At 44.4% G+C, this 286,418-nt stretch overlaps 9 protein-coding genes, 2 non-coding genes and 2 pseudogenes across 28 annotated transcripts; 6 read left to right on the forward strand and 7 right to left on the reverse strand.

The window, feature by feature from the left end:
• The first annotated feature begins 3,044 nt into the window (after nt 1-3,044).
• Nucleotides 3,045-12,004, forward strand: KDF1 (keratinocyte differentiation factor 1). Of its 2 annotated transcripts, none has more exons than XM_037032929.1 (4): nt 3,045-3,100; nt 9,232-10,308; nt 10,766-10,840; nt 11,430-12,004. In XM_037032929.1, the coding sequence occupies exons 2-4, from the start codon at nt 9,264-9,266 to the stop codon at nt 11,510-11,512; spliced, it is 1,203 nt and encodes a 400-aa protein (XP_036888824.1). In that variant the 5' UTR covers nt 3,045-3,100; nt 9,232-9,263; the 3' UTR covers nt 11,513-12,004. The 2 variants fall into 2 exon arrangements, with proteins under 2 accessions (XP_036888824.1, XP_036888823.1); XM_037032928.1 differs by lacking the exon at nt 3,045-3,100 and adding an exon at nt 3,123-3,171.
• A 1,754-nt stretch (nt 12,005-13,758) lies between these two features.
• NUDC (nuclear distribution C, dynein complex regulator) lies at nt 13,759-35,368 on the reverse strand. 2 transcript variants are annotated; one of them, XM_037032693.1, is made up of 9 exons: nt 35,218-35,368; nt 24,839-24,916; nt 16,992-17,195; nt 16,838-16,903; nt 15,926-16,042; nt 15,660-15,854; nt 14,689-14,772; nt 14,476-14,594; nt 13,759-14,048 (listed from the first exon to the last, which is right to left on the reverse strand). In XM_037032693.1, the coding sequence occupies exons 2-9, from the start codon at nt 24,848-24,850 to the stop codon at nt 13,997-13,999; spliced, it is 849 nt and encodes a 282-aa protein (XP_036888588.1). In that variant the 5' UTR covers nt 24,851-24,916; nt 35,218-35,368; the 3' UTR covers nt 13,759-13,996. The 2 variants fall into 2 exon arrangements, with proteins under 2 accessions (XP_036888588.1, XP_036888587.1); XM_037032692.1 differs by lacking the exon at nt 35,218-35,368 and adding an exon at nt 27,501-27,716.
• Nucleotides 35,369-35,975: 607 nt separating this feature from the next.
• On the forward strand, nt 35,976-38,361 carry NR0B2 (nuclear receptor subfamily 0 group B member 2). Its single transcript, XM_037032696.1, has 2 exons — nt 35,976-36,572; nt 37,727-38,361. Exons 1-2 carry the CDS (start codon nt 36,032-36,034, stop codon nt 38,023-38,025), a joined length of 840 nt encoding a protein of 279 aa, XP_036888591.1. The 5' UTR covers nt 35,976-36,031; the 3' UTR covers nt 38,026-38,361.
• Nucleotides 38,362-49,913: 11,552 nt separating this feature from the next.
• On the forward strand, nt 49,914-57,204 carry GPATCH3 (G-patch domain containing 3). 2 transcript variants are annotated; one of them, XM_037032691.1, is made up of 7 exons: nt 49,919-50,485; nt 51,689-52,116; nt 54,384-54,558; nt 54,868-54,927; nt 55,523-55,644; nt 55,768-55,895; nt 56,340-57,200. In XM_037032691.1, the coding sequence occupies exons 1-7, from the start codon at nt 50,050-50,052 to the stop codon at nt 56,503-56,505; spliced, it is 1,515 nt and encodes a 504-aa protein (XP_036888586.1). In that variant the 5' UTR covers nt 49,919-50,049; the 3' UTR covers nt 56,506-57,200. The 2 variants fall into 2 exon arrangements, with proteins under 2 accessions (XP_036888585.1, XP_036888586.1); XM_037032690.1 differs by having other exon boundaries at nt 49,914-50,485; nt 55,523-55,895; nt 56,340-57,204.
• An 87-nt stretch (nt 57,205-57,291) lies between these two features.
• On the forward strand, nt 57,292-67,331 carry GPN2 (GPN-loop GTPase 2). The gene is made up of 5 exons (XM_037032694.1): nt 57,292-57,959; nt 58,524-58,680; nt 63,014-63,174; nt 64,396-64,526; nt 66,582-67,331. Exons 1-5 carry the CDS (start codon nt 57,549-57,551, stop codon nt 66,652-66,654), a joined length of 933 nt encoding a protein of 310 aa, XP_036888589.1. The 5' UTR covers nt 57,292-57,548; the 3' UTR covers nt 66,655-67,331.
• Nucleotides 67,332-75,657: 8,326 nt separating this feature from the next.
• SFN (stratifin) lies at nt 75,658-76,994 on the reverse strand. Its single transcript, XM_037032720.1, has one exon. It carries the CDS (start codon nt 76,889-76,891, stop codon nt 76,145-76,147), a length of 747 nt encoding a protein of 248 aa, XP_036888615.1. The 5' UTR covers nt 76,892-76,994; the 3' UTR covers nt 75,658-76,144.
• Nucleotides 76,995-77,228: 234 nt separating this feature from the next.
• Nucleotides 77,229-110,318, reverse strand: ZDHHC18 (zDHHC palmitoyltransferase 18). 6 transcript variants are annotated; one of them, XM_037032713.1, is made up of 10 exons: nt 109,900-110,318; nt 105,493-105,653; nt 90,779-90,928; nt 89,125-89,262; nt 88,959-89,007; nt 88,361-88,463; nt 86,725-86,837; nt 85,334-85,433; nt 78,429-78,576; nt 77,229-78,093 (listed from the first exon to the last, which is right to left on the reverse strand). In XM_037032713.1, exons 1-10 carry the CDS (start codon nt 110,208-110,210, stop codon nt 78,026-78,028), a joined length of 1,341 nt encoding a protein of 446 aa, XP_036888608.1. In that variant the 5' UTR covers nt 110,211-110,318; the 3' UTR covers nt 77,229-78,025. The 6 variants fall into 6 exon arrangements, with proteins under 6 accessions (XP_036888608.1, XP_036888610.1, XP_036888612.1 ...); XM_037032717.1 differs by lacking the exons at nt 77,229-78,093; nt 78,429-78,576 and adding exons at nt 82,255-82,344; nt 82,895-82,972 and having other exon boundaries at nt 109,900-110,317; XM_037032715.1 differs by lacking the exons at nt 77,229-78,093; nt 78,429-78,576 and adding an exon at nt 81,593-82,344 and having other exon boundaries at nt 109,900-110,317.
• Nucleotides 92,802-93,143, forward strand: LOC118977845 (cytochrome c oxidase subunit 6B1-like; annotated as a pseudogene).
• LOC118977722 (60S ribosomal protein L35a-like) lies at nt 100,743-101,502 on the reverse strand (annotated as a pseudogene).
• An 11,215-nt stretch (nt 110,319-121,533) lies between the features above and the next one.
• Nucleotides 121,534-131,499, reverse strand: PIGV (phosphatidylinositol glycan anchor biosynthesis class V). 8 transcript variants are annotated; one of them, XM_037032834.1, is made up of 6 exons: nt 130,925-131,274; nt 130,245-130,329; nt 127,914-128,047; nt 124,726-124,886; nt 123,765-123,837; nt 121,534-122,031 (listed from the first exon to the last, which is right to left on the reverse strand). In XM_037032834.1, the coding sequence occupies exons 3-6, from the start codon at nt 127,989-127,991 to the stop codon at nt 121,750-121,752; spliced, it is 594 nt and encodes a 197-aa protein (XP_036888729.1). In that variant the 5' UTR covers nt 127,992-128,047; nt 130,245-130,329; nt 130,925-131,274; the 3' UTR covers nt 121,534-121,749. The 8 variants fall into 8 exon arrangements, with proteins under 8 accessions (XP_036888729.1, XP_036888722.1, XP_036888726.1 ...); XM_037032827.1 differs by adding an exon at nt 129,959-130,039 and having other exon boundaries at nt 123,765-124,886; XM_037032831.1 differs by lacking the exon at nt 130,925-131,274 and adding an exon at nt 131,414-131,499 and having other exon boundaries at nt 123,765-124,886.
• Nucleotides 131,500-141,878: 10,379 nt separating this feature from the next.
• Nucleotides 141,879-209,473, reverse strand: ARID1A (AT-rich interaction domain 1A). Of its 3 annotated transcripts, none has more exons than XM_037032884.1 (20): nt 209,310-209,473; nt 183,270-183,482; nt 180,570-181,022; nt 179,158-179,274; nt 158,316-158,556; nt 157,938-158,027; nt 157,230-157,397; nt 156,229-156,541; nt 154,690-154,835; nt 154,481-154,590; nt 153,086-153,295; nt 150,508-150,715; nt 149,276-149,408; nt 148,926-149,101; nt 148,410-148,560; nt 148,194-148,328; nt 148,017-148,110; nt 146,660-147,551; nt 146,169-146,299; nt 141,879-144,010 (listed from the first exon to the last, which is right to left on the reverse strand). In XM_037032884.1, the coding sequence occupies exons 2-20, from the start codon at nt 183,468-183,470 to the stop codon at nt 142,283-142,285; spliced, it is 5,697 nt and encodes a 1,898-aa protein (XP_036888779.1). In that variant the 5' UTR covers nt 183,471-183,482; nt 209,310-209,473; the 3' UTR covers nt 141,879-142,282. The 3 variants fall into 3 exon arrangements, with proteins under 3 accessions (XP_036888779.1, XP_036888777.1, XP_036888776.1); XM_037032882.1 differs by lacking the exon at nt 209,310-209,473 and adding an exon at nt 207,868-209,069 and having other exon boundaries at nt 148,926-149,098; XM_037032881.1 differs by lacking the exon at nt 209,310-209,473 and adding an exon at nt 207,868-209,069.
• A 10,785-nt stretch (nt 209,474-220,258) lies between these two features.
• Nucleotides 220,259-220,365, reverse strand: LOC118977868 (U6 spliceosomal RNA). Its single transcript, XR_005064624.1, has one exon. It is a non-coding gene; the product is annotated as a U6 spliceosomal RNA (small nuclear RNA).
• An 18,318-nt stretch (nt 220,366-238,683) lies between these two features.
• Nucleotides 238,684-238,815, forward strand: LOC118977872 (small nucleolar RNA SNORA38). The gene has a single exon (XR_005064628.1). It is a non-coding gene; the product is annotated as a small nucleolar RNA SNORA38 (small nucleolar RNA).
• Nucleotides 238,816-286,418: the final 47,603 nt, after the last annotated feature.

Raw genomic sequence — 286,418 nt, forward strand, 5'->3', positions numbered from 1 at the left:
ACTTTGAGTTCTTCTTGCGCCATCTTTCGGGTTGTTCGTGCTCGTTCCATAGCAGGATCAGAGCCCTAAAGTGTTCACTAGAACAGGGCAACTAAGTCGCTGGGTTGTGACGTTGTATGTGGGGGCAGGGTCAAAGAGGGACAATGGCTCTCACTGGTATTGCAGGGCAACTAAGTCGCTGGGTTGTGACGCTGTATGTGGGGGCGAGGTCAAAGAGGGACTATGGCGTCCTGTCCGCCACCTGCTGCCACAGCCCTCACCGGTGCCGCAGTTGCTGCCGTCACCGGGCCCACGAGTTTCGTCCCACTGCATGCGAGTGTGCCACCGCCGTCAGCCCTCGCCCCCTGGGGCCTGCATGGTCTGTCTCACTGTGCGCGAATATGCGCCCTCGGTCTGCCTGCGCGCCTGGGTCGGGGGCCCTGTTCTGCCCAACCCTGCTCGCTGCTGGCTCCGCCCCTCTTACCATACCCATTGAACGGTTAGATGTAGTCGGACTTCCGTATAATTCAATTTTCTGTCCTTTGGTTGTGTCTTTGTTTCTCCAAACCTTTGTTGTATTCAAACTTGGTTGTGGGAGAAGGCACAGTGTTTCCACCTATGCCTCCATCTTGGCGGAAGTTCCAATATTATTCTTAAACATAGTAGTTCTGGTTGCATTTGAACTTTATAGAAAGGACATCACCTTGTATGTACTCTTCTGGGACTTGCATCTTTTCATTCAATATTCTGTTACCATGATCCAGCCATAGTGCTGTTTTTCATTCCTTATCTCCTGCCGGTGGCATTTAGGTGTTTTTGTTTGGGGTTACTGTGAACAATGCTTTTACTACTATTCTTGTACATATCTCCTGGGGCACGTGTACAATTCTTGTACCCTAGGAATGGACTCACTGGGTCTTAGGGTACACAGATATTCTACTGTACACATGCGGTAATGCTTTCTGAGCTCCAAATGAGGACACAATGTGCCACTTGCTCCAGCTGAGAAGGTGGACAAAATATGGTGGGAGGGGTCACCATGGAGGGTCTCTGGTGGAAATCAAACACCTACTGTGTGCACATGGTAGGGCACCTGTGGAATGAGATGATGGTGTCTTGAGAGGTAACATAGGGAAGAAAACTCCCCAGTTATGGTAAGATTCATCTTCCAAGAAAATGGGCAATGGCTCCCTGGCTAGGTAGCTCAGTTGGTTAGCATGTTTTCCTGATACACAATATGCCAAGGTTGCAAGTTTGATCCCCAGCGAAGGCACATACAAGAATCAACCGATGAATGCATCAATCAGTGGAACAAATCAATTTCTCACCCCTCTTTTCCCCTATCTCTCTAAAATCAATACATTTTTAAAAAGTTAAAAAAAGAAAATGAGCAAGGGATGGGCTTGCCAACCCAAACAAGGCATATAAAGGGGTTTGCCCTAATTGGCAGTATCTCCATCTGGGGGATGGGAGGTGAAAGGGGGCCTGGGGTTGGAAGGTCCTGTATTTGTGGTACACCTGGAGGGGAAGAGGGCTAGGCAGTTTTGAATCCCCCCCCACTTGTCAATCCTTATTTCCAGTGTTCTTTTCCCATAGTCTTTATTTCGCTTTGTATCCATTATCTTTTTTAATTCGCCCAGTGGGATGTGCTCACTTCGGCAGCACATATACTAATTTGCCCAGTGAGAGAGAGGTACTATTATCTCCACAGATGAGGCTTAGAAAAGCAAAGTGCCTTCTCCTACATCAAACAGTTTGTGCTAATTGTCTGAGCAAATACGCCTTCCCAAAGGTGCTAGCCCAACGCCCTTTCTAAACCTCAGTTTCCTTATCAGTAAACTGGGAATGATAACACCTGCCCCACCTCACAGATTAGCGGAAAGGTTAAATAACACTATGAAAGTAAGGGGTTTGGCATGAATCCTAGAGATGCTCCCTAAGAGTCACTTGTTTATTGGTGCTATTAGGTTATTAAGTTGTAGGCGGTGGATGGAGGTAGAAGAGGGTATGGGGGGAATAAATAGTAAGGAAAATACAATAAAAATGTTCTTAAAAGTTATTAAGTTGTTATTAAGGGGAGCAGGAACCAAAGATAGTCTGAGTCCTGACTTCTTGCCACCCAGTGATGTTGCCTCTTTTTTTAAATATAGATTTTATTTATTTATTTTCAGAGAGCGGGAAAGGGAGAGATAAACAGAAGGAAACATCAGTGTGTGGTTACCTCACTTGCGCATCCTTCTGGGGACCTGACCCACAACCTAGGCATGTGACCTGACTGGGAATTGAACCAGTGACCCTTTGGTTTGCAGGCCAGCACTGAAACCACTGAGCCACATCAGCCAGGACTCATGTTGCCTTTCGTAGAGACTCCATGGGATAGGGTTATCATGGCCCATTTGGGCCATTTCTGCTGATGTTGAACATGTCTTCCAGGACTTCACAGCCCAGGCCCCTCCTCCCAGGGCAGAGGTACTTGTTTTCTCCTGTAGATTTCCTAGAACAGAGGTGAAATGACCAGGGAGTAGAAGACCCAGGCCCCCAATTCTGTCTCTGGGCAAAAAAAGAAATCTGAGCCCAATGGGTCATGCAGTTGAGAATATCTGCTGAGCACTTAGTATGTGCCAGGTCCGACACTGCAGGAGCATTGGAAATAAGACCAGATCCTGTCCTCAAAGTCAGAGGATAAAGGAGGAGACAAAAGACAAGAACACAACAGTGTGCTGAGTATTATGATAAAAAAAAGTACACAAAATTGTTCTGTATAACAAAATCAGGCCGTGGGGTCAGAGAAGGCGTCTCAGGAGACACGCCCTTTGAGCTGAGCTTTTTAATGTCTGGCAAGAGCTCCTGGGGCTCGGAGATGTTAGGACTACCTGCCTACGGAAGAGGAGACTGCACCCCAGTGTCTGAACCCTCCGCCCACCAGGCCTCACCTACCCGATTGGGCAGAGCACAGCTCTCAGAGTCTACAGGCGGAGAGGCCAAGCCTGACCCAGGTGCTAGCCCAACGCCCGGGGCGGGGCCTTGGCCCAGGTGCTCGGCTGCGCTTCGCGGAGGCAGGAAGTGTGTCCCCAGCGGCGGCCCGTGAAGCGCTCCCGCGAGAGGCTCACCTGCACCCCAGGTGAGCAGCGGGGGCGGGAGGAAGGGGGAAGGGGGAGGGGCCGAGCCGGAGGCTCTCACCTGGCCGGACAGGTAAGCCCCGCGCGGGCCCGAGGGGTTGCAAATCAGGGAGGCACCAGTGTACAGAGACCCCCGAGGCCATTCAGGGGCGGAGGAGGATCCGGGGCCGGTTCCTCGGGGACCACCCTCCCACTTCCGGGGTGCGCGGACTCAGCCAAGGAAAGGCCTGAGCGGATGCCTGGGCCGGGCCGGCAAAGTGAGGCAAAAAGGGCTGTGTTCGCCCTTAGAGCTGCGCTGGCTTGGGATGGGGACCGTGCACACCCTGAGAAACAGTCGGGGCTGGAGGAAGGCTGGGTCCGCCGGAGGGTGGAGCCCCCCCTTCCCCGCCCCCGAAGCTGGAGAGAGTGGGGCTCGCCCCCCGGGCATTGCTGGTACAGGGGCTGTGATAGTCCGTGGGACTATGTAGGGTCTAGTCCCTCTTTCCCCGGGCTAGGTGCCCGCGGATGCAGGAGTTGCAGGCTGAGCCTTTGGAGCAAGAGACGGAAGGGGCACGGATGCGGGGCGCGAGAACCGACTGCTGTTTCTTGAGCAGGATTGGAGTGCCCCTCCCGGCCCAGTGTGCGAGACTCGACTGGGCATGGGTGTGGGACAGAGGCCGGTGCAGGGAGGAGGGAGTTGGTAGGGAGATAGACCCCTGAGTGTGTGTTCTCTAGGACCGAGGGGGTGGGGAAGAGCGTCAATAAGAAGTGTGGAGAAGGCGGGCCTGGGACCCTCTGAGCCTGAGGAAGATATCTGTGGTGCTTTGGGGCTCCCAGTGACCCAGATCCTTCCAGGCGCTAAAGCCCCTCCATGCAATATTTCATTTAAACCTTACCTGGTGCATGAAGATACTCATCCCCCCTTGCTAAAGTTGAGCAAACGGGCTGGGTAGCTCAGTTGGTTAGAGCATTGTCTTGATAGGCCAAGGTTGCAGTTGGATCCTCATTCAGGGCACATATAAGCATCAACCAATGAACGCATAAAATAAGTGGGACGAGTTATGTTTCTCTCTTTTTCTACCTCTCACCACCCCCACCCCCCTCTTCCCTCTTCCTGCCTGTCTCTCTAATCAACAAAAAATCTTTCAAGACGAGGGACTGAAGCCTAGAGTCTTGCCCCAGACTACAATAGCAGCAGGGACTCTCCCCTCACAAAACCAAATGAGAACCGTTCCTAGGATTTCAGAGGTGTGGGCAGCAGCATGGATGGGAAGATACAGCCCAGATAAAATGGGTTGAACTTGACTTCAGGAGCATGCAGGGCCTAGAGGGGAAGGGAGAACTGAGGCCAGGCATTGTCCAGACCTCAGCTTTTGCTCCCCTTCCCTCTCTCCCACTCCTATTCGATATGTGTGGCACACAGCAAAGTTACCGTGGAGTCGGCAGACCACGGTACAAATCTGGTTGTATCCCTTTCCAGCTAGGTGTCAAGTCACTTCAACTCTCTGGGCTTCAGACTCCTCAATCTGTAAAGTATAATACTTACAGGGCAACTGTGAGTGTTAAATAAAGCAGAACTCCTCTTGGACTGGAGCCTGTTTCTGGCCCATTCACCGCTGTTTCCCAACATTTAGCACAGTGCTGGGCACATGGTAAGTGCTCAGTAAATACTTGTTGGATGAATTTCATGAATAGTGGCAACTCCTAAAGCCTTGGAGGTGGAGGAGGAGATAGTGACCCAGACCATCATCAGTAACTCCTTGATGTTCTTACAAAACCCCAGGCACCTCAGAGCTCAGTGTGGTTGAAACAGCATAGATATGCTCATCCTTCTCGTCCAAGGTCAGAGCCTGAAAGAGTCAGGGCTCTTTGGGCTTGTGCATGGAGTCGGCTGCTGGCCACTTTGACTTACCCCTCCCTCCCAAGTAACAGATGGGATGGGGTAGTGGATAAGAGCTGGGCTAGGCTGGTTGGGTACAAATAAATGTGTGGCTTTGGATAACTTATTTAGTCTCTCTGTATAGTAATAATAATAATTATAAATAGGGCTGTGAGAATTAATTGGTTTAATACAAAGCACTTAGAACAATGTAAGCCATCAATAATTAACTCTCACTAGAATGCAAAAACCTGAGATTCAGGAATTTTGTCTGTTTTGCCACTATGTCCACAGGATTTATAACAGTATCTGACACACAGTAGGCCCTCAGATAGTATTTAATTGCATGAATGAATGAACGCATTCCCACCCTCACATTGCTCAAACTAAGGCAAAGGCTTTTAACCACTTGTATTGCCTCGCTGGGTTGTGAAGGACTATTACAGTTTGTTTGTACCCCTTTGCAGAGAGGGTCTCTCACACACACCCTGGTCAGCCTAGAGCCTAAGTCCTTTTTATTTCCACCCAGTGGTCCTTGCTCACCCTGAGGTCACAAAGACTGTGTCAGTTCCCTGAAGCACTTACTGTACCCAAACCTGTTTCAGACACTGAGGCAGAAAGGAATCAGACTTGGTCCCTGTCCCTCTGGGTCATATTGGCTTGTCTTCAAACTGCGGGTTCAAGGCCACCCCAGCTGACAGCCCAGCAGAATGCTGTGGGGAGAAATGTGGGGCCCCGGAGGGTCCTTGGGGAAGCAGCGCTGAATGGGGACAGCAGAGTGGGTTGAAGAGTGGTAGGAATGAAGCGGCCCTGTGTCCTCATCCACATTCACCATGGCTAACAGTTCCTCCCTCCCATCCTCTCTCTACAACATACACCTTCTGCTTTTCAGGGGACACCTTTTTAGATTTTGCAGACATCATGCCCTTTTACCCCTACATTTTTCAGTGTGTATTTCCTAGAATAAGAACATTATCTTATATAACCATAGTAATCAAATTCAGAAAATTTAACACTGACACAATATAATTAAATAATATACAGTCTTTTAAAATTTCACCAATTATCCACATTATTCCAATTTTTCCTGTTGATCCAGGATCCAGTCCAGGACCACACACTGCGCTTAGTTGTCATGCCCCTCAGCTTGGGCTTGTCTGTTTCCTTGTGACTATATCCAGGTTATGCACTTTTGGTAGGAATCCATCATAAACAATATTGTATCCTCCTTAGTGCACAGTATCGAGGCACATGATGTCAGTATGTCTCATTGTTGGTGATGTTACTGATCATTTGATTGAAGTGGTGTTTGCCAAGTTGTTCCAGATTTGGGGGTTTTTGTTTTTAAGTTCTTACTGGTTGCAGCAAATAGAAAGGAATGGAGGTGGCCAGAATGGGGGGGTCTTGACAGTATCTGGGTGAGAGATGATGGTGATTTTGTTTAGGGAGGTGGCATTGATTTGTCCAAAGCATATTACCTATTAGAGCCAGAACTGGGACTAAAGCACAGGTATCCAGACACTTAGTTCTCACAATATCACCAGTTCTAGGATCCCAGTGCCTTTAAATCAGGAACTAAAAGGTAAGGGATCAATATTGTAGAAAATCCAGCCTGAGAGTTACTGCCCTGCAAACCCCAAGTGAGACCAAGTGCTTCCCAAGTATATCAGTACATACTGTTTCCTGACTCCCTCTGGCAGTTATTTACTCCGGTGATGCCTCATCTAAACTACATGTCCCACGTTAAGAGCCTTTAGGCACCTGTTTTCCCTGCAAAACCATGCATAGATCATAAGAGCCCATGAAGGGTCTATAGTTCACTCATCTCTGGTTCTACAGTGCCTGGCACAGAACCAGGCGCATTATTACGAAATGAGCAAAGTCTTAGCTCTGGGCTTGCTAGCAACCAAGTCAAAAGGGGAGAGAAGATGTATTTTGTGGCTTGGCTTTCTTGTCTAATCAAAAGAAGCAAAACTGCTGGGGTTAAATATCGCTAAGAAGAGCAAATCTGGCCCTGGCTGGTGTAGCTCAGTGGATTGAGCGCGGGCCTGCGAACCAGACGATTGCGGTTCGATTCCCAGTCAGGGCACATGCCTGGGTTGCAGGCCAGTTTCCGACAGGGGCCAGTTCCCTGCAGGGGATGCACGAGAAGCAACCATACATTGATGTTTCTTTCCTCTCTCCTTCCCTTCCCCTCTAAAAAAAGATAAATAAATAAAATATTAAAAAAGAGCAAATCTACACCAGACTGAAATATTGACAGGGTATCTGTTACATTCCCTTCTCTGATTTGAAGGAGGAGGGGAAAGGGAGAAGGTGGTAATGATCAGGTAGCAAGTCACATGGAAAGGCATTGATTGGGCAGCCTCAGAGGTCTGTGCTGGGTGGGCTTATCAATAGTGGGAAGAAACTGCGGGAGACTGTTTTTTCTTTAGTCAGCAAGATCCCAGGAGATTTTTTTTCTTTTCTTTTTTATTTTAGTGAGAGGGGAAGGGAGGGAAAAAGAGAGGGTGTGAAACACCGATGTGAGAGACATCAACTGGTTGCCTTCCATACCCCAGGGAACTGACCCTGCAACCCAGGCATGTGGCCTAACCAAGAATCAAACCAGCCACCTTTCAGTTCTCAGCATGATGCCCAACCACCTGAGCCACACCAGCCAGGGCTTTTTTGCTTTTTATGTGTAAACTATCAATAACCATTGATAAAAATTTACCACTTTAAACTTTTATTTCTTGATTTTAGAGAGGGGGAGAGAAAGGAGGGGAAAGAGAAAAACATCTATTTGTTGTTCCACTTATTTACTCATTCATTAGTTGATTCTTTTTAAATATCCTCACCCAAGGACATGCTTATTGATTTTAGAGAGGGGAAGGGAGGGAGAGAGGGGAAGAGAAACATGGATGTGAAAGAAAAACACCGATAGGTTGCCTCTTGTGTACATGCCCTGACCGGGGAATGAACTTACAACCTAGGCATGTGCCCCGCCCAGAAATTGAACCTGCAACCTTTCCATTTGCAGGTCAACTGAGCCACAATGGCCAGGGCTCATTAGTGGATTTTTGTATGTGCCCTGATTGGGCATCAAACCCACAACCTTGGTATATTGAGACAATGTTCTAACCAACTGAGCTACGTAGCCAGGGCACCATTTTAACATTTTTTTAAAAATTACCTTAACCATCTGTTCCTGTGGTGCTGAACCCAGTCACAGTCTTGTGTAACTGTCACTGCCACCATCTCCAGAACATTCATCTTCCCAAACTGGAACTCTACCCGAGGCAATTCCACCCATAAATGCTAACCCTTGTTCCCTTTACCAGTCCCCGCCAACCACCCTTCTCCTTTCTGTCTCATGGATTTGACTGTTCTAGATGTTTCATATAAGTAGGACCATACAATATTTGACCTTTTATGTCAGGCTTATGTCACTTAGCATAATGTCTAAAGGTTCATCTGTATTACAGCATATATCAAAATCTCATTCTTCTTTAGGGCTGAACAATATTTAATTGTATGTGTACATCACATTTTACTTTATTCATCCATCTGTCAAGGAACCTGTGGTTGTTTCCATCTTTTGCTTATTGTGAACGATGCTGCTGTGAATATTTTTGTAGAAATATACGTTTAAGTTCCTGTTTTCAGTTCTTTTTTGTATATACCAGAAGTGGAATTGCTGGATCACACTGCAATTCTGTGTTTAATTTTTTATGACCCACCAAACTGTTTCCACAGCAGTTGCGCCATTCTGCATTCTCACCAGCAATGCACAAGGGTTCCAACGTCTCTACATTCTCTCCAATTCTTATCACTTTCCGTTTTTTAAAAAGATTTATTTATTTGTTTGTTTATTTTTAGAGAGGGGGGAAGAAAGGGAGAGATATGTGTGGTTGCCTCTCACACACTCCTACTGGGGACCTGGCCCACAACCCAGGCATGTGCCCTGACTGGGAATCAAACCAGTAACTCTTTGATTCACAGGCTGGCACTCAGTACACTGAGCCACATTAACCAGGGCTGTTTTCCTTTTCAATGGTAGTCATTCTAATGAGTGTGAAGTCCCAGGAAATTCTGACATGTAGGTTAGACCACAGAAAGAACTTCCTCCTTCTGGAAGTGGGAAAGAAGGGAGCACTAGATGAGGGTCTGTGGGCATACTTGGGCTCGTCCACATCACAGGCCTCTCAGAAAACAAGTCTAAAGCTCCTCAGGTCAGTGCAGGAACTTGCCACTAATCTCTTATCTTGACTCCTTCCTGACCTCTCCCCACAGGTGCCTGGCTGCAGCAAACCATGTAATGAGCCATGCCCCGCCCTGGACACCCACGCCCATCATCTGGGCCCCCACGCTTGGGACCCTGGGAGCAGCCATCGGAGCTATGCCTGGAGACCTATGATGAACCATCTCAGCCCCCTCCGAGCCGCCGCACCCGTAGGCCAGACCCCAAGGATCCTGGCCACCATGGCCCTGAGAGCCTTACCTTCATCTCCAGCTCTGCTGAGCCTGCTGTGGAACCCCCAGCCTGCTGCCTGCTCTGGCGACCCTGGGTGTGGGACTGGTGCCTGGCTGCCTTCTGCTTCCGCCGCTGCCGGGATTGCCTCCAGCGCTGTGGAGCCTGTGCTAGAGGCTGCAGCCCCTGCTTGTCCACTGGGGACTCCCCTGAGGGGGCTGATGAAGTCAACTGGGCCAAGGAGCACAATGGAGTGCCCCCCAGTCCTGACCGTCCACCCTCTGGCCGGCGGGACGGCCAGCGGCTCAAATCACCCATGGGGAGCAGCTTCAGCTACCCTGATGTCAAGCTCAAAGGCATCCCTGTATATTCCTATCCCTACCGCAGTAACACCGCTCCAGCCCCTGATGCAGACTCCTGCTGCAAGGACCCGCTGGCTCAGCCCCCACCCATGCGGCACAGCCTGCCGAGCACCCTTGCCAGCAGCCCTCGTGGCTCTGAGGAGTACTACTCTTTCCACGAGTCGGACCTGGACCTGCCTGAAATGGGCAGTGGCTCCATGTCAAGCCGAGAGATCGATGTGCTTATCTTCAAGAAGCTGACAGAGTTGTTCAGTGTACACCAGATCGACGAGCTGGCCAAGTGCACATCAGACACTGTGTTCCTGGAGAAGACCAGTAAGATCTCGGACCTCATCAGCAGCATCACACAGGACTACCACCTGGATGAGCAGGATGCTGAGGGCCGCCTGGTACGCGGCATCATTCGCATCAGTACCCGAAAGAGCCGCACCCGACCACAGACCACAGAGGGGCGCTCAACCCGGGCTGCTGCCCCTGCCACCACTGCCCCTGACAGTGGCCATGAGACCATGGTGGGCTCTGGGCTCAGCCAGGATGGTAGGTGGGACTCCATCTAGAGGGCTAAGGAACAGAAAGGAGGAGGCTCTGGCCGAGGGAGGGCAGCGCTGGGGTCTTTGGCCACTGTGGGACCACCCTTCAGGCAATCCCTGCTCTTCCTCTTCCTCCTTTTTCTCAATGGCTTTACATCTCCCAACAGTCTCCTTCTATCCCTTGCTACCACCTTCCCGGAGTAGCTTCCAGGCCTGGCATGGTTAATAGGACTCAGGAGCTTATATGTATTTGGACCTCTGATGTGTCCTGGCCAAATTAAAACACCCACCACTGTGCATACTTAGAAGCGCACACACGCACTTGTTATCTGTCTTTGCCTTAAACATTGTTTCTCCAGCCCAGCTGTGAGTAGTTCCTCCCTCACTGGGCCAAGGACAGAAGTGGGGAGTAGAGTTGAAAAGATGCAATAATGACCGCTACCCACCTCATGTTCCCTTTCTAGAACTCACAGTGCAGATTTCCCAGGAGACGACTGCAGATGCCATCGCCAGGAAGCTGAGACCTTTTGGACCCCCAGGTTTGGTCCTGACCTAATGAGTGTGGAAAGGAGGGACCCCCACATGACCCTCTCCCAACTGCCCTAGGGACTCCCACATGACCCTCTCCCAACTTCCTCCTGGTGTGGGTGAGGATGGGATCAGAAAGGGACAAGAAACCTGAGGAGCCACAGATGCTATCCCAATCCTGCAAGCTAACTTAAAGTATTTGGTGGGGAGGGATTCAGGGGGCCGCCTCTGAATCAGCAGGAAGGTGGGGCCTAGGACAGGAAAGCTGGAAGTGATGGTGCACCAGCCTCTAAGCCCAGGTCACTGGAGAGGGGAGTGGAGGATGGGAGGCCATCCAGTCTGATGATGAATGCATTGTGTGTGATTTCTACTGCTATCTTCTTGGCCTTCACAAGCCCCTGGGCGTGGGGTTGTTACCCTTTTACAGACAGGAAGGCTGGGGCTCAGAGATCAAGAAATTGAGTGTGCCACCCAGCCTAGGATCAGACAGACCCATGCTCAAGTTTCTCTCTGTTCCTGCTCGGCGGGCTTCTCCCTGCCTGTGGGACCTGGATGAGTACCTTCCCCTCTCAACCTGTTTCCTCCTCTCTTCCCCATCAGGATACCCAGCCAGCCACGACTCGTCCTTCCAGGGCACGGACACAGACTCCTCAGGGGCACCCCTGCTCCAGGTGTACTGCTAACCCCAGCTGGGCCCAGTGGCCACAACCAACCTCTTCCGAGAGCAGCACAGCTACAGAATGAAAAGGGGGACCAGGACCCCCTTTGGGGGAGGCAGTGCCCACTCTGGCTCCTCCACCCTTGGTTCCTGGAACGCATGCACTTCACTAGGCCATGGTGCCCTCATTCCCCTGGATCCCTAGCTGACTTGACCTGTCCCTTTCTGCCTTTGGCCTTCAGGCAGCCTGGGCCATGGAAAGCAAAAACTTTACTTTCTGGGATTGAATCTCAGCCCTACACCTTTAACCTGCGCCCCAATCATGCACACCTCCCTTTTCCCACAGCTGGTGGGAGAGGATGACGGCTAAAAGCAGCTTATCTTAAATGGACTGGGTTGCGGGACAGGAAGTCTCAGTCGATTTCTGTGGGCAGTGCCTACTCTGTTATATTCTGTTGAACAGTTGTTTTCACATGTATCATGATCATAGTTAAAGGTACAAAGGAAATAAAGACATCTGCCTTGTTAGCTTGCCTGTGGCACTGGCCTTTCTGTCCATTTGCCTGACTACTGCCCAGAACAGGAAGCAGGACAGACTATCCCGCCTGGTTCACGCTGTAGGGCCAAGGTCAGAAAGCTAAAATGGGAGTGGTAACAGCAACCTCTCAGATTCACTGTTCCAGGAGAGAGCCCAGGCAGAGTCTGTACCTGAGGTCTCACATTTGCTTTGTCATTGTGAGGTTCTATGCTGGCCTGTCTGGACTGGCGCAGCTGCCCAGGTTCACTGCCTGCAAGCCAACTGCGGTTTCACCCAGCTCCGGACCTGCGACTCCCTCCATCTGTCCCTGGTGCTACAGCACTGTGTTCCCAGTTACCTTCTTGACTTTGCCAACAACATTGGAGTGGGGTCATTTTCTGAGAAGGGTCAAAGAATTTAGAGGGCCACATGACTAACTGTGGCTCTGGACCTAGAAGCTGGTCTCAGAGACTGTCCCCAAGCTGGCAAGCTGACCTGCTTGGGGCAGAAGCAGGGTCCCAGAGACCAGCTGGGTTCAGAAGGATCCTACTTAGCTACTCAGATAGGAGGGTCTCTTTCCCCTGTGAGGGCAGAGCAGGCCCACCGGCCCAGCTGACTGAACAACCCGGAAGGATCCAGGACCACCTCACTTATAGGTCCCATAGCCCATATCGTCTTCATGGGCATTCTTTGGAAAGTGACAAGTAAACAAACTGTACCTGTCTATCCAATTTTCCTATGGAACACACAGGATGGCCCCTTGGGGTTGACCACAGGGCCCAACACCAGTGATAAAATAGGCCCTTTTCCTTAAGCTATCTCACCCAGGTCAAGGCCTCTCCAAGGTTGAAAATGACCACAGGGCACTGGAGACCAGGGATATCACAGAACACAGGAGTGATGAAATAATCCTTCAAACCCAGCCTTGGCCCTAGAGCCCAATTTTCCAAATACAACCTTGGGAACTAGTACTGGCATCCCCCACCCCCACCCCCCAAAAAAGGTTTATCAAGCATGGGAAACAGACAAAGTTAGGTACCGCACAGCCTGTCTCCAACAAGCTATTCTGAAATGCTGAAAGAATACGCTGCGTTCCACAAATTCAGGGGTCACCCTAATCCAGAGTGGAGCACCCTGGGCAAGTCAATCTAGACATTCCTGCTGCAACCATAACCTCTGCAGCCCCCTGCACTCTGTGCCCTCCACTCTGGCCAAAGTGGGTGGGGGACTGGATTCGGGCAGAGGCAAGCACCTCTAGCCCTGAAACCTGCAGAGGTCCAGGTCAGACAAACAGTAGGGCCCCACTGGACTCCACCTAGAGCAGACCTGAGCCCTGGCTGTCACCCCTGCCTTTGCTGCTCTTGGCCCCTGTGAAACAACAGCGTGTAGTTTCAGAAAACCTGACCCAGGGCTGGAGGACAGACCCACTGCAGTGGGAAGATGTCTCAGAGGTGAAAATGAAATCAAGTATAGCTGGTCTTAAACTCTGCTGGGGCATGGGCCCCTCTGAAAATCAGACGTTATGTTTTGGTCCCTGTAGCCAGAAAAACTCACCTATGCTCAGAATCACAAACTCCAAGTCTTGATTTAATCCTCCCTTAAATGAGAATAGTAATGAGAACCTGAACCCCAGACAGGGGCAAGAACCTTCCCTAGGTCACAAGGCGGAATCAGCTAGATGCCAAGTCCCCAGCTCGTTGCAGCAGGCACAAGAGGCCTGTCCTCCCAGGTAAAGGCCAAAGAGAAGAAAGAAGTGAAATTGGGGAAATAGTTTTAATGTGTAACAGCACAGTAGGCCAATTGGGGAGGATAAGACCCCCCTCCAGGGCCTCAGCCCTTCTTCCATGATGCCCTGGGACCTGTGTGCCTAGGCCGGTCCCATGTCTGCCTCAACTCTGAGGCTCTCAAGTCCCAGAGAAGAGTGGGAAAGAAAGGTGGATGGCTGTTGGCTCAGCCCCAAGAGTTCAGGGAGGCAAATGGGCTAGTTCAGGGCTAGTTGAATTTGGCCTTGGAAAAATCCATCTCTGGGTGCTGATCCATGAACCTGGGCAGGGAAAACAGGAAGTGAGACAGGTTGTTCTTCTCCCCTAAAGTTAGTTCCTCTCTCCCAACCTCCCGTGTGAAGTCTAATCTCTAGAACTCTGAGCAACCTGGAGCCAGGACAAACATGGGGTGGACCCCAGGGTCTCTGAGTCCCATTAGTGCCTGTCAGGCTGGAAGGTGAGGTGCCAATATTGGCATTGCTCTGTAGATTGTAGTGACCACCTACTACCTTCCTTCCTATCCTCAGGTGGCCTTGCCCTCAAAATGACCTCAGCAAGTGATTAGGGTAGGCAAGCTGAAGCTATAAGGCTATGAACTTGGCTGGCTCATTCTGGAAGGGGAAAGCAGCTCCTGTGTCTTACTGCTGTCACCAAAATCCAAGTCCCCCAATATCCACCACCCCAAACTCCAATCTCTGGATTGCTCACTTCTTCAGAATTTCCTGTTTCTTCTGTTCATCCGAGGTAGGCAGCCCCATAGACTTCTGTCTCTGGTCATACATCATCTTTTCCACCATGCTGCGCGTCTCACTGTCCAGGTCTGAGAGCTGGGGGCAGGCAGCAACAGGAACAGGTGAAAACTCTGGGGTCACCCAGGTCCTCATCTCCCAGCTGAAGCTTCCCCAACCAGCCAGGGCTCACCTTGGAGTTCTCGGGGTTGATCTTCTTGGTATTGATCTCAGGGTCACTGGACACCAAGCGGCTCCACCACTCCATCTTGTTGATCTGTGAGGAAGGGGAGGACCACCGGGGGGTAGGAGGTAGCTGACTCTGGGCCCCAGGAACCACCCACCAACCCTCCCAGAAACCAAACCCCCACCCATGTCCTTCACCTGAGACCCAAGCAGGTCTATACTGAGACCTTAACTATGGAGGAGCAAGACCTCTGCCCTCCACAGCAGCTGGGGAGATTGACCCCAATACACTATAAATCAGCAAAGGGAAAGAATAAAGTATAGAGGGGGATGCCATCCAGGGTGAAGGGAAAGTGGTGAGAGTGATACCTAGCTAGGACAAGCACTATACCAGATTTAAGAAGCAGGGAAGGACATTCCAGTTGAGAGAAAAAGCAAGTGCCAAGAGCACAGAGGGCTGCGAGAAAGGCAGTCACAGCCAGTCAGGTAGGCTGGGATGGGCCTCGGGTGCCATCCAGCCCTCCTCAGACCCGTGGCACTTTATGGAGACCATCTTTGTTTCCCAGCACCTGTGTCCCACCTCTTTTTTTGAGGGACAGCGAGAATGTTCACTTTCTGAGGGCAATTTTCTACCTTTTGTTCATTGTTCTCTCCAGCATATAGAATAGTCCCTGGTACACAGTATGTGTTTAAGCATTTGTCAAACTGAATGCATATATGAACCTAAGGGAAGGTGAGTAGTTGGTAATAAAGACTGTTTTGATCCTGACTCCACCCCTTCCTAGATGTTAAGAGCTTGAGCAAATCTATGAGCTGCCCTTTTCCTGACTCAAAAATGGGAGAGACCTATTTGAAGTCTTGTGTGATTAATAAGATATGTCCACCAGATCCCCAGCGTGGTCCTTGAGTGAATGACCAGACCCTTTCCCTTCCTTCATCAAGAATGAAGATGCAGGCCAGGAGGCTGGGCTCTCCCACCTTCTCTAGATGCACTGTCACCACCTTGCCGTCCTCAATGAGCCAGGAGCTCTCCTCCACTTTCACCTCGTTGTAGAGCTCGCCATCAATGATTGCAGGCTGCCCCTTGAGCCCCACCCGGAGGTGCTTCCGCTGGATGTCCACCACCACATCCTTTCCTTTCAGCCGGAAGTTCACACGGAAGGGCACCGCCAGCTGCATGACAGAGGTCGTCAAGAGGGGCCCCAGGCTGGCTCCCTCCCCTCTTCCCTGGCCCTACTACTCACGTCCAGCTCTGACAGGGTCTGGGTCCAGCGATAATTGGACAGGTCTGCCCCGTTGCCAAGGTTGGGCTTCAGTTTTCCTTTGTCCTTCTCGTCTTCCTCCTCCTCGTCCTCAGCCTCCTGTTCACGGTCAGAGTGCTCAGCCACTCACTTGACAGACACAGACTGAAACCCTCTGGGCCGGGCCCAGGATTGGCACTGGGCTACAGCCACAAAATGAGACAGACCCGGCCCCTGCCTACTCCATGGCCCAGTGGGAGCCAGAAGTAAAACCTGGTTCTGGTCTCTAAGAGGAGCTCAAACTGTTCTAACCATGTGATAAAGGACACAGCAAAGGGGCAGTGACAACCAGAGATGGACCCATAGGATCCAGCTGGGGCTGTCAAGCCAAGAGATTTGGGAAGAAAGCCCAGCACAGAAAAATAGGTCACAAAATGGCCACAAGCAGGGCTGTTCTAAAACAAAACCAGCTGCTGCCAAACGGTCAGCATCCTTTTTCTGTGTCTGTATGGCTAAGACCCCTAGTCTCAGATCAGAGCCTCCAGAAAGCCAAGTTAGTGCCCCAGCAATTGTTCATTGTTTGGAAACCTGGACTTTGGTCAGTGGGAGGAGCCTTGGAGGGGGAGGGAAGCTCGTTCTCCAGAGTGACCCACCACAAAGGGCCAGGCTGGGCCCCGAGACCCCAGCCTACCTAACAGTACCCGCACAGGCATTGCCCTCTCTGGCCTCTGGGCTTTCTTGCCAAGGCTTAAGGCCAGCAGATTTTGGGTATTTTTAACACAGACCCTTTAGTCCAATGTCTCTTGAAGTATGGGAAGGACCGCAAAGCTGAGGGAAAGGAGGGAAGGGTATTCTGGAGATGAGACAAGGTGGAAGAGTCCCCGAAAGTTCCCAAGCATCCCCAGTCCATCTCACCTGCTTCCCTGGTGAGTCAAGGCTGCCATTCTTGAGCTGGGCCTCATGATTCTCTGCATCCTTTTTCTGTGGCAGAGGGCAAAGCAGTTGGCAGAAGGGTCCTCTCTTCCAGTGCAAACAAGTCAGGGGGCAAATGAGGGAAGCCCATTCTTACCTGGTCAATCTCCAGCTGCAGCCTCTCTGCCTCCTCATCTGTCAGCTCCTTGATCTGGGGCCCAGAGCTCTCTGATTGGGCCTCCCTGGCCAGCCTAGCTGCCCGCTCCGCCTTCTCCCGCCGCTCAGTCTCCTGCCGAGCTCTCTTCTCCTGCCGGGCCTTCTGTGCCAGCTGGTTGTGGTGGTTAAAGGTCTGTGTGATGAGCTGGGGAAGGAAGTTTAGGCAGTGAGCCACTGAGACAGGAGATAGTCCCCATCTGCTGGATGCCTGGGCAAGGCATTGCACCCAGAACCTCAGTTTCCTCACCTCCAAAATGGGAACACACATAACTGAGTTATACTGAGAACACCTGCAAATATCTGGCTCAATAGACAGTGACTACATTAAAATAAAAAATATGGTTTAGTGACTAAGAGTATAGACTCTGAAGTTGGACAACCTGGGTCCTAACCCAGATTTTGTCACACACTAGCTATTGTATTTTTTGCAAACTGCCTAAGAGCTTCGAAATCCTCACCAATGAGAACGAATCCCCACCTCATAGGTTGGTGTGCAAACCAAATGGTTAAGTGCTCTGATGCTCTCAAAGTCCTTCACTAGAGAGTGAAGCTGTCAGACTTAGCCACTCCGAGCTTTTCCCGAGCTTGGGCCTACACTCATCTACTCTGTCCATACTGTGGCCTTGGATAAGTGAACAAACAGTGTTTTCTAAGCCTGTTTCCTCACCTGTCATGAGAATCAAACATGACAGACACTTGTCTAGAGCCTGCCACAGTCCTTGCCACATCACAGCTCACCTGGCTGAGGCTAAGTCGAAGTCAGCTTTGGGGGCTGGGGAGAAAAATCTTCTCTGCAACAAACATACAACGAAAACAATGGCTCCACCTCACTAGCAAGTAGCTCTTAAAAGTACGGTTCCTACAACCTGCGGCACTAGCATCATCCAGAATTTGTTAGAAATGCTAAATTTCAGGCCGACCCCAAACCTATTGAATCAAAATTTCTGGGGGTATGGCCCAGCAATCTGTTTTTTTTAATAAATATTCCTGGCTAATTCTCATACACACTGGAGAATCACATCTAGATTTGAGTTCCTGGCCTACTCCTTCTAGCTGTGTGACCTCAGGGGTCACCTCCCTCTGTGCTTCTATTTTATCCTAAAAGTAGCCTTGTACAAGCTGTTCTTTGCCGAGAATGTCCTTGTTCCTACTCTCAGGTCACCTGGCAAACACCTATTCACCCTCCGGGACCAGCTCAAGTGATTCTTGAGTTTTATCTCTTCATCTTCCAAAGGCCTACAAACATACCAAACTTAGGAAACCCAACCTATATTGACCCACCCATCTGGAAGTCTTGCAGGGTACCCACCATGCCATCAGTGATCAATAAACCATCTTTGCAGAATCTCTGAGTCCAAGATGGATGGAAAAAGGGGTCTGCCAAAGTTGAGAGGCCCACGAGGTACTCAGGGTCACCCAAGTTATTCATGGGCTCCCAACAAAAGGTTGGATCAAATGTCCTGTGACTTCTCATTCATTTGATGCAAATTCCTCCTGGCACCCCATATCCTCGACTCCATGCCATACTGCAGAAGTTCTGTACTCTACAAAGTTGAAAGGGCACGAAAACCCTTCTCAAAACCAATTGGGTTAACAAAATGGGGAGAGGGAGGGAGGGAGAGAGAGAAATCAGCCACCTGAAGGCCATTCTGCTATTAATACAAACAGTCATGGGACAATCACACCAGTGGAGACTGTTCTACCACAGGGCTTTGGTTCCAAGTCCCTAATCGGGGAGACCTTGAACTCAAGCCATTTGCTAACCAGTAGCCAAGGGTAGGCGGGAGCAGAGTCCTCCCCTTTCCCAGCTCCAGTGAATCATGCTACACCTGTCCTGTTGCTTCCTAGCTCCTGGAGGTTAGGTGAGGGCAGAGCTGAACCAAAGGGAAGAGTCAAGGCCGATCACAGCAGCCTCGGACTCCACCTCCCCATATCCTCCAACCAGCTTTACCCAGGCCCAGCCCTAGTCCCAAGCAGAGACCCCTGGGGGTGTGTAGGCTATGCAGAGTGCCAACCAGCAGGCTGTCAGTCGAGCTGCTGCCACAGGGCACATCTTTGGGAACCACAGCCCAGCAAAGTAGGGAAGGGGTGAGAAAGGCTGAGCTAGTTCTAGAAGATAGGCCCCCGACTACTCAGTAGACATACCTGAACACAGGCTTTTCCTGACCTGGACTGGGTGACAGGGCTGTGTCTTCCCAGTCTAGCCAGGGAAGACACAGAGGTACTTAAATTTAATCCAAAGGCATGAGATCCTGAAACTTGTATGGAGAGCAAGGAGGGGGGGGGGTGTCGCAAAAAGGAGGATCAATCCCCAACACATCTGAGGACGATAACACACTCCTACTTTCTTTCTTTTCTAAAAAAAAAAAAAAGCCTATTTATTTATTTTTAGCAAGAGGGGGAGGGAAGGAGAAAGAGAAATATCAATGTGCTATTGTCTCTCACACGCCCCCTACTGGGGACCTGGCCCATGACTCAGGCATATGCCCTGACTGGGAATTGAACAGGCAACCCTTTGGTTTGCAGGCCTGTGCTCAATGCACTGAGCTACACCAGCAAGGGCTATTTTTGAAATTCATATGAATGCAATCTTACATGTGTATGTTTGTTTGTCTTTCTTTAGAAAGCTGAATATATTCCATTATACGTGTATACGACGTTTTGTTTATCCATATGCCATCAATGGACGCATGGGTTGCTTCTACCTGGTGGCTACTGTAAGTAGTTCTATGAATATGGATGTACAAAACTCTCTTCAACTTTCGATTCTTTGGGGTATATACTTAGAAGTAAGACTGCTGGATCATACAGTAGTTCTACTTCAATTTTTTGAGGAACCACATACTGTTTTCCTTAGTGGCTACATCACTTTATATTCCCACCTACAGTGCATACATTTACATTTCTCCATATGCTCACCAACACCTTTTACTTTTTTTTTTTTTTGATAGAAGCCATCCTAATGGGTGAGGGGTAGTATCTTGTGGCTTTGATTTGCATTTCTTTAATAATTATAGACATGCTGAGCATCTTTTAAAAAAATATTTATGTATTTATTTTTAGAGAGAGGAGAAGGAAAAAAAGAGAGGGAGAGAAGCATCGATGTACAAGAGAAACATCGACTGATTGCCTCTTGCACACCCCCAGCTGGGGAACTGGCCTGCAACCCAGGCAGGTGCCCTGACTGGCAACTGAACCAGCAACCTTTCAGTTCACAGGATGATGCTCAACCCACTGAGCCACACCAGCCAGGGCAGGGATGCTAAGCATCTTTTACAACAGTTCTTAAAGAGTTACAAAAATTAATCTTTACTAGCAATGTGCAAAAAGTACCTATTTCCCATGTTCTTGTAAGCACTTTAAAAAAATTTTGTTGATAGGAAGAAAAGGGCATTTCACTGTTCCTTTAACTTACATTTCCTTGACTACTTGTGAATTTGAGCATCTGTTCATATTCTCTTTAGATCTGTTCTTCTTGTAGTTGCCCACTGTTTACCCTTTTCTTGTCAACTTACGACAGTTCCTGAATATTGTCAGCTATTAAATTTTATCTGCTCTCTACATTGCATTTTTCCAAATCTACGGTTTTTCAGTTGACTTTCTATGTCAGTATCTCTTTTGCCATACCAAAGTTTTCAATGTTTGAAGAGGCAAACAGCAACCTTTTCTTTCATAGCTTCCAGGTTTCCACTTGCAAGGCCTCCCTACACAAGATAACAGTTTCCTGGCTTTCCTTACAAGACTCCGCTTGAACTGCAATTTATTACATAAGAGGTAAACAGATGGCACAATTTTGGTTTTTAACAAATAGCCACTTGTAGCAGCATGACTTATTAAATCATCCTTTGCCTACTGAACTGAATTACCATATTAGACCAATATGAAATCCTTATACATGCTAGACTTTTTCTAGGTTTTCTTTTCTGCTTCAGTGGTCCACTTCCCTTCCTCTGTCCATACCATACTGATCTGATCATTACAGCTTTACTCAAATCCACCTCTTATCCATACATAATTGCTAGTTTCCAAAGCTATAAAAACTAAGTGTTTTTGTACTTTTTGTAAGTTTGTGGCATGAAGATGTTTACAGTCTTCATATCTCTCACTTGATATGAATACTGACATGCATTTCTCTACAGAAATTTTTATGTGCTTGATTATAAGATGCTGCTCCTGACCCCTGGACTGGGGGTCAAGAAGTACAGTAAGAAGTACAGAAGTAAGAAGTACACAAGAAGTACAGTATATGACTTCCGCCAAGGTGGAGGCATAGGTGGAAACACTGTGCCTTCTCCCACGGCCAAGTTTGGATACAACAAAAGTTTTGGAGAACTAAGACACACCCAGAGACCAGAAAACGGAATTATACGGAAGTCCGACAGCTACGAACCATTCAACGAGGACGGTAAGAGAGGTGGAGCCAGCAGCGGAGCTGGGTCGGGCAGGACAGACCTAGGAGCGCAGGCAGCCTGGAACTAGTCGGGGTGCGGAACAGACTGACCAAGGTCGCACATTTGCGCGCAGTGAGACGGACCACGCAGGCCCCAGGGGGCGAACCCAGTGGTGGAGCGCTGACAGCGGTGGCACACTCGAGTGCCGTGGAGCGAGGCACGTGGGCCTGGTGACGGTGGTGGCTGCGGTGCTGGTGGGGGGTCGCGGCAGCAGGCGGCGGAGGGAAGCCATTGTCCCTCTTTGACCCCGCCCCCACATACAACGTCACAACCCAGCGACTGAGTTGCCCTGCTCTGGTGAAAAACTAGGGCTCCGATCCTGCTGCTTAACAGGCACGAACAGCCCAAAATATGGTGCAAGAAGAACTCAAAGTCCCAGAGCCAATAACTCTAAGCGACCAACAGATTGCCAGCCTCTCAGAAGCACAATTTAAGACACTATTTATCAGGATGCTCACAGAACTGGTAGAGTACAGTCACAAATTAGAGGAACATATGAAGGCTAAACTAATTGAAATGAAGGGAGATGTCTAGGAAACCAATAGTGATGGAAAGGAAACGGGGACTCAAATCAATGGAATGGACCAGAAGGAAGAACAAAACATCCCACCAGAAAGGAATGAAGAAATGAGAATTCAAAAAAATGAGGAGAGGCTTAGGAACCTCCAGGACATCTTTAAACGTTCCAACATCCAGATTATAGGGGTACCAGAAGGGGGAAAGACACAGCCACGAGTGGAAAACGTATTTGAACAAATAATAAAGGAGAACTTCCCCAGTCTGGCAAAGGAAATAGACTTCCAGGAAATCCAGGAAGCTCAGAGAGTGCCAAAGAAGTTGGACCCAAGAAGGAACACACCAAGGCACATCATAATTACATTAGCCAAGACCAAAATGAAGGAGAGAATCCTAGAAGCATCAAGGGATAAGGGGACAGTCACCTACAAAGGAGTACCCATCAGACTGTCAGCGGATTTCTCAAAAGAGACCTTACAGGCAAGAAGGGGCTGGAAAGAAGTATTCCAAGTCATGAAATCCAAAGACCTACAGCCAAGATTGCTTTATCCAGCAAAACTTTCATTTAGAATGGAAGGACAGATAAAGTGCTTCTCAGATAAGGTCAAGTTCAAGGAGTTCATCATCACCAAGCCCTTATTATATGAAATGCTAAAGGGACTTATATAAGAAAAAGAAGATGAAAAATATGAACAGTGAAAGGACAGCAAACACACAGTTATTAACAACCACACCTAAAACAAAAGCAAACCAAGAGGACAGCTAGATCAGGAGTGGAACCATAGAAATGAAGAACACATGGAGGGTTAGAAACAGGAGGGTAGGGGGAGGAGAAGGGGGGAGAAGGCACAGAAAATAGCATAGAGGGTAGGTAGAAAATAGATAGGGGGGAGGGCGAGAATAGTGGGGGAAATATAGAATCCAAAGAACTTGAGACACGTGGTTATAAACTAAGGGGGGGAGAATGGTGGGGGAGGGAGGGTGCGGGTGGAGGGGAATGAAGGGGGGGAATAGAACAACTGTAATGGTATAATCAATAAAATATATTTTAAAAAAAAGAAGTACAGTATATGTATCGTATTGCCTCCTAAAGTCCAAAGAATTTTAAATCCCAAAACACGTATGGCCCCAAGAGGTTTAAAATAAAGGGACTATGGACTTGTATTCTCATATGCCAGCCACTTCATTACCTTTTAATTTTCACAGCAGCCTTGTAAAGATTATCCCTACTTACATGTAAGAAAAATGAGGCTCAGAGAGATAGTGATTCAGCGAATGCCACACAGTTGTCAAGTGGGGAGTGGAGGGACCAGGAGTCAAACTCGTGTCTGCTGGACTCCGGAGCCTTTGCTCTTTAACTGCTGCGACTGGAAATGATGTACCTGGTGGACCTGCACATGGTAGGTGCTCAACACAAAGGAGTTACTGTGTTGCAAATGGAGACCAGGCGGGAAGCCTGGACAGGTTTCTGCCTGCCCAAGAGTCTGACCAACCTCTGGGGAAGAAGCTGACCCTTATGGAAACAAAGAGCTAAGGAGCATAACCAGGTCTAAGAGGGGACATGCAGACAGCCAATACATGGTAGCTAACATTACCCCTGATACTTCTGAGGCTTGTTAATATTATTCATCTTTCTCCCAGCTACCTCTTACTCATCCTCATGCCTCATGTATCACTTCCTCATGAAGTCTTCCTAAGCCCACAGCCTAGGCTAATACCCATTTTATGCTCCCAGGGCTTCTGCCCTATCACACTTCTTCATTTTCCTTTCTCTTGTTTTTGGGAGGTGGAGGGTACTGTACTATGAAATCAATGAAAACAAAGACCACGTCTGTATTCACCTCCACAATCCTGAAGTGAATGGTGTAATACCTAACACAGGTAAAATGTTAAGTGTTCATAATGCATTCACTGAAAAATTTGAATAAGTATTCACTGAACAAATGAATGAATGCTGATATTATAAGGTAGTCCAGCCCCCCCAAAAAATGGGAGGTGCTAGTGCTAATACAAAACAATATCTGAGCCAGAAGAGGTCCTACAGATCAGAGTCCACCCTTTTCCACTTTACAGATGTGAAGGTTAAAAAGACCAGAGAACCCTGGCTGGTACGGATTAGTGGATTGAGCAGCAACCTGCAAACAGAAAGGTCACCAGTTCAATTCCCAGTCAGGGCACATGCCTGGGTTGCAAGCCAGGTCCCTATCCTGAGGCATGAGAGAGGCAACCAACTGATATATCTCCCACACACTGATGTTGCTCTCCCCCTCTTTCCCCTTCCCTTACCCTCTCTTTAAAAGTAAATAAATAAAATCTAATTTTAGAGAGAGCAATGAGAGAGAGATCAATGGGTATCGAACCTACAACCATGGAGTACTAGGATGATGCTCTTATCAATTCAGCTACCCAGCCAGGGCTAAGCTCAGTTTCTAACATTTGCCTGCTCTCACTTCCTAGCTCTCACTTCTCCACAGTAGAAAAGGCACCAGGAAGCATGGTGTCAGGGGCAGAAGGCAGTTTTACAACAGACTCTGGTTCCAACCCTGGCTATCCCACAACTCAGCTCAAGATTTTGGACAAAGTGCCAAGTATCCCAGAGCCAATTTCCTCATTTATAAAGTAGGGATAGTAACACCTACCCCTGTGGAACTGCTAAAGGTTCATTGGAAATAGGGTAGATTAAGCACCTGGCAGGGAGAGAGGCTTCAGTGCCCCTTGGCATTTACTTCTGCTGAAGGTTACTATTATGCTGAAGAAAGGCTAGACAAGCTTTTCTGCTAAAGAAACAGCTATCAAAGGGAGAGCGGCCCCCAACATTTACCTTCTCTGCCATCCCCTCTTCTCCTCCAATGAAAAAGTCTGTTTTGCGTCGAAGGAAGCTGAAAAAAGTGTTCACAAGCTGAAAGACAAAAGAAGATTGAAGCTATAGAGATGCCCTTTTGCAAACTCCTTAACCGCACAAAAGTCAACTTCCTTTGTCTACAAGGGAACCTGGGGCTTCACTGTTTTATCCAGGAGCCTCTCAACTAAGGAGACATCCTCCCAAACAGGCCCTACTTTAGTCACTTACCTGTATCACCTGAAAGGCAAATTCTCATTTCTTTTGTGTATGTGTAAAGGTGTTTCACATTCCTTGTGGCCCTAGAAACAACCTAATAATACAAAGGACTCCTCTTACATCTACCAGGGCTTAAAAACCATGGGCCCTCGCCCTGGCCGGTATGGCTCAGTTGGTTGGAGCACTGACCCGAAACCGAAGGTTGCAAGTTTGATTGCTGGTCAGAGCACACACCTAGGTTGCAGGTTTGGTCCCCAGTCTGGGTGTGTACAATCCCCAGTCCAGGCACACTATGAGAGATAACTGATCAATGCTTTTCTCTCATATCAATGTTTCTCTCTCTCTAAAAGCAATAAAAAAATGTCCTCAGGTGAGAATAAGGAGGAAAACACAAAACAAAACATGGGCTCTGGGAGGAGACTTGACTTTGGGTGGTGAACACACAATAAAAATATACAGATGATGTGTTGTAGAACTGTACACTTGAAACCAATATAATTTTATAAGCCAATGTCACCCCAATAATTTCAATAAAAGTTTAAAAGCAAACAAAAAAATAAAACAAGGGAAAAGCACTAAAAGCAAGAAGAGACAATAAACAGGAAATCAGACAAGTAAGCAAGGTAATTTCAGACAGGTATAAGTTTTAAGTAAGATATAAACAGATCTTGTTATAGAGCAGTAGTCCTCAAGACGTGGTCTGGGTATCTGAGGATCCAGAGAGACATTAATTTGTCTTTTTCATCTCATGCCCTCACAGTTGTATACACAGTGGAGTTTTCCAGAGGCCACATGAAATGTGACATTACAACGGATTGGATGCAGAAGCAGATATCAGAATCCAGCAGAATTGGTCAAAGATTAAGTCAAATATTAAAGAGATTTACCGCAAAAGGAGTACAATAATGCTTTTCACTAAATTTATTTTGTTTGGGAAATAGTTATTTTCCATAAAGAATGTTTACATTACATAAAGAATGTAATGAGTGTATTATTGTTATTATTTTTCAATGAATTAATAAACAAGTCTTTTTAAAAAAGGTCTTGTCCAGGCTGGTGTGGCTCAGTGGACTAAGTGCGGGCTTGCGAACCAAAGGATCACAGGTTCAATTTCCAGTCAGGGCACATGCCTAGGTTGCAGTCCATGTCCCCAGTAGAGGGCGTGAGAGAGACAACAGATTGGTGTTTCTCTGGAACATCAGGTTCCTCTCCCTCACTTTCTCCCTCCTTTCCCCTCTCTCTAAAAATAAATAAAATTTTTAGTAAAAGAATCAATCAATGAACACACAAATGAGTGGAACAACAAATCAGTATTTCTTGTCCTAAAAATCAAGAAATTTAAAAAAATTTAAAAATAAAAATAAAAAACCCTGTCCCAGGGAGATAGAGAATCAGCAGTGAACTGCGGAAAACACACAAGCCTAAGGAGTCTGGGCCCATCTACGTCAGGAACCTGCTGGATGGCCTTGAACGAGTTCCTTCGGTCTCTTTACAGAATGAGCATTCTGGGCTGATGTTATAATAGGCTTTCCTGCCTCTAACTTCCTGTGTTTTGGTCCCAACAAACCAACACCAGAATAAATACTAGTTGGTCCATGTTGTTCACACACTATGTGTTATTGTGTGTGGTCACTACACATGAATTATGCTTTTGAAAAACTTTTTGTAAGCTCCATCAGGCCAAGGACAGGGTTATTCTCAGATCTGAATCCCCAGCCTCCAGTCCAGTGAGTGTCTGACACACATCAATCACTCAACAAATAATTGTTGAATGAACAAACCTGTTTCCTAGTTAGTCTTCACTGTCCTTCACTTCAAGACACTACTCCCCTACAAAGACTCAGAAAATAGATATTCACGAGTCTGTTTCAAAGGCAAAGAAGAGGCCTGAAGACATGTTAAAGTCCCAAGTGTGTGGGGTGGTGGAAATCAACTTGTGAACCCAGGCCTCCAATTCCCTACTGATGGCCTTAAAAAACCACGTGCTAACATCACCCCGCCCCTCAAACATCACTGGGCTCGCTCCAAATAGTAGTTGCCATCCCAATGTCTGGGATGGTTCGCCCTAGGGGATGCTCTTCGCAGGCGGCCATCAGAGAAGAAACGGGGCCGGAAGAATGTGTGAGACTGAGGGAGGGGGGGATTTTCCAGCGGCAGATTCAGGGACGCCAGAGTTGCAAAGATAGAAACTACTGAGCAGAGCCCGGGCCTGAGACTGATACCAAGGAGGCAGGTCGTGAGGCGGGGAGAGCAGACCTTCCAGGGTGAGAATGTGGGGATCTCCCTGGAGCCTGGAAGGCCTAAGGGTGAATCTTGGCCTTTGAAAGCAAAGAAGGACAGAGGGAGCGCGTCTAGGGCCTACCGGGTGGGCCTACCGGGTGGGCGCCACTAAACCAGGCCTGTCTGACGCCGCGCGGGCCGTTACCTCCTGCACGCCGCCCTCGTGCTGCTGCGCCATGGCCAGCAACATGCCGTCGAACCGCTCCTCCTCCTGCTCTCCGCCCATCGCGTCGACCGCTGGCTTCGCTCCGAAATTCGCAGTCCGCGCTCGTGTCCGCGGTTTCCTCGCTCCTTCAGGTCCCGTCTGGCCGAAAGACTCCAACCCCCCCCCCTTCCGCCGCAGCGGAGCCGGAAACACGCACAGTTTCACCACTCTGCCCCGCCTTCTTGCTCTCTCTTCCCGTCTCTTTCTCGCTTGGAGACCATTGAGCACGCAGCAAACAGCCCTCCTCTTCGACCACGGGCTAACTTGCTGAGCCAATCAACGAGCGCGCCCAGTAAGCTGTGGGCGGAACCAAAGGCTACCAAGTTTGGAGTGAGTTGCTATGGTCACCAGACGCTTTGGAGCCTTCCAGAAGTCCCAGAGTTAATATGCGGGGGGCGGGGAGCATGGAGGCGGGACTTGGAAGTTAAAAAGGAACAAGCTTGCCCTCTTACCCTGGTTACCCTGGCTGGTGTGGCTCAGTGGTTTGAGCGCGGAACCACACCATCATGGTTCGATTCCCAGTCAAGGCATATGCTTGGATTGCAGGCCAGTTCCCAGCAGGGGACAAACGAGCGGCAACCATACATTGATATTTCTCTCCCTTTCTCCTTCCCTTCCCTCCCCTTTCTTAAAAGGAACAACCTTGACAACCTTGAGAATGGTTTCCCTGGTTCCCCACTGGGGTCCTGTGATCTAAGTCATCTCTTCCAGTCCTTCCCTGAGATCCGTGGCGAGATCCGTGGCCGTGATATCCACCTGCCTCTGCCTGGTCCCACCTTCCCCGCCTTCCCTGAGACAGGGAAGACCCAGAAAGGCTCAGGGACCTGCCCAAAGGTCCGCCTACCTCCATCTTCTTTACATCATCTTTTCCAACTCCATCTCCATGGCTTAGTGGGTGTATGCATCAGTTGCCCTGGCCCTTGGCTTAAAGAATGGGTGTGTGCTTGGTTTAATGCTCTTCTGATGCAGTCCTGAATGATTTTTGAACCTCAATTTTTCATTTGTGCTAGGGCCTGCAAAGTATGTAATAGTGCTGGTATTCGACCCTCAGTCCTGTTAATGTGGAGGCAGGTCCCAGGCATCTGAGCACAACCTCACTGCTTGGCAGTGAGTTTCATCATCTTAGTCTTTCAGGGGCTCTACCTTTGTTATCCTCTTTTTTAAATTTACTGTTTTACAAATTTCTTCCGGATCATTCCCTTCAACTTAGAAACATGCTTTAATGTCACTTACCTTTTTTACTATTATGGGACCCACTTTTTCTACTGTGCCTCAATTTTTAGGGTTTTTAACTGAGAGTTTATTTATCTATTTTCAGAGAAAGGAGAAGGGAGGGAGAGAGGAAAAGAAACGTCAGTGTCTGAGAGAAACGTCTTGACAGGTAATTTAACCTGTGACCTTTCACTTAGCAGGCCTGCGCTCATCCAAGGCCCAATTTCCAGTGCTAATTCACAGCAAAATTTGAAAAGATTGTTATATTTGTTTCTCCACTTCCTTACCTTCCATCTTGCCTCAGTTTAATTAGTCTTTTCTTAAAAGCCTCTGACCTTGGACCACTGTTACTTTTCTCAGTTTCTCAGCTACATTTGACACAGCTTATTACCCCTTCTTCCTTATGGAAACACTTTTGTCCTTAGGCTTCTGTTATGGACAGAATTATGTTCCCCAAATTCATATATTGAAGCCTCAATGTGACTTTTTGGAGATAGGGCCCTATAAAAAGGCAATGAAGGTTAAATGAGTTCATGAGAACGGGACTCTCCTCCAATAGGACTAGTGTCCTGACAAGAAGAGAAAGAGACCAACCCCAGAGGAAAGGCCGCAGGAGGCAGCTGTCGACAAGCTGAAGAGAGACCTAATGAGTCAAACACTTTGATCTGCGACTTCTAGCCTCTAGAACTGAGAAAATAATTTTCTGTCATTAAAGTTACTCAGTCTGTGGTTGTTTGTCATGGCAGCCCCAGCAAACTAATGGAGCTCTGCGTCACTGCACTTACCTGGTTTCCTTCTTACTCACTAACACACTTTCCCAGTGCCCTGTCCTACCCAGACTTGCAAAGATGTTGGAGGCCCTGTCCTTTGTTCTCTCCTCTTTTCGTCTCTACACTTTCTCCATAGGTGATCTCACGATAATTCAGGCCTAGACTTCTCCTGAGATCCAGATTCATCTAGTTAACTACCTCCTGGACTACTCCACTTGGATGATTAACAGATATCTCAAAAGTCACATGACTTTGAGAAGATGTAAAAGTTCTGGTGATGGAAGGTGGTGATGGTTGCACAACAATGTGAATGTACTTAATACTACACTTAAAATGGTCAATTTAATGGTATGTGTATTTTGCTGCAATAAAAATTGAGGCCTTATGAGAAAATTTGAAATTTGAATTCTGACTAGATATTTGATTTTATTCAAGAATTAGTATTTTTTTTAAAAAGTAACATGCGACCTGGCTGGTGTAGCTCAGTGGATTGAGTGTGGGCCTGTAAACCACACGATCGGGGTTCGATTCCCAGTCAGGGCACATGCCTGGGTTGCAGGCCAGTTCCCAGCAGGGGACTCACGAGAGGCAACCATGCATTGATATTTCTCTCCCTCTCCCCTTCCCTTCCCCTCTAAGGATAAATAAATAAATCTTTTTTAAAAATTACTTAAAAAAAAAACAACTAACATGGCAAACATCTTTACACCCTCACACAGAAATTAATTCCTCCTAAGGTCTTTCCCATTGAGTAAATGGCCCCTTCAAGCATGCGTTCGCCAAAGCCCAAGCCTCCACCTACCCATCCATTCGCATAGCCAAAAATCTAGTCTCATGGAACCCACCAGTAAGTCCTATCAGCTCTCCCTCTAAAATATATTCTCATTTTGTCCCCTCTCACCTTGCTGTCTAAATCAGATCATCTCTTGTTTTGATAACTATTCCTATAGCTTCCTCACTGGTCTAACCTCTGTTCTTATCCCTTTGTAGTCCATCCTCCCCACAGCAGTCAGAGCAATCTTTGGACTAAAGGATAAGCCAGATCTTGTTACTCCCTTACTTAAAAGTAACTGTTCATGAATTGCCATTGCATTCAACACTTGCTGTGTGCCAGACACTTTGTGTCCTCCCAAACACCTCATGTGAGCCTTACAAACACCTAGGAAAGGCAGGCACTATTAGAGGCAGATTTTCTGTACAGCCAGTGAAGCTCGAACTTCAGGGCCTTGCACTTGCATGGGCCTGTTCAAGGCACTGGCAGAGGTCCCAGCAATGTCATAGGGTCATGTATATTTTTTATTTTTAAAAATAAAATTGTAAGACTACAACTGGTTTAAGACCACTGTTTCTTCCTACTCTAATCCCACTTCCCAATATGAATGACTCCCAAGATGCCTGGCAGTACATGGGTGGTGGAGGAGAAAAAGGATATGTGTGGAACAAGAAGCAAAGCTGTGTGAAATCCTATCAATTATCACTAAGTTGTCATTTCATACTGAGATCAACTCAAGAAAGAGGATATTTCCTATAAGGAATACTGAGCACATGCAATTATAAATGCTCCTGCCTATCTTTCTTTTTTGATAGGAACTCCACAATGTAGAGTTTATCAAAATTCCTGCTATAGACCTGTAAGCAGTACTACAAGTGGCATATGCATCTCTGTGTGAAGTGGTAGGTTTATGTATCCTGACTATCAAGAAGGAAGATTTTTTTGACCAACCATGCAAGAGGAAAAACAGAATCATCTCTCTAACCTCACTGTAGAAATTTATTTTTAATAGTATTGATAGCTTTACTGCTTCCTTTTCCTTTCTCTTGAAAAATGTTAGTCCTAAAAAAATTAGGCTGGGCACAACAAGGTAGAGGTGTGTGCCAGAGGGGGAGGGAGCCGAGTGGCCCTGAGCAGAAGTCACAGCCCCTAGCAAGGTGACGAGGGCAACCATCAGTGGTGGTGACCTGGTATGACGTGACAGAGGCTCAGCACAGTGAAGAAGGGGACCCTGAGTGGCGGGACAGCCTGGCAAAAAGTATCAGAGCCCAAGTGGGATGAGGAAGGTATCTCTCATGGCATGGGTTAGGGCAGAGATGGGAGATTGGTTACAACTAGGGATTTGATCCAACAAGTTAATAAATTAAGAATAATGGAAGCCAGATTTATCAGTGTCAGAAGGGAAGCACAAATATAGAAAGGGTGAAAACTGGAATAAACCCCATTATAGTAGATTAACATTGCAGATAAGAGTCTGAATTCATGTTTTTTATGATCTGTAAATAGGTATAGAGCTCAATATAAATGTGTGTGTTAGTGCACTCCTGTACCCACGTCCCTTAGCTCTAGGAGGGCCTGGGAGCAGTGACACCCTAACAGCAGTGAGCAGATCTTGGTTTTTAAGTATGACACCAGTGCCCAGATCACAGTTTTTACATGCTATTCTCCACTAAAAGATTGAGTCTGAGCTTCTTGGAGTATTGATCGATTACAGGAGCTGGAAAAATGACATTTTGTTTTACCAGAAAATAAAAGGTGTTCAGAGAATCATAAGCAATATCAAAAGAATATAGACTCCAACATGAATGTGGCCCCCTTTGGCCAAATCTGTGGCAATCTGAGCATCAAAATAAATCATGATAATAACAGATTACAAGCCACTGAGTGAAATAGGAGACCATGAGTTCATACCTAAGTACCTATATACATACATTCAAAGTATGAGGAGGAATAGCTACATTATTTCAAAATGCCTCCTCACAAAATACTGATTCATTACAAAGAAGAAAGAGTAACTATAGTGGAGAAGTTTGGCAGACATCCCTTAATCAGTGACCAAAGTAAACCATGGGACAAATGGATATGTGTGCTCCTTGAAAGGATGAATCAAGAAGACCAGAGCACCACTTCTGTGATACTCCTACTAATGATACATAACTTGGTCCTGGCCCAGTAGGTCAGTTGGTTAGACATTGTCCCAATATACCAAGGTTTCGGGTTCAATCCCCGGTCAGGGCACATACAAGAATCCACCAGTGCCTTGACTGGTATGCTCAGTTGACTGGGCGTCCTCTGCAAGACGGGAGGTTGCCAGTTTGATTCCCAGCCAGGGCATGTGCCTGAGTTGCTGGTTTGATCCTGATCCTGATGAATGTTTCTCTCCCTCTCTTTCTCCCTCCCTTCCCTTCTCCATCTAAAACTAAAATAGACAAATAAAATATTTTTTAAAAAGAAATAAAAATAAGTAAAACATTTTTTAAAAAAACATCCATGTGTGAGACATGCATCTATCAGTTGCCTCTCACATGCCCCCATCTGGGGACTTGACCCACAACCCAGACATGTGCCCTGACCGGGAATCAAACCAGCAACATTTCAGTCCACAGGCCGGCACTCAATCCAGAGCCACACCAGCCAGGGCTAAATAAGTCAAGTCAAAAAAAAAAAAAAGAATCAACCAATGAATGCATAAATAAGTGAAACAATAAATTGTTGTTTCTTTCTCTAAAATCAATAAATAAAACATTTGTAAACAAAAAATAAAGATACGTAACTCAAAGCTCATCATAAGAAAGCCTCAAACAAACCCAAATTGAGAGTTTTGCTACCAAATAACTACAACCCTTTCAAAGTGTCAAGGTCCTGAAAGGCAAAGAAAGACTGAGAGAAAGTCCCCCAAGGCCAGAGACAAGGAGACAGGACAAAGAAATGAAGTACGAGCCCTTCCGCAGTAACTTACATCACCGGAGCATCTGGTGAAACTGAAATGGGGTCTGAGCTTGGATTTTCATTTCNGCACTCAATCCAGAGCCACACCAGCCAGGGCTAAATAAGTCAAGTCAAAAAAAAAAAAAAGAATCAACCAATGAATGCATAAATAAGTGAAACAATAAATTGTTGTTTCTTTCTCTAAAATCAATAAATAAAACATTTGTAAACAAAAAATAAAGATACGTAATTCAAAGCTCATCATAAGAAAGCCTCAAACAAACCCAAATTGAGAGCTTTGCTACCAAATAACTACAACCCTTTCAAAGTGTCAAGGTCCTGAAAGGCAACGAAAGACTGAGAGAAAGTCCCCCAAGGCCAGAGACAAGGAGACAGGACAAAGAAATGAAGTACGAGCCCTTCCGCAGTAACTTACGTCACTGGAGCATCTGGTGAAACTGAAATGGGGTCTGAGCTTGGATTTTCATTTCTTGATTTTGATTATTATATTATGGTTATATAGGAGGACGTCTTTGTTTGTAGGAATTACACACTAAAGTATTCGAGAGTTCTGAGGCATTAGGAAATTCTGCTGCCTCACTTAGAGCAAAAATTTACTCTCAAATGGTTCAAAGTAAAAAAAAAGTTCCCTGTACTTGCAAACTTTTTGTGTTTGTGATGATTTCAAAAGAACTAGCATTGACAGGTGAAGAGATGAACAAAAACTGCACAGCTAAAACACGCAGACAAATATTGTCAGGCAGCAAAAGTATTTTGTTATATTCCTGAGTCTCTGAAGTTTGTGTTTTCGGTCAGCTCATTTTAGTTTGTAATTGGTAGTGACTTGTTTTCTCATTTTAAATACCCACTTTTATACTTGCTTTTCTATTATTAAAGAGAGCCCTCCACCCTGGCCAGGTAGCTCTGTTGGTTAGAGCATCATTCTGATATGCCAAAGTTGCAGTTTTGGTCCCTGGTCAGAGAACATACAGGAATCAACCAATGAATGTGTAACTAAGTAGAACAACAAAATTGCTGTCTCTCTCTCTCTCTCTCAAATCAATAAATGAAAAAAGAGGGCCCTCCAAATTGTATAAGTTTTAGGACCCACAAAACCAATATCCACTATTGGCCTTTCTTGCTACCCCTTTAAGGATGAAGAAACTGAAGCACAGAAATCTGAAGTGACTTGCCCAAGGTCACCAGCTAAGTGAGGCAGCAGAATTTAGACTCAGGCAGTCTGATCCCAGAGTCTCATTTGAGGGGAAGATAGGAAAATTGAGGAAAAAAAGGACATGAAAGGAACTTTATAAATGGAAGGTTTAAAATTACTAACAATCAAATGAAAGAGGCATGCTTGTTTGTCTGCTGAGGCTTAGGTCCTTAGGCAGAGGCAATGCCGGAGCAAAGTCCTAACATATGCCAGAAACTGCTTGGAATTTAACATCCAGGACCTCACTCTGTCCTCACAGCAGCCCTGCAGGCAGGCATTACTGTTCCAGATGAAGTTCCTGAGGCTCACAGAGATTTGGGGATCAGCTCAAGGTCACAACTGGGAGCCAGGAGCTAGTGTCAGGGACAGTGATGGTTGCGCAGGCAGGCTGGGCTTGGCAAGGGCCACAGACATGACACAGGTGAGGACCTTCCTGCCACTCTCATACCGCATGCCCCAACACCTGAGACCGTTGCCAGGGACAGAGTTGCCATGTGGCTAGAGACAGAGCAATGTTTCTGCGTAGGTATAAGTGCGCAACATCTGCATACAAGGCAGTGCCAAGGTGAGGGCCCAGATGGACACCAACACTGGGAAACTCAGGCCACCAGAGTTATTCTAGCTGCACAATTGGGTTTATGGGTGTGGAAGAACAAGCAAAGACTTTGAAATCAGACATATCTGGGCTCCCCCTTTCTTCTTAGCATCATGACCTTGGGCAATTCGCTTCACCTCTCCGAGTCTCAAAAGTAAAAATCTTACCTCATAGGGAAGCTCTGAATACTAGAGTGGAGAGTTCCCAGCACATAGCAGGTATTCAGTAAGCAGCAGCCATATTTCATTGTCATCTTGAAAGGGCTTCCCAACAGATACAGCCTTTCGGGAGCTCTAGGAATCCAGATTGGGGAAGGAGAGTTCTTAAGGACCTTATTTCTGCAGAAGTCCCAGAACTGGGGTCAGGGGAAGGAGCCTCCTGAATTGCACAGTGGGCAAAGTCCTCTAAGCCCCCAAGGTTTCTGGCTCCCTTCCCTGCAGCCTCTTCCTTACCAACAACAGGAACTGAGCCTCAAGGTTAGGCAAACAAGCCAGTGATAAGGCACTTCCAGGTTGGGCCTTGTATTCAAGGCTTGTCCAGCTCTGGGGCTGCCTTCCCAGCTTAGTGAGTCCTGCAGGCACCAGTAGGGACAGCTGCCACGATCACCTGCTGATTGTGCACCTGAGGCCTTGATACCCTGGAACAGCTTGGGTTAATGACCCTGTTTATCCACTTGAGTCATCCGATAAGGGGCAGCTGGGCCACTGGACAGGTGGCCCCATGCCCTGCACCATCCACTTCATTGACTGAAGCGATATCAGGGCCACGTGAAACTCCCAAGTACTCCTCCCCCAGCAGTTCCCCACCAGGCCTGCCAGGGTCAGTGTATTTCTTTTTTTTTTTTCCAATGAACATGACTTCTGGAGTCAAGGTTGTCAGGCCATTCCCCCCTCCTCCCCATTGGGAATATAAATAGCACCCACAGTGCAGAGCAGAGGGAGGGCGGGAGAGCTTGGAGGAAGGAGGAGTGGATCTTCAGCCATGAGCTCCAGCCAGGCAGGAACCTGCCCATGCCAGTATGCTGCAGAGTGCCCAGCCATTCTGTATGCACTTTTGAGCCCCAGCCTCAGGGCCAGGCCCTCTGTGCCCCTGGCCCCTAGGCACTGCCTCTGCAGGCAGCACCGGCCTGTCAGGTTGTGTGCCCCACATCGCACCTGCCAGGAAGCCTTGGATGTTCTGGCCAAGACAGTGGTCTTCCTCAGAAACCTGCCGTCCTTCTGCCAGCTGCTCCGCCAGGATCAGCAGCAGCTGTTGCGGGGCTGCTGGGGCCCCCTCTTCCTGATTGGGTTGGCCCAAGACACTGTGACCTTTGAGGTGACGGAGGCCCCAGTTCCCAGCATACTCAAGAAGATCTTGCTGGAGGAGCCTAGCAGCAGTGCAGGCAGTGGCCAGCAGCCGGATCGGCCCCAGCCATCACTTGCTGCAGTACAGTGGCTTCAGTGTTGCCTGGAGTCCTTCTGGAGCCTGGAGCTGGGCCCCAAAGAATATGCCTACCTGAAAGGGACCATCCTCTTCAACCCTGGTGAGCTCCCAGACACTCCAGGATGAGGACCAAGGCCGGAGGGGGGAGGGCCCGGCCAGGGAAGGCACCTGCTAAGGGTTTGACATTTGTTATCTCTTTGGGTCCTCCTTGTATCAGTCATCTCAAGAGCCCAGAGAGGCTAAGTGACTTGCTGAAGGTCACAGCCAGGTAGGGGCAGAGCAGGAATAGAAACTCAAATCTGTTCACACCAAAGACGGGCCCTTGCCACTCTGCCCAAAAAGCATGCCCTGACCCTCAGGAAAGGTGGGAATGGGGGAGGGAAGGGTAGGTGGACACAGCTGTGCCTCAGACGCAGGTAAAATTATGTGGGTTTAGATAGATCACATAGAAAAGAGGAATGAAAATTAGGAGGTGTGGGGGAGGGGAGGGAGGAGCCTTTGTAAAGTGCAGCCCGAAAGCAATGGATTGAGGTAGTGTTCTTTGTAATCTGCAGAGCATCTAGATGAGAATTCCTTGCCAAGAGGCCCGCAAGAAATTGTAGTAATTAATTATAATAATAGTAGGAAAATACTCATATTATACTCACCATATGTTAGGCCCAATTCTATAGTTTTACATATACCAGCTCATTTAAACATTGTAACAAGCCTAGACCCTGGCTGGTGTGGTCAGTGGATTGAATACTGGCCTGTGAGCTTAACGGTCATCAGTTTCATTTCCTGTCAGGGCACATGCCTTGGTTGCAGGCTGGGTCCCCATTTGGGGGCATGTGAGAGGCAACTATCAATATTTCTCTTGAACATTGATGTTTCTCTCCCTTTCTCCCTCCCTTCCCCTCTCTCTAAAAAGAAATAAATAAAATCTTTTTAAAAATAACAAGCTGAGGAAATAGTTACTAATATTATACCCATTTTACAGATGAGGAGACCAAGGCACAGAGAAGACATAACTTGCCCAAGGTCAGACAGCTAATAAGTGAGAGCCTACGATTCAAACGCAGGCAGGCTGGCTCTTCACTGTTACTCTGTACTGCCTCTTCATAAATGGGTGAATGAATAAAGTGAAAAAAGTGAATGGAGGAGGTGGTAGTGGGGTCTCAAAGGCTGAGCAGTAGCCTCGGGTCTGCAGCCAGTCTCACCCAGGGGTGGCTGGGCACGGGGTGTTCACCAGCCCTCTTCGCCCTCTGCCCGCAGACATACCAGGCCTTCATGCCTCCTCCCACATCTGGCACCTGCAACAGGAAGCTCATCAAGCACTGTGTGAGGTCCTGGAACCCTGGTGCCCAGCAAGCCAAGGCCGTTTGGCTCATGTCCTCCTCACAGCCTCTGCCCTCAAGTCCATTCCTCCCAGTCTGCTTGGGGACCTCTTCTTTCGCCCTATCATTGGAGATGTTGACATCACTGGTCTGCTTGAGGACGAGCTTTTGCTGAGTCGACCGGCTTCAGTCCAAGCAGAGATCAACTGTAGCGTGAGCAGAAGTTGGAAGCACTGATTTGGCCAAGCTGTCCCCAGGGGTGACTTAGTGCCCCCAAAGGGGCAAGCCTGTGCATACAGCACTTGGCTTCCCAGGAGCAAGTTGGCCCTGGAACAGCCAGATGGACTGAGTGGACCCTCACTCGACCATACCCCGTCTTGGCCTTCCTTGGTCTGGCACAGTGCTCCAGATGTCTGGCCAGCCCTTGGTAGTCCCCATATTTTCTGGTGCAAGACTCCTGTCCTCTCTTGGGATGGGGATAAAAGCTTAGACTGCTATTGGACCAGATGTCCTACTAACTTTGTACAGAACTAACTTATTAGTTTTTGTAATAAAATGTTTTATACCCTTGGAGCCTGACACTGTAGTTTGTGCATGTAGAAGGGACCATCTCACCTCAGCCTCCAGCCTTCAGCCGCCAGCCCCCATCACAGGGAGCCCAAGAGAAAGGAACCATAAGGAATGTAGGAGCTCAGAGAAATGGGATATTAATTTTCAGAGGGGGGTGATGATTTCATTTCTGAGGATGAGATTTATTTACATGAGATGAATCCAGTTCAGAGTCCTGTCACCTCCTTGCCTTTATCTTTGAAGGAAAGGGGTTTCTCTTTGTCCCCCAACTCCTTACTGACCCCCACCTTAGCTCCTGCCTCCTACAGGTTCCCTCTCACCTCAGTAAGAAACAGATCACAGCCAATGAGGAAAACAAAGCAGCCCATTCCCAGTCTGAAACAGGCAAAGTCCCTGGAATTTCTACAGTCTGGTATCATTCACTTACCCCATGCCTACAGCCAAGAGAAGAGGGTGGTCCATGACTCTCCCAATGGGAGCGGGCAAGGACACCCATGGCTGGGTTCAAAGGCCAAGGCAAGTAGAGGTTTAGTTGTTAAAGTCTAAAACACTCCTGCGATGTTGGTTCACAGCCACTGCTCTAAGCCCCCTGAACTCTCTCGTGCTGCCCCTGTATCCCAGTCCTTCTCCCAGAATCCATTCCCATTGTGCAGCAACTAGAGAGGCAATGCTTGATAGCCATGGCTTCCAGGACTGCTCCATTCAGGGCACAGTTTATACATGTTCTGATTGGTTAATCCCTGTTCCTTACTGTTTGTTAAATATTTTGAATAGCAGCTTGGTCAGGGTGACTGACCTACAGGGTAGACAGGAAGGAATGATAACAACACACATGCCTCTGGACCCCCTTTCAGGCCTCCTCCTTTCTCCAGCAATAAGGCCTGCCTTGACCAGGCCCCACCCCCTTCACCACCACAGTTTGAATTCTTCTCATGGTGGCCAAGTTAATTATTGCTCAATGAGAGGTCATTCACTCAGGGACAACAGTCTAGGAGTCAAGTCGTCACTCAGGCCTCTTCCTAAGGTCCCCCAGGACAGGGACCACAGCTGAATTGTCCCTGTACCCATTATGGGCACCCAGTAGCAGCAACAAAGCACACACCCCGGTGCCTCTCACCCACTCACCACTCAAACCCAGAATGAGACAGAAACATACACTTCAGACCCCACACCAAAGACACACTCAGACCTACGGCTCTCTCACACTCACCCATACACTCAGATACACCTATAGAGGACCCATAAAATAGACCCTCCATCCACCCATACATAGCACACAACATGGAAATACAGATACACTTACTCAGTGACACGTATCAGACCTAAACACATCACACCGCAGAGACATGCACCCTTGCACCCAAGGGTGGGACAGACAACGTACAGACACCCTCACACCAGGGTGTGTTCTCCATCTTCTGTGTGTCTCAGTAAAAGGGAAAGTAACCCCCAAAGTAGGCAGACCTGCATCTACACATCTACAAGGTCTACCCAGAGCCTGGCATTTAGTGCCTCACCTAGCCAATCACCCCTTTTCCCCATGGTGACTCCAACATTCACCTCTTCCCAACCAGGCCATGCCCTTCTTAACTTCTTCCAGTCAGAACCTAATCAAATCCCCAAATAAAAATATCCTGTTTTGAGACTTCCTGCCAAGATGGAGGCATAAGTAGACACACTACCTATGCACAACCAAAAGAAGGAAAACAACAAATTTAAAAGCAAAACCAAGCAGAAGTGACAGAAAATTGAACTGTATAGAAGTCCAACAACCAAGGAGCTAAAGAAGAAACATTCACCAAGAGCAGTAGGAAGGCGGACACGGGCAGCCAGTGCAGAGAGGACGCACAGCTCAGTAGCGGCTGGAGGACTGCGGGGGGCCAGGCTGCAGCTGATAGACCTGACGAGGTGGTGGATTGCAGACTGGGTGGTCCCACATTCAAGTGCAGATAAACTGGAAGGAACGACTGCGGAGCAAGACAGACTGCACAAACCATGGTCCCAGTGCAGGGAAATAAAGCCTCAAACCTCTGACTGAAAACACCTGTGGGGGTTGTGGCAGTGGGAGAAACTCCCAGCCTCACAGGAGAATCTGTTGGAGTCACTCATGGGGTCCTAGAATGTACACAAGCCCACCCACACAGAAATCAGCACCAGAAGGGCCCAATTTATTTGTGGGTAGTGGGGGAAGGGACTGAAAACCACAGAGAGCAAGGCTAGCAGTGTTGTTTCCTCTTGAATCCCTTCCCCACATACAGCGTCACAACACAGTGCTGTATTGCCCTGCCCGGGGGAACACCTAAGGCTCTGCCCCTTATACATAACCGGTGCGCTGAGACAAAAACAATGGCCCAAATGAAAAAAACAGATCAAAGCTCCAGAAAAAAATACAACTAAGCAGTGAACAGATAGCCAACCAATCAGATGCACAGTTCAAAACACTGGTAATCAGGATGCTCACAGACTTGGTTGAATATGATCACAAATTAGATGAAAAAAATGAAGGCTATGCTAAGTGAAATAAAGGAAAATGTACAGGGAACCAACAATGGTGGACAGGAAACCAGAACTCAAATCAACAGTGTGGACCAGAAGGAAGAAAGAAACATTTAACCAGAACAGAATGAAGAAACAAGGATTCAAAAAATGAGGAGAGCCTTAGGAACCTCCAGGACATCTTTAAACATTCCAACATCCAAAACATAGGGATGCCAGAAGGAGAAGAGGAAGAGCAAGAAATTGAAAACTTATTTGAAAAAATAATGAAGGAGAACTTCCCCAATCTGGCAAAGGCAATAGACTTCCAGGAAGTCCAGGAAGCTAGAGAGTCCCAAAGAAGTTGGAACCAAGGAGGAACACACCAAAGCACATCATCATTACATTAGCCAAGACTAAAGATAAGGAGAGAATCTTAAAAGCTGAAAGAGAAAAGGAGACAGTTACCTACAAAGGAGTGCCCATAAGACTGTCAGCTGATTTCTCAGAAGAAACATTGCAGGCAAGAAGGGGCTGGAAAGAAGTATTCCCAGTCATGAAGGCAAGGACCTACATCCAAGATTACTCCATCCAGCAAAGCTATCATTTAGAATGGAAGGGCAGATAAAGTGCTTCCCAGATAAGATCAAGTTAAAGGAGTTCATCATCACCAAGCCCTTACTATATGAAATGTTAAAGAGACTTATCTAAGAAAAAGAAAATAAAAAATGTGAACACTAGCCCAGGATGGTGTAGTGGATTGAGCGCGGGCCTGTGAACCAAAGGATTGTGGTTTGATTCCCAGTCGGGTCACATGCCTGGGTTGCAGGCTAGACCCCAGCAGGGGACACATGAGAGGCAACCATACATTGATATTTCTCTCCCTCTCTCCTTCCCTTACCCTCTCAAAATAAATAAATCAAATCTTTAAAAATATGAACACTAAGATGGTAACAAATTCACAGTTATTAACAACGAAACCTAGAACAAAAACAAACTAAGCAAACAGCTAGAACAGGAACAGAATCACAGAAATGAAGATCACATGGAAGGTTATCAGCGGGGGAGTGGGAGGGGTAGAGAGGGGAAAAAGGTACAAAGAATAAATAGTAGGTAAGAAATAGATGGGGAGGTTAAGAATAGTATAGGAAATGTAGAAGCCAAAGAACTTATATATGACCCATGAACATGATTAAATGGGGGAATGTGGGGGGGGTGCAGAGTGGAGGAGAAAAAAGGGGAGAAAATGGGACAACTGTAATAGCATATTCAATAAAATATATTTTTAAAAATATCCTTTTTTTTCTCTCCCATTGCTTTGAGACAGAGAGGAAGGGAGAGAGAGAAATATTGATGTGAGAGAAAAGCACTGATTAGCTGCCTTCCGCATGTGCCTGGACAGTGGTGGAACCACAACCAAGGTTTGTGCCCAAGCAGAAATCGAACCCGCACCTCCTTGGTCACGGGATGAGGCTCCAATCCGCTGAGCAACAAAGGCCAGGGCAGAAATATCCTTTAGAACCCAGAACAGGTCCTGCATCTCCCCCAACCCCTTATCCCCACGCAGATGCCCCAAACCCAGACCTCAGGCCCATAGGCACCTCTCCCTGCCCTGCCCTTCCCAGCACTTTGGCACACATGGCCCCTTCTCCCCTTGCAGACACAGGAGGCAATTCTTCCCAGAGCAGATGCCTTATCTTCCCATAGGAACCAAATCCAGCAGGTGTAGGGATCTCAGGTCATTCTATCTTTTTTGTCCCTTTACTAACTGAACCCTTGAGTTTACTGTTGCGCCTCTCTAAACCCTCAGGCTGAGTCTTCCTGCCTTTTACCCTTCCCCTCCTCCAACCCTACACAACCATTAATTAAAAGGCATGCCTCTCCACCACCCTCCTCCCCGGGCTTTTCCCCCTCAACTTATGTTTCCATCATCCAAATAGCTTCCCTTATTAACCCTACCTTGCCCCTTTTCCATTTTTTTTCCTACTCCCCCCACCTGCCATAGGGCCTGGGAGCTACACTTCTGTTTGTTTCACAGCTGTCTCTTGAGTCACTTCTTACGCCCCACCCCAGCCATCTGCAAGAAACACAAAGACAAAATGGCAAAACTAAAGAGAGAACTGCAGTATAATGTGATAAGAAAAATACAGCAATGTTTTCCCTGTGAGACTGCAGGCTTTCCGAAGGTGGGGACTCTTTCTCCATTATCGGCATCCTCTGAGGAATGGCACCTGTGTCTCTTCAACCAGGGAAGGTAGAGAAGGAAACAGGCTCAGACAGAGTTTTGAAACTTACTCATGGTCTGGGTAGATCACTGTGCTGGGATTTGAACACAGGCCTGTGGGACTCTGGAGACCAGGCTCTTGCCACCAGCACAGGCTAGAGTGAGTCACGGCAGGGTCCGGTTATCTGCAGCCAGCTCAGCAATGGTTCACCGACCATCTACCATGATCTCTGCTCTCAGGCCCAGCCAGGGATGACTCACTGGGAATCAGGGAACTGGGAATCACTGGGAACTCACTTATGAAGCAGTCAGCCACTGAAGGGAGCTGTGCCCTGCACTGACACACCCTGGCCTTGGGGCAGTCACATATTCTAGAACCTGTCATGCCTCCAAAAGGCCTTGGGGCAGTCTAGAACTGCCATATTGGGTATATTCTAGAACCTGTCATGCCTCCAAAAAGCCAACACCCACTAGCCATCCAGCCATTCACACCATCTTTCAACATCTCTCTTGACATCCACTTGTACCAGACCTCTATGCTAGCTACCAAGTGACACAGAAAAAATAAGATACAGTCCCTGATTTCATTGAACATCCTGTATGGCAAAGAGAGATGCATAAGTAGTAACTGTAACACACAGAGTGATTTGAAATGTGATAGAGGGAGTACAAGAGGCAGCAGGAGCTCAGAAGAGGAAGTAATGAAATCTGCCCAGAGGTGGGAAAAATGCTTCAGCCAAGTGGTGACTGCTCTGAGCTAAAGGGAATGAATAGGGGCTTGCCAGACAAACCAAGGGATGGGTATTACGGACAGAAGGGATGATAGGTGCAAAGGCACAGACACGTCAGAGAGCACTGTGGCAAGAGATGGTGGACAGAGACCATGTCACAGAACAAGGCAGCAGGGAAGGCAATCTCTGTAAAACTGGTGGAGGTGACAAGACTAAGCTCTCAGGGAATCAACATTAACGGAGGAGACCACCCATTCCTGGAAGATCATTCTGGGCAGCTACTAAACATTTATTGAAAGCTGTGCTCTAAACACATTACATGGATTATGTAATTTAATCCTCACAACAACTCTGTGCTGGAAGTACTATCATTATCTCCATTTTATAAATGAGGAAACCAAGGCACAGAGAGGTTAAGTAACTTGCTCAAGGTTGCACAGTTAATAAGTGGTAGAGTCAGGATTTGAACTCAGGTATTCTGGATTTAGAGCCTACGCTCTTAAACACTATGCTATCAGGCATCTTTACAGATTAGGAACAATCTACTGGAAAATGAATTTTACTATAAGGCAGAATGAGAGTGAAAATGAAGTCCTGGTTACCTTCAGGTATACGTTTTTTAAAAGATCTTTATTTATTTATTTTTTTAAAGAGAGGGTGAGGAAAGGAGAAAGAGGGAGCGAAACATCAACGTGTGAGAGATGCATCAGATCTGTTGCCTCTCGCTCACCCCCAAACTGGGGACCTGGCCTGCAACCCAGTCATGTGGCCTGACTGGGAATTGAGCTGGTGACCTTTTGGTTCACAGGCTGGCACTCAGTTCACTGAGCCACACCAGCCAGGGCCCAGGTTTAAGTTTCTGATGACTTAAACCTTGGAAGTGGCCCCAAGTTTCCTGGAGGCAGTCCCCAACCAAAACCTAGTGGCATATCCCCATGTTAGTGCCAATAATATTCATTCCACCAACAATAATTTACTGAGAGTCTACTACATACCTAGCATCACCTGAGGTCCTAGAAATTTAGTTCCACAAATGACAATTGCACACAGTCATAACTGCATAACTTCTTGGGTCATCTAACAGCTTTTCTAAAGCATGCCAGCTTTACTTTGGTCCACATTGTTTGGTGTAAAGCATTTATTGTTCAATTTTTATATTTGCAAAAATATAATTTTAACTGAACTTTGTTGTATAACATACAGAAAAGTATACAAATCATACAGGTATAGATTGATGAATTATCATAAAATGAATATATTCCTATAACTACCACCCAGCTCAAGAAGTAAAAGAGCATTAGCAACATCCCAGAAACCCTCCCCATCACTACCCTCAACATCCTTCCAAAAGGGTGTCACTTGGGGGACTTCCAGCCAAGATGGAGGTGTAGGTGGAAACACTGTGCCTCCTCACACAACCAAGTTTAAAGACAACAAAGTTTTAGTAACAAAAACACAACCAAAACACCGAAAATTGAACTGTATGGAAGTCTGACAACAACGAACTTCAGCCAAACGTAACAGGGACGGAGCCAGCAGCAGAGCGGGGTCAGGCAGGAAAAATTCACCCCCCAGGCACACGGGCAGCCATTGGCAGATTCCAGGTGTGGGGTAGCAACAGGTGGACCCAGTGAGGGAGCAAGGTGGCAGTTGGCTGACTGTGGTCACACATTCGCATGCAGATAAACCAAGCTAAGGAGTCAGAAGTGAGACAGGCCACGCAGGCCCCAGTGGCGGGGAGCAGCAGAGGGGACCGCCATTACCCCTCTTGGACCCCACCCCCACATACAGCGTCACAACCCAGCGACTGAGTTGCCCCGCCCTGGTGAACACCTAGGGCTCTGCCCCTCATACGTAAGTAACAGGCACGAACAGACCAAAACACCATGGCTCAAGAAGAACTCAAAGCCCCAGAGCCAATAACTCTAAGCGACCAAGAAATAGCCAACCTATCAGATGCACAGTTCAAAATACTGGTGATCAGGATGCTCACAGAACTGATTGATTGTAGAGGAACAAATGAAGGCTACACTAATTGAAATGAAGGGAAATGCACAGGAAACCAATAGTGATGGAAAGGAAACTGGAACTCAAATCAAGGGAGTGGACCAGAAGGAAGAAAGAAACATCCAACCAGAAAAGAATGAAGAAACAAGAATTCAAAAAATGAGGAGAGGCTTAGGAACCTTCAGGACATCTTTGAACATTCCAACATCCAAATTATAGGGGTACCAGAAGGGGAAGTGGAAGAGCAACAAGCAGAAGACTTATTTGAACAAATAATAAAGGAGAACTCCCCCAATCTGGCAAAGGCAATAGATTTCCAGGAAATGCAGGAAGCTCAGAGAGTCCCAAAGACGTTGGACCCAAGAAGGAACACACCAAGGCACATCATCATTACATTACCCAAGATTAAAATGAAGGAGAGAATCCTAGAAGCAGCAAGAGATAAGGGGACAGTCACCTACAAAGAAGTTCCCATCAGACTGTCAGCTGATTTCTCAAAAGAGACCTTACAGGAAAGAAAGGGCTGGAAAGAAGTATTCCAAGTCATGAAAGGCAAAGACCTACATCCAAGATTGCTCTATCCAGCAAAGCTTTCATTTAGAATGGAAGGACAGATAAAGTGCTTCTCAGATAAGGTCAAGTTCAAGGAGTTCATCATCACCAAGCCCTTATTATATGAAATGCTAAAGGGACTTATATAAGAAAAAGAAGATGAAAAATATTAACAGTGAAAGGACAGCAAACACACAGTTATTAACAACCACACCTAAAACAAAAGCAAACCAAGAGGACAGCTAGATCAGGAGTGGAACCACAGAAATGAAGAACACATGGAGGGTTAGCAACAGGGGAGTGGGAGGAGGAGAAAGGGGGAGAAGGTACAGAGAATAAGTAGCATATACGGTAGGTAGAAAATAGATAGGGGGAGGGCAAGAAGAGTAGGGGAAATATAGAATGTAAAGAACTTGAGACATGTGGACATAAATTAAAGAGGGGGGAGGTGGAGGAGGGGGAGTGCATGGTGGAGGGGAATGAAGAGGGGGAAATGAGACACCTGTAATGGCATAATCAATAAAATATATTTTTAAAAAAAATTTTAAAGGGTGTCACTTTTCCTGATTTCATAAGTGAGATTGCTTGTCTTAAACTTTATATAAATGGAATCATATAGTATGTATTCTTTTGTATGTTTCTTCTTTCACTGGATATTTTCTGAGAGTCATCCTTCTGCTGTGCAGCAGCAATTGATTCATTTTCATAGTACAGTATCCCAATACACTATAACTCATTTACTCATATACTGCTGATAAACATTTGGCTCACCAAATAATATTACTAGGGTTATTCTTGTACATATCTTTTGGTGCACAGATGTTTGCAGATCTGTTGCTACATAGCAAGAACTGAAATTCCAAGTTATAGAAAGTGTGCTCAACTTTAGTAGATCTTGCCAGTTTTCCAAAATGGTTCTACCAACCTATACTTCCATCAGTTAATTTTAGAATCCAGATATAACATTGTCTCTGTTCACAATTATCCAGATGATCATTAAAATTGTTTTTATTTTTTTATTTCTCAAATATGTATAAATTTTTGATCACCACAAAGTAACCATTGCTTTAGGTTTTTGAAGTGAGTTATTTTCCTATTTAAGATATCTTTATTAAAATTGAATAAAACAAAGTAATATTTATAAAATACATGTAAAGAATAACAGTACAGTGGCCCTGGATGGTGTGGCTGAGTGGATTGAGTGCCAGCCCGTGAACCAAAGGGTCACTGGTTCAAGTCCCAGTCTAGGGCACATGCCTGGGTTGCAGGCCAGGTCCCTGGTGGGCAGTACACAAGAGGCAACCATACACTGATGTTTCCCTCTTCTTCCCTTCCCCTCCCTCTAAAAATAAATAAATAAAGTATTTTAAAAAATAACAGTACAATGAACATTCATCATTGCCCTATAGGTCATTATTATCATCAAGTTTGAAGTTCTCAAAGGTAATGAGTACCCTGAGTTTCAGGTTAACCATTTCTTTATATTTCTTTATGGTTTTAAAGCATACTTATTTATGTACCCATAAAAGCATTTTTAGTTTGCATTTTTAAACTTTATATAAATAGGATAATTGTGTTTTCTGACTTATTTTCACTCAATATTATGTATCTGAGATTATTGGTACTAAATGCCAATTTATTTCTATTACAAAAAATGCATCTTTGAATGTTCATATATACTGTCAAATAAAAACAGATTTGGACTTAGTAAGGAGAGACTTTATTTGAAATGATTATTGCAATGGAGGAAAGGAACTATTGCAATAGGAAGTGGGAAGCTTTTGTAATGGAACAACACTCTGATCATAAAATCTGCATGTGTTTCAAGCATTAGGCAAAAGAGTTATTCTTTCATAGGGAAGAGTAAACTGGCTAGAAAGAACTGGTGGTGAGGATGTGAAATGGCCAGGATTGGCCTTGGCCTCATGAGAGGTTTTACCCTGAAGCCAGTCTATTCTCTGGAAGGGCGGTTAAGGAGGGCTTGTGTGCTGGCTGAGGGGGGTGTTGGGGGGCGCAAATTTCAGGGACCTGGGGGAAGGAGAGAAGCTTACTAAAGTTTGGTTTGAGATTTTATTTATTTTAGAGAGAGGAAGGGAGGGAGAGAAACATCAACGTGTGGTTGCTTCTCGCGCGCCCCCTATTGGGGACCTGGCACACAACATAGGTATGTGCCCTAACCTGGGAAATCAAACCTGGGACCCTTTGATTGGCAGGTTGGCACTCAATCCACTGAGCCACACCAGCCAAAGCATGGTTAATAAACTTTTTGTTGTGATGGATTAGTGGAGACAAGCAGTTCATTTGAGCGTTTATGAGGCCAAGAATTGGAATTTGAAGCCTGTACATTATCATAGGTAAACAAGGGGGCGCCCATATGTTTTATCTGTCAGAGAAGGGTGCTTCTTTGCTTTCTTTGTTTCTTTGTGTTCTTTCCAGAACACAGGTTGAGAGGTTTCTTAATCTTCCCTGGTTTCCAGGTTCACAGAGTTGGTAAAGTGCAATTATGTCAATACACCTCCTGATAAACAAGCAAGAAATTTCTTTAAAATATAGACCTATAAGTGGAAATGCTGGGTCAAAATATATGTGCAACTTCACTTTTACTGGGCAAATTGTTTTCCAAAGTAGTTATACTAGTTCACACTTCCACCAACAGGGTATGGTATCTCCACTTGCTCCACCTTGTCACCAACATTTAAGGATTTAATTTTTTTTTTTTTTTTGCCAATCTGGTAGATGTGAAATGAGTCTTCCTGCCTTTCCTTTATTATTAAAGAGATTGAACATCTTTAAGAATTCATTGGAAGTGTTTCTTTTCTGTCAAGTGACTTCGCTCCAATTTTCAACTGGATTATCTCTTTTTAGTGATTTGTGAAGTCCACCAGAGTTTTGGAAGAATAAATGGGCGAACTACTGAAAAGTCTAAGGTAAGAATTGAAATTAGATTGGGGAGATTCCCCAACAACTAAAAGTCTTGAAAATTGCACCTCTCACAGGCTTCTAATTTGATCCTAAGAGTTTATGAGTTCTGTAATCCCACTTCTCTGGTGAGTTTTTCTCTAAAAAAAGAAGAAAAAAGCCCTGGCTGGTGTGGCTCAGTGGATTGAGTGTGGGCCTGCGAACCATACGATCATGGTTCAAATCCCAGCCAGGGCGCATGCCTGGGTTGTGGGCCAGTTCCCAACAGGGGACTCATGAGAGGCAACCATACACTGATGTTTCTCTCCTTCTCTCCTTTCCTTCCCCTCTAAAGATTAATTAATTATTCTTTAAAAAGTCCTCACCCAAGGGTACGTACCAAGAGTACGTTCACTGATTTCAGAGAGAAGGAGGGAGAGACGAACATTGAAGTGAGAAAAACCAACGGGTTGCCTCTATTACACATCCCAGGATCGAACTCGCAACCTGGGAATGTGCCCTAACTTTCGGGAAAGTCATCCCCCAAAATTTTAGTATATGGGACCAAGCTCAACCAAGTGAGCCACCAGGCCAGAGCTCAGGTGAGTTTTTCCATCGTCGCCGGCTTCTCTTGGTAGGACGATAATCCCCACAACTCCCCGGAAACCTCCTCAATTACAGGTGCCAATTCTACAGTCCCCGGCGAACCAATCACGGATTACACGGCAACGTGACACAGACTCTCTGCGTCGCTTGCGGTGTTCTCGAGAGAACTGGGTCCAGCCGGTCATGTGACAACCCAAGATGGCGGCGCCCAGAGATGGGGAGGAAGAAGCGGCAGTTTACCTAATTGTGAGTGGCATCCCTCCAGAGTTGCGCTCGGCCCAGCTACGGAGCTACTTTAGCCAGTTCCGGGAACAGAGCGGCTGTGGCTTCCTTTGTTTCCATTATCGGCATCGTCCTGAGCGGGCAGCTCCCCAGGCTGCTCCCGACTCCGGCCTAGCTCCTATGGGCCAGAGTCTTGCCCACACTTTAGTCACCGATGCCCACGATTTCTCCACTCGGGACTCTGCTCTCGCCCAGCTCCGCACCTGCTGCTGCGTTATCTCGGTACGGGGGGCGGCTCAAGCCCAGAGCCTGCTTCGCATGTACTCGGGCCGCAGGTGGCTGGATTCCCAGGGGACTTCGTTGCCTGGTCGTTGTTTCATCCGCAGACTTCGGTTACCTGCGGAGACATCAGGTAAGGTTGGGAAAGATAATAAACTGGACCTGGGACGCAGGCCCCTTTCCTGACAGGTGATGAGGATAAGTCAGTTCTCTGTTTACGTCTCTATAGGAGTTTAGATCATTTCTGGACAGAGCTTCAGGCTCAAGTTGCACGTTAGTTTACTCGGAGGGAAAAAAAAAAACAGGAAGGGGCCTACACGGATGATGAATATGTCCCCTTCAAGACCCTTTTTTTCTTTTTGAAGGGATTGATTTTTGTACTGACACAGAAAGATAAGAAGGAAATCAGGTTTCTAATCCTTTTATTGTCTTTATCCTGCTGTCTTCCTTGCTCCCCACCCAGCACTCTCTTAGCAAGATGCAAATGAAAAGACTTTTTGTTTTCTCAGGACAGCTCCCATTTTCATGGGAAATCACTTTGATGAGGAACAAGAAACAGTGCACAGCCCTGTCACTCACTCATTCATTCATTCAACAAACCCAGCTTATATTGCTAGACCTGGTGTTACTCCAGCTGGTAGGCAAAGACCAGTTGGACACATTCTGTGCACAAAGTCCAGAAAGGAAGTCAGGTGTATAAAAAGGAAATTGTCACAGAGATGCCATTCTCATGGTTAACATTTACTAAGCACTTCTGTGTACTTACTAGGCACTCTTCTGAGCCTTTCATTTTTTTATTGACTCTTCACAGCAATCCTGTAAGACAGGATTTATTGTTACCCATTTTATAGGTGAGGAAACTGAGGGATGCAGAAATTATATTAGCCCAAGGTTACAGAGGCAGAGTCACAATACAGACCCAGGCGTTTTGCTCCAGAGCATATGCTGTTTATCACTAAGTGCCGTGAGAAGACAGAGGAGGAGAAACCGATAGGGATATGAAAGCCCATGAAAGTTCAGGACATGTTAAAGTGTTCGATGTGGCTGGAGCATGATATGAGGGTGTGCAGGGGTTGGGGTTAGTGGCAGTTAAGAACCAAAAGGTCAACAGGAACCAAATCTGGAAGAAACTTGTGTGCTCAACTGAAGTAATGAGAAATTGCATAAAATTACTGGTTGGTACTGGTCAGAGAATGGAGGAAGGGACTCTGGGAAAGTTTGAAAGGAAGGAACAACATTAGACTAAAGGATTTTTAAACCTTGACCAATTTCTGGCTCAAGTGTTGCTGGAGGCTTTCTAGGTTTCAAGAGCCATTTCTTCTCGCTGCTTCTCAAGGTTTGGGCTCCTTTCCCTTCAAGACCCGGAAGGAACTGCAGAGTCGAAAGGCTAAGAGAGAAGAAGCCTTTACTCTTGGTGACCTGAAGCAGTTGCCAGAGCTGAATCCACCAGTGCTGATGCCCAATGGAAATGTGGGGACACCCCTGCATGTCTTTTTGGAGTTGATCCGGACCTGCCGCCTGCCCCCTCGGATCATCACCCAGCTGCAGCTCCAGTTCCCCAAGACAGGCTCCTCCAGGCGCTATGGCAACGTGCCTTTCAAGTATGAGGACTCAGAGACTGTGGAGCAGGAAGAGCATGTGTACACAGCTGAGGGTGAGGAAATACCCCAGGGAACCTGCCTGACAGACATATCAGCCGGCCTCTGTGGAGAGCCAGAGGAAGAAGGGGAAAAAGAGGAGGAAGAAGAGTCACACTCAGATGATGTGAGTACAGTCAGCCACCCTGTCCTTGCAGGCAGCTTAGAGAAGCCAAGACCTTAAGAATACTACCCTTCACCCTGGCTGGGTAGCCTAGTTGGTTGGAGAGTTGCCCAATGTGCTAAGGTTGCAGGTCCAATCTCCTGTCAGGGCACATACAAGAAGCAACCAGTGAATGCATAAATAAGTGGAATAACAAATCAGTGTTTCTCTTTCTTTCTCTCAATCAGTCAATTAAAAAAAAGAATACCTCTTTTCAGTTGTATATTACAAGAGTTCTGAACCTGGAGTCCTCGGGAGGATTCCAAAGAATTATAACTCCCTGGCATTAAATGTAAATTGCATGTGTAACTATGCAATTTTGGGGGAAGAGGGGCCAGAACTTTTATCAGAAGATTCTCAAAGGGGTCTTCTTTTCACTCCTCAGCAGGAATGTAAGGAGAGTCCTTTTCATAGATGAAAACCCACCAAGAGATAAGATCATCTAAGGAAGGAGAGGTAGAGCTGCCACATGCACCCACTCCCCTTCGCTGCTTGTCTGATCTCTGTGCTTTCATTATGTGGCTGAGAAGTCACCTCTGTTTTCTGACCTTGAGTCTGTGGATTGAACACTAGCCTCCACTTCAGTTTTATCAATGAAATACACATTTCTTCTACCTCTTTCTCCAAACTTGGTTATTCACGCATAAAGTCAGGGGAAGTGTGACTTGTCGGGAAACTTTTTTTTTCCATTTTACAACTTTGTTTTTTATGTTTTCTATTTTTTAATTTTACTGTATTTTTCCATTACTATTTATTCCCCCCTATATCCTCTGCTATGTCCACCCATCCCCTACATCCCCTGTGATTGGGAAACTTTTTTTTCCCCACACATTGGGTAGAAAGTAATCCACCTATGCATTCAAAGCTTCAAGCATAGAGTCGCTAACAATCTGGACCGCACCCTCATGTGGTACTGTACTGACTTCTCTGGCACCTGTTCTGCAACAGTGATTCCTGAGGCCTCTTGGAGTTTAACCCAGACCCCCAAGATTTCAAACCATGATTCATCTTACCATTCCACAAGTCCAGACAAGCAGTATAAACACAGGGCCTAGCACAGCATTCTGAAGATATTCTACGACCATTTCCTGCCATTGAAGAACTTGAAATCTCCCTGAAAAGAGAACATTGGGAAAGCTGTATAGTGTGGCGAGCTGGGTTTGAATGCTGGCTCTGCCACTGTATAGACATACTACCTTGTGCACATCACTTTGTTCCTCTGATCCCAAGTTTCCTTGCCTGTAGAATGGGGGTAATGGTGCTCACCGCATAGGGTTGTTGGGTGATTAAAGGAGCTAAGTTATGTGAAGGTCCTTACACAGTAGAAAATAGGTATTAGTTCTTGTCCCTTCTTTCTTTGGGATACCGTATACAAAGGCCTAAACAGTGGTGCTGATTAAAACTGAGCAGTTCTGAGACCAGTGAGAGTGCTATGGGCCTGAGTCGGGCGGGGGGGGGGGGGGGGGGGGTTCNCGGGGGGGGGGGGCGGGTTCCATGTAGACTGTAGACCTTGAGGGAGGTGGAGGATTTAACCAAGTGAAGACATGGTGTTGAAAGAGAAGAGCAGATGTTTCAGGTAGGGGGGAAAATATGACAAAAAAAAAAAAAAAACAGAAGTAAGAGTGAAGTAAGCTTGTTGGGGAAAAAGAAAAGTATGTTGAGAAATGGGATGGAGAGAGGGGTTGNGGTTGTTGGGTGATTAAAGGAGCTAAGTTATGTGAAGGTCCTTACACAGTAGAAAATAGGTATTAGTTCTTGTCCCTTCTTTCTTTGGGATACCGTATACAAAGGCCTAAACAGTGGTGCTGATTAAAACTGAGCAGTTCTGAGACCAGTGAGAGTGCTGTGGGCCTGAGTTGGGCCGGGGGGGGGGGGGGGGGGGGGGGNGTAGACTGTAGACCTTGAGGGAGGTGGAGGATTTAACCAAGTGAAGACATGGTGTTGAAAGAGAAGAGCAGATGTTTCAGGTAGGGGGGAAAATATGACAAAAAAAAACACAACAGAAGTAAGAGTGAAGTAGGCTTGTTGGGGAAAAAGAAAAGTATGTTGAGAAATGGGATGGAGAGAGGGGTTGGTCAAGGCCTCAAGAGCCTAATATGTGTTTCATCTTGGGAAGAATTTGGAGGAATAGTGCTGAGGGTGCATTTCATGGGCCTGTCCCCTAAGCTGACCTCCTTGTGGGCCTAAGGTCAGGAAGCTAAATAGGCAGGTCACCTCTCCCCTTCTCCCAGGACGATGACCGGGGTGAGGAGTGGGAGCGGCATGAAGCACTGCATGAAGATGTTACCGGTCAAGAGCGTACCGCTGAGCGGCTCTTTGAGGAGGAGATTGAGCTCAAATGGGAGAAGGGCGGCTCTGGTCTGGTGTTCTACACTGACGCCCAGTTCTGGCGGGAGGAAGAAGGAGGTAATACTGGCACCAGTCAAGGGTGGGAGTGATTCCTGCTGCATTCCTTGGTAGTGGGCCAAATAAAGCACTAGGAAAGTAGCTTACCTTGCCGGTGTATGAAGGACCAGTTATCCTATTCAGGGTGGGGGAAATTAGTTGGGTGGAAAGAAAATGCCCTCCTGCAAATTCTGAATGACCCTCCCAGAGGAGAAATTTAAAACTACTATCAAAGGCCTCAAGTTCTAGAACATATGTCTAAGTCTAGATTTAACCCTCAACAGAACTGAGAGTCCTTAGCTCACTCTGCTAATGCTTTTATACCTGCAGACTTTGATGAACAGACAGCCGATGACTGGGATGTGGACATGAGCGTGTACTACGACAGAGGTACTGGTCCTGGGCCAGGGGTTGCGGTACTGGGAGGTGGAACTGGTGGCCTGGTCTTGCAGTGAAGTTTACCAGACCTGCTTAGTAGAAGCTGAGACAGGACACCCGTTCCTTTGGGGTAGCTCACTTGAGTGTTCCCGTCTTTAGACATCTCTAGTTGAGTGCACTAAGTGCTGGCTGTTGGCAGAGCCTTTTTCCTTTATGGAGCAAGGACATGAAAGGACAGCCCTCAGGAATCTCGGTTCTGGTGGACAGACCCTGGTAGAGTGGCAATCAGGAGCTTATACTCTGGTTAAGAATTTAGATTCCGGAGTCAAGAATGACCTGGATGGGGAGAAAAGGGGAAGACCTGGGTTCTAATTCTATTTTTCATTTGTTGGCCAGATGATTTTTCTGCGCCATAATTTCCTTATCTATTAAGATGGGAAAACCGTCGTTCCTACTCTTGGCGAGTTCCCAGTCTAATGAGAGAAAATAATAAAGTAATAAAACACCATAAAGATGAATATGTAAACTTTGTGACAAAGTCCTAGAAACCTGATTTTTCCCTCCTGCTGAGAGAGATGCTTCTGCAAACTGGGCTCTGCTTCCTCAGATGGTGGAGACAAGGATGCCCGAGACTCTGTTCAAATGCGTCTGGAACGAAGACTCCGTGCTGGCCAGGAGGACTGTTCTGTGATGGAACACCAGGTGGGCACCTTTGAGCGCCACACCAAGGTGAGTACTATGCCTGCCCAGTCCATTGACCTCTTGTCCCTCTCTGCCCCTATTCTTTCCACCTTCCATCCCCTGCCCTCCACGAGAGCCCCATCTCTTGAGTCTTCTCCCTTCCCTTTTCAGGGCATTGGGCGGAAGGTGATGGAGCGGCAGGGCTGGGCTGAGGGCCAGGGCCTGGGCAGCCGGTGCTCAGGAGTGCCTGAGGCCCTGGATAATGATGGCCAGCACCCCAGATGCAAGCGTGGATTGGGGTGAGTATGGCTAAGGAACTTCTTTGGGGTCCCAAGCTAGCCTTTCAGCTATACCGTGCTTCCCCCTTCCCTCTGGTTTTGGGGTGGGTGCTGGAGACTCCTAGGGGGTGAACTTCAGAATAGTTAGATAGAAAAAAATAGGTCTGGATGTCCTGGGGGAGGGAGGTCGTTCCCTTAGTCTGAGGAATTTGGGCTTGATGATTGCCATTAGGAAGTCACAGAAAAGTGACAGTTGTTTAAACTTTGCATACAACTTAAATTGAAAGCAGTGAGGCCCCTGGTTACTGGCACTATCGGTGAATGGATAAGGGGGCTGGAGAGCAAAGATCCAGACTTAAAGGCTCTGGTCTTTGGAACAAACCGGATATGTAGTAGCTACTTCCCTGTCCTTCCCCAACCCATTTAACTGGGGTTTCAGAGACATCTGGGTCCTTTTTAATCCAGGTACCACGGAGAGAAGCTACAGCCATTTGGGCAACTGAAGAGACCCCGTGGAACTGGTTTGGGGCTCATCTCCACCATCTATGATGAGCCCCTACCCCAGGACCAAGGGGAGTTGCTGCTGCGCCGCCAGCCACCCACCAGCATGAAGTTTCGGACTAAGACATGACCTTTTTCAGACTAACACATGACCTTTATGAGGGGCCCCAGCTGTGCCCTGGACAGCTTCTCAGAGCCTAAGTGACAGGTTCAGGGGCTTCCTTACTCAGGATTAATCATAAGTGCACAATGGCAGCCTTCTGCCCCAGCCTTACTGCCTGGGAAGCATGAAGAATTCTCCCATGAAAGCAAGAAGTCTGGGGAGCAGCAATCTTCGAGGCTTCTTCAGGGTGCTTTGTTATGAACTTGCCTTCTGGCTCTCTACCTCAGGGGCATTTTTACAGAAAGCCCCATACCCTCCCCTTTGATACCAGGGCTTAATGACCTCTCTTCAGTGGTCTAATCCTGGTCTCTGTTTGGGCTTGCGGCTGTTGCCTCCCCCTGTACCTTGAAAAGCTGGATTTACTGAGGTTATTTATCAAAACAACGTTCCTTGGGGTGTGGTCACCGTGAAGGCCAGAAAGAGTGGAAAAGGGACCTGGAAGAGAAAGTTTGTGGTACTCAGAAGAGACGGTATTGGGGCGGGCCCTCCACTGCTTTTACCTCTTAAATGGCAACAACTGACTAGGGGGAGAATCCGCGGCAGGTGGCCCGCACCTGCGACCCAAAGGGGAATAAAGAAGTATGACCGGAATTCTCTTTCTCTTCTAATTTGGGCCTGAAGGAAGGTTGGGAAAATCCCAGGAAATGTTCCTAGCCCGGACCCCAACTGCCCGAGGATGCCTCACAACGCGACCCATTCCTCCGCCGGGGGTGAAGTGCTGCGCGCCGCCCGGACTCTTGGCGCTAAGCAATGTCGTCACCGTCAGGGCGGGACTTCCTCTCTGGTGCCCGACGTTTCCGATGTCATCCGGAAGTCGGTGCTGGTGCGGTCCATACCGGGCCTTTCATTTTTTTGCGTTGCTCGGCTCCTTGCTTCTTCGGCAAATCTAGGGCGTCGCCTCCTCCTCCACCAGAGGTCCCGTCGCCCTCGCTCTCGTCTCCGGCGCGGTCGCCCTCCCTGTTTCTTCGCCGCGCTTACCTGCTGGAGCTTACCTGGACCGAGTGCGACTCATGGCGGGGGCTGCTTTGACCACGGCCTTTGGGCAGGCAGTGATCGGCCCACCTGGTTCAGGAAAGACCACGTACTGCCTGGGCATGAGCGAGTTTTTGCGCGCGCTCGGTCGGCGCGTGGCGGTAGTGAACCTGGACCCGGCCAACGATGGGCTGCCGTATGAATGCGCGGTGGACGTGAGCGAGCTGGTAGGCTTGAGCGACGTGATGGACGCCCTGCGGCTGGGGCCCAACGGCGGTCTGCTGTACTGCATGGAGTATTTGGAGGCCAACCTGGACTGGCTGCGTGCCAAGCTTGACCCCCTCCGCGGCCACTACTTCCTCTTCGACTGCCCAGGCCAAGTGGAACTCTGCACGCACCATGGCTCCCTGCGCAGCATCTTCTCCCAGATGGCCCATTGGGACCTCAGGGTGCGTCTTGGGTCGGGCAGGCCCATTTTGCAGATGAAGGAACTAAGGCAGGCAGGACGTGCCACACCCCCATATCACACAGCGAGGTAGGGGCGGAGTTGCTTTGGAGTATAACAGGTGTGATTTAGAATTCTGGCTCTGCCATTGACTCACTATGTGGACCTGGGTAAGTCAGTTTCTCTCTGAATCTTAGTTTTCTCATCTGTAAAATGGATGTGCTCGTGCCCAATTTGGGGTTGTTGGAAGTATGGAAGGAGTTAAGTGGGAAACGACGTGGCGATTATTATTGTGAGTTGGGGGCAAGATTAAGTGAAAGAATGGAGTCAGATGTAGTGAAAATCGAACCATTTGCCCAGTGATGCCTTGCTCAGTGCAAGGCACCTTATAAGGAAAATGCTTGTATCTCCTGGGAGTGTGGCTATTAGAACAAAATAGAAGGAGGAAACTAATGGGGAGGGCTTGCACTTTGTCCTCAGGCACCCCCAGTCTGACTGAGGAGACATAGGCCCTGATTTTCTCTGCTTACGCAGACCGCTCTCACCTTGTCTCTTCCCCCCCTCCCAGCTGACTGCTGTCCACCTGGTGGATTCTCACTACTGCACAGATCCGGCCAAGTTTATTTCAGTATTGTGTACCTCCCTGGCTACCATGCTGCATGTAGAGCTGCCCCATGTCAACATCCTCTCCAAGATGGACCTCATTGAGCACTATGGGAAGCTAGGTAAGTGCTCCTGTTTTGGTCAGGCAAGGTATAGGGTAGTGGCTAGGCCAGAATGAAGCAGAGATCTCAACTGAAGGAAGCCACCTCCAGGGACCATGCATGGCCTGGTGGTCATAGCCACAGACAGATCATGACCCCTGCCCATTTATTTTGTGCCAGATACTGTTCTGGGTTTGGGGGGCAGGGGGTTACAGATGGCAATATGTGTTCCGAAGGAATTAAAATTGAATGATAGGACAGTGAGTGGTGGGGAGTGAGCAGTGCCATCTGACCTGAGATCTGAATGGTGAGGAGTCTACCAAGGGAGAACTGTTCTGGGCAGAGACCAGTACGAGTAAAGGCCCTTAGGCAGGAAAGTGCTTTTTGTGTTCAAGGAAAGTGGGTGAGACAGGATAGCCAAAATAGTGGTCAGGGAAAGGGTGGTAGGCAGTCAGGTCAGAGAGGTCAGCAAGGGCTAAAAACCTGTACTATTTTTTTTAAATATATTTTATTGATTATACCATTACAGTTGTTCTATTCCCCCCCTTCAATCCCTTCCACCCGCACCCTCCCTCCCCCACCATTCTGCCCCCCTTAGTTTATAACCACGTGTCTCAAGTTCTTTAGATTCTATATTTCCCCCACTATTCTTGCCCTCCCCCCTATTTTCTACCTACCTTCTATGCTATTTTCTGTGCCTTCTCCCCTCTTCTCCCCCTCCCACCCCCGTTTCTAACCCTCCATGTGTTCTTCATTTCTATGGTTCCACTCCTGATCTAGCTGTCCTCTTGGTTTGCTTTTGTTTTAGGTGTGGTTGTTAGTAGCTGTGTGTTTGCTGTCCTTTCACTGTTAATATTTTTCATCTTCTTTTTCTTATATAAGTCCCTTTAGCGTTTCATATCATAAGGGCTTGGTGATGATGAACTCCTTGAACTTGACCTTATCTGAGAAGCACTTTATCTGTCCTTCCATTCTAAATGAAAGTTTTGCTGGATAAAGCAATCTTGGCTGTAGGTCTTTGGATTTCATGACTTGGAATACTTCTTTCCAGCCCCTTCTTGCCTGTAAGGTCTCTTTTGAGAAATCCGCTGACAGTCTGATGGGTACTCCTTTGTAGGTGACTGTCCCCTTATCCCTTGATGCTTCTAGGATTCTCTCCTTCATTTTGGTCTTGGCTAATGTAATTATGATGTGCCTTGGTGTGTTCCTTCTTGGGTCCAACTTCTTTGGCACTCTCTGAGCTTCCTGGATTTCCTGGAAGTCTATTTCCTTTGCCAGACTGGGGAAGTTCTCCTTTATTATTTGTTCAAATACGTTTTCCACTCGTGGCTGTTTCTTTCCCCCTTCTGGTACCCCTATAATTCGGATGTTGGAACGTTTAAAGATGTCCTGGAGGTTCCTAAGCCTCTCCTCATTTTTTTGAATTCTCATTTCTTCATTCCTTTCTGGTGGGATGTTTTGTTCTTCCTTCTGGTCCATTCCATTGATTTGAGTCCCCGTTTCCTTTCCATCACTATTGGTTTCCTGTGCATCTCCCTTCATTTCAATTAGTTTAGCCTTCATATATTCCTCTAATTTGTGACTTTGTTCCTCTAATTTGTGACTATAATCTACCAATTCTGTGAGCATCCTGATAAATAGTGTCCTGAATTGTGCTTCTGAGAGGCTGGCAATTTCTTGGTCGCTGAGAGTTATTGGCTCTGGGACTTTGAGTTCTTCTTGTGCCATCTTTCGGGTTGTTCGTGCCTGTTCCATAGCAGGATCAGAGCCCTAAAATGTTCACTAGAACAGGGCAACTAAGTCGCTGGGTTGTGACGCTGTATGTGGGTGCGGGGTCAAAGAGGGACTCTGGCGTCCCGTCTGCCGCCTGCCGCCCTGGCCCTCACCGGTGCCCGAAGTTGCTGCCGTCACCTGGCCCATGCGTTTCGTCCCACTGCTCGAGAGTGTGCCACCGCCGTCAGCCCTCGCCCCCTGGGGCCTGCGTGGTCTGTCTCACTGTGCGCGAATATGCGCCCGCGGTCTGCCCCGCACCCCAACTGGTTCTCGTCTGCCTGCGCGCCTGGGTCGGGGGCCCTGTCCTGCCCGACCCTGCTCGCTGCTGGCTCCGCCCCTCTTACCGTCCCTGTTGAACGGTTAGATGTAGTCGGACTTCCGTATAATTCAATTTTCTGTCCTTTGGTTGTGTCCTTGTTTCTCCAAACCTTTGTTTTAGTCAAACTTGGTTGTGGGAGAAGGCACAGTGTTTCCACCTATACCTCCATCTTGGCGGAAGTCCTATTTTTTAAAGTATTTATTTTTACTTTGAGAGGGAGAAAGAGAGAGAGACAGAAATATCAATGTTCAAGAAATGCATTGATCAGTTGCCTCTCACAGGTCCCCAACTGGGGACCTGGCCTGCAACCCAAGCATGTACCCTGACTGGGAACCAAACAAGCCATCTTTCGGTTTGCAGGCTGGCTCTCAATCCACTGAGCCACACCAGCCAGGGAAAAACCTGTACCATTTAAACACAGGAAAGTAATTGATGATTATTAAGCAGGGGAATAACATGAACTGAAAAGGTCATTCTGGCTGCTTTGTGGAGAATGAACTGAAAGGGACAAGAGTGAAAACAGCTGCTTTAGGAGATTTTCACAGCAGCCCAAGCAGTGGTGATGGGAATGGAGAGAAATAAATTCAAAACTTGCTCAAGAAATAGGATTTGTTTGTGGATTGGAGGAATTAAGGGTGACATTCAAGGTTTCTGACCAAGCCAGTGGACAAGTAAGGGTGATGACATTTATCAAGGTAGAGAAATTGAGGGCAGAGCAGGCTGGTATGAGGCAGTACAGTTTCATAAGGACCCTATGGCCAGAATTTCTTTCCCACAAAATTAGTGCTCTGCTGAGCTGGGGCATCAGTTCTAAATAACATCTCTACCACAAAGAAAAAAAAGACAGCTAAAGTAACCAGCAAAGAGCAGGAAGGGAGGTTGTTGGGAGAGTGATGTGTCGGGCCCTTATCCAGGAAAGGCCTGCTGGCTGCCAGTCAGGACATGGAGGGATGTCAGCACCTCTGGTCAGTCAGAGTCAGTCAGAGTCCTGGTTCATCTCTCGGCAAGCCCAGAAGCCCCATTTTACCTATGCCCAGATCTGTAGTCCTCCCAAGCTTCTCTCCCCCTTCACATCCTCGAGTCCAGATGGGTATGTGGTGGTCTTCAACCTTCCTAGCTTTGATTCTTGACAGTCATCCTCACAAGAGGCTGATAAGCAAATCCCCTGAGGCCCAGAGACCTTACACGAATCACACAGCTAGTGCATTAGCTGAGGTGAAATCTAAACCCAGGTGTACCTGACTCCACTTTGTTAATTCTCGTTGAGAAACGTACCTGTCAAGTGACCCAAGAAGTTTGTTGGAATGCCCAGGAGATTCTTTCTTGAAAGCACAGGGGTGTCAGTTTCTTTCCTTTTTAAAAATTTGTTTACTTTTTTAGAGAGAGGGGAAGGAAGGGAGAAAGAGAGAGAGAAACATCAATATGTGAGAGAAGGTTGCCTCTTGCAGGCCCTCAGTGGGGGACCATGCAACCCAAGCATGTGCCCTAACTGGGAACTGAACCAGCAGCCTTTAGGTTCGCACGCAGGCTGGCACTTAATCCATGGAGCCACACCAGCTAGGGAGGGGTGTCAGTTTCCAATTAGAGCTAATTTAGAATGTTGGAGGCAGAGTTCAGGGAGTGAGTTGATGAATCTCTAATCTCGCAGAGCTTAGTCCTTCATCTCACTTTGGGACAGACCTGCTGAGCAGCTCAACTGCCTGATTTTCCAGTCTGCAGTGGACAATGCACTCCTACTTTCCTTCTCTTAGTGGGAAGTTTGTAGTCACAGAACTGAAAGTCAGGAAGCTCTGAGTCATCTAGTCTGATCTCATTTTATATTAAGAAGGAAATGTCCCAGAAAGGGAAAGAGATTTACCCAGATGCCACCCTGCTAAAGTCCTTATAGTATGTGCTGGGTTCTGTGGGTACCTGACTGAGCTTCGGGAGGGAGGCACCAAGCACTGTACTTGGTACATGTTGGATGTCATCATTTACTACCATTGATCAAGTGCTTCTTTGTACCAGGCACTGGGGTTTATAACATTTACTGGTAGCCCTCACAGTAACCCTATGAGGTAAGTACCTGTCCATACAGCTAGTAATTGACAGAGCCAGGAGGTGAAATTATCTATTTTCTTCTTAGTAACCATTTTAGTGTCATTGTTGAAAGAATAAGTGAGGGAAGGAGTAAAGGCAGAGAAAGAAAGAAAAAATACGGTTCCTGTCCTTGAGACTTTACCCTGATACCAGCTACTCCTGAACATTGGTTTCTCTCCTTAGCCTTCAACCTGGACTATTACACAGAGGTCCTGGACCTCTCCTACTTGCTCGATCACCTGGCTTCTGACCCTTTCTTCCGCCACTACCGTCAGCTCAATGAGAAACTGGTGCAGCTCATTGAAGACTACAGCCTGGTCTCCTTCATTCCTCTCAATATCCAGGTATCAGGGACTAAGGAGCCTCTTCCCTTAGCTCTAGGCTCTGGCAGTGCCTGGGACCTCACCAAGCCAAGTGTACAGTAGGTTTTGAGGGCTCAAACAGTGCTCTTTGTCCTGGGTCCAATTATCATCCGCTGCCCTTGGTTTGGGGACCAGTGGGCTCTGGTGAGCAGGATTCCAGTAAAGGGGATGGGCCAAACTTTGGCCCTATCTATTCTATGTTTCTGGGTCCTCTCCACACATGTTCCCTCCTCAGTATGAGAATGAATGAGATCAGAAAATCACCAGCAAGGGACTTGACCAAAGCCAGGAACAAGTCTCTCTTGGGCTCCTTTAAGATGAGCAACTGCTTGTTAACTTTGCAAAGTCATATCCAACACTGTGCCTCTCACCTTCACCCTGCAAAGATAACCTGGGAGACTTGAGTGAACTTGTCTCTTCCCTTTTTAGTGCCACACTCGTCTCTAAAATGAGTTGAATTCTATAATATTAATTATAACAATTACTACTTTTTTAAAATTGATTTTTAGAGAGAAACATCGATTTGTTGTTTCACTTATTTATGCATTTATTAGTTGAACCTTGTGTGTGCTCCGACCGGGCATTGAACCCACAACTTGGGTGTGTTGGGATGATGTTCTAACCAACTGAGCTACCCAGCCAGGGCACAGCTACCACTTAATGAAGGCTTTCTATGCTAGGCGTTGTGGTAAGGAACTGTAATACATTACTTTGATCTTTTTTTCTTGACATGTACGAATCGTTCTTATTACTTTAATGTGGATGAGTAAATAAATAAGTTACATGTATATTTATTGGTTGCTTACAGTTAGCTAAGTACTATGCCAGGCACTGGGAATACTTTGACAAATGAGTCCCTGATCTTGAGGGTGGCACAGTTGAGTAGGGGAGGTACATGAGTTAATAATTTATTAATAGTAAGATGGTAGGATCAGAGCTACAATAGGGATAAACCCAGGGGGCTGTGATTGTGCATAGAGGAGCTTATTGTTCTAATTGAGGTGGATTGGTGGTCAGGGAAAACGGGCTTTAGTCAGGCCTCTGGGAACATGGAGAACTACTCCAGGCCAAGGAAGCTGCATATACAGAGGCTTCGTGAGGGAAGGCTGAGGAGGGTGTTTGGAGACAGCAGGCAGTTTGATATAACCTCGATTCCACACACCTCTGTTTTACTCAAGAGCTGTTTCTTTCCTCTCTGCCTAGGACAAAGAGAGTATCCAGCGGGTCCTGCAGGCTGTGGATAAAGCCAATGGCTACTGCTTCGGGGTTCAAGAGCAGCGAAGCCTGGAGGCCATGATGTCTGCTGCAATGGGAGCTGACTTCCATTTCTCCTCGTATCCTTGCTGTCTAGCCTCTTAGCTGCAATCAGGTTGAGGGGCAGGGAGAGGGAATGAGACATGGGTCTCAGGAATGGCTACATCTGCCATTGTAGATGACTGATTTTATGTGGACCAGTTGGGCTCCCAGGTGGCTGTCTTTCATCTACAAAGGTTGACCCTTAGAAGGCTTCAGGGTTGGTTGTATCTGAGGACAAGGAAGGATATTGATAAGAAGGAGCAGCAAATACAGAGGCTCAGAAATGAAAGGGCATGGTCACTTGGGAGAGAAGCAAGGGGTTCAGTTTGCCTAGTGTCTTGAGTGTGAGGGGGGTAGGCGGGGTGCAGGTCTGGCAATAAAGTGCGTGAGTGCCCTGGTGGAGAGTGTGGACTTCAGCTCCTGGGTGAACAGTAGCAGCCAGTGTAGTGTTGTTGAGCAGGGTGTGACATGAACGGATGTACATTTTTGAAAAGCTCCAAGTGCGGAAAATACATTTAAGGAATGTGATGGGGGGCAGGAGAGGTTTTACAGTCTCTAGAAGAGAAGAGATGAAATGTTAATGGTGAGAATAGAAAGAAGGGTGTGGATTAGAAAAATACTAAGGTGATAGACTACCAGCATTTGTGACTACATGGTTGTAAGGTAGATGGAGGTGGAGCAGAATTTAGATTCTGGTTTCCGGCTTAGACAGTGGTGTGGGTGGTTGTGCTGGTCACTGAGGCAAGGAAAGAAAGAAAGGGGCATGTTCGTCACATGGGTAGAAGAGATGCGAGCTGACAGATGTGCTCTGTTTGAGGGGCCCTGGGACAGAGCTGTCTGGGAGGCAGCTAGACCTTCAGAACTGGATCTTTCGGGGTAGAGCTAAGGTCATGTGCAGAAGTGTCTCAGGTCACAGAGGTGACACATGAGGCAGGACAAGGGAAGTCCAGGCTTTCTAAGCTGGTTTCAGACATGGGGCATCTACACAGGATACTGGAGACAAGGTGGGGTGGGAGGGCTCCAGAGTCCTTGGACAGGGAGGACAATAGTTCCAGCCACCACATACTGACCTGTGTCAGACCCTTTCACACGTGAGAAACAACGCTTACAGGAAAACAGACGAGTCACGAATGATGGCAGTAGAGCGTCCAGTGCCTGCAGGAGGGACTGAGGAGCTGCCTCACACGCGCAGTTAATGTTGGCAAAGTCAACTGCGTGTACCCAGCAAAATAGGGAAGGGGCACTTTGAGTAGTGCTGTGATGGTTTGCACACCATACATTATGCGGTCATATTTATCATACAGGATTCTATTCATAAAACCATGGATACTGTATTTAATCCGTGATTTAAAGAATTTTAAGGGTATTTTATTTTGGTTTTGATTCCCTGAATGGTTATTTTATTTTTTAAAATTTTTCATTATAGTTTACTTTCAGTATTGTTTTGGTTTCTGGTGTACATCATAGTGGTTAGACAGTCAAATATTCTACTTTACAAAGGAATTTTAAGGATATTTTTAACCATATTCATTTGTGCTGACTTTAGATTCTACCCTGCACCCTAATTTCCTTAGGGTTAATCTTCACTCTGTATAATTAGGGATTGGTATAAAGAGAGGCATGCGTGGGTAAATAAAGCTTCGCTGTGGTAGTGGCATTTGAGTTGTATCATCTCAAAGTAAGGGTCAGCCTGGTTGACTTAAGAGGGAAAGGGAATGCAAGGCAAAGAGAACAGTGTATACAAAGGCATAGGAGTCCGAGACTGAGACAGGTCTCAGGGGTTGCAAGTAGAATGGCATGACTAGTGGGCATGATGTTGGTCTGTCTCGGAGCGTGTGTCATAACGCAGAGCTGAAGGGTTACCACTCTCTGGTCCTTTGACCCTCAGCAGTATGGGGAAGAGGTGAATATAGGAGCATTTGAGTTGAGTTGCTTCGATAGGCTTTTCAGACCCAGTTGGTCCCTGTTACCTGAAGCTATAATTATGAGGAAGGGAAAAGGATGGAAGCACTCTGCTAGATGTGGTTGGAAGGCAGTCAACCATAGAGGTCAAATCCTGCCCATGCCGTCATCCTTGACCTACTCTACTGCAGCACCCTGAGCATCCAGGAGAAGTACCTGGCACCCTCAGACCAGTCAGTGGAGCAGGAAGCCATGAAGCTATAACCACCAGCTGGGCTCTGGAGAATAAGACACATAAAGAATGACTAGGGAAGGCAGCAACTCCCGGTGAGCAGTGGACACCTCAGCAGGCTGCAGATCCAAGAACAGTCCTCCCAGTCAGAGTGGGAGACTGATGAAGGGACACTCAGTTCTGCAAAAGACTCCTGCCTAAAAGCCAGGCTCAAGTGAAGCACCCACCATATCGTCAGTGCTTACAAGCCCTGGGCACTGCCACCAGGAGTTCAGCGCTGGCCCCACTTGGACTGTGGTGGGACGTGCCGTAATACAAGAGTTTATTTTCTTCTATGTTTTATGGCTTTCAAACTTCCATCAACCAGCCAGGGAGCTGGGGTAGAACGAATGAATGTCATCTTCCCTCAGAAGAGTTCTGTTTCTTCATACAGGGCAGTATTTCCCCAAAGCACAGGATCATACTAGAGGATTGACGTTTATTCTCCAATTGTGTACTTAGGTTACTCTTCAGTTTTAACAATGATCCTTAAGCTTGAGGCAGTGCTTCCTAGCTAGATCTTAACTTTTTCTTTTCATTGTATTTATTTTGTGGTTTTATTCTACTTTTGGCAAGTGCTAGTTTCCATTTATAGTAGTGATTAAAAATTTACTTTAAAAATGAAGTTATTTGTACAAAGTGCTTTTTTAAAATAAATATTTTATGCATGTCTTTTCGAAAGAGGGGAAGGAAGGGAGAAAGAGAGAAACAGAGTGTTGCCTCTCGCATGCCCCCAACTGGGAACCTGGCTGGGAGGTGAACCCGAGACCTTTGGGTTCGCAGGCCAGCGCTTAATCCATTGAGCCACACCAGCCAGGGCATAAAGTGCATTTTTTAAAGAACAATATTAAGTACGTAATATGACATGAAGGGCGTGGGAAAAATTGAGATGATTTAAAGTTGGAAATACTGGTTTTTGCTTCCTTTGCTGTACTTGCAACTGGTAGGATGCAGTTTGTATCTTTAACCAATAGGTGGCTACCCAGGTTTATTTTTACAGTTAGCTTGGAGGTTCAAGGGCACAGATGGCAGTTGTGCCAGAAATCTTATTTGCAGATATTTGGTCCTGTTAACACACATGAAGGGTTGCCGTTTTACAGAGTGTTTTCACACAACCGCCTTCCTGTGGTTCCACAGCACCTCCTAAGGATACAAACAAGATGGGGACTGTTAGTAAGTCCCACTTTACAAGAAGGAAAAGATGCATTTGAACTTCAGTCAGCCTGGCTCTCCAGCTCACTTTGCTGACTTCTTAATTGTGAATACTTAGTGGTGACAAATCATGGTTCCTATTTCACAGGATTCGAGGCCAATTGGGAGGAATTATTTATTTATTTCTAGAGAGAGGGGAAGGGAGGGAAAAAAGAAAGGAAACATCAGTGTGTGGTTGCCTCTTGCATGCCCCTTAATGGGGACCTGGCCTGCAACCCAGGCATGTGCCCTGACTGGGAATCCAACCAACAACCCTTTGGTTTGCAGGCCTGGGCTCAATCCACTGAGCCACACCAGCCTGGAAGGAAGAATGTAGACACCTTTAGAGTGTTACTGAATCATAAATCCTGGGGAAGATAGGTCACTGGTGGTTTGGGCAGTTTAACAAAATCTATTCTGGCCCTGACTGGTGTGGCTCAGTGGATTGAATGTCAGCCTACAAAGCAAAGGCTTGCTGGTTCAATTCCCAGTCAGGACACATGTCTGGGTTGTGCGCCAGGTCCCCAGTTGGGGGCACTCAGAGGCAACCAAACATTGATGTTTCTCTCCCTCTCTTCCTCCCTGCCTTTAAAAAAAAAGAAAAGAAAATCTATTCTGAAGTAGCTGACTGAGCTTTGCTTTCCAGTTTTGACACCCGGAGCAGAGTGAAGCGCAATGAAGAGCCTCCTGTGGCTGGAACAGTAGGAAAGCAGCCAATCTCCGCTCCCACGCCTGGCGTTACAGGGGATAATAATTGGGTGCTGCTTCCCCTGCCTCTTTCATCTGCAGAGTTCAAAGCACCTCGCTCCTGTTAACACCCTATATAGTAGGTGGGAAGTATCAACAGAGCAAGGTAGGGAAACTGAGGCTAGGAGGCCCAACCTGGGGCTGGCCATGAGTCATCTGTGGGGCCTGGAGCCCAGGAATCCTGATGCCCCAGCTGCTGGGCAAGTTACTCGTCTAGGAGTAAGGATGGGTGCTATGTTTTTGAAAATAGAACCAATAGCTGTGGTCAAGGCTTTTGATGCCTATGCCATCACGGATGTCACCAAAGCAAACCAGTTGAAAAGAAGTGTCATGTAGAACTTTATAGGCTCATATCCAAGCACTGTCAGCATTCATTCTTTGCAGTCATGGAGTAGAGAAGGATGGAATAGTCCAAAACATTATGCTCAAGCATTTGTGTGACAGCAAGGATGTTTTCTCCAGTAAATGTATTTTTCTCTACCACCCACTGGTCACAGAATGATCATCATGTTGGTGACTGGATGGCACAATGCAGACAAGATTAGATGTCAGGGCTCCAGGTGAGGTCTGTTCAGCAATGTGAAATATGTGGAGTAGAAGAAGCCCATCTTCCAATATGGCGGGGATATAGCAACTATCCTTAAGATTTATTTTGTATTTTTTTATTTTTAAAAAAGATTTATTTTTTTTACTTTTAGAGGGGAAGGGAGAGGTTGAGAAACATCAATGTGTGGTTGCCTCTCATGTGCCTCTTACTGGGGACCTGGCCTGCAACCCAGGCATGTGCCCCAACTGGGAATCAAACCAGCAACCCTTTGCTTCACAAACCAGTAAGCCATGCCAACCGGGGCAGGTTTCTTAATTTTTAAAAAATTTCCTGATGAAAAACAGCAAAATAAAAAACTTGGAAAATAAAAAGAAAATTAGACCCATAATCTTGTAACAAAAATATAATTTATAATAAATTTTATATTTAAATGTATATTGTACATATATTTTTCTATACATGTAGAGGGATAGTCGGTAACTATATAGATAGTTACAGCATTTATAGAAGTGAGATAGAGTTGCTTTGTAACTTGCTTATATAAACACTTTTTTGTTTACATGATAATATTCTGTGGTATGGCTAAAACGTTGTTTACCTATTCAAATTCCTATGGTTAGCCTGTAAGTCATCACCGTTTTTTTGCTATTGTAAATAGTGCTGTGATTAACATCTTTGTACCCAAATCTTTGAGTCTTTGACTTTTAACTTATGATAACATCCTAGAAATAAAAAAAAGCTGATGTTTTCCAGGTCTGGATTCATATTGCCAAAATGCCTTCCAGAGAAGTGCCACTTTATATCCACAGACACTTCCTGACAGTGCCCCTCCTTCCCCCAGACCATATTGGATTGGCAAATTGTGAAAAACCTCTGGAGGAAGGAAGCCGTGCCTGAGTACCTTAGAAGGGACCTTCTTGGTCATCTCCACTAACCACTGACATTAGTATAGATGCATGTCCTGGCTCTGAATTGGGACCCCAATAATTGGTAGATAGCATTTGGAACTTCTCAGAGACCATAGTTCATTGGAAAGGCTCCTAGCCCAGACAAAGGCTTAGGAGTGAGGGTGACACCCCGAAGTCCACAGAGCTGAAGCACAGCCAACCTGCTCTCAGCTGTTTCTTTTTTAAAAAAATATTTTATTTATTTCTCTTTAGAGGTCGGGGGGAAGGAGAGAGGGAGAGAAATATCAATGTATGCTTGCCTCTGCCAAGGACACACAATGTATCATGTGCCCCCTGCTGGGAAGTGGCCTGCAACCCAAGCATGTGCCCTGACTGGGAATTGAACCGCGATCCTCTGGTTCGCAGGCCTGTGCTCAATCCACTGAGCTGCACCAGCCAGGGCAGCTGTTTCTGAATTAGCAAAATGCTTACCCCCAGTTGGCTGAGAATAGGAAGCCTGAGCCCATTAAGGTCTGTGGGAAGGTCAAACTTGGAGATTCTCTGTCCTTTCTCAAGACTCCTGAGAGAAGGCTCCTGAGAGACTCCTGACTTCAGACCCATCTCAGCATTACCGAGTCCCACCAGTTTTTTAAAGCAGTGCGGAGGAGTCCCCAACACTGGCGCAACTGCCCCCAGACTCCTGGAAGGAAATCATCTAGCAAGCTGAGTCCCTTCCTGCCCCTTCCCTTTTCTTTGCTCTTGCCCCGGCCGTGGAGCCCTTACTGGCCTGGGCTCCAGGATCCATGGAGCCTGGCCTGGGCTGCCCACATCAACTTCCTGTCCCTTTTAGAAGGAAGAATTCCAAATTAGCACATATTTCAATGTCATCAGGCCTACTGAGGACAGGGGAAGTCATAAGTCTCATTTACAATCCATTATGGCCTTCATTTCCCACCAGGGAGCCAATTTCAGACAGTCCCAGAAGTTCAGGTGAGGATCTGTGAGGGGGGAGGCTGGGGATTTGGAGTCCAACTAAGGTGAAAAACAGATGAGTATTGATAAAAATGCTCTGGACTGGAATATATAACAAAGTTTTAAATTTCTTTCCCCATCCAAAACCTTGAAGCAGTTGTGGAAGAGGGAGATGAAAGGCCCCTTCAAAACCATCCCAAATAAACATAAAAATCTCAAGAGGTTGCTTACTGTTCAAGTACCACCCCCTTCACAATGACTGGTGGCCTCTTTCTGTATATTAATCTCAGAGATTCCACATTGCTCTGTGGAATCATATAAACATCACAGAAGGGATATTGGGACATGGGTAAGATTTCTCCCAACCCAAAGCATGCCAGTGGTCTCAGAATCTCTTCTGAGTTAAAAATCAGTCCCCTCTGCATTCAGACAAGGAAATTTCAGCTTAACTTTATTCTGGAGGAAGAAAGGGGAGAAAAATGTGTCTTCATCCCTCCCTTCTACCCGTCCTCCTTCTCTTTCAACATACATTTCTCAGATACCATAATCTGATGTATTAAATACTGTACCTAACCACAGATTGAAGACTCCATGAGTTCAGAGTCTGGGATCTCCTTTTATCTCTAGACAAATAAAGAGTTCAATTTCCCAGAGAGCAGTAAGGAGAAGACTGGGTGGAGATGAGAGCTGAATCATTATCAGACACCCCTAGGGTGACATACCTGTCTACTGCCCCCACAGACATTCCGCGCCCCTGAATCAGTGAGTGGGTGGGGCTAGGGGTATTGAGAGGAGGGGCACCTACCCTGCAGAAACCTGCCTTCTCACCCCCTACACACAGCAAGGATTGTGGGGTGGGTACACCCTGTGAACAGGGTGAAGAATTGAAAAGGAACAAAAGATGTAACCAGATTAAGGAAAGCTTAACTTGGTGAATGAGCCAGGAAACTGGTCCACTACATAGTTTTTTCTCATTTAAGACAATAAGTTTTTGCCGGGCCCTGGGGTGGCATTAGACTGAGAGTAAAATAATTCTTTCTTAATTCTTAGGAGCAGGGCAGCATAGTACAATGTGGTTCTTTTCAAACTTATGTTTAACTCCTATAACCCCAATACACAATATAGACATACATGTGGCTATTTTAGCCATTTGTGGAAACGGGAAACCCCGACCACTGGGCTCCTCCTACCTGGTGGCAACTTCTGAGGAATCCTCTGAACCCTCTGAAAACAACTGCTCTAGTTAAAAACCATACATTTTGGAGACAGATCTATTCCACTCCCCAGGCACATAAATAGTTGTATAACCTTGGTTATTAGGTTATAGAGCTACACTGAGCCCATTCTCTTCATCTGCAAAACAAAGATGATCATAGTAGTTATGCCCACTACTGTTATTACACTTCTCTGTTCTCTAGCAGGAAGCAGGAATGGGGCCCTGTTGATCAGAATAATCTTGGTGCAAGCCTCTGAACTCAGGTTTTCCCAAAAAAGCACTGGACAGTTGGACACTGGTTGTGTGGATCTGTGTGTGTGTAGGAGTAAGAGTATCTTGCCTTCCTGGAAGGAGCCATAATGGCCTGCCTAACCCCAATGCCTTGGCCTCCCTGTGGTGCCTGGTTGGTTCTGAGAAGGCACATTGAACCCAGTGCCTTGCCTCCATCACCTACTCCTGTGATCTACAGAGCCAGTTAAGAGTGGGTATCTTCTCTAGAAAATTTTAGGTTGCAAATTCTCCCCTACCAGTCAAATTCTTAAGAGAGGGTGATCTTTGAAACCCTGATGGATGCTCTGACAGTGTAGAAAGGATAGTGCTGTGATTACTTAAATCTTTGTGAGCCAACCTCTGTCTATAGTCCTGCCTCCTCTCAAAAGCAGCTGTATTTCCATTTCCACAACTAAGGATCTGGCACTAAACCAGATTTCCAGGCACTTGGAAGGATGGATTTAGAATTGAGTTCCAAGCACCTTCCTATGCACAAAACCTTGCTGGAGACACCGTGGGAAGAAAGGATGAATAATGGGACAAAGTTACTATTTTTAGAGAGCTCTCTGAGGAGACAAGAAATAAACGCAGGACATAGCTGCAAACCCAGAAGTAGAATCAAGTAGATATGAAGTCATAACTGAATAAATGTACCTATATAAATGAAAGGAGATGGTAAAATAGCACACATCCAAAGCTCTGTAAATGCGTTGAAGAGAGAGGGAAGCTGGTTAGTCATATTTTGACTTGAAGATGGGCTTTGAAATTCAGATAAGCTTATAGCAGTATGCTCCAGTGGAGAGGATGATGGGAATAGGAGAATGACCACCATGGAATTTCCAGGGGAATTTGGTTGGCGTTCTTACCTGCTTTGTTTTCTGGGACTGATTTTTAAACAGATAAGATTCACATACCATAAAACTCATCCTTCTAAAGTGTACAGTTCATTATTTTTTATATATGCACAAAGTTGTACAAATATCACCACAATTTAATCCAGAACATTTCATCACTCCAAAAACCCCTCCGTACCCATTAGCAGTAGGACTGAACTTTCTAAAATGGCAAATCTAGGCCATGAAAAGATGGCAAGAAATGCTCACTGAAACCCCACTCTCGGTAACAGTAAGAAAGCTTTACAGAAATTTTTTTAAAGTCAAAGATAAAAAGGTCTGTGACCCTCATGGCCTGTTGCCTAAGCCAGCTCACATTTAGCCATCTGATTTGATGATGTTCTAATACACACCATATGCTTTTGAAATCCTTCAACACCAACATGCTCATTTCTTTCTCCATATAGGTCAACAGTGAGTGGTGTAGAGAGAGAAGGCAAAGTCAGAGGCTGAGAGAAAAGAAAGAAGTTCCTTTCCCAAAACCTATCCCATTAAGAGAAAGTTACCAGACCTGTCTGGTAAGAGAAACTGGGTCACTTTCAGAGCGCACAGGGGGAGTCACTTGCCCTAGTCCAGAGACTCTGCCTGGTTTGGAAATCCAACACACTTCCAACAAAGAGAAGAAAACAGGGGACTCAGAAGGCATCACAGTGGTCCTGCCAGTTTCCCCTGTAGAATTACTAACTCTGATAAGAGCCCTTCAATTTTGAGTTCCATGATGTGGCCAAACTTGGATTCTGATGAAGCTGGATTGAGTTCCTGCAGTCACGCCAGCAATTTTCAGGGGGTCCAGTGAGCATGCAGGTCAGCTTTGGCAGTAAAGACTGGGCCTGACTGTTGATTCTGCTTTTGGCACAGAAATGCTGGGTAAATCCTAGACTATTATAGATGCTAGAAGGATTAATAATAGCTAACATGTACTATGAACTACTCTAAGTGCATTTATTTTTCTCAAATTTCACAGCAACTCTTAAGAGGAAGGCACTATTTTTTAATCCTCACTTTATAAACGAGGACACAAAAATTAAGCAAGATTAAAGGACCTTGGCCAATTAAGGATGGGAGTCAACCCAGGCGGTTTGACTCCAGAACTCAGGTTTCGAGAGCCTTAAATTCAAGCCCCTTTAGATACAGAAGGGGAAACTAAGGCCCAGGAAGGTATAATGGCTTTGTCAAGGTCCCACAACGAAGTCTAGGTCCCACAACACCATCTAAGCCTCCTGCCCACTAGTTCGGGGCTGCCTTGGATTCTGGTGTGTGCTGTAGACCCTTTGGTGGCCTCTTCCCAGCCGGCCCTGCCAGCCAGGCACCCAAGGTTAAGCAAATGACTCAAAGGGAGGGGACTGCTTTTTCCGGACCGCCCCGTTCCGCTGCTTTGCGGATCCTAGATCCCGGGTCCGGCGGGTAGCAACTTGTTTGAGTGAAACCCGGAAAGTGCCGCCCCTGGCTTTCGGCAGGCGTTGAGGGATGCTCAGTTCAGCAAAGCAGTATCGACACCCGCAAAGTCCGGGGCGTCAGAAGGCGCGGCGCGCGGCCGCCGCTCACGCTCCCATTGGCCAGTATTTCGAGCAGCCCCCTCCCGTGATTGGACAATATAGGCGTCGGGCCCACCTTCAGCCGGCACCACCCTAGGCGGCCGCAGAGCTGGGCGTGAGGCTTCCGGGATGGGAGGCTGCGGGGTCAGAAGCGCGAGAAGTAGCTTAGTTCCACGAGGCTCTGCCCACCCAGCTAGCGCCTCCTCTCCGCCAGCCCGTCCCATTCTGTCCCGTCTGCGCAGGCTGTGGTGCGTTCTCCTCTCCTCAGAACTGGGCTTTTTAATAGTGGCGTCACACTTCTGCCCCGGATCGCACTTCCCGCCTCTCAGTTCTGAGCAACCGATGGGACTATCTCCCTCTTTCAAATCGGGGGCAGGGGCGTGGATTCAATGCTGCTCACTACAGCATATTCGTACGGGGCTGTCCTTAGACCTTATACCTGAGGCTTCACTGGTTTTCTGCCCCCTCGTATCTGAGCTCTTCAGCAGAAGAGCCTTAGAGCCGCCTTTGCGCTCACCTGACCCTCCCCGGACCAGACCTGTTTGTTTGGGGCCTGATGGAGAGAGCCGGACCCCAGCTTCTCACCTAGTCACTGGCCCCAAAGTCTTGCGTGCGGGTCACTAAACCAGCCCTGTGGGAAGTTAGGGCCCCAAATCATAGGGCCAAAAATCAGGTTTTCTGTAAATCATACACCAATACTAGTCCCAGCCCTCCGCCAATAACTGGAAAAGACAGGAGGAGTGTCACAAGGGAACTTTATTGAGAGGAAACATGGTCACACCCAGCAGACATGCTTTCCCTCTCATTCTGAGTCTCTCTCTCTCTCTCTCACACACACACACACACACTCTCATCTCCAGCCTCTGCCACACAGTCCACTTCTCAGCCACAAGGGTGGGACACTCCTCAATTCCTAAGATCCAGAGGCAGCAGGGGCAGGAAGGAGTCAAGAGGGAGAAGGAAATGACCTAGTTCACAGGTGGGGTCTCAGGGAGCAGGTACAGAGAGCAGGGCTGGGTGAGCACCCAGCAGCGCCAGAAGAGTGGGATCCAATGGTTCCAGGAGGCCCCGGTTCCGCTAGTCCCTCTTAATGGAGCTTCTCTGAGCTGGGGCAGAGCATTTAGGGAAAAGGGTCGGGCCTCCCACCCCATACTAGTCCTCTCTGCTAGGGGTGGGGGCCCGGAGTGGGCAGGGCAGGGCAGGGCAGGGAGGGTAGCAGTGTGGTTCAGCTCTGGGGCTCCTCCGGTGCTTCACCCGCCTCTTCTCCAGCACTGTCAGCCGTCCACAGAGTCAGGTTGTCTCGAAGCAGCTGCATGATGAGGGTACTGTCTTTGTAGGAGTCCTCACTGAGGGTGTGCAGGTCAGCCATGGCCTCATCGAAGGTGGTCTTGGCCAGTGAGATGGCCTCCTCAGGGCTATTGGCGATCTCATAGTGGAAAACAGAAAAGTTCAGGGCCAAGCCCAGGCGGATGGGGTTGGTGGGTGGCATCTCCTTCTTGCTGATGTCCATCGCCTCCTGGTAGGCTGACCGGGCAGAGTCGATGATACGCTTCTTGTCGTCACCGGTGGCCACCTCGGCCAGGTATCGGTAATAGTCACCCTTCATTTTCAGGTAGAAGACCTGGCTTTCGGCATCACCAGCCTTCTTGATTAGGTGGGTGTCCAGAAGGCTCAGCACAGTGTCGCACACGCCCCGGAGCTCAGTCTCCACCTTCTCCCGGTACTCTTGAACCTCTGGGCCTTTCTCCTCCGAGCCTTCCTCATTGCTTTTCTGCTCAATACTGGACAGGACCCTCCAGGCAGCCCTCTGGCCACCCACCACATTCTTGTAGGCCACTGACAGCAGGTTTCGCTCTTCGCAGGAAAGCTCTTCACCCTTTTCCACAGCGCTTTTCATGAAGGCTGCCATGTCCTCATAGCGTTCAGCCTGCTCTGCCAACTTGGCCTTCTGGATTAGACTTGCTCTCTCCATGGCTCTGGGGACAGACAGACAGGCGTTGGGCTAACTGGCTGCCTCAGGATCAAGCTGGGTTCTGCGCCTCTCCAGTTCCCTGCCTGCCTTTTGGCTGGACGGCCTGGCCCAGAGAAGGGTGGGGAGGGAGGGGCAAAGGGAGGGACTGGGGACCTGGACCTCCCTCTCTCTGCTCTTCTCACACCCTTTCCGGTCTTCCTTAAAGGTAAAAGGGCTGGGATGTGGGGTGAGTCATCCGGACAGTCAGCAGGAGAATCTGGGCGTTGGCCCCACCTGCACAAGCACCTTTCCAGGCTCTATTACATAGGTGCCCGCCTACATTAGGTAGCTGCCCCAGTTTCTCAAATCATATTCTCCTTCACGGTGTCCTTCCAGGGGCTAAGGATGGCTTCACCACCTGGCTGTGTCAGCCTGGGCAGACCCCATAAACCCAGGTGTGGAAGGATGGTGTTCCTATTCCTATCAGATAGGTTCTCCCCTTGGTTCAGGTGAGATCATTCATGTTTAGTTAGGTCTCTGCAGTTTCCCAAGCACCTCCATATCCATTATTAATTTAATCCTTACTGCATCTCTGAGGTGGGCAGGAATGTGACTACTACCCTACTTTAGAGATAGGAATACTAAGGCTCAGAGAGGGATAAGATTTGCTCAAGGTCACACAGCTACTAAGTCCCCTGCATCCTACTTCCTTTGGTTTCTCTCCCATCAAGGCCTTGGACTTGTGAGCTCCAGGATGTATTTAGAAGTGAGATCCAAGCTTCTTGAAATGGTTCCATCCCCCATCCTCATTCTCCCTTAGGGTTGTGTCCCCTCTGAGCTTCCAGAATGCACAGGTGGCAGTTTTCAGGGTGCCACTTAATGAGGTGTTTAATGAGCAGCCTCTGACGCTCCAGCCCAGCCGCTGTAATTAGTCACCCAGTAGGTTTGTTGGACACCTTTCTCATTGCAGCACAATTTTCCCTTTTAAGTTGGTGGCCTGTTGCCACTTGTTTGAGGACTTACCCTCTGGCTCTCCACGCCAGGTCACCTGCCCCCTCCAAGTCTCCAGCCATCCTGTATCAGTGGGGCTCACAAGAGGTGGGGGCCCAGCTTGCTGTCTGCCCCACTTTCCTGCCTGACTCAGCTCACCTTCTGTCAGAGGCTGGGAAGCAGGCCACCTGGGTGCTCAGCCCAGTTTGGTTCCCCAGGGGGGATGCTAGCAACTGGGGAGAGAGATGGGACCAAGAAAAAGGAGGTGGCGATGACACACACCATTCTGTTTTATGGGGCAGCAGTCCAGCTGAGCACTGCCTCCCATAGCCTGCCTCTCAGAATTTCTCCTGCCCCTTCCCTTTGACCATGACCCACCTGTGACCTGTGTCAGAGGCCTCAGAGATGGAGAGGTCTCTGTTGCCAACTTTCTGTCCCTGTTAGCTGTGGCACTGTCCCTGTGCAGCCAAGAGTTATGTTGGCACTGTGCCCATGAAGGTGGGTTCCTGCTTATCTGCCCCACCCCTAGCTAAAGCTCAGGTGGGGCTCAGGGTGGGGCTCTCCTTACCAGGATCCTGCCAGCTTAATCCTGGAGCCAGGACCAGTTCACAGGCCTGTCCCTCCCCGAGTCCGAGTCCATGTCCATCTTGGTGTGTGAATACCCATCCTCCCCTTCTGGAGAGAGGGAGGCTTAGGCCCAAGGAAGAGCTTTGCCCCTTAGGAGGAAAAGTAGCGACATATCTGGGCTGATGCTACAGGTTTCCCAAGGAAGCCGAAGCAGATATCCTGAAGGCTTGGCTCAAATCAGACAGAAAAAGATGGAAAGGAAATACAACTTACAGAGGGCATCTTTAAGTAGTGAGATTGTGAGTGGTTGTTTTCCCTTTTTGTATTCTCAAGTTACTGAGCATGAATGTGCAATATTTTTCTGAGAGACAGAATAGCCAGTATCTTTGGAATCAGACCAGCTGGGTTCAGTTCTATTGTGGCCTGTGCCAAGTGACTTCACCTCTGTGAGCCTGTTTTCTTAAGTGTAAAATGGGGCTTGTTGGGAGGATTAAATTAGTTGGTGGAATGCACTTAGTTGAGTGGATGACAGTTATTATTATGAGAAAAAAAATCCGACCAACTTTATTATTCTAAGCATATACACTCACAGCATGAACATGGAACTGGGGCCTCAGAAATGAGGAAGGACCCCACACCAGGTCTCAGTCAAAGACCAAATGGAGCCTGCTCAGCTGGGTGCCCACATGGGAAAGAAGATGGATCAACGGTCAGAGGTGCTCACTCTACACTACCTCCTCCTTCTCCATCTTGGACATTCCTCCAGCCCTATGCAGGGCTGTGGGCCCTCAGGGACCTTCCTTTGAGTAGTCACCCAGTCCAGGCTTTCCAAGTCATGGAGGAAAGCTGGAGATCCCAGAACAGCATAAACCTGGGAGGCAGGGCTTGGCAATTTGGGGGCTATTTCTGTCTGTAGGGAGTGAGCATGCCCCTTTTATCACTCAAGCCAGGAGGCCTCGTGGCAGGTGGCACCAGCAAGCTCCATGCCCTCAACACAGATGGGAAGCCCCTTCACTCCTCTCTCTCCCCTGTTGAATCTGAGAGTCAGGAAGCCTGACATCTCCGCTGCCCGCTCTGGCCTGTTGATTCTGACTCAGTTCCTGTCTCGAGCACCTCCCTTTGCCTCTAGGCCTCCATTTCCCAAGTCCAGAAGCCCAGGCAGGCGGGAGGCAGCAGGCCTCAGCAGGGCACAGAGTTCCAGTCAGCTGTCTGAGTCAGCAGCACAGGAGCTGGGGCTGCAGCCCAAAGGGGCTTTCCTCATCCTGCCTACTACCTCCCACCCTTCTGTGTAATATCCATTCTACCAGCAGGCTTATGGACTCTGATCCCATAGACAACCAATCCTTCTTAGCTGGTAAACAGGCGTTGAAGGGTTGTGGTACAGAGAAGGGCAGAAAGCAACTACCGTATTTCGTCATGTATAATGTGCACTTTTTTGCCCAAATTTTTGAGGGAAAAAATAAGGATGCCCACTATACACGGGTAGTACCTGAAATACCTTTTATCTGTTCTTGAGTTTTGTAACTATTTGTGACATAAAATTTCTTGTACCATAATATGTTAAAAATAAATGCTAAAATTCCTTTATAGTACAAAAAAATACAAGTATCTAAATATAAATAAATAAATAATTGAATTAAAATATTGAAACAAAAGATTTTTTTCCTGGAAGTTTGGGCCAAAAACGTGGGTTTGCATTATACATGGGAGCGTGGTATACACAGAAAAATACAGTAGTTTCTGCCTTTATCCACTGAGAACAGGATTAGGGCTCTGACTAAAGCAGGAGGGACTCTAGTTAAGATTCTGGGGAAAATTTCCTAGGAAATTCTTCCAGTCTTGGCAGGATCAAACTAAATAGGTGACTACAGAACCTACAGCATCTTCTCCCCCTGGCTGGTTGTGAACCAGAGAGTTCAGTTATCCAGCTGAGAGCTCACTCCACTAGTTGTCTTTGGTGTGTGGGGGTGATGGGGGGATTAGATTACTTTGAGTCAGCTATCCTGACACTTTTCCTCCTTAACATACTACTTAAAGTATCCCACATTTCCTCCTTAACATACTACTTAAAGAATCCCACATTTCCTAGACCAGTCCAGTCTAGGACATGGTGTGGAATTTTCAGAAAGAATGGAATGAGTTCAGGGTGTGGGACTGCATTCCAACTCTGTTATAATAAGGCCTTGGGCAGGTTCCTGGCTNAGCTCACTCCACTAGTTGTCTTTGGTGTGTGGGGGTGATGGGGGGATTAGATTACTTTGAGTCAGCTATCCTGACACTTTTCCTCCTTAACATACTACTTAAAGTATCCCACATTTCCTAGACCAGTCCAGTCTAGGATATGGTGTGGAATTTTCAGAAAGAATGGAATGAGTTCAGGGTGTGGGACTGCATTCCAACTCTGTTATAATAAGGCCTTGGGCAGGTTCCTGGCTCTGAGCCTCAGTTTCTCTGTTGATGCAAGGAGGTCCTGCAGATCTAAGCCCTCTGCTGGTTGTGAATGACGTTCTTTAATTTTAGGGTTTTTCCTTCTGAGAAGCAGCCCTATTCATTCCTTGGGTAGTGCAGAAGGGTCAGAGGTCAAGTTCAAATCCTAAATTTGCTACTTTATCGGCTGGGAGACCCTGGACAACTCCTGTGCCTTCCTTGAGCCAGTTCCCTCATCTGTAAAAAGGCTTCCTTATAGCTCACGTGAGAAAACAGGCCTGGCACTTGGCAAGTCCTTGCTACATGACTGCAGTAGTTATTTATTTTTATTTTATTTTATTTTTTAGCTCTCAGAACACTGTGTGCACATCTTGTTGCGGGGAGGCAGCTGGGAGGAGGGAAGGCTCCATGAGAGTGTTACCCTGGGCTGGGCTCAGTTCAGGGGTGTGACAGCCCCAGACTAGAGTCAAACCCTCAGTCACGGTCTAGGCTGGGACCTTTCAGAGTTCAGAGATCAGCTAAGGCTTGAAGGTCTCTGGAACTGAGACCAGGAGTTCTTGAAGGGGCAGAGTGTAGAGGATGCTGGTCACTCTAACTTTGCTGTGCCTTTTTAACATCTCCAAATAGCACTGATCAACTGCAACAAAGCCGGCAGCTGTGAGCCAGCAGTTCTCCTGCACATTCATTGCAGGCCCCACCCCAGACCCCAAAGTAAAGGTGGCACCAGCCAGCCAAGGGTACAGCAAGAAGAGGGACATCTTTATTTTGGTTTAAAAAGGTACAGAACAGCAGACAAGCAGCCCCCAGCTGTGGGTCCAGCAGATTTCTGAAGCTTACCCTGGTTTCCTTTAGTTCCTCTGTAGAACAAGGGGCGGTCCAAGCTAACTCAGCCCCTCAGTGCCTGGAGCAAAAGGTACAAGCATCCTCCTTGCAACCTACCTACCCTGGTGCTGGGGGGTGGAGGGGGCCGTGGGAACAGTGTTGAACCAGTTGTGCTTAAAACAGTTACCAAACTTGTTCAGCAGCGTCATCAACCATCAACACCCCAGACAGCTCCTGAAGAAACCTGCTCAGCTCGACTATGGCTATGTCTGATTCTGGGGGGAAGGGAGGCAGGCTGTAAGACAAGATTCCTAAAGAGTCTTGACACCTTACAAATCTGGGGAAGGAAAAGTAAGGTGGAAGAGGGGAGGGCGAGTTTCAGCATAGTATTATATACCATTGTGCTGATAGCTGCGCTATGGCTTTTTTACACTCTGGCCGGCATGGAGCAGGAATAGGGGCAAAGAGGCCAGCCCCTGCCCCCTGTGGGGGGACTCTAGAGTACACATGTGTGGGGCAGGCTTGGGGGTAGACCCTGTAGGCACAGATGGTGGCAGATGGGCCACAGGTTAGGCAGGTAGAGGTGCTGGGTGCCTGGCTTCCCCCAGGCCACTCCTGGAGAGGCAGAGAGCCGCAGTCCTCAGGAGGTCCTTAAGCCCCTGCACACACTGGAGATCCCGGGCAGGACAGCAAAGAAGGAGAAGAGAGAGGGTTAGCGGGATTGGGAGGGAAGAGGAGGCCTGCAGGGGTGCCACAGCACCTGCCTTTTCCCATGGATGGGCCAAAACTCCGCAGCAGGCAACGAAGCAGGAGAGGAAAAGGGCAGGTGAAAGCTCAGGAGGGACAGAAAGCCAGGACACAGTGTTAGTGATCAAGGGCCCCTGCACCCCAGGACACCACCAGAACAGGCCCAAGCACCTCAGAGCAGGTATGCCATCCTTTCTCCAGCCTCACCCTTTACCTCCTGTGCCAGATGGAGAGCTGCTGTGTGCGAAGCTACTTCCTCATCGGCAGCGGGGCTGGGCTCTTAGATCCCCACGCCCCCATCCTTCAGCTCTGCGGGGAGCCCTCAGGACCCTACCACCGCCAGCATACACACCACACCACACACCAGACAGATGAATGGGCTCCATGAGGTTGGCGAGGCATGCGATGAGGATGAGATGGGTGTGTAAGGGGAGTGGGCAGTGCTGGCCGACAGGGGATATGTGGTCTTACCAGCTAACCCTCTGCAAAGAGGACTGTTAGCTCCCCTCAGGCTGTGCAGGAGATGGCAAAATCCTGACAGGTGTCCTCCTGGAGGAGATACCAGAGAGGTGGGCCAGTGTTACGAGGTGTCTGGCTGGGCTCTGCTGCCCAGATGGGGGGTGGGGGGGACCAGGAAGGCGCTGGCTCTCAAACTGCAATCTACCATCTCCTGAACATTTTCTTAGCCGAGCAGTCACTGGGGGTCAGAGTAAAAAGACAGCAAGGAAGAAGGGCTTGGGGGTCTCCAAGACCCTGAGGCAGGGGAAGGCACAGGGGACAGAATGGCCTCTTCTCACTCACCTATGGGGCCTAGCTGCCTCTCTATTCTGCCTCCAATAGACAGACTCCAGCCAGGAGAGGAGAACTTTAGCCGGGTCGATGGGCTGCCTGCCTTTTCTGTCTCCCCAGGAAAGACTGAGTTTGACTGAAAGGACAGCTACCATTTGGGGCCTCAGCAAAGTATGAGCAAACAAAAACCAACCAAAGCAAATCAACTCTTAAAAACAAACATTTTATTACAAGCAGAAAAGAATACTGGCTTAAATAAAAGGCAGATGGGAGTCCCTCCTCCAGCCAGTTTCCTCCCCACCTCCCAGCGCTACTGCAGCTTGGCTCAGGGCACTGGGGTTGGGGCAAAGCTGTTTGTCCCAGAGGGGACCCTTGCTGGCTGCCATTTCTCAGCAGCCTGTGACCCACTAGCCTCTGGAACAAGGAAGGGCAAGATGAGGGGACTTCCTGTGTCACTTTCCAAGGACTTCTGCCCACTTGAAGGGCAAAGGAGGGGGACAGAGGGACATTTCCTATCTACTTTGATAAGAAACTATAGCTCCCAGCAGAGGAGGGACATCCTCTGAGTCTCTGGCCTAGATTCAGGCCAATCTTCAGTTGCCTCAGCCCTGCTCCTTCCTTCCTTTTCTGTGGACAGAGGCCTCCAGTTGGCAGAGTTTCTCTGTCCCCTAGCCCCTAGCACTGGGTCCCATACTCAGGGTTTGGAGGAAGGGGTGTGGCTTGTAGGATGGCAGCCGCTCCCCACAGCCATTACCCCATCCACCACACCCAGCTTCGGCCTGTCTAGGCAGATCCCAGCTAGATGCCTCACCTGAGGCCTGGGTGGCAGGGGTGGGGTAGGGCTTGGCTGAGTCCCTAGCCACTGCCTGTCTTAAGTCCCTGAAGGAGGGAAAGGTAGCAGGACAGGGGCTGAGCCACAGCAGGAGCCTAGGGGTCTCTAGTAACCAATGTACATGTTCCCTGTCCCCATGGTACAGGCTGCTCCTGCTGTTGCCAGCCTACACTGGAGGGGGATGGCAGGGAAGGGGGCAGCCCAAGGCATGTGGGGAAGTGGGCACCAGCCACATTTGTACAAGGGCTAGCGTGTGTGTGCACGCATACACACACTCATTCACAGCCAGAAGGTCTCTAGCAAAAACTTATTAAAACCAACTTGCCTTCTTATAACCCTTAAGCTGACACTACAGAGACAGCAATTTGGCTTTTCTTCTTCTTCCATTTAAAAATGCTATGTAAAAAAGAGGTCTATAAAATTGTGCAAAATACCCAGCATTAATAAACCCGTTTCAAGTATTGCCAGTATGAGTATAATCTACCCATCCCAGATTTGACTTGGGAGAGAGATGGGGGCCAGGCTGGGATCCCACAGAGAACCCTCCTTGGGCAGACAAAGGGCAAGGCCCCCCACTTCCTAGTGTGCTGCCCAGGAATCATGTAGGAGCTGAGGTCTTTGAGTGCCTGGCCGACTGGTTTGGCTTCCTCTGACACAGGCTGCCCCTCTACCCACCTCCCAACTCTACCTTCTCTACCTAGAACCCAGCTCCATCATACTGGCCAACTCCATACAAAAAAATAAAAACTAAAGAAAAAACAATGATCATCACACAAAAAAATGAAGGAGCTCGCAAACCAAAGCAGCCCAAGGAAGCATCCTCTCCCACAGCGCACGGTCCAGGGCCAACTGCTCATGGGCTGTGCCTCACTCCAGGACCCTGGCTCAGTCAGGCTCAGCAGCTTCCCCAAATGGGACGCATCACACTCAGTCCACACCCTCACTCACACAGGGCTCGCCCTGGCACAGAGACTCAGTGTGGTCCTCTGGGTGGCCTGGCCCTGGTCTCTATCCTGTAGCTCCTGCCACTGACCAGCTTTGGTGGGGATCTCAGGCCCATGAATGTGGGAACCTGGGTTTGGGGAGCAGAGGGTACAGCCATGGAACAGTGTAGGGACAGCCACGCAGGGTGGGAAATAAATACGAAAAGATGAGTCTTTGGCAGGTCTGCTTCGCTTGGGTGGAATGGGGAGGGTCCCAGCAGGTGTGGAAGGTGGCAGGTGAGTGCAGAAGGGCAAATAGGCCAGCAGGTGGCAAGGACTGAGCCTGGTTCAGGGGTGGCCTCCTACCATGCTGGCATCAGGCTTGGCTCCACAGGCTGGGTCGTCGCTTCTGATGGGTGAGGGCAACACGGAGTCAGACTGCACAAATCCCCTCCGGTCAATCAGGCTTCCAAAATACAAGGGGAACACGTGAGGGCCCTGCCTGACTCCAGAGTTCCAGATGGTGGCAGGGCTAGGGGTGCCGGGCAGGGGGAGGCTAGATGGCAGAGTTCACAGCCTGCCCAGGGGAAATCCAAGCCCTAGAAAGTCTGAAGAAAAGACAGCTGTCCTCCCACTGGGGGATCATGACTCCTCCTTTCCAAAAGGACCCTCTCTGCACCACCGGCACCTAGCCTTTGGCCACAGAATTTATTCAATGTTAATTCAAACTTGTCCACCCTTCTGTGTGACTGCCAAGAAGCCAACCTGCGCGTGGGGAAAAAGTAAGGATGAAAGGGCATTTGGAGATAGTGTGATTCCTATCATTTCTTCCCCAGGGCAGGATTGGCGGGAGGAGAGGGGGACAGTGTGGGAAGTCTTGTTCTCAGTGTTCACTGTGATTTAGCTCCCGGTCTGGCGCTCTGGCGCCCCCTGCTGTCAGGATGAATGGGGCGCTTCCTACCAGGGATGAACCACCAGGGCTTTCTTCTGCAGGGAGAATGGAGGCCCCACCCAGTCTGGCCAACAGCACTAGAAGAGCAGCGTTGCTCAAGTGTGGCCAAAACATTAACTGTGGTTATCCCTGGGGAGTAAGATTACATGTGAGATCTCATATTCTCCTTTTACTTAAATAAATTCATATGTATGTATATTCATTCTAGAGAGAGGGGAAAGAATGAGAAAAAAAACATCGATTGGTTGGTTGCCTTCCTTACATGCCTAACCCAGACCGACCAGGAACCAAAGCCTCAACCTAGGCATGTGACCCTGACCGTGAACCTGCAATCTTTTGGTTTACAGGATGACACTCCAAACAGATGCACCATGCCATCCAGGGCATCTTCTTTATATTCTGTACTTAATTTTTTCTACAATGAGCATGCGATTAAAAATTAAAACTATTGCCCTGGCTGGTGTAGCTCAGTGGATTGAGCACGGGCCTGCAAACCAGAGGATTGTGGTACGATTCCCAGTCAGGGCACATGCCTGGGTTGCAGGCCAGTTCCCAGCAAAGGACGCACGAGAGGCAACCATACATTGATATTTCTCTCCCTCTCTCCTTCCCTTCTCTTCTAAAAATAAATAAATAAAATCTTTTTTTAAAAAGTAAAACTCTCCACGGAACTCCTTTATGTGACTAATGCACTCAAGGCATTCAGTAGGGGATGGTGGACAGAGAGGACTGTGATGTGGAGCGAGGTCTGCTGATTCTAGAGCCTCTTTGAGAGGTATGAACTCACAGGGTTACCCCATCTCACCTGGGAGGCAAGGGGCCGCAGAGCACAGCACAGCAGTTGGTGATAACACTTTTATGGCTGTAGGGATTGACAGAGGCTTCACCGCCCCTCTTACTGGACCATGAGCCTTTGATCTGCAAGCAGGAAGGAAGTCTGGGTCAGGTAACTCCCTTTGCTCTTCTCTTCTAGAAGGAAAGTCTGGAGGCAGGGGAAAACTGACGAATTCCAGCTGGTTTCTGAAACCAATTCCAGCTAGACTATTGGAGGGGATACATCTTTAACCCAGGCCATTCAGAGAGAATGTGAGGGACTTCTGGATGCTGGGGGCACCCAGCAGAGAGAAGGAGGCCCTAAATGAGACAGAAGAGAGAACAGAGCCAGAGAAGCCTCCAAAAGAAACGTTTTGGGTGTATCCTTTTTTTGGCCAGTAACCTAAGAGGAGGGCAAGACAGGGCTCAGGCTGCCTGACTATGAAAACTGGCCCTCCCACTCACTCACTACATGATCCTGGACGGAGCACCTCTTCTCTGAATCCTCATTTGAAAAATGGAGAACTCTCTGATACCAACTCTCTGAGAGCACTGTTGGAGCATCAGATGAAATCTTGCCCATCTCTAGCTCTGTGAAGCTGACTATCAAAGGCACTGAGAAGTTTCGCAGTGAAGGACTCTTGCTTGACCTTAACCCACAGATTTCCAAATTTACTTGGCTGTATCAGTCCTCTTAGCTTAACCCCTAGTGAGATCCTACAGAACCAGCACCCAGGAAACCACCATGGGAGATGCTGGCTGATGTCATTTCTACTCTGTACCAATCACTCAGCACGCATGTTAAGTTTTGTTTCCCCAAATGAGAAGCTGAAGTCAAGAAATGCATTCTGTTGGTTGATGGGCCTCTTAGTATCAGATGGCAGCCCTGGAATGGGTGCTCTCGTTTGCTTTTATTGTTTGGGAGAACGGGAAGGGGAGGTCAGACTCCTGGCCCAGGGCTGGGCACAGAGTGAGTACTCAAATAATGCTTGTTGGCAGCGGTTCTGTAAGTCAGCAGGCAGGGAAGGTAGATGGAAACTCACGATCCTGTTCTGGCTGACCCCCTCAATAAGAAAGCCTCAGGGAGCCCCAAGGATACCTGAGAACAGTCATATCTTTGCTGCCTACAAGTGAAACAGGGCACGGTGAGCATGGCTATGGCTTCTGGGTGAAACCCTGGCTCTATCCCTTCCCAGCAGCATGACCTTGGGGCAAGTCACTCAGCCATCAAATGGAGAAAAAGCATCCCTATTCCTTCTGCCTCATAGTTGGCGAAAGGATTCAAAGAGATGATGGGAACTGAAAGAACTCTGGAAACAGTGACATGCTGGCCAAATGTAATGGCTGTTGGGGCATGAGTGCTGCTTCTGTGGGGTGAGGGAGAAAGCATCTCAGGGGCCCTGGGGACCTGTGCCGAGGGGCCAAGGCATGTGGGGGCTTCAGACACTGGGTCTCCCAGGGCCAGGCCACGAGCACCGAAGGAATGTCTGGCTGCCTATCACCTCCACCCATGTCTCCGCAGCAGTCTGAGAGTTGGGGGTACACTGCTGCCCTGCCAGCTCCCCCAGCCCTGCCTCCTGCCCAGGGTCCTGCCCAGAAACGAGGGGTTGCTCCAGCCCCCTACTCACGTCTTCGTTAGTTGTCAAGTTGGAGGCGACGAGGTAAGTGTGAAACCCTGAGAGGCCCAGGATGGACCAGATGGAGAAGAAGCAGATCACCAACTCCAGCACAGTGAGCAGAGCTGTCAAGGACCCAAGCTGGGATCAAGGCTGGGAGCCTCCCCATGCCTGGGATCTTGTCACACACAGCCTTTCTCACCTACCCTTCCCCAGGAAAGAAATGAAGTGTGTAACCTTTCTACGGCCTAGTCACCACTTCTCAGCAGCATCACCTCCTGAGCCCCAAGAAGGGTTTGGGAGCTTGCCTCAAGAACAGGATGAGCCCAGGGTGATGGACATGAGGTGGTCCAGGGAGCCTGGTGTCTTAAGGGAAGACAGGAACTGTGCCCCTGAGAGTTCTCAGCCACCCCATCCCCACAACAGCCCATTTAGGATCAGCTCAAGCCTGGGTGTGAACAGATGCTGCTGGTATATTGGATTCTAGAGGACAAACATTGCCTCTACACTATTCTCCTCTCTTTACAGGATGAGGTGTGAGGACCTGCCCCAGTGAAGGGGTCTCAGTTCCCACCAGGGCATCCACTAGCAGGCAAAAGGCAAAGGATATCTTGCTGGTGTCTCCTTCAGAGTGGAGAGGAAGTTGCTTCCCTGAGAGCCTGGGGAGGAAGAAACAGGAAAGGACACAGCTCAGAGGGACGGCGACCACAGCCCTTCAGCCTGGCTGAGCTTGCAGGCCCGCCCTCTGCTTCTCCGTGATCCCACTGCCCACTCACGCAGAGTTAGATGGGTGACCACGCAGGCGAAGATGAAGGCCGTCAGGAATGAGAGGGAGAGAATAAACGCGTAGAAGAAGCGGTAGTTCCGTCTCCCCACACAGTTGCCCACCCAGGGGCAGTGATGGTCAAACCGTTCTGGAAAAGGGCCAGAGGGGACAGATTAGCACAGGGCTGACCTGCAGTCAGCACAGGTGTTCAGAGGCCTCACCAGGGCTGGGGCTTTCCTCGCTCTTCGCAGCAGCTCTCAGTTCCTCAGATGCTCCCTGCCTCTTTCTGGTCCTTTGAGAACAGGGTCCTGCTGCCCACACATTCTTCCCCATTTCTTTCCTGGTGAAGGGTAATTCCTCCTTCATGTCTTGGCTATAAAGCCACTTCTGAAAAAATATTCTCTGACCCCAGACAAGGCAAGGGTCCCCTGTTTTCTGGGCACTTATCTTTTGAAGTACTATCCCCATGGTGTTTACATACTTATTTACAATTAGTGGACAGACCAGTTCACCCCCCTGCGTGATTCAAGCTCAGTGAGGGGGCCTATGTTGGCCTCCCATTGAGCGGAATCCAGGGTCCAGCAGTGGCTGCTACATGGAAGATTCACAAAAAGTACTTGTTGCCTGGCCTACGACCCCAGCCTATATGATAACCAATGACCCCTGTACCTTGAGCTAGAACTAAAAGCCCAGGGAAGGGCTAGGCCACTATGTAAATAGTGGAGAACTGGCATCAGAGGACTGATCTCACACTGGTACCACGCCCTGGGGGTAGGGTCACACCCGAACTGGTGAGAAAAGTCCCCTGTGGGAATATGGGTCACAAGCCCGTTGCAGGCCTCACACCAAGGCCAGCACCCTTTGCAGGGGGCGGGTGGGGCGGATCCTCATGGATGAATGACACCCACTGAGTCACCCACTTCACCGCCTGCCATCATGGGGTGTTCCCCACTGTTCTCTTGCTCAGGGAATGCTGAGCCAGTGTGATGAGCTCACTGCCCTGGAGACTGTGCATAGTCACTGTGGCTTAGCTCACCTGTGTCCTCTTGCATAGCATTTCCCTTACGACACCCTCCCAGGGGCACACCTTGGTCCCTATCAGGGCTTCTCAGCCTCTGGAGAGCAGGCAGAGGGGACAAAACAGCCTCTGGTTACCCAGAAACCACTGCAGCTGTGGGTTGGCAGCTTAGCTTCCAATCCTAGCTATATCCTCTCCACTGTCTATTCCCAGGTCCTTGTCTCTTCCAAACCCTGGGAATCAGATCAGTCTTTCCGTAGAGCTGGTCCTGGGCACTGGATGATAAGTCATTCCCTTTCTGGACCAAACAAATCTAGAATGTTATTACTCCAGTCTCTGGTTTCTAGGACCTTGGACCTACTGAGGACGAGGCTCAGGCCTGGGAGAGAGTTCAGGGCCCCCAGGTGTCTGCCCCACACTTCAGAACTGGAGGGAAGAAATCCACCAATCCTGGGCTGAAGCCAAGACACCACTGGTCACACTCAGGTTCCTCTTCAGTCAGAGCACACCTGAGTGAACCAGGCTTCCTGCTCAGCCCTGGATGTTCCCAACACACTGCCCACCCACTACACAAGTGATTCCCCTGTCTCCAAGTCTCCCTCTCTCTCAGGGCTCCCCACGCCCTTCCCTGAGGCCCCTCACTTACCCACACAGTTGTCACAGACACTGCAGTGTGAGGTCCGGGGTGGCCGAAACATCTTGCAGGTGAAGCAATACTTCAACTTCACCATCTGCCCATTGATCATCACCTCCCGGGTCCGAGGGGGCGGCCGGTATGTGGAGCTGCCTGTGTTGTCTGGGGATGGGAGGAGAGAAAGGTGGGGGACGTCCAAGCCTGGGGTCAGGAGCACCAGCTAGGGGGAAGCCACTGCTGCCTGGCTGGGACAAGAGAAGCCTCATAACTTTCCGGGGACCAAATATTAAGGTAAAATGCTGGCCTAAGGTGGGACAAATATTAAGAACTGCTGCCACTTACTGAGAGTGAAATGAGCTTTCTACACCTGCTCACACACAGCTGGCCTCACACAACTCTGACAAGGGGTATCAGAGAAGGAGGCCAGTAGGGTTTAGTAAGGTTTATTTGTATCTGCTCAAGTCTAGACGCAGGTTTCAATTTCCAGGCAGTTCCGGACATGGAGGGACAAAGTAAACAAGGCTATGAGCAAACAATCAGATCCGGAATTGAAGATATTGATAAGACCACTATCCTGATCTCCAACAATAGTCAGTCACTTTTAAAAAGTCAGGGGCCTGTATTTCAGTCTGCGCATTCCATAAGGCCATCAGGAGGAACCCTGACACCCAATGGATCAGCAAACCAGTCCGCAAGCACAGGGAGATGCAAGGGCTACCACCTGCGGCAGCAAGAGCCACGGCCTTGGAAAGGGCCACATTCCTGCCACACTGCTGGTGGTTCTCACCATGCAGCTTGGAGAAGGCACAATACCCTCTAGCTCCAACATTACTGCTAATATAAGTAATGGTTGTAAACTTCTTACCTAGTAAACAATTTAGGACAGTCAAAAAAAAAAAAAGGACAGGGGGATGGTTCTAAGTTAGAAGAGATTTAGGAGCCCTGGCTGGCATAGCTCAGTGGATTGAGCGCGGGCCTGTGAACCACACGATCGCGGTTCGATTCCCAGTCAGGGCACATGCCTGGGTTGCAGGCCAGTTCCCAGTGGGGGACTCACGAGAGGCAACCATACATTGATGCTTCTCTCCTTCTCTCCTTCCCTTCCCCTCTAAAGATAAATAAATAAATAAATAAATAAATATATATATATATATATAAAAGAAGAGATGTAAACAAATAATGCATGATCCTAGACTGGAGACTGTTTTGAAAAAGAAAATAAAACAGAGCAACGAAGGACATTTAGAAGGTAACTGGGAAAAATAACTACAGATTAGAAATTTGGGAACTACTAATTTCCTAGATGTGATCATGGAATTGTGGCTATGTTAGAAGCTGTCCTTAGATTTTGAAGATACATGTTAAAATATTTATGGGTAAAGTGTCTATAATATCTATAATTTATATGAAATGGTTTAATAAGAATTATATATGTGTATATGACACAAATAAGATACACTAGTGACAACAATTAAATCTAGGTGGTGAATGTTTGTTTAGGAATTCATTGTACTAATTCTTCCCACTTTTCTAGATGTTTGAATTTTTTGTAAAAATTTTAAGAGAAAAAGAAATACAGAGCTACATCATATACATGGAATGGAAGACTCAATATTAGAAAAAAGTAAATTAATCTGTAGATTCAACATAATCCCAGTCAAAAATCTCAGCATTATTTTGGGGGCACAGGAATTGATAAACTCGTCTTAAATTCATATAGAAATGCAAAGTGCTGACAGCAGCCTAGGCATTCTTGAAGAGCAAAGCAAAAGGACTTATACAACTCAATATCAAGACTTAGGATCTTTGTTGAGGGTCGCACTGAGCTGCAAGTGGCTTCAGGAGTGTCTTTATTTTTTTATTATTTTTTCCATACTTTTTAAAAAAGATTTTTTTAAATTTTACTTTTAGAGAGAGGAGAAGGGAGGAGGAAAGAGAGGGAGAGAAACATCAACCAGCTGCCTCTCACATACCCCGAGTTGGGGACCTGGCCCACAACCCAGGCATGTGCCCTGACTGGGAATCAAACCTGTGACCCTTCCATTCACAGGCCGGTGCTCAAGCCACTGAGCTACACCAGCCAGGGCAGGAGTGTCTTTAGGAGTCAGCAACATGACAGAAGATATTAAGACCAAAACCAAGAACTACCAGACTGCCCTTTTGATAGTCACTTCCCCAACCAGAACCAGACGAGGAACTACTGGCAGAACTACCTGGACTCCCACCACTGTGCGAAGGCAATGACTGCTACAAGGGGTGATGTCTCTGTGTGGGAATGTTGCTGTTCCTACAGTGGGTACCAGTCCCTTTGCCCTGTATCCTGGCTGTCAGCCTGGATGACTGCTGGGCAGAAGGCACGTTCCCTGGGAAAACCTGAACTGGCTGCACCCCACCTGTCCTCTGTCCTCCATCCTTCTCCCAGGGCGGTAAAGGGGGACCTGAGTACATCCCACCCTAGGATCCTGAATCATGGCTTACCTAATAATAAATACTCGTTGAAGAGGTGTTAAAAAAAGACTTAGGATTAAAAAGAAAAAATGTAAAGCAGAAAAAAAAAGACTTAGGATAAAGCTGTAGTATTTGAGACAGCCTGGTCTGGGTGGAAGGGTAGAGACACTGACCAATGGACAGAAAAGAGAATCCAGAAGCAGACACAACAGGTCTATGACCATACAGAGGCAACACTATGACCAGTAACAGAGGCAACACTGCACTGACACGAGGAAAGTGGTCTTCCCCCATATACAGAGCTGGGTCCTCTGGACATACAAACAGGGAAAATATATCTGCACTCCTGTCTCCCTCCAAACACACATTCTGTTCCAGATGGACTATAGTTTTAAATGCAAAAGTTTGGGATTTAAGTCCTGACTGGTGTGGCTCAGTTGGTTGGGTGTCGTTCTGTAAAGTGAAAGGTTACTGGTTCAATTCCCAGTCAGAGCACATGCCTAGGTTGCGGGTTCTGCTCGGTGGGGGCAAGGCAACCAACTGATGTTTCTCTCTCAGAGATGCTTTTCTTCCTCTCTACCTCTCTCCCTTCCCCTAGATCCCAGAATAAATTTTAAAAAATCTTTTAAACGGGCCCTGGCTGGTGTAGCTCAGTGGATTGAGCAGGGGCCTGCGAACCACACGATCACGGTTCGATTCCCAGTCAGAGCACATGCCTGGGTTGCAGGCCAGTTCCCGGCGGGGGACTCAACCATACATTGATATTTCTCTCCTTCTCTCATTCTCTCCTTCCTTTCCCCTCTAATGATAAATAAATAAAATCTTTTTAAAAAATCTTTTAAATGAGTAGGAGAATGACTTTGTGACTGTGAAGTAGACAAAGATTTCTTTTTTTAAAAAAATATTTTATGTATTTATTTTTAGAGGGAAAGGGAAGGAGAGAAGGAGAGAAATATCAATGTATGGTTGCCTCTTGTGAGTCCCCTGCTGGGAACTGGCCTGAAACCCAGGCACGTGCCCTGACTGGGAATTGAACCGCAATCGTGTGGTTCGCAGGCCCGCGCTCAATCCACTGAGCTACACCAGCCAAGGGACAAAAGATTTCTTAAACAAGACACAAAGGGGATATTCATCAAAGAGCAATTTGCTGAACTACACTCATATATCACACTAAGAACTTCTATTCATCTAAAGATGGCATTTAAAGAATAAATAGGTGACCTTCAGATTAAGAGGTAATATTTACAACATCTGACAAAGGACAAAGGATTCCAATCCAGAATATATAAAGAAGTCCTACGAAGTCAGTAAGAAAAAGTCAGACAACTGAATTTAAATATGGACACAAGATTCAAACAGGCATCTCATAAAAGCTGCCCAAATGACTAATAAACACATGAAAAGGTACTCACACTCATTAGTCACCAGGGAAATGCAAATTAAAACCACAATATGCTACTACTACACATGCACCAGAATGGCTAAAATGAAAACACTTTAGAAATGGAGTGTTGGCAAAAATGTAAAGCAACTAGAAATGTCATATCGTTTGTCACTAACTATGAAAGCGCAATATCTGCACCCTGGCAACCCCACTCCCGGTGTCTTCCCAACAGAAATGTGCACGATTTGATGTGAGCCAAAGACGAACACGGAATGTTCACAACAATTCTTCTAACAGCCCAAAGCTGGACCGACTCAAACGCCCACCAATTGTGGAATGGACTTTAAAATGTGGTATATTCAGCCCTGATTGGTGTGGCTCAGTTGTCTGGGTGTTGTCCTGCAAAGCAAAAGGTCACTGGTTGGATCCCCAGGTTTGGCCCCCTGTTGGGGTGCATACGAGAGGCAACCAATTAATGTTTCTCTCTCATATCAATGTTTCTTTCCCTCTCTGTCTTCCTCCCTTCCCTTCTCTCTAAAAATAAATAAATAAAATCTTTTAAAAAAATATGGTGGACTCATATTCAGCTCTAGCCAAGTGGCTAAACTGGTTGGAGCATCATCCCCTACATCAAAAGATTGTGGGTTCGATCCCTGGTTGGGGCGTGTACAGAAGGCAACTGACCCATGTTTCTCTCTCTCTAAAAAAACAAAACAAACATATCTTCAGGCCCTCACCCAAGTGTTGTACTCATTCACACAATGAAATTCCAATACAGCAATGAGAATGATATATTCAACAACACACAGCAATATGAGTGAATCTCATCAATATTGCGTAAAATGAAAAAAACACACATGTAAACACAAAAACAGGTAAAAGTAATCTATGTTATTACCCTTGGAGGGGTGACAGTGATCAGAAAGGGGAACAAAGGTGGGGCTCTTAGGACACCACTCATGTACTATTTTTTGATCTGAATGCTGATTATATTCTATATAAATATATAGAATACATATGATTTGTACACTTGGGTAAGCCCATTACACTTCAGTAAAAATCTAAAAAAAAGAAAGGTCCAAGGTCTCATTTGAAGTCATGTAGTTGGTACGCTGGCAAACAGGAATCTGAAGCCACCAGATCTGCCAAACACAAAGCCCACAGTTCTACCCCCGAGCCTCCTGGTACCCACGCCACAGAGGACCAAGTCCCCAGAGCAGTGGTCCATTCTGGGACAGATTTCTGAGTCACATAGGGCTCCTGTGATTCCCAGCACTCAGCCATCACTTCCACTGGGTCGACTCCCCAGACACCTCCAATTTGACCACTTGCCTCTAAGCATTAATCACTGAGCACATACCACGTGCCAGGCACTATTCTAGATGCTTGGAAGGCACCAGTGAAGCAGATTCACATCTCACATCTCCAGATACCAGACAGACCTTTGCTAGGCTGTTTCACCATCACCTCAGCCAGTGTGTCTGAAGTAGAACTAAGCATCTGAGCATCCATCTCTCCCTTAAAAACCAGCAGCATGGTAAAGGGCAGGGGGACTGGGGCCAATGAACACCCTCTGGAACCTGATTTTGCCACTGACTGGTTGTGTGTGAAGCTGAACTTCTCCGAGTCTTAGTTTTCTCATCTGCAAAATGGGAATAACAGATAGAATGGGGCATGAGCCCTGGCTCCGCCTCTTCCTAGCTGGGTTTCTCCTGATCATACCATTGGCTAGCCGTGTGACAGGGCGAATCATTTAACCTCTCTGTGCCTCTGTTTCCTCAGTCACTGAAATGCGGACAATAGTACCCACCTCATCAGATTGTTGTGAAAATTAAATGAATTACTATATGTGAAGCTGCATAAAGTAAATGCTTAAGTGTGCACTGTTATTATTAGCTCATAGAATCACTGAGAGAAACAAGGGAAAAGGCACAGAAAAGAGAACACTTCACTGAAAGCTTTACATACAGTATTTTTTTTTACTTACTTATTTTTAGAGAGAGGGAACAGAAGAGAGAAAGAGAGGGAGAGAAACATCAATGTGTGAAAGAAATATCAGTTGGTTGCCTCTCGCACACCCCCAACTGAGAATCTGGCCTGCAACCCAAGCACATGCCCTGAGTGGGAATCGAACCAACAACCTTTTGATCCGCAGGCTGGTGCTCAAGACACTGAGCTGTGCCAGCCAGGGCCATATAAGGGTCTTCTCTAACTCTGATAACATGGCAAGAGGTTAGTTTATAATTATCACCAGGTTACAGTTAAGGAGACTTTAAAGTGAGGTTAAGTGACTTGACTAACCCCACACAGAGTTCTGCCTAGTAAGTGGCAGAACCAGGATGTGAAACCAAATTTCCAAAGTGTGGGGCTGAGGTCTTTTTGTAGATTTTAAAGTGTTATAATGAGTGTTACTTATCCCTGCCTGGTTCCTTATTTCTACTGAAGGAGGCACAATCCAACAGTTGACAGGAATCTCAAACAGCAGAATACACGGCCCTGCACACAGCAGATACTTGATACACGTCCCTTTGCTCACTGCCTCTGTTCTAATCCCTTCAGTTTCCCAATGAGAAAGAGGCCCAGAGAGCGTAGGGAATTTGCCCAGGGTCTCACAGCCAGTAAGAGGCAGAGGCAGGAGATCCCAGTTTGGAGTCTCTTTGCAGACACTTCCTTCTCCCTCATCTCTACTGGGCCACTTCATTCTCCACTTCCAACATCCTACCCAGGCCAGGCCTGTATCACCAATCAGCTTAAGGACGCCCTGCTCCCAGCCCCTCTGCCTTTCAGCTCCCTCTAGTACACACTGGCACATTCCTCTGAATAACCCCTTTAGAGTCACTTTTCAGCTCAAAACTCTTTACTCGCCTCCCCTAAAAAACAAGATAAAAGGACAAATGTCTTCTCCTGAAATTCAGGCCTTTCACAATTGAGCCCAACCTCCACTCCTGGCTTTTCTCCGACGGCTCTTCCCCATGAGTCACCGGAGCCCACAGCTTCCTGCCCCTGCTCCCCCCCAGCCCCAGCCCTAGCCCCTCGCTTCTCTTTGCTCCCCAGGACTTGCTATAGCCCCGTTCGATCTCTAGCAGGTTCTTTGACCACTTAGGCCTCAGGGGCTCTCATGCCTTACACACAGCACGTGAACATACTCGCTGCTCCACACTGAAGTGTGACAGGACTGCTAGGTGTATACACTGTCTCCCCAACTAGACAGTACGCCCCTTGAAAGCAGGGACAGTGGAATAAACAGTCAGTCCTAGGCCTATGAACTATAGGCAACAGGCAAAGAGGAAAGAAAATAAGCTTTGGACTCAGGCAGGCCTGGAGTTCAAATTCCTTCCATGTATGCGCTAGTGTCCTCAGGGCAGTTACTCAGCTTCTGTGACGGTGAGCCTGTTGCTGCATCTGCAAAAGCAGACAAACTACCTAGAAAGGCTGTGAGGATCGGAAATAGCACACAGAAAGGAACTGGCACCCGGTGAGTACTTACTAGAAGTTATTTTCACAAGGGGCAGCAAGGTGCAGATTCTGGAGTCTGGAACACTGGGTTCAAGTACTGGTTTTGTTACTTAAGGAAGTCCCTTTACCTCTGTGGGACTCAGTTTCCTCATCCATAAAATGGAAGTAAGAAAGTCTCAATCTCATAGGCTGGTGGTGAGGGCTGAATGAGATGCTGCGAGGACAGCTGAGCATGGCGCTGGATTCAGGGGAGCCGTGGCCCTGACAGATCACGCGGTGGCTGTGTTCAGATGTATCAGTATGAATCTTGGCCCAGCCACTTCCTAGTTGTGTGACGTGAGTCAGGTTGCTTAACTTCTCTGTATCCTCAGATGAAAACGGGACATAATCAACTCCACCTTGTTTTTTAGTGTCATTAGGAGAGTTAGGTGAGAATCGATGAAGTGTGTTTAGTCAAGTGTATATAGTACCTGGCAAGAGCTTAGGACATAGTAACCATTATTATTATTATTATGACTTTTTGTACATCACGCTATATTCCAAACAACTGATTTACAAAGAAACTTTAGAACACCACCCATGTGTGTGAAGGACAGTCACAGGCCCTCCTGAGGACTCAAAACACTGCAGCACTCTCGGGCCCTCCCCAGGGTGGAGGAGAGCCTAGGCCTCTCCTCCAAGGCAGGGAGGGAGGGAACTCCTACCAGCGTGTTCAGGCCTCAGGGCCAGGATTTCTCCTCTCTAGAACTCAGAGAAAGTAAAGCTCTGCACACCCAGCTTTCCTAGGCCACCAAGAGCCAGAGGCAAAGGTGAGAAGGTGTCAAGCTGGAGCAAGGGTGCCACCCAGATGCTGGATAAATCGCCAACTGCGGGACCCTAGACAACCTGAGTTAAAGGAGGTTTTGTGAAGAAGCCACTGCAGAGGCTGAACCCCATGCAGGGGGAGACAAGCAGCAGCCCATTGCTTTTTCTCAGGCCGAACAGCCCTGGCCATTCACCACCCTGGACTTGACCTCAGAACTCTCAACCCACTCCTCTCAGCAGCCACTATCAGTGGCAGACTGTCAGTGCCCGGAGCAAGTCCATTTGCCATTCCTTACCACAAGGCTCAAGCCTCTTAAGTTTCAATAGAGGAAAACAATTTTCAAAGTGTACTGATGTTCCATTTCTCACTTGATGCACCGAAGCACTCTGGGCTGGGCAAGGGAATACAGGCCCACATTTTACAGATAGGGAAACTGACTTCACTCCAACAGTATAAAATGGGGCTGAAATGAGAACCCATGTCTCTGAAGGCATTCATTTATTCATTCTTTCAAACATTTGCATCTAGTATGCCAAGCTACTGTACAAGAGCCTGGGGGTGGCAGTGAGGGGAGAAGGGGTGAGTATATATAGATGAGTCAAATATGTTTGCTTTGGTTACCAGTTCAGAAAATACATGTGGAAGACATGAAGAGAGTGGTATAAAGATGCTATTCGTGCCCTAAGGGAGTCTAAGATCCACGCTGGGGCTCTTTCTGCTTTAGGCCTATCCCCAGAAAGTAAAAAGACCCCCTCCTGCTAGTGAGGCCTTCCTGCTGCCTTCCAGGTAGGTGCTACGCCCCTGGGGAAGTGGTCATGGGGAGAAAGGCTCCTTCCCACTGAATGGCCATGAGAAGTAAATAAGTTTCCAGACACCTTCCTCCTGACCAAGGGGCCTGCTATGGGTCTCCATACCCCGGCCACAACCCACAGAGAAGAACAGGCGGCAGGCATTCTGAAATCAGAACCTGAATGGCTAGAGTTGTAAATGAAGCCCAGTGGCTGGCACAGAAGCCCTCTGGGACTTGGAAGGTTATGACCTTCTGAGAAGGCTTTAGTGAGGCAAGGAGGGGATCTCTATTCGCTCTGCTGAGCCCTGCTGCTTTCTCTTGTCCCCACCTGTGGAGGAAACAACTGCATGGTTGCGGTCTGTCCAGCTTTCGGGCCAGCTCAAGGTCAGTCAGTCACAGTTCTCAGGCTGTGAGTGCTGGGTCACTGTAACCCCAATCTGACCATTCCTGTTCATTCCAGAGGTTTATGGAGTCCCGTTCAGTTTGCCAAGTATGGGTTTAGTGGTAACACAGGAAGAGCTCAGCCTGAGGGCAGAGCGAGCTGAAAGTGGATGATTACAGCCAGTGTATGAGGCACTGTGAGTCAGGCCTGGTGATTCTGGGGCCAGCCTGATCTCATTGTGAAACTTGCCCTGGTCTCTTGTTAGTTTGACTTTGAGGAAGTTGCTCAACCTCTCTGAGCCTCAGTATTCTCACTTGGTAATATTATCAACATTGTAAGATGATGATGCAAATTAGAGATGACATAGTGAAAAAAATCCAACCCCATAGCTAGTAAATTAATGGTATTAACTGGTGACTGTGAAAATATAGACAATATGGTAGGGCAGGAGGCAGCATTCAAGAAAGCAAGCGGTGTGTTGGCTGGCGTGGTTCAGCGGATTTAGCACAGCCTGAGAACTGAGAGGTCACTGGTTCAATTCCCAGTCAAGGCATGTGCCTGGGTTGTGGGCCAGGTCCCTGGTTGGGGGCGTATGAGAGGCGACTTGACTGATGTGTCTCTCACACATCAATGTTTCTGTCCCTCTCTTCCCACCCCTTCCCCTCTCTCTAAAAGTAAATAAATAAAATCAAAGAAAGCGAGAAAGAATGAATGAAAGAAAGACATTAAGCTAGATCAGAAAGCAGGATTCCTTGGGCCCTCCAGGGGAGGACACGGCAGTGAGCAAAGGCACAGAGGCATTAACTGCGCCATGCGGCTGCGGGCACTGGAGCACGGCAGGAGATGGGAGGCAGGGTGGGCTGGAGCTTGCCCTGGTCCTGCAGGCAAGCGCACCTCTGCAGACAAGCAAGTTTTCAGGAAGATGAAGGATACTGTAGTTTGTTTCTTGGCCATGACACAAAGCATCGTTGAATCACATGATGAGAAAGTTAATCTCCCCGCCTTTTATGAGAACAAATCCTTTTTATTTACTTTTCAATAAATTTCAATCCTTGAGGAGTACAGCATTACATGGGTTCTGTGTCCAATGGCCTTAGCAGGAAGGTTGCTTCCCAATTTAGCAGGAACCAGCCACTGTTGCCATGAGCACGAGTTCCCTTTCCCCAGATGACTCTGGCTTCGTTCAGTTTGCCACCAGGAGTCACTGTGTTTTTCTTAGCTTTGTACACATATGCACATCTCTTGCCTAGACAGAACTCAGTTCCATCTGAAGCACAAAAACCTTCAATTTTAAGAAGAGCTATATGCTCCCTCTAGTTCTGGAGACCCTGCTTATAGCCAGCAAAAACGGCCTTGGACCACAGCCTTTCACATATATCTGTCGTCATGGAAGTCCTGTTCCTTGCAGCCTCCACAGGTTTGTCCAAGCTGGTGGAAAGACGAAGGCCACTTTTCAATTCTCTGTTAAGCCTTTCATTCCATCAAGGGAAAGCCTCAGCTTTTTAAAAAAATATTATTTATTTATCTTTAGAGGGGAAGGGAAGGAGTGAAGGCGAAAAGGAGAGAAACATCAATGTATGGTTGCCTCTCATGCATCCCCTGCTGGGAACTGACCTGCAACCCAGGCATGTGCCCTGTCTGGGAATCGAACCTCGATCGTGTGGTTCGCAGGCTCGCGCTCAATCCACTGAACTACAACAGCCAGGGCCAGCCTCAGCTTTTAATATTGAATATCTATGATCCTCACAGGCCTCCAAGCAGCCGCTTTCAGCAGGCAACTGTGACCACCAAAAATTCCCTGGCATTGTTAGGTTTTGTTTTTATACTTATCTTCTATGCAGAACAAGTGGCTTTCTGCTTACAGAGGTGACAAAAATTCTCCTCATAAACTACATTTAAAAGCAAGCCATTTAAAGGAAAATACTAAAGAAATGCAGTTACATGGTGAGATGCAGAAAGGGCAAAAGTCACAAAGGTTATACACTCCACTGACCGATCTTTAGGAAATACTGCTGAGTGTGTTATGAAGTCACCCAAACTCTGAGCCATGGAGGGTCATGGCCAAATTTGAGTCTTAGAGAGATAATCCTTACTGAAGGAAGAGGCCAGGTGTCCAGGCCTGGTCAGCAGAGCCAATCGGGGCGAAGTCAGTCCTGGGGCTGTGGGAGGACTGGAGGGGAGATATCCTGGAGACAGGACAGGGTTTGTGATGTGCTGTGTGCTGGCAGAGGAAGAGGAGGCATTCACGTCTGTCTGTCCTGTGAGTCGTGGACTGTCTAGATGAGTGCCTGTCAATCGGATTTAGATGTTTCTATCACCTCCCATCACACCAGGAGCTTTATGCGCCAATGTTCCAACCCCTGACTCTCTCCCAACTGCCCAGTGTGCCTGGGCTCTGTGTGGCCCTGCAGGGTGACCCAGCTGCATGGCATGCCAGCTGACAACTCAGGATCTCAAACCAGGGTGACCAAGAGCCTGGTTTGCCCTTGCACTGCAGCTGAGGGGTTTCCCAAAATAGGAGACTTTCAGTGGTAAAACAGGAGACTTTCAGTGGTAAAACAGGGATAGTCCTGGGAAATCTGGGAGGTCCTGGTCATCCAAACTCACACAGTACTTGTGGGGTGGAGCCCTGGGCCAGATTCTGGAGGGGCTGGAGCTGCCAGCCTCTGGGGCCAAAGTGAGAAGGGCACAGCCTGCATGGACCCACACTCAGGAGGTCGGTTCATGTTTAGATGGACAGCACCATGACCTCAGAGCCAGTCCCCAACCTTCACAAAAAGTCTCAGTGACCTTTGTCCTTTCCAAAAAAGATGTTTCACCCTGATTGGAAGCCTCCTGTTCAAGTTTGAGAATTTAAATCCCCCAAAGATGCCTCTTTCTAGGCTTGGCAACTGTTCTCAAAGGAAAGTCTCCAACCCTGACATGCGGGCCCCACAGGACCGCCTCCACCCCATCCTCCAACAAGAATGTCCCAAATTCTCTGACGTGCTCCTTGTATCCTAGCAGACATGGCCTGATCAGGGTTCTGTGCCTGTCCCCCTTCTTCCCACTCTGTCTTCTCCTCCTCCTGTTCCAGCCTAAAGGACTTCCTGTTCTTGAACTCCACCTAAACTTGATGGTTTGGCTCAATGCACTTCTCCATGAAGCCCCCCCCCCCCATATCCTCCTGGTAGAAGGTACTCCTGGCTTCCCTGATCCTCTTCCAAAGCCTGATCTCACCTGCAGTGGCCAGTCAGGCCTATCTTCGTCCCCCAAGGCACACACACTCACGAGTCAGCATATGGAATCAACACATAAATGATCAAACCCGTGATGCCTAATTGGGAGAAGTTCCGACTGTCTCTCCACCAATCACATGGGGACAGAAAGGAGGCTCATACACTGAGCCAAAGTCACTCAGCTGTCCAAGGAGCAGACAAGGTGAACAAGACACTCACTGTCTAGGAAAGGCTACTGGGTCTGCCGACAATTCCCAAATGACCACCATGTAGCACAGGACCAAGACCACAGGGTGCCTTGGGAATGTGTGATGGAAGGTGTGGCTCAACTAGGGTCACAAAGGCGTCCCAGAGTACAGGACACTTAAGCTGTACAAGACATAAGGATGTGGCCATCTCAGAAGTGAAAGCAAGGGGTTTGAGAGTCAAGGCACACACTCTGCCTCCGCTCCTCCATCCTCTGGCCTGTAATCAACAGCTTCAGTTCCTCAGTTTCTGCACTGGCACAGCCAACTGCTGTGAGGATTTGAGGGGATAATGGAAGGAAAGCCCTCAGCACACGGCCGAGCCCTCCCCAAACATGGAGGATTACTGTTGTCAGTATTACCCAGACAGCTCACAGGAGGCAGAGCATTTGAGGCAGCCAGACCTCTGAGCCCAGGCTGCACTGGACCATAATCCTGCCTCCTGATTAGCCCCGACCAGGAGGGAAGAGAAATGGGGCTACAGCTGAGCCTCCCCACTGCCAGGCAGACTGGCCCAGGTCAGACCTTGGGGTTTTAACAGAGCAGAAGCCAGGCCAAGTGACCCAGGAATGCAAGGGGGAAGGAAGCTGGAAGAAGAGAGCAACCAAGGGCATGGCTGAGGATGGGCCTGGGCAGAGTATGAGGCAAAGAACAGATAGAGCAAGAGAACATCCTCTCCGGTCCTACGACCCTCTCAAGCTGTGACAGAGAATTAGTGGAATGACTTCCCATGACGGGTGCAGCAGGGTTCTGACATTTATAGGCCACAGGTCTCTTCAGGGCAAGCTGGGTATTTAAAAGCTTCTCTGAAAGCCACCCTGTTAGGGGAAGGAGCCAACCACAAACCGGAAACCAGTGAGGTGTACAAATACCTACGTCACTTCTCAGCAGGAAGGAGCTGGGGTGAAGCAAGTTGAGATGAAGGCCCTGGCCCCCTGTTGCCCAGCCACCCAGCGGGACCCACACTGTGAAGAATCAAGAGCCCTCTGGGGTGCTTGGGAACACAGGTCCTTTTTGGTCATATTGGCCTTCCTGCCATTCCTCAAACACACCAATCTGTTTGCAACTCCAGACTTTTGCTTTTACTATTTACAAACCACTTATTACCATCTCCATTGTACCATTCAGGGCTCATCTTAGGTGTCACCTCCTCCTAGAGGTCTCCCCTGACCACCTAATCTAAATTAGCCCACTTCTCATATCTACTGTGCTCTTCCCCCAGATCCCCACACAGCTAAACCCCTCATCTCTGCAGGCCTTTGCTTCTCTGCTCAGGTGCCACCTCATTCATGAAGCTTTCCCTGAACACCCTTTTCAAAACCATACACTCTCCCTCAGCTCTCACCATACCTCCCTGCTTTCCTCTTCTCTGTCTCACATCCTAGATCTTTCGTTGCTGTTTACTGTTTTATTCTCCCCGCTAGAACGTCAGCTCCAAGAGGGCAGAGAGTATTGCAGACTTGTTCACAGCTGTATTGCCAGCATCTAGACAAGCACCTGGCACACAGGAGGGACTCAATAAACATCTGATGAGTCAGTGAATAAACGTATCTGAATGGTTAAGAGCAGAGGCTCTAGTCAGACTGCTTGGGGCCTCATCTCAGCTCTTCCACTTACTGTGTGACCTTGGACCATTTAGTTAACTTCTCTGAGACTCCATTTAATCATAAAAGGCAAATAAAAACAGTACTCACCTCATAGGATTATTGAGTAATTAAATAAGATTGTGCGTATAAAGAGGTGAAAACAGTGCTCAGCACCCGGGAAGCACTCAATACTATGCTGGCTGCCATCGCAGCCTTCACCTGCTACCATTTCTTATTTATCTGCTCACCTATTTATCATCTGCCTCCTCTATTCTAGCATCAGCTTCCACTTGCCTTGCTCATACTGGACCCCTAGTGCCTAACATAGTTTGGAAAGAGAAAACCAAGCCTCCTCTCAAATCAGGGCACATGGACCTGGGGGACACAGCTTCAGTTGAAGTAGAAGCCTCACCGATCTGTTTCTCCAGGGCGGCTGCTTCACAGACAGTGGCCCGGGGCAGGATCCCAGGGTCGGTGAAACTTGTCTGTAGCAGGCAGCTCATGACGAAGAAGAAGAGGATGGCAGCAATGATGGGGATGGCAAGGGTCAGTTGGCGGGCCAGGAAGGGACAGCTAGAGAGAAAGAGAGAGAGAGAGATGAGCGGCTACCCCAAGGGCTCCCTGGGCACAGGGCACTAGGCAGGTGTTGTCATCCCAGCAAGTACCACCATATTCTTGAATAGAGCCTCTCCCCGGAGGCAGCAGCCGCTCCCCCACAAGAGCCTGACATCACTAATTAATCTTTGCACTTTCACCCTGAGCCATGGCAGATATGGTAAGTGGATCCCAGCACTCTTTACCCTTACACTTAGTGCAGCCTCAGAATCCTCCTAAATACAGAGCTCCAGGCAGCTACTACCAATTAATTGGAATGTCATTTGAGATGAAGCATCCATGACAGTCAGTCAGTCACTCCACAAATATTTACTGAGGCCTTCTACGTGCCAGGCAACACCTTCAAGAAGAAGCAGGCATGCTGGCAGTAAATAAGACAGGAGTCCCCTGCTCCCTCGATGAGGCTTAGGGTCTAGTGAGGAGAACAGATATGCAAACAGAGAATTGTCACAGAGAGCCTTGCAGGCTATAATGGTAAGGGGAAGGCAGGCTGGCTAAGGAGATGCCTAAGCTAAAACCCGAGGAATGGGTAGGATCAGCCAGGTGAAGGGAGCCGGAGAAAAGCACAGTCCAGTCACTGACATTGTTGCCCAAAGGCTGGTGTCCCAGTCAGTTCTGTCAGGCCCCTGACCCCAGCCGGCTTACGGAGCACCCTGTGCACAGGACTGGTTTTGAGGCCCAACCGCATCACTGACCACTGTCCTCTGCTGCCTTCCCTCCCAGAGCCATAGTGGCACCTGATGGGGCAAGGAGCTGCTATTTGGGAGATGACTGGCTGCTGGGAGGCCCGAATCAGTCAAGGTTCCAGGAGCTAAAATAACAGCAGGAAGCAAACATGTGGATACCTACATGCTCCTTCTGGAGCCTCCATCATTGGAGGCTCTGGCCTCCAGAGAGGTGCACCCCTTGAGGGGCAGAGACTGTCAAGGCCAAGAGCTCCAAGTGAGACACATTCTGCTCCCAACATCTTCCTGCTCCCTGGATCCGAACCTCAAACAGAGCTGAGCCCTCCATGTCACCCACCCAACAACTCAACCAGACTTCTTGGAGGATAGAGGAGACTTGAAATTGGAGACCTGTAGAGCCCTCAGAAGCACCAAGTCCCAACCCCCTGATTTTACAAAGGGGGACTCCAAAACCCACAGCCAGATCCAAGGTCACCCAGCCAGTGACAGGACTGAGGTCTTTGGGTTCCCAGCAATGCTCTGTCCACTCATTTGACAAACATTTACTGTACTGAGTGTCCACGACACACCAGGCTCTGTTCTAGGCACTAAGTATGCCACAGTGAGGAGAATGAAGTCTTGCTCCCATGGAAAAAGGCACAAAACAACAAAAAATATACATATGGTATGTCAGATGAGAACAGTAAGTCTGGGCAGAGGGAATGTGGGACAGGCCCTCGTTTGCTGCATTATGGGGATGGTCAGAAAAGGACAGAAGAGAGTGAGCCTTGAGGCTACTACCTAAAGGTGCAAGGGCCTGGGTAGGAGTGTGCAAGGAGGCCAGTGTGCCTGAAGGGGAATGCACAAGGGTAGCAGGAAGAGATGGAAACCAGGAGGAAGCTCGTTATCAGGACTTTGGCCCTCATCCAGGGAGCCAGGGAGCCAGGGAGGACTCAGGTCTGACTTACAATTAAGATGAACTCTGGCTGTTCTCTGGGGTGGAAAACAGGGCAGAAGCCCTGCTTGGAGGCCTGTGCAATAATATGCCAAACCAAACAACGGAGCAAAACCATTCTCAGTGGGAAAAACTGAGAGCCACCTTTCCCTTTCCCCAGAGCAATAGGTGAGCACCCTCCCAACAGCAGTCCCGTCATGCCAGCTGCCTACCAAGCTTTCATCCCAGTCCAGACTGACGTGAGCTCTTGGTCCAAACCCAAACCTCCCCGCTAAGTCCATCACCCCAAGTAAGGAGGAGCAAAGAGAAAGACAAGATGCTTCACAAGCTCTCCCCAAACTCAGAATTCCTTGCTTCCTGCCTCTCTGGGGTCAAGTCTGTCCCAAGTGAAGACACCCACTCAGCCCAGAGAACATCCTGCTTCTGAACTGACCAAATCCCACACAGCAGGTCACGAGGACAACCCATGGCAAGCACTGCTTCCTCTTGCCCTCCTGCCCTTGCTGCAGCCCTGGTGGGAAGACCTGGGCAGGATACTGGAAAACGTACTTTCAAAACACCCCTGTGGGCTGTCTCAGCAACACAGATGTGAAACTCAGCCCAGAGCCCTGAAGAGGGGGTTAGGGTGGGAGGGGCGTCACTGGGCTCCTCAGAGCTTCTGCTTGTTAAAACTCTCCTGGAACTTTGTATCCACCCTGACTCAGAAGGGAAGGGTGAAAGGGAGAAGCTAAGTGGTAGGAACTCCTCACCTGGCTTCAAGGGGAAACCCGCTCTGGCAGGGTGGCTCAGTTGGTTGGAGCGTTGTCCCCATACACCAACAGGTTGTGGGTTAGATTCCTGGTCAGGGCGAGTAGGTAACTGACCAATGTTTCTCTTTCACATTCATGTTTCTTTCTCTCTCTCTCTCTCTTTCTTCTTCTCTCTCTCAAATCAATAAACATATCCTCAGGTGAGGATAAAAAAAAGGCAGGGGCACAAAACCCAAGGTCAAAGATAGATAATCAGGCAGATGAAAAGGGTTCCTCGGGGACTGGTGTCTTTGTAGCAGACTCATTCATCATGGCTACAGGCCCTGGGGATGGGTTTTTGGCAAAAGACAATAGTAACAGCAGCAGCTAGCATTTTCTTGTTATAGGCTAAAAGCTAAGTGCATGACCTCATGACAACCTTAGGGAGTGGGTATTGTTATATTCCCCATTTTACAGATGCGGAAACTGAAGCTCTGAAGGGTAAAGCGACTGCCCTGAAGTCCCACAGTTAGCGTGTGGTGGATCTGGGATTTGAACCAGGTCTCTTGGCTCCAGAAATGGTGTTCTCAACTACATCGTATTATGAAGTAAGACCACAAAAAAATGGGGGGAACTAGGTGGGGGAAGTGAAGCTCATACAGCGTGCAGTGGGGGTATGTATGTGTACACATGTGTGCATGCAGGGAATCACGTAGCAAGTGGCTGAAGCTAGCGACCAAGGGTAGGGTGGAAAACTTCTGATACAAATACGTGACCCTGGTAAAATGATGGGCATCCCCTCCTCATCCATAAACTGGGGGTACCATGTGGGCCAATCCTGGGGCTATGAAGAGGTTAAAATCCACAGGAGCAAATATGACTTGTCACACGAAAGTACTATGGACTGTACTAAAAAATAAAGAAGCACTACAGCTATTCCTGCCATGGAACAGGCCAAAGGGATGCTTCAATGTTAAGTGGGTTAAAAAAACAGGAGGTCAGGAGGTGGGGGACAGGGGTTAAGAGAGGTCTAGTGGGGGAGAGGAGGAGACCGAGAAAGGACAGAAAGCTCTAAAGAAGCTAAGAAAGGTACTGGAGAGGGAAAAGGAGGCCTGAGAGGCCCAAAGATACTATATTTGAGGGAAGACTGCCTGAGGACCCAAGCCATGAGGGAGCAGCAAGGGGAGAGGGTCTGAGAATAGAGAGATGAGCAAGGGGACCCTAGAAAGAAGGACCCTGAAGGGAATGGGGAAGACGGCTAGGAAATCTGTGGTGAGGAACATATAGCCAAAGGACATGGAAGAAACTCAGAAGTAACCTGGAAAAAATATACAGAAAAGGTGCCTCGAAGTCAGGAAGAACCTAGGGGGTGCACCAGAGCCAGTCCTGGGGATACGTGAGGAGAGGGGATCTGCCCAAAGGAGGGGGGGGGCAGATTCTGAGAGGGCAGAGAGGGTGGGGGTCAAGGGACATGAGAGGGCAGTGCTTCTGGCAAAGGCAGGGTGCCAGGGAAGGATGGGGGTGCGAGGGTGGGGCCACAGAGAGTGAGGTGGCAGGGAGGGCGGACAGGGACCAGGGAAGAAGATAAGAGGTGTGCAAGAGGCCTGAAGGCAGACTCAAAGGTACAGAGAGGATGCAGGCCCCAGAGGGGCCAGGAGTGAAAGCTGACTGGCAGGTGCTGGGAAGGGTGGAGTCCCACCCCCGGGGAAGTGGGATGGGATAGGTACCCAACGGGGCCCAGAGGGCTCGAGTGCCCATCAAAGGCTGGGGAAGGTGGGATGCGCGACAGGGAATGGAGGAGGCTAGAGGGGATGGGACGCCTGAGGGGGCGGGGAGAGGGGCACCGCCGAACTCACTCAAAGACGAAGAAGAGGACCGTGGTGGTGAGGATGAGCAGCAGCGTGAGCGCGAAGACGCCGCCGTGGCCGGCCAGCATGAGGCGGCCGCCGCAGTAGAAGCGGTTGCGGCCGGGGAACACCTCCCACTTGCGCTGTGGGCGGTGGCCGATGCTCCCACTGCCGCTGCCGCTCCAGCGCGGTGCAGTGGCGGGCGGCGGGGACCCGAGGCCCGGACCGGGGGGCGCGGCGGGGCCGGGGCGACGCGCCCCGGGGGAGGCTGGCGGCGGGGCGGCCCCGGGGCTGATCTGCTGGTACTCGCAGTCCTTCATGCGGCCGGCCGCGGGCCTCCGCTCCGCGCCCCGCGGGCCGGCCGCGCAGCACCGGGACCGGGCCGAGCAGCGGAGGTGGCGACGGCGGCGGCGCGCGCGCCGCTAGCTCACTCGCTGGGGGCGGCCCCGCCCCGTCCCGCCCCCGCCGCCGCGGCCTCCCGCCGCAGCGCCCCCTCGGCCTGGGCCCGGGAAGGCGCTCCTACCCGCCGCCGGTCCTGCCTGACCTGCTGCAGGGCACCAGCCAGTTCCTGCGGCCCCTAAAGCGGCCCGGTCCGTTCGGCACAATGACAGGGCAGCAGATCTGCGCCCGAGGTCTTTTTGTTCCTTTTCAAGCACACCATTTATTGGGCATCCCGTTTGCGCCGGGCATCGTGCCAAGCGCCGAGGTTGGGATGGTGGACTTCGTGATCTTCTGTAATCTGTAATTCCAGGGCTCGAGTGCCCATCAAAGGCTGGGGAAGGTGGGATGACCCATTTCTTGATGACCGACTGGGCAGGCATTTTACGCGGCAAGCAGGAGTGCTTGTGGGGACACAATCTTCTTTGAAAACCAGAGGCCTGTTAACTACCGCCTTGAATTTCAAAGTGGCCGGTAGTTGTGTGTGTGTGTGTCTGTGTGATATGCGCTGGCCGTCCTCACCCAGCTCCATGATCCTAGGTGACACTTCATGTGGAGTTCATGCCTCATGGCCCCAGTGTCTTTCAGGAATTCTCAGTGTATTCATTTTCTATTGGTGTGTAACAAATTACCACAATTTAGTGGCTTAGGACCACACACATTATCTCACATGTTCCAGGTCAGGAGCCCCCACACAGCTCAGTGAGTCATTTGCTTAGAGTCTCAGAGAAGGCTACCACCAAGGTGTCAGCCAGGCTGCAGTCTGTCCTGGAGACTCAGCTGGGAAAGAATCTGCTTGCAAGCCCATTCAGGTTGTTGGCAGAACTTACTCCCTTGGAAATGAATATACGACTGAGGCCCTGTGATTTTTGCTGGCTGTCAGCTGGAGGTGTCCCTCAGCCATCTGCAAGTCCTGGAGGTTAGCATAGTTCCATGTCATGTGGGCTTCTCCAACATGGCTGCTTACTTCATCAAGCTCACAAGGAGAGTCTATAGCTCTAGCCTGCTAAGACACTTTTATATAGTGTAACTTATTTCACAGTTGACCCTTGAACACCATGGGTTTGAAATGCCACATAGATTTTCTTTTTTTTTTTTAAGATTTTATTTATTTATCTTTAGAGGGGAAGGGAAGGAGAGAAGTATCAATGTATGGTTGCCTCTTGTGAGTCCCCTGCTGGGAACTGGCCTGCAACCCAGGCATGTGCCCTCACTGGGAATCAAACCGCGATCGTGTGGTTCGAAGGCTCGCGCTCAATCCACTGAGCTACACCAGCCAGGGCAGATTTTCTTTTCAATAAATGCCTGTACCTTTCATCCTTTCATCCACAGTTGGGAGTCTGCAATGAGGAGGGCTGATGTATGCCATTTTCTATAGGGGATTTGAGCATCCACGGATTTTAGTATCTGCCTGGATCCTGAAATTAATTCCCCATGAATACCAAGGGACTACTAAGTTTTTAGGGAGTCGAAAGTTAAACATGGATTTTTGACTGCACAGGGGTAGGCGTTCCCAGCCCCCACATCGTTCAAGGGTCAGCTGTATATGTAACAAGAGCAACATCCCATCACCTTTGCCATATTCCACAGATTAGAAGAAAGTCACCACCCTGGCTGGTGTAGCACAGTGGATTGAGCACGGGCCTGTGAACCCGAGGATCGAGGTTCAATTCTCAGTCAGGGCACATGCCTGGGTTGCAGGCCAGTTCCCAGCAGGGGACGCACGAGAGGCAACCATACATTGATATTTCTCTCCTTCTTTCCTTCCCTTCCCCTGTAAAGATAAATAAATAAAATCTGAAAAAAAAAGAAGACAGTCACAGGTCCCACTTTAGGTCCCACTTTAACTCAAGAGCAGAGGATTACACAAAGTTGTGAATACCAGGAGATCAGGAATCACTGAGGGTCAGTTAGGGTCTGTCTACCAGACTGAGGTTATTGGAAAACCTAAGTAAAAATATAGGAAAAGGGAGAGCTGGAGCCCTGGCTGGTGTGCCTCAGTGGACTGAATGCCAGCCTGCAAGGTTGCTGGTTTGATTCCCTGTCAGCACATACCTGGGTTGTGCTGACAGGGTCCCCATTTGGGGGCAGGGGCATGTGAGAGGCAACCCATCAATGTATCTTCCATCAATGCATCTCTCTCTCCCTCCCTGTCTCTCTGAAAATACAATCTAAAATAATAATGAGAAAAAGAAGAAGAAAGAAGAGGGAGAGCTGGAGACTAGGGTAGGAGAGAGGAAGGAAGGAAGTCAAAACACATGATGGGAAGTGGAAAGGCAACAACAGTAACCTCAAGGGTCACTAATTGGTACACATGTCTAAGGCCACCCTCTTAGTGCCAAAGATTCTGGATTTGATGAGCCCCACCTTGAAGGAGTCGACCAAGCTGTGGGCTTTCTCTCCTCTCACTCCTTGGCTATGGAACAAAGTCACAAAAACTGGACGTACTGGTTCCAGTACACATTCCTGCTGTCCCACCTCAACTGGGTCCTCTTGAAACTGTAAACCTTTTCTTGTTCCTTGTCACTTCATGGAAACCAACTTGATTTTCAGTTTCCTTCCTCTCTACCTCATAATTTGTATTTGAATCAATCCTTTCCTCACATCTTAAAAATGTGGACCTCTCTGGCTCTGACCTCTCTGGTTAGAGCTTGTCCTGGTGTGCCAGGGTTATGAGTTTGATCCCCAGTTGGGGGTGATACAGGAATCAATCAATAGATGAAAAAATAAGTGGAACAACAAAAATTGGTGTTCTCTCTCTTTCTCAATCAATAAAATTTTTTGTTTAGTTTTTAAATTTTTTATTTATTTATTTATAGAGAGAGGGGAAAGGAGGGAGGAAGAAGGAAAGAAACATCAGTGTGTGGTTGCCTCTTGCAGGCCCCCTACTGAGGACCTGGCCTGCAACCCAGGCACATGCCCTGACTAGGAATCAAACCTTTTAGTTCACAGGCCGGTACTCAGTCCACTGAGCCACAACAGCCAGGGCTCAATAAATCAATATATTTTTAAGTAAATTTAATGTGGACCTCTCTCTGCCCATAGCCAACCCTCCATTCATGTCTTATCACTCCTGTTCACTGAGACTGCAAACTCATACTCAACTCTCTATCAATTAAAAAAGCAAAACTAAGCTAAAACACTAACAATTGAAACAGCTTTCCATGTTTCATGGAAAAGCTGAAAGAGCTACCTCTCTTTCAGAGAAAGAGCTACCTCTTTACTGTAGCTTCAGGTTTATCTTTTTCTTCCTCACTAGAGTCATATTAAAGAGCAGCTACCATTTCCTGGTGACCTATTCATTTCTTTTTTAAAAAAAAAAACTTTTGTGACTCTTCTTTTTCCCCCAAATATTTTATTTATTTATTTTTAGAGAGAGGGGAAGGGAAGGAGAAAGAGTGGGAGAGCAACATCAATGTGTGGTTGCCTCTCATGTGTCCCCTGCCGGGGACTTGGTCCACAACCCAGGCATGTGCCCTGACTGGGAACCGAACCAGCGACCTTCTACTTCACAGGCCCATGCTCAATCCACTGAGCTACACCAGCCAGGGCACCTATTCATTTCTTAATTTCTTATAATTTATCCTATCTACATCACTCTCCTAAAACTTCTATCTTAAATGTCCCTGCTGACCAATCTTGTGTGGCATAAACTACTCATTCACCAATATTCACAGTTCCCAGGCTCTCTTACAAATAGAAGTGACTGAATTCTGTCTAATGAAAGTAACTGGAAGTGACAGCCTGGCCCGTAAAACTTCCAGGTGCTGGCCCTTACTCTCCTTCCTGTCTGCTAGCAGAATACAGGAGACTCTGAGAACCTAGAAGAAAATCAAACCAGATGTGTCCATTCCAAGTTTCAGAGTCCCACTCCTTCTCAATCACAGGAGATTTTTTTAAATTATATTGTATTGATTATGATATTACAGTTGTCCCAATCAATCGCAGGAAATTTAGTAAGACTAAATTAAACTGATATAACTCTGCACCATGCATAATTTTTTATTTCATTTGTAGCAAATAAGTCTGTTGCTTACAAGATAAGACATTATTTTACGGCTATCATGGAATGTCTGTGATTTTCTGATCAAGACTTGAAGGAGGAGTTTAAAGACCCAAATTTGTCATTTATTGCAAGGACTCTGATACATTCAGAAGAATTCCTCCCACACCAAATCCCCATAGTCATCATCACTGCTACAACAGTCAAGCGCAACAACCACTTGGGCCCCCAAGGCACTTGCTCTAGCTGGCACTTTATCATAAATAACCCTAGGTGATAATTGGATTAATCACGATGCCACAGCATGCCATGGATTAGTAGCATCACCTTTCTCATTGGCAAGGAGCTTAACACATTCAAACTCAATGGCACAACCAAACCAGCTTCCTAATCCTATCTTTTGCGATCTACCTCCTGGGACCACTACTAGTACCAATTTCAATAGCAGTCAGTGTCCAGCCAATGAGACAGCAACCACACCAGCCACTGGACAGAGAGAATTTAATATAAAGAATGGTTACGATGGTTAACTAAGTATAGAGTTGTTAACTAGATAAGTGAAAGGGTAACAAAAACACCCCAAACTCTGAAATATGAAGACAGCAAGAGCAGGAAGCATCTATAATTCCTAGAGCTGCCCTGGCTGGCGTAGCTCAGTGGATTGAGCGCGGGCCTGCGAACCAGACGATCGCGGTTCGATTCCCAGCCAGGGCAGATGCCTGGGTTGCAGGCCGGTTCCTTGCAGGCTAACTACCAGCAGGGGACGCACAAAAGGCAACCATACATTGATGTTTCTCTCCCTCTCTCCTTCCCCTCTAAAGATATATAAATAAATAAAATCTTAAAAAAAATTCCTAGAGCTATGAGAGCAAAGAGAAGAGTTTGGAATTACTAAAACTTACACGCTTAGAAGAGGGGCCCTCCCTGGCTGGTATAGCTAGGTGGATTGAGCGCGAGCTCAAAGGGTCGCGGTTCGATTCCCAGTCAGGGCATATGCCTGGGTTGTGGGCCAGGCCCCCACTGGGGGCCATGTGAGAGGCAACCACACATTGATGTTTCTCTCCCTCTCTTTCTCCTTCCCTTCCCTTCTCTCTAAAAAATAAAAGGAAAAAAAAAAAAGAAGAGGGGCCCTACAGAGCTGACACTCAGACCTCCAAGTCAGGTGCTGATGTTTCTGAACTTGGAAGAGGGACCAACACCTCTGAGAAAAGGGGTGCTACCCAGTTGGTGCGTCTCTGAGGGGAACACTCTGAAGCTGTTTCTGCAGATATTGGAAAAAACTGCAAAGTGGCCCTGGCTGGTGTGGTTCAGTGGTTTGAGCACTGGCCTGAGAACTGAAAGGTCACTGGTTTGATTCCCAGTCAGGGCATATGTGTGGGTTGTGGGCCAAGTCCTGACTTGGTGGCATGTGAGAAGCAACCTATGATGTTTTTCTCCCTGTCTTTCTCCTTCCCTTTCCCTCTCTCTAGAAATGAATAAATAAAATCTTAAAATAAAAACCCTGCCAAGTGCATTCAGCTCTGCTACAGGAAGTAACTGCTATTGCCAGGATGAAGGAGCATTGCTGGGGTGACTTCACAGGAACAGGAAGCAAACAGGAGTCTTTTCTTCTTCCTCTGGTGTCACTAGCTCCCTCTGGTGGCCCTTATGGGCAGAGCCAAACGCCTCACTGACAGCAGAGAAATGTTAAATGCAGAATCCCAGCTCCAGTATCTCAAAAGTGGCAAGTAGAAGGGAGGTTTTGGAGCTGAAAGACAGTAACTTAATAACTAGCACAGGTTCCTTTATAAAGTATTATAAAGAAGAGGTGGACTTAGGTGAGAATAAGCAGACATGGAAAGGAAATACAGGGTGAAGCAGAAGTAGGTTTACAGTTGTGAGCACACAAAAGTTTACTCTTGTATTATTATTGTGTATTAATTATTATATTATTTTCCATATGAACAACTGTAAGCCTACTTTTGCCTGAACCTGTAGAGAAAGTCTAGAGGTGATGAGCATTTCAGGATGGGAAAAGCTGACTGATTCTGGACAACAAATAAGATTGGAAAAGTATAAGATTGGAAAAGCTCTTGAACCACTGGAATTGAAAGATGTTATCACCTCTAAGGCAAACATCAGGTGAAGAGCATGACCTTCCCACTTATTAACTCACACAGCTTTAATGGAGCCACTATTACATTGAGAGTGAGGCAAGAGGGTGAAGAAGCAAATAAGTAATCAGGTCAAGGAGTCTATCTAGGAAAGAACTTGAATGTGGTTAGTGTCACGTGGATCTGACTAGAAGCAAATAGAGCAGAAATCTATTGCGTTAATTTTGTGTGTCACCTTGACTAGACTACAGTATGCAGGTATTTGGTCAAATATTATTCTGGGTGTTTCCATGAAGGTATTTTTAAAAATGAGATTGACATTTAAATCAGTAGACTTTGAACAAACCAAATTATTTTCCATAAAGTAGATGGGCCTCATCTAATCAGTTGAAGGTCTTAATGGCAGGGGTGGAAATCCCAACAGACTTCCCCCTAAAAAAGAGGGAATTCTACCAGCGTGTTGTTTTTGGACTCAAATTGCAGCATCAACTCTTTCATGGGTCTTCAGCTGCTGGCCTACCCTGCAGATTTCAGACTTGCCAGCCTCCACAATCATGAGCTAATACCTTACAATCTCTCTCTCTCTCTCTCCCTCCCTCCCTCTCTGTCTCTCTCTGTCTCTCTCTCTTCCTGTCCCTCTGTCTCTCTCTGTCTGTCTCTCTCTCAAAGGGCAGAGCCACAAAATGGAAGAAGCCAGAGTCCCAAGTGACTGGGTAAAACAGGTTTCCCTCCCCATTATACTACAGTGTAAGCAAGAAAAAAACTTTTATTTTTAAGATACTGAATTTTGGGAGCTGTTATAGCAGTTAGTGGATTTTTCTTATTCTTTCTTTAATCTTAACAGCATGATGCTGGTAACAATTTCTTCCTTCTTGAAACTCTCTTTCCCCAAAACAATTTGTTTATAGTCCTGTAATAATGATGATAATGATAATACTGATAGCTACCATTCATGAAATTCTTTCTTTTTTGTTTTTCATGAAGTTCTATGTGTCAGGCACCATGCTAGTGCTTTATTCAGTGTCTCATTTAATCCTCATAACTATTCTATGTGATAGGTGCTAACACCCCTATTTTAGAGATGAGAAAACTGTTTTAGAAAAGTTGAGTCATTTGCCCAAGGTCTTATAGACCCCCTTCTCTCTCCACACTTTTCCTTTTGACAATCAAATCCAATCTCATGGCTGCTGTAATTATCATGTCTGGTGGGATGACTCTCTGACCTCTTTCCTTGTCTCTAGTTCCACATTTCCTGGCATATAAATGTGCTGATGGTGTTATAAACTCAATATGTCCAAATCTATTCCCTTGTTAGTACTGTTTTAAACACTTTTCCTTTAATACCCACAACAAGCCTATGAGACAGATAATGTCATTAACCACATCTATGAACTATAGTGTTACATACATTTTACAGAAGAGTAAACTGAGGCTTAGAGACTTAATATCCGGCTCCTATTCGCACAACTAATATACAGTAGAGCTGGTCTTGGGGCTGATTTCAAGGCCTAAATCTCAATGACAATACCTCAGTTCCACTCAAACTAAGCTCTTTCTGTCCTGTTCCTTTTTATGCTTCCTATACTCATTCTCCGCCCTTAACTTTCAAATCCTATTTGTCTTTTAGAGTCCAGCCCAAAGGCCATTTCTCCATGAAGCCTTTTCAAGTATTCCAAGCTGGAAGGGATTTCCACTTTGTTTGAATTTACAGAGTATTTACTCTGTACCTCACTTACATTTTCCTAAGCATACCAGTAAAACTTTAATTCATACTGATCATAAAAACTTAAAGCAGAGCGATACACAGCGAGACATTTAAGTATCTCTTTATTTCTCAGAATTAATCAGTTTCTATCTTGATTAATATTTCTGTGTATCTGCCAGTAACTCTATGAGACAGTTATTTGAGGGCAGGAGGTACAGTGAATCATTTCATTCCCCCAAAACAGGAATAAACAATTGCTGAAAGAACCAGTCAACTTGAAATCCCTTGAGCCTGCACAAATGACATTTTTAGATGAAGGTAAAAGGGCCTGATCAAGAAAAGGAGTGATTCCCCCCAGGGGAATGGTGAAGACATGTCCAACACTCCCCCTCCTCCCACCTTCAACAAAAAAAGAATCAACTTCTAGATACATGAAGCTCTGGTTTCTGTTTTAGCTGGGTCTCAGAAGGAAATTACTTTTGTCTGAAATTGTAGAAGCCCAACCCAGCTGCAGCATTGTTAGACCTCAGGGTAAACAGGAAGCTTCCTGCCTTGGGCCCTTCATGTCCCTCTCCCAGACTATTAAAGACTGTTAGTAGGATGGTAAAAGGACAGCTGCTGGCCATAAAATCAGCTCACTCCTTAGATCCTTAGAGAAGAGCAACTCCATCCCTCCAAGGTCAAAGAGAAACCTGTGCCGTCTTTAGGTCACACAGGTGCGTCCACCTAGCTGCGGTCCTGTTACATCCTCCGTGGTCAACTGAAACCATAATGATCTTTACTGGATACCAGAGTGATTTAGTTGAGAAGAATGGAATTCTCATTTATAAGGTCTATAGTTCTTGAAATAACTCCCCCCCTCCTCCGGGGGTGATGAGATCTAGTATAAAGGTGAAGCTGAGACTGCTAGAGCAGTTAAATCACTCCCTCCCCTGTGGAGTGATTATCCACCAACAAGAGGCAGAGGAGAATGCATGACAGCAGAGACTAGTGCTCCTTCCTCTGCAATGAAGAGCTGAAACAGGACCTCAGCTCTTCTGCACACAGGGTGGAAGTCCCTGGATTTGCAGCTGTTGGTGAGGAGGGAGGGAACAATTTCTGCCAACTGGAAGGACACTAGGGCAGGGATGCTATTCTGCCAAGAAGGGCACTTGGGTGTCTTGGCAGAAGGCAGAGGGCTGCCCCAGTCTGTGTGTACATTTTCAGAAGCATTTGACTCTGGACCAAATTCTCTCAGCTGTGCTGAAGCTGGGGCAATGGATGGGAAATGCTTATTGGCTAGGCTGGCTAGAAGCTCCAACAGAGGGTGCTGGGACTCAGCCAGGAGCTTCCCCTTCAGCTGGCAAGTTTAGCTTTCTGTCATGGTCAGAGGGAGTGTGTCAAAATTCCAATTCTCAGGGCTCTCCAGAAGCTGCTTATGATTAACCACTTATTTTGATGGAATTTATTTTGCTCAAATGGGGAATGAGTGGTGATGATGCAGAGAGCCTCTTACTTGGCTCAAGAGTAGGCAACACTGGCCAGTGTGTCTCAGTTGATTGGAGCATCATCCAGTAAACTGAAAGGTCACAGGTTCAATTCCAAGTCAGGGCACATGCCTAGGTTGTGGATTTAGTCCCTGAATGATTCTCTCTCTCCCATCACATCCGTATTTGTCCCTCTCTTCCCTTCTACCTAAAAAATCGATAGGCATATCCTCTGATGACTATAAAATTAAAATAAGAATGAGCAAAAAATTGCCCAGCAGGAGTCAAGGATCTTACTACCACTAAATGAATGGGCTCATAACCAATGGGGCCAGTCAGATACCATTTCATTCAATCTTGGACTTAACTACAATTTTTCAGCTCATGGTGCCATGTCGGCTCCTCTGACTCATGTCTACCAATCAAGCAAGCACAGGCATTTGGACACAGCAGGCAAACCAGTCACTGCTTTGACCACTTAGTTGCCTGGCACAGGCTTACTTATGCAGGACAGGAGCCTTATTTGCCAAGTATCACTGCTTTCCCTCATTCCAAGAAAAGGTCACTTAAGTTACTCCTCAGAGTGGCACCCAAAAAGAGGGAGAGTTTCTTTCAAGTGCTAAAAGCAGAACTGAGTATTTTCTCCTAAAGTCTCATTTGAGCCTTTACGTAAGTGTTTAGACTGGGGTGATTCCACTGTTTAAGGCTGCCCTTAAGATCTTAGAGGAGAAAGAGACCTATAAGAAAGTATATGGTTCATTCCCTCTCCCTACTCCTTCCCCCCTATAAGATAATACCATTTCCCCTAGTTTCAGAAAAGGTTACTAAGGCTCTGAGAATTCTCTCAAGGTCACACAGCTGGTAAGTGGATTTTACTGAGGACTAGAATCCAGGTCTCCTGCTTCCTTGTGCAGTGCTCTATTGTGACTTTTTTCCTGAAGTAGTTTGTATTTTTTTAAAAGATTTTATTTACTTATTTTTAGACAGAGGGCAAGGGAGAGAAACATCAACATGTGGTTGCCTTTTGTGTGCTCCCAACTGGGGACCTGGCCTACATCCCAGGTATGTGCCCTGACTGGGAACCAAACCCATGACCCTTTGGTTTGCAGGCCGGTACTCAACCCATTGAGCCACACCAGGCAGTGCTAACTTGTATTATTTTTTTAAATATTTTATTTATTTTTAGAGAGAGGGATGGGAAGGAGAAAGTGTGGGAGAGAAACATCAATGTGTGGTTGTATCTCATGTGTCCCCTACTGGGGATGTGGCCTGCAACCCAGGCATGTGCCCTGACTGGGAATCGAACTGGCAACCCTTTGCTTCACGGGCCTGTGCTCAATCCACTGAGCTACACCAGCCACGGTCTAGCTTGTATTATTTTTTTAAAGGCAACTGATTGCTCAGATAACCGAAAGTTGTTTAATGTGCATATCTTTATAAGAATTTTCACATAAATACATGAACAAACCATTTAAAAAATAATCAGAAACAGTGTCCCATTTAAAAAAATTTTTAAGATTTTATTTATTTTTAGTGAGAGGGGAAGGGAGGGAGAAAAAGAGGGAAACAGCAATCAGTTGCCTCTCACGTGTTCCCAACTGGCAACCCCCCCCCCCCCCCGAAAGGAACATGGATCAGCTGCCTCTCATACCTGCCCTGTCCAGGGACCAAACCTGCAACCTAGGAATATGCTGAGGTCAGGGAAACAATGTCTCATTTAGAAAAGAAGGTCCCACTTACTACTGCCACTACACTGTTTGGACCTCTGGCATCATGTGTGGACTACTACCAGTCTGTTAGCTAGAACCTTTGATGAAATTTACATTTAAATTTACAAGTGGATCAGTGGTAGGTTCAAGACTATCTCTGCTGTGCTTGGTTAAATAGACAGATCCAGGTATAATTTAGACTTAGAATAAGATGTTTGCCCTTTCTGTGAAAATACTCACTACTCTAAAATTTTCCATAGCCAGGGCCATTAGGGGGCTCTCTAGTGGCTCATACTGCTCCCGTTCCTAACCAACCTTCAAATAGAGAAAGAGGTTCTAATGGACAGAGTAAGAATCCCAAGGCAGTGCAGGCAGTGTATTTATATATTTGTACTTTCAGCCCTCTGGTTCGTTTGGTTTCAAGCCTGTCCCCTGAGATTCTAGGTCATGTCCAAGGCAGGAAGTTGCAATGCAGGAGCAGTCCCAGGAGCCAGTAAGTCAGGAAGTAGCCTAGAATGCATTGTGTGACTAGAGAACAGGTTTTCCAGTTGTACAAAAGTCCCATGATAGAATTTCTGGGGACCTTTTGTCTTGGTGGGGAGTCCCCTGCAAGAGGCTTCCAGGGCACCGTCTCTAGGGATCTCAGCAGTGGCTCTTGATCCTGAAGCAAGTGAGCTGGAAACCAGTACACAATAGGTGTGGAGGAGCCCAAAAACCTGGTGAGAACCTGGAAATCATAAGAGGGAGAAACCCACACATTTATTGGAATGCCACTGTCTAAAATTGGACCAGTCTGGGGATTCCCTGCTGCTGGGTGAACTGTAACACCATGACTACACATTTATTACACTGGACAAAAAATTTAGTAGAGCTTAGGATCTGCCTTATAAAGCTGTGTGTGATACCAGCCAAGTGACCTCCATGTTACAAATAAACATGCTACAGACTAATCACCACAGTAATGGGTAAGTCAATACAAAAAACCACTGTGGGGTCCTATTTTAGAGCATGGCCTGAACTATAAACTCTAGGCTGTGATGTGGGGCTTTAGGAACCTATGGTGGTTCCCTCATCACATGGGGATAGCAAAGCAGAGGGAAAGGAGACAGAGGATACTATTTATTGCTCAACATTCTTCCTTCTAGGGGAGTTCAGGGCCAAAGGGCCTCCCTCCTCTATCTGGAAACGCTAAACTTTGCCAGCATTCTCTCTAGCTAATCCAGCTACAAACACAGAATGTTACTTTCTGTTTCCCCTGTGCCTCTTATTCACACAGCTCAGAGAACCTTAGAAACAGCCAGTATGTGCCTCTAAGAGGCAGAAACTCTGGCACTGCTAAGGAATGGCCAGCATAGAGGAAAAAAAAAAACTTCCTTGGGGTTAAGATGAAACTGGGGCCACAGCCAGGAATTAAAAAAATCAAATGATCAAAACCTTCCCATCCCTCTCTATCTGCCCCCCAAAACATTGCACAAGATGTTTCCTCTGAAAACTGAGTACTCACTCAGAATACCTCAGAAAGTCAACTACCAAGTTGCAACTGTATTATGGGAAGGTCCCAGAGGTATTCTCTGTGCTTATTCCTGTATCTAAGTCAAATCAGGTCCTTCACAACTCTCATGTCTTTGTATACCTCCTTCATTTGCCCAGAATGTTCTTCCTTTGCTTCTTAAATGGAATTTCTTCTTATTCTTTATGATCTGGACTAAACCTGACACCCTCTTTCAATCAGCTTTTTTCCTCTGTGCTTCCATAGTACTTTTTCTCCAAAAAAGCAAGTCCTTTCCCATTCCATTTTGCTCTAATTTTATCTGTTAAATGTCCATCTTCCATTTCTACCATAAGATCCACTAGGGGAACAACTTTTTTAAAAAGATTTTATTTATTTACTTTTTAGAGAGAGGGGGAGGGAGGGAGAAGGAGAGGGAGAGTAACAGCAATGTGCAAGAGATACATGATCAGCCCAGGTGGTGTGGCTTGGTCGATTGAGCACTGGCCAGTTGGGGCACATGCCTAGGTTGTGGACCAGGATCCCCAGTGTGGGGAGTGCAAGAGGCACCAAACATTGATGTTTCTCTCCCCCTCTTCCCCTCTGTCTAAAAAGAAATAAAAATATTGAAAAAAAGATACATGATCAGTTGCCTCTCGCCGGCCCCCAACTGGGGACCTGGCCTGCAACCCAGGCATGTGCCTGACTGGGAATGAAACCAGGGACCTTTCGGTTTGCAGGCCGGCACTCAATCCATTGAGCCACACCAGCCAGGGCAGTTTATCTTATTCATGTTTCATCCTCCATGATCTGACCCACGGTCTAGCACAAAGAAAGCTCTCCACGTAGTTGTTGAATACATAAATTAGACACAGGTCATTCAAATGGGAAAAGTTAGCTCTCTCCCCCATCCCTGGTCTAGGGGTTTTGCGTGTATTTACATCCTTTTCCCAGCCAGGAATCCACCTTACCTGAACGTGCATGCACAAACAGCCAAAGAGGAGCAGTGCTACAGCGTGAACCAGGTACACAAACACCTGAGAACTGAGGAATCCAGGATCAGGCTTTTCTAGGGTCTCACTGTTCTTGTTCCTCCGCATCCCAAGTGTAAGGCAGAACCAAGGGTGGGTGGTCACATATGTCCAAGTTGCCCAGGCAACCAGTATAGCCACTGGTGCAGCCAGCAAAAAATTGGGCAGCTGCTTAAGCTCATAGTACCTCAAAAAGCCAATATTCCAGTAGATATCCTGGATATAGCTGTATATTAGGGGAAGTTCCCAGGAGCACCAAGGTGGCTCATTTCCCTCTGCAATTCGGTAGCCCTTGTCCAAAGCTAACTGCAGCAAGGGCTTAGGGATGGAGTGGACGAAGCCTGGCAGACAGAACTGGGTGTAGGCATAATACTGAAAGAGGGCAAAGGGAAGGCCAAGTGTGAACATGGACAAGAACACAGAGCCCATTAGCTTCAAGAGCTGTCTCAGAGGATTCAGTACCATGAGAGAAGAGAAAAAGCCTCGGCACTGAGAATGAATAAGGAAGCCAACACTGACCAGCCCATTGGAGCGTACACCAGTGGCAAGGGCAAAGAGGAGTCCACTAGTCCAGCTCTGGCCCCTTTCCAGCTGTCCCATGGCGGTGAATGTTAGGAGGGCAAACAAAGCTTCTGAGTAACCAGCAGTCAGGAAGACATTGGCGGGGCTGAGGCAGAAAAGCAGTGCTCCGTAAAAGGCCTGGCGGGGACAGTGCAAAACCAGACAGCCCAGGTCATGAAGTGCAACTGCAGCCAGAACAGAGAACAAGGAATTGAGCAATGCTACTGAGATTAACAGGCAACTCCGCAGGCTCAGTAACCCCCGCAGGGGTCTCAGCAGTTCACTCCCCACCAGCAGGACCAGGGGGAAACCAGGGAAGAAGGCAAAGTTGTGCTCATACAGGTAGCCATGCTCAGCAATGAACAGAAAGTGTTCAGCATCCCAGTGAGACAGGCCACCCAGGAGACCTTCCACAAGTTGGTCCACAGAGCCTGAGGGAGCGAGGCGAGGAGGAGAGAAGGCTTCTGCACGGTGATCTGGGATGATGGCATTGAAGAGTGCCTGTGGGATGAAGAAAAAAGAGGATTTTGGTTGAACTGGAAGAATAACCATTTAATAAAGTGAAAGAGAACAGATTTGTTGGGCGGGGGGAATCAGTTTAGTTTTGGACTGGTGAAGTTTCAGTTGGACATTCCAGTGCAGAGTCAACAAGGCAGTGAGATCAGTCCAAAGGTCAGGAGAGTGATCATGGCTAGAGATATAAATTTGGGAGTCATATGTACCAGGGTGGTATTTAAAGGTATGAGACTGAATGGGAGCACTAGGAAGTACAGATAAAGAAAAGAAGAGATCCAAAGACTGGACCCTGGGCACAGCAACATTTAGTCAATTGAGAGAGGGTGAAAATAAAGAACGAACAGCGAGGTAAGGAGAAAACCAGAAGAGCCTGGTATCTTAGAACCAAGTGAAGCAAGAGCATGATTAGCTCTGTTAAATGCTGCTGACTGGTTAAGTAAGATGGGGACTGAAAACTGACCACTAGACTTAGCAATGTGAAGGTCACTAGTGACATTGACAAGAGCTGTTTCACTAGGGTGGAAAAGAAAGAAGATTGCTTAGGCTAAGTTCAACAGCAAAGGGGAGAGGGGAGATAATGCATACAGACAACTACTTGGAGGAAGTTGGCTATAAAGGGGAGCAGAGAAAGGGTTAGTAGGTGAATGACAACGTGGGGGTAAAAGGAAATATTTTTTTAAAAGTTGGGAGATAAGTATTTGTTTGCCAATGGGACTAATCCAGTTGAAAGGAAAGGAGTACACAAGAAAGGAAGTGGAGGATTGCTGGAGCAGGCAAAAGAGGATGGAATCTGCTGCACAGGTAGAGGAGCTCACCTTGGAGAGGAGAACAGACAGCTCACCCAACCTTCCACAGTAAAGGTGCACAGTGAAAATGTAGTTATGCTGATGGATGTGGTGCAAGCATGCAGAAAGTCACTTCTGATTGCTTCTATTTTTCTGAGTTTTCACTTAAAAAAGCAACTGGGAGAAAAGATGTTAGAGACTTTACCCTAGTTCTCAAAATAGACTATGCACTGGAATCACCCAGGTAGTTTTACAAATAATGATGCATGGGTTCCTCCTCCAGAGTTAATTATTTCACTGGTAAAATCTCAGCCTGGGCACTGAGATTTTAAGCTCTCCCAGGTGATTCTACTGTGCAGAAAAATGGGGAGAGGGGGTGAGTGGACCAAGGAAATACACTAACATTGGGTAGCACTAAGGACTCATTTGAGTTAATGACCTTCAGTAAAATGAAACTAGTTACTATAGTTTTGTGTTTTACTCTGGGCAGATCTAGGCAAAGAATGGAGAGAGAATTGAATTCAACCAAGGTTGGGCATTGGGAGAAGGAAGCAAATGAGTTGTGCAGGAATGCATGATGGAGGATGGAATCTAAGCTGGGGTAAGAAGTGAAGCTGAAGCCTTGAGGTGGGTGAGAATCAATGAAACAGTGGCAGAATCAATGGATTATAAATTCTGGGGCACTGGAAGAATTGTTAGAGCTGGAGGACTAGAGAAAGTGAGCTGAAAAGAGAGGAGATAGTAGTCAGGTGTATCAGCTTTGTTAATATTCAAACTACCAAGAAATCAGCAGTTGTGCTGGAAAGAGAAACCATGAACCAGGAGCTAAGACCTTAACAATGAGAAGGAATGAGCTGTCCTTAACACAGATGACAGCAACAATTAAAGATAACTAGCAATATATTCTGATGGCATGAGCTTTAAAACCGGAAGTGGGGCACATTGGGAGAAGTAACAAAATAGCATTATCATTAAATGTCTTTTTGTCCCACTAGATTGTCAGTTACTTAAGGGAAAAGAGACCATAACTACTTTTATGCTCACCACCTAGCATGTGGAACAGAGTAGGTACTTAATAAACTTTGGGTTATTGAGTGAACAGTCTGGAAAGCATTCTTGTTTCTAAATAACCAGCTGAATTAGAACCCAGCTGTCCTGGTTTCCTATCCCAGGTGCCGATTCACAGTATTGCTCTACTGGTTCTGCCAATCAAAGTTATCATCGAGCCACTTTCTCCAGCCTGGTACCAGGAGTATAACTCCATTTTTAAAGTTCTTTCTGGTTTTGGTCAGTTTATTTATTTATTTGTTTTTGTAATCAGGCCATTTCAAACAGTGAAAACAAATGGGACAGGGTCAACAGTTATAGATAACAACCCTAGTCTCCTAGTTGAAGATACTTCTCACTAAACCTGGGAGCCAGCAGAGCCTGCTATACCTCTTATAGCGAGGGAGGAGAGGAAAGATTTCTACGAAGGAACCAGCTATGAGCCTCAGAATGAAGCTTGTGATAAATGGCGCACATAATTATAATATAACATACCTAGAGTGTAGACTACATTCAACAAGAACACATACTGAGAACCTGCTGAGCACTAGGCACTGTGCTAGGCACTGTATATAAAGCATATGTATATGAAATTTGATTAAAATATGTATAGGGATAGCCTTTGAGGGGAAAGGGAGTTTGGCAAAAGTGAGTGCATTCTGAGGGCTGTGTGTGGGTAAGGCAGCAAGGAGAAGCACTTGGGCGAAGACCAGGGGACACTATGACTAAACAAATGTACACAGATGGTCTCAGGGCAGTGCCACTTCTTTCCCTCTCAACTGACCTGCTCAGTCTCCTGGTTAGGGGACCCAGGGCAATACTTTGAGCTGTCACATCCTAATGGCATCTCTGGTTATGGAACATCATGGTCTGCTGCAAAGACCACTAGATCAAGAGTTAGAAAACCTGGGGTCTCATTCTGGCCCTTCTCTAACTTACTGTGTGACTTTAGGTAAACCACTCAACTTTTCTGGGCCTTTCCTGTTTCATGTGTAAAGCAAAGGGTTAATAGACCATTCCTAAGAGTCCTGCCCACTTTTCAGCTATGAAGCCTAAGTGTTTATGGTTCCAACCACAGGGAGGGGCAAACCTGAAAGGTAAAAAGGAGATGGGGACTATTCTTAGTGTCCAGCCCAGTCATGTGGCAAGGCATGTTCAGGACAAAAGATCAGAGACTGACCTGCAGCACCAGAGTCAGGACACGGCAGCTGGCAGCAAACCTCAGCACCTCTTTTCGGGATGGGTCCAGGAGCCACATCCTCTCACCACAGGAATTCAGGGGTGTTGCTGCCAGGACTGAACTCCCTCAGGCTTCTAAACTCCAAAACCTAAGGAGGAAATGTCACACATAGGCTGAAAGTAAATTCTTGAGAGCATTCTTCAACAGAGACTCCCCTTTCTGTGTTACTGGGCAGATTTAACCACTTAACTTCTCAGACAAGAGAAAAGCATCTTGAAAGCAGATGTCACTCTGAAGCACTATATTCTTGTTGGGAAAGTTCCACACAGATAAGCATGAAACTGGAAAGCTAAACTCACAGAAATCTTTGAAAAGCCTGTTGTGTCCCCTGTGCAGAAACTAAAGATCTGGGTTCAAGTCCTGGCTCTGTTACTCACAAGTTCTCATTTAGTCCTTCTGAGCCTCAGTTCTTTTTTTTTTTTTAAGATTTTATTTATTTATTTACCTTTAGAGGGGAAGGAGAGAGGGAGAGAAACATCAATGTATGGTTGCCTTTTGTGCTTCCCCTGCTGGGAAATGGCCTGCAGGGAACCAGCCTGCAACCCAGGCATGTGCCCTGACTGGGAATCAAACTGCAATCCTCTGGTTCGCAGGCTGTGCTCAATCCACTGAGCTACACCAGCCAGGGCTGAGCCTCAGTTCTTTACGTATAAAATGGGATCAGCCATGGGTGGTGTAGCTTAGTGGATTGAGTGCCAGCCTGCAAACCAAAAGGTCACCAGTTTGATTCCTAGTCAGGGCACATGCCTAGGTTGCATGCAGGCCAGGTCCCCAGTAGGGGACACACGAGAAGCAACCACACATTGATGTTTCCTTTCCTCTCTTTTGCCTCTCCTTCCCCTCTCTCTAAGAATAAATAAAATCTTTTTAAAAAATGGGATCAGATTATTCTGCCTGTTTCACAAAATTATCGTGATGGTGAAATGGACCAATGTGTGAAGAAGTACCACTACATCTACGTTGTGGTTGCTGTTATTTGGTGTGTGCCCTTTTCCTCCTGCCCAGAATAATAAACTAGGTCCCAAACCAGAGTCCCAAAAATGAGGCATGGAACTGAATTGGAAGACCATAATCACTATACACTCTAGCTTAGCTCTCTGATGTGTGTTCAGCCAGTCTGTTAAATTAAGTGGAGAAGGGAAAGAAAACCACCACTTGGCAGGACTTTAGCCAGCTCACACTGCTAAAACAAACTCAGGAGGAAGACAGAGTTGACTACTAGGAATGGAGAAAACTCATGTCCCATCCCTTTGTTGGAATGGCAGCAACATTCAAACAGTTGCAAAGCCATTCTGAGGCAGGAAATGCACTTCAAGGCTTTTTTCTTTTAAACAATTCCTTGGGCTAAAAGAAGTAGCAATGCCTTCTACAGAACCAATTGGGGAAATCAGAAAGGAGGACAAGAGCACCAGAGGCAATTCTCTGATTTGGTGTTCTTCCCCCAGTTTCATCCCGCAAACATCCAGAGTTCCACATGTGTGTTGAGGCTCTATCCCTAAAGGAAAAAAACACCTAGACTGAGAAATTAATGGGAGGGCTGGAGAGGGCTAGTTCTGTCTTCTCTTATCTGGCTAATACCTATCAAACCTTTAGGTAGCACTTGTTTCTGGAATCCTTTCTGACCCTCACTAATGTGATATGCTCTCATTGTACTCTGCCTTGTGGTCTTTACTGCTCTTGCTTAATTAAGTTGCTTGGGAGGGCTTTGTCTATCTTGCTGACAACTATCCCCAGGGCCTAGCATAAAAACAGACATTTTAAGCCTTGTTCTGATTGAGTGGAAGTGGCAAGAACAGGATGTGGCATCACCAGTTCATTGGCTCTGGATATAAAATCACTGCTCCAATAGTCCTCTCACCATACTCACGTTAACAGCAACACTACAAAGTCACAGAAGCCACAGGAAAGTAAAATTTCTCCAGAGATCAAGACGGGCCAGTGACAACAGTACTTATCCTCAGCACCAGGCGGCGCCCGCTGCTTACTCCATCACCAAGGAGCCCGGAGGGAGGGGCAACCAAAGCCGCATGATTTTGCTCATCAAAATTCAGTTCAAAGGCAAGCTTCTGAAAACCCCAGAGAGCAGAGGTAGTTTGTGAATCTACCCAACATTTCCAACACTGACTCGCCAAGTCGAAAGGAATCCTAGAAAAAGCCACAGCCAACGTCATAGCCCCCTCGGTCTCTATCTTGGGTGATTTTATCTTTTTCCCTTCGTTACTTCCCACCCACATACATGCAAAAAGTTGGGAACAGAAAAGCACAACCCACCTCTGCCTCGTCACCAGGCTGCCATTCTTCCTCTCTCCAGAGTCAAGGTCTAGCCCCAGCGACCACAGGAAACTTGTAGCTTACACTTAGTTTACAGGTAAATCAAGAAGAAACAAAATAAAGCCAGTGAGTTCTCCCTCTCAGCTAATTGCCAGCCTCGACTTCCCAACAACCTTTGCCAAATCACACTCTCTGACCTGGCAGGACAGGGAGCAACTAGTTTTACACTGTTCACGCGAGATAAATATGCCCCAGAGAAGTGAGTTATAGAAATCTCCCTAGTTTTAAATCAGAGATCTCATTAGACCCTGTGACGCCAGTATAATTACCGTCGCCATTTTATGGATATGGAAACTGAGGCTTGCTCGGGCCCTCCGACACATCCAAGGCTGTATTTAAAGAGAATGTCTTTTTAATTTTTTTTTCTTTTTAAATTCTTAAACCTCATGGTCTTCCCATCAGGCCTTAGCCCGGCCACAGGGGACGTGCTCTTTCTGAGTCATGATTACAACCCAAGTCTCCTAAATCCAGCCCTTGTCCAATGGCGGCGCAAGCCTCTGCTGAGTATTTTGAGGGTAGAGAGGGCCCTATCTGAGAATACAGAGAAGTCTGCTGAATTAAAGCCCTGCGCTCTCTGGGAAAGACTGACATCCTCTGTGGGGTGGGGAAATTGCTCTAACCAAGCGTTCTCAAGACCAGGGGCCTCGCAGGCCGTAGCGAGCCTGGGACCGCCTGCTGCCCGCTCAGTCGCGCCTAAAGCCCGTTCTAGGTCGCTTCTTTCAGACATATTCCCAAGCGGGGATCGAATATGTCCTCTTCCCAAAGGCCCCAAGGGATATTTCCGAGGGGGCCCGCGAGGCCAGGCCGGGCCGCCGGACCGGAAGGCAGGGGAGGGCGGGAGACTATAAAGGAAGAGGCGGCACTTGGAGGCCGCTATGGCGGAGGGGCGGGTCTCCGCGCTTCTCCGCGGCCTCCGCCTCCTTTCCTTCGGCCTCCGTTTGACAACTCCCTCCCCCAGGAAATTTCAGTTTCTCACGCCGGCACTCCGGTCCCTAGCGCCCGCGCGTCTCAGGGTCTCAGGCAGAGCCCGAACTTTAACTCTTCCATCCGGGACACCAAGCGGGCCGCGCCTGCGCTTTGGCTCCGCCGATGGCGGATCCGCCCCTCACCTGCCCGCACTCCAAGCACCCGTCGCCTCCGTGGCGGCCATGGTGACTCCGGGCAAGTGGGGCGCGGACTGCAGAGCTCCTCCATTCCGCTCCCCTTGGCTAGGCACCTTTTCTCCGTGGTGACACCTGGAGACTTTTACCCCGACGCACTACACGCTCCTTGAGCCGCCTCTCCCGCCTTCAGTTAGTTCCCCGGGCCTTCCCCTTTCAGAGTCCATGTTCTTCCCCCTGTTCCATCCCGCAAAAATCTACTGAGTTCCCAATGTGTAACAAGGCTCTCAGAACTGGGGACTGCCCCGTGATCTCTTTCTTCACAGAAGCCAGAGCTGCACTTTCCCTGCTGTCTGGCAACAACAGCTGGGCACAGAGTCTGGCGCACAATAGATGTTCTGAGAATAGAAAAAAAAAAGCTGCCTTGGGGTTCCTGTGGCTAGCAGCAGCGCCCTACGTCGTGGGTGTGAAGAAAGTGGGGGATCCCCGACTTTCCACTCCTGCACCTACCAGGGACCTTCTGTCCTACTTCAAGCCCCAGTCCCACCCCATGTGGCTAATGAGGATGGTGAAGGAAACTTCAGAGAACACCCCCCAGGACTCCTTTCTTCTTCCTCATTCAAGTAGTTTCTCTCGTAGGAAGTGGGGCCAAAAAAGAAGAAGAAAAAAAGAAGCTAACTCAACAAAACCGTTTGTTAGGGAGGAGTGGCCAGTTGGTACCCCTGTAACGGAAACTGTTAGAACAACTTTGCACCCTACTTAAAGGAAATAGATAATAAATCCTTCTCCGTTGGTGAATTTCTTGTTTCTCAGGATTCTAAAGCCTTCTGTGGTTTCGGTTATCTGCCCTCCAAACGAAGCTAAAGCCTGGGTTAGCTTCTGGCCACAACCCTGGCTGAGGGAGGGGTTTATCTTCTACAACAGATACTTTTGTGGGTGGGAACAAAGGAGATGGTTGCTATCTCTCAGGCAAACCAGCACAGATCAGTTTTTTGGGGGACCAGGGACTGTATCTTTTTATTCTTTTTTTTAAAACATTTTTTAAAAATATGTTTTATTGATTATATTGATTATGCCACTACAGTTGTCCCATTCCCTCCACCCTGCACACTCCCTCCCCCACCATTCCCCGCCTTTAGTTTATGTCCATGTGTCTCAAGTTCTTTAGATTCTATATTTCCCCTACTATTCTTGCCCTCCCCCCTGTCTATTTTCTACCTACCAGCTATGCTACTTATTCTCTGTACCTTCTCCCCCCTTCTCCTCCTCCCGCTCCCCTGTTGCTAACCCTCCATGTGATCTCCATTTCTATGGTTCCACTCCTGATCTAGCTGTCCACTTAGTATGCTTTTGTTTTAGGTGTGGTTGTTAATAACTGTGAGTTTGCTGTCCTTTCACTGTTCATATTTTTATCTTCTTATTCTTAGATAAGTCTCTTTAACATTTCATATAATAAGGGCTTGGTGATGATGCGCTCCTTGAATTTGACCTTATCTGAGAAGCACTTTATCTGCCCTTCCATTCTAAATGAAAGCTTTGCTGGATAGAGCAATCTTGGATGTAGGTCTTTGGATTTCATGACTTGGAATACTTCTTTGCAGCACCTTCTTCCCTGTAAGGTCTCTTTTGAGAAATCAGCTGACAGTCTGATGGGAACTCCTTTGTAGGTGACTGTCCCCTTATTTCTTGCTGCTTCTAGGATTCTCTCCTTCATTTTAATCTTGGGTAATGTAATTATGATGTGCCTTGGTGTGTTCTTTCTTGGGTCCAACTTCTTTGGGACTCTGAGCTTCCTGGACTTCCTGGAAGTCTATTTCCTTTGCCAGATTGGGGAAGTTCTTCTTTATTGTTTGTTGCTCTTTCTCTTCCCCTTCTGGTACCCCTATAATTTGGATGTTGGAATGTTTAAAGATGTCCTGGAGGTTCCTAAGCCTCTCATTTTTTTTTGAATTCTTGTTTCTTCATTCTTTTCTGTTTGATCATTTTTTTCTTCCTTCTGATCCACTCCCCTGATTTGGGTCCCAGTTTCCTTTCCATCACTATTGGTTTCCTGTGCATTTCCCTTCATTTCAATTAGTGTAGCCTTCATTTGTTCCTCTAATTTGTGACTAAAATCAACCAGTTCTGTGAGCATCCTGATCACCAGTATTTTGCACTGTGCATCTGATCGGTTGGCTATCTTGTGATTGCTTACAAGTATTGGCTCTGGGGCTTTGATGTGTTCTTCTTGAGCCATAATGTTTTGGTCTGTTTGCACCTTTTATGTATGAGGGGCAGAGCCTTATGTGTTCACCAACGTGGGGTGACCCAGTCACTGGGTTGTGATTCTGTATGTGGGGGCAGGGTCAGAGAGGGGCAATGGCGCTAGTTCCACTATCTCTTGGACCTCAGTCCCCTCTGTTGCTTCCCACAAGCAAACCAGGCCCCCTGGTACCGGCTCCTGTGTGGGCCTGTGCACCCTCCAGGACCCTGTGGGTCTCTCCAACAAACTCTCTGTGAGCCTGGGAGCTTCTCTCAGCACCTCAACCCCGAAAGTTTTTCCAACTGGTGCTTTTAGGCTTTAATTCCCACCGCTGGAGCCCTAGCCTAGCCTGGTTTATCTGTGAGCAAATGTGTGACCTCGGTCAGCCAGCCGCCCTACACCCTCACTGGGTCTGTCCATTGCCACCCCACACCTGGGATCCACCAACTGCCACCTGCGCTCCTGGGTTGGTCCTGCCGCTTTTTCTTGCCCGACCCACTCGGCTAGCTGCTGACTCCATCCCTCTTACCAGTCTGGATGAATGGTTCGTTGTTGTCGGACTTCTGTACAGTTCAATTTTCTGTGTTTTGGTTGCGTTTTTGTTACTAAAACTTTGTTGTCTTTAAACTTGGTTGTGCGAGGAGGCACAGTGTTTCCACCTACGCCTCTATATTGGCTAGAAGTACCATTTTAACATTTTATTTATTTTTTTAGAGAGGGGGAAGGGACTTGGCCCCAGAACCCAGGCACATGCCCTGACTGGGAATTGAACCAGTAACCTTTAGGTTCATGGGCCAGCACTCAATCAACCGAGCTATACCAGCCAGGGCCATTGTCTCTTTTTTGTAAGATTTTATTTACTTATTTAATTTTTAATATATTTTATTGATTTCGCTATTACAATTGTTTCATTTTTTCTCTCCTTTATTCCCCTCTGCCCTGCACCCCCTCCCACTAACATTCCCCCCACCCTTAGTTCATGTCCATGGATTGTACATATAAATTCTTTGGTTTCTCCATTTCCCGTATTATTCTTAACCTCCCCTTGTCTATTTTGTACCTACCATTTATGCTTCTTATTCCCTCCCTGCACCTCTTCCCCCATACTCTCTCCCCCACCGCCGATAACCCTCCATGTGATCTCCATTTCTGTGATTCTGTTCCTCTTCTAGTTGTTTGCTTAGTTTGTTTTGGGGTTCAGTTGTTGATAATTGTGCATTTGTTGTCAAGATTTTATTTATTTTTATTTTTTCATGAATCCTTAGTACAATTATTTAAATACCACAAAAAAAGCCCTGAAAAACAGTTAGCATAAGAATTTCAGAAAAATCAAAGTAAATAAAAACAGAATTTTTTCTTTTTTATTGTTGCTGTTATAGTTGTCCCCATTCCCTTCCATCTGCCCCGTTGCTCTCCCCTGCCCTGTCCTACCTCTGCTCCCAAAGACAATCCCCACCTCACTGTCTTTGTCCATGAGTCCTTTGTACATGTTCCTTGGTTCCTTGACCCTTCCTCTTATTGCCCCCATTACCTCCCTTCCCCTCCCCTCTGGCCTCTATTGGTTTGTTCTTTATTTCCATGTCTCTGGTTTGTTTTTCTTGATGATTAGGTTCCACTTATAGGTGAGATCATACGGTATTTGTCTTTCACTGCCTGGCTTATTTCACTTAGCATAATACTTTCCTGTTCCATCAGCCTGTGTAGTATTCCATTGCATAAATGTACCACCATTTTTTGATCCACTCACTCATTTACTGATGGGCACTTTGGCTATTGTAAATATTTTATTTTTAGAGAGAGAAGAGGAAGGGAGAAAGAGAGAGAGAAAAACATCAACAGGTTGCCTCCTGCACACCTCCAACTGGGGCCCTGGCCTGCAAACCAGGCATGTGCCCTGATTAGGAATCAAACCAGTGACCTTTTGGTTTGCAGGTCAACGCTCAATCCACTGAGCCACACCAGCCAGGGCTAAAGACATGCATTCTTAACTATCTGTCTCCCCACACGAAATACCCTCAAAAATCTATTTGTGAAAAGGACAGGCGTCTCTTGTGACAAGTCAGAATGTTTTCTAAAAGCTCAACTGCTCAACTGTCACCCTTTAGAGGTAGAACTTTGTCCAGATCTTTAGCTCTACTTTCCTACAATTTTTCCTTCCTTTCCCTCTCTGCTACGCACTCCCCTCCTCTTCTGCTGTTTCCTGTTTCATTTTCTGGCTCCTGCTCTGACAGGAAAACAAGGAAGCTGAATCTTATGCTCTCAAAGCCCTGGTTTGTCAGAATAGAATGCTAGGTGGGATGGGAGGGCGTTCTGGGCCTCCAAGCCTGTAAGTAGTAGAAGAGGCAATCTCTCTAGTCTGCTTTGAGTCAGCAGCTAAAATGGAGCCTGCACCTACACAGTGAGCTAGCTGAGTGACCAGCACTGTGGGAGAGTGAGGGAGACCGAGATGTATCCCAAGGCTCCAGAAACACTCTATACTACCCAGCCACTTCCATTAAGAAAGAAATATCCTACACCACCAAGAAACAATTTCATAATACAAATCCCTGATCTAAAAAATGCACAAACAATGCATCACTGTTTCTAGAATTCTAGAATGTAAGAGTTACAGCATTTGTTTCTTGAAATTGCCTGGCTCTGCTCTTGCTTGAAACACTTCACTGCCAGACCACCCTTTGGCAAGCCCACAGCATTCAGATGTCAGCTGAATGTTATCTACTTCGAGAGGCCTCCCCTGACTATCCAGCCTCAACCAACACCCCGTGCTAACTATCCCATTTCCATTTTCTTCATAGCACTTATCACCACCTGGTTATCCTGTCCGTAAGTTTTACTTGTCTGTTTTCCTGTTATGGAATGTAAGCTCTGTGAAAGTGGGGGCCTTATTCAAAGTGTTACCAGCACTTAGAACAAACAGTGCTTTGCACATTCTAAGTATTTAATAAAGATCTAGTGAATAAATCAATTTGTTTAACCTGCTACCTATAGTTTAAGGATGCAGGAACTAAGATTCAGGGGAAGTGACTGGGCTGAAGTTCCACAGCTAGTGGCAGAAGCGGGACTTAAATTTAGGTTTCTAGCCTCCCAACCTGGTTTCCCCCAAACCCCTTGCAAAACTCCACACTATTTTAGTGTTTCTCAAGTTTACCTCTTCCTCTCTTTTTTTTCCTCCCACATTAACTAAGTATTTATGGGCTATGCCAAGACTACTACACAGGACACACCAATACCTAATTACTCTTTCCTCCACTAAATTCTTACCTGCTTGATTTACTCTTACCTGCTTGATTTACTCAACAAAATGGGAATGTCTACTCTGTCACAGGGAATGACAACACTGAACAAGGCAGATATAGTTCTTGTCCTCATGGAAATAATATCTATCTCATGGATTGTACAGTGCTTGGCATAAAGTGCTCACTAAGGATGGGCTGTTACATACACCTCTCTGAATGAAAAGAGGAGTTTGTCCACTGAAGGTATGGAGGAAAGTTCTCATGAAATACTCCCCTCCTTGAAGCACCCTGACAACTCATTTCTCTCTGTAGCTGCGTTGCCTTGCTCCTGCCCCATCTGGAGATGGCCTTGGCCCCAGGCTGAGCAGAGGAACAGCCCAGTCTATCTATTCTCAGTAGCTCAGTTTCCAGACACTAAACTTTCCATGACCCCAGTTGAATTTGAATATTGGAGAAGTTGACCCTGATCTGGAACTTTGGCTTTGAGGCCATGTCATTATGGGACAAAAATGACTATACAGGCCTCTGATACCTGTCACTGCCAACTGTTAGCGGGCAGTGCTAATGACTGTGATGACAGGCAGCTGCACCTCACCAGAACTTCATGCTACTTCTTTTTGCTACGGATAAAAGGCATTCAATGGCAGTTTCCAAGGATCTTGGGTGACATTTACATTCATCCTGACACCTGGGTTAGCCAAAAGCCTGTTTTGGGCTTCTGCTACATCACTCGAAGTTGCCCATCCGCCCCAGGACAAAGATCCTGCCCTACCTCCCAGATGCAGGACCAAACACTCATCCTTCAAAAGCCATGGACACAAGGTTATTTCTCATCCTTTCTTTGGTGTTTGCCTTTCAGTAGTTAGAAAACCTTGACCCCACTGAGAGGCCTAGTGGGAAGGGCCTTAGCCACTTAGGGGTGGCAGTGGCTGTAAGGCAAAAGAGCCAATGAGGTTGAGAGTATTGTTTATGGTAGACTTGGCTGCTTTCCAGCTATGAAAGAAGGTTAAGGTCATTTAGGGGGTGGGGAGGGAGGAGCCTGGGAAAAGAACTACTGGCCACACCCCTGGGCTCTCTACTGGCAAAGGCTCTATTTACTTCTCAAAAGGGAATTACTCACAGCTCAGTGGCTAGCAGTTCCTGGCCTGTGCTAACAGCAGTCAGAAACTGGAGACCAGGCTAGGCTCCCCCTGCATTGCAAGAGAGCAGATGAAAGGAACCCAGGAAACCAAACTCCTAGGCAATGCTCCTCACACAGCCCAGAAATGCACTTGCTACACTAGACAGTGGAGTTCAAGAGACCCAGAGCAAAATTAGCCATTAGCATTATTATTGCTCACCAAAATATAGATACGAAAATTTTCTGTTTCTTCCTGAAGAGTCCTAGGAAATTGTCTTGGTCAATGGTTAGCCAATTGTCTCTATTTCTCCCTCTCTCAATACAGAAAGACTAGTTACTCATTCCTGTCCCTAACTCAAATATTAACAACCATAAGCAGTTTGATGAACACTTGGAATTCTTTCGATAATTTTACCTTATGCTAAATAGAACAAAAAACAAGTCTTGCTTGCTGAGCTCCACTGTTAGATCCAGTTACATTTGGTTGTCCTCTGACCCACGAAGGTGCAGCCTGGTGAATTAGGAAGAGCATGGGCCTTGGATTCAGGGAGATCTTGGTTGGTAGGTGAGCTCATACAAGCCATTTTCCTCAACTATAAAATGGAAGCCAGAATACTGAACTCACAGGCATGGGACTTTTTTATGTACTATGTCTGGTACACATGTAGGTACTCAATAGAGAGCTGTTGTTTCAAGTTTCACTTCTAAGTCTCCACAATAATTTCTCTGTAACTGGTTCTGGTTTCTTGTTCTCTCGAAGTGGATGAACAGAGAAGTTATATATTGTAACACTGGCCTATAAAAGTAATTGCATGTGGCCAACGTCTACATTTCATTAATCAACTATGTGCCACACTGTGCTATAGGACAGGAATATAGTGAACAAAATAACAACCCCACCCTCAGAGAGCTTACATTCCAGTGTAAAGACCACAAAATACACACACACACACACACACACACACAAAAACACAAGTACAACGTATAACATGCCAGATGGTAACAAGCACTACAAAGAAAATTTAGACAGAAAAGGGAAATAAGGCAAGGGATCAGATTGCTATTTTAAATAGGGTGGCCAGGGAAAGCTTCATTGGTATATTTAAGCAGACTTGAAGAAAACTTCACTCATGCAGTTATCTGGCGAGAAAACTTCACCCATGCAGTTATCTGGACAGAGGAATGGTAAGTGCAAAGGGCCCACGGTGGAGACAGCCCTGTATAGTGCAGTCAGCAATGAGGAAGAGAAGAGCCCAGAGAGGAAACAACAAGCTAGATAACTGAGGGCCTTGGAGGTTGTTGTAACAATCTGGAGTTTTACTTACAATGAGAAGCACTTTCTTTTTTTAAGATTTTATTTATTTTTAGAGAGAGGAAAAAGGGAGAGGGAACCATCAATGTGTAGTTGTCTCTTGAGTGCCCCCTACTGGGGGGACCAGGCCGGAAACCCAGGCATGTGTCCTGACTGGGAATTGAACCGGCAACTCTTTGGTTTGCAGGCCCACGCTCAATCCACTGCACTACACCAGCCAGGGCCACCAAAGGATTTTTGTCTAACTTGGTTTTAAAGGCAGCATTTTGGTTGCTATGTAGAGAATGGGTTCAACCAAGCGAAGCAGAAGCACTGCCAGTTTGGAGGATATTTCAAGAATTCAAGAACGATACGGTAGTGTCTTAAACTACAGTAGTAGTGACTGGAATAAGGATTAATTTTTGAAGAATGCTAACAGACTGGATATGAAAATTAGTCAAGGACTTTTTTTTTTGCCAAGCAATGGAACTGTCATTTACTGAAACAACTATGGGAGAGGCTAGTTTCTAGGGGGGAAGATGGCATTTTAGTTTGGGCATGTTCAAATTAAACTTTCACAGATGTCAAGAAAGCAGCCAAATGCTCTCATCTGTAATTAGGGGAGAGAGCCAGTCGGGAGAAATTAATGGTTAAGTTGGAAGCTGCTTCCAGATAAACGGGTGTCTTATTAACAACTTCTTTTTAAAATTTAATCTTTGTATTTTTCCATTACCATTTAATAACAATTTCTAAGGAAAATAGAGATCACCCCCTTTGCCAACTATTACCAAAAGTTTCTAGAGCAGTGATTTTCAACTGGCATGCTGCAAGAATTTTTAAAGCATGTTAATACCTAGCTAGTTGGGACAGAGCTCTTTTTCCTTAGATTGTCAAAAAATGACAGCCATCTGGCGTAAATTACACCTTTCTGCCCTGACCGGTGTGACTCAATTGGCTGAGTGTTTCCCCACAAAGCAAAGGGTCATGGGTTTCATTTCCAGTGAGGGCACATGCCTGGGTTGTGGGCTGGTCCCAGGTTGGGGCACATATGAGAGACAACTGATCAATGTTTCTCTCAAACATTGATGTTTCTCTCCCTCTACCCCATCTCTAAATAAAATATTTAAAAAATAATTTTCTGCCCTGGCTGGTGTAGCTCAGTGGATTGAGTGTGGGCCTGCAAACCACACGATCGCAGTTCAATTCCCAGTCAGGGCACATGACTGGGTTGCAGGCCACTTCCCAGCAGGGGACTCATGAGAGGCAACCATACATTGGTATTTCTCTCCTTCTCCTTCCCTTCCCCCCTCTAAAGATAAATAAAATTAAAAAAAATTTGTTACAACGGCAAAAAATGTATTTTTTGGTGTGCACAGAATTTTAGTAATTAGCTTATACGCGCCACAAGATGAAAAAGGTCGAAAATGTTCTAGAGTATCGTCAACTTCTTTGGCTATTTAAACCCAATTTATCTTGTGCTTTTAATACCTAAAACTTCCTCTTTCAGGTGAAATGATGTCGGCTTTCTTAAATTTAAACGGACACCGTGGAAAGACAGCACACCAAGGAAGAGTTGCAAGAAGAGGAACCACATCCCCAAAAGGTCAAGCTTTTAAATAGTCTGAAAACAATAAAAAGCCTCACAAATGTCTTACCAAGATTTAATGTACATTTATTCTTAACACGTGGAACATATAGTATAAAGATTTCATACTGAATAAATGATATTCATTAAGCCAAAAAAGGAAAAAAGGAGGAATTTACATCAAGTTTTAGCTACATTGTTTGAAATACAAATATGCAGATTTTATCACTGAAAAAATCTCAATTGTGTTTCTTCATCAGGAACTTCAACTGAACCTAGAACTTCACACCTCGATTAGAAAGAAAACAAAACAAAACAAAAACCCAGAAAAAAATAAACTATAAGTTGATTGGCTGCTGAGACAGCAAGGACTTTTTACAGAGACCTGTACAGCATCGCGCCAAGAGGGATGATGTCTGGCAAGAGATTAAATAGCTTTGTCTCGCTTTGTGCAGGTCACCAACTTGTTAACTCGTCATACTATAAAGGGGTAGCTGGGAGGGGGAACCAAACTGTGGGGACCCAACCAAGGGTATGTGCAATGTACAACGTCATATATATACACACGTGGCAGCACAGCGGCTGCAGCTAAAGGTTAAAACCAGTTCTAAGAGGTGATCTCAGGGTTATTCATACAATCAAGGAGGAGAGAAAGAGGTCAGGGTGTTGTAGGTTCACACATGATACTTTGGGGGAAAAGCCTTTTTTTTTCTCCTCAACATTTAACTAAAAACATTTTTAAAAACTACAGCTTGCTGCTGACCCAGCTTTTTTTTTCTGTTTCCATGTGAGACATTATTATTACAGTATGTTTACAGTATCAGGTGTACAGTACAGTACATGGAAGGGTCTACACTCTACTGCACAGGCCTCTCTAGCGAACAGGGTCTGTCCACAACTGTGAAATTTTCGGCTCCTGCAAGATTGTGAATGTTACAACAATAAATCACACACAGTTCAGCAGTCACCTTATTTTGTCCTTCAGAGGCTTTTTTTGTATTTTTTTTTTTAACCATTAAAAACAGTTATGAAATGTGGCGTCCCATTGATGCAAGGACCGGGAAAGCCATTTTTATTTAATTTTTTTTCCCCAAACTCACTGTAAACAACAGTAACTTTGGTTAAAATAAAAAAAGTCTTCTAAGTAGGCAGAGCTTTGTCTTTTCAAATAGGGTGAGGTCCTGAGGGGAGTTAGGTGAGGACAAGGAACAGAAAGGTAGAAAGGTAGAAAGGTGAGGGGGGCTGGGAGAAAAGAGAAATAGGAGAGACTTTTTTCCCAAGGGAGAAGCTGGACAGCACAGGGTAAACTGGATTCTGAGGTGGTTTTGCATAAATAAAGGGCAACAGTCAGTTTCTAAGTTCACACACGCACACACACACAGGGAGGGAGGTGTCCCACGGCTGTCATGACTGGCCAATCAAAAACAGTACGTCACAGATGACTTGTGAAACCAATGAGTTCATCAATGGTGATACCGAGATGTCCAACAGCCGTGACTCGTACAGCGTGAACTCTGAGTGGTTTTCGTCCACCTTGGCCAGGGCCAGCAGCGCACGGGCAGCCCGCCGCATCATGTCCACACTAGTTGGCTCAAAGGGTGGGTTCTGCATGTGGAGCAGGCTTGCCTGGCTCTGTTGGAACTGTGTGGCAGCAAGGCTGTCCTCCAGGAAGCCCAGGAGGTTGCCGATGCTGCCCTTCTGCACTGCGATGGCACGGGCTGCCAGGCTGTCACCCTGCGCCAGGTTGGCCAGCAGTACCACGGCCATCTCCCGGCATACTGGGTTCTTTCGGTCACTGAGGAAGCGCACCATGGTGCTATACAACTTCTCCAGGCGGCTGAAGGGGGGTGTGGCAAGGATCAGGTCCACATTGTTGTCCTGGATGCTGAGTTTGCTGAGGGTTTCCAAGACCAGTCTCTGGGGGGAAAGGACGGCATTGGGGCCCAAGGTGGAGAAGGGGTCCTGGGCTTCAGCTGAAGGGCACACTGCCCAGTGTAGGAGTCCATCCAGGACAGGCAGGCAAATGCTCTCAGGGTACGGGGAGAGGTCCAACTGCCCCGAGATATTGGCTAGTGTGACCAAGGTGTTTTCCCGGAGCATCTCCAAGCAGTCCCACCACCACTCCACTTTGTTGCAGCTCACCCCTTGGTCCTGTTCCTCCTCCTTCTCATAAGTTAGTGGTGCCTGCTTCCGTTCTGGATGCTTGTGATGTAGAAGGATCAGCTTGCCCAGGATTAGCAGCAGCCCTGGGTGTTTAGACATCTCAAAGTCGTTACCTGGCACAAATGACAGGCTTCGGATAGTATTGGAGACACAGACACAACGCTTGGCAAGGGAATCCTGCCAGTCCAGAAGGGTACACAGTGGGGTCTCATCTTTACTGTGAGGTTCATCCTCTAGGATCTTGATGTTCCGGTGGCTCTGTGCTGGGCTGATGCCAAATGGAAACTTGCTGCTCTCCTTGGTAGCCTCTGTACTCTTAGCTCCCTCCTCGGTCAATGTGCTAGACCGAGTGGACAACATATCATCCATAGTGGCTGTGATCCGTTTTTCTGGGGGGCCATCAGGTGGGGGGCCCTCTTGTTCTGTTGTCCCTTGTGTACACTCTCCTGCTATGACATGTTTCCGGGTGACTGGTAGGCAGGGCATATGAGGCTGAGTAGGCAGAAGCTCTGTCTTGCTCTCAAAGTGGGTCTGGATATGCTCAGTGGTGTCCCCCCCACCAATCCGCCAGTGCAGCAGGCCACTGTCAAACTCCTGCACGCGCCCAAGCTTATCTGAGCAGTCCACCACAAATGGGTCATTCTTCTGCACGATCTTTACTGGAAGTTTGTCAAACTTACTAGTAAGTTTCTCCTCGCTATTTTCTGAGGCTGCCTTGTCCTTGCCTGAAAAGGCCATCTCCTCATCATTTTCAACTATTTCCTCTTCTTCCTCCTCTAATTTAGGACCTAGAAAATCTTCCTCATCTTCACCCTCTACCGGGGCTGGACTAGACGCCTTGCTGAATCTCCCAGGGTCCAGTAGTGTTCTCTGTCCTGGGTCACCCACCTCATACTCCTTTAAAATGCCAAAGATCTCAATCAGGCAACGTCGGAAATATTCCACAAGGAGTTCTAGCAACCCTGGGAGCTAAAGAGAAAGAACAGGAAATAAATTAAGGGAGAAAAGTGAGCTAAAATAAGAATCCTTGACTTGAGAGATCCCCAAGGGTCTTCTATATGCTCTCCCCCATTTTCTTCCAGGTCAGACATTTGCATCACTGCAAAAGGCAGAGGTGTTTCCTTCCGAAAACTCTCCACACCGAGTCCTTTAATCTCTCCCATGGCCAGCACAACGTTCTTCATTCTGCCCACCTAACCTACCTTCACTCAAACCTGCCTCCAGGATGGAAATGTTAACCAACAGCCCTGCACTTCACTACAATTGTCACCATCTCTCAGCCTCCTCTCACAACCAATTCCTGCTTTTCTTTACTAGGTCCAGTTTCCTACCCATTGGTCACTGTCACTGTTCCTCTTAGAATACTACATATATCCCACTGCTAAGTGGAGCACAAGGCTAGGCATGGTGGGATGATCCCTCACAATATAAGCTGAGGGAGGGAATGTAGTATAGACAGATGTTTATCTGTTCTCTTCTCTACAAGCTCCCCAACATTATAGGAGGCTGGACATTCATATATCATGCAACAGAATGAACGGGATGAGGCAAACACTGGTCCAAGCTGATGCTAGGGTCACCCAAATTCCAGCTTGGATCCTGTCTAGGCTATTTACCTCTAGAAGAAAACACTAATTTCTTTTTTTTTTAAAGATTCTATTTCTTTATTTATCTTTAGAGGGGAAGGGAAGGAGAGAAATATCAATGTATGGTTGCCTCTTGTGAGTCCCCTGCTGGGAACTAGCCTGCAACCCAGGCATGTGACCTGACTGGGAACTGAACCGCGATCGTGTGGTTCGCGGGCCCGCGGGCCCGTGCTCAATCCACTGAGCTACACCAGCCAGGTCGAAAATGCTAATTTCTAATCAGATCAATAGCAGAATGAAAATAATAAGGGCTTTTGAATAGAAAGATCTAGGTTTCAATTCTGGCTTTTCCAGGAACTAGCTGGATGATTTAACTTTCTAAGCTGTAGTTTTTTCCATCTTTCCGGAAATTCCTAAACTTCACAGGATTGTTCTGAGGTCTAAATGAAATATATCTAATACATAGACTATGGAAATTGATCAATAAATATTTCTTCACTTTCTTATGGGAGATGATATTATGCAATAAAGTCAGGTTTTAGGAGTCAGAAGGACTCTGTTAGGACTTGGACAGTTAGCTCGGTTGGTTACAGTATTGTCCCAATATGCCAAGGTTGTGGCTTTGATCCTGGTCAGGGCACATACAAGAATCAACCAATGAATGCATAAATAAGAGGAACAAAAAAACTGATGTCTCTCTTTATGTCCCTCCCTCCTGCTCTCTCTCAAATCTATAAATAAAAAGAAAGAAAAAAAACCCCTTTCAACAGCTGTGTGAACCTAGAAAAAGACAAAGACTCTGAGCATATGGCCACACCTGCCTCAGAAGGCTGTTGTATGAAAGAAAATATGAAGAACCTGGCACAAAATAAAGACAAAATAAACAGTAATAATTAATAACAACGGCTCCTTAGTCGGCTCCTAGATAGATGAGTTGGTTGGTAGACACTACGAATGATCAAAAGAAAGAGTAGGATGGTGCAGCAGAAACTCTTCCCAGTTACTGAGAAAACTCCACGTGCATGTCTTGTGGAGAGAGGGTCTGGAGAATCACCTCTGCAAGAACATTATGAAATCTCTCCATCCCCTTAACCCTTGCCCCAAGCACTTCCCATCCTACACTTTAAGCAAATGGGATGGAGAAGAATCTCTTCTATTCATATTAGATGAAATAAGAAAGGGAATTAAAGAAACTATTCTGCTCACTGATAAAGACCATAGGTTCTTCTTGGTAGTCTAGAAAACATGGTGTCCTCACTGACATCCACAGAATCTGCCTTTCTTACCAATACTGAAGAGGTTCTATCCAATTCCTTTTGAAATCAATACTGATACCTCACACACAAATTATTACTGTTCTCAGTATTCTGGGCCCACGGGCAGTGGCCAAGGGCTGGCAAGGAAGATATTGGAGAAGGAACGGGAGAGAGACCATGTTGCCTGGGGATAGTGTAAATTCCCAGTGTCACTTAACATCATTGACTTTAAGAAGATATCAGGCCCTCGCAACCTTCCAATCTTCTCTAGGTACCTGTACTCACCTGACTGAGGTTGAAGGTCATGATACTGTTGTCATCATACAACAGGATGTTAATGGTGTCTAATGCCCATGTGCTCTCTGCCAGCAGCCCAGATTTGAGGGACATCATTACTCGCCATGCCTCTGGAGTTCCTGAAAGAAAACTTCCAGGTCATCCATCCACCAAGCCCAGGATGGCTGGAAGTCATCCCTAGGGCTGGCCGATCAGTCAGGCTACTATGAAGATAACAAATAGGGGCAGTTCCTATCTGGGAGATGGCAGACATCTACTTCTCAAGGCTTTTATAGGCCCTCTTAGGACATCACTGAGTAGCAATTCCTTTAAGTAAAAGCCTGAAATCAGCTGATTTCTTTCTTACACAAATTTCTTTGGTTCTGTTTTAGTCAACACTGGTCCAGATTTTACTTCATGCAGAGTATTAAGATGGAGGGAGAACAATGGACAAGATGGAAGGGGCAGAATACACAACCAAATCAGGGAGGTCTCCTTACCAATATCTTTCATAGTGAGTCGCCTCCTCTGTTTCAACACAGGCTGTGTGGCTTCAACAGAGCCAGGCGGGAAGGTGATGTCCCTCCGGATCATGGGGGGCTGCACAGGGGCAGGTGCTATGTGCGAGGCAGGTACAGGGGGCCCTGCCTTTTGCATCTTCATCCCAGTGTGTAGGAATGGAGACTTGCTAGGAGAGGTGCGATTCTCCATTGGCCGAGGCAGGGGAGCAGGGCTGGATACCTGAGGAATGTGATTCTGCATGCTTGGTGGGGGCTGGTAGTTGGAAGGAGGGGGCCTTGTCATGGTGGGTACAGGGGCAGAGGGACCATATGGGGGCTGGCGTGTGCCATGGGAAGGCCATGAGCCTTCATGGTTAGCCCTCTGATCCGTATGCAGCATTTCATCTGTTCGGTTCACACCATGATAGGCGGGGCCTTGTGGGGCAGAGCCTGTGCTCTGCCTATTGGTGTAATTGTAGGTCATGTCATTGCGCCCTTGCCACATGGTGCCTTGCTGAGCAACCTCAGCTGATGCCTGTATGGGGCCACCCATCATTTGAGGTGGTATGTTCTGCTGGGCACTGGAACCAGGGGGTGCTGAGACACGGTCTCGGCCAAACTGGAATGGAAACTGGTTCTGGGGGCCACTTGCTGGTCGGCGCTCAGTAGCAGCAGCGGCAGTGGCAGGATATGCATTGCCATACTGGTTGTACACATCTTGCTGAGGTGAAGGCTGGGCAGCTTGTTGCTGGCTGGCAGGCTGGGGCTGGGCTGGAGGCAATTGCTGCTGCTGGGGCTGCCCCTGCCCTGTGCTGTATGGCACACTGTACATCTCCCCTTCATGCCGCTTGGCAGTAGGGCCGTATGTGCTATCCATTGGCCGCTTGTAATTCTAAGACAGGGACAAGCAGAAGGAAGTTAATACTTTGTTCTCAGGGACACAAGAACTACAGCTGCCAGGACAGCTACACCAGACACTCACTGGGCTTGCTTCTGCCCCTCTAGAAGAGACGCAGACTCTAGAGAACAAAGGAATAATCTTCTCAAAGTATTTTTCAAAATTATCTCTGAAAGCAAGGATTATTCTTTCTTCCTCTCTGGCTCTCCCTTACTCTAAGTAGAAGAACTAAAGAAAAGTTCAAAAATCAAAATAAAAGGCCTGTTTCTAATTCTTCTGGAGAACTAGAAACTGAACTGGATTCCAAATAGAATAGAGATTAAGGACATGGCTGTTTAGGCAGAACTGGCTATTTGGGTGGGAGAAGACCACTAAAGTATCTAGAGTGAGATTCTTAGACTTTTCACCTTAGATTTCTAACTGGCTTTGTGTGTCAGTCCACCCTGATACCCTCCTTACCTGCTGCTGTTGCTGATACATTGTGGTCTGCTGGCTGGGGAAGGGGCTGCTAGAAGGGGTGCCTTGAGTGAACTGATTGCCATAGGAATCATGTCTGCAAGGAGGGAGAAAAACAGGATCACGGTGGGAAATGGCAAAGCCCAAGGCACAGAGGCATTGAGGCCAGGCTTCACTCACCGTTGCTGCTGTTGCTGCTGCTGGGGAGGGTAGCGGCTAGGAGAATACATCCCCGAGTCTGGGTTGGAAGGCATGAGATTCGGCTGTGGGGCTCCAGTGCCCATGTTTCCCTCGGGTCCCATTCCAGGCTCCGTCCTAAGCAAAATAGGAGAAGCACATAAGTCCACTATAGCTGTGGGAATTCTGGGGTGGGACAGGAGTGGGGGCCATGCTTACCTTACTCTGTCATAAGGACCTCCATAAGGATAGTGCTGTCGTGGTCCCATTGCCACATTTGCCAGGCCAGGGCCGGCAGCTCGGCTGTAGGGGTCCCCCATCCCGCCGTTGGGGCCCTGCCCTGAGGACATGAAGGGATCACTCCCTGGAGCTGAGTGTAGAAAGGCAGGCAGTGAGCAAACTACTAGATGAGCCAGTCTGGCAATCCACCCCTTGCTTGCCCCAAAGACCCATGCCTTCTTCAGAGCTGTATTTTGTTCCTTTTGTTTTCCTGATAGGTTTAAAACAGATCTAAAGAGGCCTCAATCAACAAAGAACATGTACTTCTTAAGGGGTAATAGGGTGAGACTAGGGAGAGGAAGACAAGACAGAAGGCGGGGATGAAGATGGGGGGTTAGGTTTGAAAATGTCCATCTCAGAAGATGGCTTGACAAGAACCCTGAATCACTTTCAATCTATCAACCCACTTCCTCAGCTCTGTCCTCAATGGTAAAAGGCCAATAGCAAATTGGTCACCTTTCCTCATGCTGCCATAAGGATCCTTATTTGGCTCGTAGGACATGCGCCCCATCATGTCAGAGGTATTCATACTGGGCTGGTACCCAGGGTTTGGAGTCATGGAATTCCGTTTCTGGAATGTGGGGTCACCTCCATCAGGAAAAGCATCCTGGATCCCAACTGAATTGCTCCTGCTCCAGAGCAAGGAAAGTCAATTAAATCACAAATAAAGCAATTCCTCTGATAATACAGGATGCAGGGGAGTCACTGGCTGGGCAGCCAGAGCAGAGACCCCACCAGGAGGCATAGGAGCTCTTGCACTTCTGCCCAGGGCCTCCCAAACCACCTGCCCCTGCTTGTAGTCTTACCTCATGCCTGGCAAGGGGGGGATCTGACTGTGTGGTGTGGATGCTGGAGTTGGTGGCTTCAAGTCTCCCCCTTCTGCCATGGAACTACTGGTTGACTGAGGTGTCTGTGGCCCCTGCATAGACCCTGATCCAGCTGTGGACAGAGATGCAGGGTGAGCAGGACAGTGTTTAACTCTCACAGAGACCCATGCCCTGGGATCTCTTCTGAAAGGATTGTTGTAAGGCCAAAGCCAGGATTCTTTAAAGCCTAAATCACCTTCTCCACAGGAAATCTCAGCAAGACCAGGTAATAAAAAAAGGGAATTTGAGGGCTCAATAGTGGTCCTTGCTGTTTCACATTGGGAGAATATGAGTGGTATGGCGATGCCATCACCATGCTGTCGATTCCTTGAGTCTCCACCAGATTCCTTGACTATTTTACTCCCCCTCACCCCCACCCCAGGACCCTGCTAACCATGTAATGCCGGTGCACAAGTTCCCATTCAGAGCCCCTGGAATCATGTGTATAAAGGTCCCAAACCAGCAGTGTACATTTGGAACATAGGAGTTCCCATTCTCAAACATCTAGCAGTATCACCACTCAGGTTCAAATGTTCCTCTAAGCTGATAAGCACAGAATTACCAATAATTAATGTTTCCATTAGTTAACATCCCCAGAAGCATATATCCCACTGCTTGGTGAGTCACCTCAGGTATTCATTATACCCCCAGAGGTCAACATCAGAGCACACATCTGTTTACACCAACCTTCTAGGAATCCTGGCCTTTCCATGCTTGCCCAGTCACCAGCCTCTTCTCAGAAAGGAGGGTGGGCAGAGACACTCCCATCAGAGTGTTGCATTCATATCTCTTCCCCATGTCCTCCTTCCCATTCATTACCATTTCAGCTCCCTAGGGAATTGAGGGCTCTAGTTTGAGCTGCATTCTAAGGCACTGACATCAGTGGGCCAAAGTTCCCAGATAGTCTTGCCTCACTGCTATTCATCAGATTACCTCGCTCCTCTGATGTCCCTCCTACTCACCAGGTGCACGGTGAAAATGAAAATTTAAGGGCTACTGTAGACTACCTCTGAAAGGAGTTGCCACTGCCCACTCTTTAGTCTGCCAACTTGTTATGCCCCATGATAGGAAAGAGTCCGCATCCCTGGAGGTCAGTGCTGGTGAACAAGAACTTGGACCCTTGGATACTACCCTTGAAGGGTTAGCCTTGGTAGGGCTCACCCAAACCCCACCTGGAGAAGGAGGCTGGATTTTGGGCTGGGACTTCTTGGAATCAGCAGCTGCAAAGATGTCTGGGGGTGGGTCTTCTCCCCGTTCAATCTTGCACTCAAAGGCATAGAGACACTGGATATACTGCTTTTTCAAGGAGCTGGCAGCACTGCTTGAAGTGCCGACATTGAGGTTGGTCGCAAGTTCCCGCCATTTTTTGTTCTTGTTGACCTGCACAACCAACCAAAAGAGTCGGGGTACATCTTCTTGCCCATAAGTCCCAAACTCCATCAGACAGACTACCAGGTACCCATCTCTTATGGAATCACAATTCTCAGTGAACCACAAAAGTTAACCCTGCTCCACAGTGATGGCTGGCTTTCCTCTACCTTTGGCAGGCTCTATCCACAGACAACTATTAGACAAAGCTAATAGGGCGAAATTCATATCACTGTTAGAGAGAATGGGATTAAGAAGGTATGGTCTTTACACATGTGTACTACTGAAAAATTTATGTGCATATCATCAGATCCAACTCTATTTTAAATGTACCAATAAAAATTAACATTTCATAAAATAGAAATATGTGGTAATATCAACAGATTAACTTGCTTTGTCAAACTGGGAGTTTTCACATCTGATTTCTTTTTTCAGTGTGCGCTCTATGCAATTTGACATTCTATTCCACTACTCTCCTTCATCCCAGTGACATATAACTACAAGCCCCTTTCTCTTGCCAATCACTGTCCTGATTGCCCAGGTGGCTCTAGGCTCTGTGACTTCTTTTGTACCTGCCCAGAAGCCAGCCTACTCTTACCTCCTTTCCTCAGCCTCAGGACACAGAATTCCCAATCCCTAGGGTTACTCTTTCTGCTCTAGCCAAGCAGGTCTCCCTCTTCATGAATTCTTATGCTTATTTGCCCACCATGTGGTAAGTCTATGGAGACCTCAAGGGCTGAGAGTGCTGGCTTTCCAGTCCCCAACCCACAAAGGAAATTCAGTATGTTTGTGATACCTGTTGATTTAATACCAATGATGCTAGAGAGAAGAGTGATAAAGAAGCAAAGAAAAGAACAAACTAAACAGAGAAAAAGTGACCAGGAAAACTTCTAGAGCAGGGAGATGGCGTTGGCAGGGTACATTCCAGATTCCCATCTCCAGGCCATCTGGGTCAGTCAACTGGAACATGGCCCCTCCTTCTACCTAAACCCTACTAACCCTTTAGAAAAGCTCAGGACTCATCTTTTATCTTCCTGGAACCCTCACAAACAACTTGTAACAGCTATCTTTCCCCTCTGAACTGTCTTTAAAGTCCAATTATATCATAGCACCTAAAAGGTTGGGATCCTTCTGCAAACTAAGACAGGCCCAGGCTTTGAGATTCCCTCCTGTACCCTCATCTTAAGTTCAGAAGCCCACTCAATTATGCTCCCTTGCCGTACAAACAGGAGGCCTGTGTGTGAGAAATAGTGCCAGGGAGAATGGCACGAATAAGTCCAGGGTCACCTCAGAAGTCTTTGTGGCTTTGCTTCCCACGCCACTTATATGGCAGTGTGCACGTGTCTTGTTTTGTTTTCCTTTGTGGGGGAGGGAAATAAAGCCTGAAGGGAGAAGGAATTCATAACTGACTGTTGGTTGGCTTTATTCCAATCACTTTCTTTTCTGCTGGTGACAGCTGTTTTCCTCTTCTGATTTAGGTTTGGAATACATCCCTCCCAGCCACGCCTCCCCTGAGCTCAGCCACAAACTCAGAACCAACAGCAGTCTCCTGGTCTAACGAGTACAGTACACACATAGGAGGAAAGATGCAAGTCACAGTGTGCTGTTTTGTCAGGGTTGCCTCACCTGTTTGCCTCCTGGGCTAAGTGTAAAACAAAGCTGTAAGGTATTAGGGTAGAGGCTCAGGGTGGTGATCAGTTCAGAGGTTTGTAGTAGAGGTGAATTCATTCACTTTAGTCTCCCATACAGATAACTAAACACAATTCCCTACCTACATCTCCTTTCACAAACAATTTCTGTTAAATTGCTCCTGAAATCCCATCTTTACTATGAAATTTCTTAGAAAGGGTCTAAGAAATTAGCCAGCAACTACTCTGGCTGCCCCTATACAATCTTGCAGACCAATTTATGTGGTAGATATCTTGCTGAAAGCTTTATTATTTCTAGCCTTACACAGTATAGCAAGGTACACTGTCCCTACTTCACAGATAAGAAATATTAGGGCTCAGAGTGGTTATAATAAACCTTTATCAAGGTCATGTAATAAATGGCTAAGACAGGGTTCAAAACCAAGCAATTTCTCCAAATCTTGCCCTTGGGTACTAAGCCAGATTGCCTCTCATGGAATCAAAATGCCTATAGACTTTTTCTATCTTTGCAACCCAGTAGTAACCTAGACATATGGTAAACACAATGCTAACGCTTCATCCTAGCCAGGAAGTCTCAGACTTCTGGGAGCCTGTGCTCTCAGGTCCATCAGTATATGACTCATGGAGCAGGGGAGGGTAATATCCCTGTGGGATGCATGATGCTAGGTGAGGCCACTCAATACCTTAAGAGAGGCTGCGGAAACCACAGGGAAGCCAACTGCCAGGCACTCACCTGAGTCAATCCACCAATCTCCTTCACAGACACATAGAGGCGATAGAGGTCCAGAGGTTTCCTACCCACAGCAGGCAGATTTGTCATGCCCATGGCCTTCTCCTCAGTGAAGGCCAGATAACGGTCCACCCACATCTTCCTCTCAGGCTCACCACCCAGCTCATACAACTTGGTGATCTTCTCATTGGTTGTAGTAGAAGAACTGGATTTCTGGAAGGAGCAGGTCAAGATTCTTAGGAACTGGTTAGATCCAAAGCCTATGCTAAGGGTCTTAGAAGTCCCTTAATTAAAGCAGTAATAAAGGCTCTTATTCTGGAGTGGTTACTAACACCTGCCCTGCCTTCATAAAGTTGAAAGACCAAAAGGGAGCTAGACTTTCTCCCTATAAAGAAAGAAAAATACTATATATTATACATTGTGTGCTGTGCTAGATGCCTTTACATATCAGGCATTTATAAATTATCCTCCTCTTAAAAGATAAAGAAGCAGGCACAAGGAGGCCATGCCTAAGACCTCACAGCTTTGAAGCAGCAGGGTTGAGTCAAATCCTTGTCCACCTGACATCGATGTCACTCCCAGTTCCACACTACTCACCCAGGAGCCTGCACACACTTCCATAGATGGTTTCAGAGAACTCAAGAAACTCTAATTATGATCTTAAGACAATGGGACACACTAAAACAAAAAGAAACTCTACCTCCTCTCAAGAAAAAAAGAGTCTTCCAACTGCTTGGAAGGCTTTGCACAGTATCCTATCCAAAACAGGAAGATGACTAGAAGGGCCTGGGAGCCAGAGGTGAAGGTCCACAGGAGGTGGTAGCTATGATTTTTAATTTCCCCTACTTTATAATATAGGGAAAATAAGGTATGACAAAGGGCAGAAAAGTTTCAAATAACTCTAATGCTGAACAGGTCCCCAGTTTGCCACATGGCCCAACAGAGAGCACACTTAGGAACAACCTATGGGGGGCCAAGGACTGAAATCCCACCTGCCTCATCTTCCCCATAGAATATAGGGTACCAATCATTCCTGTGGCTCTTAGTATGGTCCAGGAAGAGAAGAACAACTAGTTGTCAATGGCACATACCATCTATCAATGCATAAGAACAGAGGGCTCAATTTCACAGAGAATTCTACACTGCAGATCTGATTTTTCCTCCATAACAGGCAGCTGTGAGAAGATATATCAGGACCCTCAGAATAACTCAAACCTAATTCAGTGAGCTATTATCATGGGACCCTTCATGATAACAAGAGGAAACAACAACCTTTCTCTTGAGACAATCTACTTGGTGTCATAAAAAATGATAGAGTCTAATCATCCTCAACTTTTTCCTTTCTATCACTGGAAAGGATGGGACAGAAAGTTGAGGAGTCAAGTTATAAATCATTACTTTGGATTTGGATTCTGTCTTGGGCGTTCCATCAGCTTTGTTGTTCATTTTGGTGGCTGGAGTTAACTTGACATCCCCAAGGCCCATCATCTCTGGGCTGGCTGCCATCCCTACGAAAGAGAGAAAAAAAAATTCCTATGTTTAATAGGTTTGTGACATGAAGATCACTCTGGAAGAAATCCCTAGAGTGAGCAATGACCAGAACATACCTGCTGAATTGTTGGCCATGGTTCCACCCATGGGATATGGAGGTCCCTGAGGGTTGATCATGCCAGCCATACTATTAATCCCTTGTCCATAGGGAGGTCCAGTTCCCATTATGCCCCCTTGATTCATATTGGGGTAGCCTGGTGGCCTGAGAAAGAACATGGAGAGAGGGGAGTTAGAGACACTGAGCTTTCAGATCTGGACTTAAGCTAAATATAGAGTTATGTGAGCCAAGATCACCTAGTTAGGTTTACAAAGAAAAGTGTACGGGACCCTGAAACCATAATCACGCACTACCTGACCTAAATATTTTTATCTTTTACCTCCCACAGAAGGTTCTAAGAGGATTCAAGCCCCAAATGGGAGATCATAGGTTAATCTGAAAGGAAACACTCCTTCAGGAATGAAGGCCTAACCTGTCTCTTAAATAGTGTCAGCCTCTAAGGCACCTATAGAGTCACATGTGCTTCCATTTAAGAGCCCTCTCTATGACAAAGAGGACTATATTGCTCAATTTTACCACTTTTTTGTTACATCAAACCCCAACCAAACTGGAGCCCTCAACAGTAAAGTACCTGGTGGTGGCAGGGGAGGCTTTGCTTTGCACTCTTGATGGGCCTACTACATACTATGCTTTTATCATTCTGAAGTATTAACCAAACCCACCTCTTCACAGTTACAGTCAATCACCCTAATCTACCTTGGTTCGTCAAAATCCCAATAAGACCTGTCACTTTAAGAACCGTAGGTACCAAAAATGGAGTACAAGGACAGAGCCTCCAAAAACAGAAATCATATTCATTGAAGTCCATGGCCAAGGAAGAAGAGATGAATCTTCAAGTCATTAAACTGTATCACACGAGCCTTCTGCACTTTAGCACCAGAGTCAAATGCACATAGAACAGTAGAAGAAATGGCAAACCATAACTCTACCATTCTTTTATTTCTCATACCACAGATCTAAGTCAAGTGTATCATTAAAAATCCTTTAAAGAAACTAAAACACTAGATGACAAAAGAAATGAAGAAACTCTGAAGACTTATTTTTACTAATCAAAATAACCTGTGCTTTGTGAAGTTCTTTACATATGATATCTGGTGATATGAAATTTGATAACAATTTTCTAGGATGCTTAAGAACCAGAACTTTTGCCTTGACCCATGTGGCCCACTTTGTAGGGGCGTTGTACCACAGGTTCGATTCCCAGTCAGGGCACATGTCTGGGTTGCAGGCCCAATCCCTGGTAGGGCGCGGGGTGTAGAAGAGACAACTGACTGACGCTTCTCTCTCTCCCTCTCTCTCTCTAGGAATAAATACATAAAATCTTTTTTTATAAAAAGCTGGTGTTTACTATTAAAAAAAAAGAATTAGAACTTCTGTTGTGTTTTCCACTATAAAAAAATCTAGTTTTTAAAGAGCTCTTAATAAAATGCATATTTACCAAGATGACATTGTTTAGGTCCAGAAGTACCTCAATAATCTGAATGATGCCACCATTTACTTCCTTGCACTAACACCCTCTTCACTTCCAAGGCCTTACCTGTTTTGGATAGAGTTGGCAGCAACATGCATGGCGACAGCAGTTTCTTGAGTTTTCCGGTTCATGCCCCCTGGTGGGGGACACATCCCCGACCCGACCTGAGGTGGCATATTGGCCATGTTAGGGCCATATGGCCGGTTGCCCATGGAGGCGTGACTCATTCTCCCTGGAGGGAGTGTGCCATAAGGTGGGATGCCAGGCTGCCCATGCATCTGACCTCCAGCACCCATAGGGTTCATACTTCCAGCCATGCCTGCACTAGGGTAGTTAGCGTTGGGCAAGGCATTATAGTTTGGCTGCCTGGGGTAGCCTCCTGGAAGAGGAAGAAGGAAAGACGATACAGAGACTTGGTTAGTGATTCATTAGCAATTCACTAATACTGCTCAAACTCTCAAATTCCAAAGATGATAAACAATGGGAATCATTAGAGATTTGGTCTGGAAAGAGACAAACTTCATGGTACCCTTTATCCCATTTTAAAAAAAGGGAAAGGGGAGGGTAAAAGCATATAAAGAGAGGCTTCAACTGTCCCCTCATCTTAAAGATAACACAGAATTAAGACTTAGCAGGCAAGGCTGGTTTTGCACCTATCCAGGTCCGACAACTCCCAGAATTCTCTCCTTTCTACATTTTGCCTTCTGTACCATGCTATATGAGAAACATTCAGCTTTAGTTCATGGAGACCTAATTTTGAAGAAAGATCCATTCTATTGGGACTAACTTACTCAAAACAAATATTATAAGCAATAGTTATCATTATTTAAGTGCCTTTGCTCAGTGTCTTGAGCTAAATACTTTATCCCTGTTGTATAGATGAAACAGAGGCTCAGAGATATTCAAGAACTTTCCCATGGTGACAGTCCTTCCTCCCCTATTTTAGGGACTGGTCTTGGTGAATTAAAGGCAAAGAACAGTCCTACTCTTACATCCCAGAGAACAGCATATCAAGTAACTGTTTTCTTGTCTCATCTCTGTGTACTCCTAACTGAGTATATACTTACCCTGTGGGCCATACTGACTCCCCTGGGGACCATAGCTCCCCATGGAGTTCTGCTGGTAGGAGCCCATGCCTGTGTGCATCTGTCCTCCAGAAGGCTGACGTGGAGATAAGGCCGAGCCGGGCTGGGGGGAACTGTACTGGGGCATCTGGGGATTCCTCTGCATGTAACCTATTTGTGGGTAGTGCCCATATAGTTATTACCTTAGTACGACAGGAACAAATGTTCTCCCTTATCCTAGGACTTCACCATCTACACTTTAGCAACTAATTATTTATCTCTATCTTATTTATTATATAATTGCATGCCATTGAAGACACCCTTCAAAGTGACATAGCTATTAACCAGATCATGACAAATCTTTCCACTAAATGGGAATTTGAAAAGATAAATAGCAATTACAGAAAAATAAAATGGAGCAGGATTTAAAGAGTAAAGATTCAATGCTAAGTTTTAGCATCTGCTGACCCAATTGGGCACAATGTATGTGGGGGAATCCATCAAAAAAGAAACAATGAGAAACAAAGAATGACTGGGAGAAACACAGTTTTGGAGCCATAACATGGCCAAGCCCAATCTTAACTTCATGGTTGTTGCTGGGATTGTCCTATGCTTCATGGTCATACAGTCCTCCAAAAGCTACTGCACTGGATAATGACGTGTCAGCCTTAGGCCTCCACCCCCCCCCCCCACCAAAGCCCAGGCTCTTACCTCGATCTTGGGCAATGCTTGATGGGTTCATGGAAGGATGTATGATGCTGTCCGACTGGCCACTGGGTGGCCGAGGTGGCATCTGATTGCCTGCTCCAGACAGAGAAAGTAAGTCAATCGTGGCTAAGCCTGAAATTTCCAGCTAGGAGGTCAAGTCAGAGCTGGAAATGGCTTCTGGGAAGGCCAGGCACCCCCCCAGTATCCCATGCACAGAATGTTCCAACCAGGGGGCTCCCATCTCCCTTCTTCAAATGCTAAAGGGAAACTTTGCAGATAGGACCAGAGATGTTTTCTCTGCCAACTGAAGGCTGGGGCCCCTTGATATTGTTGGAAGCCAGTCCCCATTCCCTCTCCCCAAAACCCAGAACTTAAAGGTACCTGGCACTGCAACAGGCGAGAGTGGTCCTGAGCGAGACTGAGCAACACTGGCGGGAGAGCCAACAGGGGATGGGGAAGGGCCTCGGATGCCAGGCAGGTGAGGGGAAGTATGAGGAGAGAAAGGAGACTGAGCTGGATTACTCTGTTCTCCTTGGCTGCTGGAAATCCCTGATGTGCTCACTCCAGGGCTCAGAGCTCCTTCTGTCCCCATGGGGAGATCGTCTATTGAACCAGACAGATCCTGAAACATACCATACAAAGACATAAGATTAGCAATATTAGGCAGAAAGATTCTTCTTTCAACAACACTACTACGTGATTAGTATTTTCCTTAAATAACCAAGGGCAAGTACATTGCCCACATTATGTTGCCATGATACTATAGTTTATATATGGTAAACTATTAAGGGCCATATAATCTTCTTCAAGTACAACTACTCAGCTCTGTCATCGAGTGCAAAAGCAGTCACAGATAATATACATAAAGTTTTATTGGAATATAGTCCCATGCATTTGATTACTTATAAAAACAAGTCACTGGCCCACAATCTTTAGTTTGGTGACCTCTGGTTTACCCACCAGAATTAGATCTAGTACTTTTATCTTCTTTCCCAGTCTCAACTTCCAGTCATGATGGAGTAGCATTTCAGTGAGCCTTTAGTTCTTTTCCACTAAGGAACCTTTATAAAACACTGCCAGGATAGTACCAGGAGCCACAAGAGTATGTGAACAAGTATGGGCAATAATCACAGATCCTCTCTCCATCAGATTATTATAACCTACAATTTACCAAGGACTCACTTTTTTCAAGTTACCATATTTTAAAATATAAGGGGTAGGAGGTGAAAAGGGATACACTGCACAGGAATATATAAAGCTGGGATGCCTAGGCACAAATAACAGTGGGGAATGCAACAGATAATTAATTTTATCTCTCTGATTTGACGCCAATCTCTCAAACTGTCATTTTCATCAGATGGTAATGGGTCAGCATGGGGGTAGTTGATTGAAAAAAACTGTCATCATCACCAAGCCCTTATTATATGAAATGTTAAAGGGACTTATCTAAGAAAAAGAAGATGATCAAATATATGAACAGTAAAATGATAACAAACTTACAACTGGACCTAACAAAACAGAAACAAACTAAGCAAACAACTAGAACAGGCACAGAATCACAGAAATGAAGATCACAATGGAGGGTTATCAGTACAGAGCGGGAGGAGAGAGCATAGGGGAACAGGCACAGGGAATAAGAAGCATAAATGATGGGTACAAAATAGACAGGTGGTAGTTAATAACAGTATAGGAAATGGAGAAGCCAAAGAACTTATGTATGACCCATGGACATGAAACTAAGGGTGGGGGGAGGTGCTCATGAGGGGGTGCAGGGCAGAAGGGGAATAAAGGGGAGAAAATGGGACAATGTAATAGCATAAGCAATAAAATATACTTTAATAAGTAAGTAAATAAATAAATATATATTCATGAAAAAAATTGCCCTGGCTGATGTGGCTCAGTGGATTGAGTACCAGACTATGAACCAAAGGGTCGCTGGTTCAATTCCCAGTCTAGGTAGGACACATGGCTGGGTTGGGGACCAGGTCCCTAGTTGGAGGCATGCGAGAGACAACCACACATTGATGTTTCTCTCCCCCCACTTCTCCCTCCCTTCCCCTCTCTAAAAAATAAATAAACAAAATATTTTTAAAATATTAGAGAAAAAAAGAATTAGTCCTGGCTGGTACACAGTGGACTGTGTGCCAGCCTACGAACCAAAGTGTCCCTGTTCAATTCCCAGGCAGGGCATATGTCTGGGTTGCAGGCCAGGTCCTCAGTTGGGGGTATTCAAGAAGCAACCAGCTGACGTATCTTTAACATATTAATGCCTCTCTCCCGCTCTTTCCAACTCTCTAAAAATAAATAAATAAAATCTTTAAAAAATAAAAATAAAAACAATTAGAACCAGAACGTTGGCATAGGCAGAGACAGAGAATTTATATCAATATTAACAGTAAATACCATTTGAGCATCTACAATGTGCCAGGCACTTATAGAGTTCCTTAATTTTCTACAATTCTTGGGAGTACATATTTCTACCACTAACATGTTGAAGATGAGCAAGCTCATGCTCAGACAGATTGGGTTGCATGCCCAAGTCATCCAGCAAGTAAATGGCAGAAACTAGATTTTGATCCCAAGTCTGCTGAACTCCAGAGCCTATGTTCCTTGTCTCTCTGTTATGCTGATATTATATGAACTGAGGAAAAAGCACCACACCCCAGCTGGGAGACCAAGGCCCAGCTCTTGGTACTTATCAGTGGTGACCTTGGACAAGTTGGCAACAAACCAGGCTTTGGTTTCCTTACTTATACAATAAGAGGACTGGATAATAAATCTGAGTTTGTGACACCTCTAAGGCATATGCATGAAACTCCACTGGTACTATATGGTCAGGGCCATATGAAATATACAATACCAGTGGCAATACCCTGGTATTGCCCTTTAGTCCCTTTAGTCCCTGTGGCTAATCACAACCTAATGTTTTTATTGGGAAATGGGAGGGAGTTATAAGAGTAGACTCCAAAAGAAGTCTCCCCCCTCTATCTACAAGAACAGATACTGCTCTGAACTCCATGTCCTTTTATTGCACAGGACACACCTCTGCTTTCTACCCTACAAAAAGCCAGTTTTTCGAGTCTTTTGTTCCACAAAAAGCCGGATGTCTGGCTGTTGAGTCAGACCTCAATGTGCTTAACAAGTTTGGCTTTCCACAACATACTCATCACAGACAAAGTTCAATCAATCCCAGCCCCAATTCTCCCTAGTGGCGGGGGGTCACCTTTAGCATTTCAGGATTCAGGTTCTCAGTTCTCTCAAAAGGTTCCATCTAACAGTTACCTTCTAGGAGGACTACTGAAAGAATTACAGCACTGCCTCCTAAATGGAAAGATCTGTTTCTCTGGGTTTGCTCTCCTCCAAGCATAATCCTGCTAAGAGATGGGAGGTGAAAATCAGCCCACTCAGTGCCCTGCCAGTTCCAAGGAAGCAACAGGGCCAGGGAGGATTTCCTCACGTGTTTCCAATGTGTTTCATGCATTTTATTGCTCATCTACCATGTAGATCAAAAGCACTGGAGCAGGTCCAACTATTTCACACAGAATCTCACACTCCAGGCTGGCTACAGCCCTGAAAGCCTTCGTTTCTTCACTTGAAATACTGCCCAATGTTATTTTGGGATGTGACCTGATAGAGAAAGCCCATAGGGACTCTATGACGATAACTGTTCCAGCTGTGATTGGTTGCCCAGTCCCAGCAAGTGCCAGCATGGGTTTGTCAGGCTCTGCAGACAAACAGAACTCGGCAGCTAACACCACAACAAAACCATGCCCTAAATTACATAGTCCATATCACACTGGGGGGTGTGTGTACCGGGCAGCATGGTGTGCAGGGACGGGTTTGCTAGTGCTCTCACAGGAAGGCCTGCAAGTTCTAACATGAATTGGCTGCCTCATGAAGAACATTTTCATGCAGGAAGATACCAGTTCAGGGTTAGATGAGAGGGGTTTAAACAATCTCCACAGAGCCTCATGAGGATGGCATCAGTTCGTTTTGCTGAGCAGATTAAATAACATCAACAGACAAATCTGAAGACCAGGCTCAAGGCAATGCTCAGATTCAGCTTTTTCTCATAAATTTGGCAGAATCTTTGGGAAATGGAGCTTTTGCAAACCCCCAGATGGGGTTCTTGTATTCTTTCATTTGTGAAGAGCTTTTGCCAAGTTTGCTAACTACTGGCAGGGAAACCAAACCACCCACCAAGAGAGCCAGGTAAATCCTACACACACATGCTTGTAGTATGTATGTACTTGTGTGGTAGGAACCTTCCAATTCAACCATACTCACTTATATGACGATCCTTGAATGAAAAGTCCAAATGCTTTTCATGACCAGCTTGAAATGACCAAATCTGCACTAACAATCTGTCAAGTATTTTCCTAGCCCAACAGATTCATGGCCGTGGCAGGAGGCTGCTCCCATGCTGGAGAATGGGAGGAAATCCTTAAGAACACAGAAAGGCTGGGAAACTTAATACTTAAGAAAGGCAGATGGTAGGAAAGGAGGCAACAGCTTTGACAAACTTCAAGACAAACTTAGTAACATGGGAATTACTTAAAAAGGCACCTAAGATTTTGGGAGACCTTGTTTTTCCATAAAGCCTTCCTTAAGCAACATATTTGTTAAGGGACAGGTGGAGAAGAAGCTACCCTCTCTATCAAACACTTCTAAAAATATTCAGTACAATAAAGTATCAGTTGTAGGTTCTCTGGGCCCTCCCACCCACCGCGGTCTTTGCTAAATAGAAGGAAAGGCGCTCTAACTCACCCCACATTGATAGGGGCTCCAGAGTTTAGAACTGCTGCACTGATCCAATGTGTGGTGTCCGCCATTCGTGCCTAGAGAGTAGGCTAGCTTGTGCTGGCTTAAATGCCAAAAACAAATCAATACACAGAACAGGCTGCCTCCTGCTGCTGGTGGTACTTCTACATCAGGGGTTAAGCAGGTGGTTAAGGAAGGGGAAAGAAAAGATGCAGAGGCTGATACCATCCTTTTAGCTTAAGATCGCTCAATAAGCGCCATCTCCTGCCTCAACTACACTCACTGTTTGGAATAGCAGAAATTACTCCAGGAAAGGCTAGGATAACTATTTCTTAACCCCTAACCCCAAGTTTCCAAAACGCTGTCACCAAAGCCCCTCTTCTCTTTTTTTACAACAGGCTTTTTGTTCTGGGGATAATGGATCATTTCTTCCTGGTATCTCCTGGCTGCCTGGTGAGGATTCATGGTGGAGAAGGCTTAGACTCTTTTTGTCTTCAGAATTTTTAGGGCCCCACCTCCAGGAGAAAAACCCCCTTTATAAGCTCTGGAAGACCAAATTTACGAATTCAAAGGATAGTGAAAAGAGGAATAGAGCAAGTCTCTTTGTGTCTCCCTCTCAAAGGGAAGCAGAGCTGACATAAATATTTTGACTACCATGTATTCAACCCTAAGGTAAAAGATTAACTCACATTTTGTTCTCACAATCATTTTCTGATGTATATATCAATCCCATTTTTGCTCTTGCTGGTGTAGCTCAGTGGATTGAGCACTAGCCTGTGAACCAAAGGGTTATTGGTTCAATTCCCAGTCAGAGCACATGCCTGGCTTGCAGGTCAGGTCCCCAGTAGGAGGCGTGCAAGAGGCAATCACACTGATGTTTCTCTTCCTCTCTTTTCTCCCTCCCTTCCCCCTCTCTAGAAAATTAAAATTAAAAAATAAATAAACAAACCATTTTAACATAGAAGCAGGAAGCTCAGAAGTTAAATGACTTTCCCAAGGACAGAGAGCTATTAGGAGAACTGAGGTTCAAACCCATAGTCCTGTGATTCTAAAGCCTGCACACTCTTTCCATCATAAGGTGGAACCTTGCCACTATCAAAGGCTCCATGTTCCAAACAAGATCAGGCATCGACTTGTTTCCAAACATGCTCGGTGATTAGCTACATAACTCTAACTGGCTAACAACCTTACAAGGCCTCACTTAGATCTTCTGTAGAAAGAAAGACTAAAACTAGATAATCCAACTCTACAATGCTATGTATTCCTCTCTTTCTTAGCTACTCTTCCTATAAACCACTCTTGCTTCCTAACCTTTCTTTCATGTTTACTTCAAATCAGTCCTTTCACTTTAACTGTTAGTTTACACCTACATTTTCTACACTAAAGAAAATGTAGGTGTAACTTTCTTTCTCTGGGTCCTTAGAAGGGCACTTAATGTACAGAGGCAAGTGGAGAGAAGAGAATGTTGGAATCTAGGGAGACAGCAGGAAATTAAGTCCCAGGAAGGTAAATATCTAGTCTTCACTGGTTTTCACATTGAAAACCAATCCTATTATCAAGCACAAGGGTGTGGCCCAAAGAGAGACATTAAATAACCCTGACCTCTAGGTGGCCTCATCTCAGGCAATTTCAAAACCTCATACTTTCCTCCCCACCAAGCCCTGCAAATACCCTTCCAAACTTCAGGGCAATCAGGTCTTTTTTTTTTTTTTTAGGGGCCCTATGTCCCAAACTACAAGATGGGAAAGCTCCTCTCTGAGGGCAAAAGCCAAGTAAGCTTTACTCTTCTGCCCATAGTCACACTCCAACAATGGGGAAACAGAGCTCTCCTCTAACACAGCAGTGTGACCCATTTCCCAGCCAAGGAGGAGAAATGGGTAGGAAAACCAACTGCTTGAAATTGCACATTAGGTATAACTGTGGACTAAAATCAGTTTTTGCTTTGGGAATTCCAAAGACAAGAACAGCCTTGTGAAGGCAAAGCCTCCATAGCCACAGAACAACTTCCTTTGCTCCTCAACCCACAAGCAAGGCCCTCCTCCCAAGGCTCCTCTAGACCCAGTGTTACAGAACTCACGGCACCATGCTGAGTTTGCCCTTTTTGCCACTAGCCTGTGGGACCAGAGCAGGACCAGGCTACATTCTTCTATTATTAGTGACCAGAAAAATGTTAGGCACACAAAAGACAAAATGCCTGATGTTGCTGAACCAATAATCTACTCTAAAGCATTCTTTTTAGACCCAATCTCTTTGCTTTGAGGGAGGTACTCTTGGGTGATGACATCAAGGGAACCGACTGTTGTCTAATACTGAAAAGAGCAACCCTGAATAGGCCTTGGCCACTTGGTAAGAGCTCTTGACAAAACTGCAGTTCAGGGAAAGACATTCTGGAAAGGAGGCTGCCAGGAGGCATGGCTCTGTGTCACTGGAGCAAATTCAATCTAATTATAAAAATACAAAACCCTACTGTTCTAATCCACCCCATGAAATCTCTTGGGGTAGGTCTGACCCTTTGGGTGGAGGCTGAGGTTGTTGGTGAGGTGTAAAAGGGGAAGAGAAAGACTGCTGCGCTACCTGCATTCCTATGGTGGGAGCCCCTGCAAGCAGCAGCTCGGCCACTGCAGCAGCCATTGATTTTCCAGGGGTCGATATTCTGCTCCCACGGATCTGCTCAGCTACAGGTTTAATCACATTGAGTACTTCTGCTCAACATCTCCCCTGCACTTCCTCCTCCCCAAACCAATAAAACAAATACCAAACACAATGAGAACTGGCAATGGAGAGACGGTGCTACCCATAGTTGGCCCCCCACCCCCAGAGAAATTCTAAGCACCAGCTCCAAGGGAGCCAAAGCCACATGGGCAGTCCTTACGAGGAACTACAGGAATAGATTCACAGGGCCCAGAGAACATTCTAATCCCTTGCCCAAAACTCCTACACAGACCCTTCTAATAATTCAAAGATTTTACATTAAAAATTTCAGGTTCCCAACGGAAAAATCCTAAGACTTCCACAGGGCACTCACAACAGCTGAAAGCTTGCTTTCTCGTTTGTCAGTCCCCACCAGGCCTGCATAATACCATGTTATCAACACGACCACTTTCATTGGAAAGCAAAGCTTTCCCTCCCATGTGAAGGCTTCTCACTTGGGCCAGAAGCAATGTCTCATCTAGCCAGAAACCACCTCTTGGCCCAAACCGTACAGTGTTTTAAGGGTCAATAGCTAACAGACTCTTCATTCCACATATGAAAAGAAAAATTAAACTGGGTCAGAGCTGGGCCTGAGTTAGAGCAGTCAAGAGCAGTGCATATTTATGGAATAGGGCTGTTCTAATCCCAGCAGGAAATGAGCAAGATAAAGCTAGAGAAAGCAAAGAAGTTAGGAACTTCCTACTTTCTTCAAGTCAAGCATTCCCTTTTAGGAAGGCCAACCACACAGATCTTGTTTCATTGAGACCATCAGCTTGAATCCTAGAGCTTGAGCAAGGAGGGCAGGAAAAAGGGGAGAGAAAAAGAACACCAAAAAGAAAGCAGAATTCTAGGTATGAGAAGTGTAAGGAGAAAGAGGGGTACTGTTTTAGGCTTCTACACCTTATCTAGTTGCCCCTTCAAAATTGGAGCAACTAGAAAACAAGCAAAAAGGTAATAACGTACACAACTGGAAAGATAAAGTTGGCACTGTGTTCAACATAGCTTAGACAAAGGCCTAGGGGGCTGCATGGCCTCCCTGGTTTGGTACATAAAGCCCTAAATTTATATTTGGCAGTGGTCTTCTCTACCATGGGCCCACTGATCCAAATAAAATCTAAATAATTGGGGGAGGGAGTAGAATAAGCAGACTGGTGAGAGGGGAATAAATATAATAATCTTAAACCAAAAAAGACAGACACCAACCTCAAAGGCCATTAAAACCAAAAAGAACAACTTGAACATAAAAGTGATACAGTCAAGTTCTAAAAGTAGAAAATGGTGGGAGGGGGAATGAAAATTCTTGATATTGGTTCCTCTGAACAGTGATCTCTTTTATTTGGAACTTGGTTTCTCTCTTACCTTCCTCAAAATGTCAGGAAATTACCTTCACTCATCTCAGTAAACAATATTCAGTATTCCTCCCACATCAAAGCTGGCCTTAAGGGGCAGGTTTGCTGACTCTCGACTGGAGCCTTCAACCCCTAGTTCCCATCTCCAAAGCTTCCTTGGGAAAGGTCAAATGGGAGGGAAGCTTAGAATTCAGTTCTGCCTCATGGCAATCAAAGATTATGTCACAATACCAGCCAATTCCACCACAGGTAGGGAAGATGGAACAGGTTCAGGCCTTGAAAGCGAATAAAGCAAGAGACCAAGTACTCACTGGTCCCCAAAGGGACAACATTGGATCAGGTACCAGATTCACCACAGCTATCAGGCAGAACACCAAAGAGTTTAGGAACATGAGAAAAAAGACAATAGAGCTAATTCTATGCTTGATTTATCAGGTGTGTTAACATAGGGTCCCCCCATCTGGACCAAGTTCAGAGGAACAAATTCTCGCTCTGTACAGGATCCCTAATAGTTTCCATAAGGATTGTATTTCAGGGAGTGGTGGGTCTTGGTTTATATCTGTTCAAAAGCACAAGCCCCCACTCCTGACCCCAGTACAACAAGAAATACCTTGGCAATAACACATCTAGTAGGTTGGCTTTCTGATTTTGGTTGGCCTTTTGGGAAAAGAACAGCACCAATAGGTGCTTTGCAGACAGCACCAATAGGAAGGGAAGGGAAAGGGGGATAAGGGGAATGGGTGAAGAAAGCTACTTTTACCAAAGCAACTGAGTTCATCCATATGCTGACTCAGGAATTTCAGTAAATTCTAGTTTTTGAGGTTTCTCCCTTCCAGAGTAAATACTTCCTACACATCATCCTGGAGAATAGATCTAGATCCAGAAACCATAGCATCACTTACTACCTTTGCCTAGAAATCTCATCCCTACATCTCTCCGTATCTCCTTCCCTTTCTCCAAAGAGAAGAGTATATGGAAGACAAAGCCTGTTTTTTGAATTCTTCCTTCTCTTAGTGTGGTAAATATTCTGTGGACTAACTCAAGCTCTACTACACTCTTTTCCTAATTTGTAGAGGTTTTAAAAGCTGAAAACTACATTTCCCAGAATCCCTTGAGGATGGGTTTGAATACAGTTCAGGTTCTGCTAATTAGAAGCAGACTCAAGATTAGATTAAAGTATGGCAGAGACCATGTTTCTGTCTCCTTCATTTGTTTCTGCAGCAACATTTTGGGTTCATCTTCCAGTTAACTGGGTGCTGGTTTTGACAGCGGCAACTGCTACTACTTCTTGATTCCAGTTTACCGATCCCCAGATAGCAGATTTAGAGCAATCAATCTGGTAGTGGCTCATAAGCAGGAGATCCCTGGTGGGTAAGCCTAGGTCTAGGTTCTATTCCTGAAGGACAAGCCTAGAGGTTGGTCCTTCAATCCTTCTAACAATTTTGTAAGACCAATTCCAAATATTAAATCCCTATCAAACATACCCAAGGTTTAAGGTTTAAATTAATGTAGAAACCATTCTATGTGACTCTATCAGGTGATCCCAAAAGAACAGTTGTGAAGGAAAGAGAAAAGAATTACTCACAAATATATTCTCTGCTAAGCCAGCATCTTTGGGGAAAAATAGGCAAGATGGGAGAGCCTTAGAACTTTAAAATACATTTGTCCAGGACAACCACCTTAACTTCTTCTTCCCTGTTTATAATCTCCTTGTACCCTCTCCCTTCTACTCTAAGCTCTGCAAGGGTGGAATTGCTTACAAGATGATGATTAGATCCCTATATTCTCGGCAAGCTTTTAGTCTGCTGAGGATAGTATTACCTGCCCAACCCAAAGTATTCTCTAGGCTTCAAGGAGGCATGGGATAGACAGGGTACCAAATGTCTTCCTCAGGAGCAGGAAATACGTTTATCCATTCTAGGTACAAAAGATCCAGGGGACACCTGTCCTGACAGCTCTGTGAAGCTTATGAATGAAGACAAGTCTGGCCTGTACGAGCTCCCAGTTTATCTTTTTATATCAATTTCTGGAAACCACCAGCTTCCTAAAGGAGGGCTGCAGAAAAACAAAAAAACAATCCAAATCCAAGTGGTATGCTTGGTGCGGAGGTAGTGTAACTTCCCACCAGTCCTCAGTAGGTAACTGACCTCAGGGGCCATCACACTAGAGGTAAGGCTCGATTAATATTCAGACTTAAGTTGTTCTGAAGAAAACAAAAGGTTCCAGCAAGAAGAATCTGTGTGAGACACACAAGCAGGAAGCTGAGCCCAGCCACCAGCGACTAGAATAGAAACAGGAAATGGGCCCAGGAACAAGCATACCGAAATCTGCTGCCAGCAGCAGAGGCTCCAGCAGGCACCAGGCAGTATCAGGGCTGGAGCAGCATGACTAAGATGGGGAATCAGATTGGCTGGCACTGCCAGAGAACCAACTTTCTAGAGAAGGGATGGCTACCTGAACAGGGTACACGCTGCTCTGAACATTCTGGGCAAATATGATGGAGGTCGGGGATTTCCTTTTTCAGACTTTGTGAGAGCACCTGGGCTACAATTCAAGGGGAACAAGCACAGATACATGGTCAGATAGAAAACAGAACGGCCTAGCTTCTCTGGGTACCAAAATTGCTAGTGGCACTCCTGTTATTCCTTTAAAAATATGCTGACAAAAACCACTGGCTCTGCCTCGTTTTACCATGAAATTTGACAAAAGAGAATACAAACAGTATACACTTAATATCCTTCAAATATCCCAATTTTCTAAGTTTTTAGAAGTTTCCTCTCACCGCCACCCCTGCCCCAATAAATCCAGATGACAAGAAGCTGGCTCTCCTAGGGGCTATTCAGCAAAAGTTTTACCGAGTATGTGATACAGGTAGTCAGATACAGACCTAAGTCCTCAAACAGAGGTCCCAGCAAAACCTATGTGAACATGAACAAGCAACCACAAAACAAATGGTGGTGGTCGTCTACTCCTATCCCCCACACTCATCTAGAGATTATTTAAATTTCACTAAGCACTGAAAAATTTATTATATTCCAAAGTCTCAGATTTGAAAACTTCACTCTCAACAGTTGGGGTCTAACTCTTCACTTCTAAACTATTAGACAAATAAATTACCTGGGGATCTTGTTAAAAGTATGGGATTCTATTAGGCTGGGGCGAGGCCAAGAATCTGCATTTCTAACAAGCTCCCAGGTGATGTCTGTGTTGCTAGATAATGGACCACATTTTTTTCAGTAACAAGGATATAACTGATTATAAAGGACACTGTGTTCTAAGAAAAAAGGCACAGAACAGGACTTGCTCCCATCCAACACAAGGAAAATCAAAGAACCAAACCCTAGTCAGCTTTCCATTGTTTGAGGTGATTCCCTAGTTGGATAGTTCCTTCAGCAGACCTGCCCTATGGATTTACTCATCTTCCCTCTTCTGCCCCTTCCTGCTGCTCAGCTGCCCTTTCTATAACTCACTATGCTTCCATCATGAGGTCTGGGAAAACAAAAGTGAGATGGAAATCCATTAATTCATACTCCTCCTTTTAGGACAAGTCTAGTGAATGTTAAAGGGCAATGAGGTTGAGGCTTTTGGCAAACATTAAGAGAGGATAAGTTATCCGTGCCTTTCCTCTGCTGGGTGGGATGCTACAAGAAGTATTTCAACTGAAATATCAGCAAGAGCTGGATTCAAATCCTGGTTCTGACCCTTAGCTTCTTCTTAGGTAAAATGGAAGTCATTACTCAGTACATTTCAATTCCTGCCCTTCTGGGAGAATTGGTATGGGCTGTAGCTTCTTAACCTGGCCTTACTCTTGCCTTCTAAGATTTGGATACTATGTAAGAACATAGTTCCCCCCTATTTCCTTTTTCTGGATCCATGTAACCCAAACTATCAGGGCCTGAGAGCACCACAGCAGTAAAATATAAGTGCTAATAGCCACTATGTTGCTAAGTGAAATCTAAAGAGCTTGGAAACTCAAATGATAAAAGAATATCTATAGATAATTTAATGGACATTGAAGATCCTAATCCTCCTGTTCTCTACCTCACTGCTGCCATCAATAACCTCCATGCTCTACCTAACCAGAGGAAACAAGTATGATCTATCTAGACCTTCAATAGCAGCTTCTAGGACTTTTTCAGTCAAGGGTATAGTGTCCCTTATAAATAAACTCAGTGAGTGCCCTTGATTCCTTTCTTTCATGTCTTCTGAAAGATGTGCCCTGTTTATACTCTCCAATTTCCTGCCAGCATCTTCACCCTGCTATCTGCTTTATACACACACAGGTCTTGAGATGAAGCTGAGGCATTTAGGATCAGTCCTCTTTCAATGATTTTCAAGAGTGTTCTTCATCTTGACACCTTTCCCCTGCTCAATTCCTTTCCTCCAAGGGAAACCAGGTTCTCTCCCTACCTAAAAAGGATCCCAATAACAACCTCTTCACGACAAATCCAACTCCATATTCCTTAAAATATAAATATGATGTGGACTACTTTCCTCCCTTCCTTGGCTTCCAGAATAGGACACTATCCTGGTCCTCCCCCCCACCCTCTCCGACTACACATTGGGCACTTCTCCACAATGACCACGGGCATTATCCAGGCGTCTATCTGGCTCTTCTTTTCATACTCTAGGGCCTGGGAGGCCTATTTCATTTACGGTTTTAACCATTAACCATTAAACAGACAACTCTCAAACTCTATTTAGGTTCAGCTGTTACTCAAGTTTGAGTTTACTACCTCCAACTAGAAGCTAAGTATTTGTTTTTAGACATCTCATTATAAGGAACTTAATTTATCCTCAAAAATTAGTTTTTCTATTAACCTTTCCATTTCTGTCAATGAGATTTCTCTTTCTTTTTCCCACCCACCCAATCAAGCTCATTAAATTTTCCACCCAACGGAATCTATTTAATCTCAATGCTATAGATTCTCCCCTGCACACCTCACAACTGGGACTAGGTAGCTATGCAAATGAGAACTGCACACTTCTTGCCAGAAGTACAATATTTCAACAATTTATCCCCTTTCCAGACTCTCCCCCTTTCATAACAACTACATACCAATGGATCATTTTTAAAAGCATAATTTTAAAAATAGTTTATTGATTTTAGGGAGGAAAGGAGAGAGAAATATCAACGTGAGACAGAAACACCAATTGGTTGTCTCCCATACGCATTCCAACTGGGGATTGAACCTGAAACTTAGGTATATGCCCTACCTGGGAATGGAACTGCCAACCCTTTGGGGTATGGGACAACATTCCAACTAACTGAGCCACACTGGCTCAGAGCTTTTATAGAAGGCTCAACGGGCTTCTATAAAACATTAATTTTATCATGTTATTGCTCTAATTACATACAGCAGGCCCGTAAGATCAGATCCAAATGCCTCACTTATTAGCCTACTAGGACCCCAATCCATGCGACCTAGCTTTCCTTTCTTAACTCCCTAACCCAAGAAGCCTGATTCTGATCAGTCCCCAAATATCATCTGTATTGCACACCCCCACCTGGCCTCTCCTCAGGGTATATTTTTTGTTTCCAAACACAAAAGTATGTCCATACCCAGCTCACTCCAAACTTCTGCCACAATGTCTTCCTCAGTTACTTAGACATAAATGGATCACTGACTTCACCAAACTCTGACAGCACTCACTGAAACATTCAGTCACACATTCATCTATTTCGCTAATGAAACAGGAGGATCCTTGAGGGTAGCAGCCGTGTCATAGTCAGAAGTACAGATTCAAGAATTTGGGTTACCTTAGAAGTCACTGAAGTTCAACCCTTGTCTATTACCTACTTGCCTTCTATATAACACCCACAGCAAACAGTGTTGCAGGTTTTATACCCAGGACAGGAAACATGCCTACTTTAATTAACTAATTAATTAATTTTTAGACAGAGGGGAAGGGAGGGAGAAAGAGAAGAGAGAAATGTCAGTGTGTGGTTGCCTCCTGCACGCCCCCAACTGGAGACCTGGCCTGCAACCCAGGCATGTTCCCTGACTGGGAATCGAACTAGTGACCCTTTGGTTCACAGGCTGGCATTCAATCCACTGAGCCACACCAGCCAGAACCATGCCAACTTTAAAAAACTTAAAAAAAATTCTAATCCTCTACATTACAAAGGAACTTGTGTGTCACAGTTGGCTTAAACCTACAGGCAACAGGTAGTCAGAGGTTTCAAAGCAGTAATGTTACTTGCCAGGTTTTATTTTTTAAGATGATCATTCTGGTAATTATGATACCAGCCCCAGTTGAGGGCTGACTTGGAAGGAAAAGACAGAAACTGTCAGGAGGCTGGGGCAAGACACCAGGTAAGGAATAACAGGGGCCTAGGCAATAAGGAAGGAGAGGGGAATCCAGATTCAAAAGCCATTTCTGAGGTAAATTAGGATTTGGTGACCAACTTATAGAAGGAATTTAGTTATGGGTGCCAGAATGGAGTGCTCCCAGGGTGGTGCTGGCAGCACAAGGGCTGCCCTAACCCAGGAATAAACTCGACTGAGGCCACAAGCCACAGGTAAGCCCTTCTCGCAAGTCTTCCCCCCCCCCACCATTATAAAGTGACAACCTTCCCACCAGATTGTCAATAGTCAAACTACAGTGTAAGTTACATTATTCAAGTTATCAAAGACTTCCTAGTCTAGTAATTTTTTTTCTTCCCCTTTCAAAGGACTACCTAAGCTTACTGTTATTCAAGTATGGTATGTGCAACTTCAGTACCACCTGGAACTTACTAGAAATGCAAATTATTGGGTCTCACCCCACACCTACTGAATCAAAAATCTTTTTGCATAGAGGTCAATAATCTGTGTTTTAATTTATCTCTACATAACTCTTAATGCATGTTAAAGTTTGAGAAGCATTAATCAAGTGAACCTTTCCAGATCAAGGCTTTCAATCCTATATCAATTTTCCATCACTAAATGGAAACCCCATCCCAGGTACTCAAGACTAAAAATGTAAATTTACAAATGTGCCTCAGTAGAAAAAATCTGGGAAGCATTCATTATTCTAGGGAAGCCACATATATTTGGATGAATCTCTTAAAATAGAAGCTTTTCATTAATTAATTTTTTAAAAGATTTTATTTATTTATTTATTTATTTATCTTTAGAAGGGAAGGAGAGAGGGAGAGAAACATCAATGTATGGTTGCCTTTCGTGCGTCCCCTGCTGGGAGTTGGCCTGCAGGGAACTGACCTGCAACCCAGGCATGTGCCCTGACTGGGAATCGAACCGCGATCCTCTGGTTCGCAGGCCAGCGCTCAATCCACCGAGCTACACCAGCCAGGGCCATTAATTAATTTTTTGAAAATTTTTTTGTTCATTTACTTTGTTTTAGAGAGAGGGGAAGGGAGGGAGGAAAAGAAGGAGAGAAACATTGATTGGTTGCCTCTCACATACCCTCAATTGGGGACCAGGACCACAACCCTTTGGTTCACAGGCCAGCGCTCAATCCACTGAGCAACACCAGCCAGGCTGCTTTTATTTATTTATTTTTAAAAGATTTTTACTTTTAGAGAGGGGGAGGGAAGAAGAAAGAGAGGGAGTGAAACATCAATGTGCAAGACAAAGATAGACTGGTTGCCCCTCAAACACCTCCAAGGGGGACCAGGGATGTGCCCTAACTGGGAATTGAACCAGTGACCTTTTGGATTGCAGGCCCACGCTCAATCCACTGAGCCAGACCAGCTGGGGCTAAACAGCTTTTAAATATGCAACTCCAAGTCTTTCTCCAAAACTGACTATAATCAAAAGTCAGACACCAATTTCCAAAGTCCCTCAAAGATTTTGTCCCCCAAAAAAGAAAATTAAAACTTAATGAAACACCTGGAGATCTAATCACCTAGCTCTTTAATATAAGGTGAAGTGGTAGCTATTTTACAAGGTAAATGACAAACCCTAGCCCTGGCTGAGTAACTCAGTTGGTTAAAAGCATTGTCCAGATACATCAAGGTTGTGGGTTTTTTGTTGCACATACAAGAAGCAACAAAAGAATGCATAAATAAGTAGAACAACAAACAGATGTTTCTCCCCCAGTCCCCAGTCAATAAATTTAAAAGAAAAAAAGGCAAACCTAACCCCTAATTCTCCCTAAGCCACTGTCAGGAGTCACAAATAAATTAATACATTCTCTGAAATGGAGTTTGGGTCATCCCATAACAGTCTGTGATACCTGCCTTGCCCTAGCAGTGAAAACATATGGTCAAGCTGTCTTTTGTCAGACATACACTTTCTGAATGAGCAACATAATGGATACTGTTCAGGTTCCTTTGTTCAATAAGTTGGAACCTACTATTTGCCAGGTACTATGATGGCAATGAGCGAGACAGACTGAGTCACCCCTCACTTGAGTCTGCATTAAATAAGTTGCTGAAATTAATATTGAGGTACGTACTAACAAGAAGCACACAGCGAAGGAACCCAACATGGTTTGGACTAGTGGGACTGTAAATCAGAACTACTCAGGACAGCTTGTAATCATACCAAAGCCCAAGCCCCATCCCAAATCAAACAAATCAGAACTCTGTGAACCCTGGCCATTAAGTTTAAAAACCATTCCTCCCCAGGTAATTCTAACATGCAGCCAAGGTAGAGAACCACCAGTGTTAGAAGTCATGTGATAGGTATTGGGGGCACAGAGGTTAATGACACAGTTCTTGCCTTCCACGAGCCATCTAGTGGAAGAGACCCAAGTAAATAGAGGTATTAGCAAAATACTCTTGGAAACATGCAGCAAAGAAATCTCAGGTGGTGCTTCTTTGTGTATGAGGATGTGGAAGTAACCCCACAGGGTTATACATATGTGATTTTCCCCATGTCAACAAGGTTTAGCTTCTATAGATGAGTACTTAGGCACTGAATTATTCTTTACTCTTTTTTGTCTTAAATATTGCGGGTTTTAAAGCAAAATAAAAACTGCCTTTGGTTAGTGAAGGCATCATAGAAATTATTCAAGTTGTTTTGAAGCTTAATCAGGAAGGAGTTTTCTGATGAAATGATCTTGAAGATGTTTCTGAAATATGAACTGGAGGAGTCAGAAGAAAAAATGTACTAGGCAAAGAGAAGAGTGTACACAAAGAAAGGTCTGGAAGCAGAAAAAAGCATGGGGTCTTATAAAAACTGAGAGAAAGCTGAGAGCAAGGCAGGGAGCAAAAGAGGACACAGTAGAGGGTCTCAAAGTGTTATCTCTGGAGGAGCAACATCGGCACCATCAAAGAATGTTGGAAATGCAAATTCTCAGGCCTCACATCAGGCCTACAGAATCAGAAAGTGGGGAGGTAGGGGAGGAGGAGGTACAGCCTAGGTAATATTAAGGATGTGGGATTTACTCTACGAATAATGAAAAATAATTGAGGTTTTTTTGCCCTGGCCAGCATGGCTCAGTTGGTTGAGTGTTGTCCCTCAAAACAAAAGGTTGCTGCTTCAATTACCTGTCAGGGCACATGCCAGAGGCAACCAACAGACATTTTTCTCACACATGGATGTTTCTCTGCTTCCCTCCCCCTTCTCCTCCCTCTCTCCCTCTTTCTTTCCCTCTTGATAAAAAAATAAAATAAAGTAAAATTTTTAAAAATGAAAAAGAACAAATAATTGAGGCTTTAAATACAGAGATAACAATCAGGATAATAGCAATTAAATAGTTTGGCATTTATAACTGTATGAAAACCCCTCAAAAGTCTAATTTTTGTAATAATCAGGATCAGAAACCACACTGAATCTTTAAGTCAAGGGTCACAATCATATTGCTTTTAGGGCTAAGCAGGGAGAATGAGTAAAGAGGGCGATGTGGAACTGGAGGAGCTGCCCTCCAGTCAGCCTAGCAAAAATTTTCTCTGGAGCCAAACACAAACAGGTGTCTCAGTAAAAGAATACACTGGCAAACCTTCAGGATCACTTAACACAGCTGCTTAAGAAAGGCAAGAGCCCTTTGTAGGGAATCCCGACTTCTCTTTTCTTCAGATGTGACTGTTTCCCAGCCTGGCTAGGCAAATCTGGCACCAAACCAAAACTTAAAAGAAAAACTACCTTTTGTTTCTTGATCCAAGTAGCAGAGGATAAAAAGCAATTCAAAAAACAAGATGCCAAATAAATCCAGCCAGCTCACCTCCCACATGGAGCTTCTAACACAGAGCAAATGACCCATTTGGATGAATCTATAGAAGCCTGAATTTGGGAATGTTCCTTGTGACTGGCTGCCCAGGAATAACCTTCCCTTGGGCCCACAAAGCTGGCCAGCACCTTCCCTTCAGTAGGTCAAATCAGAAGCTCTTGGACTCAAAGATACAAAGGCTCTCAACCCTTAGAAGACATGAAATATATTTGTATGCTAGGCTTCTCAGCACTAGGAGCAAGCAGAAACTTTTTGGTGAGGGGCAATTTACAGCACTGGCAGAATCCACCAATTTGGGTTTTCGCCACAACAGCATCTCACCCAGATTTAGCTACAGACCATAGATGATGAGGGAGTGGTTACACATGTCTGACTAAATCAGGTCGAAAAGCACATTACAGTAAAGTTCAGAATGCAGAAAAGAATTGCAACAGACATTAATGAGAAAGGAACAAAGAGATTGCCTTATTCAGACACTTCCTCCTCAAATCCTCAGCTGAGAAAGTCAACAGTCTCAAAAGTACAATCTGACAGTGGCTCTTCACCCTGACCTCAGAAGACAGAATGACAGGTGCTAAGGGACTCCAGAGATGCTGTCCTAACTAAGGTTATGGCTCAGAGATATTCAGGAAAAACCAGGGAAGGCGTCATGATAAAGAGTGTTCCTGACTCCTACCTATTCCTGAAAGATTCTGAAACCATTTCTTCCCAAGTTAAAATAACCAAAGAGATAGGCTTCAATTCTAAGTAGAATCAAAATTTCAAAAGACTCTTCTTGTCTAGGCATGTGTGGCTGAATTTCCACTTCCTAACTGAAACAGAATTTGTAATGGAAGCATTTGCCACTTACTGCCCTACTAGATTTCAGAGCGGGCCATTTCATTCCTGAGATTAATTTTCAAAATCTGAGTGACTTGCTCACATGTAGTAGCAGAACTAAGACTAAGGGTAAAATGTTCCCAGAATCAGACTATCATCAAATGATTGGTGCAAACTGCCTTTTGGGTATCAGGTACAATCCCTATGCCCTCTTGAATGATGATAGCAGCTGACTTTTATGGAATGCCTACACTGTATCAGCACTCTATATTAACCTTAAAAAAAGATTTTATTTATCCATCTGTAGAGAAAGGGGAAGGGAGGGGAAAAAGAGAGGGAGAGAAACATCGATGTGTGAAAGATAAATCGATTGGTTGCCGGTAGCATGCACCCAACTGGGGACCTGTCCTGTAACCCAGGCATGTGCCCTGACTGGGAATCTACTGGCAACCCATCGGTTTGCAGGCTGGCACTCACAAAACCACTAAGCCACAGCAGCCAGGGCTATATTAACCCTTTTAACGTTAATAACCACCCCATGAACTGGGTACTTTTACCATTTTTAGTAAGTTTTTTTTATTAATCTGAGAGAGAGAGGAAGGGAGAGAGAAAAACATCCATTTGTTGCTCCACTTATTTATGCATTCAGCGGTTGTTTCTTATATGTGCCCTAACCAGGTATCAAAACCACAACCTTGGTGTATTGGGATGATGCTCTAACCAACTGAACTACCCAGCCAGGACTTGGACTGGGTACTTTTACATTCACTTCACAGATGTGAACAGATATGAACAGGTTAAGTGACTTGCCCAAAGCTAGAGTTAGTGGCAGAGTCAAAATGCAAACCCAGGAACTCTGGCTTTAGAGCCTGAGCTCTTAACCAGCCCTTAACTATGTGGCCCTTCTCAGGATACAGCCAGTCCATTCCATAAACACTAGTCAAGCATCTGGACACCAAGCATTCCACTAGACAAAAGCACTTATTCATACAAAACACCAACCAGAAAAACTGCTTTTATTCTGTCCAGGCTCAGTGTAACAATCCATGCTGAATGCACCCCAAATCCTACCTCTTAGCTAAACACTAAGACAAAAACCTAAAAATTAGGCCCTCAAAAGGTTAAAAAAACCCCAACAACCCCCCAAATCAAAACTTCTCTAAACTTTAATGGAGAGCAAAGAGAGCTTCCAACATCTCCATCTCCTCTGTCTTTTACATAGTCTATACCTAAAATGCCATGATTTAAAAACAAAAACAAACTTCTAAACAGATCACAAACCTATTCCCTGGGAAGAAAGTCAAAACAGACACTTTACAAGGTTAATCCATAAATTCCTATTCACAATTTTGCACTTGAATTCAAGAAACAGCTCATTGTTCATTTAGCTTAAGGTAACCAAAACATCCAACCAGGAATTGGTTTTCTTCGCTTTTTCTTTCTGCCCCCTATCATCTTTTAGAGAGAGTGGCAGGCATACTCACAGGCAAGCTCGAGGGTCTTGACTGAAGACTCAGGTTCATATCTTCTTGCCCTCCCTTACTGGAGGTCATTGAGGGGGTTGAGGATGCCTGAGACCCAAATGAATCTTGAGATAACTCCTAAAACAAGAGAAAAACAAAAGTTGTGAAGGCCTGGCATTGACAAACTGGACAAGCTTGTTTCGTTGTGAAAGGGCTATGAGACTCTCACACAGGGGAAACTGGATATGAGAGACTGCCCAACTGTACATGCGATGCCATCTGACAGCAGAAAAATACTAAGTGTGGCTCTCTGGACAAGAATGTCAACAGTGGATACAAGAGTTTTTCTGATGGCACTATTGACCATTTACCACCACCCAGACAGAAGTGTTCTTTGGGGTTAAATTCTAAAGTATGGCTAATTATAAGTTAAATCTAGCAAGGAATGTGGCCAATTAGTTTATTAAAAAACAAAAAAATCTTTTTTTAAAGATTTTATTTATTTACCTTTAGAGGGGAAAGGAAGGAGAAAGGGAGAGAAACATCAATGTATGGTTGCCTCTCCTGGGTCCCCTACTGGGAACTGGCCTGCAACCCAGGCATGTACCCTGACTGAGAATCGAACCTCGATCGTGTGGTTCGCAGGCCTGAGCTCAATCCACTGAGCTACACCAGCCAGGGCGCTCAAAAAAATCTTATACTAGGAACTTCTGCATTAAACTGACTACCACTTCCTTCAAAGTCATCACCTCGGAATGAGATATTTTTCCAGCAATGCCACCAATGCCCAAAATATTCAGTGGACCTATCATCATTCAGTCATTTCTCCTCTTTTTACTCTTCAAAGAATAAAGTCCAAACTGTTATTTTTAGGCTTCAGCATCTACCTTGTTCACAGACATGGCTACAAATGAATTTTAGCTATTTCTAAAAATTAAATCTAGCCTCAAAAAGTAAAAGGATTTGCCATCACTGAGAATATTCTAAAGAATGTGCTGTCATCTCTGATGGCAACTGCATATGGGGGGATCCAAAATCTTTTGAGCAATAGCAGACCAGAACAGCAGTCAGAACAAATGTACAGCCTCCCAAAGTTAGTGTCTTACAAAAAAGACCAAACTTACTTGGGTTCTCAAGTTCTAAATGCTAGTTAAAAACAAAAAAATCAGTCCCACTGTCTCCAATTTATCTGTCTATGCAACTTTCCATTGTCCCATTTCTTCATCAGCAAGGAGAGGTACAGGTTTTTATGCAATTAAGAAGGTTATGCCTTTATTAGTTCAATCAATCCAGTTAGCATGCCTATCCAAAGTTCAACTGGTTATTTATTAAGTGCACTTTAGAGAACTGATTTGTATGGCAAAGTTCTCATGACACCAACCCCACACTGTCTGTGGACACACATAAAGAAGGCCAAGAGATGGGCATCTTACCTGTGGTGGAGGGAAGCGCTGCTGGGAATAGGCAGTTTGCTGTGACTGCTGAGACTGGGGCTGAGGGTATGCAGCCTGCTGGGAGAGCGTTGAGGAAGCTGGCTGCTGAGGTTGCTGCTGCTGGTAGGGAGACTGTGCCTGTGGCTGTGAGTAGGGGGGCTGGCTCTGGGGATGCTGCTGGGTTGTAGACTGTTGGGAGGGGTATGGAGTTGGAGACTGCTGATGTGGAGGCTGGGCTGACTGCTGGGAATATGGAGGCTGAGCAGACTGGAGCTGTGGTGGCTGAGACTGTGGCTGCTGCTGATATGAAGGTTGGGCATGAGGGGTCTGAGATGGAGGTTGCTGGGAATAGGGTGGCTGCTGCTGCTGGGGGTGAGGACTTTGCTGGTTGTAATACGGAGTCTGGCCCTGCTGACCATATGCGCCGGGACCTTGTTGTCCGTAAGGAGGAATCTGTAGGAAAAGGAAAGAATACATTTTTAGCATTCACTCTCCTGAATCAAGAAAGGTGAGGTTCTCTCAGAAGTTATGCAAATGGGCATAGAAAGGAAGCGAGCCACGCCTCACACTTAGAAGGTCCAGGGTTTTTCTACCATCCCTATTTAAATTGAACCAGGAAGGATGGCCAAGCTGGATTATTAGTTGGTTTGTTTATGAGTGCACTGCATTCACCCACTGAAAATTTACACTATTTAACATCTGAGCCATTTACAAGAGTTCAAGAACAGTTATTTTCACCATAGAGCCTACCCTTTCTATCCTGGTCTAGATGATTTTTATAAGCACTGGGAATCTGTATCCTAGCCACAATGAATAGTCAACAGCAGCCTGGCACAGTGACTGAAAACCTAGGGTTTAGTAATCCAGACAGTGTGCAAATCACTAAGCAATTTTGGTTCTCTTTTTCATTTAATCTTCAGTCAAAAAATATTTGAGAGTCTACTTGCTTAGTGTACCAGGCACTATTCTAGATACTGGAAATACAAAACAAAACAAAACAACCCACAAACAAAAAACCACTACCACAACAAACCCACCAAAAAACCAAAAACAAAAAAAACAACAACAACAACAATGATAAATAAAAGTGTCAATACCCCATATTTTTACATTTAAAGGCATACTTTGCTTTAAAGTTTTAGGAGTAAAGTTAGATTGTATATTCTGTCCCTCACCATTTTTACTATGAATTTCACTAAAAAATAAATGGTAGAAAAAGCTGTCAAAACAAAAATAACAATAAAAAACAGTGGTGTGGGTGACCAGTCAAAAGGAGATGAGAAAAATCTTAACATTTATAACAGCACTGTTAGAATCTTTACTGTTCAACCTTCCCTTTTGTTTCTTCCTCCCTTCCCCCAGTCCCTTCTAAACATTCACTGTGAACCATACAGCTATACGCTGAAAAAACATAAAGGGCTTCTTCCATCCCCAGGGCACATGTTATGAGCAGTTTTTCATGGTAGCACTGGATAAGGTGTTCAGCCACTGCTGATCTCTTCCCGCCTCATTCAGAGATCACCATTTAGTGGGTACAAGCATGCCAGGTCTAAAGAAAGATATGGACAGCCTGTGGCCTGAGGGCAGTTTTCCTTCCAGCACACATGGGATGGCACCTTATAAGCAGCATACTGTAAGTAATAGCCAGTTGGCCTATGATCCCTTCAAGAGGTTTAGAAACCAAAAACATGTTCTTCTGTTTTGTAACAGTGCAGAGAGGTCTTTTATTTTTATTTTACACTTATTACAACATGAATTCATAGACAATGGGTTCTAGCTGTTCAGGCTCCTTTCCACTGGTTCTCACAAAGTGCACTTCTCTGGGTGGAGCAGAATGGTGTTTCAGGTGAACCTGGGTATCTTTCTCTTTGGCTTCCTTCTTTTTCTGATAATTTTTCTTCTGATAATTTTTCAGTGAGCTCTCTCAGCTCTTAAGAGTGCTTAATATGCTCAATACATACATTTATTCTTTTGGCAAGAATCTTGCCCTTGTTTGTTTAAAAGCATACCCACTGCACGCTGGTGACACTGTCCAGGAGTGTCTAACCTTGTTTGTTTAAAAGCATACCCACTGCACGCTGGTGACACTGTCCAGGGGTGTCTAACCTTTTGGCATCTCTGGGCCACCCTGGAAGAAGAGTTGTCTTGGGCTGCAGATTAAACACACAAACACTAACGAAAACTGATGAGCAAAAAAAGGTCCATGCATAATTTACGATTTTGTGTTGGGCCTCATTCATAGCCATCTTGGGCCGCATGCGGGCCGCAGTTGGACACATCTAGGACTCTTCCAGTTTAAATATGGTAACATGTGTAGGGTATTCTTTTTGAACGGTGCCTTTTGCTTTGATGTCTACAATATCACATTTCTTTTTTTTAATTTTATTTATTTATTTATCTTCAGAGGGGAAGGAGAGAGGGAGAGAAACATCAATGTATGGCCGCCTCCCGTGCGTCCCCTGCTGGGGGCTGGCCTGCAGGGAACCGGCCTGCAACCCAGCCATGTGCCCTGACTGGGAATCGAACTGCGATCCTCTGGTTCGCAGGCTTGTGCTCAAGCCACTGAGCTACACCAGCCAGGGCCAATATCACATTTCTTGTAGATTCCCACTTATGTGGCCAAAGACATGTTCTGTTTCTACTGATGAAGACCAGATCCTGGACAGATTAAGGATTAAGGTGATAGGAGTCACCACCTACCTGCTGTGCATAAGAGAGCCCGCCCATGGTACTCTGCGCCCGGCTCTGCATGCTCATCGGGTACCGCTGGGGAGTCTGGGACCCATATGGCTGCCCTGGGTACCCATGCCCTTGCTGCGGTCCTGATGGAGGTCCCTGTTGTTGCGAGTATGGGTTAGTTCCACCATATGGCTGAGGTCTCATCTTGCCCATCTGATCCATTGGACTGGATGGCTACAAAATAAAGAACGTTCCATTAACCTGGAGTTTTCATGGCCTCTGGCGAATATGAACACAAACCCAAACATACAGGTCTATATGCCACATAGAAGAACAGTTACTAGGAAAAAGTAATAGTACAAACCCATTAACCCTTCCTTAGAACCTTGATTTATCATATGTAAAATGAAAACACCACCACCTTATGATAACATCTTATAAGCTACATACTACTTTGTGGTATTACTTGAGATCCAAAGGACAATCCAGGTATGGAGCAATGAACAGACACCCTATGGTATCAAAAATCAGAACAAAGGCCTTGCAGCTTGGACAGAATGGTGCTGCTATACTGCCATGATCTTGTTCAACACCAAAACTGATGCTTTAAAATACTGCGGTAATTCAAATACACATTCATCTAGATATTTCTATTCTTTAAACAGTGAAATCTTTTTTCCTCGAATATCCATAGCTTGTTTGTGCTCTGGCACAAGCACTTAAATTTATGCTTTCTTCCAAATGGGTAATGTGCAAAGTTACAATTGTTAAGGGAACTATGACTTTGACTTTACAGCCTTGTGCATCTCACCTGGAAAGTTCATGTCCTTTAATATTCAAGAGTTTAAGGGTATAAGGAGGATAGAACTTTTGTCTCTTCAAAGAACAAGATATAGAGGTACAGCATAGTGCCAATAATGAAAGCTCATAAGTTCAACTCACAGGTATTTGGTTAAAAACCTAGTTTCTTTCCTTTCATCTCTTTGAGGGGCAACAGGTTCAATCAGCTCATTGAGTTTTTGACATTAACCTCTTCCTACTGGAACTATATAGAACAGAGCCCCCAGAACACTTTCTCTCTGCCAGAAATGCCTAACTATATCTACTAGTGGTGCGGCGGGGGGAGGAGATTCCCTAAGCACCTTACAAACAGATATCATCCAGGTTGGTGAGTAGGCCTGGACCTAACATAAAACTTGAAAACTGAATCTTAAATCAGGGGTGGGGAATAGATATTAATGCTCCAGGCTTGAATATCATTAACTCTCAAGGAGTTCAGTGATTCTCAAACTTTAGCATGCATCATAAGCACTTGGAGGGCTTATAAACCACAGACTGCTGGGACCCACCTCCAGAGTCTCCAATTTTGTAGGTTTATGTTGGGCCTAGGATATGCATTTGTAACAGTTCTCTGATGATGTTGGTGCTGCTGGTCCAGGGACCACACTTTAAGACCCACAGTTCTAGATTATACATAGGGTCTCTTCTAGCTCTGTTATTTTATAATTAATAAATAACTTAAGAGTGTAAGATCTTAAAAATAAAAATCCTGCCAAAATAGGGGGGCATTCAACAATTGGCTCTCTGTACATGCCTCGGGCAGGGGCAGAGTACTAGCTAAATGTTTTGTTATAGAGGAAGTCAAGGTGTATGAAGAAAACAGGTAAGACAAAAAGCCACAGGGACCAGTCTTCTAAATATCACGAGAAGTAGAAGTGAAGTTTTCTTAGGCTGCAGCTGAAATCTCAACTAAAAAGGTAACAGTGATGATAGGAGTACCCTCATCTAAACTATAATCATAATACAACCTGTCCCAAGTCATTACTACATGTCAATATTAAAGTACCATTTCCAACATAACTAAAACAACTTTTGCCAAGTCCTGCCTCTGTAGCAGAAGCTCCAATAACATTCCCAATCATAATTTTGGAGCTACATGAGTTCTTTTGGGACTGTTAAGGAAGTTCAGATTTAACTACATCTGGACTGCTAAGTAATGAATAGCATGTGCTCTTCCCCAGATATACCTGGAGCCAAAACATCACCACTCTCTCCTATAAGGAGCACAGGGGCTTACATGGCCACATCATGCCACACATAATGAGGAGATCTTCATCTCATCCCAGACTGCAGCTGCTGTCCATGTGGCCCCCAGGTGAAGAGACAACATTTACCAAACAGAAACAAGACCACTCTGGGTATCTGTCAGTCCTGATCTCTCCACAACACTTGAGGGACAGTCATTACCATGGTTACCATAGTTTCTAGAAGAGTAGCTATTTACCAGGGCTACAGATGAGAATTTTCTATGAAGCTTCACAAATGACTGTCCCTAGACATTCCAATTTACTGGGTCTGGAAGGGCTTGGGCTCCCCCAGCACTTTAAGATCCTTGGATGATTATATACTAGCTGAGAACTAGTGATCTAGAGAAACACTCAATAAAATTTTCTACGATGTGTGATTATTAAGTACTTGAAATATAGCTAGTGCAACTGAGAAACTGAGTTATTTTTATTTACTTTTCATTAAATTCAAATAACCACATGTAGCTAGTGGCTATCATACTAGACCACACAGATCTAGAACAATGCTCTCATAATTTTCATCTCTTCTCGCTCAACAACAGCTCCAAACTTCCTGCAGAATATCCTACCTACTACATTCTGTCAGTATTGCAAAGGAAGAACAAATAAATTGAGTAATAAATTGATAGACATGGGGTTCAAATCCTAGATAAAAAGCTTACCATTTTTTAATCTAAAATGCACATAGCACATTTCACACAGTCTGGTATTTAAATGTCCAATAAACAGAAGCTATTAAAGCTCTCCATAGCATGCCCCAATTCTGCACATTTGTTTCAGTCTCACACAAGACCCCAACCTATGGAACATACCCAGCTCTATGCAATGGTACCTTCCTGCCCTGCCCTCCTGTCCACAATGGCTCCCACTAGCAAAAACGCAACACTTCGACATGAAACCACTTCATACTTCTTCAGCATACTCTGATCTCTCACATTTCCACCAAATGTCCTACTGCAAATTCAGTCAGAATTATATGGTTTATCATTTAGTTGTCCAGCTAACTGACTGAATCTCTAAAGAATAAGTTCTAGGAAGCCAGAGATCAAGTTTTTTATTTTCAAAGACCCCAAATGCAAAGCCAAAGCTCAGTAACTCCAATGTGCTATGCTGCCCTACTGCAACAAGAGGGTAGGAGATAATATGGAGAGAAAGCCCAGATCAAAACATTTGGCCATAGGGTCATGGGCACACCCTAAATCAGGTTATGACTTTGAGGGCAGGGGAAAAAAAAGTGAATAACACTGAAAGAAGGGAGGGTGGGATACTCAGCCAAGGGAGAACAAGCACACTTTTGAGAAGAATCTTATGTGCCATTTTAGGTGCCATTTTATACAAGAACTTCTTCAAAGTATATAGGCATCCCCCAACAGCTTGCTTAGAAACAAAAGAGTTGAGGCACATTACCTTTCTTCTCTCACAGCAGGAGAACCGTACTCCCCTTAGGGGACAGCTAATTACATGGGGGACAGTTAATAAAGAGTTCAGGGATTCTTCCATCAACTTTAGGAAATCTTTGCAGACCAAAAATAAACACAACTCAAAGAAAGTCTTATTCTAAAAATAAAATTAAAACATTTCCCTTTGGCCCTAGCAGGGTAGCTCCATTAGTTTATAGCATCATTAGGATACCCCAAGGTTGCAGGGTTCAATCTTCAGACAGTGAACATACAACCAACGAATGCATCAATAAATGGAATAACAAATCGATGTTTTCATTTCTCTTCTTGGGGGGCAAAAAAGACATTTCCCTTTCTTGGACATCAGATTTCTGACTCCCTTCCTTCACCAAAGGGTTATAATCAACAGAATATGCAATTTAGCAAACAAAAATATATTCAGCTCCAAAAATCAGATTACTCTGTTCTCACGTCAAAGTTAAATGTCTGCTCATATCAGAAGGGGAGGTGGTCAGGAACCTAACGCACACTTCTGACATTTGAAACCATTATGAAAGATTTGTGATTTGCAGTAATAGATGAAATGCCATCTTCCAATCTCTCAAAAGAGACAGGACCTTAAATCTTCACTAATCAGTTTATCTGAAAGTAGCCATTTTAGACTGGAAAAATCCTGACTACACACACGCAAGATAGAAAAGCCAGTATTAGCACTCTGCAGGGACCAAAAAAAAAAAAAGGCAATGGATGGGAAACACCAAACCCTGCTGCACTGTGAGCAAGAGATTCCTCTCTGGGAAAGACTAGAGGAAATCCTTTCAATGGGAAACCACAGGCCTAGATTACTGTGATTACACTTCAAAAGCAAAGGCTCTGCCATAAAGACACATAGTTGAGAGAAAAATGCCACCCCCTTGATCAGGGAAGTCAGGCCCCCTGTTATATACCCTTATGCATTCATAAAAAGTAAAAATAAAAAAGAGGAAAAGAGCCATAAGAACCCCCCACTCACCTCCATCCACCATTTATCTCTTTCCAGATCACTGGCTGTGTTACAAACTGGCTGCCAAATGAAATTCATCAAAAGATGCAGTTTAGGGGCATCAAAGGCAAGGATGCCTAGCAGGCCAGTCCCTCTGAATATACTCAGAACAAACAGCTTGCAGACTAACCACTTGCAAAGAGAGTTTCCCTGTTCCAAGCAAATGGAACTACAAGCCCCTCCAGACCAGTGAGCTAATGGAATCTCTTACTTCTTATTGCACCAAGGAAAGCCACAATGATCCTCAGGAGGTGCAGAGATATAACAGACTAGACTTCAAATTCTCTAATCTCTGACCACGACTGATGGAGAGCCAAGAAGGTAGGGCCAGGAATTTATTCAAGCAAAAAGCTTCTGTTCACCAAAATGCACCACACCATGTGGCAGTGCATCAGGGAAAGTAAAACTTCATAATTTTCTTGAAATAAAAGTTCAACTGAGGAAATCTCCCAGGCCCAAGTCCCAATCCAAAGATGCAGAAAGGAAGCGACCAGGCAACAACCCTGAGGAGTCTGATCTGGACTGGCAAGAATGCTGTAGAGAGGAATGGGCCAGGGCTGCCAAAAGGTGTCCATCCATCAAGAAGTCCATTTGTTCTGTCACCCTAAATGCCAACTAGCTAGGTCCAGTATAAACTTAATCTTGATTAGAGAGCCCTAATCTTGGATTTTGGACAATAACATACTACTTCTTACTCCTTGTGCTTTCAATTTATTCCTGGCCAGATTTGTTGTATGACTTTTAATAATAACAATAAAAAAAGCATCCCTGGCTCTTTAATCGAAAGAACCCCCTAATTGATTCCCACAGTAATTAACCTGCATTTTACCTCAGAGAGCGGTAGTTAAGGAAGTCGGCACTGCTATTTATAACTCATCTCAAATTGAGGGCAGACTGCCTAAAATCTAACACATCCCAGCTGTACTCCTGTTTGAACTGGGGCCAAGGGAATTTTTTAAAGCAATCTTGGCACCGAATGAATGACACCAACAGTATGAGAGCACGAGCGGGTGTGTTGTGGTGACGTAGCACTGGAGGTGGAATGGGAGGGGGGCCAGTGTACTGTGATCCCTCTCGTGCATGCCTGCTGCTAGCCGAGTCCCAGTACAGTAAGCTGGGAACCGCCCACTGAGAGCCAAACACAGGAAAAGGCTTTTCCTGTGGAACGCCTGGAAGTGAGAAACACATGGCTAATCTGCATAAATGCGAAGCCACACCGCCCCTGCCAGGAAGGTTAGTGCTCATAATATCTGGCCATGAAGCTGGCTGCCTAGGAGGACTTGGACTGGCGCCTGATAACCCAGAAAGAGCCGAGAGAACAGATGGGTAAAGGACCCCGGCAGAAAACAGCCCCAGGTCACATGACTCGCCACATGGCCCCCGCCAGCACAAACTATTGTCTGGCTACAGAGCTCCCATACAAAGGCACCCGGCCTCAGCTTCCTGTGATTACAGGGACAGGCGGCAGCTGTTGATCCAGTTCCCGTATTGGGCCCTCCTCTGTTGAGGAGCAGGAACAAATACAAAAATTAAGTCCTCAGCCAACTAAGGCGCCAGCTCCACGTGGCTCCACTCAAATTTTAGGATGTAAAGAGCAGACTTCCATAAAAGAACCACCCTTTGTACCCTCGTATACATAAGTTGACCATTGTAAATCACCTCATTGTACTCCCCTCCCCCTCGAAATCTGTAGCCAATGCCCCCTTGTCCTGTCTTTTCTCACTCCTCCAGTATTTCATGACTTTGAAGACTGGTCAAGGACTCATACCCCAACTGAGGAGAAACTGCCCAGAAGCCTGCTTGTTTAGTTCTATCCTGAGACCCAGCCTCCTAAAATAGTAAGACACCCTTCCTTTTGTTTTCTGTTTATTTAAATAGTCATGTTTCCCCATCTAGGATAATAAAAGGTTCCTTACCTCCTATGTGGCCTCACTAGAGAAATTATTAAAGATTTCCTGCCCTGGCTGGTGTAGCTCAGTGGATTGAGCACGGGCCTGTGGACCAAACAATCGCAGTTCAATTCCCAGTCAGGGCACATGCCTGGGCTGCAGACCAGTTCCCGGCAGGGGCCGCATGAGAAGCAACCATACATTGATATTTCCCTCCCTCTCTTAAAAATAAATAAATAAAATCTTTAAAAAAAAGATTTCCTGAAGTTAGCCCTGGCTGGTATGGCTCAGTGCATTGAGTGCTGGCCTGTGAACCAAAGGGTTGCCAGGTCAATTCCCAGTAGGGTACACGCCTGGGTTGTGGGCCAAGTCCCCAGTGAGGGGGGGTACATGAGAGGCAACCACACACTGATATTTCCCTCTCTTTCTCCCTCTCTGGAAACAAAATCTTAAAATTTTTTCCCCTGAATTGATAATATTAAAATAGTCTTTCATTAGATATGACAACACCTGACCCAGGTAATCAAACCCACTCAGATTATCATCCTTATATATGATCCTTATGATTCTCCTAACAGGAGAATCACAATCCAGTTTTCTACTTCATAAGAGATGAAAAACAATTCTTTCATTCTAGTTCTAGTTCATTCCACTATGATGAGAAATTATCAACTAGCTTGCACACCAAAGAGACAGATTACCCCCCCCAAAAGCTTCCAAAGTTCCATAAGCATTCAATTCGAATATAAATAAAAAATCCAAAATCAGTGAAAAGTGCTAGCTATCCCATTCTGCTTACAGAAATTATCCTAGAAGAGCACAGCACATTCCCCTTTATGACTAAGAGTCAATTTCAAAGACATCCCCCACAGCACAAGCCTGACCAAACTCCTTAGGAAGGGCTGCAACCAGACATCAGACTCAGGACCTTCCAACCCTGACTCTGTCTCTAAAGTGATAAGAGAACAAATCAAGAAGCCCGGCTCTCCCCCAGGCTCAGAGGCTACTCTGCTCCATTCTTCCAGACCAGATCTGAGAAAACTGGCCAAGGATAGAAAAGAGAAACCAAAGGGGGAAGAGACATTGAATCATCTAGCAAAACTCAGATTATGAGAGCCAACTGTAATAACCACCTCCAGCTGTCCACCCAAAAGAAGCATTCGAGAAAACCACAACCAGGTGGCTAGTATTTCTTCATTTTTTCTTTGGTTGCAGAAAGAATCCTTCAAATAAAGTTGCTAGAGCACCAAAATAATGAATGAGACTCGCTCAACAAATGAGAAAGTCTTTCTCCTCTTCCAGAACAAAAATGCTCTCCCCAAAATGATAAAGATAACTTTTTTGGAAGACCAGACTTAGCTAACCAATGTCTCCCAATTTCCAACAAATTACAAAAGACTAAGGAAATCACACAATCCATGAAAGAATTCTTTTTCAGATACTGCTTAAAACCCAGGGTTATAAAAAACAGTAAGGTCCCAAGAATGATGATTAAACAGGAACCAAAATACCATTTACCATAAATACCCTCTTCTTTACAGCTTTCAAAAATTTTTTTCATTTATTGATTTTAGAGAGAGAGAGAGGGGAGGAAGAGGGGTGAGGAAGCGAGAAAGAGATACCAATTTGTTATTCCACTTATTTATGCATTCACTGGTTGCTTCTTATGTATGCCCTGACCATGTGCCCTGAGCGGTATCAAGTGGTGCAACCTTGGCAAATCGGGACAATGCTCTAACCAACTTTCTAATCTCAAGAGTAAGGCAACAGTACATCACAGAGAAAAGACTACTAGACTGAGAGAACACCTGAGTTCCAATCCTAGTTTTCTGACCAACTCTCTGGGGAGGCAAGCAAGGCACTAATCAGCTACACAACTGAACCCTGACCTCCAGATTCTAAATCAGCAGCCCTAGGATGGGGCCAGGAATCTCAGGCAATTCTCATGTCCAGTTGGGATACATGGCCTTCCCTCCAAAGCCCCTCCCATCTTCAGCACAGAGTGACTCTAGAACTCAGATGCAAACAATGACCTGTCTGAAGAGGGCAGTACGTGGCCAAGAGAAAAACCAAGAACACACCTCAGATTCCCAAAGTCTCAAAAAAGCAGTACTCTCAGTCAAAGCCAAGCTTTCCTAAATTCCTATAGCCAGTCCCTAATTACTTTGTTCACCAGAGCACATATCACTAACATACTATATGCTTTACTTTTTTATCATGGTTGCTGTCTGTATCCTAGACTAGAATATAAGCTCCTGGAAGTAAAGAATTATGTGTAAAACAAACTTTCCTACTTTAAAGGTAGGAAAGGAAAAGGGACTGTGGAAGAGAAAATATAATTCCAGAAGCCTTGACAGTCCTAACCAATTTACGCTGAAAAAATGTTTTGGTTCTACATGGCCAGTCCTTAGGCAATGGTTAAAAGCTCTGCCCCAGCAATGCCTTCAACTTCTCAGTGCCTCAGTTTCCACATCAACAGAATTGTGATAATAGCAGTAGGGGCTGAACGAGTTCATACAATAAAAACAAAACATATTTCCTCAGTCCATCTGGACATGCTCTAGCCTCAGAACCTTTGTATTCACTGATCTTTCCACCTGCAATACTTCTTTCTCCCAGTCTGTTGCATAGCTCACTCTTTCATATGAAATATCACTTCAACTTGGCATTCCCTGCTGAACCCATCTAAAGTTTCAATCCTGCCCACTTCTTACACTTGGTCCCTGATAAAACTTTTTCTCCTGAGCATGTATCACTAGATACTACATGGTTTACTTATTTATCTTATTTAGTATCTATATCCTAGTGTAGAATTAAGTCCCCAAAAGTACACGTGTCTGTGTGTTTGACTGCTTTATCTTCCAGCACCCAAAATGTAAGCTATTATGATGTACACAGTCCCAGATTTCTAGCAGTAAAACTCAGAAACCACGACAGTTAAGATCTGGTCCCTTAAGTCCAGAAACCCAAGTGGTAAACTACCGGTTAACTAGCAATCAAATAAGTTAGGGTTATGCTTTTAAAAAAGAGAAAGCACAAGCCTTAATACCTCTTTGAGCAAGTCATTTCATCCCTTAGCACCAGAACCATCTGTAAAATGGGAATCTAAAAGCTGTCTAACAAAGATATGAGGCAGTTCCAATGATAAGTATGTGGAATACTTTTTACAGTACCAGTTTATAACAGACACTCCCCTCTCTCCACCCTCAATAGGAGAAAAGCAGTTTCAAAATACCTCCTTAAAAAACAAGAACACTGTAGGAGTGTGAAGAGCAGGGCAGGGGAGAGCAAAGGGGTGGGGAAAGGTGGGACAACTGTACAACAACAAAAATAATAATATAATAGCCCTGGCTGTTGTAGCTCAGTGGATTGAGGGTAGGCCCCAGAACCAAACAACTGGGGTTCGATTCCCAGTCAGGGCACATTCCTGGGTTTCGGGCCAGTTCCCAGGGGGACACACGAGAAGCAACCATACATTGAGATTTCTTTCCCTCTCTCCTTCCCTTCCCCTCTAAAGATAAAGAAATAAAATCTTTTAAAAAAAGACTTAAAAAAATAATATAATAAAAAATCAATTAGAAACGAAAACAAGAACACACAGTTAGACACCAAAAAGAGCTGACCAGTCAATTTCCGTGCTCCACCCACTTTCAGTCTGTTCTCCCAAAGGAAGTTGTTGAATAGCTCCTTCTAAGAATCCTGAGAGTAAAGCCCAATAGTTTTCAACCAGGGCAATACTAATCCCTGAGAATGTTTGGAAATAATGTATAAAGGAGCCTCCTTTGGTTATAATAGTGACTCGGTGGTACTACTGGCATTTATTACCTGGGAGCAGGATGCCAAATGTCCCACAATGCATCTATCTCCACACAAAGAAGAGCCTCACTAAGAAACAATGGACTCTAGCCCATTAGAGCTCACTAGAGGTTAATGGACTAGAGACCAATCTCGGACAGAGAATTTCCTGTAACATTTGACCCTGAGCAGTTAAGGGGAAGAACTGACTAGTAACCATCCCAAGAACCTAGCAGTACAACACTTTAAGAAAATAGTTGGAAGATCATTTACTGAAGGTGGTACTTCTTCAGAGCATTTATTACAATTATAATTACATAGTTATTTGTGATTATTTATTGACATCTTTCCCCACTAGAAAGTACTCTGTTGGAGACAGGAATTGAGGCCTATGTTCACAACCCAGTGCCTGATACACCATAGAAGCTCAGTAAGTATACTGCATTACTATAAGCAATTGGCATATGGTAGATAGGTACTTACAGGTTTTTCAAAAGAAGTTTTACTTTAAGATTTCTTACACTGGTAAGTCCGAAGTATAGTGCATTTTATATCAGATGACATTTCAGCAAAAGGATTGGGCAATTAAGTGAGCTTTTAGCAAGTTCTCATTCTGGAAATTCTTGAGAAATAGGGAATATGACCTAAGTCCAGGAAATCTTTATGGTATGCAAGAAAGACAGGTTTATGTACTGTATCTAGTACATGCTCAATAATCAAAAGCTTAATAAGGTATAGAACTTGTTACCACATGAAGTGGTATGGGTTGACACCAGAAAAAGGTACTTCCTCCCACAAACCATCCTTTGGTGCTTCGACTAGGGAAAGGACCTTAGTGTGGATGGACCGCAAGCCCAACCCAGTAAGGCAGTTTTTAATGACATTTATGCCCTGCTTACTTGGCATTTATGATTAAATGATATGGTACACTTAAGGAATACATATAGAGGCAAGGGTCATGTAACCTAACAGAGCTTTACCCAGGAGGGTGCAATACCAACTTTTCAATAAAGATAATACTTCTAAATCATACCTAGTTGTTCTAACCTAGTTTCTAAAATACTCCTCTCTCTTCTCTATTAAACTGCTTTGTAGATACTGCTCAAAACAAACAAAAAAGGCTAGGCAAAAACTGCTCCTAAGCCACAGAACTGTCTCATATGCTTTCTTTAAAAAGCTCTCATTCCCCCCACTCCTTTTATTTTACCTGTAACTCCAAACTTGGACATGTCTCGCAGGGGTTATATAAAAAGATCCTAAATTTCTGAGTGCACAATTCTACATCCTGCTCGTTTTTTTCTTTCTATACTAAAAAAGGTTATCTGTGACACATCACTGAGCTGTAGGAACTTGATTTACATGCAGTCAGGGATTCCATTTATTACACTTTGATTGTTATCAATCTAACCATCTTGTCTTTTGATAAAGACACTGAGAAGCTGCAGCAATGCCAGTTATCTCATTAATTCCTAGGGCTGCTTTGGACCACTTTCCAAAAATGCCAGTCTTTTACCTGGTCCCCCTAAGTCCACTCTGAACTGTAACAGGCACAATTATGTAAGTTAAAAAATGGCCCAGGGTACAGCCGACCTTATTAAGATTATAGGTGTTCCCAAATCCTCAGGCTTTTTTAACGTCAGCAAAATCCTAAATGAAAAGCCAGAATCCTGTAAAATTTTCCAGTTCTTTTCAAAGCTCCAAAAGTAGTACATTGGTACCAATCTCTACTCCACTGTCTACAAAAATGTGTACAGGAGACCCTGGCTTCATTATTTATACCAGAAACACATGGTTCTAGACCAAAGTTGCCAGCTGTCTTTCCTGAAGCTTATTGGTCTCTCCACATTATTTGCTATCCCTGGCCAGTCCAATCAAATTGGGATGGATTTGGCATGTTAACCTATGGAAATCTAGCGAAATGGATCCCTACCCCCATCCGACCCCGACGTCTGTTTTAGCTCATACACTCTCTTGAGATTGTCTGATGCAAGGCACACCGAATTTCCCTTTGGTGAATATGGCTGGGTGGGTGAACCCAGCTATCTCAATCTCAATACCATGATGAGACCACATATTGGTCACTTGAGGCTTTATGCAGGGGTTTTAAAGAAGCCAAGTCAAAGCTGCACTCGGAAAGCAGATTTAAATCACAGACTAGAAAGAAAAATAAGAGGGTTACAAATCTGTCCTGAACCAACAGAATCTCCAAAATAGGGTGAGGGGTGAGGTAGGTAAGGAATGGTCTCCAAACCAAAGACAAAGCAGGAAAAGAGAAGAGGTAGAGATCATCAGAAAACTTCTGTTTATTAATTAGACAAAGGCACTTTCTGCCACTAGATAGCCAGGCCATTCCAACCGAGGTAAGCAGATATCAGGAATCTCCACTGAATAATGCTGATCTGAAAGTGGTAAAAAATGTATCTACAGCCCCGAAATGAGACATCTTACTAGCAATGGTGTGGTAAAGTTATTGAGGCATCCATGTGCTTTGCATTCTACTAACAGAGACATCAAAGGAGAGAATGAAAAAGTAAAAAATAAGAACAGGGAAAAGAAAGCTATAAGTCAGAGGGATGATAAAGTGAGTTTAAAACACACAAACACACACAGAACATAAGAATCCCTACTAGAGTATTTGTCTGTACATACAAGTACCAAATCACAAATCAAACTGTCAACATACTGCCTCCTGGAAGCCTCTGTCTTCATCATAGCCAGGTCACAGTAATCACAGCTTTACTTCTCAGGCAGGAGGGAAATGCAGTCTGGTCCTAGGAAATTTGTTTTTAATGGGATGGATACCAAAACCACATTAGGTTTTCAGAAAACCCAGATAAACTAGAACACTGGCTTTCCAGTCTTTGCATTGTTAATGTTTATTACTTAATCATTTCTGTAACTTCCATTTCTGTGCCAGGCACAGTCCTTTAAATTTTTTTCCTTTTATTGATTCTAGAAGGAGGAAAAGGGAGGGAGAAAGAGGGGGAGAGAGAAACACTGATCGGTTGCCTCGTCCATGCATCATATCTTGGGGTCTACACCTGCAACTCAGGCATGTTGCTGACCGGCAATCGAACCCATGACCTTTTGATTCGCAGGATGATGCCCAAACAACTAACCCACACCGGCCTGGGCAAGCGCAATTAAGTCATACAACTGGGAACAAGTCTTGACTCAAATGTCCACTCCTCACAGAGACCTCATCTGCGTCAGAGATGGGTTGACTTGTCAGGAGTCTACTTAGAGGATTTATTTGCTAGGACTGCACAAGGGACTCAAGGAAAGAAATCACAACAAAACTCAGGGTGGCCTTTGGGGATTGGGGGTGAGAGAGGCCTACTCAGGGAGAGATCACCAGATCATCAAAGGCCCTATTCTCAGATCAGCTGGCCACTATCACAAGCAGAAGGGGCATCATGGCATTTAATTAATGCTCCAACACTGGCCTTTGAGTAGCATTTTCAATAATCACTTTCTTATGCAATTTACTCAACTGATCATACTTGGAGAAATATAGGCAATCATCCTAAAATAATTTTCTCCACTTTCATCAAACAACCAGGACCACAGATTCAGATCATCCTCATGCTATCACCAGGGAGAAAGAGAGAAAATGGAAAGCAGGAAGACCCCAAGTCCTATAAACAAGCAGACATGTTTTGTCACTAGTTTATCATTATTGCACAGTATATCCATTTCAGAAGTATTTTCTTCTCCCTCAACTTCATTCAATAACCTTTTCTCCATTCAATAACACTTTAGCATTATGGGAAGGGAAGATACATACATCTGAAACATTAGCCATGATACAATTTGGAAGAAGCTTCTGAGGTAATGTGGATATACCCCATAGCCCAAAACATATATGTGCATAAACCCAGTAGTTCTTAAACTTGAGCATGCATCACAATTGCTTGGATGGCTTGTTAAAACACACTAGCCAGCCCTGGCCAGTTGGTTGAAGCATCACCCCATGCTCCAAAAGGTTGTGGGTTCCATCTCAGGGGCCACATGTGGGGAAGCAACCCATCCACATCTCTCTCTCTCCCTCTCCCCTCCTCCATCCCCCCACCCCATATCCTCAGGTGAGAAGTTAAAAAAACAAAGACAGTAGCCAGAGTTTGTCATAGTTCTGGGTTTGATAGGTGTGGCTGAATATTTGCACTATAACAGGTTTTTAAGTTGTTTTAAGCATTAATATAATTCAGACGTTGCTAAGAGCTATGGGACGGCTTTTAATTTAGTGAAGACCAATATTGTTTTTTTTAAACACTTTATTTATTTATCTTTAGAGGGGAAGGGAAGGAGAGAAGGAGAGGAATGTCAATATATGGTTGCCTCTCATGAGTCAGTCCCCTGCTGGGAAATGGCCTGCAACCCAGGCATGTGCCCTGACTGGGAATAGAACTGTGATCGTGTGGTTCGCAGGCCCGTGCTCAATCCACTGAGCTACACCAGCCAGGGACCAATATTGTTTTTAACCACTCGATTATATCCCGCTATCAAGCAGGGGCCTCTACCAAACAGGGGCCGTGTTTGAATTTTATTTGATAATAGTACTTTCACATATCTTAATTTAATATTTACTACAGCCTACAAGGTAGATATTTTTCTTCACTATATATATAACTGAGGATACAGATTCAGAAAAGTTAAGTGACTTGCCTAAAGTCACACAACCTAAGGGAACTTTAAATCTTGGTTTTAGAGCTGCATCTACTATGAAACTTTGTATGTACAGGCAATTAACCTTTACGTGTTCACTTTCCCCAAGTGGAAAATTAAGACAATAATCCCTGCCTCCTCAGTGAGTGCTCCAAGTTACTGAAAGTAAAATCACTCTGCAAATGTTTTCATAATGTAAGTTACTCTCACTTAGATCAAAGTGACAGGCTCTATCTTTGAACCTGAATCTCACCCCCAACCCCATTCTCCCTAAGAAACGAGCCTGGGGACCAAATGCTGCCAAATTTCACTACAAGGATCACATAGCCATTCATCAGAAGCCTAAGTAAAATCCTAAATGGAAGGGACATACAGGACAGAAATCTAGGCATAATGTCAAGTTGTAACTCAAGGCCTTTCAGTCTTTCACCGTATTTAAGAGTTCCAGGCTATTGCAAAACTAATGTCCCAACAAACCTTAGTGCTTGAATAATTTATTTTGGAGAAGCAATTTTAGTTTATAGTGTTACAGCTCTGGAGAATCAGAAAAACCTGATTCAAACCCAAACTGTACCTTTTACCAGCTATCTGCCCTAGGGCAAATTTTTTGACCTGTCACTGACCCAGTACAAAATTGTAGATAAACCACCTATAAAAATTACTCCACAAATCCTTTATAAGCGTTATCTTTGGCAGCCCAAATTCCTAAACAGGTAAAAAGAAGTCTGGAGATGAAAGGCAGGTTATCCAAATCTAAATTATCAAGAGTTTCACACTCCTGCCCTGGCAGGTATGGCTCAGTAGCTTGGGCATTGTCCCATGAACCAGAAGGTCTCAGGTTCAATTCCTGGTCAGGGCACATACCTAAGTTGCAGGTTCAGTCCCCAGTTAGGGTGTGTATAAGAGGGAACCAATCAATGTTTCTCACATCCATGTTTCTCCCCCCCCCCCCCCCCCCAGTCTATAAGCATGTCCTCGGGTGAGGATTAAAAAAAGTTTCACACTCCCAAACTAATGCCGGACCACCTCACAAACACTACCACTTTAGGACCAGGACTGAGTATTGCCCAAAGAGGAAGAGAAAAAGCCATCTGTGTATGCCAAAGATGACAAAAATCAACTAATTCCCAGCATTTCTGCTCAGATGACTTGTTCTCTTTAAACAGAAAGCCAAATTAAGGTCTATGCAAGAGAGAGGGGAAATCACTGGGCAAGAAGAGCCCAAAGACGTATCTGTTTCCTCTAAAAGGAAGCAACCTGCATGACTTAATCTTTAATTCTCCACCACGTGGCTGAACTCACACTTTTCTAAAAGTCAGAGTATACTAGGCACGAGTTAGTTGAGAGTTAACAGCTGGACCCAGATGCACTCATGCCTGGAAAGCAAGTCATGACCTTAAGGAAAACAGGAGGCAAAATAAAAAAAAATAAAATAAAAAAACACATCAAGTACACAGCAAATGAGTTTTTAAATAACTAATATCACATCAATCCCTAAATTCCCCTGCTGCCATCATGCTGGTGCTAGGTCTTGGTGGGGTGGGGAGGAGTTCCTTTTAATGGAGATGTCTATAAATAAGTAAGCTGAAAGCTAACAAGTTTAAAAGGGAAAAGCATACAAAAATTTTGGCTGCTGGTGATAAGCCACAGAAAATCATGAATGTGCCAGGGCTAAGGAAGGAAGAAATCTAATATCTAACACTGCAGACTTGGGAACCCAGAAGGAATGAAGCCATAAGGAAGCCCAAATGCAAGAGAGAGAAAAAAGCACATGGCACATTTCCTGTTCACATGGGTGGCAATTCAAGCAGCCCGGAGAGCACATGGCCTTAGTGCCCCAAAGCCCTTCAGTATTTCATATCAACATTAACTTCCTGAAGGGCAACAAAAATCTGTCCTGGATTACTGGGTGATTTCTAATATGTACCATAACCAACACTAAGTCAACATTTTAGGGATCAAATTTCCTACTCTTCAGCACGTTGGAATGCATTTTTGGCATCAGACTTCTTCCCATTGTAGTACACCCTCAGAAAATGCAGAAGCCACCCGGAAATAAAGACTCAACCTGTCCCAAGACCATCTTCTAGTAGGTACAAATGATGAGCAAAAACAAATGAAAGTTCACCCAGATGTTCCTTAACATTCAATAAGAGCTAATTCTATCCATTATGAGGGGCAGGGCAGCAAGGGGGAGCAACTGAAGAGAGGAATAGTCAAGACAGTTAATAACCTGGATTCCTCTAAAACCTGGGATTGACTAAGGAGTTTACCTTAAGCCCCTACACACCTGCTGTGGCAGATGAGCCATGATACCAATGCTACTCAATTACTGGAATCTCACTTTCACAAAATGCCAGAATGGCAAGACAAAAAAAGTTAGAAGAAATATTTCTAAATTAAAATCTGTATTCAAGACTCCTTATTTCTATACTGGAACTGAGTAACTCATCCTTCTCTTCCAGGTGGAAGCACTATAGCCTGGCACTGGACACTCCAAGCTGTTCAGCATTCACTTAGAGCCCTCCAAAAGTGCCAAAGTCGTATGTGGTCCAATTACATATGGAACAGCACAGAGGTGTGGTCCAATCGCATATAGGAAGAAAAATCACCACATTTCAGAGGCTCCCATAAGGAATAAACATGTATTTGCATCATTTATGAGCTTCTCAGCCATGGCCAACCTCATGAAAAAACAATATTAAAAGCCATTTCTGTGAACGGATGAGCAAACTGCATATGTGCAGGCTTACCCACCCATCAACCCTCAATGTAAGGCCTGACCCAAGCAACTCAGTTCAAGCTCAGCTCCCAGCCCTTCAAAAATAGCAGCAGTCCCAACAGGTACTTCATGGCACATTTTAAGAAAGGTCAATTAACTCTGCCAAAAAATAGAAACCCCAGGCTCTCCAACCAAAGTTGTACTGTCACTTCAGAGTTGTCCAGAGCTCACAACTCTAAAAGTAACATGACCTTCCAAACCCAAAATTACAACAAAAGAGCCCCTGAATTGGCCAAGAACTTGGCAGGTTGTACTAAAGGCCCCACATAACCACAGGAACCACTAAGATCCTGGAAACACTCTCTTTCATGGAATTTTAGTTAGAACCCAAATGTTCAGTCACTGGAACGAGGCAACTATTGGTCTGTGGATAGATGTGTTATTTGGATTCTGTCAAGCCCACAGAACTCAAGAGTAGCATTATGAAAAAGCAAATTAATATTTTAACTTTCCCCCTCTTAAACATTTAGCTTCACAAATCACTTCCTCTAAAAGTTGTCCCAAGATAAAGTGTCTAACTCTGACTGCTCCTTATTCTTAGATTCCTTCAGCTATAGACTTAGTCTGGTCTATATCCATTTATAAAACCTTACTTCACAAGTTTTCCAGATGTGTGCATATAAGCATGCTTCCTCAAGAAAACTAAACTCCTCCAAAGCAGAGACTGCTACTATCTTTTAAGTTCCTTCTTAGTATCCAATTGGTATCACACAGAGCAATTTCCCACCCCTGTATGAATCTCCAGATCTCCCTGAACTATAAATCATGCTCTCAACAATTCTAAAGTTCTATACCCTCACCATCACCACACTGGGAAAGGCCTGGGTAACCAATGTCAGTGTCAACCCAAGTTTTTATATTTTGTTTTAAAACAAGCTGATAGTCTTTGGTGAGTTAGCCAAACCTAAAAATTATGGTCAGGGCCATAATTACATTCATATTCCCTACTACTATGGTAGTTCAAAAAGGCACTTCCAGGACTCTGGTCTCTAAAACAGCTCATGTGAAGAAAACTGGTGTCAGAGACAGTGGATTTAGTTTAAAAAAGGGACTGTCAGGGGTAAATCTGGTCATTTCACAAGGCTATCAAAGGAGAGTATACCACAAGCAGACAGCTAAGATACTGCACTTCTAAAATACCTCCATAAAAAGTGTGTGTCTCTGAAGGAACCATAAATGCTTTTAATCCTAAACCGGCAGTTTCAAAAACAAAGTCTGAATCTACTCACATAACCCTTCAGGCAGGATTTAGTGAGTCCCCAAACATTTGGACTTTGCACTGACCCAGGAACTTGGGGGCATTAATTTCAATACACATATAAGTAATACATAGGAGTCTAGTAAAAACTATATACATAAACCCAGCCCTTGGTGTGGGCTTACAGTCCTGAGAGTCACAGCAGGACAAAGGCTGAAGAGGATGAAGTTGCAGCAGACTTTTTTTCTACTTTCTGGTCTTCCAAAAAATGCAAACCCAACCCTAAAAACATCTCACCAAACTACAAAACCTTTCTCAAAGAAAAGGGCTTTAATTTAAAGCTCAAAGTCTCATAAACCAAGATTCTGGAACACACTTACCTCACTATTGAAATTTAGGGTGTCCTTCTTTCCCAACGTCTATTTGTTTTCACTCTAAAACTACAATTGGTTTTGAACGGGCTCCACATGCCCTGAACTCAGCATGGTGCCAAGGGTCACAGAGGCTTATCTTCCAGGGCAGCATCTTTTAAGTTCAAATCTCTCTTAGATCATCTCTCCTTATCTCCATGCTCTACATCCCCCCCCCCCCCCGCACTACTTACCCTCTTCCCTAGTCTCAACTTTTTCCTCCAATGTTTTTATTCCACCACATGAGAAGAGAGTAGCATTATCTTTGCTTGAAAACTGTTTATTAATTTGCCTGTCAAACATTCTATAGAGCCGTTCACATCTTACTACAGAAACCTCCTGGGTACATATTGACAGCTCAGCAAGTATTTACACAAAGCTCTGAAACATTTGGTTCCTTCAGAGGGGAAGAAGCTGCTGCATCAAGCAGAGAATTATCAAACAACTTTCCCTGTTACCTTTTTCCCTCTTTTATAAAGGGAAGCTTCCTCCTAGTACACTTCTAATATGCCTAAATTACGCTTCTAAACTACTAAGCCAGGAGGAGAAAAAAATGGAAATTCAGGTGTGCCAGAGAAGAGAAACAGCATCTCCAAGACCACTTGCAAAACATACCACACAGTTTCAAAAACCAGGGGCATGAGGAAAGGCAACACACCTATGAAAATGACCCTGACACTATTAGCTTTTCCTAGTCTAAGGAACTTTTGCTCCTCTCTCAGCAAAATTTGCAGGGCAAGTTCAGGCACTCAGATTACAACCGACTGCCCAAACCAGACCTAGACTTGCCCAAACACCAGAAAGTCTGGAGAGCTTAATGCTACCTACCTCTCCCCACCTAAATAAGCAGTGCTAATTCTGAATTTATGAATATCCACTTCCCATCCCTAATACACTCCCAAAATTCCCTCTTGGGAGATTTTGAAGCACCAATTTTTCAAGTCCTCCTTTGGTGATGTCTGCTTAATTTTTCAATTATTATTTAGTGTTTTTAAACCACCAGCCAGGTGGAATGACTAATGACAAACATTAACAGCTCCATGGCAAACAGTCTGGTGGTATTTGTGTTTTCTGTGAAGGGCCACAAACCACCATTGCACCCAGCTGTTCAGAGCTTATTCCTGTAAATCCTCAGGAGAAAACAGCCTTGTGTCCTTTAAGCTCAGGGTAAGAAAGATGGTCTCAAAACCCTAGTTATGAATGTAGAGGAAGAAGCTACCTCATAACAAGTCAAATACAGAAGCACAGAGAGATATGTAGCATCACGGAAGGGTCATGCAATTCTCCAATCTCACTTTACTGATGAAGAAAAAATGCAACAGAGAAGGCAAATGACTTGCCCAAAGTCACATAGCTTAATCCAGAACTGCGTGTGGAACCCAAACCACCTCTTCTTCCTGAGTCCTGTACTCTTTACTCCTCACCACTGTGCCACACACAACTCAATGTGTACTGGTAATGACATGAACCAATCTAAACAGGGTAAAAACCAGAGATAAAAAGGAAACAGTACTCCATTCAGAGACTGAAGTATCCAACTGGCAGGAAAAAAATTGTATGGTGTCAATTTATTTTGAATACCATATTTTAACCATATTTGCATGCTTTAGTTGTTTCTAAAATTGGGGGATTTGAAGCCAATCAATACAACCTTTGGGGTACAGGGATGGGAATAAGAAGGGGCCCTGACCATTATTTTGTTAGCCTATTTCTACATTTAAAAAAAATTTCACTAACTTCTTTGCAGAAGACCACTGTAGACATCACACCTTACAGGAGTTCAATGCAATATATAAATGTTTAATGCAATCCAAGACATCTTGATACAGCAGGTGTCACTTATGATGGTTACTCTGTGTCATACTGAAAGGAAGGATCCTAAAAAAGTCCTCACAGGGCCCAAAAGAAACAAGGCAACTTTAGTCCTAGATGCTTTCTCTTTTCTCTTGTCACCATCCCAATCTCCATCACCACCAGTGGTGATATACTCTTATGGACAGTACAGAAACATGAAGCCCCCAAAACTAAGTGCCATCTCAGTGTGGTTTTCCTGGTCTCTCCCACTTGAGAGAACTCCAAGAGTCCTGTATTTCAGCCAGCCCAGAATTTCTGCCAGTAGGTGTTCCCATAATAAGCCCAGGACTCCTGAATTTGTTTCCCAGTAGTCAAAAATATCATTTGATATTTCCATAGCAAGAGCTAACAACCAAACTTTTACAATCAAATCAAGCTTGATTCTGGACTACATATTCTATTTTATCTTTTTCTTTGATGACCTGGTACTACTGGCAAAGTACTACAGCTAAGAGCCTCCCAAATAAAAAGTGATACATCAGGTTCAAGCACAGAGGTGATCTACTGAAAAGTATTTCACCAGTAGCAGGATTCAATACTTGAGGTACAATACTTACAGAAAAAGATAAAGAAAAAGTTTGTTTGCTGGATTTTCCCAGCTTCCGTGAAAAGGACATAGCCACAATATACACACTTATCTAATCATTATTTGAAAAAGGCAGAGTCAAATGAGAACATCACCACCTTAGCTGTGTTAATCGTCTCTGCAAAATGTTCATAACCCAAGACCGAGTTAGGGAAAGAAGGGGATCCTATTATTTTAGATTGCTTAAGAATAGAGCATCACAATCTGACAAGAGGTTTATCCTTAATGTAGCAAAGAGGAATTCAGAACAAAATCCATCTATAACCCTCACCTAGACTACATACCTGAACTGAAGCAGCCCCACAAAAATGGGGGGCTGCTTCCACAAGTGAATGCTCACCAGCCCACTCTCTGTGTCTCAGGGCAGTAGACAACTGACCTGAACTTGAACAGGAATCTATGTTGTGTGAAATGCCAGGTCTGGTGGTATTAAAAGGAAATCACAATATTCACCCAAAGGCAGCACAGACAAGCTTCCAAACAAGGACTATAACTATTTTCCTACCTTTTTACCCAGCACAAAGCATATTACCTAGCACATAGAAAGTTTTCAAATATTTAATAACTGAAAAATACAAATTATTACATAGCAAATCTTGGATTTATCAAAATACACATGTGTGTACCAAACCAGTAAAATTCAAATTAATTTTTGCTTTTAAATGGACTCTTGACTCACTCCAAATTATTTTCTCTAGTAGTTTAAGAAAGGTAAATTTCTCACCACCCCCACCAAAAAAAGGAGGAATGAGGGGAAAGAGATGTAGACTACAGAATGATCCAGAGACAACAGGATGTTCTGTGTTCTAAGACAAAAAAAAAGTTCAACTTATCCTCCAGACACTAGAAGTCCAACAGAAAATTCCCCTATTTCTTGCCCAGATGTACATCATCATGGAAGGCATGGAGTCAAGGCATAGAGCTCTAAAAAAACCTGCTATCGAATACAACTATTTTCAAAATACCCAATCAATGGGAGAATAGAAAAGCAGTTCTACATGGAGAGGGAATACAGCTACTTAGGCTGCCTAAGTGAACAATATCTCACACCAAAAAGTTACAACTGGGTACTGCTGTAAGGGGGGAGATAGGAAGGGAGGAGCATTTACTTCTTTTTGAAAAGATACATGACTCCATAACATACTCAATATTTCTGACTAAAGTATTGAAAACAAGATGACAGAGAGAGAAGAGTAAAACAAAATGCTTTAAAAAGTATCTAAAAGTTGAATTTCTGAGCAATTCTTAAATATTATTGTAGGTTGTTACTTCTTTATCTTGGAAGATAGAAAAAACTGAACATACCTTAAAATGCAAAACAAAAACTGGTCAATCTCTACTTAAAGTTCTAAAATGACTGATGACAAAACAGAAAACTAGTCTTTTTGATATTTCACAAGCAAATGATAAAGTTCACCAAACCAAGCCTTTAGGAGAAAGTCCCTCTCAAGATCATACAAGATGACAGCTTCCCTTTAAATTCAGCTGCACTCACAAAGTTCAATTAACAAAAGTAAAGTGTTAACAAGATTCAACATGTAAACAAAGAATGAGGCCAGCCTTTCTTAAACCTAATATGAAATTCTCCCAGAAAGCTTCCAGTTCTCAAAAAAAAAATTTCCCTCCTACCCCCTCCCATAAAGACCCCACATTCGCCACACAATAAAAAAAGCCCAGTAAAATAATTTCAGTTCTGCTAAGTGAACAGGGTCAAAATTACTCAAGACAAATGCATCTTCAGAGCCATCAAAGAAGTCATTTATACCATCAGGGAAGTCACAAAACCAAAACAAACAGCAAACCCATTGTAGAGAAAAACCCAGCTACTGTTCTAACAACACAGACTCTATTTCAGGCTGCATAAAACATAACAAGCAAAATAAATCCAAGGTACAAGCAAAATGCCACCGCCTCCTCTTTTGTTTCGGGCACAATGTAACAAGGGCAGGCTGTCTGGGGCTCTGCTCCTGCTGATACAGTATTGCTGCTTAAACCTCATTCCTCAAGGTCACAGCCAATTTCAGCTCTGGAATAAAAGGCAGATAGTGGCAACGATGGTTTGGGTTATCACAGGCAGAAAAGCAGAGTGTAAAAGTTTATGAGCTCATCAGGATTGTTGTACCATTACATCAGAGGCAATTATAAATGGCCAAGAGCAGGAGATGGGGAGCCAATCAGATCACAGATAGGATGTCAACCTAAGACCAACTGTCTCCTGGCTTTGACAGAAGGATTTTACCTCCATAATTCAAATCCCAAACCAAAGCAATCTGCACTTACTACTCCAATCACTCAGCTGTTTACCAGCACTTCCAGGGAGAAGACCAGGCCACTGGGCCCACGGAAACTAAGACAAGAGATGGCCCGGACTGCTCTGGGTGAGCCGCAGCCGGCCTCTAACTGCCCCCAAGCAGGCCCCTGCCCTCCCTCGAGGCCCCCCAAGCCGAGGGGCCCCTTTATGAAAGCACAGATAGGGAACGGCCTAGAGAAAGGCAGGGGGGCGCAAAGAGGAGCGGCAGGTGAGCACAAAACTGTTCACTCAACTCCAGAGCTTCTAGCACTGCCTTTACCCCTAATCTGAGTCCCAGCACCCTCTCACTCCGGACCAGGTCCTTCCGCGCACATTTTGCTCCTCACCCCCTTAAAAACCCCTGAAGTTCGAAGGGGCCAGGGGAGATGGAGAAGGGGAGCAGACACCTTAGGGAAAGCCCCACACAAAAGCTGAAGGAGGGAAGGAAAGGAAAGCAGACAGGCAGCCATTTTAAGAGAGAAGACCTAGACAATGGCAGCTCCCCAGCACTGGGGGCCCCGGACTGAGGGTAGCCCATGGCTGTGGCCTGACGCCGGCAGCCGCCACCCAGCCACCCCCGAACCCCGCTCGCCCCAGTACCCTCCCCACTCAGCTGGGTACCTGAGGGGTCCGGGCGAGCGGCTGCCCCCCGCCGCCGCTGCTCCCGGGGCTCATGGGCGCGTGGTGGCTCCTTTGTTGGGCCCCTCCCGAGGCGACTGCCGCCGCCGCCGCAGCAGCCCCCCAGCACTGCGAGGCCATGTCCGCCGGGCCCTTGCCGGCGCCCCCGTCCTGGGGCCCGCCGCCGTAGTCGCCCCCAGGGTAGCCCTGGTAGCCCCGGGCCGAACTGGGCGACGTGAGCAGTTGGTTGAGGGTGGGGGTGGCGGTGGGCTGGGGGGTTCCCCCGCCGGCCGCTGAGGAGCCGCCTCCCCCCATGGCCCCGAAGCGCTGCTGAGCGAAGGACGAAGACGACGAGGAGGCGGAGGCGCTGGAGGATGGAGGCGGCTTGGAGCCGGCGGCCGCCGCCGCGCCGGAGCCCGGAGTGTTACCTCTCGGGGAGCTCAGCGCGTAGGCCTGGGGAGGTGGGGGGTAGGCGCTGCGGTTGGGGTAGTAGGAGTTGTACTGGTGGTTGGGGAAGCCGTGGTCGTGCGAGTTCTGCTGGGGCCCCGCGTAGGGCTCCAGGCCCCCGCCGCCGCCGCCGCTCTGCAGCGCTGCCAGGGCAGGGCTTTGTTGTCCGCCATGTTGTTGGTGGAAGACGGCGGCCGCCGCGGCGGCGACGGCAGACGGGCTCCGGCCGTAGGGTTGCCCGAAGCCGTAAGCTGGGGGCGGCAAGGCGGCCGCGGCTGAGTGAGGAGGCGCCCCCACCCCATCGCTGCTGCTGCTGCTGCTGTTGCCGCCGCCACCGGGCGGCTCCGTGAGGTTATTGTTCAGGGCGGGCCTAGGGCCCGCGTTCCCGTTCGAGTTCTTAAGGTCCGGCTCCGCACCGGGCCCGCCGCCGCCGGCTCCGCCGCCACCCCCATTGCTCTCGGCCCCGTCCTGCAGCTCCTTTCCCAGTGGCTGCGGCGGCCCCACGGTGGGGCCCTCGCTTTCCTGGCCGGCGGCTGCCTTCATTTCCCCGCGCTCGGCCGCTGCCGCCGCCGCCTCGCCCCCCGCCTCCTCCCGCTGCTGCTGCTGCTGCTCCGCTTTCTTCAGCTCCGAGGGCGGCGGCGGCGGGTTGCCCAGGCTGCTGGCGGCGGCGGGGGCGACCTGCGCGGCCATGATCCCCGCTGTCTCGTTCGCGAAGAGACCCGGCCCTGTCTTCGTCGTCTCCCCCCCTCCCACCCCACCCCGAGGCCAAGTCCCCCGGGTTGCCCTCCCCACCCGCCCGGGCGGGCCTCGCGGGGCTCCGCTGCTGAGCTGCTCTCGCTCGCTCGCTCCTCTCCCCCCCGCCCCGCCGGCTCAGGCTCCGGGCTGGCGGCGGCGGAGGAGGAGGAGGCGGCGGCGGCTGAGGCGCCGGCGGCTCAGCTGCTCCCGGCTCTGTAGGCTCGGGACCCGGCTCTCCCGGCTCATTCCCCCCAAGCCCTTGCCTGGGAATGAGGGGGGCGGTGGAGGCTCCGCTCCCCAGGGCCTGGCCCCGCTGTGACTCTCCGCTTTCTGCTGCCGGAGAAAGGAGGAGGGAGGGAGGGAGGGAGGGAGGCGAGGGGGAGGGGGCGGGGAGGGAGCGGGGGGAGGGGGACCCGGGACGGGCGGGCTGGAGGGCGCGCGGCTGCAGTCCGGGCGCCGGGAGGCAGAGTCGGAGTGCGAGCCGGGCGCCCTGCCTGCCCTCCCCGGCCGCGATTCGGGCCGAGGCTGCTGCGCAGCAGCCGGCGGGCGAGCGAGCGGGCGGGTGTCTGGACTAAGCGGCTAGAGCGCCCCACTCTCCTCCGAGTCCCCCTCACTCCGACACGAGGCTCTGCACTGCCATTTTACCCAGCGCCGTCGTGGCCGTTTGGCAAACCCGGAACGGAGTGCGGAGCGGGCGCAGGCCTTGGAACGGACTCGCTCCCTTCCCCTCACAAAGGAGGGGAGAGAACCAGCCGCTGTGGCGGCAGGCCCGCTGCCGCTTTCGCTCGGCAGCCCCGACGCCGAGAGCTACGGGGAAAACCCGGCCCGGAGCTCGTGACTCTCCGGAGCCTGTGCCGCCTTCCTCCCGGCGTTCCGATCGGAGTCGGTTCCCTCCAGGCCGCACCGAGGGGAGCGGACAGCGTGAACTTTACTCGCGGCTGCAGAATTGGCCTGAGCCCGAGACCGCGGCCGTCTCGGCCCAGGTCTGACCCCCCTGGCAGCGGGTCTGGTCTCTTGGCTGCTACTTTGCACCTCTACAGTACTTTTCTTCTTCAAAGTCTTTTACAAACCCACTCTAAAGACCCAGCTGAGAGAGGGGAGGGCAGGGGTGCCTTACTTTTACCTCCGCCCTCACCCCCGCCCCCCGCACCCTTTACAAGCCTAGCTGAATGGAATGACAGATTATTGTTCAGACTTTAGGTTTTCCCTCTCCCCTGCCCTCACCAGGCTCTAGAGGCATGAGGTCAGATCATCCCCATTTTACAGAATTGAAAGAGGAAAGGGGACTGCCCCATTAAAGTTGCAGGGCAGAGGACAGTGGCTTTAAAGCTTCCCCTGTCTACTTAGCCTTAAAAAAAATCAAGTTATATCATATACAACAATGGGATCAGAGTATCAGAATGGGTTTGAGATCAAAGCTGATCATCTCAACGCTGACTTAGAAGAATCATTGAGGCTACTACTCTAGGGGCACATGATAGCCTTCCAGCAGGATAAACCAAGCCTCATCTTTGCTGCCTAAGAGAATTTAGCCCACAGTGACCAATAACCCCAGTCTCCAAAGACAGTACCTGTAAGACTGTAAACAGACCACAGAAGAGGATCCAAAGACTGAAGAAACCATTGCAGAAGAGGGATAGGCAAAGGGAAACCATTCTCTTAAAAAGGGAAAATGTGCAGTCTAACAGTTCACTTAGAAAGTGATGTAACCCAAATTTTTCTATCTGCATTGAAAAGATTCTTCAAAGTTTTACTATTACATTCCAAGAACTACAAATTGAGCTGGAGGCTTACACAGAAAATTCCAGATCTATAGGGCCCACCAAATCCCAGAGCAGCCTTTTCTTCCTCAGGCAGACTTGGAATGCTCTGACATGACAGTCTACAAAAGCCAGAGAGAATTCAAGCTCTTCACCAGGCCCAAGGCTGCCTTAGGAGAAAGAAGCCTAAGCCTTGGTAGTCACTAAACACCAGGGCCTTTTCTCCCCTCAGATTTTTATAATCAGATACTCCTTGGCCACAGAACCATTATCTCGGAACTTCCAGATTCTGCAGGCCCCTAGAGTTCTGGCTGTGCCACTGGTCACTGTGAATAAGTCCAAAAGAACCTGAACTCATTCTTACCCTCCAGAATATTTAAGCATCTTTCACTGAGAAGACAAAACCTTTCTGTTAATCTAAAAGTGTTGTTTTCTGCTCCAAGCCAAGAACCAAACCCGCCTACCAGGACCTGATTGACTGGAATGGGCCAGTGGCCTCTTTTCACTCTGTCCTCTGGGGCAACAACTCTCCTGGTGCATTAGGTCCTAGAAACCAAATTATAGGCTGCCTCATAAGTGGTGCTGGCTATTTAATCAACTGCCTCTGAGCTGGCAAACAGTCCTGGGTCCTGCACACAAATAAGGAATTTTTTTACATGCAATTACCCTGCCATTTTCCTCAGAGCTGGAGAGTAATGGGAAACCTGGAGCCCATGAAAATCTGGAAGCCAGAATGGATTTGTCTCCAGAGGAAGCCTTCATCCCCTTTCTTCAATGGCTGTGAAATTGGGCAAGTACCAAAATCTTTTTCCTACCCGTGGACAAGTTGTTTAGAAAACAACCACCATTTTTACCTAGCAATAAAGTAACAAAAAAGCCATCCTGCTTGGAGGAGGTAATGTGGGATTTCTCCATTCCCACTATTTTTTTCTGGAATATTTAAGTAGGTGTTTTTATTTTTTATTGTTCATTACCATTTTTTAAATCTCAAAACCTTTAGGGTCTTCTTCTACTCCTACCTTTAGAGCCCCACATGACTATCCCAGGGAATGTCGAGTTGAAGGGAACTTTCCTAGAAACTGGCCCACCAGCTTTCCCCAGGGGCAATGGCAGCGGGAAAGGGGGAGGGGCGGAGCTGGGCACGTGGCTGGCCGGAGCTGCAAGCCCGGGTTTGGGGCTGTGGGTCTTCCCCCTTGGTGGAGTTTTCTCCCCCACGGCCCCTGCCTTTTAACCCCACATCCAGGCAGCTCAGGAATCCCGGCGCAGATTAGAGAACTAGGACTAGGACAGCGCGTACCCTCACGAAAGCGCCACCAACAGCCTGATGGCAAATATGGACTGAATCGTTGACATGGAAACCGGACTAAAGTCTCGCTCACTCCCTCACAAGAGAGTTCTTATCACCAGCCCCGACCGCAGGGCATTTGGCAAACGTGGAGTGGATTTCCGACCCGGAGGATCAGCGGAATAACAGCGCGCAGCATCATCTCTTGTGGCTGCGACAGCCTAGAGGGGCGGGCAGGGCTGCCAGGACAAACCGACTGAAAAATGGCATAAAATGTGCTCTCATTTTATCTGGCTGCACAGTAAGCGTGAATTGGACCGAAGAACAAGGGAACAACCTATTAAAATCTACCCGGTCAATTGCAAAATGTGGAACCGAGGCCTGGAGCGTTTGCCAAGAGAGGGAAACGTTCACAGGAAGGACAGCCCTTCCTCTCTAGCGGTGTGTCTTCCCTGTGTATCAGAAATGCAAAACTCAACAAACAAAAGATCGGGTTTGGCTCCTTCGTTTCCCCACTCCTTTTGGGGGTTAGAAGTTTTAAGCCCAGGGACCCAGCAAGGATTTGCCTCGAATCTGAACAAAGGCGCAGAGCTGCTGTGGAGCATCGGGTTGTGGCCCCCACACGTGTCCCCACCTCGGCAAAGTAGCAAACACCCAGCGGAGCTCTCTCCAGTGAGAACTGGAGCTGCAAGTTTGAGCAAAAGGGCAACTCTGTCAGTTGACGGAAACCAGAAGCCGAGTTCAAAGCCTGGCGTGGATTTCCATCTGGAGCTGTCTGTTTCTCAAAGTTTGCAATTCCGTGTTCAGAAACAGCCCCAGCGGAGGCTTGGGAGCGCTGTGTAAGTCTAGCACTACCATCTGACAGTGAGCTGCAAAACTTTGGGCTGCACATTAAGCGAGGAAAGTGGATTGAAGCTAGAGTCTAGGCAATTCATTATATTACCGGCTCCCAGACGGAAGCTGTAAGATACGAACTGGATTCCCACGGAAAAGTGGAGCGGAGTCTGGAGCTCCAGAGTTCCTCACGTTAAAAGTGTGCCTACCCGGCACCTAGGATCCCGAAAGAGCAACTCCAGAGGCATCAAGTTTGGTGGGCGCTCAACAACCGCTTGTTTAGGTGATGCTTTGTCCACTCATCTCAAAGTTTTAAACAATTTGAAGGAATTTACATTTCAGAATAATAAACATTTTTGAGAAAAGTTAATTTCTGAATGAGTTTTTTTCACGAGTAGCTCTGGAAAAATACCCTTAGACATTTAAGTCAACTTCCTTTTTTTTTGTACCAATATAAAATAAGAATTATCCTCACCATTACCTCCCCAAAAAGCTAAAATCAAAAATTAAATAAAGATCTAAGTTGGTCTGGTTTGTGGTGAATTTCAAATATGACACACAGGGTCAATTTAACACAAGGAAAAAGGTACCAAATCTTATACTCTAATTTGTATATTTTTCTTATCTACCAATCTCATTGGTGAGCTTCCTGACAGAGTTAAACTACTAATAATATTTTAAAGCCAAATAAACCTGGACTGGAGCTTCCTAAAAAAAAACTGAGTAAATGAGAAATTTGAATCTTTCTGCTGAGCCTCATTGAAGATTTACATTCACCAACTGATGCAAAAATAGTATATGAAAAAACTGCTTGAAAACCTTGAAATCCACTCTGTAGTCCATCAAAAGAGAAACCTAACAACTTTGTATATGGTACTTATTACATTAAGTTGTTTCTAGATTTGGAGAGTTTTATATTACCAAGGAAAGATAAAGCCACCAATGTTAACACTGAAGGCTATTGCTCAAAAACAGGAAAAGTCTGTTATCTTTGACTTCACATATTAAGCCAATGTAGGCTGCTTTTGTTTTGCTTTATTCTTTAAAATCAATCTAGAAAAAATGCACACATGTAAAATGATTATAAGAAACATTTTTTAAAGTTGAGGGCAGAGAAGAAAATCAGAGGAAAACCAAATATTCTAAAGAGTATTTCCACGCTGATCGCATAAAGCTCTCTTACTGCCATTTTACTGAGATAGGAAAAAGAATCAGAGTGGGTAAGTTTCTCATAGCAACTCTGGAATGGATATGGAATGGAGTCTTTTCCTCCAACACAAGTTCTGTAGAAGAGAATTGGAAAGAGAAGGAAAAACTATGTGAGCACTGACAAAATGGAAGGAGGCAGTCATGCAATCCTGTGAAATAGGATACTGCCTGTGCTCTGCAAACACAGCCACCTCAAGAGAATACTCTAGCATCATCATCTCAGTCTTTTATGTAAGAATCAAAGAAAATCCAAAGAAACCTATTAGGCACAGGACAGGAAGTGACTGGTCCCTAAGGGAAAGCATTCTGACTGACTTTAATAGAGTTTAAACCTATCCTGACAGAAAATAACTTCTACCAAAGATAAAAGAAAATTGGATCAAACAAAAAAGTGACCTGTAGAACACTGTAGTAGTAGTGGTATGGCATTCCAGTGAAATGTAGAATTTACCAATGATACCAATTGAAAGCTGCCAGGAAAAATTACAGTGGATTTTGGCATTTTTCCAAATTATTGCTTTCTGCCCTGAAATTTAACAACATTGGAACTGAATTCAGAAGCCACCACAGGGACTGTTGGGTGGGGAATAGCAGGTTGGTTCTTATTGGCCTACCCCTATTGGAGGCCTATGTACAAATGTGTTGTTGTTCTTCCAATCTTGCTGTGGAGGAAAAGAACAGGAGACAAAGGGGAAATAACCCAACAAACACACTTCATCAAGCCTTTCCAACATGCCTTTTAAAAAACAGTGGTGAAACACACACATTCCTCTCCTTTAATAGAGTTCATTCAATCTATAAACTACACTAAAAGAGTACATAGCACCATACAACATTAGGCACCAATTTTGCCCCCAAACATCAAACCAGGATATAGATTACACATGTTTTAAGTGAAGTCCCATTTGACCTCAGAATAAAGTCCAAGATCTCATTGAAGTATTTTTTTCCCCAGTCACACTTACTAAAAATAATGGCACTTTGTACAGCAAAAACTGGAGTGTGGGGCTGGTGTTTTGTTTTCCCCTGAGCCCAGCTAAAGTTGAAGGTCTAGAAAAGAAGGATTCTAGTTAATTCCATACCTACTCTCTCTTTTGTGAGCGAGAACTAGCAGCTAGTGTTTCCAAGATGGAATCATAAGAGAATTCAGGTACTACATGGCCTTCAAAAAGAAGGTATTCTCTAGGAAGAAGCTTAGAGATAAAGAAGTTGCAACATATTTGGCTACTGAAGATTTGTATTAATCTATCATTAGCACAATTTGTAACTGATTATGGAGAGGTTAGATACAAAACATTTTATAAACTTAACCAAACACTGCAGACTCAGGGCACACAATCTCCACCTTAATACTTAACCTTTCATGATGAAGCAACCATACCCTATGTGTCTGCCCTCCTTCAGCAATTCTTGAGTTGCATATGCTGTTCTGACTCAATTTTCACCAAAACAAGTCTTCTACAGAGGTTTAGAAATCTTGTGAGCATGTTGTTTTTTCAACTAGAAATTAATAATAGTATGACTGCTGCTAATAATAAGATCATTTCAAACCCATATTTATAAACTTCATTAAGTACCTTGTTCCTTATTTTAACTGTTTCCTAGAACTGTTTCCTATACTTATTAATGCTATCCTTGGCAGTAGATATTTCTAAAGTCCCAAAGTAAAATTCACAGGAGAGCCCTGCAATAGTAATAGCACTAAATGCAATAGAAAAATAGGGGTAATCATGCTGAACCATAACCGTTCACTGACATCACCTTTTGATCTCTTGTGAGTGATTGATATCCAAAATGATCTGCTAATTGAAGATTAGTACATTCTTTACCATTACACACACTATGCTGACTGACCTAGGCTCTCTGCCTCTACCACAAATTCACACACACGTACACACACCTCTGACATCATGTGTTGGTGTGTAATGCCAAAGTATGAGAAATATTTAATGGCAATAACAGGAGAAACATTTTTTAAACAATTAAAGCTATGGAAGGGACCTGGATAATAAGGGATATTTGTTTTATTTTTTCAATTTAGTTACTTTTTATTGAATTTATTGGGGGGACATAGGTTAATAAAATTGTATAGGTTTCAGGAGTATAATTCTATAATACATCATCTGTATATTGTATTGTGTGTTCATCAACCCAAGTCAAGTTTCCTTCCATAACCATTTATCCCTTTACCCTCTTCTAGCTCCCCTCACTCTCCTTTCCTTCTCTTTTCTATTTTATTTAAGATTTTTACTTCTTTTTTAAAAGATTTTATTTATTTATCTTTAGAGGGGAAGGGAAGGAGAGAAAAAGAGAAATATCAATGTATGGTTGGCTCTCCTGGGTCCCCTGCTGGGAACTGGCCTGCAACCCAGGCATGTGCCCTGACTGGAAAATGAACTGAGATCCTCTGATTTGCAGGCCCGCACTCAATCCAGTGAGCTACACTAGCCAGGGCTAAGATTTTTACTTCTATACTTTCAACCCCAGAACAACACACACACACATACCATATATAAAAATTATATATATACATATGTGTGTGTGTGTTTTAAGGGATTACAAAGGCTGGCCAGGATTAGTGTTATACCAAACATATTCTACACTGCCATTTTCCAAATTAATGAAACAGAACAAAAACATGAAGAAGGAATTTACAGGAATGGAGTACTACAAAGACATAAAAACTCTGTTAGAGGTGTTCTTCTTGCAGGTGAGTGGGGATTGGGAAAGACAAAAGGGAAGAAAAGAGTTAAAGGAGTAGGACCTACGCAATATTCAAGGCAAAGATCCTATACTTTGACAAGATGGGTAGGTGGGTGGGGTGTTCAGGGTGATATGGCCACACATTAAGAGCCTACACTTAGAAAGCTATCTCAGCATTTGAAGCAAATATCCAAACTTTCATTCTAAGTCAAATTTCCAAATGGCTGTATTCGTTTATAAACTGTAATGATCAAGATTTCAAATAGCCCTAGCTGGTGTGGCTCAATGGATTGAGCACAGCCTGTGAATCAAAGGGTTGCCAGTTTGATTCTCAGTCAGAACACATGCCTGGGTTGTGGACTGGGTCCCTGGTTTGGGGTGTGCAAGAGGAAATGAGTTGATGTACCTCTCACATATCAATGTTTCTCTCCCTCTTTCTCCATCCCTTACCCTCTCTTGAAAAATAAATAAATAAAATCTTAAAAAAGAGAAAGATTTCAAATAGACTCACAAAATCTAGTCATATGGACTATGTATGCCCAGAAGTTTCCCATGAGCCAAATAACTATCTCTTTACCGTGATGCTTCCAACGAGTCTAGAATTTTACACTTTTTTATTTGGATGTCAATCCTCTCATCTGGTTTACTATAAATGGGAGGTTACCCTACTGTGAGGTACAACACTGTATATATACTGCCTTTATGCCTCCCATAAAGTACATTGTAGGCTGATGTCTACCTGAGAGGAAAGATATACCTCCCAAATAGTGAAGGCCTTTTCCACTGAAAATGTGTAAGTTCCTAACACTCAGGTCAAGATTCCTTATTTTTCAAGAAAGCTGATGAACAAAGAGAAAAGAAAAAAAAGAAGAATTTTAAGACATGACAATTTCATTCGATGAGACAAAGAGATTTCGGTGAATACAAAGAAAGTGGATGTTAAAAGTACTTTGAGATCACTGGCCCAAATATCTCTTTTTATTGTTTGTTTGTTTGTTTGTTTACTGACTTAATTATCAAAGATATATATTTTAAATACTTTATTTACTTTTTTAGAGATAGGGAAAGGGAGAGAAAGATCAATGTGTGAAAGATACAGGGTTGCCTCTCATGCACCTCTAACTGGGTACCTTACCCACAACCCAGGTATGTGCCCTGACTGGGAATCGACCGGCTAGCACACAAACCATCCACTGAGCCACGCCAGCTAAGGCAAGGATATTATTAATATTACAAATGCTCTTACATTCAGGTTATATTTTAGTTATTTTCCTCCTTAGAGGAAAAGAGAACGAAAATAACTTCTGTTCCTCCCTCTTCTCTCTCTCTCTGTCTGTCTCTCTCTGTCTCTCTCTGTCGCTCTCTCTCTCTGTCTCTCTCTGTCGCTCTCTCTCTCTTTGGTCTCTGTGTCACATAGGCTCTCACATTGGGTAATATGTACTTGGACTAAATGGCACAAAAATGTCTACAAGGTACAATATGCCACACTGGCTGCTCTCAAAGCTCCTGCTCCTGGGCATAACAGCATTCATACCAGACATTGTTGTCTACATTGGAACCCAGTGCTCCTGAGGCAGCTACACGGACTTATGAGATATTTGTTCTACCTCTTTGGCCAACTCTGGAGTTAGAATGGTCTTTGGTCTTTGTAACAAGAGAAACAACTGTCCACCAAAATGAATGGCTAAGATGCACAAAATCAAATAATGTCCTTAATTGGAAAGACAAGAAAGGAAAGAATAAGCCCAACTTAAGAGTTCATTTAATTGCAACTCTCCCACAGAATTATGGTGCTAGATGAGGAAACAGAATACCCAGCCTTCCAACCTTTTGATCCTTGCCATTGAAGATGAGATTTTGATCTTTATATTGGTGTTTAGGGGGTTTCAAAATTAGTGACCTGAGAAGTCCCCCACCAGCAGATAGTACTTCCTCACTCTGTGAACCTGTGGCTATCCTTTTCAGGGAGCTGGTGCCTCCGGTTCAGCTTTTTTGAGCACCTCATGCAGCAGTGACACAAAGCAGAATTGTAACAGGAGAAATCCTAAACATTCAAAGCTGCAGTGAACAGGCAGGATCCCTTGTTTTCTTTTTCAAATTTGAAATTTTGTGTTCAACAGAATTCTCTATAAAAAAGGTTTCTAAAAATGGCATGTCCAAAGACAGTTTTTTATTAAGGTACTTATAAAAGTTGGAATGTTTACCTTAAAGCTGATAGTATGCAACTCTTCAATAATTTAAAAAACAAATAGAGAAGATGGCCTGGCTGGTGTAGCTCAGTGGATTGAGCGCAGGCCTGCGAACCACACAATCGCGGTTCGATTCCCAGTCAGGCCACATGCCTGGGTTGCAGGCCAGTTCCCAGCAGGGGACTCACAAGAAGCAACCATACATTGATATTTCTCTCCTTCTCTCCTTTCCTTCCTCTCTAAAGACAAATAAATAAAATCTTTAAAAAAGAAAACAAGTAGAGAAGAAAAAATTTGAAGTCTTCATACTGTTTAGGCCTTCATAGAGGTAATGCTAAGTACACAGTGATAGAAAGGTGTTGAAAAAAGGTTAAATTTATAAAAGTTTTTTAAAAAATGAATAACCAAAAGGAAGAAACAAATTTCACTAACACTGTATGCCAGAAACTTGCCAATGACAATAGTATTAGCCACATTTTTTTCCAGAAACCAGGAAAACAAAGGAGATAAAATCAGCCTAAAAATAAAAGTATATTTAAAAAAGAAAAGAAACAAACACATAGGTCAGCATCTTTCACCTCTGCAACTTTCAGAGAATAGTCCACGTATAATAGGGGAGCAAGGCACCTGGTGCTCACCTGTTGCTGTAGTCCATAACCCCCCAGGTCAGAGAGCCTCCAGAAGGCAGAAGCAGCAGTCCTCACTCCAGCCTAGGCTGTGCGCCTGTGATGTCATGTGGTTTGCAGCAGGAATCCCTCTTCCACAGAGAGCAATTGAGGAGCTCTGTTCCAAAACAGGGTGTTTCAAATTACCTCACTCTGTATACTTCCCAGAGCGCCAGGCATTAGGAGAATTTGCCTGCTGTACCACAAAGGAAAAGGAAAATAGCAGAGGTCCTAAAACAAAATTAAGTAACTCCATTTGAAATTTTTTTTAATTTTTAAAAATTGTTGTTCAAGTACAATTTTCTGTCTTTTACTCCCATCCCAGCCCACACCCCCCAGCCCTCCCCACCTCTCTCCCATTTCCAGCCCCCCAGTAAAAAATTTTTAATTTTTTAAATGTATTCATTTGAGAGAGAGACATCCATTTGTTGTTCAACGTATTTATGCATCCATTGGTTGCTTCTTGTATGTGCCCTATCCCATCAAACCTTAGCACTGCAACCTGCACTGCTAACCAAATGAGCTACCCACCTAAGGCTGAAAAAAAATTTTTTTTTAGTTTTCTTTAAAAATATGGAATGCTTCACGGATTTACGTGTCATCCTTGTGCAGGGGCCATGCTAATCTTCTCAGTATCATTCCAATTTTAGTATATGTGCTGCCAAAACGAGCCCTGAAGAAATTCTTAACAAAAATAAAAATTATTTTAGTTTTGCATTTAAGAATCGAGGAGACTAAAATTCCTTATTGAATATCTTGAAATTTTACTTCGAATCCCTTAATATCAGAAACAATACCCCCCCCAAAGCACACACCTATGTATTAGAAATTATATTTCATGTGGCCCTGACTGGTGTGGTTCAGTTGTCTGGGTGTTGTCCCACAGATTGAAATTGAAAAGTTGCTGGTTCTATTCCTGGTCAGGGCATGTGCCTAGGTTGTGGGTTTGGTCCCCAGGCAGGGCGTGTACAAGAGGGCATTGATTAATGTTTCTCTCTCACATGTATGTTTCTCTCCCTCTCTTCCCCCTCTTTCTAAAAAATAAATAAATAAAACCTTTTAAATATATATATTTCATGTGGATTTTACCAGAGCTCCAAACAACAATGCCTTTTTAAAGTGGATGAAGAAAAATCTTAGAGAAGCATCTCCTACACAACCAAAATTTAAAACTTCAGGAGATTTAAAAGAAAATATAGAATGATGCAGCCATGAAAAGGAAAATGGGCTAGATCCTCCCATCTCACACAAAGTTGATAATAGTAGTTATCTCATGAGTGACCATTATGAGTGTGCCATATTGTCCCTAGTACTTACAAAAATCCACTGAGTGTTATTATGTCCATTCTATAAATGGAGAAACTGAAGCTCAGATAGATTAAGTAATCCAAGGCCATGATACTGGTAAATAATAGAGCCAAGATTCAAATTCAGCTCTCTTACAAATCCCAAATCTTGAGCTTTTCAATGAAATGAATAATAAATCCCATAATGTTAGTACTGTACTTCTTCAAGATACTAGTGTTAACTGTTATTAGAAGCATTAGATATGTGTGTATGATGCCACTAGCATGTATGAGAAAAATTAAAATATGTAATTGCTATTTTAACTTCAGTACAGAACTGACACAATGCTGATCCCAAGGAAGAAATACAATTTCATTGGGTCTCTTAAAGCTTCTCTGGTCAAAGCATGATTTCAGGACTAGAAGCTTCAGAATCACCTAGGAACTTCTTTCTCTCTCTCTCTCCCTCTCTCCTTCTCTTTTTAAAAGTAATTATTGTTCAGTTACAGTTGTGCTCATTTTTCCCCCAAGAGCTTCTTAGAAATGTGCAAGCTAGGCATTTTTAGTAACAGCTTTATTGAGATATAATTACAATTCATTATTAAGGTGCACAATTCAGTGTTTTTTAGCTTACTCAGAGTTGTGTGACTATCACCACAATCAATTTTAGAACACTTCATCACCCCAAAAGAAAACCCATACCCTTTAGCAGACATCCCTCACCATTCTCCCCAGCCTCAAGCCCTAGGTAACCATTAATTTACTTTCTGTCTCTATAGAAAATGCCTATCCTGGATATTTTGTATAAATGGAACTATACAATATATGGTCTTTTGTGATTGGCCTCTTTTACTTACTGTTTCAAGATTTCTCTATATTGTTCATCAATTCATCTTAATCCTTCTTTAGAAGTGGCCATTATCCTCTCAACAGATGTGTGGGTATCAGCCAATATGACCCCATCACCCATTCCTCTCTGTAGAGCTCTTGAGTGCCACCCTCCCCTAGAAGACTTTCCCCTCCCATTAGTAACTGCCCTTATTAGGACTTCTTTAACAGAGTTCCCTCTTTCCACCTTCTCACTGGAACTTAGCAGCTTAAGTATAACTGGCCCTTGGCCAAGCTTCTCTCCACAACACCTGCAGGCACTACCAGTGCTGCCACCTTATGCCCATTTCTTGAAGCAGTGGACACCGGTCAGACGTTGTCTTCCTTCCTAAGAGCCCTGCTCTTTGCTGTTTCCACAGCAATCAAAGTTGTGACTCATTACAGTGTGACCAGGAGAGGTCGAGGGTGTTCTGTGTGGGAATGCATGCCTGGCTCTTTCAAACAACTAAGAGGCAGAGAAAGAAGCAAGTGCAAATGCACTTGGAGGGAAAAGGGTGGGGGTGGGGGGCGGGGGGGCGTGATTTTGTAATCTTTCTTCCTGAGTCTCTTGGCTGTTTCTTCAGCTCCCATTTCTCTTCCTCTCCTCAGTTCACTTTCATTTCCTTATAATATTCTTCACAGAATAGGGAACCTAAATTTCTCTCTCCCTGTTCATTTCTACCTGTATTGTTTGCTCTTGCCACTTCCAATAGCACACCAGTTATGTACTTAGACATTTGAGTATGCTGTTACTTCTATGAAAAAGATTCTAAACATTCTGCCCTACTGAACAGCAAAACAAGGAAAGTTTTCTGTTCTCCGAAATCATGATGACTTCTTCAATAAGTGAAGCTATCCAAAGCCAAATTTTTCTTATGAAACATAAATTGTTAGTCCCCCACCCCCCCAAAAAACAACCAAAAACACCCCCCCCCAAAAAAAACCCCCAGCATAGTAACAAAAGTACCTTCCCTAAATGTTCCTGGCTGGATTTGGGATTTGTCTGAGTTCATTTTGGAGCCTACAGTTCCCTTACAGATTGTTGTACACTACCTGGTACTCTCTGAGTAGCCCAAATATCCCCAGGTCATGCCTTCATTTCTAGGAAAGGTTTTCTAAATTAAGGTTTCAGATACCTCAACCTTTCACTGCTACTCTACCTTATTCATTCAAGCAATATTTGTATAGTATTACATGCCATCCCTTTGCTATATATAAGGCAGAAAAGGTTCCAGCTCTCACGATGTTTTGTTACAGGGGTGGGGGAGAATATGTGATGGTAGACTTGATAGACACCCTAATACACTTGTCATGTGTTTGGTTAATTCCTTCAGTGTGTCTTAGTGAGTCTTGCTCTTCCTGAGTGAGGCAGGCAAGAAAGACCTTGCTGTTTTGGACAGCAAGGAAGAAAAAGCAGATGTTTTGTGCAGTCCTGGCTGGCAGCCTTGCTGATCCTTCTGCCTTCAAGTTTCAGCCTTTGGATAACTCCCTGAGAACAGTAGAGGTATCACAAAGTCTGAGAACCATAGCATTAATGGACTTCATGACATTATTGAGTTCTTGAACAAAACTCATTTGTATTAGGTATTGCTTAGAAAATGTTATTATATATAATCTTTGTTAAATTACATAGTTTTATATTATTTAGCAGTATAAATAATTTACATTGTGGGTTTTTGGTATGATCATCCTTTGAGCCTTGGGAACTCAGAGCAAGGTGTTACATAACTTTCCTATGTTCTACTCTTTTTGTCTTCCACAGAGTTGGGCATAACAAGGGGAGCCTGTTAAACTTTTATGGTTAATTCTGGCTGGTGTAGCTCAGTGGATTGAGTGACGGCTTGTCAACCAAAGGGTTGCTGGTTTGATTCCCGGTCAGGGAACAAGCCTGGGTTGCAGGCCAGATCCTCAGTTAAGGGCATGCAAGAGGCAACAACAGGTTGATGTTTCTCTCCCTTTCTTTCTCCCTCCCTTCCCATCTCTCTAAAAATAAATAAGGAAAATCTTTTTTTAAATGTGCACATGTTAAAAAAAACAACTTTTATGGTTAGTCAGCTTATAGAGCAACGGTGTCAAACTCATTTTCACTGGGGGCCACATCAGCCTCCAGGTTGCCTTCAAAGGGCCGAATGTAATTTCAACTCCTTAACAGTTAAGGAGTAGTTACATTTAGTAGTTACAGTCCTAAAATTATTTTTGCACTTTGAAGGCAACCATGAAGCTCATGTTGCCCACGGTGAAATGAAAATGAGTTTGACACCCCTGTTGTAGAGGAATACATCATTCATTCTCTTGCTTGGGGGTCAAAGCAACCAACCAGATGTAAAGACCCTTTTGGAAGATATGTCAATGTGATTGGGTTTACATTGATATTTACTCTGACTTTGCCATTACAGTTTAGAAAACTTCATTTATCTACAACTTTGGAGAATGTGAAAAGTCTGACTTAAATTTCTAAATAATTGAAATTAATTCCTTTAAATACAAAAGGTTTAAATAACATATTTTAAATAAGATAGATCATAGATCACTGCCTTTTTGAAAAGTATAGCAAATATAATTTAACCTGCAATTTTCTTGGTTATCATTAGCATTCAGAACTAGAGTGCAAAATAATGGATCTTTGGGAAATATTAAAATATAATAGGCTCTTTGCTCCTGCAATGATCCCAGGCTGCTGTGTTTTTGTGTTCTTTTGTCCTTCTAATATGTTTTTTCCCACTCCTTTGTTAAGTTATTAGTACTTGCCACTTACTGGCTGCCTGGCTTCGGCAATTCTCTTCCTAATCTCTGTCCTGGTAAACCAGATAACCAAGTTTATTAGCATTATGTGTGAAGTAAGAACAAATAGTTTCTGAACATGAGAGTCTTTTCTAGAAGTGAGTAGTATTGACTTTTCAAAAGCAGTTCCATGTTCCTTTTCACTTGCTTCAGTATTCTCAATTCCTCTACAGGCGTCCTAGATCCTGGATAAATTACCTCCTGTAGGAAACTGAGGTATTGTCATAATACTTTTCCACTAACATAATTCAACCAGATATTATTTTCTCCATCAGAAGTTCTCCTAAGGCTCTGGCTGGTGTAGCTCAGTGGATTGAGTGTGGGCCTGTGAACCAAAGCATTGCCCGTTTGATTCCCAGTGAGGGCACATGCCTGGGTTGCAAGCCATATCCTCAGTAGAGGGTGCACAAGAGGCAACCAACCACACATTGATGTTTCACTTCTCCTCTTTTTCCCTCCTTTCCCCACTCTCTAAAAATAAATTAATTAAATCTTTTTTAAGAAGTAAAATAAATGTTCTCCTAGTGCCTTCTGATTTCCAATTTCAAACCATTAGTCCTTATAATATGGGCATAAAGAAAACCTAAATAACTTAGAAACCCACTAAGATTTAAAGATCTTCATATGGCCCCAGCTGGTGTGGCTCAGTGGATTGAGTGCTGGCCTGTGAATCCAATGGTCACCAGTATGATTCCCAGTCCAGGCACATGCCTAGGTTGTGGGCCAGGCCCTGGGTGGAGGGTGCACAAGAGGCAACCATACACTGACATTTCTCTCCCTCTCTTCCTTCCTTCCTCGCTCTCTCTTTAAAAATAAATAAGTAGATGTTTTTTTAATTTTTAAGATTTAAAAAAATTTATTTATTTTTAGAGAGAGGAGGAGGGAGTGAGAAGGAGAGAAACATCAATGTGTGGTTGCCTCTCACGTGGCCCCCACTGGGGACTTGGTCCGCAGCCCAGGCATGTGCCCTGACTGGGAATCGAAGTGGCGACCCTTTGGTCCGCAGCCCGCACTCAATCCACTGAGCTACACCAGCCAGGGTAAGTAAAATATTTTTTGAAAAAATATCTTATAGATTACACAGAGACTTCCAAATACAATTATTTTTCTGATAGGAAAAAGGTCCAAGTTTTAGTCTTAAGTTAAAGACAATGTACTCAATTTTAAAAATGTAACAGCTACCATTTAAAATTGAGAGTCTACTATATGCCAGATGTACATATTTTCTTTCCTATACTTAGGACAGTGCTGCAAAGTATGTAACAACCCTACTTTACATTTGGGGAAAACTGAAGCTAAATATACTGTTAAGTACCTTAACCAGGGTCAAAGGAATAGTAGGTGTAAAGCTGAGATACAAATTCAGCACTAAATCAAAAGTCTTCATTCTCTACTCTTTTTAAAAAGACAGAAAATATAAATTTATTTCTCAAATAATAGTCTGGAAGATTCTGGAGAACAGACAGCTCTACTTCATCTAGTCAATCAGAGACTTAGGTTCTTTTCAGATTGTTGCTTTGCCCTCCTTAAGAATTTCACCTCCATTGCATGGTCAAAAAGCTCAGTCTCAAACACACCTCATCCAGCTTGCTTTGGAGCTGTGGTGTAGACAAGAGCAGCCAAGGAAGCCTTCAAGTACCTCTATGTCAACCAAAATAAGGGCTAGGGTATCTGGGAGCCCCTGGATGAATGAGGAGGGTTAAGGACTGGGAGTACCTATCTCTCCACCTCTATCAACCTTCATCCCTCCGGTACCCAAACCTAGAAAGCTACTCTTCTTTCTACAAAATCAAGTTATTTTCCTTGTATTTTGCTGCGAGGTAACAAGAGGGTATTCAGTATGTATTTTGATTATGTGGCCAGACTGGTAATAAATGTTAACCAACCAGCTGAGTCTGTAATCAGGAATTATTAAGTATAAAGTTAAAGTGGTCTTTCCTAGCTGCCAGAATCTCCTGCTGAGAGAGGGAGTTTGGGAGTGACCTATACTAGCCCAGCTGGTTTGGACCAGATTGGCCAAACAGTTTAAAGGCCAGGATTGGGTTCCATGAGAGCAGATCCAAAGCCACCTAATTAATGAAAGTCAAATGGCCATCAGGGATATGAACTCTTCCACCCAGAATGCAAAGGCAATTACTAAATTGATGGGATATAGACTTGAGACTTTGGTGAGGACAATTAGAGGAGTACTTAAAAAAAAACATATAATAGAGGGGAAGGGAGGGAGAAAGAAAGGGAGGGAAACACTGATATGTAGTTGCCTCTTGAGCACCACCTACTGGGGACCTGGCCCACAACCCAGGCATGTGCCCTGACTGGGAATCAAACCAGTGACCTCTTGGTCAACAGTCCAGCTCTCAGTCTGCTGAGCCACACCAGCCGGGGTAGAGGAGTACTTTAGTAAGAAGGAATCTTAGGCAATTTCCTAAAACACTTGTGATTGCAAGATATATGGAGGGGTCAACCTGGCTAACAAGAGACAAGTTCTTCTGTGAAGATGTGTGAGATGACTTAACTCATAGGAGACAATGGTAAGTACTGTCAGCCAGTGGCATAGTCCCCTAATGAGTAAATGAAAGTGAGAATTGTGCTTTTCTGAGTTCTCACTTAATATTTATAACAGATTTTTTAAGTCTTTAATTCTTTGGTTTTTCTTCCTTTAATTGTGACAAACACCAACTCTGATTTGTCTTAACTAGTTCATGTTCTTTGTTCGATTTTCTGCTTCAGTTTTAGGTTTGTTTTATGCCATAATTAATATATATTAATTATACAATATTCTATACAGTATGCATTATACACAGAATATATAATATATATTATGTATACTGTATTAGAATTTCTGCCCAAACTCTTTCTACCCAGTGTGCTATCCTATTCCATTATTTTCTGGCCAACTCCATCCTTGGGGTTTTTTCCCATGACTTTTTAAAAAATTGAATTTATTGGGGTGACATTGATTTAAAAAATTATATAGATTTAAGGGGTACAATTCTATAATACATCATCTGTATATTGTATTGTGTTCATGACTTGATTTTAATTCATATTTTCAGATTTACAGTTTTGTCTGTTACTTGGCCTTCTGCACACATACTACCTTTCTACCTAGAAGATGTGAAACATCTCATCTTCCTTTTGGTAAACAAGGCTGAGATTCTAGGGTTCTCTTTTCTTCAGACTCTCTACCACATCAAAATTGGGGGCAAAACTCAGCTGTAGTCAAAACTCAGTTTAATTAACAGTTGACAAAGGTCAACAATTCACCATTCAAGCTTTGCTTTGGATCTTTGTGTGAGGAGGAGGATGTGAGGATGTGGGCCATGAGCTAGGGCACCATTTTATATTGTGTCAGGTTCTCCTATTAGTTTCTTGTCCCTTCGGTTCCTGTAGCTTTAAGCTGCAGTGATTGAGAATGGAGTCAACCTAGTATAGCCTTGCTATGATAAAGGCTCCTCTCCAGTGTTTTATGGCATGTCTCTGCAGACCTAATCATGCTGTTTCCCTTCAGCAGAAGTACTTCTATGGTTCCCCTAAGCCTCATGTTAAATATCACCTCTCTGGAAAGCAGTCTTTAATTCCTCTAATCTGGGGTTAGCAAACATTTTTTTGTATATAATCAGAGAGCCCTGGCTGGGTAGCTCAGTTGGTTAGAGCATTGTCTTGATACACCAAGGTTGTGTGTTTGATCCCAGGTCATACAGGAAGCAACAAATGAATGTATAAATAAGTGGAACAACAAATGGATGTTTCTCTCTCTCTCCCGCTTCCCCTCTCTCTCTAAAATCAATAAGTAAATTTAAAAATAAAAATGGGTGTATCTCTCCACATCATGCCCCTCTCCTTTCTTGGAGAGTGAATAAAAACTTCACTCTCTACAAAAAAAAACACAACAAGTGAATTTTTTTTTAAAGATTTTATTTATTTATTTATCTTTTAGAGGGGAAGGAGAGAGGGAGAGAAACATCAATGTATGGTTGCCTTTCGTGCGTCCCCTACTGGGAGTTGGCCTGCAGGGAACCGGCCTGCAACCCAGGCATGTGCCCTGACTGGGAATCAAACCGCGATCCTCTGGTTCGCAGGCCCGTGCTCAATCCACTGAGCTACACCAGCCAGGACTATATTTTAGGTTTTATAGGCCAAAAGCAATGAGAGTGTTATGTAAGGTCTAAGTCCCAATGATTCAGTTCTGTTGCAATACAAAAGCAATCATAGACAATAGACAAATGGGAGTGGGTGCAGTGCAGCAAAACTTTATTTACAAAAATAAGCAGTGGACTAGATTTGCCACATGATCTTCAGTTTGTTGATCCCTACTCCACTTAGATATTTCATTGTTAATGCCTCCATACTCACATCTGTACTACAAGTTTGACTCTATCAGAACACGAGCACCTTCAGGGCAAGTATTCTGTCTTTACAGCCTTTTGAACTAAACAAAACTGAGCTCCTAATGATTATAGGTACTCTATAAACATTTCTCAGAGAAAGTGGGGAAGAATGACAGGAAGAGATAGAGTTCCTAATTAAGTAGGAAACCGAACCATGTAAACCCTCTACTAATATGCAGTTGGATATGACTTTCCCTTAGTAACATAAACAGATGCTTTTTATAAAATGGTGGCATTTAACCCTGGCAGAGTAGCTCGGTTGATTTGCGTGTCATCCCAGTGTACCAAAAAGGTTGAAGTTCAATCCCTGGTCAGGGCACATACCTAGGTTGTGGATTTGATCTCCAGTAGGGGAGCTTACAGGACGCAACCAATCCATGTTTCTCTCTCTCCTGCCCTCTTCCTCTCTTTCTAAAATCAATAAGCATATTCTTGGGTGAGGATAAAAGAAACAAAATTATTGTTTTGGGTTCTTCTTAAAGGTTTGATTTCAGCAAGCTTGTGCTCAGACATTCATATATGTAATAGCCGGCCTCCAAGGCTCTCAATGATCCTTACTTCCTGGTATTTCATGTACCCTCCTATGCTAAATAGAGCCAATAGAACATTGTGGAAATAAAGATACATGACTTCTGAGGTAAGTCATAAAAGACATGTGGCTTCTGCTTTGCAATCTCTTGGATCACCCTTTGTGGAGGAAGCTAGCTACTATGTCTTGAAGACAAACAACCCAATGGAATGGTCCATGGGACAAAGAACTGATGCTTCCTGCCAATGGCCATATGAGTGAGCCAGCCTGGAACTGGATTGTCCTTCCTCAGGTAAGCTTCGCAGTCTCAGCTGACATTTTGATTATAAGCTCATGACAGACTCTGAGCCACACAACTTAGAAACCCCTGAACTCCTGACCTATAGACACTATGTGAGATAATACATGATTACTATTGTCTTAAGTTGCTAATTTTGGAAATTATAACAATAGATAACATACAATATGTAAGTGGCTTTCCTTCTTTTCTGTAGTCTTTAAGAACACCTCGTTCTGCTTCGCATTTAAAATATCTAATTCTGTATTTGTTTAATGCCTGTCTATGTCCTTTACTGGGACAAAGATGATATCTAATTTTTCATCAAGCACAATTCTCAGCATTCAAATATGTTTTTAGTAACAAACAAAATAGAGAATCTGGCCCTGGCTGGTGTAGCTCAGTGGATTGAGCACAGGCCTGCAAACCAGAGGATTGCGGTTTGATTCCCAGTCAGGGCACATGCCTGGGTTGCAGGCCAGTTCCCCGTAGGGGACGCACAAGAGGCAACCATACATTGATATTTCTCTCCCTCTCTCCTTCCCCTCCCCTCCAAAGATAGATAAATAAAATCTTAAACCCAAAAGTGAGTTGCTCCCAACCTTTTGTATTCCTAAGATATATTGAAATGGTATGTTTCCCAAAATCATTCTTCACATAGGATTAAAACATTTATGTTCCTCTATTGTAGCATTATCACACCAAGTAATAGTTGGCAGTCTATGAGCTCCATGAGGCAAGGAACTTAGCATATCACATTTGTATTTCCAGTATTTGCAAATGCCTACCATAAAGGTATTCAATAAATGCTACTGAATGATAAATTAAGAGATATAATCAATTTTTAGAATGACTGAAGATGGACTTCCCATAATACTATTCAAGACTTGAAGTTAAGTCATTTCACTCATTATTCCAGTTTTGAGGATTCTTTGATTTGTTGTAGTATCAACAAATCAAACGTTGAATCAAACGTTAGTTACGTTGAATAACTAAAGCCCTCTAGCTCTGCCCAGGTAGCTCAGCTGGGTTAGAGCATTATCCCAATATGCCAAAGATTATGGATTTGATTTCCAGGCAGGGCACATACAAGAATCAATGAATGAATGTTTAAATAAATGGAACAACAAATTGATTTTTCTTTCTCTCTCTTTCCTTTCCTCTCTCTTTCTCTAAAATCAATAATTAAAAAAATAGTCTTGCCCTGGCTGGTGTAGCTCAGTGGATTGAGCTCGGGCCTGTGAAGAAAGGGATTGCGGTTCAATTCCCAGTCAGGGCACATGCCTGGGTTGCAGGCCAGTTCCCAGTGGGGGACACATGAGAGGCAACCACACAGTGATGTTTCTCTCCCTCTCTCCTTCCCTTCCCCTCTCTCTGAAAATAAATAAATAAAATATTTAAAAAAATAGTCTTGACTGATGTGGCTCAGTTAGTTGGGCAACATGCCACAAAGTGAGAGATCACTGGTTTGATCCCCAGTCAGGACACATGCCTAGGTTGCAGGTTGCAGATTTGGTGTTTCTCTCCTACATCGATGTTTCCCTCTTCCTTCTTCCCTTTCCCTCTCTCTATAAATAAATCAATAGATAGATAGATAAATAAATCCCTCTAATAAAGCTTCTTGACCAAACCAAGTTTGAATGAGAGGTTCTACTTAGAGAAGTGGTGAATCAGAAGGATAGTAGAGTTTCTAGTACAAGTGCTGTTCCAGTTGTCAGATGGAGCATGGGAAATACACATTCCATAAGATATGTGGAGCAACCATAGACTAATCTATCCCTTTTTATGCTGAACCAGCAAATTCGAGTACACTAGGTACAGATTCTGCAATTAGAAGGGCTCCCTTGAGAGATAGTGCCCTTAAAAATACTAGAAAAGTCCAAGTGATAACAGGATTTGAATGATTTATGTTACTGGAAGTTAAACCCAGAGCAAAATTCCTCAAGACTGTAGAGTATTTACAGTAATACTCATAAATAATCATGGGCATAAATACCATTATTTTGCTATCAAAAAGTAGGTACTTTTAAAATTAATTTTTATTTTACATTACTGTGAAAATTTACAAGATAACTGTTAAAGTCATTCTCAGTGGAAAAAGTACATCCAAGTGTCGCTGGTTCAATTCTCAGTCAGAACACATGTCTGGGTTGTGGGCCAGGTCCCCAGGAGGGGGAGCGTGAGAGGCACACCACACACTGATGTTCCCCCCTCTTCCTCTCTCCCTTTCCCACTCTCTCAAAATAAATACATAAAATCTTTAAAAGAAAGAGTATATATACTAACTAAAGCTAGCAAGAGTATCAGTTGACTTAAAGATGACTGAGAACCGACTCAGTTGTTTTTTCCTATTACTTAGAATCCCTATTACAGTGGCTACTAGTATAACATATTGTCAAAATAATTAGGTCATATCTTTCACTGGTGCTCCTTCTGACTGTTGATGACCTTCTCATACCATATACAAAGAATTTCCATAAAGCAATATGCAGAACAAATCCATCTTAAGTTGCCAAACTGTAATGACCAGCATTAAACACAGATCCTGGTTAAAAAACAACAAAAGCAAAGATAACATTTAAGCTGACTCTTTGAAGGTACTCCCACATTCAAACATTTTTATTTAGATCATATCTAGTAAAAAAAAAAAAAGGGCAGACATAGTAATGCCATCAGTGGACCACACAGCTTTGAACAAAATCAGAGGAACCACCAATGTACATGTGGTATCCAGAACATTTAAGGACTGGATTCTGTTCATATGAAGCTGACATAAAGAGCATCTCAACTCCAGTTGTGGCTTGCTCACCAAGAGTCTTTCGCTGCAATGGTCATGAGGGAAGGAGTTCTGTCTATTGATAAAGCCAACAAAGCTGGCAGTTAACAGTTCCTATGCCTATGAAATAACCATGAAGACCTGAATTCTACCCTTTACAGAAGTAGCCAGCTTCATTATGTCCCAATGTAATATGTCCAATTTATTATATATTCTCAAGCTACAATGGTAATCACTCATTATATAAAGGTCTATGTTTTGCCTGACACTATTTTAGGCGTTAAGGATACAGAGGTGAATAAAGTAAACAAAAGTCTCTAACCTTAAAAGCTTACATTTTAGTGGTGGGAAACAGACAATAAAATAATAATTAAAATATAAGTGAAATATATGTCAATGATTCATCAGATAAAGAAATGAATCAAGAAAAGGGGAAAGAGAATGCCAGGGTTAGGCAATGTTGCAACTTAATTAATTAATTAATTAATCTTTAAAGATGGAAATGACAGTGTGCTTTTCAAAATTTGTTTTTAGAGAGGGGAAGTGAGGGAGAAAGAGAGAGAGAAACATCAATGCATGGTTGCCTCTCATGTGGCCCCCACTGGGGACCTGGCCTGCAACCCAGGCATGTGCCCTGACTGGAAATCGAACCTGTGAACCTTTGGTTTGCAGCCCATGCTTAATCCACTGAGCTACACCAGCCAGGGCAGGTTGCAACTTTAAACAGGACAGTGAGAAAATACCTCAGTAAGAAGTGAACATCTGAGCAAAAACCAGAAGAAACTGAGGTAGTATATTAACCAGCTCAGGCTACCATAAGGAAATACAATAGACTGGGTACTTTAAACAACAGTTATTTTCTCACAGAGCCAGAGGCTGGAAATCTGAGATCAGGTTGCCAGCAAGCTCAGGTTCTAATGAGAGCTCTCTTTCTCGCTTGTAGACCATAACCTTGTTGTGTGTTCACATGGCCTTTACTTGATGTTTGTACGTGGAGAGAGAGCTCTCCCCAATCTCTCTTTTTTTCCTTTAAAAAAAAATGATTTCAGAGAGAGAGAGAGATGAGGGAGAGGTAGGGAGAGAAAAATATCAACTTGTTGTTCCACTTATTTATGCATTCATTGGTTGATTGCTTTTTGTATGTGCCCTGATGGGGGACAGAACCCACAACTTTGGTATATTGGAATGATGCTCTAACCAACTGAGCTACCCAGCCAGGGTTCCCTAATTTCTTCTTATGTAGACACTAATTCTATTACATCAAGGCCCTACTCCTATAACCTCATTCAACCTTAATTACCTTCATAAAAGCCCTATGTCCAAATTGTTACATTGGGGCTTTCAACATACAAATTTGACAGCTAGGGAGACATAATTCAGTCCATAGCAGGGAGAAAGTAATGGAGATATCTTGGCAAAGAACATATTATTTTTTATTTTTTGTAAAGATTTTGAAAATTTATTTTTAGAAAGAGGGGAAAGAGAGGGAGAGAAATATTGATGTGAAAGAAACACCAAATGCATGACACAGGCGTGTGCCTTGAACAGGAATCAAACAGGTGACCTTCTGCTTTGCGGGACAACAGCCAACCAACTGGGCCACACCAGTCGGGGCTGGGGGAAGAACATTTTAGGCAGAGTTTGGGCCAGAAATATGTTAGGGCGTTGTCAGAATATAGATAATATTTAAAGCTATTGGTCTGGATGAAATCACCAATAGAGTAAATGTAGAGGAGAAAAACAGGAAACTTCCAGCCAAGATGGAGGTGTAAGCAGATACTTCCTTGCATAACCAAAAGAAAGATAATAACCAATTTAAAAACAAAAAAACAATCAGAACTGCCAGAAAATCACTGTATGGAAGTCCATAGCCAAGGAGTTAAAGAAACATTCATCCAGACTGGCAGGAGGGGCAGAGATGGGAAGCCAGGGTGGTGAGGACACTTGGTAAGGCAACAGCTGGTGGAACAGGGTGGGCCAGGCAACAGCTGGCAGACCAGGATATTCCACATTCATGTGCAGATAAGCCAAGAGGAAAAACTGGGAAGCAAGACAGACTGCACAACCCAGGGTTCCAGCATGGGAAACTAAAGCCTCAAAACCTCTGCCTGTAAAAATCTGTGGGAGTTGTAGCTGCAGGAGAAACTCCCAGTCTCACAGGAAGAGTCCATTGGATGGGCCCACAGTCTGTACATAAGCCCACTCATCCGGAAATCAGCATATGAAAGGCCACAGTCCACTTGTGGGAAGCCAGGGAAGTGACTGAAACAGGGGCAAAAGCCAAGTAAGAAGCATTATTCCCTCTCTAACCCCTCTCAAACACACAGTGCCACAACATAGAGAAGTGGCTTGCCCCACCCTGACAAATACCTAAGGCTCTGCCCTGTACAACACAATAGGTGCAGGAAGACAAAGAAATATGGCTCAAATGAAAGAACAGATCAAAACTCCAGAAAAATAACTAAGCAGTGAGGAGCTAGTCAACGTATCACATGCAGAGTTCAAAACACTGGTAATCAGGAGGCTCACAGAAATGAATGAGTGTGGTCGCAAAATAGAGGAAGAAGTGAAGGCTGTGCAAAGTGAAATAAAGAAAAATATGCAGTGAACTAACAGTGAAGGGAAGGAAACCCAGACTCAAATCAACAATTTGGAAGAGAAAGAAGAAATAAATATTTAACCAGAATAGAATGAAGAAATAAGTGTTCAAAAAAATGAGGAGAGGCTTAGGAACCTCCAACACAACTTTAAGTTCCAACAACTGAATCACGGGGGTTCCAGAAGAAGAAGAGGAAGAGCAAGAAATTGAAAACTTATTTGAAAAACATAATGAAGGAAAACTTCCCCAATCTGGTGAAGAAACTAGACATTCAAGCCCAGAAAGCACAAAGTGCCCCAAAAAAATTGGATCCAAGGAGAAACACACCAAGCCACATCACAATTAAATTACCCGAGATGAAAGATAAGGAGAGAATCTTAAAAGCAGCAAGAGACAAAGAGAGGGTTACCTACAAAGGAGTTCCCATAAGACTAGCAATTGATTTCTCAAAAGAAACCTTATAGGGAAGAAGGGGCTGCAAAGAAGTATTCAAAGTCATGATGAGCAAGGACCGACAACCCAGATTACTCTATCCAGCAAAGCTATTATTTAAAATGGAAGGGCAAGTCCTGGCTGGCGTAGCTCAGTGGATTGAGCGTAGGCCTATGAACCAGAGGATTGCAGTTCAATTCCCAGTCAGGGCATTGGGTTGCAGGCCAATTCCTGGCACGGGACACACGATACATTGTGTGTCCCCAGCAGAGGCAACCATACATTGATATTTCTCTCCCTCTCTCCTTCCCTTCCCCTCTAAAGATAAATAAATAAAATCTTAAAAAAATAAAATAAAATGGAAAGGCAGATAAAGTGCTTCCCATATAAAGTAAAGTCAAATAAGTTCATCATCGCCTTATTATATGAAATGTTAAAGGGACTTTTCTAAGAAAAAAGAAGATCAAAACTATGAACAGTAAAATGACAACAAACTCACAACTATCAACAACTGAACCCAAAAAACAAAAACAAAAACAAACTAAGCAAACAACTAGAACAGGAACAGAATCACAGAAATGGAGATCACACGGAGGGTTATCAGAGGGGAGGGGAGAGAGGGAGAATGGGGGGAAAGGTACAGGGAATAAGAAGCATAATTGACAGGTGCAAAATAGACAGGGAGAGGTTAAGAATAGTATAGGAAATGGAGAAGCCAAATAACTTATCTGTACAACCCATAGGCATGAACTAAGGGTGGGGGGAATGCTGGAGGGAGGGTGGTGCAGGGTGGAGGGGGATAAAAGGGTGAAAAAAAGTGGGACAAATGTAATACCATAATCAAAAAAATATACTTAAAAAAGAAAGAGAAACAAATTGAAGGCCTAATCTTTGTGTACTCCAATGAGGAAGAAGTAGCACAGGGAACTGAGGAGTAGCCAAGCCAGTAAATGAGGTATGAGGAAACCAGGAGAGTGTAGTATCCTGGAAGCCTCGTGAATAAAGCATAGCATTTCAAGTTCTGTCAAATAAGAATGAAGGCTCAGTCTTGACCATTGGATAGACAACACAGAGGTCACTGGTGACCTTATCAAGAGCAATTTCAGTGGAGTGGTAAGGGCAAAGCCTGGTTGGAGTATGTTCAGAACAGACTGAAAGGAAAGAAATTCAAAACATTGAGTGGACAAGCAACAAAATTTTAAAAAATAGATAAATTGGACTATATCAAAATTTAAAATTTTTTTGCTATAAATGATACCATCCAGAAAGTGAAAAGACAACCTACAATAGGGGATAAAATATTTACAAATCTCATAAGGAACTGGTATTCAGAAATATATTTTTAAAACTCATCATTCAGCAATAGAAAACAACTCAAGTTTTTCAAATGGGCAAAGGATAGATATTGAATAGATATTTCTCAGATGATATGTAAATGGCCAATAAGTGTATGAAAAGATGCTTAACATCATTAGCCATTAGAGAAATACAAATCAAAACCATAATGAGAAATCACTTCACATCCACTAGGATGGCCTATAATCAAAAAGACAAATAACAAGAGTTGGTGATGATGCAGACAAATTGTAATCCACATATATTGTTGGTGGGAAGGCAAAGTGATGCAGAATTTTGGAAAACAGTTTAGCAGTTCCTCAAAAATGTCAGTTTTCCTATAGGATCAGGGCCCCCTCTATGATCTAGCAAGTCCACTTTTAGGTCTTCAAGTATATCCAAGATAAATAAAAATATATGTTCACACAAAAACTTGTATGCAAAAAGGTGTACATGAATGTTCACAGCAGAACTTTTTACAATAGCTAAAAAAAGGAAACAATCCAAATGTTCATCAGCTGATTGAATGTATAAATAAAAATAGTATATTCAAACAATGGAATAATTATTCAGCAATAAAAAAGAATCAAGTACAAATATACACTACAACATGGATGCACTTGAAAACATTATGCTAAATGAGAGCATCCAGTCACAAAAGACCACATGTTGTATGAGTCCATTATATTAAAAGTCTAGAATAGACAAAAGCATAGATACAAAAAGATTAGTGATTGTGTAGTGTTCTGTATGCTGGGGAGTGATTAATGGGCAGGGGGGTTCTGTTTGGGATAATGAAAATATTCTAAAATTGATTGTGATAATAGTCGCACATCTCTGAATATATTTAAATTATTAAATTATACACTTTAAATGAATAGACTTTATGATATGTGAAATATATCCCAATGAAGGTTTTTTAAAATTGCCTAATAAGGGCTTGAAGAACAGAAATAAAAATCTAGTAGATACTTATCACCATTTGGAATTCAATTCCAAGTGTATCTGACTCCAAAGCCTCCATGTTCTTAATTATCCTGCTATACTGTCTCCTTGGGATTATCTCCTTAGGTTAGATTCCCAGCAGCAGAATTAATTACTGAGATAAAGGATATGAAAAATTTACTGGAGGGGCTGAAGGAGGCCATACAGCTATCTAGGCTTGCCAGGTACATGGTGCCCTTCTAGGCAAAATAATCTGTTCTTTCCTGCTCAAGTGCTATGACTCACACAACCTGTTTTGAATGAAACAAATCCTGCTATCATATCTGATTAACCAGCATCTAAGTACAAACCAAACATATATGTACAGACTAACCAACTTCCAAGGCAGTAGCTTAGTGTTCAAAAGCAGTACTTAATAACAAGTAATGACAAATCAACCCAATCAAATTCTTTCTTTACAGACATATAAATGCCACATGAACAAAGAAAAGGCAGGTTATTCAAGACCAAATTATTGAGCTTTTAGCAGCTGTGTGGTAAATACAGAATGAGAATTATTTGTGGAGAAGCTTGCAGCTGTCATCCAGAGAGTGAATCCAAACAACTCTTGAAGAGAGGGTCACCCCACTAGCAACACATGGATAGCACATTGAAGCCAAGTCCTTTGCGCTAATCTAATCATACTAAGCATTCTCCTAGGATAAAGGAGTTTTCAAAGGGAAATCAAGTCACTACATCAGATCAAATCATTGTACCAATAAAAACTTTAAATAACTCTCCTACAAAGGAGTGTCTGTGGTTCCCTGTCTTTGGACGTGTAAGAATTGGATGTAAAGAAACGTAGAGTTTGGAGAAGTCTGGGGCCAGCTTACTCCCTGCAGGCTCAAGATCAACCACCTCATATACACAGAAAAAATAAATAAATAACTAATCTTTTGTTCCAAGGTCGGGGTGGGGAAGAGGAGATAAAGAAAAGTTAGAACATCTAATTCAATAAGGACTCCAAACCTTTTAAATCTTCATCTTTCCTCAAACCTTAACAACCTAACCTCCTGCCCTGATTTCAGCCAATGAGTTTGCCTTTTATGTCACTGAGAAAATACAGGTAATCAGATAGAAACTTTCTCATCCTCTCACTACCCCATCACATCCACCAACATCTGTATCAGTACACATATTCTCTGTTTTCTCTCCTGTGACAAAGGAGAAAGTGACCTTATTTCTATTCAAGGGCAATCATCTCATTTACACTCTATATTCCATTCTCTCCTAGCCCAGTCATGGACTTTACTCCTGGAGTTTTCTCTAATCGTTCCTGCATCATCAATTCCTCCCTTTCTATTGAAAACATATCAGCATGCTCTAAAAAAAAAAAAGCATGCTCTATTACCTCCTTCTTCATACTTAAAAAAAACTCTTTTGGGATACTTAAAAAATACTTTTGGAGTGAGGAAAGTTTTAAGAGTATGACAGCCCTGAATAGCGTGGTTCAGTGGATTGAGTGCTGGCCTGCAAAACAAGGGGTTGCTGGTTCGATTCCCAATCAGAGTATATACCTGGATTGCGGGGTCAGGTCCCCAGTGGGGGGCACATGAGAGACAACCACACATTGATGTTTCTCTCCCTCTCTTTCTCCCTCCCTTATCCTCTCTGAAAACAAATACAATCTTTAACTAAAAATAAAAAATAAACTTTTGTACCATGTAATATAATCTATTCAAAATTTGTTTTTGTTAAACATATTTTTAAAGTTTCCCTCTCAGCTATCACCCTATTTCTTTAAAAAAGTATTCAAAGGGTTTGTTTCTACTTGCTGTCTCTACTTTTTCGTCTCTATTCTCTCTTCAACCTATTCAAACCTAGTTTTTGTTTTCACCATTCAACTGAAACTGCCTTGTCCGGGTCATTATAACTTCCATCTTGCCAAACCCAGTGGCCATATCTCAACACTTAATATTCAGCTATCTTAACCTCTCAACACTTAATATTCAGCACTGTTGATGACACCCTCCTTGAAATAATTTCTTTTCTTTGCTTCTAGATTACTTTATTCTCTTAGTTTTCTTCTTGCCCCCTTGGTCACCCCTTAATCATCTTAGTTGGATCCTCCTCCTCCTATACCTAACCTGTGAAGATAGGCTGTGTCTTTGGCTCTTTTCTCCTCTATCCAAACTTTGCCCTAGGTAATCCCATTTAGCTCCACAGCTTTAAATACTGCTATTTGCCACCTAACTTTTAATCTAGCCTTACTTCTCTTCCCTTAACTCCCAGGCTCATGGTATACACCAAACAAATCTACTAGGGTGTCTAGTTGGCATCTTAAACTTAATATATCTAAAATAGAACTATTGATTTTTCTCCTAGAAACATCTATTTTGGTATTCTCCAGGTGAGTAAAAGGTTTTTCTGGATATTCACAGTTGCTCAGGTCCAAATCCTAGCAATCATCTTTGATTCTTCTTTCCCTGATACATATATCAAATCATCAATAATTCTTTCAGTTTTACCTTTAAACTATAACCCAGCCATAGCTGATGTGGCTCAGTGGATTGAGCACTGGCCTGCAAACCAGGTTTGATTCCTAGTCAAGGCACATGCCTGGGTCTTAGGCCAGGTCCCCAGGTCCCCAAATCCCCAGGTCCCCAGGTCCCCATTTAGGGGCATGGGAGAGGCAACCAACTGATGTATCTCTCACACATTGATGTTTCTCTCCCTCTCTTTCTCTCTCCCTTCCCCTCTCTCTAAAAGTAAATAAATAAAATCTTAAAATAAAATAAAATAAAACCCAAATCCATTTATTTCCTATGTCCACAGCTGCCTAGTCTGAGGCACCATCATCTCTTTAAAAAAATTTTTAATGTTATTTGATTGCAATTGTCCCAATTTTTCCCCCATTACTCTCTTCTGCCCAGCCCACCTCTCCTCCCACATTCAGTCCTTCCTCCCACCATTGTCCTCATCAATGGGTCCTTTATACTTGTTCCTTGACTTGACCCTTCTTCTTCTCTCCTCCTTTATTCCCCTCACACATTTCTTCTAGTCACTGTCAGTTTCTTCTTATCACCATCATCTTTCCAGTGCGGTACTCATCTTTTAGCTATTTTTTGTGATTTAGTAATTCTACCTCCTCAAATATACCATGAGCTTCTCAAGAGCAGTAGCCATGTCTTAGTTATTTTTGTATTCTGTTATAGTACATTATAGATGTTTAATTAATGTGTGTTAAGTAAGTAAGTAAATTATTAGAGGAATTAATGAGTGAATCATGACAAGTAAACCATGACTCAGTTTGCTAATAGCACCAACATCCAATGCCTTTGTTTATTTCCTTGTAGTTCTTTGCTGGACTGGCCATATCTTTACAATTAGTAGGTACCCACTAGGCTTTCTGTCCAGCATCCTATTTTTTGTGAACTGATTTCTCCACCTCTCATCACAGTAAATTCACCTGATAATGGTAGTGGGCCCTTGGCATTCATTTCCTGAATATTTTTAATATCAAAAGACACCATAAACTAAATCAAATGGAAGAAAAAGTCCTTGTAGACAAAGGGCTAATGCTAGTAATGTTATCATATAAATTGATAACAAAATGATAAACAACCCCGCTAGGGAAAAAAATGGGCAAAGGATAAGAGCAGGCAGTTTATAAATGATGAAATATAAATGTCCCCCCAAAACAAAACAAAGCAAAAAAACAGATGGTGATCAACTTCACTAGTAGTCAGGTATATACAAAATAGATTTCTTTTAATTGTGGTAAAATATATATTACATACATGTTATCACTTTAACCACTTTTAAGCATACAGTTTAATGGCATTAAGTACATTCACGTTATTGTGCAACCATCAACACTATCCACCTCCAGAACTATGTCATCATCCCAAACTGAAACTCTGAACCCATTAAGCAACAACTCCGCATCCCCTCTACCCTCAGCCCTTTGATAGCCACTATTGTACCATCTGCCATCAATCTGACTATTCTAGGTACTTCGTATCAGTGGAATAATATAATATTTGTCATTTTGCATCTGTCTTATTATTTCATAATGTTTTTAAATATTTTATTTATTTATTTTTAGAGAGAGGGGAAGGGAGGTTGAGGGGAGAGAAACATCAATGTGTGGTTGCCTCTCACACATCCCCCACTGAGGATCTGGCCCACAACCCAGGCATGTGCCCTGACTGGGAATTGAACTAGTGACCCTTTGGTTTGCAGGCCGGCACTCAATCCACTGAGCCACACCAGCCAGGGCTATTTCATAATGATTTTTAAAATTGATGTTTGAATCAGAGAGAGAGAGAGACATCTATTTGCTGTTCCACCTATTTATGCATTCACTGGTTGAATGAATCATTCACTTCTTGTATGAACCATGACCCGTGATCCAACCTGGAGCCTTGACTATTGAGACAATGCTCTAACCAACTGAGCTACCCAGCCAGGGCACCATAATATTTTCAAGGTTCATCATGTAGAATGTGTCAGTACTTCACTCCTTTTTTAAAAAAGGATTTTATTTATTTTCAGAAAGTGGGGAAGGGAGGGAGAAAAAGAGGGAGAGAAACATCAATCAGAATTCTAAATAGGGACTGAACCCACAACCCAGGCAGGTACCCTGACTGATAATCGAACTATTGATCTTTCACTTTGTGGGATAATGCCCAAACAACTGAGCCACACCAGTCAGGGCAGTACTTCTCTCCTTTTTAAGGATGAAAAATATTCCATTGTATGTAAATACTACAGTTTGTTTATTCATTCATCTGTCAGTGGACACTTGGGTGTTTCCATCTTTTGGGTATTTTGAGTGTTGCTGCTACAAACCCTGCTTTCAGTTCTTTTGTAAAATATACACAAAAATGCAATTGCTGAATCACATAGTAATTCTATGTATAATTTCTTGAGGAAGGGCTATACTGTTTCCTAAAACATTGCACCATTTTACATTCCCACCAACAATATATGAGGGTTCCAATTTCTCCACAGTCTTACCAATCTTGTTAATCTCTGTCTTTTTATTACAGCCACCCTGGTGGATGTGGAGTAATATCTCATTGTGGTTTTCGTTTGCATCTTTCTGGAGCACAGTGATGTTGAACATGATTCATGTTCTTATTGGCCATTTATATATTTTCTTTGGAGAAATGTCTATTCAAGTCCTTTGCCCATTTTTAAATTTAGATTGTTTCTTTTTTTGCCCTTGAGGAGTTCTTTATGAATTCTGAATATTCATCTCTTTTCTTTTTATTTGTTGATTTGAGAGAGAGAGAGAGAGAGACAGAGACAAAGGTAGAGACAGAGAAACATCATTTGGTTGTTCCATATACTTATGCATTTCTTGGTTGATTCTTATGTGTGCCCTGACCAGGGATGGAACCTGAAACCTTGGGGTCGACACTCTAACCAACTGAGCTCCCCGTCCAGGGCTAGATATTAATCTCTTATCAGTTATATGATTTGCAAATATTTTCTCCCATCTTTGGGTTACCTTCTTATTCTGTTGGTAGTATCCTTTTTGTTGTTGTTGTTGATAGTATCCTTGATGCACAAAAGTTCTTAATTTTTAAGAAGTTTAATTTATCTATTTTTTTTTTTGCTGCCTGTGCTTTTAGTGTCATAGCTATGAAACCATTGCCAAATCCAGTGACATGAACTTTTCCCACTGTGTTTTTCTTCTAACAGTTTCGTAGTTCTCACATTCAGGTCTTTGACCCATTTGGGGGGTTAATTTTTGTATATGATATAAGGTAAGAGCTTTTGCATGTGATATACAGTTTTTCCAATACTATTTGTTGAAAAGAATATCCTTTCCCATCAAAGTGTTTCTGACATACTTGCTGAAAATCATTTGACTATATAGGCAAAGGTTTATTTCTAGATTCTCTTTTTTCTTCTATTGGTCATATCTGTTTTTATGCAAAATAGACTTTTTAAGATACCATTTTTAACTCTCCAGATTGGCAATATATCAAAACATCAATCACATTTAGTAATGGAAAGAATGTGGGGAGATGAGAACTCTCACACATTGCTGGGGAAAATGAGAATTGCTCTGACTTTTTGGGAAAGTAATGTGGCAGTACCTTTCACAACGTAAAGCATCATTTTAATGTAGCATATGGGATCTTTTCTATATAAATAAAAATACTAGTGCATAAGCATATGTGTACAAAGATATTTATTGTGTCATCATTTGTAGTGGAGAGAAGCTGAACTGAAAATAGTCGGGTAGCTATTCTCTCCGCATTTTTCTATGAAGTAACATGTTTTCTCACCTCTGTTTCTGTCTGTATTTCTTCCTGGACTTGCAGATAGATCAACAAGGTCACCAGACATGAGTCTCACTGATGTTACAAATTTCAATGTTCACCACTGTCTCAGTCTAGAGTTTTCATTTTGTTCATTTACAAACCTTCTGTGGTTTTTTGGGGGGGTCATTTTTATAGCTTCTAGTTCTCTGCCAAAGTTTTCAAGTTTAAAAATTAAATATATGTGTGTATTTTTGATACATACACATATATACACATATAAATAGTATATAAAGCAAAATATTAATGTTAACAATTGGTAAATTTAGATAAAAGGTATATGGCATGATGTTACACTTTCTTTCCAACTTTAGGTAGATTCAAAATTTGTAAAAAATAAAAAGTTTGGAAAAAAAGAATAAAAGTACTTTTCTAGCTTAAAAATATATATTTATTATCCTACTGGGGCTGTGAGTTATTAGAAGCAGGACAGTTATTTCCAAAAGTTTCTTGGAAGTTCCAAATCAAAACCAGCAGGATCTGCTGCCTTACTTCTCTGACTCAACCCTCAAGATGGAAGGGCTATGAAAAGTAGCTAACACTTCTGAGTGGCAGGGATAAGCAGACTGTATTTTACTTAAAAACTGGGTGGCAAGGAGAGATAGACCAGCCAGTTTAAATAAAGCTAGAACAAACTTAGGAGATTATTTCTGATTATTTCCCATTTCAGACTCATGATCATTTGCATCACCAATAATTCCACTTGCACATATAAGTCCCTCCATAACCTACCTTCAAGGTGGCTAAATACAGAGACTAAGCTGAATGGTGCTAATACGATTAAAACCTTCTGAGAAGGAAATGCAAACCCAAAGTAATAGTGTGTAAAAGTAATATAACTAGCCCTGGCTGGTGCAGCTCAGTGGATTGAGCACCAGCCCACAAACCAAAAGGTCTCTGGTTCGATTCCCAGTCAAGGCACATGCCTGGGTTATGGGTGGGTCCCCAGTTGGGAGCGTGTGAGAGGCAATAGATTGATGTATCTCTTGTGCATTGATGTTTCTCTTCCTCCCTTTCTCCCTCCCTTCCCCTGTCTCTGAAAGTAAATAAATAAAAATTTAAAAAATAATATAACTGTTATAAGCAGTAATCAGACAAAACAAAATCAGAGACTCAGTTAAATTCCTTGCTCTCAAAGTTGAAAATTAAATGAAAGCAATTTTTACAAGGAAATCAGGAAAATAAATACTGTGAAAGTGAAGAAAACATGGACTTACCAGCTTAATTGTGTAATAATACATGACCAAATGGAGTCTGGTCATGTGACAAATCACAAAAGAAACCAAGAGTGAAGAATAGCCCTAGCTGGGTAGCTCAGTTGGTTAGGACATCATCCTCATGTGCCAAGGTTGTGGGTTCAATGCCTGGTCAGGGCAATTATAGGAATCAACCAATAAATGCATAAATAAGTGGAACAACATCCTTGACTGGTGTGGCTTAGTTGGTTGGGCGTTGTATGACAAGGAAGGTTGCCAGTTCAATTCCTGATCAGGGCATATGAGAGGGTTGCTCAGGGTGCATAGGAGAGGCAACTGATAAATGTTTCTCTCCTCTTTCTCCCTCCCTTCCCCTCTCTCTAAAAATAAATATTTAAAATCTTTTAAAAAATAGGTAGAATAAACAAATCGATGTTCTCTCAAATCAATCAATCATTTTTTGAAATAATTAAGACTTTTTAGTTGCAAAGGATGTTCATTTGCAATTATATGCATTGCTAATTTAAAAAGAGAATTAGATAACAGTCTTTCTGGATCTTTATGTTAGAAATATGATCAATTATTTCAATTTAATTTTCTATTCATTCATTCAAATATTTTTTGAGCACTTGCTATGTGTAAGGCACTGGGATGGGGGAGAAGGGATTTGAAAATACAAAGGTGAAAATGAGCACCTAACTTCAAGATGTATGAGCATTTTATATATTTTTTAATTGACATAATTCACATACCATAAATTTTACCTTTTAACTTTAAAGTGTACAATAGTTTGAGTATATTCACAAAGTTGTGCCATCATCACCATCACTATCTAATTCCAGAACATCTTCATCGCTTCCTAAAAGAAACCTTGAATCTATTAGCAATCTACCCCATTTTTCTCATCCCCTTAGCCTCTGATGATCATTAATCTACTTTCTGTCTCTTCTGGGTTTGTCTACTCTGAACTTTTCATATACATGGAATTATATAATATGTGGCCTTCTGTGACTGGATTCTTATACCTAGCATTATGTTTTCAAGTTTTATCCATGTTGTAGCAAGTATCAGTACTTTACTCCTTTTTATTTCTGAATAATATTTCATTATATGGATATACCACATTTTGTTTACCCATTGTCAGCTTACAGACAATTGGATTGTTCCGACTTTTTGGCTATTATAAATATTGATTCACAAAACTTTTGCATAAACAAATTAACACAGAATGGCTAATTAATTTACTAGTTACATATTAATTATTGTATCAATGTATTAATTAATATAGAAGTAATAGAATGTGGTAAGCATCATGTAGTGGATTTTTATTGGTTTTGGCTGCCCAAAATCTATTCCTCCTTCTTAGTAACAATACTCATATTCTCTTATGTGTAATCCCATAAGGAAGCTTCCAAGAAAGCTGACTTCACACCCATATCCAGGGTAAACCCTATTTGGCTTAAGACCAGCACATCAGCCCTGGCAGATTAGCTCAGTTGGTTAGAGTGTCATCCTGATACGTCAAGTTTGCAGGTTCAATCACCTGTCAGGACACATACATCAACCAATAAATGCATAAATAAGTGGTACAACAAATTAATATTTCCCTCTCCATCTCTCTCTCAAATCAATCAATTAAAAAAAAGATCAGCACATCCCACCTCCATGGACATTGATTGTTTAGTGATGGTCAAGTGACCTTAATTCAGGCCAATGAGATATGAAGATATGAACTGATCCTTGCTGGGGCTTCTGAAAAAGATATTTCCTTTATGCTATTTCCTTTATTTTAATAAAAATATAAAGATATTTTAATTTAAAAATATCTTAATTAAAATTATATTTAATTTAAAATATTTTAGTTTATATTTTAGATAAATATAAAAATTATATTTATTTAAAAATATAAAGATATTTCCTTTATATTTCCTTGCTAGTCTGAAATAACTTCCTTAAAAGTTGTTTTCTTCTTGCTATAGATGAGGGAAGCACATGTAGCTTTCCTAGAAAATGTTGCAGTCATATTGAGATCAAAGAGAAAACAGTACAAAATCAACTATTTTAGAAGATTTTGGTAGCATCAGCTCTTTGGTAACACCACTGAGCCTCAACACTGAAGACAAAACTTCATCTGTGTTTTCAGTTGATGGTGGAAATTGTTTAAACCAGTTTGAGATGTTTTTTTGTTGCTTTCATTCAAAAGATTATATCATAATGGTAACAAAAACTAAATTTTATAGCCCTGGCTGGTGTAGCTCAGTGGATTGAGCATGGGCCTTCAAACCAGAGGATCAAGGTTTGATTCCCAGTCAGGGCACATGCCTGGGTTGCAGGCCAGTTCCCAGCAGGGGACCAACAAGAGGCAACCATACATTGATATTTCTCTCCCTCTCTCCTTCCCTTCCCCTCTAAAGATAAATAAGTAAAATCTTTTTAAAAAATCCACTAAATTTTATAACACTTTAAAGATTTTATTTATTTATTTTTAGAGAGAGGGGAAGGGAGAAAGAGAGGGAGAGAAACATCAATGATGCCCCCAACAGAGGACCCAGCTCGCAACTCAGACATGTGCCCTGACTGAATCTTTCAGTTTGCAGGCCAGCACTCAATCCACTGAGCCACACCAGCCAGGGCTCTAATACTTCCTAATATAAGTCTGAGCTATGTGATTTCAGTGGTGGACACATTGGATGCTACCTGTGGAAATCATGAAAGGCTTCATATAGAAAGTGACATTTGAAGCCCTGGCTGGTGTAGCTCAGTGGATTGAGCACAAGCCTGCAAACCAGAGGATCACAGTTCGAGTCCCAGCCAGGGCACATGCCTGGGTTGCAGGCCAGTTCCCTGCAGGCCAACTCCCAGCAGGGGACACACAAAAGGCAACCATACATTGATGTTTCTCTCCCTCTCTCCTTCCCCTCTGAATTTAAATAAATAAATAAAATCTTAAAAAAAAAAAAGAAAGTGACATTTGAATTCCAACTTAAAATTTAGAAGGTATTTACTAAATATACTGGGCTAAACAAAATTAAGCAGATTTCTTTTATTAAAGTCCTCAGAGACTTTAATATTCACTCATAATATATTCATAACACAAATTATAAATATATTCAGGAGAGAAATATAATATACAGTATTTCCCAAAATTTATCACCCTGAACACCTAATATCTTAAGGAATCCAGCTGGCTTCTGTACCACTGGTATGTACAGTGTGTTAACGAATGGCTAGAAGAGAATAAGATCAGCTTGGCCCACTTATCAGGAAGTCTGTATGAAGATTAGGGCATTTGGGCCAAATTTTAGGCAACTGGTAAACCCCGAATAAGTAAAATAGATATAGGTAGCTTCTTGACTAAGTTAAGTTTATCAGCTAAGCTCTTTAGTCAGGAAGAAGTCTGAAAGGGTAGCCATTATGGTGAATCACTCTTTAAGCTTTATCAGTAACTCCTCTGCCCCCACCCCCTGCCACAGTCCTGGAACAAATTTAAGTAAAAGAAAACTACTAGTAAAATAAGTAAAAGTGAAAAAATTTAAGGACGTATTGCCTGCTGTATTTGTAGGAAATACCTGCAGAATAGAGGCATGAGTAATGAGCAACTGGTTCCTTTATATTTAATAAGGTAGCTGGGAATGCATTTGTTATATTTCAGCTTCATTATAAAATTGTGAATGTACCCTAAAATAAATACCACATCTTTTCAGCTCTAGCTATCTAACAGGAACAATTGATAGCTGGGGAAAACTGCAAGTTTATAGTTGATAAAATTAGAGAATTAAGTGTTTTTACTTTTTAAAGACAGAATTATTAAGTCTCTAAAACCCACTTGCAATAATTAGTAACTCCATTTACTCCACATGAAGAGGTCTTTCCTTCTACATTTTTCCAGGTCTATGAATAACACCGTGATTAAAGCTTGAAGGGGAAAAGAAACTAGAGATACTCACATACATATACATCTTTTATTTTCCAAAGAAAATTATACAACTTCGCTATAAATTGCTTTCAACAAAGAGCAATACTTTATACCTAAAAAGATAGTCGGGGAGGTGCAAATGGGCATTGGTATGGGGTGGGAGTAAGAAATTAATAAAATAAACCCAAATACTATTTCTAGTAAAGTTACATGGCAAAAGCAAGAAAATACATGCACTGACCTTTTCTCTTTAAAAGGGAAGCCTCTATTGACTCACCCAGCAGCCAGTGCTTATCCAAAGATAAACTGAAGTAGTATCTTTCATACGCTCACCTATCAATATAAGGCCAATTTGTCCCAAAGCAGGAAAAGCACACAAAACCAAATTCCTGGGCTGCAAAGATGTAAATGCTGATAAAATAAGGGACTTAAAGGGAACCTCTTATCAACAGGTAAGGTAAGTCTTAAGGCAGGGGAAACATGAGATACTGCTCAAGGTCCCAGATTGATACACCATTCACTCCCAAGTTTTGTTACTTAATGCCTGAGTCTCTAGCTGAACTATCTTAAAAATACATAAAAATGCATAAGGTAAAAGAAAGCAATTACCTCTGCTTTGTCCTCTACAAATTGTTACAATATTCTTAGGATCCAAAAACTTGTTTATTACCCTAAAATCTTTCACTTCCCCCATGCTAATTTCCTTTTTTTAATTAAAAAAATTGATTTTAGAGAGCAAGAGGAAAAGGAAGAAAGAAAGAGGGAGAGAGAGGAAAGGGTGAGAGAGAAAGAGAGATGGATGGGGAGAGAGAGAGGGATAGGGAGGAGGAAAGAAAGATTTGTTGTTCCAATTGTTCATGCATTCATTGGTTGCTTCTTGTATGTGCCCTGACCAGGTATCAAACCCACAAGCTTGGCCTATTGGGATGACACTCTCCCCAACTGAGCTATCTGTTCAGGGCTTTAAATATATAAATAATTTTTTAATTTTTTATTTGGTTTCCCTGAATATGATTCCTAAAGGCCTTTTCAATTAAACAATTCAGTATTTTAGGAATAAAAATATGGCATATTGAGGGCAAAGGCAGGGAAAAGGGGGACAAATAGTGTCAACAATAAAAAAAGATATGGTATATTTTCATCAGAGTCAAAAGGCAATTCAAGACTCTATTCTTTGAGGCTTAACAAAAGATCACTCATTCATTAAAAAAAATAATACTCTGATTCTTTTCAATTGTTTCCACTGGGCTATGGAAGATTTTATTGTAAAGGCAAATATTATCAACCACAATTTTTTAAGTTGTTTTCAAAACATTCTGTAAGTATAAAACAATGCACAGTAGATACACAAATATATAAGGGTATCTTTCATTATCTTAAAATAAAATTATCCCAGATACTCCCCCATTGTATCACCCCAGGAAGTAAAAGTTAGGGAATACAATTGTTTCTTCATGTTTCACTAATGGCATAGATCAAAAGAGACAATGCACAAGCAAAGGCTGCTCTTGAATAGAAACAAAGGTAAAAATGAGGAAATAGGAAAGATGCAGGGGACTGAGTGAGAAGTGACAGCTAAAAAAAAAGATAGGGGGAGGAAAGACAGAGATTGACAGACCTAAGTCTGTATAATTCAGCTATTGAAAATACAAGGTCCAGAAATGTGTGTGCTGAGATAGAAAGACCACTATACTGGGAATCAAGATAATTGCGTTCTTTTTTTAAAGATTTTATTTTATTTTTTTAAAGATTTTATTTACTTATCTTTAGAGGGGAAGGGATGGAGAGAGGGAGAGAAATATCAATGTATGGTTGCCTCTTGTGCATCCCCTGCTGGGAACTGGCCTGCAACCCAGGCATGTGCCCTGACTGGGAATCAAACCGCGATGGTCTGGTTCCCAGGCCCGTGCTCAATCCACTGAGCTATCCCAGCCAGGGCTTAAAGATTTTATTTATTTTTTAGAGAGAGGGCAAGGGAGGGAGCAAGAAAGGGAGAGAATTTGCCTCTCACATATCTCCAACTGGGGACCTGAAGCACAATCCAGGCATGTGTCTTGACTGGGTATCAAACCTGCGACCTTTCAGTTCACAGGCCAACACTCAATCCACTGAACCACACCAACCAGGGCTGGATAATTGCATTCTTGTCACACCTCTGAGATAAAAGCTATATGATGTTAGCCTCCACTCTCTCATCTGAAGGATAAGAAGATTGAACAAACTGCCTCTGGTATTCCATTTCTAACTTTCTAGAATAGCTGAAAGGCTCCCAGGCATTGTAAGTTAATATGAGCCAACATGGAAGTTTGGAGGAATCTGAAGCCTAGAAAGAACCTCAAAGAGTGTGTCAGGACAGAACAGCCATGGTAGGAAAAGGAACTGAGAAGCTGAACAGTCAAAAGCAGATACCACATGAACTATCTCCATTTTTCTACCATTGCTATAAGAAGAGAAAATACATCACTACCTAATAATATGCTTGCTTCTATCAGGTTGAGCCATATGAAATTGTTGATATCCATTTGTTATAAAAATTACAATTTCATATGGTTCAATTAATATTTTCCATGATCTCATTTGGATATGAGAGACCGCATACTGATAACAATTACCTGATTTATACTGATTTACAAAGAAAATGATAAATTTTATTTAATTTTTAAATAAAGTTGATATTACTCAGCAACTAGTAAAACTATTAAATGGTCCCACCATCTATTACCATGGTCAATTTCCTCATTTCATGACTATAATTCTGAGATGCTATATTCCCTTCTTTTTTATTATATTATGCCTTCATGTTCCATCAGTTAAGGAAACCAAGTCATAGACTCACAATAATGAAAACATAAAATTTTCTTTTGACCATATTGAAGAGATCTTGAAATGGAGTGTCCTATGGAAAGACATTTAAACAATGATAGTGGTCATTGTTTAAATGACCACTATCATTAGTGGTCTTCATCAGGTAGCACAGTTGGATGGAGCATGGTCCCAATACACCAAGGTTCCAGGTTCAGTCCCTGGTCAACGCACACACAAGAATCAACCAATGAATGCATAAATAAGTGGAACAACAAATCAAAGCCTGTCTGTCTGTCTACCTGTCTCTCTCTCTCTCCCCCTCTTCTTCTATCTCTAAAATCAACAAATAAAAAATTTAAATAATACACCATTACTTTCTGTGAAAGAGGATACAAATAATATTGTGTCGTATAAAATAAGCCAAGGCTGGTAATAAGAAAAATGTTGAACCTATAAGAAAGAGTAAAGGGATATCCCAACCTGATCTTTGCCTAATCATGAAGGAACTGAAAGAAGCATTCAGTTGTTACTCTGGTTCTCTAGTAGAAGGAACTAGCTCTGAGGAACCAAGAAAATGAAAAGAGAAGTAAAAAGGGGTGGCTCAGTCTTTGCCAGTCAAACACAAATACCAATGGATTCAGTTGAGGACCCATATCTGTAGATCAGAGTTTTGGCTGTAACCTTGTCACTAACTTGTTTGACTTTGGACAGGTCTTCACCTTCCAAAATCTAAATTTTCACCTCTTCAAAGTAAGGAGGTGAAACAAATGATCTTGAGCAATATAATTTCAAACATACAGAAAAATTCCAAGAACAGTAGAAGGAACTCTTCTAAATCCTTTTTCTGAATTTAAAATTATTTACACATTGTTCCATTTGCTTTATTATTCCCTCTTTACATATATGCATTTTTTTCTGAACCATTTGAGACTTGGAGACATCGTACACTCTTTACACACACACACACACACACACACACACACACACACATATTGGTGAGAGAGAGAAAGAAGAAGGGAAAGAAAGAAACATCAATGTCAGGGAATCATCAATTGGTTGCCTTTCCCATATGCCCCAACCAGGTCCAAACCTGCAACCTAGGCACGTGACCTACTGGGAACCTACCTTTCTGTCCACAAGATGATGCTCCATCCAACTAAGCCACACTGGCCAGGCTCATAAAGCCATTCTCTTATGTAACCACTGTATAGATATAAAAATGAGGACATTTAACATTGATACAACACTATTATGTAATTCACAGTCTATATTAAATTTTGTTGATTGACCTAAAAACATTATTTAGGACTTTTTTTTCTGGTCCAGTGTAAAATCTAAAGCCACACACTGCATGCAGTTGTCTTGTCTATTTTGCCTCTTTTAATCTGGATCAGTTCCTCAGTCTCTTTCTGTTTCCTAACCTTGGCATTTTTGAAGAGTACAGGGCAGTTATTTTGTAAAATGGCCCTCAATTTGGGTTTGCTGGACATTTCTTCATAATCGAGTTTAGTGTGTGCATTTTGGGCAGGATTATCAATGAAGAGATGTGTCCCCAGTGCTTTTTATTGAGGCATATAAAATCACTGTGTCCCAGTATTAGTGACATAGGTTTGATTACTTGGTTAGAGTGGTGATTAGTGAGGTTCCTTCATTATTTTCCCTTTGTAACTGTTAAGTAATTTATGGAGAGACACTTTGCCATGTAAATATCCTACTGTTCATTAAACTTTTACCCATGTTTTAGCATCCACAAATAAGGTTTTTAAATTTAATTTATTGAGGTGACATTGGTGAATAAAATTATATAGATTTCAGGTGTACAATTCTATAATACACCAAGTTAAGTCTCCTTCCATTAACATTTATCCCCTCACACCCTCTTCTACCTCCCCTCACCATGAATGAGTTTCTTACTCTATTATCCCATCTATATTTATTAGTAATTATCCTACTAAAAGGAAAAGCTTTCACTTTTCCTTCATTTATATGATTCATCTACTTATTTTTATCAGTGTAGACTCGTGGATTCTTATTTTATTCAGTTGTTTATAACCCATTACTAATAGTATTTATTTTGATTAAAGCAGGGCTTCTTGATTCTTTTTTGTACCATGGGCCTTTTTGCAGTGTCAAGAAGCCTGTAGACCTCTTCTCAGAATAATGTTTTTTTTTAAGATTTTCTTTATTTATTTAGAAAGAGGGAAGGGAGAGAGAAAGAGCGGGAGAGAAACATCAATGTGTGGTTGCCCCTCACGTGGCCCCCACTGGGGACCTGGCCCCAACCCAGGCATGTGCTGTAACTGGGAATAGAACTGGCAACCCTTTGCTTTGGAGTGTGGCACTCAATCCATTGAGACACACCAGCCTGGACAGAATAATGTGTTTGGGGGCTTTTAAAATATATTTTTAAATTTGGGGATTTTAAAATAAAATTTTTAATTAATTTATTTATTTATTATTTTTAGAGAGAGGGGAAGGGAGGGAGAAAGAGAGGGAGAGAAGCATCAATGTGTGGTTGCCTCTTGTATGCCCCCCGCCCGAGACCGGGCTACAACCCAGGCATGTGCTCTGAATGGGAATCCAACCGGTGACCCTTTGATTCACAGGCCAGCACTCAATCACTGAGCCACACAAGCCAGGGCCAGAATGTTTTTTAACACACATATGAGGGTATTACACAAGTTTACAATAGATTTTCTATTATACCAAAATATTTAAAATTTATGATACAGTAATAAATGTGTTTACCAACACATTACATAACAAGATCTAGAAATAAGTGCAAACTGCATATCTCGATGCATATGTAATAACTGCAGTGTGATATGAAACTACTGGTGATTCCTGATAGTTACAAGTAAAGTCTGCAAATACTGCTGTGATGTTGTTATTGTTACTAACATTAATACTAAAATGAAAAGCTCAATTTCCATTATGAATAAGTGAAAATAAAGATGTAATTTCCCCCTATCTATGTTCTGTCATGGGCCCAGTGAATTCTATTCTGGATGCCAGGTGTGCCCCTAACCTCTCTAAGGCCCTACACCTTAAGATCATATCATTGTCAAGCCTGAAATTTCAACCCTTCAATAAAAAAGTTCTCTCATCAATGTATAAAAACTAAATAAGCCCTGGCTGGTGTGGTTCAGTAGATTGAGTGCTGGCCTGCAAACCAAAAGGTTGCTGGTTTGATTCCCAGTCAGGGTACATGCCTGGGTTGTGGGTCCAGTCCCTGGTTGGGGCGATGTGAGAGCCAACCCATCCATGTTTCTCTCACACATAGATGTTTCTCTACCTCCCTTTCTCCCTCCCTTTCTAAAAATAAATAAATAAAATCTTAAAAAATAAAAACTAAATAAGACTCATAAGGATACAGACGTGCATAAAAAAAGAAACCGCTTTAAGAATCCAGGGTCGGGGGGTGGGCAGGGTTGGGAATATAAGACAGAAAGCTGTACTTGAACAAGAATTAAATAAAAAAATTATTAAAAAAAAAAAGAATCCAGGGTCCCACAGCACTAAGGGAAAGATGTAACCCCTTGAAAAACTGCCTAGAGCTGCTGTGGGTCCAGCAAGAACCCAAGGTAGAGAAACTGAAGCACATATAAAAGGAATGACTTACCCAGGATCTGACAAAAAATAGAGTCAAAGGCAGTGGCCAGAAAAGTCATCACTAGAAGGCTTAGCGATGAAAAGACTTAATGGGTATCTATTCAAATTGTTGAGTCTAAAATGACTGAAGAAATAGAAGTGTTATGCATTCCAGCTTGCATGCAATATCAACAATAAGGATCTGTTTATGCTATATGACACAGATTGAAAATAAAGGGGAAAACAAGGGCTGAATTCCACTATTATGAAGCTGATGGGTTGTGTTAATTTTTCTAGTTTTTAGTACAATGTGATTTTCCCTTAAGAAATCAGATAGTGCCATTCTCCCAGTTCAGTGATGATAAACCATAGCTTCTTGACTGTAATGTCTGTAGGACACTGTTGCAGGGTATGAATATGAATACACTCACATAGAAGAGATCTAAAAACTATCCCTAGTTTTAGTAATACATTTTCTCATGCAATTTCTTTTCATTTTACTTAAGAAAGACTATGTTCTTAAGATTCTTACATTTTAACTTCTGTATTCAAATGTCAGAAATAAAATAGGATCGAGCTGGAAAACCTACATTATCTTATAGCATCAACCCCATGAGAGGCTTCAGTTTGCAGCCCAGGAAGTAACAGGAAAGTTGAAGCTGCAGTGAACTCTCCAAATAGAAGCAAGAGCTCAGCAAAAACAGAGTAGCTGAATGAAGCTAAAGCTTATAAGATCACCGTAGAAAGGTAAGTTTGAAAATAAAGTTCAAATTCAATGCTTTCTAAATTTGTCAAAAAGTATTTAGATTTAAGTTACATATTTAATCTCTTGATTGTGATTTTTCTTTTGCAGGGGGTGGGGGGATTGGGTGGTAGAAAGGGGGTTGGTTCTAACCTAAATCAAAGGATTCTCTCCAATTCCTACTTTAGGAAGTTGGCTTTTAGATTTTACTTCTCTAACACTGATCTTCCTTGAAACTCTTCATCAAATCTATGTATGTAGGCAAGTGCTTAAATGCAAGACTATTTTATCCTTCCTGAAATAAAAGCTATATTTGTGAACACTTATGCAAAGTTAAACAGCAGATAATTCCTAAAGGTTCCCCATTTTTCTTCATTATTTAAAATCTGAAGACCTGGACATCCTTACACTTAAAGTTCTTTTTCTTGCCATTCCTACCCTCTTATTTTTCCTTATTGGACTGTGTCATTATTCATATCGCCATTAAATCATTGCCTGTTCCTGCTCCTTTCTGTTAGATGCCTAATTATTCATTGCTCCCATTTCTTGATCTACATGTTCAGAACCTGAGAACTGCAATGAACAAAGAGGAAAATTTTTGGAAACCTCAAATAAGGTATAACTTAAGTGATATTAAAAATGAAATAATCTGGAAAATAAGAAACTTACTGATCTGAGCCCATGGTGGACAGTTTATCTCTACTACTAGATTGCTTCTGAAAAATAGCCCTGCCTTAAAAAATATATATATATATAATATACATATATAATATACATATATAATATATATGTATCCCTGTCTTGTCTAACTTTATATTCCATAAAAGAGCTAACATAGTGTTGTGCACATAGAGGCATTCATTTACTGAACAGTTCAGAAAGTGTTAGCCCTCAACCCTCCCAGGCTGCTTAACAAAAACAAACAAACAAAAAACTGTCTTGTAACAAACCTGGACTGGTTCTTCAGACCATCTATGCTTAGAAGACACCAATCTAATAAATAATCTAGAAATACTTGCAACAGACAGAAATCATAATAAAACTGTCATTTAAAATAAAGCAAACCTTACCCTGACCAGGTAGCTCATTTGGTTAGAGCACCATCTTGATATGACAAGTTTGTGGGTTTGATCCCTGGTCAAGGCACATACAGAAAGTAATACATAAATAAGTGGAGCAACGAACTAATGTTTCTTTCTCTCTCCCTTCCTCTCTCTCTAAAATCAATAAATCTTTTTTAAAAAAATAAGAAACAAAACAGATCTATATTTATGATGCTTGAAACGAGACTCTAAACATTTAAATCTGAAATAATGACTCTCTAGATGTACATAAAATTACACGTCTCTTATTTCCTTTAATTCCCAGTGTAGATTCAAAGTTTGTGGTACGCAAAAAGTTTAGAGGCAGTGCTTTAAGATTCCGTGTGATTTCTCTTGCAAGCCTCTCATGGACTCAAGATAACTTTAATCAGAGTTGAAGCCCATGAAAGAATTGCCTTTGGAAATTGGGGCTGAGGAGGATTAAGGATAATAAAAATAACCAATTATTTTAACAACAGAGTTGTCTTTAAAAATAAATATTTTTAAATCGAGAAGACAAATTCTGTCAAAACGTTTTCAAAACTTAAAGAATTACCTCGAACGGGAAAAGCAGTAAGTACAAGATCTAAAGGAAAACATTACACGTGTTAGTGACTTTACATTGAACAAATCACCTGCACCACCTCTAAAAGCCTGCGAAAATGTCCAATTGGCCCCTCTTCTAACGTAATAATCGCTACGTAGTCTATCGGTAGTAAACTATTACTGAGGCTTTTGCCGACTGGTCTGGTGTAGTTTGGCTTGAAGGACTGAGGGTTCCAAGAGAAAGATTTGGGGACTGGCTCTGCAAGGCTGCTTAAATTGCAGGACGTTGAGGGCTAATCTCAATGTCAGGGCGTTCGAATTTGGGAACGACTCGAGGAACCATTAGAGTCAAGCATGTTAGCCTATGGGCCTTAACTTCTCCATCTGTAAAACGGAGCCGGCGAGCACTACTCGGAGGGAGGAAGAATACAGGATTACAACCTGCGACTCAGCCAACGTGAAATCAGCCACCTAGTTAGGGCACGTAGGAGGCGACACTGAGATGAGCGAGAACTGAGCAATTCGCAGGAAGTGCTTTAGGGTTGGGAGGGAAGATCGAGGGCGGAGGCGGGAATGTGAAAGCCGAGCCCTAGCTGCGGAGTTTGTACCGAAGCTCAAGAGAGGCGGGGCGAAGCTGGGGTGAAGGAGTTAGTCAGTAGACAGGCAAGACAAGCTACCTCCCCCGAAAAGAGAGGGCTGGGAGAGGGGGAGGCTCAGAGGTGGCGCCTCAGGAACTTGGGGGGAGGGGGGGAAGCGAACGCGCTCAGGAAAGGGGCGGGAAGCGCGAGCCCACCGCACGCATGCGCGCGCCCAGCTTCTGCAGCTCGCAGGCCTGCGCTTCCGACCGCACACTCCGCGCCGACGGTGCGGACGTTAGAGGAGAGGAGGAGCCAGGCTGCCCTCTTCCACCTCTCTGGGACTTAGGGCTGGCCGCTCGTCGCTCCCGGTGGCGGGTCGACACTTGTTTCTCCAGTACTGATTTAGGAAGCAGGGAACGGGAGCAAGTTTCTTCTCCCCCTTGCTCTTTTCGTTCCCCTCCCCCACGAAGAATGGGGTGGGAGCTCCTGGGCGTGTCAGGGAGAGTCCGCTCCGGGTTTTCCCGCCCACTTTAACTCTGTGAGCACTTCGACCGCGCGGCGCTTCACGGGCGCGCCCGAGCCCTCCGCCGGAACTCGTTCCGCCTCCCCCACACATCTTTCCCTAGGAATGGAAAGCGGGAGCCCCGACCTCTTTCCCTGATTTTCTTAGGGCTGGACGTCACCCCCTATCTTTGCGGGTTTCCAGTTTCGACAGCTCCTGGCAGCTAGAATTCTCTAATAAGGTCGCTCTGAGGGACTACTTGATGTCTCCGTGCGCTCGGTGGTGCGACACTCTCTAAGCTCTTCCTGGAAACTCCCGCCTCAGGGAGCCAGGAGAGCCCGGCCGGGGGGAGGGGAGCGGAGGGGACGCACACGCCCCTCTGTCCCGGGGGAAAGCTCGGCTCCTCCGCCCTCTTCCCGGTGGGGAGGGGAGGAAAGGCGTGAGAGGAGGAGGGGAGGGAACGGGCGCGGAAACGGGAGAGGCGGCTTCCCGCCCCACCCCCCGCCTGGAGAACAACGGGTTCCCGCTGCTGCCCCCTGCCGCCCAGAGCGCCCGGTGACCCGCACCCCAGCCGGGCCACGAGAGGGGGGGGTCGGGCGCCGCCGCCGCCGGGGCCGTGGGAACCGGACTCGAAACTTTTAAGAACTGACCAGTTTTCTGTCAGAAAACTTCCAGTTACTTCAGAGAAGGCTGTTGGGCCAACTTGGTCCCAGCCGACGTTGGCCACGTTTCATTACAGCGTGGTGGTGTCCCTTCTTCATGAAAACAACGGGGAATAAATTTGGGGAGAGCAGTCGGTTGATAAAAACCAAGAGCTACACCACGTTGTATCGCTCTGACTCAAAGTTAAAATACTGGTTGTGAAGAATTTTAAAGGGCTACTAACAGAAGCAACTTGGGTTTTTTCAGATTAAGGCTTTTTTCCTTAAACATGACAAAGACTTAGTGTCAGGAGAGTTTGTTAACAGAAGTACCTCTGCTTGTAAGCTGACGAGTTTTTGCCGCCCCCTCCCCCCCAAAAAGAACAACCCTTTGTGAACTTTCAGGAAGATAAGTGTTCGTTTCTGAGTACAACAGGAAAAAATACGAAAGAGCCTGAAAAAGTTCAAGTAGACTAGCAGCCACGTTTCAACATTTCCCAGATTTTGCAATATTAAACTGTGAGGGCTCGTGCCAAATTTTAAGGCAAGAATTCTTACTGCCCAAATTACAAATTTCTCAAAATGAGGGGTGTTCAGCCAAATTGCTGCCAGACCCCATAAACAGGCACTAACATAACTGCTATAATTACATCTTATTACCTCCCTGGCAGCCTTATTTGATTCCCTGCCGGAGCCTTTTTCTGGAGCTGAACAATCACACACCTCCCGTGCCTCGGGTTGGCCGGCGCCTCTTCAGCTGTATCACCGAGCGCCCTCTATTCCAGTCTTCACAGTCGATGTCTTTCTAAATCCCAGTCAGTAAGGTTATTGTCACCCCAGCTTCTCTGGGACTAAGAAATGCTGAAGATGAAAACATATTTATCAGAATTACAAGAAAAATTTCTCCTTTGAAGAGAAATTTAGGCCAAGAAAATAAATTTGTACTTTAATTTGAGCCCCTACAGGGATTTAGCATAGTGGGTTGAATGCAGTTAAACTAGCTTAATCATTTTCTTTGCTCTGGGTTCTTTACATTTATTTAGTGTATTTTAAAACAATTTCACACAACCTAAACTAATTTCTTTTGTTAATGTAGAGTCTATTCTGTAGACCATACAACACAACCAAACTTAAGTTCCTATAGAATATTTGACATTTTGTAGAATTTTGTACTCAACTGCTCTATGACCAAGACTAAAAAAATGGTGGTGTGTCCTGGTTGGGTAGCCAAGTTGGCCAAGGTGCAGGTTTCATCCCTCCTCAGGGCACATATGAGGATCAACCACTGAATGTATAAATAAAGTGGAACAACAAATTGATATCTCTCCTAGCCCTCCTCTTTCTCTCTAAAATCAATCAATAAAAAAAAATTCTAAGTGGGTGTTTTTGGAGGGTGTTGGGGGAGTGGAAGAAGTCATATTTTCATTTTTTAAAATACAGAGATTTTAAAAGAGTGGCCATTATAGACCACTTAATTCTTTTGGTAAAATTTATAACTCCACAGCCCTCACTAGGACCCACATTTACTCATTTTTGTCTGAAAGCTGCCCCCGCCCACAGTAGGCAGAAAAGGATCTCTTCCCCAGTAGATTCTAACCTTTACTCTCTCTCCCTCTTAAGTAACTGTTCTCCTCAGCTTCTTCTCAACAGCCCCAGATTGAGGGGCATTCATTCACAAATGACTCCAGCCTCCTGACTGTTAGCTTCCTTATAAAGCCAAAACCTCAGGACTGTGGCTCAATGAATTGAGGCTTGCAAAGATACAGGCAGAAAACCTAAGTGCCTGGAAGAAATAATCTCTTCTGTTCTAGCTATGAATTCTTTTCCAACACTCAGGAATAATAATAATAATATCTGCCCTTTGCTATGTGTGAGCCAGGCATTATTCAAAGTTCCTGATACGAATGAACTCATGACAGGCCTAAAATGTGGGTACAACTGTTGCCACTATTTTATTGATGAAGAAAATGAGACAATGAAGGATTTAAGTAACTAGTACAAGACCATCTAGGCTGGAACCTACAGAACTAGGATTTTGAACCCAGGCGGTAATATATCATGCTTCTTATTATCCAAACTGGTTATCACCTTAACTATCCTAGAGTGAAAAGTTACCATTAATTCGCCACCTTTTACATTTAGAATGTCCCCTATGTGACCAAGTCCTGGGCTGTGTTTTTTCCTTTGGAACTTCAGTAAAGTGAAGTTTGTTGAGATTTGCTTAAGGAAAAGAATTTCAAAATCACATCACTGTCTTGGAAGCCAGCTTCAAACTGTCAGCATTTGCATTGTAAGTGCTAACCAGGACAGACACATCCAACCTCACCAGATTCAGAACATGCCTACTCCACATTATAAAGAAGCAAGATGTTAGAAAATGATTTGCATTCTCTGATGTTGAACTAGGTAAAAACCAGAAGTTGAAGTAGGAAAAAATAAGGTGATGGAAGCCAAGAGAAAATAAATGTAACACATGTGCACATAGTACTCTACTGTACAGAAAACAAAACACGATCAAGGTCATGCAGAAAAGAAGCATGTGGGTATGTTGTGACAGAACTAGAAAAGGAACATAAACATGAAAACCAAGTGCGTGGCAAGGAGAGGTGGTGGGGAATCAGATGTTTTTCCCCCTATAGAGCCTTAGATAAATCAAATACAATTTTAGGCTGGATTAATAGACATACAGTATCTGGAACAAGGAAAGAAAGAGCTCTACTTCATCCTGTTAGACCACATCTAAGTAACATGTTCACGTTTAGAGAGATGTAATTAAGAGCAACCATCTAAGATAGGAGACTGGAAACCCTGGTTTATAAGAAAGAATTAAGTTATGAGTGAGTGATCAAAGGACCATCTTGATATATCTGAAGGGCTACTATGTAAAAAAAGGTAATTAGATTTGTCCTCAAAGGCTTCGTAAAACTGATGGTTAGGAGTTTCAGAGATATACATTTTAACTTAGAATATGAAAGAAGTCATGTAAATGTAAAATACTGTCTTAATGTAACAAGCTCCACATCCACTGCTAGAGGCATTAAAAAACGCACTTGGTGGATGGACAAATGTTTAAGGTACTCTTCATCCTCATTCTGTTATTCACTTGGACACTAAAATGGGGGGAAACAATATAACCTACCACATTAGGTTGCTGAAAAGAACTTTGCACCCACTAAAAGTCAGCTGATAACATTTTGAAGTTCTAAGATTCAGTATTTCTAAATTTATAAGTGAGCAATTATTTAAGTCTTGTGTTTATAGATAACTGTTTTAGCATTACCAATATTATCCTAGCCCTGGCTGGTGTGGCTCAGTGGATTGAGTGCCAACCTATGAACCAAAAGGTTGCCAGTTCAATTCTCAGTCAGGGCACATGCCTGGGTTGCAGGCCAGGTACCCAGTTAGGGGCACATGAGAGGCAACCAATCAATGAATGTATCTCACACGAATTGATGTTTCCCTCTCTTTCTCCCTCTCTTCCCTTCTCTCTCAAAATAAATAAATAAAATCTTATTAAAAATATATATTATTCTGAATGTTGGCTTGAGTATCATTTGGCACCCTTAGGATATCCTAGTGTAATTAAAACTTATTTAGTAGCATCCAGAGCTCAGTATTGTGAATTCTATACTACCTGGATCTTAAAAATCAGTGGCAGACTGAGAGAATTCAAGCAGTACAGCTTTGTGTTGAAGTTTGAAAAGCAATAACAGAGGAGGTCAGCCTCATAGTTCACATACAGTATTCAGATAAGATGGTCCTCATCTTAAGCGAAAGTTGTCATGGAGCCCATGGAACCAACTGGGTAAAGCTGGGTTCAAAGACAAAGACAAGCCAACTGGTGAAACTAGTTCTGTAAAGATTTTGCTATTTCATGAAGATAAGGCTGACTTCAGCAGCATCTTTAAACAAAAAGAAAGCATGAACAACTGTTAAAAGGGACAATGAAATGGTCTTAACAGCCTTGCTTGGTTCTTTCAATCCAAAAGGGAAAATGGAGAGAAGGCAATATGGCCGTAAAATGGAACAAACCTGGGACTGGAACCCCATCTCTGCCTCTGCTAGCCAGTTTTCTCATCCGTGGAATGGAAATGATAACACCAATCTCATAGCATTTTTGTGAGGATTATATGATGTATTACATGTAAAATATACTTAGGAGCATGCCTAATTCAGAATTAAGTTTTATCGGGGAAGGGGGAAGAAAGTGTGGCCAGAATTGTGTTTGTGATATAGATTTTGCTGTATAGACATAGTGACATTATACGAAGGAAATGAAGAGCCATGACCATCACAAAACCCTCCCATCCTTGGTCACTAAAGAGCTTAAAGCTTAGAACATCCATAACTTATAGAAGATAGCCAGCTGAAATGGAATTGCACATGTCCTTGCTCCAGATGCAAGGTAAATGATTTCCCTTCTCTCTCCTTTGGTCCTGTTTTTCACTTCATGCTTTAATCATTTTGACACCAAGCTGTACGAAAGTAATTTAAAATTAACATGTCTGACACTTGGTAGCTAGCAGAACCTGATTCTGAACCCTGCCCCCTCTCCAGGGCAGCCAAAAGCCTTCTTTGATTGGCTACTGGTCCTGCAGCAGCTGACGAAGGGCCCAGGAAAATACATCCAACAATTAATTTGCTAATTTAGTTTTCTGTTTAATTTGAAACCAGAAAATCCTCAATCACCCAGGAGCTTGGCTTTCTGGCTCACACATTGGCTTTTAAAACTTTTTGTTCAGTAGTGAGCAAAGAAACAGGAGAGAGAAAGCTTACCTATCTAGGTACATACGATACCCCCTGTGTCCTTCCACCTTAAAAAAATGGTTTTTTATAGCATCACAATTCACAAGGTCTTTTTTAAATAGTATATTTTATTATTATTTTTTTAGAGAGAAGGAAATGGAGGGAGAGAAACATTTATTGGTTGCCTTTCTCATGAGGCCCAACTGAGGACCAGGCCCACAACCCAAGCATGTGCCCTGATGGGGAACTGAACCAGCAACCTTTCACTTTGGAGGATGATACACCACCAACTGATCCATGCCAGCCAGGGCCACAAATTGTTTTACCAGGAGAATTCCGAACAACACATTTTTACTCTGTGTAGGTAAACTGCTTCCTGAGTTACGGAGAATTTACAGGCCAATATGTGTTCAGGATTTAGAAGACTACCTTAGGGTTACAGACAGAGCCATATGGGTTTCTAGCATTATAAATAAGCATTGCTCTAAGCGTGAAGCAGCTTTCAGGTTCCTTGGGAACTTTTCTGCTGATTTCAAAAGGAAGAGGCAAAGGGAATTTGTATTAGAGATTGGAAAGATTTGTGTTAGAGAACTGGGTGAGAAGAAAAACACAGGTATCTTTCCACAGGTCCCTCTGCTAGCTTTCCCGTGCTGGAGAGAATCTCAGAATTAAGAGGAAAAAGGGGTAAGCTTAACCTTCAAGTGTACACCAAGACCCATACCCTTTCTGCCACTCAGAGGATTTTTCTCAGCTAATGGTTTAATTTTACTCTCTATTTTCCCACCTCAGGCAGGTTAAATACTTCTGCCTGACTTCCAAGACCATGTACTGTATATGACATAATCTGGCCTAACCTACCTATCAATCCCTATTTCTTATTCTTCATCAAAATATGTGAGTGAGTATATTCTTCTTTTTAAAAGATTTTATTTATTTATTCTGAGAGAGAAAGGAAGGGAGGGAGAAAGAGAGGGAGAGAAACATCAATATAAGAGAGAAACATCAATTGGTTGCTTCTCCTACACCCTGACTGGAGACTAAACCCACAACCCAGGCATGTGCCTTCCCCAAGTATTGAACCGGCGACCTTTTGCTTTGTGGGATGACGCCCAACCAACTGAGCCATACTGGTCAGGGTCAAAGTATATTCTAATCTGACTAGACTCAATATTCTGAGAATATGCTTCTGTGGTCCTGCCTCTGAACCTTTGTTCATTTTCCTACTGATTCCTCACCCCCCATATGCTCCTCTATCCTTTTATTCAAATCCCATTCTAACCTCAAGACACACCAAGATCTTACTTATACTATTTAATGTTCCCCACATCTTCTCCTCTTCTGTCTTCACATTGGTACCATTTGTATAATGTTGACCACAGTGCAAAAACCATGTTCAGCTATTTCTTATCTCAGTTCTAACTTTCCAAATAACTATAAAATTATAAAATTTCTAAAGTCAGGGTCTATGTCATATACAGTACTTTGTTTGTTCCCCTCACAGGAGTTCCCCTGGGGATTCATGATAATCGTCAGGTCTTTGTTTTATTATTATTTTTTAATTTATTTTCAGAGAGAGAGAGGAAGGGAGGGAGAAAGAGAGCAAGAAAAACATGGATGTTGTTGTCTTTCACATGCCCCCAAACGCACCCAACTGGGAATGCAGCCCACAACTCTGGCATATGCCCTGACAGGGAACTGAGCCACACCAGCCAGAGTCAGGTCCTTGTTTTAAAACACAAATTATCAGGTTGTACCCTCCCTGAGATTCTGTTTTGTTAGATCTAAGATGGGATCCAGGGATATGTATTTTTTTTGCTCTAAGTGTAGACAGTCCCCTGATAGAAGTCGGAGAATCACTGCTCACAGCTCATGGCATAAGAGTCACTCAATTTGAATACAAACATTTGGGTATAAACTACCATATATGTACTTATATATATTACATGATGACCTCCTCATCAATGGGCACTCCCACTGTCAAATCTACACCTCAGAGCACAAATTGGGAGGCAGATAACCTGGCTTACTTTCTGTGATACCAGTTTGGTATGTTAGGAATCCAAATCTCCTCTTTCCCTTCAAGATCTCTTTGAAATCGCAGAGATCAGGTTGATAGAATTGAGAGAATTTTAGCTGGTTAGAAACACAGATCTTCCTTGATTAGTTGCAATCTATAGTATTTGTGGAGTGTTTATTTAAGGGGAATTCGGTATGTGAAAAAGCTGGTCATCTTCTCCCTCAGGCACAACTGTAAAATTAGTAAAATGAGTGTTCCTGCTCAGTCCTTAGCCCTTATCCTAAATCCAACTCAAGTGTTAAATGGTGAAGGATTAAGCTGTGATCCCTTTGTGGGGTGTTTGTGTTTCCGAGAGAATGCCCTAGAAGTGAGAGGACAGGATTATCTTAATGACTCTCAACCAACCTTTCTTGACAGCCAACTGCCAGAGCTCAAGATTTGGGAGAACATTCCCTTAAAGAGATGACCCTGGGTATCTCTCTGCTTTTTCCTGTACTCTACTATCCTCAGTAAAGTAAAGAGTGAATATAACAGTTTCCAGTAATTATGTCAGAGTTGAGAGAAGGGGACCTTTTCAGTTTAAATGTGGACATTTTGGTCTTCTGTGCCCCATGTAAAAAGCATTTGAGTACCTAGAGTCCCATCACTGGTTTGTTGAAATGCCATATTCTAGATGTTTCATATTCTTACACTATTAAATTTAAAGAGAAAACCCATGATATTTTAAAAATTAATTTCATAGATATTTACCAAGTGTCTATTATGTACCAAGTACTGTTCTATTTCTAAAGATACAACAATGAACAGACAAAATTCATGGAGGTTACATTATAATGCTACTAGATATAAACAAATTAAATAATTATATAATATATTAAATGATAAGTGCTGTGGAAAAAATAATAAGCAGAAAATAGAAATGAGAAATGTTGTGAAAGTTGTAAATTTTAAACTGAATGGGTCCTGACCCACGTGGCTCAGTGGACTGGGCATCATCCTGCAAAGGGAAAGGTCTTTGGTTCAATTCCCAGTCAGGGTACATGCCTGGGTTGCAGGTTCTGCTTGGTCGATAATCTACTGATATTTCTCTCTCACATCAATATTTCTCTCCTCTTTCACCCTCCTTTCTTTTCTCTGTACAAATAAATAAATAAATAAATAAATAAATAAAGTCTTTAAAAACCTTGTTTTAACTGAATGGGTAGGGAAGCTCTCACTGAAAAGGTGTCGCTAGAGTAAAGACCTGAAGGAGTAAGGAAGCAAGTCATGCAGGTACCTGAGAAAAGAAAACTTCTGATAATCTCTCAGATAAGTGGTTAAGAGTTAGAACTTGCAAATTTTAACCTAACTCTAGTGCCTTTGCTAAATGCAAAATAACCTCCTCTTTGAAAGTTATTCAGTCCTGAAAACTGTAGTCTTCTAAGGCTTAATTGAAAATTTCATATCAAAAAGTACATTTTATTTCTTTTTCCTGAAAGCCAAGTATTACCAACATAGTTGTCACTTAGAAGTATGGAAGTCTACCCCAAGAACAAAGAAGCAAATAAAATTTCTTTCAATTTTCAGCTAAAAGATTCTCATTTATTTTAATTAATTACTTTAACTAATATGTATCCACAGAAATAGACATTGGATTTTATTTTATTTTTAATTAAATTTATTGGGGCCACATTGGTTAATAAGATTATACAGGTTTCAAGTGTACATTTCTCTGATTCATGATCTGCATGTTGCATTGTGTGCCTACCACCCCAAATCAAATCATCTTCTGTCACCCACCATATATTTGACCCCATAGATTTTAAATGAATTTTTTTTAAATGAAAAATAGTTTCTTTCATTTGGTTCTCAAAACAAACTGAAATCTGCAAGACTGGTATTACACTCACTTTATACATAATGCTAAGGCTCAGAGGGATTAAGTGCCTTGCTTTAGGTCACACAGTTAATAAGTATTTGAGCCAGTGTTAAAACTCAGGTCTCTTGATTCTAAATCCCATTTCTTGCCCTGGCTGGCATAGCTCAGTGGATTGAGCACAGGCCTGCGAACCAGAGGATCACGGTTCGATTCCCAATCAGGGAACATGCCTGGGTTGCAGGCCAGTTCCCTGCAGGCCAACTCCCAGCAGGGGAGTTCCTTTGCACAAAAGGCAACTGTACATTGATCTTTCTCTCCCTCTCTCCTTCCCCTCTAAAGATAAATAAATAAATAAAATCTAAAAATAAATAAATAAATCCCATTTCTTCCCTCCATCAGAGATGCTATTTCAGTTCCCAAATTAAGAAAACAGCTCCACCACAGTATTTACTTACAGAATTTAAGCAACCTGTAGATGCCCTGTGAAACCACATCTGTCACATAAAAGAGAAATATCAATAGTATATTGTAAAAGCTAATCGTGAAATTAAACTTATAACTAAAAGGACAGACAGCTGGCACCAGTTCCTAAGGCCTAAGTCTTAAAGGCTAGAAGTCTAAATCACAGCAGAAATATTATACCTTTCTACCACTGGGCTCTGGTACAAGGAATGCTTTCCACCTTGGGCCGAGTAGAAGCTGAGAAGCAGCACAATGTTCTATTAAGTACTAAAATTTATCAATACCCTAGTTCAGGCAAAAGGAGATATAGATAAAGAAGTGGTTATATTTCTGGAATTTGGTTTTTTCTATTTCCACTACCACTCTAGTCAGGACCCTTGTCACTTACTCCTCATATTTCTATAAAAGCCTATTATCTGCCCTGGATGGTGTAGCTCGGTGGATTGAGCGCGGGCCTGTGAACCAAAGGATCGCGGTTTGGTTCCCAGTCAGGGCACATGCCTGGGTTGCAGGCCAGGTCCCAGTGGGGGACACAGGAGCGGCAACCATATTGATATTTCTCTTCTTCTCTCCTTCCCTTCCCCTCTGAAGATAAACAAAATCTTTTTAAAAAGCCTATTATCTGCTTTTCTCACCTCTGTTTCTCCCCTTTCTCTGATCTCTTTCCCAAACCCTTATTGTACATTCTCCAGATTAACCTTCTTGAAGTGCTATCAGTCATTTACATAAAAACTTTTAATGATCCCCAAATATAGTTCATTTCAAGAAAATATGATTCAGTCTAACATTCAAAACCTTATAACACAACTTACTAAAACTGCCACAAGAGGCAATAGAAAATCTGAGCTGCCGTTTATTTATTAAATAAATTGAATTTGTTGTAAAAAGTCCCTAAAGAAAGCTCTAGGCCCAGATGGTTTCACTGGTAAATTCTTTTAGGGAAGAAGTGACACTGATCTTACATGAATTCTTGCAGAAAATAGAAGGGAACATTTCCAACTCACTAGACCTTATATAAGTAACCAACCTGACCTTTGTCACTTCTGCCCCAATCACCAAAAACTATGGATGTTTCCTGACTATTCCATACACACCAGGCTACTTGCCATTGCTCAGAATTTTTCCCTTTCTTGGACTGTCCTCCTATTTCCTTGCCTCTGCAGTAATTTGGGTGGATAAGAGTGAAGATTCTCAGATAAATTGAAGCTTAGGTCTTATTCTTTTATTACCTGCATCTAAAAACAAGTACAGCTTTGCCGAGTGAACACACACAAAAAATAGAAACCAGTGTTAGTACTATACATAGACATTAACCCCAACATATTGTACACAAAAGAAGAGTCAAGGGCTTTCCTGGTTCAACAGAGAGAAATGTTTTCACTTAGCAATGAAATGCAATACAGTTGTACAAAATGTAGAGAATGTAAGATGTAAAAAGAAAAAGAAAGAATTACAGAAGCATACTAGTAAGAGCCCTATAGATCACCCAACATTTCAACAAATATTTGAGAGCTGACTGTGAGCCGAGCATTATGCCAGGCATTTCATATTTACTTTGGTGGTCCCTGGCTTTATGAAACTTATAACCTTGTGGAAGAGACAGATAATAAATGGGTAAACAGAATTTATAAATTGTGATTAAGCCCTGGCTGGTGTAGCTCAGTGGATTGAGCACGGGCCTGCAAACTAAAGGATTGTAGTTCGATTCCCAGTCAGGGCACATGCCTGGGTTGCAGGCCAGTTCCCAGCAGGGGACGAACGAGAGGCAACCATACATTGATATTTCTCTCCCTCTCTCCTTCCCTTCCCCTCTAAATAAAAATAAATGTGTGTGATTCTTAAAAAAAATAAATTGTGATTAAGTTTTCTAAATGAAAAGAACAAACCCTGCAAGAGAAAGAATAATGGGAAAAAACAATTTTAAAATAATGGTCAGAAAAGGCTACTCTGAGGAAATAAATTTTTTGCAGTATGAGAAGGTATCAGCCACTGATACCAAAATTCAACTGACACATTGAGTACCTCTGTACCAGGTACTTTTCTAAGCATTTTCACGCCCCATTTAATTTTCACCATAGACCTGTGAGAGTGGTATTAATTAATATCATCATTACCACTTTCTTACTGATAAAAAAACTAATGCTCAGAGAGCTTCAGTCACTTGCCCAAGATTACACAATGCAGAAGCCATGAATTTGAGATTTTGTTTGAACTCTGATTCAAGGCCTCTGCTCATTTCACTAGATTACCTAATAGTCACTCAGACTCAAACATCCACAATATCCACATCCTCCCTGTCGTATTTGACTTCTTTCTATTTCTCATATACCCCCTGCCCACCATGTCCAGCAGCAAATTCTGGGACCTTTACCTTCAAGATCTGATCACTGTTCCCACCTCCACTGCTGCCACCCTGACCTAAACCACCATTGTTTCTTGCCTAGATTCCTGCAGTTGCCTCCTAAGTGTTCTCCCTGCTTTTGCCCTTGTACTCCTATCTTCTGTTTTCTACACAGCAGCCAGAATAAACCTTTTAAAACATAAATCATAACATAAAACACATCATTTCTCCAGTGGCTTCCCATTTCACTCAGAATAAAAGCTGATAATGCCTTACAAGGTCGTATAAAGTCTTCCCCCTGCACTTCCACTTCCCAGGCCTGTCTTTTACATCTCTCTCTTAGCTCACTCTGTTCAGCTACACTGGTCTCCTTCAACAAGTAAACTTCAGTCTCAGGGTTTTTGCATTTACTGTGCCCTGTATCTGGAATGCTCCTCTCTGTCATACTTGGGTGGCTTACTCCCTAGCTTCTTTTGTTTCATCTCAGAGAATCTTTTGACCATATTTAACAAATAAAAAACTCTGTCCAAACCATAATTCCTATTTCCCTATCTATGCTCTCTGATTCTCCATAACTCTTATTACCATTTGGTGTACCATATGTTTACTTATATGTTTATTGTTTGCCCTGCCCCTTTAGAATGTAAATTGCAAGAGGACAGGAATTTTATTTTAATCAGTTTAACGATAGCCCACAACCTTTGGACCAACTAGGAATTTTATTTATTTTCTGTTCTTAGAACAGTTTTCAGCTCCTAGAACACTGACTGGCACATAGTAAGAACTCAATGAATAGAGGCAGGTGACTAAAAACAGACCCTATTTTTTCAAAGACTGAATGAACAGAAAGACAAAGTCATTCTGAGGATGGGGAAGCGCTTTGTAAATTAGGAAGTAGTATAGAGGTTTATTTCTTCCAGTTGGTCCTTTGGTTTCTAAGCCCAAGAACCACTTAGGTCACCAACTACATAACTAGAAACTCAATCTTGCTCTCCTGGTCTTCTCCAGTTTACTAACAAAGCCAATAAGGACCCCTTCTCTTTTCTAAGGCACCCTTGCATGCATTTGGCTTTTTAGGGTTTTTATTCTGGACAATGGGAGAGATGGTTGGTGCCCTATCTGTGGTTGGGATTCTATACAGGGAAAGTCATTCAATTAAATCAAGCAGTATTGAATTCTTAATTGACACAAATGAGACAGACAGACAGCTGGAGGAGTGGGGGAGGAACAGGGAGCAGGTGCTCTACATAATAGAGAAAGAAAGGGGCAGAATATAAATTCAAACTGATGTTGTAGAAGCTCACTTGTGAGTCTACATCTAGTAATACATAAAAGGTAAATGTTGCCACAACTTACTTTACATAAAGCAGAAAGGACTCAGTGATAGGCAACAGGTTCCAAATATTTGTGCCATTTTGTCTCGTCTGGTGGCCAAGATTGCTTCTCTTCATATACTTTCATTTCTTAAAATCACTCTTGGTAAAGCTGGGTTGTTTTTTTTTTTCAAGATAAGCTTATGAGATAATGTTTGAATAAAAGAAACCACTTTTTAAATTCCACTTCTAAAAAGAAAAGGAGTGGGGGTTTCTTAACACATGAGTTAGGAAAGGAAAGGAGAGGATGTTTCCATATCTTCAAATGTCAGTTATAAGGGTATTCTTTCAGAAGAGGCAGGTCCATTGACAACTCTGAAATTTCCTGTGAGAATGTTGGGTGTTGGGGGGCATTTGTCTTCTCAGACCCATTTTGGTCAGAGCTTTGACTCCCCAGCTCAGACAATTCTTCTCTGTATCCATGGGAATTGCTCCCATAATTAGCAGTGTCTCCTGCCCGAACACAGGAAAGTAAATGTTCAAACCTGGCAGCTGATCCTGGGAAGGAGAGCTGATTAAATCTTTTCTGTTGAGAGGCACCTCTTTGATTTGAATGTGACACCTACATCCTCTACCTCAGGTTGGTCTGAGGGAAGCAATTCCACTCATACCTTCATAAATGGAGATCCTAATATTTAAAGACGCATTTAATCTTAAAAGGAGCCCACTGACATGACTTAGGAAAGAGCATAGGTTTTTCTTCTCTCCCTCCTAGACCCTTCTCCACTAAACACCACCCTGTATTTGGTATGATGAAAGCTCCTGCTGCACAGCTATGCCAGGGGACTTGAGGAATGAAAGGAGTTCAGAACACCACTAAGTACACATAGTATTAACTACAAGTGGAAAAGTAAGAGTGGGCAAGCTATTTACAAGTTTTTAGTAAGACGGCCTGGAATCATCAAACCCCAAAGTTTGAATACTCTTGATGGTATTACAATCCAGGAAAGCTTTCTGTGGGAGGAGGTGTAGTGTTATCTGGATGTAGCTAGGATTATGTACTATCATTCAAACATGTTCAGGAGAGACAATATCCATTTTCTTCTGACATCAAGGCAGCCTTTTAAGTTTATTCAGATTTATTTTGGTTAGTGTAATAAAAAAGCCAGGCTGTAGAATTATGTCTAACAAAAACAAAGCCATTGTATGCTTAGTTTCCCTCTGAAAGCCTGCTTTTAAAGCCCTTTGCTGCTCCAGAGCACCAGTCACCTCGCAATACTTGCATTAAGGCAGGTTGGCTGTGGGCAAAGCAAATTTGCTTCACACGCAATAGCCCTAAACCTACACTATCAAGGCAAAAGTTTTTCTTAGCAATGTTTTCTACACGGGTCTGGTTAACAGCCATTCACTTACCTCCAAACTCTTTCTCCTGGGAGACAAAGGCACCTTTGGGCTGCAGTGACACGGGAGAGTTAGAATCAGATTTGTTATCGACATTGCAGCCTTCAATTTCAGTAAGAGGCTAAGTCTGTCTATTCCAACTACAGGAAGGCAGTCTTTATAACCCCTGGAGCACTTGGCCAATTCTGCGCCTGCAAATATACCATACAGGACATTTCAGGTTCTTAAGCACTTTGAAAACTGATACTTAAACAGTCTCAAGGGATCCTATCACCCACCTCAAATAATAGCTGCTTTGGAATTGTTGTTGGCACCAGAAAAGGAAAGAATCCTCTGAAGTCATTCTAAAGCCATTTTTATTGTGTATTTTCAAACAAAGGACCTCACCAAAAGAACTTCTGTTACAAAATCAGGGTAGAAAGTCAAACTCATCTCATCTAAGAGTCAATTACCCTGGCAATTTTGTGAAGGGATGGGAAATGAGTGCTAGGGGAGAGGGTTGCGGGGAGGGAGTGAGATTGGCTTTTAAAATCCCCTGGGTGAGAAGGGTGTTCCCACTGACTCTAAACTCTAACAATTACAACAGAAGGGCCTCTGTGACTTTCTGGCTATAAACTTTTTATGATTATTAACTGGGGAAATCTAGAATATGTGGAATTTTAACAATCGGCTTTCAACTTCCATTTGCTACTTTCTGAGAAATTTGTTTTGTACAGACTAAATAACCTAAAGCTCAGAATTTATGTTAGCTACCTTGGCATTCCTTGCTGAAAATCCACCTTCTTGTATATCTTACTTTCAGTGAAGAGACGAATAACCTACATACTATTTATCTCAGGAAAGGAATACATGTGGGAAAAGAAACAATTTCTTCTCATTGCAATTTAAGTCATGACAACCTGTTGTGGGATTATCCTGCCATCTGCTGTTCAAAAGAGAAATAACAGCTGAGAAATGGAATGACCAAGGTAAAGGTTTTGGAACAGTTAAAATCTTCCTTCTTTTAAGAGTATTGCTCTCTATTTTTATTATTGTGAGGTAGAGAAAATGTGATTAATAGCAAGAGTTGCTGATGGCCCTGACTGGTGTGGCTCAGTGGGTTGAGTGTTGTCCCTCAAAGCAAAAGGTTGCTGGTTCACTTGCTGGTTCACTTCCTGGTTAAGGCACATACCTAGGTTGAGAGTTCAGTACCTGGATAGGACGCTTAGGAGAGGCAAATACATAAAATCTTAAAAGAAAAAAAAAGGTCCAAAAAGTGTGGGTATAATCCTTTTTGAAAACACTTGACAATGTTGTATCAAGAGTGATAGAATGTTCTTTGCTTTGACCTCGTCAATGTACCCTGGAAACCTGTTCTAATGAATGAATCCAAAATTCAGAGAAAGCAATGTGTATAAAGATGTTTATCACAATGATCATTTTATATTGATAAGAAGATTTAAGAAGCACCCCCAATGTCCACCAATTAGCAAATGATTAAAACTTGGTGAAATATTCTGAACCTATTAAAAATATTAAAAGTGTGAGAATACATGATGAAGTGTTTATTTTATTTTTTTAAAATATTTTTATTTATTTATCTTTAGAGGGGAAGGGAAAGAGAGAAGGAGAGAAATATCAATGTATGGTTGCCTCTCGTGAGTCCCCTGCTGGGAAGTGGCCTGCAACCCAGGCATGTGCCCTGACTGGGAATCGAACCGCGATCGTGTGGTTCACAGGCCCACGCTCAATCCACTGAGCTACACCAGCCAGGGTTATTTTATAATGTAACATAAAAATAAAACAGATTAAAACCTAAGCATAGAAAATAAATATTCGGGGGGAAAAATGCCACACCAAATACTATCAGGACGGTCTTTATAAGGCCATGAAGCACTAAACACTTTTTCCTACCTTTCAATGTTTTCAAAAATGTATTTAATGACACATTAATTTGTGCAATAGAGGAAAAGCTCATTTCCCCTAAAAGATGACTGGGTTCTAAGTCCATATTTTATTAAACTACATCAAAGGAACAAATTCTGTGTGACTATAGGCAACAAACTTTGCATCTCTGTGGCTTAAGACTTTCATTTGTCAATTGCTCCCCTCCTCTCCCAGGGTTGTTCTAGGATCATCCCAATAATGGCTGTGACAGTACTGTACTTTGAAGAGTCTGATATTCCATATGATTTGTTATTAATAATTTATTTTGTCTACAGATTCTCCCCAGTCTTATCCATATCCCTGGTTTCCTGCCTGGGATCAGTCCTTCACACTTGGCAAAATAATACTTTCTTTTCTTGGTTAAAAGGCACCACTCTCCACTCAAGAATCTAAGTTATGTGGGTGCTTCCCCAGAACTCTTGATTTGGCCACTCTAATCATTTCCCCTCTGATCTCCCTGTCTGGTCTCTATTACACCACTGCGTTGCCTGCCTAGTGATTGCTCTAAAATGAGAACTTGGTCAAGCCATTTCCCAGCTCATAATTCTTCAATGGCTCCCATTGCCTTCTGGGATTGTGTTTAAACTCCTAGGGCTGGTATTCAAGGCCTCTGTGTTGAACTTTCAAGTCTCCTGATATACCAGGCCGTTTCACATCTTTTTTATTTTATTTGAGCTATTCCCTCTGCCGGAAATGCCCTTTCTGGCTGTCTGCCTGACAACCCCCTCCCCATCTTTTAGGCATCAGCTCCACTTGAAATTTTCCTTGACACCCTGCCCTGTACCACTGGCTCCATTTCCCCACCATCACTTTAATAACATCACTTACACACAGGTAATTTTCTATTTCCTTATGACTCTCTCACTAGATTAAAAGCTCCTTAATAGTTTACAAATCCTGTATTAAGATATATATATAATCTCCATCCCAGCAACTAGTACTGTGCCTGATTTATAGTAGAAGTTCAGTAAATGCTTGTTGAATAAAAAAATAATAATTCATCTAACATTTTAAGTTGCAGAAGGCTTTCGTTATATTGTTGCTTTTGATCCTGGTAACTAGCAAAGCAAGGACTTGAGCCCCACTTTCTAAACGACGGAAAAAAACAAATCCTATAGCAGATAGTATTCTTGTTCAACCCGTACCCTTCTAGATCTCTTACTAGTTTCTCCCATCCTTCCCTTGGCTGCTGTTCACTTTTGCTTCCAAAAGCCACTACCTGAAGCTTTTCTGAGAAGGATGGTCCTCACCAGACGGCTTTGATCCTTCCTTTCCTCTTCCTTGGCTTCCAGCAAATGCCTAATTGGGTATGGGAGTTTGAAAGCCCATTTTACTCGTCTCCAGTGGCATTTATACTCCTGAGTTCCCTGAGGGATAAAGCTATCCTCACTGGAACTGCCCAAAGTCTCATTTTGCTTGGCTTCTTCCCCTTCCCTGACCTGAGCCCTCTATGCCCTTACTGACTTCTTATACACTTCCTGATCTCTTACCCAGGAATCCTTGTTTTGGGGTCTACTTCCAGGATTCCCTACGCATCCACTAAGCATGTCCTTAGTTCCTACTATATGTTAGAACCCATTAGGAGAAAAAGAAAAAGAAAAAGAAAAAAAAGAACCTGTTAAGTAGTTTTACAAAAGCTAACTTAATTGATTTCTTACAAACTCTCTATAAGTAAGGTGTATATAATTCAAATTTTATTACAGCTGAATAAACAGGCTCAGAGAGGCTGGGTAATTTACCCAAGGCCATACAGCAGTTGAAGAGTCAACAGTTTGATCCTGATCACTTTTCCCCTATGGAAGATATATTCCACTATGTCTTGATCACTCTTCTAACTCTAAATTCAGTGTTTTTCTCTTTGTGAAGACTGTATGATAGGCTAATCAAGTTCAAAATCATTTGGTAAGAACTCTTATTTTTTGTTTATCTACATGCCTGGTTGACTTATTTGCCAGTCTGTAAACTTTTAGTAATGTCAGATTGCGTGACAAAAGCAAATAAGAGACAACAAGATCTTCTTCAAAATAGGCTCTCTCTTTTTTTCTTCTACTACAACAATTCTCTAGTTTAGCCATAAATCACTCTAATAATGTGAATGTTGGCAAGTTTCCTAACCTCTCTGGGCCTCAATTTCCTTATTTTTAAAGTGAAAAAATAAGATAAAAGAACACCTACTTTTTTGGGTAGGTTAATAAAAAACACTTAGAATAGTGTCTGATACAAATTGTGCACCAAATAAATGTTGGCAATTATTATTATTATCACTGTTACTTATTAAACATGTTATTCTCCAAAAGGCTGTTTGTAAGCCCTTTGGTTCATATGTACATTACAGTGCTCAACCACAGAGACTCAGGATGAACAAAACACTAACAATGAGTTACTCAAATAAGCCCTGGATGTTACATACTAAGAGGGAACTGGTTGCTCAGATATCACTATTGTTATTTTCAAGAGAGTAGATAAAAAATAGTATTGAATTGTTCTCACAGTCCACAAGAGTACATTCCTATTCCCTCTTGTGGTAATTCCTGAAATTACTATTACCACTTAAATAAATCATAGACCTTATAGGACCAAATTTAGAAGAGTTCTTAGAGACTGCTGAAAGGCCACATTTAGTTCAAAGGTTATCAAGCTGAAGCCCCAAACCTCTACTTGTCAAAGAAGGTGTTAATGACTATTTCAAAATTTGAAAAATTCTAGCTAAAACTGTTCAATTACCTATGACAGAGAAAAACATGTATATTAACCCTTTAATTCTCATAACAATCCTTTGAGGAAAGTACCACATTATCATTCCCATTTTACAGATGGAGAAGTTGATTCATAGAGATGCCGAATAACTTGCCCTAGGAGACAAATAGCAGAAACAATATTTGTTATTCCAAGCAAATATTGGATTGGAACCCAGGCAGTCAACTCCAGGGCCTATATAATCAATTACACTGCTGTACAGTTACAATAATACTGGCTCTATTTTCTCAGCACCTTCTATGTGCTAGACCCCAAGCTCAGTTCATACTACACATCCTTACAACTGAGCTGCATTGTGCAGATGGAATAGCTCAGAATCACAGGGGCACAAGAAGTTTTTGTGGGTGAAGGATATATTTATTATCTATTCATGAAGATGGTTTCACAGGTGTACACAAATGTCAAAATCATCAAACTGTAGCCTGTGCAGTTTAGTGAATATCAGTTTTATCTCATTAAAGCTCTTTTTGTTTATTTATTTTTAATAGTTTATTTTTATTGTACCTTTTCCCATTACTATTTATCTCCTTTATACCCTCTTCCAACTCTACCTACCTCCCCACCCCACAATCACCACACTGTTGTCCATGACCATGAGTTTTCAATAAAACTCTTTTTAAAAACAACATGGAGATATCAGAGTATAACAGTAGATGGTAAAAAATCAGAAAGCTGGGTAATGTTAAGTGTTAGCCAAAATGGGAGGGTATTGGGACTCTAGTGCAGACTTTCTGGAGAGCAATTTACCAGTATACAATCAAATTAATTTTGGCTATATCCTATGTTCCAGTAATTCTGATTCTGGATCACTATTAAAAAAAGAAGAATCCACCCTGGCTGGTATAGCTCAGTAGACTGAGCACAGGCCTGCGAACCACAGGATCGTGGTTTGACTCCCAGTCAGGGCACATGCCTGGGTTGCAGGCCAGTTCCCTGCCGGCCAACTCCCAGCAGGGGACGCAGGAAAGGCAACCATACATTGATGTTTCTCTCCCTCTCCCCTTCCCCTCTAAAGATAAATAAATAAATAAATAAATAAATAAATAAATAAATAAAATTTAAAAAAAAAGAAATTTCTGAAAAAATTTTTTAAAAAAGACTTACTACAATGGCATGGCTGGGTAGCTCAGTTGGTTAGAGCATCATCTCGATACACCAAGGTTTCAGGTTTGATCTCTGGGGCACATGCAGGAATCAACCAATGAATACATAAATAAGTGAAACAACAAAAATCAATGTTCCATTTTCTCTCTCTCTTTCCCTCCCTTCCTGTCTGAGATATCAATAATTTTTTACAAGATTTTATTTATTTATTTTTAGAGAGAGGAGAAGGAAGGAAGAAAGAGAGGGATAGAAACATAGATTGGTTGTCTCTCACATGCTCGCAATGGGGACCTAACCTACAACCCAGGCATGTCCCCTAGCTGGGAATTGAACCAGCAGCCCTTCAGTTCCCAGGCCAACCATCAATCCACTGGACCATACCAGCCAGGGCAGATTAATAAAATTTTTAAAAATTTTAAAGAGAACATTATAAATACTATTAAGCTATGGTAGTCAAAACAGTATGGCATCATTAAAACATATAATCAATAGAACAGGGAGTCCAGAAACGGAGCCACACAATCGATTTTCAACAAAAGCAATTTAAGTCCTGGCCAGTGTGGTTAGTTGGCTGGAGTGGCATCCCATAGCCAGAGAGGTCTTGGGCTTGATTCCAGGTCAGAGCTCATGCCCAGGTTGCAGGTTCTGTCTCCAATTGGCAACCAATGAATGGCAACCAATGAATGTTTCTCTCTCTCCTTCTTCTCTCTCTTAAAAAAAAAAAAACAACAAAAAATGCAATGAAAAGATGTCCTCAGGTGAGGATTTTAAAAAAAAGTCAAAAGCATTTAAAAAAGATAGTCTTTTTAGAAAAATGGTGCAGAAACAACTGGATATCCATAAGGATAAAACAAATATCAATACTAGTCTCATACTATACAAAAAATTACTTTGAAATGGATCATAGACCTAATCATAAAACTTTTGCAAAAAAAACAGAAAAAAATAGTTGAGACTTTAGGATATAAAAAGCTTTTCTTAGAACACAAAAAGAAAATTTATCATAAAAACTTAATAAATTGTATTTCATTGGTATTATAATTTCCTGCCCTTCTAAGATATCATTAAAAAATGAAAAGGCAAGCCCTGACTGATGTGCTCTATGAGTTGGGCATCATCCCCCAGACTCAGGGGTCACTGGTTTGATTCCTTGTCAGGGTACAGGCCTGGGTTGCAGGCTAGGTCCCTGGTTGGGGACGTGTGAGAGGCAGCAGATCGATTGATGTTTCTCTCCCTCTCTTTCTCCCTCCCTCTTCCTCTCTAAAAACACCTTTGTAAAGTAGGTACATTACACAGAAGATGATAGAGGGAAAAACTGAGGTTCAGAAAGGTTGGATAATTTGCCCAAAGCCATACAGCTAGTGGGTGGTAGAGCTAAGTTTTCCAATCTGGATTGGTCTGATTCCAGAGTCCAGTACAGTTGTGAGAATTCCTTTGTATCTGGGGGTTCTTATTTATATCTGTATCTGATCTCCTTTCTATAAATCACTACAAAGCAACAAATTATTCATTTATGCATCTTCCCAGTTCCTCCTAATATATGCTATGCACATAATTGGTATTCAATAATGGTCGTTGATTGAATAATAATATATGCACAAAGTGCTTTAAAAGTATACAATCTTCATTTAAAAACTTAAACAAAACTAAAGCTCAGAGTTGTTCAGTGGTTTGCGCAAAATTACATTGTAAAAAACAAGATTTCATCACAGGTTTTCTAAATCCAAGTCCAGTGCTAGTGCCAGTTTTACCATGTTCTAACAGGGTGATCTTGGGTAGGAATTTAACCTCAAACTCATGAGTAAAGTGAATATAATCAAAGCTTTACTCCATGGGTAGGTAAGTAAAGGCAATACTACTTCTAAAGCACTTGGGACAGTGGTTGGTACCAGATAAGCATTAAAAAAACACAAACTATTGCCCTGACCAGTATGGCTCAGTTGGTTGCAGTTTTGTTCCACAAAGCAAAAGGTTGCTGGTTTGATTCCCAGTCAGGGCACATGCCTGGATTGTGGGTATGGTCCCAGGTAGGGGTGCATATGAGAGGCAATTGATTGAGGTTTCTCACATCAATGTTTTTCTCCCTCTCCTCCCCTTTCTCTGAAAGTAAATAAATAAAATCTTTTAAAAAAACTATGAATTATTGATTAAGGAATTTAAGTTATTTGATATTCTACTTGATTTAAGTTATCTGGCATTCCATTTTTTCATGTGTAAATGGAAATACTAATATCCCCTTCCCTGGAGATTTTGATAATTAAATGAGCTGAAGCAGTTAAGGCCCCTAGGAAAGTGCTGAGTGTGTAGTAAATGGGAGGACTGAACAGAGGTTGCATTTTAACAAATACCAAACCAAAGTCATACTTTTTTCCTCCAAAAAATTAAGTGTTGGGTGGGTGCCCAGAAAATGTTTGTTGACTGACAAATGAGTAGATGCCAACATCACTGTAATGTATAATGTAATAAATAAATTTCATCTTTCTAAAATATGTTGCTTTTTAGGCAATCAAAATATTCACTATCCCTATGCAGGCTTTCTAGCTTCTTGGGTTGGGGATCAGTAAATCATTTTCTTTTCACCATAGTGTCCCTGTAAAGTGTCTGGTCATTAATTAAGGCTTTCCTCTGATATCCTAAAGGCAGGAAGGTGGCTCTATAAGACTATGGTCAAGGGTACAGCCTGCTATTTCTGAATCTCCCAACCTTTTCAATTCTTAGGACAAATACTTCGGCAGGTCTGGGTTGTAGAAACACACACAAACACACTTTTTAAAAAAAAGTGTGTTTATTTTTCTGAATTCATATCTTCATTTTAGAAGGTTTTGCCACATATTGAAAATACACAAATAAAAGAATCATTGTGAATATTTTGTTTCAATCATTTTGGTTTTTTTTTCTGTACATATAACATTTTAAAAATAAATTGATCTTGCCCTGACTGGTGTGGCTAAGTTGACTGGGCATCATCCAGCAAAGTGAAAGGTTGTTGGTTCAATGCCAGTCAGAGCACATGTCTGGATTGTGGGTTTGGTCCCCCCAGACAGGGTGTGTATTAGAGGCAACTGATTGATGTTTCTCTCTCACACTGATGTTTCTCTCCCTCTCTTTCTCCCTTCCTACCCCTCTTTCTAAAAATAAATAAAGAAAATCTTTAAATGTTAATCTCATCCTTGCCCTGACTGGTGTGGCTCAGTGGATTTAGTGCTGGCTTATAAACTGAAAGGTTGCTAGTTCAAATCCCAGTCAGAGAACATGTCTGGGTTGCAGGGCAGGTATCTGGTTGGGGGCCTTATGAGAGGCAACCAATATCTCTCACATACTGATGTTACTTTCCCTCTCTTTCTCCCTTCCTTCCCCTCTCTCTAAAAGTAAATAAATAAAATTTTTAAATGTTAATTTCATCCCCAAAACAAAAAACACACACAATAAACTGAATTTATACTGCATTTAAACCCTTGCTTTAAAAAATATTTTGTTTATTTTTAGAGAGAAGGAAAGGGAGGGAGGGGGGAGGAGAGAGAGAGAGGTAGAGAAACAGCAATATGTTAGAGATACTGGGGATCTGACCCACAACCCAGGCATGTGCCCTGACTGGCAATCAAACTGGTGACCTTGGTTTGCAGGCTGATGCTCAATCCAGCCAGGACAACACCTGCCTTTTAAAAGCCATTATATCAGTGCTGACTGGTGTAACTCAATGGATTGAGCACAGACCTGTGAACCAAAGGGTCACCAGCTCAATTCCCAGTAAGGGCACATGCCTGGGTTGCAGGCCAGGTCCCCATTTGGGGACACATGAGGTTCAACCACAAATTGATATTTCTCTCCCTGTCTTTCTCCTTCCTGTCCCCTCTCTCTAAAAAATAAATTAAAATCTTTTAAAAAAAGACATTGGCCCTGGCCAGGTAGCTCAGTTGGTTAAAGCATCATCCCAACACACCAAGGTTGTGGGTTTGATCCCCATTCAGGGCACATACAAGATTCAACCAATGAATGCATAAATGGGTGGAATAGCAAGTCAATGTTTCTCTCTGTCTGTCTCCCTTCCATTCTCTCTCTCTAAAATCAATAGGTTAAAAGACATTATGTCAAGAATACTTCCCCATGTTCTTAATAATTTTCTCATAGTCACAAATTATAGTATAATATAATGTTGTATAGTACACCATCACATATTGTACTCTATGCGTTTGTGACTTTATTGATATAATTTAAGTTTGACCAATTTCCCACCAATATAAAACACTGTGGAAAGAGATTAGCTAAAGAACATACATGCATAGCCTGTGGACACAGACAATAGTGTAGTAAAGGCCAGGGAGGGGAGGCAGGAACTGGATGGAGATGGGCAAAGAGAGAGAGGGGAATGTAGGACATTTGTAATAGTGACAACAGTAAAAAAATTTAAACACCAAAGCACTGGCTCATGAGAGTCATTCATGAGCATCTCTTCCCAACTAAACATTCTTGTTAGTACACCAACTGAGAAGGGTGGAAATGGGAAGGAGGGGGGGAGCACGGGGGTGGGATGGGATGGGAGTAATAGACAGAAAACTGTACTTGAAAAATAATTAAATTTAAAAAATTGGGGAAAAAATAAAATAAAAATTCAAAAGGCAAAAAAACCCCACATTCTTGTTAGTAGCTTGAAATTGGCCATTGTGGAAAAAAATTACACCACAAAATCAGTAAAGGCTACAAATCACGAGTCCTTCCCTCTGCCCCTGTCAGCTGTTAAGCATTTCTCAGTGTACCACTATATAAATTCCTCAAAGTAGTATTTCAGAAGCATAGAGTATGTATATTTTATGCACATTTAAAATATTTTGTTATTACCACATTGCCCTCCAGGCAGTTCTACTAGCAACTTATGAGAATGAGTCCTGGAAAAGTTGTTATTTTTGTCAGCTTCCCATGGAGAAGCCAGGATAATCCTTGCAGATTTTAAGAGAAAAGATCAATGAAATAGAGAACAGAAAAATAATATAGAGGACTTCCGGCCAAGATGGAGGCGTAGGTGGAAATACTGTACCTCCTCACACAACCAAATTTAAGGACAACAAAGATTTAGAAACAAAAATACAACCAAAACAGACAGAAAATTGAACTGTACTGAATCCAACAACAACGAACCATTCATCCAGACCAGTAAGAGGGGCGGAGTCAGCCACCGGTGGAGAGGGGTCCCCGGCAGGAAAAGGTGGTGGTTAGTGGACCCGGGCGGGCACAGGGACAAAAACCAAGTAGGGCTCACAAGGTGGCTGACTGACCACGGACACACATTCATGCACAGATAAACCAGGCAGGTTTAAAAATGGTCAGTGAGGCAGACCATGCAACCCAGGGCCCCAGCGACATGAAACAAAGCCTAAAAGCAATGACTGGAAAAACTTTTGGGGGTTGAGAGAGGCTCCCAGCTTTACAGGATAGTTCATTGGGGGAGACCCACAGGGTCCTAGAATGTACACAGCCCACCTACCCATGAACCAGCACCAGAAGGGCCCAATTTGCTTGTGGGAAGTGGCAGAGGGGACCGAAATCCGAGAAAGAGAGGAACAAGCACCGTCACTCCCTCTGACCCTGCCCCCACATACCGCGTCACAACCCAGCACTTGAGTTGTCCCACGCTGGTGAACACCTAAGGCTCCGCCCCTCATCCATAACAAGCGTGACAAGATCAAAACATTATGGCTCAAGCAGAAGAACAGAGCCAATACTTCTAAAGCTCCAGAGCCAATACTTCTAAGCGACAAAGAGATAGCCAACCTATCAGATGCACAGCTCAAAACACTGGTGATCAGGATGCTCACAAAACCAATAATGATGGAAAGAAAACTGAGACTAAAATCAATGGAGTGGACCAGAAGGAAGAAAGAAACAAGCAAACAGAAAGGAATGAAGAAACAAGAAAAAAAATGAGGAGAGGCTTGGGAACCTCCAGGTCATCTTTAAACCTTTAATCTGAATTATAGGGGTACCAGAAGCAGGAGGGGAAGAGCAACAAGTGGAAAAGTTATTTGAACAAATAAGATAGGAGAACTTCCCCAGTCTGGCAAAGGAAATAGACTTCCAGGAAATCCAGGAAGCTCAGAGAGTCCCAATGAAGTTGGGCCCAAGAAGGAACACACCAAGGCACATCATAATTACACTAGCCAAGATTAAAATGAAGGAGAGAATCCTAGAAGCAGCAAGAGGTAAGGGGACAGTCCCCTACAAAGGAGTTCCCATCAGACTGTCAGCTCATTTCTCAAAAGAGACCTTACAGGCAAGAAGGGGCTGGAAAGAAGTATTCCAAGTCATGAAATCCAAAGACCTACATCCAAGATTGCTCTATCCAGCAAAGCTTTCATTTAGAATGGAAGGGCAGATAAAGTGCTTCTCAGATAAGGTCAAGTTCAAAGAGTTCATTATCACCAAGCCCTTATTATATAAACTATTAAGGGGACTTATCTAAGAATAAGAAGATAAAAATATGAACAGTGAATGGACAGCAAACTCACAGTTATTAACAACCACACCTAAAACAAAAGCAAACTAAGCAGACAGCTAGATCTGGAGCGGAGCCACAGAAATGGAGATCACATGGAGGGTTAGCAACAGGGGAGCAGGAGGAGAAGTGGGGAGAAGGTACAGAGAATAAGTAGAACAAATGGTAGGTAGAAAATAGA

The sequence above is a fragment of the Sturnira hondurensis genome, unplaced genomic scaffold (assembly GCF_014824575.4).
Source record: "Sturnira hondurensis isolate 20B ecotype Veracruz unplaced genomic scaffold, ASM1482457v3 Scaffold0021555, whole genome shotgun sequence".
Classification (NCBI taxonomy): domain Eukaryota; kingdom Metazoa; phylum Chordata; class Mammalia; order Chiroptera; family Phyllostomidae; genus Sturnira; species Sturnira hondurensis.

Bases quoted from the DNA above. Each gene is read 5' to 3' on its own strand.
- SFN (XM_037032720.1), bottom strand. From the start codon at position 76,891: ATGGAGAGAGCAAGTCTAATCCAGAAGGCCAAGTTGGCAGAGCAGGCT.
- NUDC (XM_037032692.1), bottom strand. From the start codon at position 27,581: ATGGGCGGAGAGCAGGAGGAGGAGCGGTTCGACGGCATGTTGCTGGCC. The intron at 24,917-27,500 runs GTAACGGCCCGC...TTTGTCTTTCAG, and splicing joins ACGAGGGCGGCGTGCAGGAG to CTTGTGAACACTTTTTTCAG. The intron at 16,043-16,837 runs GTGAGATGGACT...GACCGTGAACAG, and splicing joins TTGACTCACCAGGGAAGCAG to GAGGCTGAGGACGAGGAGGA.
- NR0B2 (XM_037032696.1), top strand. From the start codon at position 36,032: ATGAGCTCCAGCCAGGCAGGAACCTGCCCATGCCAGTATGCTGCAGAG. The intron at 36,573-37,726 runs GTGAGCTCCCAG...CTCTGCCCGCAG, and splicing joins GACCATCCTCTTCAACCCTG to ACATACCAGGCCTTCATGCC.
- KDF1 (XM_037032929.1), top strand. From the start codon at position 9,264: ATGCCCCGCCCTGGACACCCACGCCCATCATCTGGGCCCCCACGCTTG. The intron at 10,309-10,765 runs GTAGGTGGGACT...TTCCCTTTCTAG, and splicing joins CTCTGGGCTCAGCCAGGATG to AACTCACAGTGCAGATTTCC. The intron at 10,841-11,429 runs GTTTGGTCCTGA...CTTCCCCATCAG, and splicing joins GAGACCTTTTGGACCCCCAG to GATACCCAGCCAGCCACGAC.
- GPN2 (XM_037032694.1), top strand. From the start codon at position 57,549: ATGGCGGGGGCTGCTTTGACCACGGCCTTTGGGCAGGCAGTGATCGGC. The intron at 58,681-63,013 runs GTAAGTGCTCCT...TTCTCTCCTTAG, and splicing joins TGAGCACTATGGGAAGCTAG to CCTTCAACCTGGACTATTAC. The intron at 63,175-64,395 runs GTATCAGGGACT...CTCTCTGCCTAG, and splicing joins TCATTCCTCTCAATATCCAG to GACAAAGAGAGTATCCAGCG.
- ARID1A (XM_037032881.1), bottom strand. From the start codon at position 209,001: ATGGCCGCGCAGGTCGCCCCCGCCGCCGCCAGCAGCCTGGGCAACCCG. The intron at 183,483-207,867 runs GTACCCAGCTGA...TTTATTTTGTAG, and splicing joins CGCTCGCCCGGACCCCTCAG to CCATCCAGTCCAATGGATCA. The intron at 154,836-156,228 runs GTAAGGCCTTGG...GTTCTTTCTCAG, and splicing joins GCCAACTCTATCCAAAACAG to GCCACCAGGCTACCCCAATA.
- GPATCH3 (XM_037032690.1), top strand. From the start codon at position 50,050: ATGGCGGCGCCCAGAGATGGGGAGGAAGAAGCGGCAGTTTACCTAATT. The intron at 52,117-54,383 runs GTGAGTACAGTC...CCCTTCTCCCAG, and splicing joins AAGAGTCACACTCAGATGAT to GACGATGACCGGGGTGAGGA. The intron at 55,896-56,339 runs GTGAGTATGGCT...TTTTTAATCCAG, and splicing joins AGATGCAAGCGTGGATTGGG to GTACCACGGAGAGAAGCTAC.
- PIGV (XM_037032831.1), bottom strand. From the start codon at position 127,991: ATGTGGCTCCTGGACCCATCCCGAAAAGAGGTGCTGAGGTTTGCTGCC. The intron at 124,887-127,913 runs GTCAGTCTCTGA...TTCATCCCACAG, and splicing joins TCCTGACTCTGGTGCTGCAG to GCACTCTTCAATGCCATCAT. The intron at 122,032-123,764 runs GTAAGGTGGATT...TATGATTTCCAG, and splicing joins GTTTGTGCATGCACGTTCAG to GTTCTCACCAGGTTTTTGGG.
- ZDHHC18 (XM_037032713.1), bottom strand. From the start codon at position 110,210: ATGAAGGACTGCGAGTACCAGCAGATCAGCCCCGGGGCCGCCCCGCCG. The intron at 89,263-90,778 runs GTAAGTGAGGGG...GCCCTTTTCCAG, and splicing joins TGTCTGTGACAACTGTGTGG to AACGGTTTGACCATCACTGC. The intron at 78,094-78,428 runs GTAAGGAGAGCC...CTCTCTCCCCAG, and splicing joins ATTAAGCTGGCAGGATCCTG to TTGCTAGCATCCCCCCTGGG.